Below are 284,221 nucleotides of genomic sequence, written 5' to 3'. Positions count from 1 at the left end.
GCACATTAAACCGCCAGAGACAGATTACGAGAAGAAAAGGCATATGAATTTTTATTGATGTTATTATTATGATTTTTTATGTTTGGGGTGCTTTGCAGAAATGATGTGAAAACCCCAAAAAGGTAGTTAGGCTTGAGAGTTTATAAGCCATTTTAACGAACAGTGAAAAGCTGTGGAAAAGTGACTAAATAAAGGGAAAGAGGTTTGAGCTTCTAAGGGTGGTAAATTGTGGGAAGGTAAATATATGGGAAAATAATGGAAGATAAGGGTTATTTTTGTAAGGTTTGTCTGTTCAGACTTATTTCAAACCCAACTATCTTTCTTCTTCATGGCCATAGAGCTCCCCCAGAGTGGGGATTTATGGCATTCCTTGTTTCTTAGAAGTTTCTGCTTTTAATCATATAGGAAGCTCTGAGAAAACTTATTTGTGCATCTTCTGATTTTTGGTTGCCTTCAGCTCAAAATAATCTACATGCCAAAGTGGTACATTTTGGGGTGGATATTCTGATCCCCTTCTCTGGTCGCATTGAACTTCTATTCACTTAATACACTTTGCCCTTCTTACACCTGTATAATTTTGTACAAGTTATTCTGTGCCTGGAATCTCCTTTCCTCTATTCTCCATCTGGAAAATTCCTATTGCCCAATCTTTAAGCCTCAGTTTGGGGGAAAGCCTTCTCTGACTGCCATGGGTACTCATTCTCTATCTTGCAAAGCTTCCTTTAGCACCCTGTCCCAGATAACATTCCTGCTCCAGACAAGTCCACAGATATCCTCTGCTCTCTCTCCTGCTTGGTTTACATTCTATCCCATCCTCAAGGCTTGGCTCAGCTCACTGTTCCACAGAGAAGGTGTTCCCTGACTGTACTGCTAAAATTTTCTGAAATTCAGGTTCCTGGGCCATGCCTCTGATGAGTCTTATGCTAACCTTCCTGGGATTCAGTTTAGGAATCTATTTTTCTTAAAACCACTTCAGATGGTTTTATAATTAGTTCTCCATAATTTAACATTTATTAATGTATTTTTATGTTGCATATTCAATATGTTTGGATCTTTTTTTATCCCATTGCTATAAAACCATGCATTTTCCACACGTTGCTTAGTACACTGATGCATATACAATAGCTGTAGGAAAATGTTGATTACTTGATTGACAAGAAAATCTTCCCTTTCTCCTGACCAGACTCCGCTTTCTTCTGAAAGAATAAAGCTGTGCTTTGCAGGGAATGAATAAGTACACAATCACAAGTTATGCTTTGAGCTCTTGGATCATCCTGGAACTCAGTCAATGCCTATTTAAAACTGGGCTATTTTGGTAGGATGATAGTTCTCTGCTGACTTAGATTGTTTTTAGCAACTTTGTCTTTTATCCTAGTGCAGTGATCCTTTATGGTGGGGAGTTAGAATCCTCAGGGAGACTTTTCAAGCTCTCTGCCCTCCAAGGGTCCCCACGAGAATCACAGCATTGTGTGGTAAGAGATGCTATGGATTGGGAGTGTGCTGTGAGCAAAACGGGGCTTGAGCAGAGTAAAGGCTGTAAATCGCTCGTCTAGGGAGAGCTTGTCTATATGACCGTTATGATCAGACTGATTTTGAATATCTTCAGCAAATCTTAGTGTTCAATTCTTGGTAACAGTTATATACTTCATTTCTTTCTTATCACACTAGGATCATTGTTTACAAACACAATAGAAAAAATATATTTCAAGCAGAAATAATTGTATTTAAATCCTTCTGTTGGATTACTTTCTTTTGGAGAACTTGGGTAGTCCCATAAATTTGACTCTGAAGAGAACTTGGGACAGCATTCTGCACCAGCGCCTCTCCACCCCTCTAAGAGAGAATTAAGCCTAGTGCCTGAAGGCATCCATTGTATGTAATAGTTACCTTCTCTCCTATGCTTCTAAAATGGCAGCTACCCATATATCATACCTGGGAGAGATGAGAAAAGAGTCACTGAAATCATTTTCACAGTGTTCAGATCTCTCCTGGGATTGAGAAAGGCTAAATTATACAGAGCTCAGTGGTTTTCAAACTGTTGTGTTTCAGAATTACCTGGAGACTTTCTAAAACGCACATATCCAAGCCCCACCTCTAGAGGGTCCCATTCACTCAGGACTGGGCTCAAGTGTGTATTTCTAATGAGTTCCCAGGTAATAGCGGAGGCTGCCTTACAGTGTGCTTTGTACTGTCTTTTTTGTTTATTTGTTTTTAAACTCTAGACAATTTACTTAAAAAATGCTGGTTGGCAGCCACTACACTGATCTGGGTCACTAAGGCTGTGAGCAGCAGTCTGAAAAACAGTGAATGAGAAAGTTTTAGTATTGTTATTTTCCAGCTTGAGCATTTTGCCCTACGGCTTAACCACTCTCGTTTTACAGGTAAGTACAGGAAACTCCCCACACGAGCCTAGCTGATGGCCACCACTAAGGACTCACACATATCTGGGGAGGCTAATAGGGAAGGTGTTTGGGACCCAATGAGCAAATACCCGAAGCTGAAGGCTTGTCTTTAGCAGTGAAAAACCAACTTCTAGGCACTCAAATAGACTGAATAAAGAATTCACCATAAGCAGAGAGCATAACTGTCACAGGTGGGCAGAGGTAACCAGGTTCTTGGTGATTGCGGACAAAGAATTAAACGGAACACACAGAGTTTAAAGCACAAGGAGAGAGAGCAGATTGACTAAGTGATAGTACACTGCACAGAACAGAGGAGAGGGCCAACTCCAAGCAGAGATTGACCTCAGGGGCTGGAGGGATTCTATCCTTATAGGGCGGATATTCCTAGCTAGTTTTAGCAGGCTTTTATTATTCATCTACAATTAATTATATTATTTTAAAGCTACTGTGCATGTGGTCTCTCATGATTTTCCTTGATTGGCCACTGGGAAGGGGGTCGCACAATGTTAATTTATTATAATGCTATTATAATGAAGCAGGGGTCGTGTAGCATCTTCTGCGCAGGTATATTCATGATTCACCATGACTTAGCACTTTTCCAGAAAGCAGGAACAACTGGTTTTAGAACAGGGTCTGTGTCCTGTATCAATGTCCTTTATCTTAGCCCTGGGGCACCTCCGGAGTTTCCTCCTTCCTGACTGTCTCCTGCCTCAACTCTGTATAGACTTTCAGACATACTGACTAGCGCTTGACCAGGTGAAATGGTTCTGAGCCTATTCTAGGGCAATGACACATTAGTGAACTTCTGACTTGGCTCAAAGGGAAATTGAACCTAATTCCTAGAGTGGGAAAAAGGAGATAAGATGAACCCTAAGGAATCTTTTTTTAACCATTGTAGGGGTATGACAGATATTTACACCTGAAGAGGCGTTGTTTAATGGCTTAAAGGCATGAGGGGTTGGGGGAGAGGAGAGGCTTTCCTTATTTTCTTTCCCACTTTATAATGGTGACCTGGGAAATGGGAAAGCTCAATGAAAATGTTAGTAGTTTGGGAATAGCATCTACACTAAAGATCTCAGGAGCAATGCTGAGATAGAACAGATGGGGACTGTCTGAAGACTGAGGATGTTTTAGGGAGGTTCGCAGTCTGTGATTGTTCACCAGGCTGATGTGTCCTGGACAGTATGTTTACTTAGGAAAGAGAGTTCCTGGCTGGTGTGAACTGTCCTGCCCCAGGCCGTGAATACTGGTGATGTAATGCCTGAACCCATACCCTATGATTATCACCTTAGGGCATAGAGATTGCTGTTGTGTGTATGTATGTGTGTATTTGTCATTGGAGCAGGATGGACCCTGGCAACCCGGTGTGTCCCCTAGCAGTCCTAACTGTGACTGTGACAGTGCCCTCCAGGCCCGAACCCGGGACATAGCCCAGCAGCCCTGAGGCCCAGCACCATGCTTACATACAGTTCGCCTCAAGGGCACCAGCCTCAGGACCTCTAGGCCTGTGTGAAAGGGGCCGCTCCAGCCCAGCACTGGAGCTACCAGCCGCCTGCACTGCCCTCCTGAGGTGGAGGTGGAAAGGTCACTGGAGTCAGACCCCTGTGGCCCTGTGTGGGGAAGATACATGGGTCCTCTGTGGGAGTCAGGTCTCCCAGGTGTCTCTCCTCAGAGGACTTCCTGGCGGTGCCCGGCTGGCAAGGTTAAGGAGTTCCCGTGAGATTTGGCTTTAGGGATCAGGTAATTCTGTTTTGGAATGGGTGGACCTTGGCATGGTGGGTGCACCCCACCCACCCTGCCGTGCCCAGAAATCCCAGCTGGTGTCCAGGTCTAGCCCTATAAGTCCTGGGCTGGGGACACATCCCAGGATGTCTGGATGCTGAGCCACGTGGCCCATAATAAGCATTCACTCTTGCACACCTGCCCACAGGCACAAGGTCTCAAGGCCTGCTGGAAAGGGCCCACCCTCCCCACCAGGCGGTTCTTCTGGGGCTGACCATCCCCTCAGGACACCACAATGAGGAAGTCTGAACCATGGAGGTTACCATCACACCCCACATGGCCCTGCTGCTCTTATGGGACTGGGGGCCTGACTGGTAATCATTGTCGTTTTTAATCCAAAGCGTTTACCACATGGGAAAATTCTTCTTCGATCATGAGGTACAATTTATTTTAAGGTAGTCTATCAGTATAATAACAGGCTTTTGGGAAAGTAAAACTCTACATGACATACGCATGAACTTCTCTTTCACATTAAAAATACACACTAGAAGATCGCCAAGCCTGAGTTTAATCTTTTTTACATTTCGAATCCAAATATTCTTCTGGGTCACTTGTGCCACCGGCAGATTTGCACAGCATCATGGCACCCCTGCTACTGCTTGGATAGAATGAGAATATCGGGGGCTGACTCACACCGGGCAGGGGGCGGGGGTCTTGGTGTGATGGATCGGAGGGTGGTGCCTTCCACCGGCTACTGGGAGCCGTGGGAAAGGCCAGATTTGTGGGATAAGATCATGAAGAGTTTTTTGGACATGTGGAGACATTTTGAAATAACTTTTTGTAGGTCCCTGCTGTTTGCTGGGTAGGATGCTGCTCGATTCATGCCTGCCCCCCCAGGGCGAGCTGTCCTTGTGTAGGTGCCTTGAGACTGGGCTCCAGGTTCCTGGAAATCACCTTGCTAAGGAACCAAGGTATCTGCTTTCTCCTCAGCAGGAACGTTCTTTGGTCAACTCGTTCACACTAAGAAAAACCCAAACAAGGGCTCAGCTCCTACCTTCATTCACCATGTGCCTGTTAACCTCTCCTCACCGTGGCCCGTCCTTTCCTAGTTAAAGCCACCTCTTCTGTTTGCATTTTAACCTCTTTTTTCCTTAACACTTTAGATGAGGATCTATCTTAATTAGTTAAAACTGCCTAATTGCTTTACTCTGTAAGTAAAAGAAGACCAAAGCATTGATTCATTAATGTGTTTGACAAATATTTACTGAGTACCTACTATGTGTTGTCCTATTTAATGAAGGTCCAAGGCCTGAGCGACTCCAGTGCTCCTCTCCCTAGTTGTTTATTGGAGAAGAGCAATTATTATTTACAAATTAGGGGACAGTGTTTGATGCTTGAGATATATGAGGTCTGTCTGGGAAAAGTCCAGCCATTGTTAATATAATGAGAAGGGTTTGTGTGACATAGATGTAATCTGGCAGCTAAGGAGAGTGGACTGGTATGTGCATGTATAAACAATGACAACTTCACTGTACTAGTCAGTGGGGGCTGTAGACGCCATTGAGTGAGCATGTGTACCATGTGGCTGTCACTTTCAAAATGACTGAGCAAGTAGAGCAACGAATCTGCATTAAATTTTGTATTAACTCTGAACATTCATATTCAGAAACTATTCAGGTGATTGAGAAGCTGGTGACAGGCAGCTTCATCATGACAACGCACCTGCTCACGCATCACATCTCATGCAGAGTGTTTTGGTGAAACATCAAATCACCCAGGTGACTCAGCCCCACTACAGCCCAAATTTGGTGCCCTGTGACTTGTAGCTTTTCTCAAAACTAAAATCACCTTTGAAAGGGAAGAGATTTCAGACTGTTGATGAGATTCAGGAAAATATGAGGGGGAAGCTGATAGTGACTGGGAGAACTGGGTGAGGTCCCAAGGTGCCTACTTTGAAGGGGACTGAGGCATCATTGTCCCATGTACAATGTTTCTTGTATCTTCTTCAATAAATGTCTCTATTTTTTCTATTACCTGCCTGAATACCTTCTGGACAGAACTCATATTTTTAAAAAATCTCATGTTTTTAAAAAATCTATCCCAATAAATATCTTGGTGGTTTATTTGTTTCATGATCATATTATCTTTGATAACTCAAGCTATAGTATACTGAAGTGACTAAAATTCTCAAAAATTTTTTAATTTCCTTGACTTTTCTTTTTGCATTTGATTTTACGGAGCTTCATTTCTTTAATTTCACTGTTACAGAAAAAGAGATACCTCCGAGTTTGTTTAGTATTGAAAATGACAAAGAAACCTTAGAAACACTTTTCTAAATGCCCAAGAGCTAAGATAGATGTGTTAACAGAAGTTTTAAAACATTTTGTCAGCCCTCAGCTATTGGTCATGGCCTGCCCTCTGCAACTGCCCTTCTATGGAAAGTTTCTCTGCTGTTGCCAAGCCAACAACAACGAAATGACCTGTGTCCTCCCATATACTCTCATTCGTATAGTGCAGTTGGCTATAGAATATGAGAATATATGGCTTAAGAACAATATCCTCCCCACACCTATGGCCTCACAAGGAAAGATGAGCTGGATCAAGCGTTTTCCTCCTTTGTGAATTTGGAATTGGGAGACTGGAGAACTGGGACTGAGCCAGTGGGCCGGAGGGGCGGTGGTGAAAAGAATGCGTGGAAGGAAGCTCTGATGTAGCGTGACCAGGGTGTCTCAAGTTTGGAGAGAGAAGTGAGGAAGCCGCTCAGAAAACTTGAAGTATAGGCATTTCTGATCGTTATGGATGAAGCAGCAGCTCAGAGAGCTTGAGTTAAGTTCTCCAAACACGCAGAGCTAATAAAGCTAAATTGCATTCACAACGTGCTCTTCTTTTAGTATCTCCTTTCATATAAAAGCAAACAAACACACAAACAAACAAAACTTGGGTAGTATCAATGAAATAAAATTCTAGAAGGCTCCCTCTCATTTTGCTTATGATCTCTCTTTCTCTCAGAATGTTTCAAGGTGATGCACACATATTATGGGTTTTCTGACTTGTTTGTCACCCAAAATAATCTTAATATTTCCAAAGAAAGTAAAAAAAAATTAATGCCATATTTACTTACTGCACTATTAATAAGACTATTTCTATCAATAAATTGATATTTATAGCCTGCTCTTTGCTTATAATTCTAGTGAGTGCAAGTCTTTCTCTTTTACAAAGAGGACCAAAAGGAAGAGAAAGAGAAGTTCTCTCTGTTGTGGAGCTTCTGGGGAAGAGAAAGCATCCTGTGCCATCAAAGCAATCAAATAATCTAATTTGATAAAGCATTGGAAACATTCATTAGACGCTGAATTGTGATTTTCTGTGCAATGAAGAGATTTCTGTGAGTATTTATAATTGTTACTAACTTGTTTCCTATAATATAAATCTGTCTTTGGAAGCAAAATTGAGACAAAGGGAAATTGTAAGATTCCAAAGAACTCAGAATAGTGCCATGTCCTGTGAATATAACCTTTAAAGAGAAACATGTGCTGTGCCTATCTTGAAAAGCCTGATTAACACTTATCCATTCCTTCACTGATGCACTTCCTGGCGTAGATCCTTGCAAAGGCTTCTGTTGGTGTCCTGGCCTGGGCTCCAAGCTTACACTGACATGCCCAGCTGCTTTCCCCACAACTGTGCCTCAGTGGATCTAGAGGGGCTCCAGACTCAGCCCCATACTTTGCCTCTTAGTTGAGCCTAGACTAACAGCCCAGCCTCCCTGTCCCTCTATGGTGATTCCACTAAAGGGCTTTTGACATCTTTTCCTGCTAGTGGACTCTTGTCTAAGTCACTCTGATCTACCCAGGTCACGTGGGACTTCAAGTATCTTTCCAACCAGGGGTCGGGGGTCCTTAAGCAAAGTGCTCAACTTCCCATCATGAGGAGTGCATACACAGGAGTCTTAGGTGGGAGACCTTTATCAAGCCCACAGGATTCCGTTACATTTTCCTCAAGGACATGGCTGCATGCTGGCCTTTTACCTGCAACTTTAAAAGAGCTTCTACCATTCAAGTGATAGCTCACCTATCAAGACAATCTGCCCCTAGATTAGTTATGCCTCAAGCAGCTGCCATAATTTAAAAATTTTCCCCATCTGAAACTCCAGACATCTATTCTAGGCCATGTGCTGCCCATAACGAGGCAACGGAAGGCTTGAGGGCATGCAAAAGGAGATAGGAGTTTTAAAGTCTGTATGTGTTCATGTTGTTGCGTAGAAATCGCTGTGTTGCCCCCCACCCCGAATGAATTGGACTTCTGTCTGAAAAATATAGGGGAGGAAAAAAATTTTCTTCTCTCCTCTCGTGGTCAGTGATTCAGGACCTGCAATTTAAACTGCAAAAGACACAATAGCAAGAGAAAAACGGTTTACTCACTAGTGCAACATGAATATACACGGTAGTTCTCGGTGATGAAAAACCCCAAGGGGTGGTTAGAATCTGGGGCTTATGTACCATCTTAATAGGTGAAGGGGAAAGGGAGAAAGGCAGTGGGAAAACATATGACTTCTTAAGGGGGGGTAGGAGAAAGGACACTTATGGAAGACAAGAGACTTTTTTGGAAAGATAAATGGGCTCTTGGAAGAATAGATGGGAGACATGATAGGCTTGAATGTCTGTTTGCATGTGGTGCCTACTTCTTGAGTCCTAGTCCTCAAGAAGATTAAAGATGTTCCCATGGAAGGATCTGTGATGACTGAATTCTTTTGGGAGTGTCTGCAATTAATTTACGTGGGAAGATGAGGGATTTCAGGAACTCCACCTTCAGCTCAAAACAATTTTTATGTCACAGTGGCATATTTTGGAGTGGCATATCTTGATCCCCTTCAAAAAGGACCACATTATTTGAATATTATAAAAATATAACAAACTTTTAAAATATACAGAGGATAGTTTCCTGTTCCTTTTGAAGTGTAATTGACTTTAAGAAAGTTTCATTAACCCAAATATCTCTTAATCTCCCTAGAAGGTTAACCATAATTGATTTTAACCCTACTTATATGTTCATTGCAATGAATCTTGAACAAAGGAGCTTTGTGATCTTGGAATTCCCTTCAGTGGGAAACTTCAGTCAAGCAGCAGGAATAAATTATTACCTCAGTGGACCTTGACCAGTGTTTCTCATTGGTCAGTTCCATGGTGCCTCGCGGCATAGGAAGGTAGAGGAAGCTGGTGGCCTAGGTGGCATTTTGGTGTAGGAAATGAAAATACAATGAACTTACATTATAAAAGCCAAGTTTCTTGCTTTAAATTGTTTTATTCTTTGGGTTTTTTTTTTTTTATTATTCTTTGGTAATTTTTAGTCTGTGGTCACTAACAACTAACAACATTCTTTTCTGCTTGATAAGTTTTCAACTACTGGATGGCTCACCAGATTGGTTTGTTTTGGTCTCTACTGAGGACTAGAGATACAATATTTATTTTAATGTGAAAGATAAAATTTAGAGAAAGTATAATTTTCCAGTTAATTGTGTGCCTGTGGACCTAGAAAAGACAAAAGATGAGTTGACTAAACTCTAATGGAGTGGGAAGTATTTGTATTTTGTTTTAATAACTAGGAGCCCTAGAGCCTGTGGGGACGGTTGGTTTTTATTTTTTTTTGCTGGGGTTGGTGCTCAACAATGGCTTTGGAATAGTCTCTTTGTTCTGTGGCCAATGAAGTTTTCCTGATGGTGGCAGATGGCGATTTATTTTTAAATTGGCCTGAGCAGTTATACTTAAAAAAAAAAAAATCTTGGGCATGGTGATGATTTCTGGAAGACAAGCCTCCACAGAATGTTAATTGGGGCAGGTTAGAGTTTTCATGCGACCCTAATTGGGAGCGTCGGGATCATGACTGTAAGTTGACCAGTCAAGGTGTCCCACAGGGAGAAGATCTACTTGGCGTGGTTGCTGACAATGTCAAGGTCCCCAGCTTCTTCTACAGCTGATGTCTGCTATAAATTCAGACTTTTCTCTTGTGCCTTATCTTGGTAGATAGGCTTTGAAGACCCCTCCCTCTTTGCTACCACGAGGCCTGTAAACATTCTTGCATAACGGCGATTTTATATGTATGTTTCCTTGATGACTCTCCAGAGCCGGTAGCAGCATCTGCTCCCACCGTTTGCAGGGCATTAAAGCAGGAGCTCCTCTCGACACTCGGTGATCTATGACGGATGCTTCTTGTTGACTGCCTTTTAATCAGGTTCCTTCTTCTTTGCCTCCCAGTGGAAGTGGCGTCTGCATTGTGGCATTGACAGGTAGAGGCTCTCAGGCGCTCTGTCCGTGAATTCATAAGAAAGTAGCTTGCAGTTATGAAAGAACACGCTATATCTTCCTTACTCAGATTCGTTTCTATCAGAAGAGGATGATTTGTGTTTGCCTCGGGGGGGGACTGAATGGGTTCTCTTCTTTGTTAGAACACGAAGTGAGACTTCGGTGGAGACTTCGCGTGTGTTTCTTCATTTTCAGATAAGACATTTCTCAGTTATGTGGCTTATGCTACATGAAAAAGTTTTAGATAATACACTTCCGTAGATCCCAAGCTGTGCTGAAACTATCATTAGTTTTATGAGAATTTAATTTCAGAAACGACATTTATAACTTCATATGAAATGACTTCTTTGGAGTTATTATACAGCACTGAAGGAAGAAATCAGAGAAGTGATCGGAGTATGTACATTTCCCTAAGTCTGTCACCGATCCAAGGGCCATTGTATGATTTCTCTGGAGCCTTATGTGATGAATGAACCTTAGAAATTGTCATGGAGTAGGTTTATAGACTTACTGTTTGTGTGTCCCAGACTTATATGTTGAAATCGCAGTTCCCAATGTGACGGTATTGGGAGGTGGAGTCTTTGGGAGGTCATTAGGTCATGAGGGTGGAGCTCCCCTGAATGGGATTTGTCTGTCAAAAAAGGGACCTCAGAGAGGTCTCTCTCCCCCTTTCTTCCACAGGAGGACTTACCTACAGGACAGCAGTTTGCAACTCAGCTGAACCATCTCCCCGAACCTAACCACACTGGCACCTTGATTTCGGACTTCTAGCTCCAAATCCGTGAGAAGTACATTTCTGTTGTTTACAAGGCACCCCGTCTGTGGTGCTTTGTTATAGCTGCCTGAACTAAGACGTGTGGTGTTTCCCTGAGTTTTCCACAGAAATAGTTCAGAGAACTGTCCATAGGTTCAAAGATCACAGTCGAAACATGTGGTTCAAGAGATTTATGGAGCAGGCTCAGAAAATAGAATGTTTTCTTTATTGTAAGATTTCATATCCCTTTTAAAATCTTAATGTGGATTAGACAAATAAATTATATTGTGCTACCCAAGGATATTTGACCACAAATTAATTTTTTTCCAGCATATCATTTTGTGAGGCTCACGTTAAGCTACACACCGGGGCAAGGGCTGGTCTAGTGTAGTTTGTTTCTGCTTCAGTGGAAGACAATTAACCCAGAAGAGGGAACTGACATTCTTGAGCTCACCCAGACAGTGAAGCGCTGACGCAAGGCTGAAACCACGCTCCCCGAATCTGTGCTCTTTCCACAGGTCCACACTGGCTCTACTCGGTTACGCTTTCTACGTGAAGAACACTGTTAGAGTAGCTCCTCTATACCTTTTTGTTTGTGGCATGCTTTTTTCAATATGAAATTTTTAAAATACATTTTATTTTTTAAAGCAGTTTTAGCTTCACAGCGAAACGGAGCACATGGTACAAAGATTTTCCATATATGCCTGCATCCACCCATGTATAGCCCCTCTCTCCCAGTATCAATATTCTCCCACCAGAGAGGGACGTTTGTTAGAATAGATGGACCTACATTCACACATCGTTATCACCCGAAGTTCATTGTTTACACTGGGATCTGCTCTTGGTTCTATACATTCTGTGTGTTTTGATAAATGTTTAATGTCATGCACATACTATTATAGTATTATACAGAGTAGCTTCATTGCCCTAAAAATCTTCCGTGCTCCTCCCGTTCATCCTTCCCTCCCCACTAAGCCTGGCAACCACTGGTCCTTTTACTGTCCCCATAGTTTTGCCTTTTTACAGAATGTCATATTGTTGGGATCATATAGTATGTAGCAGTAGGGGAGGAAAAACTTAACTTTTTTTCCTTTTATTATCCTATGCTCTTGGGGGTGAGGCTGTAAATTAGACTGACAAAAGACACATTGTAGGAAGACAGAGAAGTTTATTAACATCATCACTGTGCCTTCGTATGGGAACACTCAGAGATGAGAACTCAAAGGGGAGGGTAGAACCTGGGCTTATATAGCATCTTACTAAAAGACTAATACATTTTTATGTAATTTACTTTTTATCCTCACCTGAGGACATTCTTACTGATTTTAGGGGCAGGGGGAGGGGAGAAACATTGATGTGAGAGAGGAACATTAGTCAGTTGCCTCTCATATCTGCCCCAGCTCGGACTGAACTGGCCACCCAGGCATGTGCCCTGACCAGGAATCAAACCCACGACCCTTTGGTTTATAGGATGAGACCCCAATGCACTGAGTGGCACACAGCCAGGGCCAACGTTACACTTTTAGAGAAGTGACAAGACAGAGGAAAAGGACTTGGAATTTTGGTTCCGGGAAGGCAAATCTATGAGAAATTAATGGGAGATAGAGGCTAGTTTTAGTGAGGTTTGTTATGTAGATTCCTCTAGTGCAATCTACAGTCTGCGGTGATTAACTTCTGTCCTTCCTGGTAGAAATTTACTTCCTCCTTTTACAAATGTGTGCCCCATTTTTAGGCAAGTAAGGGAAGGGCAGAGAGCTTTTCTTGCGTCTACTTCTTTTTAACTACCTTTGGCTCAAAATACTTCTTAGGCCAAAGTGGCTTAATAACATTCCATTCTATGTATATATCACATTTTGTTTACCCATCTGTCTGTCAGTGGACACTTGGTTTGCTTCCGTCTATTAGCTATTGTGAATAATGCTACTGTGAACCTGTATGTACAAATATCTCCAGTTTCTGCTTCTGTTTCTTTTGTGGTACATACCCAAAGTGGAATAACTGAATCATATGGCTTTCACTTATTTTTAATTTTGAAATCCTGTTAGTTGGATGTTGGAATTCTTAGATTGAATCTCTAATTTTCTTGTCTTTTTTGTCTCCTCCTGTTTGACTTTCCTTTTTATGATGCTTTGGGGAAGTTTTCCTTTACCGTGGTTTTCAACTCTTTTCTCCTTATTTTCTTTTTGCCTCTTTCTCTCCTTTCTTCCTTCCTTCCTTCTTTCCTTTTTTTTCTTCCTCTCCTCACTCCCTCTCTTTCTTCTTTCTTTCTTGGACTTCAGCTCTATCTCTTATATTGAGCTAGCACTGCTTTGGATTTAAATGATGAAGCCATTTTATTTTTGTCTACTGGTTTCCTTTTATTATTCTGTGGGGCTAGTTTTCTCCTTTGCCCTTGAATGAAAATTAAGGCCATTCCCTTAACTTTTCTCATCATTTTAAAATAATCAAAGATGCTTTCCAGTCCCATGTCATAGTTAAATGTTTAATCTTGATTTAAAGATAAGTCTTTCTTTCTGCAGTGTAGGCCATTGTGGATGGGAAATCTGAAGTCAGGAAAGGGAGGGTGTAGTGTGCTTCTTTTCTCCTTTATACTTGGTATTCCTCCCCCCATCATTCTAATCGCATTTTCTGATCTCCATCCCTGACAGAGTGGGACGCCTGTGAAGGGATAGATAGAAGGGAGAGGAATCAGAGGCCCAGCTATGATGACAATATGGTATGGTTTCTTGTCGGTAATACTTTCCTATATGATTTTATAAGAAAACTTAGTTTTTAAAATTAAGTAGTTTATATTTTTTACAACCTCATTAACAGATTTAAAATGTTAGTATTTTATACAATTTGTAATACATCATTTCAATTATGCCGAAGCATCTCCACAGCCCCACCTGTCTCCAAGGGGGTTGACCTCGTTCACATCTTCCACCACAGCTTGTACTTCTTTTTCACTCATAACCAACTATATCATTTGCTGGTCTGTTCCCTCCCAGACAATAGGCTCCTCGAGGGACCTAATTGTCTCTCCAGTGTCTGGATTATAGTGTTGTAAATACATTTCCATTGTATTACAGACAGAATTCAAAGGGTAAAAGATCAAAGATTCAACAAAAGAATCCCCCAAAGTGAGTGCTGATTCCAGGAGAAAGGCTGTTTGTTTATTTGGGAAGAAACATCTCTCACTCCTGATTCTGACCTCTGGTCCCCTCTTTTCCTCCTGCCTCATTGAGTAGGGGAGGGGCCGACAATTTTTTCTACCGTGAGCTCAGGGCCGTTCCACTTAGCTGGTGTTAGACTACAGTGCCAAGAACATTCTCCTCCTAATAAGGAAATTCTGATTACAGTGATCATGCTCAGATACCTAAAGGTTTGATGGAATTTGACCTTCACGTACCTAGGAAATTACCATATTTTGGAAAAAATTACTCTGAAAAGAAAAAGATAATAAGATAGGCTTTTTGTAAATATTTGGTTCCTCTTTCTGGGAGATATATCTTTAAGCTGTAAAAGTATAGAGTATGTTTTATGGGCTTTATCTTTTTTCATAGCTCTGTAAAATCAGAGCTTTATTGGTGTGAGCCCTCTGTGTGAAATAAATGGTAGATAAACAGATGACCATTTTATTTTGTGGTTGAGACAAAATGTGCCGGGCTTTATTGCACCTAGTCCCCCATTGAAAGAAGAGTTTTAACGTGCATTGTAGTTAATTCTCTTTGGCAGGATATGAGCTGTAAACATGTTTTTAATTGCTTTTGCTCTTTATTAAATTAGAAATTTTCAGTGATTATGAGATTTTACTTCTCTTGTGGGGAATCTGGAAATCATTTTTTATATCTGTCCTTCCTATTTTTTTAGATGCAATTGCAAGGTTGCCTTGGTGACCTGGGATACAATTTTAATTAATTTTAGCATATTACTACCATAGTATAAATGACAATTTTGGTGTAGAATACAAAGCTTATTCATCCTCACTATTGTCAAAACATTGATTCCTAATCACTCTGACCAGAATAGAGCTCTTCAACTTGGTATGATATTATCATACTTGGTCTGCATTTAATAAATGAAGTTCTTTTTTTTTTTACCAGGGAGGCCTATATTACATATATTTTCAACTTTATTTTTACTGTTGACACATTTATAGATGTCCCTATCTCCCCCCCACCCCGATCTTTGCCCACCTGCATCCAGTCCTCATCCCTGCTTCCATCTGGCCATCACCTACCTTACGGTCATCTGTACCTATCGGTTATGCATATATGTTCTTTGGCTAATCTCTCCACCTTTTTTCATCCAGTCCTCCCCTCTTACAGCTGTCAATCTGTTCCAGGTATCCATGCCTCTGGTTCTATTTTGTTTGTCGGTTTATTATGTTCAGTAGATAACACATGTAAGTGACATCATACGGTATTTATCTTTCTCTGAGTGGCTCGGGAGACCTATATTATAATGTGGCTGATTCCCACCCTCTTTATCTATCTATCCCTGTGGATGGGACTGCCTAAATTTGACTAGTAGAGGACAGAAAATTAATTTTCTCTTTTATGCCAAGTCCGACAAGGTGTTTGGCTTTGTGGAGCACTGAGTGTAGAGTATGATGAGGCCCAATCTAGACTGAACAGGAAACAGTGCTACAGTTGTTTAGAGATGCCTCCCCACATTCAGAAGTGGGGTCCCAGTCCCAACTCACATTATTAAGGTACATACGTGTGGAGGGAAGGGAGCTGGGGACTATGCCTTAATTCATGAATTTTAAGGCAGGTAATCCTGATTGTTAGGAGCACCATGAGTCCAAAGGACACCCGTTAGGAATGGGTTTCCGTTTCATGACATATCCCTTCATCTCCCATCTGTGTTTCTCTAAGCCAGCTCCATTTCACAGTGAAAAGTGTGTAATCAGAGTGAAAGAACATACAACCATGCATCCTTGCATTTTGATGTAAGGAAATCTTACACCAAAAATGCTTTAGAGGAAAAGAGGCCCTCATACAACGATGTATCTTATGGTGAGAGCCTCCACTCCATCCCATATCACTCCATGATGTTGGTAGTTTAGTAAACACTGCCTACCAGAAGTACCAAAAGGTCTGGCTCTTTACTGCCTAAAAGAGAGGGGGGAGTGGGGAAGAGAGAGAGAGAGAAGAGATGCTTTGGAAGAACAGGAACATTACTGTAAAGCTATTATATAAACTTGTAAGTTGTGTTCTATTTTCTGCTTTAATTTGGATTTCTTAGGGAAGCATCAGTCATTTATTTGAAACTCTCTGAAGGAGAAATTCAAAGCAGGTCTCACCTCTTCTAGTTTTACACACTTTTGCTTTAGACGGACAAACCTCTTTACTTGCTAGCTCATGACCCCGTCTTTCATCATTTTATACTTCAGTGAAGAGCTCTTAGTTTTCCATTTTCTTCCTGGTCCCTATGCTCATGCTCACTCTGTCTCCTTTTCTTAGAATGCTCCCTCTTCCTGCCTGCTTTTCAAGCCATCCGTTCCTGGGTCTGTGCAACCTGTCAAATCTTTGCTAGCACATTAAAATTTAGCGCAGGGGTTGCCTTAGCCAGGATTGCTTTCTTGTTTCACATTGTGGCAGATGTTGGTTGCTTCCACATATCCTCTATCTTTTCCACTGAACGCACTGAACCACAGTCTGATTTTTTTTTTTTTTTTTTTTTTTTTTTTTTTTTTTTTTTTTAGCATTATGGATGGCTGGGTCTCTTTTTGGACTCAGTTTTGAATCTTGATTGATTTAGGCCAATGTAATAATTTTGTTCCCCTTACCGGTGACTTTTTTAGGAATAATCAAGTAATGCAATCTGATCACCAACACATGAAGGAAATGTGTCTTGGGAGCCACTGGGAAAGTGTATCTTACTCTTTGTTTTAAAAGTATATTTTATTGATTATGCTATTACAGTTGTCCCAATTTTTTTCTCCCCTTTATTATCCCCTTCCATCCAGTATGCCCATTCCCTCCAGCATTCTCCACTTCATTCATGTCCATGGATCATACATATAAGTTCTTTGGCTTCTCCATTTCCTATACTATTCTTAATCTCTCCCTGTCTATTGTGTACCTACCAATTGTGCTTCTTATTCTCTGTACTGTTTCCCCCATTCACCTCCCTTACCCTCCCCGCTGATAACCCTCTATGTGATGACCATTTCTATGGTTCTGTTCCTGTTCTAGTTGTTTGATTCATTTGTTTTTGTTTTTTTAGGTTCAGTTGTTGATAGTCGTGAGTTTGTTGTCATTTTACTGTTCATATTTTTGATCTTCTTTTTCTTAGATAAGTCCCTTTAACATTTCATATAATAAGGGCTTGGTGATGATGAACTCCTTTAACTTGACCTTATCTGGGAAGCACTTTATCTTCCCTTCCATTCTAAATGATAGCTTTGCTGCATAGAGTAATCTTGGATGTAGGTCCTTGCTTTTCATCACTTTGAATACTTCTTGCCAGTCCCTTTGGGCCTACAAAGTTTCTTCTGAGAAATCAGCTGACAGTCTTGTGGGCACTCCTTTGTAGGTAACTGTGTCTTTTTCTCTTGCTGCTTTTATTTTTCTCTCCTTATCTTTGATCTTGGGTAATGTAATTATGATGTGCCTTGGTGTGTTTCTTCTTGGATCCAACTTCTTTAGGACTCTTGGAATGTCCTGGACTTGCATGTCTAGTTCCTTCACCAGATTGGGGATGTTTTCTTTCATTATTTGTTCAAATAAGTTTTCAATTTCTTGCTCTTCCTCTTCTCCTTCTGGCACCCCTATGATTCGGAAGTTGGAATGTTTAAAGTTGTCCCAGAGGTTCCTCAGCCACTCCTGCTGAATTCTTGATTCTTCACTCTGTTCCGATTGGATGTTTATTTCTTCCTTCTGTTCCAAATTGTTGATTTGATTCTTGGTTTCCTTCCCTTCACTGTTGGTTCCCTGTATATTTTTCTTTATTTCACTTTGCATAGCCTTCACTTCTTCCTCTGTTTTGCATCTGTACTCAATCATTTCTGTGAGCATCCCGATTACCAGTGTTTTGAACTTCGCATCTGATAGGTTGGCTATCTCCTTGTCACTTAGTTCTTTTTTTAAAAATATTTTCAAAAATTATTTTATTGTTGTTCAAGTACAGTTGTCTGCATTTATGTTGTTTAGTTCTTCTTCTGGAGTTTTGATCCTTTCTTTCATTTGGGCCACATTTCTTTGTCTCCATGCACCTGTTCTGTTGTAAGTGGTAGAGCCTTAGATTTCCACCAGGGTGGGGCAACCCACTTGGCCGTGTTCTGGCACTGTCTATTGGAGAAGGGTCCGAGAAGGAACAAAGCCGCTTGCTTAGCTCTCGCCCCACTTTCAGTCTCTTCTCCTGCTACCCAGAAGTGAAGCATGTCCTTTCTGGCACTGCCCTGGTGCTGATTCCCAGGTGGGTGGGATTGTATACATTGTAGGACCCCGTGGGCCCCTCCAACGGACTCTCCTATGAGACTGGCAGTTTATTTTGCCACTGCAACCCCCACAGATTTTTATAGCCAGAGGTTCTGAGGTTTTCTTTTCCTGGGCTGGAACCCTGGGTTGTGCATTCTGTCTCGCTTCCCCAATTGTTTCTCCCAGTGTAACTGCATGCATATGTGGGACAACCTGGTCCACCAGCCACCACATTGCCACACTTCCTCTCTGCCCTGGCTGCCCATCTCCGCCTCTCCTACTGGTCTGGATGAATATTTCTTCTTTAACTGCTTGGTTGTCGGACTTCCATACAGTTAGACTTTCTGGCAGTTCTGGTTGTTTTTTGTTTTTAAATTGGTTGTTATCCTTCTTTTGGTTGTGCAAGGAAGTGAAGAATTTCTACCTATGCCTCCATCTTGGCCAGAACTCTATTCTTATTTCTTTTGGATATGTAACTAGGAGTAGTAGAATTTCTGATCTATTAATTTTATGTTTAAGATTTTTGGGAATGGCCAATCTGTTTTCCAAAGTGGCTGTGCCATCTTACAATCCCTTCAGTAGTGTAAGGAGGAATCCAGTTTCTCCACATCCTCACTAACACTTGTTATTATCTGTGTTTTTTAAATTTTAGTGATGTTAGCGGTGTGAAGTGGTAGCTCGTATGGATTTGATTTGCATTTCCCTGATGGCTAATGATGTTAAGTATCCTTTGTATCATGCTGTTTTAATAACCTATTCCCATGCCAGTCTTCAGTGCCTCCTGTGTCCAAGGTACATAAGCACAGGTACATTAATGGAACTGAACCAAGCTTATTTGTAAACTAGGGATAGAATATTTATCTCATAGAGATTTTCTAAGGACAAGACAGTGGTTCATAGCTCAGACATTAGAATAAATCAACTAAGACTCTAATTCAAGGTCTGTCTCTTACTATACGTAACTTCATATAGTATTATTTAATGTTTCTTAGCTTTAGTTTCTTCATTATCAAAAGGAGAAAAAGGTTATCTCTCCCTCTGTTCTGTTGTGAGATTAAATGAGCAAATGCAAGAAAATTTTTGAGCCCCATGCCTGCCACATAATTATAACCATGCAGTATGGGGTTCAGCCACTTGTTGCCCTGTATCCACATGACCCAAAGATTTGTGTTGAAAGAAACAGGTTTTTATTAACAAGTTTCCAATGTTGGGGTTGGGGGGAGCAGGGAGGCTGAGAGCACTCCTGCTCTGAGCCCTTCTCTCCCAAAAGACCCAGAACTTCTCTTGCTCCCCAAAAGATTACAAGCCAAGACACACCCAGAAGTGCCCCAATTCCTTTTCTGTCCTATTTTGGAGTTTAAGCCGGCCACACAAACAGATCTCTATCCTCTCTGGAATGTGCACTTGCGGGTTTTGCAGTTGCCATCTTCTTGCAGCAGCGCTCTCTTTCAGGGTCTGGGTGCACTGCTCCCAGTTTCCATGTAGTGGTCCAGGACCCGTGTGCCGTGCTCCACTGCATCATCGTGTCCCAGAGGCTGGAGCCCAGCAAGGCTCACGTCCCTGTGTGGGACCTGGCCTCTAGGTGTGGGCTTCCAACCATGCCGGGCCTAACCCCCTGGCCAGCTGGTCCCACAAGCGCTCCTGTTCAGGTGGGATCAAGGGCCAGAGACCCAGGGCATCCAGGCACACTTGCAACCAAAAGTCCCAAGTTCAGGCACCACGAGCCAAGAACTAAAAGAGAGAGCGCGCCAAGCACCACAGAGCCTGCACCAAGCGCCAAAGTGAGAGCCCGGAGAGAGCCCAGAGAGTGAGCTTCTCCCTGTAAGTTCTACTCCCTTTAAAACACCCCCAAACCCTCTGCCAGGCCAGGCCAGGCCAGTTTCAGAATGTGCTACTTAAAAGGACCATCCTTCAAGAATTACTGAAGTCCGCAGCTCAGCATTCCAGGTCACAGTTTGGCTCCAAGCTCTCTCACGGCTGTGTGCACCTGACTGAGTCCTGGCAGCGTCGGTTTCTCTCCTCCGGAGCTTCTTTTTCTCGGGCCATCAGCCCATCAGTGTGCGCACGTGGTCAGGCAGGGCCCCTGCAGTGCCACCAGCTCTGCTACCGTCCTCTGTATGGCAGAGACGCTGAGGATGTTTCTAAACCGCGCAGTCTCCGGGGACCCACGAAGTCTCAGGGCCTGGGCTCCCCGCGGTGGACCAGGCTAGCCAGGGGGAGAGCAAAGAGCCTTGAGACCCCCGTTCCCCGCACGCTGCCTCTCGAAGGCCTAGTGCAGAAATTCCCGCACAACTGGCCATGTGGCTCCTCCCGCGGGGCGTTGCTGTCTGCAATTTTGGTTGCTCCCCAGCGTCTTTGACCCCGTTTGGGCTACGAGGTTTGAAAGGCAAAGGTTTCCTGTGCACAGGGTGCAGCATCTGTGTGTCCAGGGCGGGGCATCTGACCTCTGCAGGCGCACAGGCTCTGTGTGGGCGCCTCCTCACACCCCCCACCCTGTGTCACGCGTGGCCGTGGCCGTACTCGCGCCAGTACTGCAGGCACGTTCTCACAGTTACAGGCACGTTGCCCTTGTTTACAGTTTGCTTCAGGCAGCACCCTCCGCGCAGCCCCGCCCGGATGGGAAGGCAGGGGCTGCCTGGCTGCTGTTGTACTCTGTTGCCCCGAGCACTTTCTACCAGCACTTTTCCCCTCCCTCCCTTCCGAGGGGGAGGGGTGCCGGCTCTCGCTGGATCTGGGGTCCCCTGCCCGAATTGGGGTACCTTGCTTTTCAGCGACTGCTGGTCCGACCTACCTGTTACATAATCACGGGAAGAGAGGCAGCTCTTCCTTCAGAGATGTCAGTTGCTGTGGTACACATGTGGAGCCCTACCAGGACACCCTGGACTTTGCCCCCGCCCCATGAGGGCTGACTGTTCAGGGCTCACTGCTGTTTCCTTTCTCCAGAGCAACGCCCTGGCAGAGTATTGCCTTGGGACTTGGCCCTACATTCCCCCACTGGGCTGGCAGCACAAAGCCAACGACTGGCTCATTTGTTACACAAAAGGCTGGGCCCTGGCCTCAAAGCAGACCATTCTAGGGTGCAGTTTCGGCCCTAGAGCTCTCTCCTGTGAATCAGGGCAAAGCCAGTCTTTGTCCAAGACCACATCCTTGTTTGCTTTTTCTCTTTACTTTCCTGCCTGAATCTTCCCTACGTGCTTTTTCTGAGCATATGCCTTCAACAAATGACATGCACCCAAGCCCAGTCTCAGACTCTGCCTCTTGGGACCCTGCCCAAGACGCTGCCCTACCCAGCACCCAGCATGTCCTCCTTCAGCATCGTTTTTTCCCTTCACCATCACCCCTCTTCCCTTCCCTTACTGCCCTCCTTCACACCCTCTCCCACCTTCTGTAAAAAGAAGGGGAGAGGCATGTTATGAAAGTGTGAAGGAGATAGAAGTAAGAAAAGAAAAAGCAGCAGGAACTGTGTGTGGGGAAGAAAACAAGGACAGAGGAGTTGAGGAAGGCGAGAGGGAGGAGGAATGTAGCTACACAGAGGGGGTGTGAGCGAAATAAACCCAGCAGCAACAACAGAATTTATGGCTGTGCCGTGACAGGAAAATATTCTTATTTACAGCCCTCTCCAAATCTCCTTTCTAAGAAGGATGTGTCCTAGAATGGATCTTTGTTTTAAGAAGTTAGCTGATGCACCCACGTGAGGACGAGAAACAGACCAGCGATAAATTACTCTGCATCAGATAGGAAGGCTGGGGTGGCAGGAGGCTGGAGGAAGCATCTGAGGTGGGGAGGGGAGGAGGAGGGAAAAGGACCATGACCCATGGATTAAATTAGAGATCTTTCAAAGTGATTTTATTTTAACAACTTATTTAATGTAAATAAGTCATTTAATGTAAACACAGTTTTCAGCTTTCTTCAAGAAATCATTAATAAATGTCCATAGCTCACTAATGTGCTGGGGTGAGGGGTGGGTTGATCTATTTTTGGAACAGTGAGTGCTGATTTGGAAGCAGAAGTGGGGGGACGAGTAGGGACTGTCCTCTGGGAGCCAGTCTCTGGGGGCCACAGTGGTATACCTACCTTGCTTCTAAAGGAAAATTCTGAGAAAAAGATAAACTGGGAGCTTGTGCATATATATATATATATATATATATATATATATTCCATATATAATTCATATATATATATAATTTTTTAACAGAATTTTTTCACTAAAATAAAGCTGAGAAGAGAGGAGGATGGAGACAGAGAGGCAAAAGGTAATGCAGTAAAAATCCCCCAAGCAAATCCTTGCGTGTTTCGGGAGTGAGGGCTCTAGTGTTGTCCCATGACTTGACAATTTCTGGGATTTTTCGTGATTTCAGTGGCTTCCAAGTAATTACAATTCCTTTGTTTTCACCATGATTTCTAAAATCCTGTTATACACCAGCATGTGGCCTGTGTCCTCAGGGACCCGGGATGAGCCCTGGAGCTCCAGGGAGAAAGGAGGAGGCTGGCATGAGGACTGAGTCTGTTTCTTTGGAAAGCTCTCCTGCAGCCCCATTTAGTCCATTTGCTTCTTCTATCTTGTAGGGGATACCTGGGACCCTCAGGGGGCTATGGGAAGGCAAGCATTCCTAGCTGTCCAGCATCCTTCGTAGAAGACACAGGTAAGTAGCAACATATGACTGGCTGTTGTGTGACCAAACTATTTCTTCTGCCAGAAAATGGTACTAAAAACCAGGAAAGTGCATAAATGTGTGATAACTGACAACCTAGCGAAGAGCCTGCAGCCTAAGCAGCCTGAGAGAGGGCAAGGATAAGGGGAATTCTCACACTCACAAGTTTGAAGCCTCAGAATTTAGAGAGACCAGGCATTATAACGGTGGGGGTGTGGGAAAAAGCTGAAGATGGGGCATTGGGGGAAATACACATACAGAGCAAACTGCTAGGTTTCCTCTCAATGGCCCTGCACACGGAGAAAACAGTTTAGTCTCTGGAGACATTTTATGAGACAGCGTGCGGAGACCACGTGAAACCAGCATTGTGAATGGTTGTCCCCCTTGTACCCCTGTGATCCCAGAATACTAGAGTCAGGTGGATACACCTCAGAAGGCAGTGGAAAGATTCTTCCCTAGGAAAATTAAGAAAAGACTTAATAGACACTGCCTTTTGGCTTTTAATGCCTCTGGTCTCTCTACAGATGAGCAAAATCTGAGTCACTGCTCCACAGCTGAAGGAAGGAGAGTTGCCTCATTCTGTCAGTGTGAACCCCGGCTTTATGAGCTGTGTTTGGGGAGGCGCAGTACATGGTAGCATGGTCTTCTTGGTTCACCTCTCCTGACACAGGACTGCGACCCTGTGAGTGGGTGAGAGGGATGAATTCTCATCCTGCTGTGTTTGGGGTAGAGCCTTCACCCTATGAATGGTGGGGAGGGGGTAGGGCTGGATGAAGGAAGGGAGCCCTCATACCCTCAGCTACACTCACCTAGAATCAGGCCTCTGAGTCTATCCACCCCCGCCCCCCCCCCCCCCCGAGACACCATAGATACTATAGCCTCTGACTAGGTACAGGAGGATGGGGAGCCCTATATTCTTGGCTACACTCCCCCCCAGAGTATAACTTGCTTCATGCTGAGCTGGGGGTTGAAGGAGGGTCGTGGCTGCAGTGCTGAAGACTCTCACTGTTCTTGCCAAGAATCAGTAGATTTTTAAAAATAAATGTTTCTTCATCAGCTGTATGCCCTTAGAGCAATTTCAAGAGACTTTAAATGGTTGTATTTTAAATAATTTTCCCCAGTTCAATGTTTCTTTTGCTGGGGCTAGCTCTGTCAGGCTCCTCATGCCACCGTTCTGGTGCTTGCCCTCCGTTTTGATTGTTGGTGGAAACGGAGGGACTTCCTTGCAGTACCCACAGCTCCCACACGTGTGGAAGAGATGTGATAGAAGTGGTTTACCTTTGTGGAGGAGACTAGCACTGTGAACCTGAGTGCTTTTCCCTCCTCCCAGACTTGGAAGTCACTGGGCAGATGGTGTGGATGTTATAATTCAGCTACTTACTATAAATGAATGTGGTGGGCACAGGATTTATTAATAGGGAATGCGTGTTCTCAGTCTTCTTCAGTATTTTACTAGCAAAAGTTCACTTTGTCTTTGCTCACCCAGATCCCCCCCCTCCTTTTAGTCTGTAAGGAAAATTCTGTCTTTGTCAGCCTGATTCTAGGCTTCTAGAATTACCTTCAATTGGGAAAACTGGCAGAGAAAGATAAAACCAGAAAGGTTAGAGGAAAAGAGGGAAGAGGTGGAGAGGCTAGGGGCTAGCTGGGAGTAGAATGAAGCTGTGCAGGGGGCATAGTTAGCTAGTTGCGTGGAGAGAAAGTTTGGGGGGAAGACAGGACAGAATTGGGAAGAAGGAGAAATGAAAAGGGATTTATGAAGTTCTGCTTTGAGTTGTGGATGGCTTTCGCATCATGGTCTGAAACAGCGGGAAGGAGAGTGTGTAATACTGTCTTCAGTATTACTGTGTAATAGTAGTACTGAAGGAAGGAGAGTGTGTAATTTCGTTCAGCCGGTAGCCCTTACTCCTCTATATACAGAGACTGGTATATGTAGAACCTGTGTTCTTACTGTATTTTAATAAATACATACTTAATATGCATTTCCCTTGCTTTGTTATTAGTTTCCTGCCAGTAGTACTGATCATAAAGGACACTGATCTTTGTATCAGACTCAGGAGAAATGGGAGAGAATCAAATCTTGTCTTAAGAAAAGCATCTGACTGGCCTGTGATTCTCTCTCTCAGTAAAAAGATCTAAAACTGGTAAAACATGTGTATTTTTATTTGATTTATGTATTCAATTCCATAGTTAGGTAATAGGTGTTTCATTAACAGCTGTTGAAACTGAGACTCTGAAATACCACTTCAGCTAACAGAATGCTAAGCAAGGTATATGAAATGGCATTCTGCCCATATTCCTCAAAAGAATAAATACCATTTAAGGAGTAAATGGAGAGTTTTTCTAGCACTGTTTCGTCAATGTGGGGCTGGTGGGAAAGGGGTAACAGCTGTGAAGGACTCCTCCCACTTTACACCTTAGACAACAAAGGACTGTACTGTTTCAACGAGGTATGGATGTGGGAGAGGAGCAGTGTAGGTAGGTAGAAGAGGTGTTTGGGGATGTTGGGCTACCTATGCCTGTGGGGCATCTAGGTGGATATTTAGTAGACAAGTGAGTAAATAGATTTGGCCTTTGGAGATACCTGAGTAACCGATATCGATTTTGAAGTCAGTAACAATAATAGCGGTGTCAATCTAAGAAACGCTCAAACCTGTGTGAATTTTTATGAGTTTATTTGAGCCAAGCTGATGACAATTACTGGGAAGCAAAATCTCAATGGACTGAGAAAATGGTCCAGAGAATGGCAGTTTTGCACCTTATGTTATACATTACAGTCAAAGGAGGAGGCATGAGGAGGATTGCATGAAATTCATTGGTGATAGATTAAGGAGGTGGGAGAAAGCAAAGTGGGGAAATCTCTGGGATTGGATAAAGAGCAAAATAAAGAGAGAAACACTTCTTTTACAGTGGTGGGTACAAGATAGGTAGCATTTACTGCACTAGAGATGGGAGGCGGGGAGAACAAGGTAACAATGAGTAGATCCTTGGTCTGGTACTCTGGTGGAGACTGTGCCCTGAGGGGCCTCGAGAAGGCGGGTACTCAGACTTTACAAAGGTATGTTATCTTCGATGCAAAAGGACAATAGACACTCATTTGCTGATGGGCACTTAGGTTGCTTCCAGCACTTGGCTATTATAAAATGTGCTGCTATGAACATTGGGGCGCATACGTTCTTTTGGATGGGTGTTTCAGGGTTCTTACGGTATAATCCCAGCAGCAGAATTGCTGGGTCAAAGGGCAGTTCCATTTTTAGTTTTCTGAGGAAATTCCATACTGTTTTCCACAGTGGCTGCACCAGTCTGCATTCCCACCAACAGTGCACTAGGGTCCCCTTTTCTCCACAATCTCTCCAACACTTGTTTGTGGATTTGTTTATGTTGGCCACTCTGACTGGTGTGAGGTGGTATCTCATGGTATATTTATGCAATGGAATTCTATGCAGCAGAGAGAAAGAGCGAGCTTATGTATGGAACTGGAGAGCATTATGCTAAGTGAAATAAGCCAGGCGGTGAGGGACAAATACCATATTATCTCACCTTTAACTGGAACATAATCAACAAAAGGAGAAAAGCAAACAAAATATAACCAGAGTCATTGAAATTAAGAACAATCTAACAGTAGCCAGAGGGGAGGGGGGAGGGGACAGTGGGGAGAGGGGATTTCTGGACCCACAATAAAGGACACGTGGACAAAACTGAGGGGGAGGGTGGAAGCGAGGGAGGGAGGTGTGTTTGGATGGGGTGGGGGGGAGGGGTGGGGAGAAAATGCAGATAACTGTAATTGAACAACAATAAAATAATTAAGAGCCAAAAAGACAATAGATAGGCTCAGGGACGGTAAACACTGGCCTTTGTCAGGGAAGATACCGGTCTAGGACATGACTACCCACCATGACTCACTTTTACTTAAGAAGTTTTAATTTCAGACCATCCTATGTGGTTATTTGTGATCTCTGAATTTAGAAGGTCACCTTACAGGCCTCCCCTGAGCATGTAAGGCTTAGCGTGTGGCCCCTTTTTCATCCACCATGGTAACATACAAAGGAATAAATATGATGCTCAAAGGAGGAAGTGAATTTGTGGTACCTCTTCTGGGCAGAAGGTGGGAGGGGGGAAAGGCTAGAGTGTGGAGACAGAAAGAGGACCAAGTATTATGGACTGAAAAGCTGAAAAGCATTATACAGAGTAAAATATTTCAGGAACTCTGAGAGATGAGAATTCCTGCAGGGAAAGAAAATGAACAATATTATCTAATTCCAAAGCAAGTATCACGGCCATTCTAACTTTTATTTAGTATTGTGTGAGTGGATTTGGTGGCCAGGAGGTGATTTTCTGTCTTTAGGAGTTAGGGTGCAGTGGAGGGGATGGGAGGTTGCTACGGGCTGCGGAGTGAGTTGGAGGCAAGGGAGCCAACAGATGGAATGTATCTGCTACTTCAAAAACTTAAAGGAAAGAAAAGCTAGAGCTCATCAACAGGAATGCAAGCTCCAAGCTGTTATCCTAAAAAATAAAACAGACAGTTATTATACCAGTAAAATGAGCTTATTCAGGAATAGCAGAGAATTGAATTTGGGGACAAGCATACTATAGCAAAAACTGTAGGCAAGTCCAATGATCAAAGGAGAGGAAATTTATTGAGAAAAAGGAGGAAGTTCGGAGGACTTGTTTTGAACGAAAAGTCCAAAAGCTCAGGCTGGTGATGGCTTCTCATTGGCTGAGTTGCTGGGCAAGGAAGGAGATCTTCCTTCTGCAGAGTAAAGTAGTACCAACTTACAGGTGTGTCTCTGCCTCTTGAGGTGATAGCCCCATTAAGGTGGCCCCATTAAGTCCATTCTTCCAGATGGGGTCCAATAGACTTTGCGTGGTTGTGTGTGAGGGCTCCCCATTCTGGCCCGCCTACTCCATTTTAAATGTGGCTTTCCCTTTACTTTCACATAAAAATGAGTTCTCCAAGCTCAGTATATCTGACCTAGTAAGTAAGGACTTAAAGGGAAAAAAAAAGCCAAGGGGTCAGGAAATTGAGGGTACAAGCAAGAGAGTAGTTTGAAGTCTGTTCTGTTCCCTCTTTCCTCATTTCCCCAACTCAAACCCTTGCTTAGTTCTACTACACTTAACAGACACCAATTGGCTAGCAGTCCTTCTGGTTGTGGCCAGTCTGTTGTTTATGCCTGTCAGTTTAGAAATATCTCCAAGGTGTATGTTGAGCGTGCCGTGGATTTACCTTCCAAATGTGCCAGTGGATCATTCTGTAGCCTGAGGGATGCTCAATGGAATGGTTGCTTCCTGGTATTTTCCCCTTTGCCTGACCCTCGCCAGAGAATAATCTCTCTGTAGCCCCATTAAATCTCGGTCACTTCAACCATTAGTTCCACTGATTCTCCACACTTGAGCAAATGGTTTCCTCTCTAAATCATGTTCAGTTGGTCTCACTTTAAATGAGAGGCTCTCAACTCTGACTGTATCTTAAAGTCACACTGGGGAGATTTAGGAAATACTGATACCCAGGATATATCTAAGACCATTTAAATCAGAATCTCTCAGTGTAGTGCCTGGGTACTGGTATTATTTAAATTTCCCTCAATGATTCTAAGGTGCAGTTAAGAACTAGTTTCCTAAACATTTGTGTGGATGTACTTCCTCAATATATCTGTGACTATCCCTGACCAGGTAAAACTGGTTGTTGACCTTCATTTTGACCTTCAGGAATAGAAATATAGTATCATATTCTGAATTTGAGGAAGTACTCTTCTCATATACCATGGAATTGCCCCTTCTGTGTCCCCAATACCAGCCAAATAGATTGAGCTGGTGTTATTGGCCTAAAAGGGGCCCAATTGCCTGTGCTCATTAAAGCCCAATCAAACACAAACAAGAGTTTGCCACCAAAAAAGTAAGGGTTTATTTGTTGAGGAAATGGTGCCAAACCTGGAGTCATAGGTAAGCTAGTGCTCAGACACCTGGCTACCAGATGGCTTCCAGGGGATGAGTTATATGGGAGAAAAGCCATTAATCACAGTGGCTACAAGAGTGGGGGTCATGGGCTCTACTGATTGGTTGGGGCCGGGATAGGGAGTAGTTGGTCACTGCACTGGGCCCTGCTGTCAGCCAGGGCACTTCTCTGTCTGGCCCTGTGAATGCTGGTCTGTAGGGTCATTATGCTTTCATGGGCCTGGGGCTTAAACACAACTGAAGCAAAGGTGTTATTTTAGCTTGATGGAAACTCTTTCTGTGGTCAACAGACCTGAGGCTTTGCTTTGTTTGATGCTGACCAGAATCTGCTATCTAAGGACTTAATTATTACGGGAGTGGATGAACAGAAAGGAGAGAGGGTCAGGTGAAAGAAAATGAGTTTTTGCAAGGTCACACTGGTTACACCCAGTTGTGTCAGGCAGGAACTCACCTTAGCGGGGAGGAGGAGACTGCCTGTGTTATTAGGAATAGAAGTTAGGGATGTAATGTACACCAAGATAACCAAGTTAAACTTGTGGTGTGGCAGAGGTTGTGAAAGTTGTTAAAGAGTAGATCCTGAGTTCTTACCATAAGGAAAAAAAAAAAACTTTTTCTCTTGTATTTAAATAAAATGATGGATGTTAAGTAAACTTATTGTTGTAATAATTTCATGGTATGAAAGTCAAATAATTATACTATATGACAAAGTCTGGCAAAATCCAGCCATTGTTAATATAATGAGAATGGTTTGTGTGACATCAATGGTTTGTGTGGCAGCTAAGGAGAGTGGACTGGAATTCGTGAAGAGTGATGACTTCACTGGGGAGATTGCCTTCACTGGAGTCTACTGCCTTAACTAGTCAGTGATGGCAGTAGACTCCATAGAGTGGGCATATATACTGTGTGGCCATCACAATCAGAATGACTGAGCAAGTAGAGCAACGAATCTGCATCAAATTTTGCGTTGAACTTGAACATTAGTCCACGGAAACTATTTGGATGATTCAGAAGGCCGCAGCTATGGGCAACTGGTGATTGACAGCTTCATCATGACAATGCGCCTGCTCACGCATCAGGTCTTGTTCAGAGTGTTTTGGTGAAACATCAAATCACCCAGGTGACTCAGCCCCTCTACAGCCCAGATTTGGCACCCTGCGACTTCTGGCTTTTTCCAAAACTAAAATCACCTTTGAAAGAGAAGAGATTTTAGACTGTTGATGAGATTCAGGAAAATACAAAGGGGCAGCTGATGGTGACTGGGAGAACTGGGTGAGGTCCCAAGGTGCCTACTTTGAAGGAGGCTGAGGCATCATTATCCTATGTACAATGTTTTTTTTTTTTTTTACTTAATTTTTATTGTATTTTTTCCTTTTACCATTTAGTCCCCTTATACCCTCCTTCCCCCTACAATGTTTCTTATATCTGGTATCTTCTTCAATATATGTCTCTACTTTTCATATTACGTGGTTGGATACCTTCTGGACAGACCTTGTACACCTAAACTTACGCACTGTTGTATGTCAATTATATCTCAAGAAAACTGGAGAAGAGAGAACAGTGGAAATATCCTCTGAGTGCAATTGTTACGTTCATCTCAAGTTCATACATTGCTTAGAAGAAACTGAGCCTCTGGGACAAGGTGTTCTTGCCAGAGTAGATATTTGGACCCCTGAATTCCTGCTGTCTTCTGGACATCCTTATACTATCCCACCTCTGTTCTAGGTCAATGCTATTCAAACTTTGAAATCACTTTTCCCCCAGAGCCATCTTTTCGAGTGAAATCCCATGCAGAGTTGGATAAAAGTGAAGTTGCTCTAGTTTAGGCAGGGATGTGAGAGGTTTTCAGTCTTGACTGTTGGCTGCTCCTGAACTGCCCTGAAGCACTTCTGTAAATTCTAGGGTTTCTAGGAACCCAAGTTAGAAATCACCACTTTAGGATGATAGCAGTGATAGCAAGGACCAAAGAGCAAAAGGTAACACTAGGCAGTGTCGCCAGCTGTTTGGCACAACAGAACGATTAGGCCACTTTCACTGAGTCGTTGAGAAAGGATTTCCATTGAAAATGGAACCGGAAGCTATGAAATGGGGAATCTCACACATGCCCCTTCAGAAGAATGCCTGGTTTGCCGTAAAGGCCTGATTTACAGGAGACCAAATTTATCTCGTGACCCATGAACATCTGCCAAGAACCTCTTCCCATCCTCAAACCAAGGTACTTACTGGTGAGACTCTGGACTTCCCCCACAAGTGCAGGCTACCCCAAATCCTGAACAGACTTTGCTGTAACTTGCTACAGCATGTGTTTGCAGAATTGCAATTCCTCTGTTGTTCCTGAATACACTCAATTTCTGGTAGTTCAAGCTTGCCTCAGTTTACCTCTTTATTTCAGTTGGCATCATCAAGGCTATAGGAGCCAACACCTCCAGTGAGCGTGCTTAACGTAGGAGACACATTAAAGAAAGGAGACACAGACAAGAAGAGTAGAGGAGAGTAACCAGGATAGTGAGAAGATGGGAAATTCACCGTGTGGGAGAAATAGTTGAAAGAACTGGCAATGATCAGCCTGGAAAGAAAAAGGGTGACGTGTTAAAATATTTCTAGGACTGTCATGGATAAGCAGGAGTGCGGCTTAGTTCTGTGTGGCTGCATAAGGTGGGACATGCACCATTGGGTGGTAGGGAGCACCAGGGAAAAAGCTTCTGCAGTATTATAATGAGCTGCCTCAGGAGTTAGCAAGTTTCCAGGCCCTGGAGATGTTGAGTCATTGCTTAGATGACTGTGGCTTGTTTATTTCCTCCATTCTTTCTTCCTCACACATTCGATTTGAAGATTCATTTGAATTTAAGTAAAACTCTAACTTCTATCAAGTGAAATTAAAATTTGAGTATCTACTATATGCCACATGAGTGGTTCTTAACCCCGGTGTCGATGCAGAGATGTATCACAATTAGCTGTGATGTCGCAAGAAATTAATTTCTATTTATAAATTATTAAAGTTTGCAGATGCTTTGCTTTAGAATGAATGCCCAATTAGAATGGATTCAGTGTTGTACCTATACTACAGTCAGTTGCATTCTTCTGTATTCTGTGATCCACATTTAAGTGGGAGAAGGAGATGTGGGTTATTAGTTAAAATGTCTAAAATTAATTAGAACATATGTCATATCAAATTTAAATTAACCTAGAGTAAGTGGCCGATACTGACCTACCATGAAAAAGTGTGGCACCATGTAAGTTACACTGTTGATGTAAGAACACCCAAACCTAAAGAGGATTTTTATGAGTTTGTTTGTGCCAAATTGACAACAACTGCCAGGAAGCAAAATCTCAATGGATTGAGATAATGCTCCTGAATGAGGCAGTTTACAACTTGTTTCATGCATCAGAATCAAAGGGGAAGAGGTTTGGGGGTTACATGAAATCCACCGGGGATAGATCAGCAAGGTGGGAGGAAGCAAGGCAGGTGGGGAGAACCTCTGGGACTGGATACAAAGTAAAATGAAAGACACATACTCCTTTTACACAGGTGGGTACAGGATAGTTACCAGTCAACAATTAAGATGATAACAATAACAATGAGGGGATTTGTGGTCTCCACTCTGATGAGGTGGCTGTGTTTTGAGGGGATGGGGGGAGGGGTAGGAAATTACTTTGTTATGGCAAAAGTCTGTTATCAGGTATGTTATCCTAGGTGTAAAAAAACCAACAGGCTCAGTCAATGTGAAGACTGACCTTTGTTAGGAAAAAAAACTGCCCTAGGACATGACTATCTCCATGAACTCCTTTTAGTTAGAAAGTTTTAATTTCAGATCATCTTATGTGGTCACCTTATTTTGCTGTGTATAATGTGCACTTTTTTGCCCAAATTTTTAAGGGAAAAAATGGATGCGCATTATATATGGGTATAATCATTACATACCATGGGCATAATAATGGGCATAATCTTGTGTATAATACACACAAAAACATGGGTGTGCATTATACACAGCAAAATACGGTACTTTTGGTCTCTGAGTTTGTAAGGTTACCACACAGGCCTCCCCTGAGCTGGTCAGGTCTAGTGTGTGGCCTTTTTTGTTCACAGTCTCTTCACCTTTTACACTCAGTCCTCCAACCTCCTTCCCCTCTGTCAACCACCAGTCCATTCTCCGTATCTCTGAGTCTGTTTCTATTTAGATTGTTTATATTTTTCTTAAGGTTCCACATTCAGGTTAAATCATATGGTATTTGTCTTTTGCTGACTGACTTAGTTCACTTAGGCCCATCCATGCTGTTGCAAATGGTAAGACTTCATTCTTTTCGACGGCAGAGTAATATTCCCTTGCATATATGTACCACAGCTTTTTTATCCACTCATCTACTGGTGGACACTTGGGCTGCTTCCATAGCTTGTCTATAGTAAATAATGCTGCAATGAACATAAGGGTGCATATATTCTTTTGAATTAGTGTTTTGGGTTTCTTTGCGTATATATCCAGAAGCAGAATTGCTGGGTCATAAGGCAGTTCCATTTTTATTTATTTTTTTATCCTCACCCAAGGACACTGCTTTATTTTTTTTTTTCACTGCTTTTAGGAAGAGAAGGAGGGAGAGAGGAAGGGAGACAGAGAGAGAAAGATAAACATTGATGTGAGAGAAAAACATCAATTGATCGCTTTTTGTTATGTGCCCAGACCAGGGATCAAACATAGAACCCGAGTATGTGCCCTGACTGGGACTTGAATCTGTGACCTTTCAATCTACGCGACACCATTCCCACCAGGGCCCATTTTTAATTTTTCGAGGTAACTCTCTAATGTTTTCCACACTGGCTGCACCAATCTGCATTCCTGCCAGAAGACCACACTGCCATTTTGTTAACTCTGCCCTCTTGGGCCAGTCACTTAACTCTTTGAGCATCAGCTTCCTTATGCATGAAAAGGGAAGATTTACTTCTTTACAGGGTTGTCCAGAGGGTGAGAGGTGACAAAGGCTCATTTGTAAGCACCTTTGTAAAAGAAGAAATAGTGTGTGCTGAGTGAATGGTAGCTATTACTATTAGGAACAGCATCAGAGTGGAGCTAGAGATACATCCTATTCAGCTGCATTCAGTTTTCCTCCAGCAAGATCAGAACACACCCTTAGTTCTGTGGAAAAAATAATCGCATAGAAGATGGCTATTTTTGAACTAGTTCATGAAGAAATGCTGTTTTTTGAAATACATAGGGTTTTATTTGGTTTGACCATTGTTTATTTTCTTGTGAGGTTTTACTATTTCCAAACAAGACCTACATTTGTATATTAGATTTAACCATCAAGAAATCATCAGCGAAACATAGGACTGCAGAAAACATCCTTTTACTTTTTCTAAGATACCATTTTTCATTCTCGGCTGTTTGCTAAATAGTAACTGGTTTTACTGGGTGTTTTTGGTGAGCCCCTTAAAATAATTCAAGGGCTTTGAAAAGATTGGACTCTTTTTACATGTGCTAATTTTATGCATTTCTATGAAGTGTACCTCTGGCACCAGTGGGCCTCACTAGACCGTGATTACAGGGTGGGAAGTGTGTCAGCGTCCGCTTACCCAGAGTTCTGAACTACACCCGACCCTTTTCCCCAGCAAGGGAGCCAGGGTGAGGGCGAGGCAAGAGTGCCCTCTTCCCAATTAAAAATTACAACAGTGGTAAATGGTAACCATATGGTTAGCTGGCACTTATGGGGAATAAATGAATATGTTAAAAGCGGAAGAAGTGTTTTTGGAATTCTGAGAATTACTTGAGAGCCACAGGCTGATATGAAGATTACAAAGCTATTGTACTGCTGAACAATTTCAGAGTCTATTTCGAGGAAGCCCTGCTGGTGTCTGGTAATCACCTTCTTGTCTGTCTGTCTGTCTATCTATCTATCTATCTGTCTCTCATCTACCCTTATTTATCTGTATTCATGTCACCTCCTTGCCTGTCCGTGTTAACTCATTAATCGAACCTATATGTCAGGGTATTATTTGGACTCTGAAGTGTTGTTTGGAAAGAGATTTATTCAGAACCTCAGCCTATCTTGTCAGTGTAATATTAGAAATAAAATCTAAATATTCTTGCCTATGGAATCATGTTAAAACTCATTCATTAAAGGGAATTCAGAGGATGTTTTGTTCAAGTGTCATCTCTGCAAAACCATACTCTGGGGATAAAATAATAAACAGCTTTAGGAGAAAGTGCCCCTGGGGAACATCCCCACGCGCATTGCTGGCATGGTTAGGGGAACGTCCTTGCACCCCATTAGTAAGGTAAATGTGGTGGGTATTAGAAAGAAAGTGAGGGCCTGTGACAAAGAACTGCGTACGGCCCATTGTGTGAGCAGCTCGTTAATAATAGATGATGTTTATGACACTGCTGTCGAGCCAAAGGCCCCGGTAACTACAATAGTGAAGATCGCCTGGGGACACGGTCATCACTCAGGATGCGATTGCTTTGTTCTGTGATTTAATAATTCATTTTGTAGGAAATCAGCCATGTTATACTACTCCAGAGATTCTGCCATATCTATCTATATATAAACTGACTTTATAAGACAGATACAGATGATGAAAAATCAGTGGCAATTAGAAATTTTTTCAATAAAGTGACATCCAGCAATTAGGATTTCTACACTGCTATATTCCTCCAACCTGCATGTACAGGTACAAATATAACATTTCATAATTAATTTGAAGCAAAGGTTAAATTATGTCAATTTTATGTCATATAATAAGCCTCTGAACTTGGGTCAAAATTCAAACTGCTGTTATAGTTCACTGTTGGGAACCGCCCTGCCTGGTTTCAGAAACTGTAACCCCCCATGGTTAAGGCTGAGTCAGAGACCTTGGGACCATAAGCCACTAAGGAGACAAAGCTTATCTCCCCGGCAGGGGCGCCACCTCTGCCCACTTTACTTTACCCTGCTTGGCCCTGAGCTTGACCAGTTAGCCAATGATGGGTAAGATTCCTCAAGGGAGGGACGACCTAAGACAGGCATGGTCATGAAAAAGGCCCACAGGGAAGGACTCGGGGGGCTACAGAAAAAGGGGGTGATGGACCCTTGCACCTTGGCTTTGACATAGCCTGAGTCCTCACTCTCTCTGCAAGAAGTCTCCTAATCTCTTGGCTGCCATACTTCCCCTGCCTGACTTAAGCCTGAAACAATGACAGAGGATGGTGCAGTCCTGTGCTGGAAAGGGCAGATTCCCCAGGGTGATCAGGCCTAAGAAAGAATGCATAAAATCCTGTGAAACCTGCTTTGCTAATACCCTCAATTTAAATGATAAGGGTTCAAACCTGAAATGAGTTTGTTTCCCAAAATCTTATAGCCCTTTAGCTAACTGACCCTAACTCAGAATAAGCCCTCAGAATTCTTTGTATGTTTTCTATTGTTTGATCCTTACTGCCTGACAATGATTGATGAGCTTTACCTGTATTCCTGTGCAAATTGAACCCAATAAAAGCTCATTGAGGAAAAGGCTCCTGGTCCTTCTCCTTTGAGAGATGGGCCACCTTTCCTTCCCAAGCAGATCTGTCTTGGTAGACTTATTCTCATCCCTGGAGGCCGGGGGGCGGGGGTGGTGGTGTGTGTGTGGCCTGTGGGCGGAGCCTCCCCCCCCCAGTTTACTTAGAAAAAACTTAGAGAACTAACATCAGAAGTTAAGGAGTATGTCAAAAGTTGCACATAGAAGAAAAGGCATAGTATCAAATGCTTGGAAAAATCAAAACGAATGAATGAAATATTCAGGGAGCTATGGAAAAAACATCTTGTGAAAAGTAAGATAATATACAAGGTCTGTTCAGAAGGTATACAGCCATGTAATATGAAAAATGGAGACATTTGTTAAAGAAGATACCAGATACAAGAAACATTGTACATGAACACTTCAGTCCCCTTCAAAGTAGGCACCTTGGGACTTTACACAGTTCTCCCAACTGCCATCAGCCACCCCGTTGTATTTTCCTGAATCTCACTGACAGTCTGACACCTCTTCCTTTTTGAAGGTGATTTTAGTTTAGGGAAAAGCCAGAAGTCACAGGGCTCCAAATCTTGGGTTGCAGGGGGGCCGAGTCACCAGGGTGATTTGGTGTTTCACCAAAAGGAGTTGTGATGCATGAGCAGGCACATTGTCATGATGAAGCTGCCAGTCCCCATTTGCCTGTAAGTGTGGCTTTCTGAATCATCTGCATAGTTTCTGTGGAGAAATGTTCAAGCTTAATGCAAAATTTGATGCAGATTCCTTGCTCTACTTGCTCAGTCATTTTCAATGTGATGGCCACACAGTACACATGCACACTCAACAGTGTCTATACCCCCACTGACTAGTACAGTGAAGTTGTCATTGTTCACACATGCATGTTCCAGTCCACCCTCTTTGGCTGCCAGGTTACATTGATGTCGTGCAAACCATTCTCATTATATTAAGAGTGACTGGACTTTTTCTGGCCAGACCTCATATTAAGAAAGAAATTAATAACTGTATTGCTTGAAATGGTTCAGACTTTATTCATCTACAAATACTTATCCTTTGCCTAATCTCATTATTCATAGTCGTATCTTATTTTGTTTCCTAGATACTCAGTTCCCTCCTAAATGCTTTTTCTGATATCTTTTAAAATGATGCTTTATAAGTAGCCTGTGCAAATTTATAAGCACACTGTGATGCTATTTTAACCCTTGTTTTCTCTCCTTAACAATGTCTTTTGGAAGAATATATAAAAATCGTCTTGCATTCTTTTTATGGCTTCACAGTATCCCAGCACGGCAAGGCAAGTTTATTCTCTTCACTCTTCTTTTTCATACCATTTCATTTTCACTGTGAATTAAAATCTGCTTGTTTAATTAAAAAATCTTTTGTTATTTAAAATGGATAGTGTGTCAAATTTTGATTAATTTATAAAGATTTGACACCTTTTTGATAGTATTCCTAGCCAAGCACATGATATATCTTCCACTTGTTCAAGTCTTTTAAACCTCAGTGAGCATTTTGTAGTTGTTCGGTGTAGATTTATACATTTCGTAAATTGTTCTTGTCAATATGTGTTCTGTTATTATTTAAGTGAATAATTCCTTTTTTATGACATTTAATTGGTTATTTGACCAAGTGAAGGCTATTGATACCGAACTATACATTAGTTTTGTATTTAACCATCTTACAGAGTGACTTTATTATTTGTATGGTTTTTCTGTTCTTTTTATTCGTCTAGATACACACTTAAATCATTTATAATTAATGATTATTTTACTTCCTTCCAATTTTTATGTCCTGTATTTCCCTCTTTTGTTTACTTGAACTGGCTTGTACCTACTAGCCAATGATCACTGTGGAAATTCTTTTCTTATTACTGACTTTAATAGGATTGCCTTTATTCCTGTTAAGTTGGCTTTGGGATTGAAATAGAACTATACACATATTGTTTTACATATATATGTAATATAAAATGTTTATTTTACATATTTATACTTATATAAAATATATCAATACATATGTAATATGTATTATATTCAGGAAGTATCCATCTATTTCTATTTTAGTATCTAGGGTGGTTACATGTAACTTTCCTGATTGATATTGTCTACTGTAACATACTAAGCGTTTCTGGAATAAACCCCAGTTAATTTTCATTGTGTCTATATATAAAATATGTAAATTTATTCTCCACAGAATAATTTTAGCAACTGTACATAATCTCCCCACCTTTTTGTCTACCTATCACCCACTCCTCAATTCCCTCTCCAATTAAATCACAATTTGTGGGATGTTTTATACACTGCCATACATTACTATTTATTTCACTAAGCCAATGATTATAAATCATCTTTCCTGACCAGTGATTGGATTAGGAGTGGACATGGAGCGTTAGGCTGCCAAAGATACGCACTGCCCGAGAAGGCATTCTTCCCCGGCCTGTCTCAGATTTAACACAGACAAGGAATGCAATCTCAGGGGTAAGGCCAGAGGCCCCGGAAGATACAGGACGGGAGAGAGCCTGTCAGTGAGCAGACCCACCAAACACCTCTCTCTGTTGCTAAGGAAAAGACTCTTCACATTTCTGTCCATCAAGACATGTAAAACAGGCACTATCAATTACTGATGACTGCATTCTCTTTCCACTCTTCCTCCTCCTTGAATTAACAGAAAAATGCCCTTTTTCCATTTTCTTCTTCATTACCAGATACTGGGCCAAAAAGGCAGAAAGGGACTGCATTGCCTGTAGAGAATTTACAGACAGTAGTAAAACTGACCAGAAGTCCAAAGGTCAGCCTGCTTGTCCGCAGCAGCATGTGCCAGGCATCCTGAGCAACATCAGCGGTGAGAACAGCCCTCTCCACCAGGCGGACAGCTTCCGCTGCCTTTCTCCTTCACGCTTTGCTTTTGATGCTATCACTGAATGACTGAATTAACTTGCCCTGGAGCCACTGTGCCTTGGGACTTTTCATTTTGTGAAGCGTTATTGTTAATTTTGAGCCAAGTTCCCTGCTACTCGTCTAGGAGGCCTTCTTTGATCCTCTGCTGGAGAGGTGGTCTGTGCCATCACCCACTGCTATTGCTCTACTTTTTATACACTTCTTTGGTTGCACTTGTTTCTAGTTTTGTTTATTTGGCTTTCCAATGATATTTTGAGCTCCTTAGAGTCAGGGAATTGAACTTATTCACATTCGTCTCCCTAGGACAAATGCGTTTCACACTGGTTGCTCAATAACCGAGTATTCCATGAATATATATCTGCAGCTTTATTTGACCATCATTCTAGTGTCCTGAGATTATCCAGTTAGGATGTTGCTCTTTTGGAATACCCTATGCAGTAGTTCGGATTAAAGGAACTTCATAAGACTGCAGATGACATCCTTGTTTTATATCCCACAGACTAGCTGTCCCAGGTCTTATAAAAATAAAATTTCACAGTGAGGTGATCGGTGTGCTCTTTAGTTCTTTCAAGTGTTTTTCTGGGAGATACCGGCTCAGATACTTTTGTTGAGGATGTACGATGTCTCCTAAGTATACACACAACAAAACCTCTTATTTTAAAAAGAAGCGTTTACTTTACCTGAATCAGAACATAAAATTTACTAGTTTCCTGTATTGCAGATGAGCATCCACTAGATGGTACTATTACATAAGCTATCAGGCTTGGAACAGCACACTGAAATTTTCTTCTCCATTAAACAATTGCTCACTGAAATATTTTGGTTTTCCACCCAAGCTAAACCAGCTTGATTAATAATGTAGCTTGGTCTAGAGTGAGGAAGTAAATTGTCATTATTAAGATTTATGGTAAGTTCCTTGCAAAATAAATGAGTAAGGCAATCAATTAGCAGTCTTCTAGTAGTTTGTAATGCACAGAAAGTTGTGAGCCACAAAACACTGTATCTGAAAATAGAGCTTCTTTCAGAAAAACATTTAGGTGCTCATGAGAAGGGAATTACATTTGGCATGTGTTTAAAATCTCCTGCTTTGTAGATGGTAATTTATTGACTATTTGGTGTTTACAAAGTTTTGCCAGGAAATCAACCACTAATCTGGGGAAGTCTAAACATTACACATGATTCAATTAGAAGCAGATTTGATTTAGCGGAGCAGCTTCATGGAAGCCTCCTTTTAATATTTTCCATGGAGTTCATACTCTGGATTTACCTTGGAGTTAAGGCTATTTGAAAGCAAGTCCTTTTGATACCTAAGTATCCTTGGAATTAATCCAAGATGAACCTACTTCCTACAGAGTTCACTTCATAGTATCATTATAATGGAGTCTCCAATTCACCAAAGTAATGAATTACATATGGAGAACTCAAAGGCTTGAATTAAAGGATATTTCTGTACTTATATTAAAAGCAGCAATTATGTATGTCAGCACTAAAGTTACTACAATTATTTAACACTGGGAAATGTTTTCCAAATGACATTTAACAAAGTGAGGAAGCTAATATTGCATTTTTTAAAGGGAATTAAATCCATTTAATTCAGGAGATTTTCACCCTGATCTATGGGCTCCTTGTGTGTTCAAGGATAGAAAACAGGGCCCAGGAATTTTGAGTGGAAAGGTCACATCTATCTGAAATTCAGGGTTTTAATTACAAATGCAGACAACAAACCAAGAATGATCTACCGCAGGGGTGTCAAACTCATTTTCACCAGGGGCCACATCAGCCTCGAGGTTGCCTTCAAAGGGCCGAATGTAATTTTAGGACTGTGTAAATGTAACTACTCCTTAACAGTTAAAGGAGAGCTCTGTGTTGCTGCCAGGTAGAAACAAGGTGCTGGGCCGGATAAAACAAGGTGGAGGGCTGGAATTGGCCCTTGGGCCTTGTGTTTTCCACCTGTGATCTACAGGGTGGATGACCTTAAATAAAATCGATGATTATTTTTCCATTTAGCTATAAGAGCTTAGAAGATGAATATTTAAGGTAAAAGAATATTTAGGATTTCCAAATTTATCAGATAATAAAGCTTTTAAAAGGTAGAGCAGTAGACTCTACTTTCCATAGCAAATGGGATGGAGACTTGAACGAAATAAACAGGAACCTTGTTTCTTAGTATTCACCTCCCCCAAAGCAATTCAGAGGCTGGAGAACTAGCCTGATGTTCATTTCTTGATGGACGCACAGGTCCAGGAAACTTCAGGAAATTAAGAAACATTAAGTAAATTTCTACCAGGAATAGAATCAAAAGGTAAAATATAATACAATAGCCTACAAATATAAAAAGAAACAGAATAAGGCCAAACTATAATCAAACTACTTGAGTTTGGTGGACTCACCCGTAAATATTGTATCTGCAGACACACCTCTTTATATATATTATACATAGTACAATACATGGTAACTATTAGCTACGACAAATACCTTAGAGGTGTTTTGGCACACTTTGCCCACATCTCATGTTCACTTAACTATGAATCTTGGCAAAGGTTTATGTCACTAATAAGTCCAGTGTATTCTTCTGGTTCTCCCTATTTCTTGCTAAAAATGCCAGTTTAGATTAAACAATGTATTTAAAGTGAAATTTAAGACCTCGGGGTAATTGAGAGAGGAAAGAATGTAGATTAATGATTTGTCTACTTGGTAGAAAACACTAAGTACCTTTTTCTTGATCTCGTAAAGGCTTTTACATCTCATTTATTCATTAAGGTGAGTGATCATCTCTGCCTTTAAAGCGAGGCTGAGGGTGCTAAGTGCTCTGCATCCTGCGCAGTTCGCAGTCCGTCAGTGGGAAAGTTAGAGCTTCTGGGGGCGGGGTCAGGGCCCTTCCTCCAGGAGGGTTTGTCCCTGGAGGAATCAGGCAGGAATGCATCAGTGAGAGCTGGCGGCTGTCCTTTTAATGTGGGTTTATCTAGGATTCACCAGACCCTGCTGCTAGGGCCCCTGTTCAGCTAATGGCTCACTCGCTGGGCAGGTCTCTTTCTGCTCCCTGAAGCTCTTCCTTCACTTCTTTGAGAAGCTCGTCTCCTCAGTGTCTCCGGGGAACCGCTGTTGCTCTGGTAGTCCACCTCCCAGTTAGTGTTCACATAATATTTACACCTCTCTGTCTACTCAGTCCTTAGCTCTTGACCAGCTAGGTCTTTTGGTTGTTGTTTTGTTTTGTTTTCCCCTCTTAGCCCATATTGCCACGTTCTCCTGTCCCTGGTCAGTTCTGACCTTGCAGGACATATAAGATGTGGCTACAGACCAGTGAAATGGATTTGCCTTCATGGCTTCGAAAATGCAGTCTTACCGCATCAGCTTAGAGTCCCACCATGCATCGTTCTCACTTCATTAATTGCTTTTCCCCTTCGCTCAGCGCTAGCCATCTTGATTGTTACTGCCTTTGCCATTTTAATCCCTTAAAGCCTTCAGTGGCTCCCCACTTCCCCTCGTTATCAATGCTTCAGTTGCAGTCAGCCTTGTGTCAGTATTATTTTCCTCACATCCTAAGATATACTTTCCTGTGCCTTCTGCATCCCCAGGAAATCTTTTATCTATAAGCCACTGTTCAAACTTTCTCTAATATCTCCCTTCCATAATGCTCTAGAAACATGAACTCAGATTCCAGATTTCAATCCATACCTTTTATAAAATGTTTCTCAATTATTTAGAAGAAAATACAGGCTAATTAGCCTCAAGCAGTCGGTGTATTTCCCTTCAGTTCTAATACTTCTGTTACAACAAATGGGGGTTGATAATCACAAACATTTGAAGAAGGAATTAAGCCATCTGTATGTGTCTGAGTAGTGGCTTCTTTATGTACGACCTGATGAAATATCTTATCGAAAACTACGAAGGTGGTTTCTGCAGCTAGAGTTACCACCTACACCCCCTGGGCTGGCCAACAATGAAGTATTCTTTTCATATACTCACAATCGTTAGCAGCTTCTGTACATCCAGTTAGAGAAATCATTCAACAAGAAGACAATATGGAGTTTTGGAAATCTTTTCTGAAAACATTTTGGTTAAAGCATATATTTAAGGCAGGTGTCAGCTCAAACCGCTAGAACAAAATATAGACGAGGTGACTTAAAAAAACAGACATTTCTTCCTCACAGTTCCAGAGGCTGGAAAGTCCAAGATCAAGGAGCTAGCAGATTTGGCTCCTGGTAAGAGCCCACTTCCTGTCTTGTAGACAATCGTTTCCTCACTCTGTGCTCACAGGCCCTTCTCCCCATCTTCTTGTTAGGACCAGAGTGCCACTGCGAGGGTGGGACCTAATTTAAGGCCAGTCACCTCCCAAAGGCCTCCTCTGCATCACAGTGGAGGTTAGGGCTGCAACATCTGTATTGTAGGAGGACACACACATTCGTTATGATTACACAACCTGAAGGACCCAGGGCAAGATGACAGTGTGGAGCCCTTGTTTAAAAGCAAGACCAAAGTGCCCCTGACGGTACTAAATTACAAGGTGGGCAAAAGTAGGCTTACCGTTGTTTGTCTGGAATATAGTACAGTAAGTAATAAATAATAACGCAAGAATAAACTCCGTGTTTTGTGTACTCAGCACTCTAAACCTAGGTCTGCCGACCCCTGTGCTTCTGCAGTTCCTCTTGACCTGTCATAGCGCTTTTTTCTTGCTGCTTAATGCCACAGTCCCTTGGGCGCTGGGATAGGTGTTGGATGAGTGTAGATGCTCACAGGTGCTTGGGACTTGGGCACGGCTCCACTGGCTCCCAGGCTCCCTGTCCTGTTGGCACGAGTCCTCTGTGGGAAATCGTTCCCCACTCCCCATGGAAATGCTGTCTTAACCAACAGTGGACAGGTGATCCCCAGGTGACTGCCACTGCCACACTAGGCTGTGCTTGGTACCTGGGTCAGGGGCAGGTGAAAAGCTTGCTGTGGCCAAATCCTCTGCTAAATAAGCATGCTCTGTTGCTACCAGCCTAAAAGGGGGGTGGGTGGGGGTGGGAGGTTGAGTGGGGCCTGCAGCAGCATGGAGTCAGGACCGGGCAGCCGAGAACCCATCCCAGGGGGGCAGTGGTAGACAGGACTGCACCCCAGCCAAGGCTCCAGCCCCTGGCACATGCTCCATCATCTCACTGGACAAACTCAAAGATAAAATTATTAAACATTTTAAGACAAAGACTGAAGTGCGTTGAACTCCAAGCACCCCTGTGTGGCTGTACCGGTCGCACAGCTGTAGTGCTGGCTTTCCTGCCATACCTGGGGCTTGGCTGGTACGTCGTTTGGCATTTCCGACCAAGCTAGTGAGTCCTGGAAGAATAGGAGAGAGAGCACAACCCCATGTCACTCCGCACGAATGGCGGGTCACGTATTCACTGTCTCCGAACCGCACAGTATGGACGGCACTAGCATATGTGGAAAGGTGATTCACCGAACATTTATACAGTAACTCCAACAACTGGATTTATTTCAAAATTAAGTCCTACATCAATGAGTATTTACTTGGCAGCATAATTAATACTTTAAACAGACATTTCAATTTTACACACATTTGTTCTCAAATCCGAGGATCTCTTTACAAAGGTGCCTCCTAGATTATTTTTCCTACAGTCAAGGAAGGAACAGCATTCACAGATGAAATCCGCAGGGAGGAGCTCTGGACTTGTTTAAACATCAGGATTTGAAGTTTCTAACTCAAGAGTGTATCCATGGAGAGTAGGATTGTCTCCAAGTATAATTAGTTCCAAGGCAGAATTTTATCAGCTGAGTCTTCAGGGAGTTGTAACATGTAAACACATTAAAATGCTGTGGTGGGAGGGGGCACAATTCCGCATAAGTCAAATTAGACAAATGCAAATAAAACCAAAAGCTTCCTGCCCTCTGGGATTACTTGTTCCTTCGTTGAAGATATATGTCTCTCATATGGCGTGTTTTCGTCCATGTTGAGAGATAGCAAGGACATTTTTGCAGTTTACAAATAGCTCTGACAAACAGAGACACAAACAGTACAGTGTGCAGAACCTAGTTGTTTTCCCAGGGCATAATGTTGAGGGGGAAAAAGAGCTATTGTGTTGTGTTTCCGTATATTAAGTTTTCATATCAGGAAAGCCTGAATTAAAGTGTATTGTGGGCTATCCTGTACAAATATAAATAAATTGATAAATAAACAACATATTGTAAACAGATGAGACAAAGCAATCGAAATGAAGACTTATTACAATGTACTGAATGGTTTTATTGCCTCTATTTTTGATCTGTGTGAAACCACTGAGGTTCTTGAGCCAGCTGGAGAAATTAAGAGTGACTGTCATATTGAGTCCCAAGTATGTTGAAACCATGGCAGGTGAAACTCGAAGGGCGTCATCATTCTTTTGATCTGTCTGCTTGGTTTCCAGCTTGACCTTGGGATAAGGGCCACATACTTTGTTAAAATTGGCAAGCTCTTTCTGGTGTGGCTAAATATTTAAGAGTCGGTTGGCTCTACACAGCTGGAGAGTTTGGGAGATTTTTTTCTTTCCCCCTTGTTGTAAGGTTAGTAAAAGTGAATTGGGAAGGAGTTGTATTGATCGACTTTGGTACTTTCCAAAGAAAGGGGTTAGATTAGACACACAGGGTAACAAAACCAGAGGTCCTTTCTGGCAAAATAGCACCACCCACCCTCCTATCCAGCTTTGCTTTGGTTTTATTTTTTACCCTCTGCCTTGTGGTGTGTATTTTTTTGCTTATAATCTGTCCCCCACCCCGCTAAAATATAATCATCATCCTGGGGAGCAGGGACTTTGCTCTGTTTTTAAGTTTGTCCTCAGAGTGTAGAACTGTGCATGACACAGAGTAAGTAGGTGCTTAATATTTACTTTTGATCCTCACCCAAGGATATGTTTGTTGATTTTAGAGAGAGAGGGGGGGAGGAGAGAGAGATTAATCTTGATCGGTTGCCTCCTGTATATCCCCCAAGTGGGAATTGAACCTGCGACCCAGGTATGTGCCCTGGCTGGCAATCAAACCCTCAAACTTTTGTTGCAGGGGGTGATACTCCAACCAACTAAGTTGCCCAGCCAGGGCAGTGCTTAGTAATTATTTGTGAGATGAATAGATCAATGAGTGTGTAATGTCACATCATTTATTTGTCATCTATTTTTTAAATATTTGAGATCAAACATGATGTTGTAGTGTAATGCTTATTCTTACCTTGATACTAGAAAATACGAAAATTCTCAGCATTCACACGGCTGATAATTAAGGTTTCCCCCATAGAAGGAATCTCCAGTACCTGTTAGAAGTATGGGTTTGCAGATCAGCAGCATGGGTGTCACCTTGGGGCCCCAACCCAGAGCTGTTGAATCAGAATTTGCATTTTCATGAGATGCCTTGGTAATTTGTATGTATATTAAAATCTGGATGGGTAACTCCAAATAATTGGAACTTTTAGCCAGGGATGTGATTAGATTAGACAGTCTGGCTTCCATTCCCCCCTTTGAGCAAAGCAGGAGAATGAAAGGAGACTGCAAATGGGCTAACATGGAGTGCTTTGGAGTGCCGTTCACGCTGTCTGCCTGTCCGCCCGCCCAAATTCCTTCACCGAAACTCCTCTCAGCTGTAAACATTTCTTGTTGGCACCTTTCATACCTGTATTGTTGATAGTTTCACCAAGTACATCAATAAGCAAATAGAATGTTTTATATTTCACCTGTGAATGAATTTTATTTAAATAATGGCTAGTCTTAAAGACTTTACCTCTCTATTTGTAAATATTTTCTTCCTCATTTTCTTAGATCAGGACAAAAAGTCCACATATAAGTGAGATTCCACTCTTCTAACCAACCTTTTTACAAAGGACCCTGCTTTGTCTTTGGACCACAGCTTACCGCTAAGCCTTCCTTGGGCCTGGGGTCTCTTGTCCTTTAGTAGTTTTTCAAGTATTTATTGAGAGTATCTGGTGAGAGTTCTGTTAAGAAACTAGGTGCTGTGTATTTTAGTAAACATTACCTGAAATATAGCCTCAGGGATGGTTATCTGCTAATGAGTGTAATTGAGAGTCAGACAGAAGGTCTCTTTAAGAGAGTAAGAAGAGAAAAATACTGTTTTTTTTTTTTTTTTTTTTTTTTTTTTTTTACCAAAAATGTCCTGGATCAACATACTAAGATTTTGGGGTATTAAGTGTTAATAAACAGAATAAATACTCTCCTTCCTCCCCTACAACCTTATTCACTTCATTTTAGTTTCTTTGATGAGAAAAGATCTACATTATATTTTGCTCTGTGGAGTATCTAGCCAGTATTGCACCTTTCATAGTGTTCAATGTATATTTATGATGTGAAATTTGAAATAAGAAAGGATCAGTTGCAAATGGAAAGAATTGTGAGTAAGCAAACGACCTAATAAGACAAATAAGCCATTTAGTCAACAGAGTGTGAACTGAAAGGGTAGTTTATGGCGTTTTGTGTGGACATTTTAAAGCTGCATGAATCATTGTAATAAACAATCATTATAAATATTTTACCTTGTTTAGCTAATATATTTTTATTTGTAATATGGATATGTAGTTAGGTTTAACTATAGGACTGGGATCTGTTTACTCTTGGAAGCAATGTTCATGTATTCATATAAATAAAAATTCATAATGCCAGGATAGCATTATTTTGTTTCATTCATATTCCCTAGTGATGATCGATACCATCTTTCCTCAGCTGAATAACAAAAACTGGATTCTTTGTTCTGTCCTGAAGGAGGATACAGGATGAACGAACTCAGCCTGCCTTTGTTTGTTTGTGTCCCGCGTCGTATTAGTCTCAGTGAATAATGTACAGTCAGGACAGGCTCTCCTTTCCAGCTCCTGGTGGTGCTGACACACTTAGAATCACAGTGTTTCACACTTTACACGTTTAGGAGAATTCTATGTGTAATGCAGCCTCACAAAAATAAGGCAATACAAATATGCAGTGAATTAAACAGTGTTGATGTGGATGCGATAAGATACGGATAGGCAATACCAAACTGTTAGGCTTGCTGCTATAGTTTATTTTCTAACTGATGTAAAAAGTGAAGTACCCAGTTTTCATGTCACTGGATTCTATCCTACTATAATTTCCCTCCTCAGTTTCATCAGGTCCTTAGGTATGTTCTAATTTAACCCTACACATGCTTACTACTCATATTATGTATATTATGCATAATTATAGATACAAAGTTTGATCCAATTATACCTTTGGACTGATGACAGAACATCAGTGATGTAAATAAAACTGTCTTGTGGGTAAATTTTTCATAAAAAACAACTCTTAAAGCTACAGCAGAGGAAAGCTTTGAATTTAGCTTTTCCCTTTTCTGTATTTACCTGTTCACTGCTGATAGATAAGAAAGATAAAAAAAACAAGTGTGTTTAAATTGCTTTTCTTCTGTCTACTCTAGTAAAATAAAAAAACCAAAGTATCAGGGATCATAAAGGAATGACAGGACTTAGTACCTCCTAAGCCAAAGGGAATAGGAGAGGGCCTGGTAACGTAACTCAAGGTCATGAAGGAGACAGATGCTTTTTAAATATAATGTGATACAGGAGAGCACTTCTGCAATAGTGGATGGAGTGAGAACCCTTGAAAATCCACTCTTATAGAAGCAATGAGAACATTGACCAAAATTGTCAAAATCAACATTTCCAGAGATCTAGAAATTTACTTAAAAGCCTATTTAATTAAGTTTAATTAAAGGACTATTTCTTCAAGAAAAATATTTAAACCTTGGTAAGAACAGTGAGCTTTGTAGTACTTAAATTTGGCTAATTCTAACCTCCTTTCACTAGCTTTGAAATAATGGTACCCCAGAAAATCAGTAGCCTTGTAGCCAGGAAGGGGCAGAATGGGTTTGAAGATTCCTAAAAAGCCCCAGTTCTTGGACAGTTATCATTATTTGGTTTGTCTGGCAGTTCCATGGAAACCTCATTGTCAGGGCTTGTCTTTATTTGACTTGACTGGCTCATTGTTAACAGATTTTTCTCCTGAGGCATTTGTTGAAAATAATCAGTGGCAATTATTTCTCATTGCAGCGGCCTGAGGTGATAATATTTGGGCCACACAAGAAGCTGGCCAAAAGGAGAGACTGGGAAATGAGATGTTCATGGAGGCTTTGGAAAGCTCTGATATATTCCTATATAGCCATGCACATTTGCAAAGCTGTGTCCATATCTAGGAATAACCTGAGAAGGTTCATATCTCTCATTTCTGGCTGAGATACAGTTCCGTTCAGGCAGAAAGTGAAGACTGAGGTAATGTAATGAATTATTTGCCAGGTAGTGAGAGAATAACCCACCCAAAGCCCCTTAGCAAATCCTGGGTGATTGCTTGGTTCTAGATATTAAAGAAAATCTCTATCCAATTATAGCTGATTCAAAGCTAATTGAGCAGAGACATCAGTGACCACATGTAACAAATAATATAGATTTTATATAACTCATTCAGAAAAGCCATTAAATAAATAAATGGCAACAATAACAAAACTTAGGTGGAAGATCTGATTTCCACAGTTGCCATATTATTTAAAATATTTACAATAGCCAAGTACTGGAAGCAACCTAAGTGCCCATCAGCAAATGAGTGGATCAAAAAACTATGGTATATTTACACAATGGAATTCTACACAGCAGAGAGAAAGAAGGAGCTTATACCCTTTGCAATGGCATGGATGGAACTGGAGAGCATTATGCTAAGTGAAATAAGCCAGGCGGTGAGGGACAAATACCATATGATCTCACCTTTAACTGGAACCTAATCAACAAAAGAAAAAAGCAAACAAAATATAACCAGAGACATTGAAGTTAAGAACAACCTAACAACAGCCAGGGGTAAGTGGGGAGGGGACAGTGAGGAGAGGGGATTATAGGAACTGCTATAAAGGACACATGGACAAAATCAAGGGGAAGGGTGGAGGGGAGGAAGGGAGGTGGGTTCAGCTGGGGTGGGGTGGAGGGATGGGGAGAAAAGGCATACAACTGTAATTGAATAACAATAAAAGTTTGAAAAAAAAACTGTTGACCCATGAAAAAAAAATTTAGTTTTTGACTAAAAGTTCAAAGTATGTAAAGAAAAGGACAGTATGACTCATGCACAGGAAATAAAAAAGAAGTCAATAAAAACTGACCCTGGAGAAGCCTAGATATTACTAGAATATCATAAATTATTAGGCAGATTTTAAATCAGCTGTTATAAGTATGTTCAAACCACTAAAGGAAACCATGTTTACAGAAATGAAGTAAAGTATGAGAGCAATGTCACATCGAATAGAGAATATAAATAAAGGCATAAAAATGATTAGAATCAAATAAAATATCTGAGTTGAAAAATACAAATGAAAATAAAAATACTCACTTGAGGATCTCAATAGCAGCAGATTTGAACTGGAAGAAGAAAGAATCAGAGAATTTGAAGATGGGACAATAAATATTTTCTAGCCTGAGAAACAGAAAATAAAAAAGAATGGACAGAATCTCAGATATACCATGGGAGTATCAGAAGGTAGGGAAAGAGAAAAAGGGTCTGAAAGAATATTTGAGGAAATCATGTTCAAAAACTTCCCAAACTGAATGGAAATTATTCATCTACATATTCAAGGAGCTCTACAAGATTCAAGTAGAGCCAACTAAAAGAAATCCACAGTTGATTAACATGTCTTATTCAAACTGTTGAAAGCAAAACGCAAAGACAGACTCTTGAAATCAGTCAGAGAAACTTAGTAACTTCAACTAATGAAAGTTATTCTCTTATCATTCTGGCAGCCAAAAGTCTGAAATTAAGCAAAAGTCAAATGTTTTAGGGGTTAGTTTCTTTGGAAGGCTACCAGGATGGATGCGTTTTCTTGCCTTTTCAAGCTTCTGGAGGCTGTACCGGCATTTCTTGACTTGGCCCCATCCTCAAATCACGCCAATCTCATTTCCACCATTGCATCTCCTCTTCTGCATCAAGTCTCTCTCTGCCTTGCTCCTGTACGGACACTTGTGATTACATTTAGGGCCCACCTGGAAAGTCCAGGATACGCTATCCCTACAGTCTTAACTTAGTCACAATTATGCTAAGTTCCTTCTGCTCTACAAGGAAACGTTCCCAGCCTCTAGGGATTAGGACCTGGATGCCTTGGGCATCATTATTCAGCCTTTTACAATATTTAAAAAGTATGCTTTTCTTTTCAAATACACTTATCCCTATTCTTGTTTTGTGCCAGTGTTTTTGAGGGGGACCAGGATACCTTATCACAGAATGTGCCACTTTGACATGTGGATCGTTTTGAGCTGAAGGCGATCAAGACCCAGCAGATTCAAGAAAACATCTACTTCCCCCTTAACTACTTTAAAGAATTTCGATGCAGTTGGGGAGGGGGGCCTGGCTCAGAAGAGAAGTGTTAATCAGAAATTTTAGATTTCTATTTTTCAATTTTTTTAAAAGAGATTTTATTTATTTATTTTTAGAGAGAGGGGAAATAAGGGAGAAAAAGAGGGAGAGAAACATCGATGTGAGAGAGACACTTCTATCTGTCACCTGCCGCACTCCCCCAGTTGGAGACCTGGCCCGCTATCTGTCACCTGCCGCACTCCCCCAGTTGGAGACCTGGCCCGCAGCCCAGGCATGTGACCTGACCGGGAATTGAACCAGCCATCTTTTGGTTCTCAGGATATGCCAACCCACTGAGCCATACCAGTCAGGACAAAAATGACTTTTATTTGAATGATCGGCTTGTACGGCAGGAAAAACATCTAATTACCAAACACCTGTTCTTCTTATATTCCTGTGAATTATCCTCCACCCCATTGATGCCCCAGGCACATTCCATTCCTTAGCTCATGATAGCATACAGAGCAGGGCAAAAGTAGGCTTACAGTTGAAAGTATGTGAAGCATAGTTAATTCTTGTATTATTATTTATTAATTATGATATTATTTTTCATACAAAGAACAATAAACCTACTTGTACCCCCATCCAGTATAAGCTTGCCCAATTGCCCAACCTGCCCTTGGCTCTCATATTCTTATGGGGCCTTATATGTACATAATTAATTTTGTTTTTTTCACTGTTAATCTGTTTTGTGTTAATTTAATTATAAGACCAGGTAAAAACGTATTCTAAAAGAGTGGAAGGACAATTTTTCCTCCCCAACACTTTCCTGTCCAAAGTGTAAGCCACCAGGCTTATCCCATCACTATAACTTTGGATTTGAAATTTACAGAAATTTCATCTATGACCCTTTCTGGGATGACCTTTGTTTATATGGTGCTCATGAGTCAGCTTCCCAGACACAAAGTGCTCTGGAGCTATGGATACATTAAAGAGAATCCTTAATTCATTCATGCAAATGTCATATACTAATTTTTCTCCAAAAGTATTATCTCTTTCCTGTGAAATGCTTTGCTTGTTCCGCTTCTGGTTGATTCTTGGCTCACAAATTCCATTTAGACAGTGGCACGACTGTCTCTGTGTTTGCTCAGGCACAGTCCACAGCTGTGCTGCGGTCAGAGCCTAGGAAGAGGACCCGGACCAGGGCTGAGCTTTCTACTCCTCATGTCTGAAAATGTGCTGCTCCCTTCGCTCCACCTGCTTGGATCCTGCTTAATTTCCTTGTTCCCTATTTTTCCCCCCAAAAGGGATTCCCAGTACATTTTCCTCCTGTCAGTTTCTCATTCTTGTGGTTCTTTTATTGGGGCCGAGGATTCCTGTCTTAGGTCTCAGTTATAAAGACAAGAGACTAGGTGGATCTTCATGAATCTGTTTGTCAACTGACCCCTGATTTTATTCAGATTAAATGAGAAGTCTCTTTACTACAGCAGGATTTTTGTGTCAGAAGAAGAAAGACGGTATACATAAAGTAAAAATATGCAGCATTTGGGGGTGAATAGCGGCAAATGGCCAGATAGCCCTAAATCTTAGGGAGTGTGTGTTCTATTTCATTTGAGCATGGAGAGAGTAGATATACTGGAAATCCAAGTTAAATTATGCAGAGTCTTTATATAGACCAAGAAAGACCCTGAAAAACTAACTGGAATTCACAACCAATTCCCTGCCCATAAATCTTGCTCTCTTAGTATTTTACTGTTGGGAATACATTCATGTAACCTACTAATCTCAGGTAGAATTGCTAATTTTCTAGAGTAGTGAAGTCATTAAATAGTTGTTTTTATCAAAGGGATTTATTTTTGCTCCTCTCTGGAACAGAGTAAACAAAGATCTAATTTATGTCAACCAAACACTTTCCAAAGCTGAGTAAATGGCGATGGCCATAAACACTTGAAATGAAGATTTGCTTCCAATTCATTGTAAATAAGTGAGGTGCCAAAAATGTTGTATCAATAATTCCTTCCTGCGCTAGAGCCTTGGCTAAAGTAAGAAACATACTAGCACGCTCTTCTGGCCTCCATGTTCTTGCATCCTGATCCCTCCCCATTTTCCCCTTGCATGGGCCAAGTGCCATGCAGGCAGCACCCAGATGGGTGGCAGTTAGAAAAGGACAGGACTTCACTGTTTGGTTACACGGTTGGGCACTCACCAGCACCTAACATCAGACTACTTTAGGAAAAGCACCATTCCATCAAGCAGATTATCCCAAGCCAGAGGCACAGAGAGGTCACTGAGGTGGGGACCTTCTCGGGTAAAGCAATTTTTTAAGGCCCAAGAAGGAAAGGCTTTAATGTGGACTTACACAGAGGATTTCCTTTGTTCTATGAAATAGGTATGTAGGAATGATGCTTTATTTACACAGGAAGTTTCTAACAATGGATTCTGATTCTGCTACTTGGACTCCTCTTTCTTATTTATTCTAAGAGAATTTGAAATTCAAAGAGAAAAGAGAACTGTGAAAAAGCAGGATATCTCGAATATGCCACTGATGTGAAGATTCACCTTTAGAACAGGGCATCTGCTGTGGGACAACTCCATGCCCAAAAGTCTGTTTACACAAGAAGGCATTAATCAAGACATATGAGTCCATTTACGATGTCTTTGCACTGTTGCTAACGCCAGAGTGAGCCAGTGAGTGAGAAGGCTGAAGCCTGACAGCTAATTGAAACCCAAGGTCCTCACCGTCCAGAGATTTATCAGAGAGTCAAGAAGCCAGCATCTTTTATGACTTGTGCCTTCTCATTTTTCAGAGGCAGTAAATGAAAAAGACTGAAAAAGAAGGTGCCATTGACTGCAGCTGTGTGAAATCACATAAACACTTGTGCCCTGGGCTTTCATGATAACACCCCCTTCTTAGCTAATTACTGTCAGCATTAAATTACAGAGTCAGGGCCCCCACTCAATTCCAACTCATTCATTTCAGGTCACAGTTTGGCAGAAAACCTGTAGTGAAAGACCAAACCTTGATCCACTAAGCCTTTTATTTGCTACTAAACAAAAGTCTTGACAAATAGTATAATTTGTATCAAGCAGAGGACTAACACCAAAGGCTTATTAATAGCTTTAAAAAAAATTGCTCTAGCCTCTAGTCGACTTGACAGGACTTATCGTTTTGCAAATCAAAAGATACAAAGGTGGTAGATTATTTTCTTCCCAGTTCAAGCATTGTACTTTTAGTGCTATTGACCTTACAACTGAGTAACATGGTTTTTAAAAAATAATCTCAACATTTTAGACCTATCAGATCTGAGTGGTTGTCTTTTAATACTGTGCTGGAAAGGTGAACTTTTTTGGTGGCATTGGTTTCTAGAGTATGCTGGTTGAAGAAATATACTATCTTAACCCTTTTAAATTTCATTATTTTACAGTCCAGCGTGCAGGTGGTCAAATCAAAATGTGTTTTTAAGAAATGCAGAAAGGATTTAATCTGCGTAGGTATTCCCAGGATATAAAAGTAAATAAAGCTACTAACTTTCTGGAGGGTTTAATTTTCTTTTTTTTACGACCTTGCTATCATTCTTCAAACAGCTTATTTAGGAAAAATAAATCAAATGTACTAAAGCCTAGTATATAGGGTTGACAGTTTGATATAGTTTCTTAAATGAACTAATTTTCTGATCATATAGAAATGAGATTGAAATGAGAACTTCGAAATCAGCATATCCTAAAGTCATGTAGGGTAGAGTGATGATATTAATCCATAGAATCAATTTCTTCTGATCTGTGGTTCTTGGGTTTTAGGACATAAAATGTTTTTGCTGAAAACATTTGTTGTTGCTTTGAATGAAGAGTTCTTGTGGCCTCGATGATGTCAGAGAACTAGGCTCGATGACAGTCTAGGCACTTTCTCCCATAGGACCTATTTATTTAATCCTCGTGATTAGGAGTTGGGAATAATCACCACGTTACAAATCAGGAAAGTCAGGCTGGAAAAGCAGACTATCTCCTGTCTCCTGCTCAAGATCACAGGCTGCTAAGGGGCAGAGCTGGGACTGAAGCACCAGTGTTCCATCTTGAAAGACACTGACTTGTGTGCTACACTGTTGCCTCTTTTGTGGAATTGTCACCTGGGGAAGGTTATATTTCTGTTGAGCTCATCATCACCATTATCAGTGGTCAGCGTTTCAATGCAGTGGGCCGTCATCCCAGCAAAGTTTCTGAAAGGATAGGCTGGTCTTTGTTAATTGTCAAACCAAGAAAACTCTCGTTTTCTTTTCTTTCTTCAATTCATGGACTTCTTTTGGGGCAGTGTTCACACTTGTGAACCAACAAAACAAAGAGGCATTTAGAATGTTGCTCTAATATGCTCAGTATCTTTCCTCAGCTGACTGGGAGAATGAACAATCACTCCCGATAACGTCTTCGCAGAGTGGGAACTGTTCAGTTAGAGAGTTTAAGTGACGTGGGTGAGTATTTCTATAGGAGATGGTAGTGCAGTTGGGCAGCCGAAATGGGTGGGCGCTTACAGTGATAGCTATCACAGTGAAAAAGTGCAGAATATGGAACAGAGGTACAGGCAGGTATTAGGAACTCTGGGTATGGAGGCTGAGGAAGGTGTTCAAAGAAGGTGCCTTTGAAGAATAAAACATGGTTTGCTAAGCAGATGAAATTGCAGGTTCAAAAATACACACATGGATGTGAAACAGCACAGCCCAAATGCCATAGTCCAGGATGAGAGAAGGTCAGGTGGGTGGAAAGGCTATAATCGGAAGGTAGATTTCAGGTCATGAAGAGACTTGGGGACCATGAAGCTCAGACACTGCGGCGAAGGCCACTGAGAGCCGTTGGAGGGTTTTAGCAGGGGTCACCATGGTCAGATCTGTGGCTGGGAAGCATGGGACAGATTTTAGGGAGGCAAAGCCAGAAGCTTGGAGACCAGTTCAGACCTTTGTTATCTTTAAGCCCAAACAGATAGATTATAAAAGCCGAGGCCTTCTTAAATGACTCCTAAATTTGTGGCCATGCTGTTAATTACATTTTAATATATATAATAAGTTCCTAATATGATCAACTTAGAGCTCAACTGGATTCCCCAGGGACAGATCAGCTAAGGGAGGTCTGCGTACAGAATGTACATTGGAAGTGCCCTCAGCGTCAGTATTTGCAGGGGAGTGAAGGAAGAAGGACGGGGTAGAGGCAGGAGTTGAGCTCGGGGGCTTGGGAGCTGAACTGCCTTTAGAAGCAAAGGGACTAGGTCTTTAGACTTCTGCGGCCCGTCATTGGATGTAGACTGTCCCCAGCGAGGAGGAGAGACTCTTGGGCTGTGGGCAGTTCCTGGAGTGGGATTCAGCGAAGAGCCATCAGCTGCAACAGTGCAGTAGCTGGGGGTCCAGTATTTCAATCTCTGAGCCCTCAGATGAAGCAAGGCCTCCACTATCCCTAAAAATGCTAAACTTCTCCTGAGAACGTTCTTGTAATTATGCTCATGGAACAGTTCTCTCTTAGCCCTTTGTGTTTACTTTTTCTTTGGCCTGGAATATCCTTTCCCCCTTTTTGCGTCTGGCTTTTTCTTGTTACTTGGTTTTCATGTCTAACATACCCAACGACAAGGCTCTTCGGAGCCCTGAGCCCCAACCGTCACTGCCTAGGGCGTCATCCTGTGTTATTTTCTTTACAGCAGCAGAAGATAAATGCACGTGGCATAATCTGTCTCCCCACCCCCAGAATGTGAGCTCCAAGGGCATTTTCTGTCTTCTTCACTATTGCATCCCCTGCACTCAGAACAGTGCTGGTCACATAGTTGCCGCTCCATCACTATTTGACAGATAAACTGATAAAAATTAAACGTAAGAGAATGGATATCAGGAGAGTTAGCATTTTTTAAATGAGAGATGCTGAGGAATTCTTATCTTTTGCTTTTGGCACCGGTAAAACTCAGGTCCAGGAGAGGGTTTGGGGCTCCTTGCTCTCCTGCAGTTTCAGTCACCCACAGAGAACTACTGGAGAATATCTCTTGATCATGTAAGATGGGTAGGCCTCTGGTAAGAGCTTAGCAATTCGATCTCACATTGAGTATCTTTTTTTTTTGCTTCTGGAAAGCTTGAGGGCTTTTATTATTCTAAAAGGAAACTATCTTAGAGGAACATAAATGATCTATTAAAGGGACTTTTGGAATTTTAGCATAAAAATCATGAGTAGAATTTGTGCAGAATAGACAAGCCGCTCTTCTATAATCACCTAAACCATTTCCTTTCGAATAGAAACAAACTGAAAAATGTAGTAATTTTCAAGTGTAAAGGCAGAAAGGCACTTAGCACAGCTTGAAGATTCAAATTATTCTGGAAAGGAGGTTGCTGTACTTGGCTTTAATTTGAATCTCAGCTCTTAGTGATGGATTTAGAATCTGGCGTCATGACCACTGCTGACTTCACAAGGGCCTGTGAACGGCAAGAGCGTGGGAGGCAGAGCCTTTCTTTTCCCTTCTTTTCCCTTCCTCTGCCTGCTTCATCCCTGTCACTATGCTTTGTATGGTGATCCAGTCCAGGAAGCACTCACCGTGTCTGTTCCAGGAGAGTGGACGGAATCCTTGGAAGGCATTTGTTCAAATCCTTGTCACTAGTTGGAAATAAATGGACATCATTCCATATAAATTCACTTTTATGCATATTTAAATATTTAGATTCTTTTTTAAGGTTTTATTTATTTACTTTTAGAGAGAGGGGGAGGGAGGGAGAAAGAGAGGGAGAGAAAAATCGATGTGTGAGAGATACATCAATTGGCTGCCTCCCATATGCCCCTGACTGGGGATCCACCCCCACATCCCCCTGCATGTGCCCTGACTGGGAATTGAACGGGTGACCTTTTGGTTCGCAGGCTGGTGCTCAATGCACTGAGCCATACCAGCCAGGGCTACATTCTTTACTAGAATGTTGGGTTCTCTGATTCATTTAGGAGAGTACAGAGAATAGACAGCAAGGCATTTGGACAGTTATTAAAGGCCCTGAGAATACTTAGGGTAGATCTGCAGTATCTTCAAGCAACTATAGAGAAAGTAAGAATCTGCAGGGTAGAAGTGGGGACAATGTATACGACCATTTGACTTTACTAAAGGAAATCCCATGATTTGAAAAGCTCAAGGAAGAAATGGAATGCCTCAGGATATGGTAAATGTTTAGTCACCTAGGTGTTTTTGGAGAGCAGGACCAATAAAATGGCATTGGCCTGGTCAAGATAGCATAAAGTATGTAAAACAAAATGGAGTTACTTATGTCACCCGAGATGGCTGCCAGTCAGCCATGGCACTTTGGTTCAAGAGGGAAACTACCAAAGTCACATTAGACATATCTGACAAGGAGACACACTTAAGATATCTGCACATGTGGTCAGAACAGTTGTGTCTGCAGAGCGGGACCACCCATAGACAGGCTCCTGGGGAAATTGCACACTTGCTAGCAAGGGTGCCAAGCAGAACAGCCACATACCACTCATAGGCTCCTGGGCAGATTCCCCACTTGGCATTCAGGGTGTCAAGGCATTTATCAAAAAGACCCAGAAGGGTGGAGTACACCACTTTTAAGGTATAACTGAGGCAGTTTCCAGACCACTGCTGAGACAGCTGAGCTCCACTCCCCAGAGTGCTGCTCCGTGCCATGCTGATCTCCCTCGGCACTGGCCGCCAGAGGCTCTGCCCTGCTGGCCTGAGGACTTCTTCTGCTCTGCCGCCTACCTGGCTCCAGAGATCCTTCCTTCCAAGACACTGACAACTCCCTTGCCCACCATGCTGTCTCCTAGACTTGTACACCGAGACTCTGGGGCTTGGGTTTATTATCCCCCATTGATTGCTGTGTGTGTTATATTACTCTTAGATTGTTAGAGTGTGAGTAGGATATTAATGTATGTTGATGTTCTACATTGAGTGAACCAGCATTCAATAAAAGCTGAGTGAATAGCATGGTTACTGTGGGTGACTCTTGCCTATTCCTTGATGCTGAGCTGCTCAGCAGGCAGCTAGCCAAGCAGTTGCCCGGCTGACTTATAGGAAAGACTATATCACACCTGTGACAGTGTTCCAATAGAGTATAGATGGGTAACTCTGGCAAAAGAGATTCAATAAAGAATTCAAGAAACAGAAGCAAGATGATCTTTACTGGTCCTTGCAGCTTTCAAGTTCTATAAGCTCAAAGGTGGCTCTCTATGATATTGGGTCACTAGGTAGTTGTTGCCATAAATGCTATGTTTTTTAAAATTATGTTTGTTATTCACTTTAAACGCAGTCTTTACTTTGGATGTCCCCATCCTCCCAGTCGCTTAAATCTGAAAATCTGAGTCATTGATTTATCAGCCTCTCTCTTTCTTTCTCACACTCATCTCTTCCTCGTCCTCAGCCTGTTCATTTTTTTAAAATTAAAATATTCTTTTATTTAGTCCTTATTTTTATTAGAGTTATACATGCACACAGTTTAAGTCAAATGGCTCTGTAAGACTTGTGAAATCAGATGTGTCCCATACCCTTGATTTCCTCTTCTCTATAGGCGATGATTTCAGCTCTGCTGGCTATTTCGTTTGGTATATGTCACCATGTTTTAAAATAGAAGGTTCATATTTCTAGTGTTAATTTTTCAGATTTAGGAATGATGTAATTTGTGTTCCCACTAGGAAGACAAAATTTGGCTCTTTTTCACCACTTTCCTCACCTTCTTCTTCCTCCCCCATTATAACTTGGGTTAAATAATTATTCAGTCTTATGCTAATTTGACTACTTAAGGTGAGATACACACTATGCACTTTTGTTCCCAACTTTTTATTTTCCTGCATTAATAGTTATGGTTTTTGTTTGCATGTGTGTTTTCTATGAATATACTCATCATTAATTCAACTCAAAATTCTTCTACATTTTTCCAAGTCTTCTCAGTTCTTTGTTTAGATGCATCAGGTGGTTGATGAGTTTCCTCTTCTTGAAGAAGTGCGCTCCGGGATTGTTCTGGTTTGTGCTGACCCACTGCATTCTGGACGGATGGCCTCTATAGCTGCTGCACAGCTGACATCCCGAGACTTGCCTTACCCTGGTGATCCTTTTCCCTCCTGAATACCCAGTTAATGCATTATTTTCTGGTTTTCAAGGTTCTTGTTAAGAAATTAAAAGCCATTCTGATTCCTGAAACTTTGCATATGGACTGCGTTTTTCTCCTTCCCACCCCTTTGGAAACTTACAAGATTTTCTTTTCTTTTTTCTCAATGTTTTGAAATTTTACAATGATATCTATTATTATCTGTTGTCCTGGCCCTTTGGATTTGGCCTTTGAAGTCTAGAAAACCATGTTCGTTAGTCCTGGGTTATTTTCTTGAATTTATTATTTAACAATTTCTTCTGCTTCATTTTCTCTTTTCTCTTTCTAGAAACTCTACTATTTGGGTGGTAGGTCTCCTGAGCTAACTCTCTATTGTTCCTGTCTTTCTACTCACATTTGTTTTTGTTTTTGTTTTTTTTAAAATTTATTTGTCTTTTTTGCTCTCCTCTCTGGAAGATTTTCCCACTTTTATTTTTCAAACTGTCTACTGAGTTTTTCATCTCTCCTGTCCAATATTTCATGAGTTTTATTTTGGGCTCTTCTTTTAGGTTTTAGTTTACTAGCATTCTGATTTTGTTTCAAGGATATGATACTACCATTTATTTCTCTGAGTTTATTAACATTAGTTTTCTTCCTCTTGCTCCCTGAGGAGTCCATTTTCTCCAAGGTGCTCTAAAAATTAATTAGCTAATTAAGTAATCAAATTTTGGTTTCTATCACTCATGATAGATGCTTTTCTCCTGTGTCTAATGATCCTTATATGTAAGGGGAAGAACTTCGACTTGTCCACAAAATCTGAGTGTCTGGCTGGTGATTGTCATCAGTAGCTCGTGTTATAGGGTGACCCCGATATCCTGATTTAGGGAACTGGAATGTGACTATGTTGACCTTTTTTTTTTCCCCCCAATCATGGTGGCTCAGGAAAGACTTTTATTTCAATCTTTACATCTAACATTTTTTTCCAAGTTGTATGAAGACCAAATGAGATTGCAAATGTAAAAATATTTGTAAGAGAAAAAGGTCTCTCCAAAGGAATTTATTTTATCATCATCATTATTATTATTCTATGCTTTCTTTGGCCTTCATGTTAAGTTCCACAAATTTCTTTATTTGTAGAAAAAGAGAACTAGGTCAGATGTATTAGCCAAGGACCTAACCAGGGCCACTATCATGTGGTGGACTAGTTTTTGCTACACATACCGTGCCATGGGGTGTCTGCTGGACCACTTCCAGATAGCACACATATGTTTGTGGAAACTTTTTCTTTATTTATTGTATTGCTCAGTATTTGTCCTCATTGAACCTTAATACATCATTACATATAAGAAATTATTTAATAAATGTCAAGGTTAATTAGTTTTTGAAGGCATACATGATTCATTAAGGTCTCTGTGAAGTTCCATAAAACAAATATGATAGGACATTTTGGAGGTTAATAAAAGATCTTTCTGCTTTACAGATTGTAAATACTCTAAGGCCCCTAAAACAGTGAAATCTATCACTTCGCCAGTGTGAATGATTCTGAAATATCTGCTAGTGCTTTCCTAGATCATTAAAAAGTTTTTTATTTATTCATCTTTTGCAATAAATTAACTGTTTAGAAAATATCAGTAATGAGGAACGGTCATTCCCATGTTGATCTCATTTACTGCCTCATGTTACAACTCTCCCAGCAAGTAGAAAAATATTATATCCAATCCATTTAAGTGATATCTACCCCAAAGTTCAATTTCACCTCTGAAGTGAATACATATTATGTCTAATGAAACTCTCAGAGCAGCTGTACAGAGTGAAAAGACCGGATAATTTGGAATCAAACTTTTCAAGTAACATTTTATAAAAATGATGTATTTTACTTTTTCATTCTTCATCATACTCACAATTCAAAACTGAGCTCAAATGTCACATCCCATGTCCCAATTCCTTTCTTCTCTTCTGCCGGGCAGAATTAGACTCTCTTCTGGGCTCAAGCAGCCCCTTCCCATTTCCTCTAAGATAGAACTTACAATGTGATATTGTAAATTTTTGGTTTCCTAGAGGGAAATACTTTTCTATTACTCATCTTTGAACCCCACGTGCCCATCAGAGCTCTTGGCCCACTGCAGGAGCTCAGTATGTTTGTTGAATGAATAATGCAAATTCCTCCAAAGCAAATGAATTCATTTCATGCTGAAAAACTTCATGTTCAAATGTGTATTACCTAGTTTCTGTAGCAAACTCCAAAATTTCAGAGGCTTACCCAAATAGAACTTTATTTTTTATTCATGTAACAGCAATGTGCTTGTTCCTGGTAAGCGGGTGGGTGGCTTTCAAGGACTCGTGCTCTTTTCTCATAGCTCTGCCTTTCTCTTGGGCTGCAGAGTCCTGAATTTGTGTTGTCGTACATCTTTGTGATAGAAATTCCTGGACATACTCCTATAATACAATGTATGCTGCCTTGGGCAGATCACTTGTCTCTCGTTAACTTATCCAACTTGTACTTATTTGAGAGTTACTATATGCAAGACAATGTTCCAGGGCACTTAGTATGGAATAGTGAACAAAACAAAGATCCTTGCTCATGTGGAACTTATTGTACACATTTTTGCAGATGGACAATAAATAGTAAGTTAAATAAATGAAATCATACAGGGTGTTCGCAAGTGATAAGTGCTAGGGAGAAGTAAAAGGTAGAGCAAGGTAAAGGAGATCAGGAGTCTCTAGAAGGCGCACTGCGTGCCGACCTTAAAAGAATCTGAAGAAGGGCTGTTTTGAAGTCAGATGACATGGACTGTTGTGAAATCTCTGTCAGCCATAACCAGCATCCAAATATGTACTTACCACATATACCCATTTAAGGAGCTCGCCATCTAGCCTTCATCCCTGGGCATTTTCTAGTTTCCCATTTACTGGACCAGGCTCCAGACCTCAAAGCCGGCTTCCTTCCCAGTCATTGTTTCTTCTACTCTTCTATCTGTTCCCCCTGGCTTAGGACATGAAAACAATTTTTAATTCTTTGCTTGACTTTCACAAATTATTAAGCTTCTGTTGTGCCAAGTATGGAGCCTGGGGCTTGGGTCCCCTCATCCATCCAGACCCTACGTCCTCCCAGCAGAGTGACTTTTTGGTCTCCCATGTTTTTTCTTATGGGCAGTCACCCCTCCCTCTTATGGGACCTCTCTGCCTTGTGGTCATCTCCCTGGGTGTGCTCTGAGATGCCATCAACTTTCTCTCAACTTACAACTTTCCACTCTCTCTCTCTGTACTCACTGCTCCAGGCAAGCCCATTGGCCTATCTCCACCCAAACCTATTCGCCTATCTCTCTGCCTTATCCATTTCTTTCATTGGAAATGTTTTCATTAGAAATTTTGAAAAATGCTCATTTTTTCTTTTAAGTCTTAGTTCAAAAGTCACTTGTTTTGAGACTCTGTGACCACCTCCAGCCCACTCTTATCACTCCGTCATTTATTTGCCTCTCTCCAGTCCTCCATGTAGAGAGCTGCATTGCCTTGCACAGGTCTGTGTGTTGCTTTGTAGCTATTGTTGCTACTACTCGAATCCTCCTTTAAACACCACTTTAATCGAGATCATCTCCGCCCTGTATCCTGCTGCTCTCAGTCTGAAACACACTGTTCCCCGGAGGCTTTCACCACTTCTGTCCCTCAAGCAGCCTGGACTCGCAGTGGTCCTAAATTTGTTCCCTCCCTTGTGTCAATTTGGTGTGCTCTACTAACCCGAATCTGCAGGGTCCACCTATCTTTTAAGGACCATCTATGTCTGTCACTCACCTTGAAAACGTCTTTGCTTTACAAACTTGTTATTTGAACTCAGGAGCCAAATAGCAACTTGTTTTCCCTTCTTCACTGTTTTTGTCTTTGAATTCTTGCTTAAAAAGACAAAAAAGAAAAGAAATAAAGCACTTCATTATATGCTCCTATACATTGTTTACTAGTGCTTTAGCTGTTGTTGTTACTTCCCGATTAGCGTATAAGCTTCTTAAATTGTAGTATTTATGCATTCACCACAAAAGCCCCCTGATCCCAGCAGTCTGTCCCTCTGTTTGTGTATGAGGGACAATATTGGAATCGTTTTGAAAAGAGTCATTAGGGAAGTTGAAACCAGAAAAGTCAGTGTTCATGCTGCCTGTCACTATCAGAACCAATGAGTAGAGTCAAGGATTGAATCCTTTTTTTTTAAATAATATATTTTATTGATTATGCTATTAGTTGTCCCATTTTCCCCCCTCTATTCCCTTCCACCTTGCACATCCCCTCCCACCCACATTCCCCCGCTTTAGTTCATGTCCATGGGTCATACAGATAAGTTCTTTGGCTTCTACATTTCCTATACTATTCTTACCCTCCCCCTGTCTATTTTCTACCTACCATTTATGCTACTTATTCTCTGTACCTTTCCCCCCTCTCTCCCCTTCCCACTCCCCTATTGATAACCCTCCATGTGATCCCCATTTCTGTGATTCTTTCCTGTTCTAGTTGTTTGCTTAGTTTGCTTTTGTTTTTGTTTTAGGTATGGTTGTTAATAACTGTGAGTTTGCTGTCCTTTTTACTGTTCATATTTTTTATCTTCTTTTTTCTTAGATAAATCCCTTCAACATTTCATATAATAAAGGCTTGGTGACGATGAACTCCTTGAACTTGACCTTATCTGGGAAGCACTTTATCTGCCCTTCCATTCTAAATGAAAGCTTTGCTGGATAGAGCAATCTTGGATGTAGGTCCTTGCCTTTCATGACTTGGAATACTTCTTTCCAGCCCCTTCTTGCCTGCAAGGTTTCTTTTAAGAAAGCAGCTGACAGTCCTATGGGAACTCCTTTGTAGGTAACTGTCTCCTTTTCTCTTGTGGCTTTTAAGATTCTCTCCTTATCTTTAATCTTGGCTAATGTAATGATGATGTGCCTTGGTGTGTTCCTCCTTGGGTCTGACTTTGGGACTCTCTGAGCTTCCTGGACTTCTTGGAAGTCTATTTCCTTTGCCAGATTGGGAAAGTTCTCCTTCATTATTTGTTCAAATAAGCTTTCAATTTGTTGCTCTTCCTCTTCTCCTTCTGGCACCCCTATGATTAGGATGTTGGAACGTTTCAAGATGTCCTGGAGGTTCCTAAGCCTCTCCTCATTTTTCTGAATTCTTGTTTCTTCATTCTTTTCTGGTTGAATGTTTCTTTCTTCCTTCTGGTGCACACCGTTGATCTGAGTCCCAGTTTCCTTATCATCACTGTTGGTCCCCTGTACATTTCCTTTATTTCACTTAGCATAGCCTTCGTTTTTTCATCTAATTTGTGACCAAATTCAACCAATTCTGTGAGCATCCTGATTACCAGTGTTTTGAACTGTGCATCTGATAGGTTGGCTATCTCTTCATTGCTTAGTTGTATTTTTTCTGGAGCTTTGAAGTGTTCTTTCATTTGGACCATTTTTTTTTGTTTTGTTTTGTTTTGTGGTGCCTGAGCCATGAAAGGTTAAGTGCCTAAGGTAGGTTCTGCTGAAAGGACAGATGCACCTGACTGTCTCGGAAGGTACGGGTAAAAATGCTGGAAGAACTTGTCCCGTGTAAAAAGTCTACCTGCATCCACACAACTGCGGCTCCTTGGAAAAAAGTACCTTCTGGGTGAAAGGGATCACTACTCTTTTCTTTCCAAGTTTTCCCAAGGATTGAATCTTTATGGGTGCTTGATTTAGATGCCAGTGATCTGAGAAGATAGCAGTTCACATACCCTAAAAATCCATCTTAACATCTTATCTCAAGCTGATGATTTTATGGGGCGAAGGGAAGGATAGCTAATGGGTTTGGAAAAAAGGTTAATTGGATAAGAGTTGCAGTCTGGCAATGATTCTCCTTGTGTTTCTTTATCTGCTGATCAACAAATCTTTATCTGTGACCCCAACGTTCCCTCCCCAGAACATGATGCAGATACCACCTCCAGGCCTGCAGACCCCCTGGGGCGCAGAGGTTGAATTGCTTGTTGACCTCCTGGAGTCACTAGGTCATGCATTCCAGTTCCTGGCATAACATCTTTCCACTTGCATTAATCACTTAAGCCTATCAACTGAAAATAAAATGTTTAACTCCTGAGTTCCTCTATGAAAGTGATTTATGTTGTGAAATTGAGATCTATTGTCTTCCTCTTGGGTTGAGGGCATTAGGGTGGGTCCTAGGAGTATCAGTCAGAAACTTAATCCATTTATTCATTCATTCAGCAAATATGTGTGAAAGACCAGGCTCAGATCAAGATAAAGTGATGATAAGACTAGTCCTTGCTCAAGGAGCTTCCATTCAAGTGCTGGGGGAGATAGGAAACATGCTCATAAATACACTGATAAATAAAGTACATTAAGGGACGATGGATGAAATGGGAAAGCTATAATGGATCATGGGCTAGAGAGTGACCGAGGGGCAAGAGGTGCTCCTTTAGCTGGGGTTGGAGCAGACCCTTATGGGGAAATGATTATTTCATTTGAAATATTTAAGAAGGAGAAGGCAGCCATATGAAGATTGGGGAAAAAGTGTTACAAAGAAACAAGTAAAAAGTTTCCAATATCAGAAAGCTTGGCAAGTTTGAGGGAGAGAAGGAAAAGGCTCTAGAGAGCAGAGACTGAGGGGAAAAATGAGGAGAAATGAGAGAAGGCAGGGGACAGATTGTGCAGGGCCCGGCTATTTATTTTGTGATGGGAAGACAACAGGGAAATTTTAAGCCGAGTCATATATGGCCTGATTTTTGCTTCAGAAAGCTCACCCTGATGCTGTGGGGAGGTGCTGTGGAGAGGTGGCACTGGGACCGCAGCAAGGGCTGGACCAGGGAAATCAACTTAAATTCTCTTGCAGGGGTCCTGGCAAGTGATAATGGTGGCTTGTTTAATAGGGTTGTGATAGCAGAGAGGCCGAGAAGTGGATGGATTCAGAATACTTTCTAGCTGCATGACCTCAGCTAAATTACTTAACCCCTTTGATGCTCACTGGGGGCTAAAAGTAGTACCTACCACGCTGGGCCGCCATGAAGATTTGGATGAGTATTTGTAAAGTGCTTAGAATGTACCTGTCTTGGATTAAGCGCTGTATGAGTATTTATTAAATAAAGAATACAATAAATATCTTGGAGGTGTGGCTACTAGAAGGTTCTGATGGATTGGATGTGCCGTGTGAGGGAAGGAGAAGAAATTAAGGTGACACATAGATTTATTTTTTTAACTTGGGCAACTGCACAAATAATGATGTTATTAATGGTGTGCGAAAGGCTTGTTGGTTGAAAAGGGGGTGCTTACAGGATGGTGGAGATCAAGAGTTCTACTTTGGCCACACACATTGCTGAGCAGCTGCCAAGTAAGCAGTGCCCTGGCGGAATCAGCAACTTAAGGGAGAGGACTCAGCCTGAGACAGAAATCCGAGAGTCACCAGTGTGCGGTTGGTATTTGCAACCGTGAAAATGCATGAGATCTCCTTGGGAGTAAGGTGATATTGAAAGGAGGAGAGGCCTGAGGACTGATGCCAAGGGATATGCTAACATTCAGTGGTTGCTAGAGGAGGCAGAACCTGCACAAGATTTAGCAGGAGTGTCTGGTATTGCAGAAGGAAAGCCAGGGGAAGGTGTGAGTACAGGCACCTGGTGCAGAAAGTTTCCTGGAGAGTGTGGACAGCCACATCAAACGAGGCTGAGAGAGTAAGACAAAGACTGGGAATTGTCAAAGGGCTTTGGAGAAAAGGAGGTAATTTCTCACTTTGGCAAGAGCCATTTCTGTGGGATGGTGGGGAGGAAGGCCTGACTGGAGTGGGCGGAGTGGGATAGCAAGTATACAGCACTTTTCCAAGAAGTTTTGCTGTGAAAGGGAGCAGAGGAGTGGGGTGGTAGCTGGTGGTATATACATGGACAAGGGAGGTGGTTTAGTTTTCCCTTTTCTTTCTTTTTTCTTCTCTTTTTAATTTGAAAAGGTGGGTGGGATATTAGGACATGTGTGCTGCCAAATGGAATGACCTAGTAGAGAAGGTGTATTGTTGAGGCAGGAGAGACCGGCTAATTCCAGAAGTGAAGCCTTTAGATAGCAGAAAATATGGACGCATAGCTCAAGCAGAGGGTCTCTCGTGAGAGAAGTGAAGAGGAGAGCAATGCAGGTGATAGAGAGCTGAGGCTCTGGATGAAGTACACCCTCCCCCCTCCGATTTACCTCACTGCACAATTCTCTAGATTCATGTGCGCTGTCGATGTAGGGGCTTATCTGGATAAACACAACGAGAAGTTATAACACACAGTGGCCACCTGGCTGACTCATCCTATCTTTTTTCCTCTCAGTTTTCCACTTCTTTCAGGTCCCCGTGTCTGACTAGATTGTGCTTTGCTATTTGCTGCTACAGAGCATGCACTTGGCCCCTAGCAGCATCTACAAAATTTTATTTTTATTTTTGGATACGTTTTCTTGGTCTTTCACTGAACTGAAAACCCTACGAGGGCAGCAAACAAGTTTATATGTCTCTCCATTGCATCCCCAGCACCTGGCACAGCCTGGCATCTACTAAGAGCTTCGTGGAGCTAGGACTGGCATGCAGCAGGAAGTTAACACATATTCTGTCCAAAGAATGAATTAATGAGATTGTGTCCAGAGGAAGTCTTCAAATTTAAATTACGTTCCTTGTAGATGTCTCTAGCAAGATCCCAGGAAATCCTTTTCTAATTCAGTGAGAGGTAGAGACTTATGTGGCCAGGAGTCTTTAATGATGTCCACCCAGACACCCATCTTTCTGCTCACATTGTCACAGAACAATCTGTATTAGATTACGGCTGAAAAATAATTGTGTTATGTACAAGCGAGCTTAGTGCCAAAAAGTATTTGTTAATAAAATTTCTTACACATGTGCAGTAGATACTAATTTTCTTCGTAATATTCAGGAAATAATTTTATCATTTTAGAGAGTGACTTTATCAGAACTGGTATTAGCCCCTCCACATCCAAGTTGGTGAGAAGTCCAGTGTTAATTATTTCTACGGTCTCCAAACTTGTTTTGTACTATCAGGCTGTGCGCTTCTGTTATGCTAAAAAGAGGTCCTACAACCTCCAGCTTCTTGGGTGGGGCAAATCTCTGTTCCTGGGCCAGAGTTGCCCTATGGTTCTTATTCCTCATGATCTCATGATACTGTGGCTCCCGGTCTGGCCCCACTTGTGGACCCAGCATTGCCATTTTATGTCTTCAGATTCCCCAGGTTGCCCATGTCCTGCCCTGTACCCTTTATGGGCCTGACACCTCCAGGGTCCTGCCCCTGAGCAGCTGCAGAATCTGCAAGTCTTGTTCTTGTTCCCGGTTCTGTGTTACCCAGTGGGTCAATGCCTCCTTCAACCTTTCGATCTCTCCCATACAGAAAAGGTTCATCCTGCCCTTTCAACGATAGGGTCTGAGGAAGCACAGGATGGCCCAGAGTGCCCGGCCCCAGACCCACTGCAGATGAACCTGTTTTCCCTTCCTGGAAGTGAGAACAGCTACTTTAGGAATGCAGAGGCTTGCTTCCTTCCTTTCAGATGAATCTATAGCAACAGGAAACAAAGCACAAATTAATTTCCCAGCTGGTCAGCCTGTGCTATCTCATGTCCTCAATAAATCACGTAGTAAACACTTGATCTATGTTTGCCGAGTGCGCTGGATTCTAACATTGTGGAAAAAATCAGTAAGGTTTCCACTGATAAAAATGACATTTTTGATGAGCACTTTGTATAAATGGTTGGGCTTAAAGAGCTTCAAAGTTTGTGACCCCAATAAATTCAACTTTAAAACAGTAGCATTAAATATTATCTTTAACTCTGCTGTCTTTAGCATTCTTGATTTGTTTGAAACATTGTTTCCTTAAAACCAACCTATTCCTATATGTCTGACAAAAGATACTAAGCTAATGTAGGATCCAGCTGTTGGCACTCTTATCTTCTCTACTTTGCTAGAAATATTTATTTTAATGGCCTGAAGCATATACTTACAGTCTCATATTTTGGGGGTTTGTAAGCATTGTGCTTGCAGGGGAAGAATGATCAAGTTCTCTCATTTCTTTTTGTCCTCCCTGGCATTTACTGGCAAAAGCCCATGCTTCTCTGGGTACAGTATTGCCTGGTTGGTCTGACCTGTGTGGCAGGCTGTGATTTTCCTCGATTTCTGGGATTAGAATGAGTGCCTGGAAACACATTCTGTCTCCCAAGATACAAGACCATTGAGGTTGCTGGGAAATGAGCACAATTAGCATCAGCTCATTAACTGCAGTGGCTCAAAATGCATCCCACGGAGAATGTGTCCCGATGCAGTCAGAGGCGTGCCCGTTAGCCTGCATCTGCGCGGTCACCTCTCCTCTCGGTGTCTCTGAAGAACACACTCTTGATAATGGAAGCAAGGAAACTAGAACACCTTTAATGAGCAATTAGAATTGACACACTGTCTCAGTGTATACTGTGTTAACTTTTAGTGTATGTATTCATAGTCCTGTTTAATTTTGATTTTTTTTTTCAGCTAGCACTTATTTGAAGAGAATTTCATGAATATTTTTGAGAAGAAGCCACAGTCCTGGCTTAAGAGATTCAAGGGAAACAGGAGAGCTATTTCGCAGCCCTCCCTCCACCAGCTAAATGGCCCCAGGTGAGCTACTTTATAGGTGATGAGGGGCTGGGTGAAATCAGTGCATTGTCATGGCTGAAGAAGCCTCTAGGGAACTTTAAAAAATAGCAATTCTCAGGCACTGCCTTGGATCAATTAAATCAGATATTGTGGTGTGGGATCTGGCGTTATTATTACTAATATTATTTAACAGCTTCTCCAGGTGCTTTACTGTAAAATCCAAATTGAGAACCGATGGACTAGGCCATCTATAAATTTTACCCCAACTTTTACAGTCTGCGAATTCGTTTGGGTTCCCAGGGCAGGGGCTTCCTATTAGACTCCAGTCTCCTTTTGCGAACGGTTGGTGGCATTTCCCTTGTCCAGTTTGATATTTAAATATTAGTTAGGTAATATGAAGCAGTAGACGTCATGATTTCACACTTTCGAGGTCTCTAACAGTAGATGGCTGCAGAGGGGGGCAGTTTTGGTATAAGCTGGGCTGCTGGTTGAGAGACAGTTCCGCACACCGGTCAGCGATTTAACTAGTGCATCTGTGCCGCAGGCCCGGCCGACTCCTCAAGGGTCCATGCCTCAGCACCGAGGTCAGGACCAAGAGTCCTGAAACAACCGAATAGCATCCTTTAACAGGACGTGTAGGCACCGCCAAGTAGAGATCCAAATATGAAGCTGTTAGGTGGCACTAATGTGCCCTGGGATAGGAAACGTGGATCTAATCCAACTCATTAGAAAGCCAGAGTTTTGAGCTGTGCATGAAGCTAATAGTAATACCTTTTCGTTGGAGTGTAGCGACACTTGGTTGAAATCATTCATGCGAAGAGCTTAGCTTAGTGCTTGGCACATGACAATCATGTTTCAAAATGTTATTTATTGTTACTACTCCTGTTATTACTGTTGTTGTTATTTTTATTATTGCTCTCCGGCCAAGGATGGCTCCAGGTAAATTCTCAGTCCTGAACTTATCTTCTTGTCATTCAGTGGGATCCATACTTGCTGATCTAGAGGCTGCAGGCTGTGGAGAAGTTGGGGACTGAGAAGCCTGTCTCTCAGGCCTTCTGCCCCTTGGATGAATCACAGTTGTCCCAACCCTCTCAGAAACCCCTTCTCAAAGGTCTTCATATATTCACTCATTCATACATTCATTCATGTATCTATTCCCTCATTCCAAGTAATACTTAGGAGTTAAATATTCTGAACCTTTTTTCTGAGGCAGAAATCTTTGTATTTAAGCCTGAAAACACAGCTGCTTCATTCTCTGCTGCGTTGAGTGTGAGAGCATGTTTTCAAAAGAACCAGGAAAAGACCTCCCACAGAGAAAACTGCTTGTTGCTTCCAAGGCCCCAGAAGCCACTCCCTCATGCCCCAGTTCCATGTGCAGGGGACTCTTCCCTCCTGGGAGGCTAGGGGAGGCTGTCAGGGTCTAAACTGCAGACCCCAGCCCTCAGTCCGGCACTGAAGGTAACGGGGCTTCTCTCCCCCTTATATTTGTATCAAACTACCACCTGTGTCTGTTACGTTAGTGGACAGGTGGCACGTGCTTGGAAGTGTGACCAGGGGGTTGACATCCCGAGGGGGAAAAATGTTATTTCCACAGAAGCAAAGGGATGAAGAAAGTTTTCAACCTCTTGTTCGTGCCTTTGTATTGGTGAGTCTCTCCCTCGTTAAGGTCTATGAATCTCGGTCAGACTTTTAATACTTTCATTCACGGGCCAAGTGCTGCAGAAAGTGACAAGCTGTTGGAAGTGTCACCCACACAATGCAAGGTGTTGAAGAGACTCGCTGTGTCCTTTACACATGAGGTCCAGTGATGGAAGAGGACACGTGAGGGCCCTGTTGTTTCACGATGTCCTTGGTTATCATCCTTCTTCTTTCTGAAGACTTGTGTACGGGTCTCCGTAACTGACAATAATTACGTGTTCAATTTGGTCAATCTGTTCACTTTTTGTGGCCTGCTACTTCCCTGTTTTGCTGATTTTAAGAACTGATTCCACGTATGTAGCCTTAGTTAACTTGAATACTGTTCTTCTGTGGATCTCCAAGGGACACAGGCTGTTTTCGCGTTTGGTTTTCGCACACCGGGACCTCAGTGTGCATCTCTGCCCTGGGGCACCTGAAGGGAGCTGCAGTTTTGGAAGGGTTTCCGTGTATTGGCACACTCGTTGCATTGAAGGGTTGAGTTGTGGAAAATCTTGATTTGCCTTAAAATACCTTTCCTAGTTTTTATAACAGGATACATGTTTGTTGCAAAAGTTTTTGAAACAAAGAAATGACAATAAGAAAACTAAAGTTATTTTGAATCTGACTATGTGTGTGTCAGTATACATATCATTGTCCTTAACCCCTCTTCCCTGGATCTACTTATCAAAATTATATTCTGTTCAGCATTGCACCTGCAATTTTTATCATGTCGTTACATTTTTTAGCATTTTTTTCAGTTTTATTGAGATATAATTGACATACAGCACTATATAAGCTCAAGGGATATAGCGTAAGGACTTGACTTATATATATGGTAAAATGATTACCAAATTGCATTTAGTTCTCATCTATTACCTCATATACTTACCAAAAAAGAAAAAGACAAAGGGAGTTTTTTCCTTGTGGTGAGAACTTTTAGGATTTACTCTCTTAGCAACTTTTAAATATACCACACGTCAGTGTTAACTCTAATCACCATAGCATACCTTTTGAAATAATTATATTTAGTGGCTGCATAATATTCTGTTCTTTGGATATTTAACTTAACTATTCCCTTATGGTTGGTCATTTGGTTTGTTCCAGATTTTTCACAATTACCAATAATGGCATGAATAGAAAATATGTCCAGATATGGTTTATAAGCGATACTGATAACATGCCCAGTTGTTAGTTCTAAGCTCAACCAGGGCTAAGTCTGGCAGTTGTGTTAGTAGAAGGTGGGAAGTTTATGTCTCGCTATTAACTTTTATCTGATCATTAACATGTAGCTTGGTTTGGAGCTTGTTCACAAGTATGCAACAATCAAATTTTAGAGCACTTGCTCATCCCTCACAGGAGACCCTGTACCCGCTAGCAGTCACTCTCCTTTCTCCCCAGTCACCAGCTGCTGGCAATCACGAATCTGCTTTCTGTCGCTATGGAGTCACCTATTCCAGACATTTCCTATAAGTGGGATCGTCCAATATGTGGCACATTGGCGATGTGCCTGTCTGGCTCCTTCCCCTTAATGTTGTCAAGGTTCATCCACTTTGTAGCGTGTATCGGTGCTCCATTTCCTTTTATGGCTAAAGAATATTGCATTGTGTGCCTGCAGCACATTTACTCATCTATTCATAATTGATGAACATTTGGGTTATTTCCATTTTTGGCTGTTATGGATAACGCTGATATGAAGAAAGACAGAGGTTTGATACGGTCAGCAATTTGTTCATTATCATTCAGTAGATGAAAGATCTTAAATGCAAAGACTTAAGTTGATAAAAATCAAAGATGATTCAGAGTCCAAATTTATAACAACTATTTTATGTTCCTTCCTGACGTTATTACAAACTCTGACTTCATGAAGTCTCATCTTGTCATGTGACTTCTTGGGGCCAGGTGAACTTGCTGGGTTCTTATTGGTGAGACCCAGAGTGGTTATAACCATGGAAGTGGCCCTCTCTGCAGAATTCTGCCCTAACCACACACATTGCTGGCTGGCTGGGCAACACGTTACAGATTTCCATATTTTAGCTTAAAGCAAGAAGATAAGGGGAGATCTGTTTAGCTTTCCCTGCTTACTGGCTCAATCATAAACCCTCTATTTTGCAGTGCGTAGATTTTAAAAAAAGCAAGTTATCTAAAATAATATTTGGGGGCTTCTTCTGAAGCTTTACAGAGTTTAATACCTCCTATCAGCCTTTCTCTCTTGTGTTGCCGAGGAACAGAAAATAAAATCAAGAAAATAAGCACCAAAAAAAAAATCCCACAAAAATCATAAAGCAAGAGGGGGATGGTTTGAGGGCTGCTATTGTTTTACGACTCATGTCAATTTCTCTCCTTTTACACTATCCAACTGTGCAAAGGCCCGCAGCTCCTGCAAGTAAGAGACGTTTTGGAGAACAGCAAAGAACCGAGGAGAGCATCTAATTTCACTCCTTGGAAGGTACTCCCTGCAGTTCCACCCAATGTAAACAAGAGTCTCAAAATGCAGAGGGGAAACACTATCCTTTCTTTTCTTCTTGCAGCTCCAGTTAACCAATATTTAACCATTCAGCTGGGAAACATACACGCTTCATCCCAGTAACAGCTTCTTTTACACAATGCTTTGTTAGGGAGAGCATAAAAAGGGGAGCGTGTTTGAAACATTTAAAACAAAGCAAACTGTACCAGCTGGCTGGAAGGAAGGCAGACTTCCTGTGGGCACGATTTCAAGCAGGGGCTATAAGCAAAGGTAAAATTTTGAGCTCATGTTTCCATTAAAAACAGGGATTATGATTTTGAACCTGCTGTTCAATGTTCTCTCTCTCTCTCTTTTTGCAATTGAAAAATTCCCAGTGTGTTAGAAATAAAATTTACAACGAACTTTTCTGACTTCCTGCAGTAGAGCCGCAGAGCTCAACCATACACTAAAGCTCCTGTACAATGACTCTGCTGCCAAGGCCCAGGGAGGCTCTGGGGTTACTGCCTCGCAGCAATGGGTTGCAGGAACTCTTTGTTCTAACTCCCCAGGGGGTTATGTGATTGGGGCAAACCACTTAACTTGCCAGTGTCTGAATTCTAACTTGGGAAATGAGCAAAAGAGACTTATCCACGGGGGTTTAAGGAAACTAATTAAGGTTTATAAAGACCCTCTTGGATGAAAGACAGTATAATTGTTACCATAGATAATACGACTACAAATTTCCAGGGCATCTGTCCCCCTACAGAACCCAACATACTTCCTGTATATGAATCTATTTCAACTTCACTGCTCCCCCATGAGGCAGAAAGAGGAGGGTCTCAACACTCTACATTCTACAGGGGGAAACTGAGGACCTTGTTGCCTGACTCCCAGGGGGATGCGTTTTTCACAAATTCATATTGTATTTTAGGTAAAATCATGGAGAATACTTGATTTTATGAGTCAGATTTGTCTCCCAAGAGAGCTGGGTGCATATTTTCACTGCTCAGTCATTTGTGGAAGAATGAACTGCTCCGTGATATCTTAACATAGTAGATAATAAAGAAAAAACAAACACTGAGAAAAAAAAAAATAAAGAAGGAAAAGAATAACTCCACAAAACAGTTTGGTAATAACTAGTACCTTCCTGTCCCACCCGGACACCAACACACACACACATACACACGGCCTTTGGGGAGCGACAAAGGCTGTATATTTACACGAATACAAAGTACTCTCCAAATGGCAGTTTAACTTATCTTGATGGAGCATTACCAGTATATTAAAATATTTCTATAAATTACTCAGCTGGCTTTTATAATACTGTCCTGCCCTATTTTAAATGACTAGAAAGTAATATTCTGCTTCTAATTGGACTCGATACAACATGTTAGAATACATTGCTCACTTTGAGGAAATATAATGACTCTTCTGGGCAATTTGGGTGCCACTTAGTCCATTGGATGAGGTGATTTTCTAAACGGTGTCCTAGAATTAATGCGCATTGGAAAGAGAGTCATTTACTCCTTTCAGGCTTTACAATGGAATTCAATGGTGAGATCTAATTAAAACACCAGTTGTGTGATTTTTTATGCTTGATCAGTCCCAGTAGTGGAAGATAAGCTGAGTCAGACTTCCTCCCCGGGGCTGCAAGATCCTGACGGATCTGGTCTGTGCCATTTACAATGTTTGAATTAAAGATTCCATTAATTCTACTTCTTTTCTGAATAAGCCAGGGAATTCTAGAGTGAATGGAGTTCTGTACTTTGGGGGGAGATTTATTTGAGTCCCCATTACCTCTTCTTCCCTACTCTGTGGGATCTGGTGATTAGAATGTCCTCACCTGAAATCTGTAACGTGTGGCGAGACTAGTTGAGAAGGTGGGCTGCTGTTCTGAGAGCCAGGGGCCCTTGGGGGTGATGTTGACACAAGGAAGCGGTGGGGTTAAGGACTAGACTATGGTCTGGCTTATTATGCGTCCCGTGGGTCTTTCAAAAGAGTATGTATCCTGTTGTTAGGTGGAGTGTTCTATTAATATCGATTAGATTCTGTTGATTGATGTTGTATTTGAGTTCTCGTGTTTTTCTTAAAATTAAGTTTGACGTCTTTCTGGTTCTTCGTATGATATATGATTTTCAACTGAAATCTACTAGATGTTTTGGGTAATATAAAATTCTGGATCTTGTGTAAACCTCCTAGCTTAGCTGGCTTCTCTGATATTGTTCTGGCAGTGGAAGAGGGACATGCCGTCTTATTACTGCCAGGTAGGGGTAGACGCCCAGCTTCTTCCCTCACCATCTACTGACACCTGAGATGGGGGACTCCTCATAACTGTTCGGTGGGGGTGATGGTTCCAGAATCAAACTATGCCTCCATTGTTATTTCCTTGACTGGGAGGAGGAGGAGGGAATTGTTCGTTACTGCTCTCCAAATGGCCTCCATTGACACCATGGGACTTGGTTGACGTGGCCTTCTCACCACCGAGCAGTGGTAAAAATCCTGACTCTGTACTGGGTCCAGTCTGCCACTACCTAACTGGGGAAAAGAGCGATACCTTATTCCTGCCAGCTGGGGGTGGAGGTCCAGGCTTCACTGACACCGTGAGTGAGGAGCTCATTTCCACCTGACGGGGATGAAGTTCCGCTTCCCTGTCTGGTCTTGGATCCACCCTGACAAAACCATTGGTATTCCCAACTATCGGTATTGTTTGCTCTGCGTACAAAGTACCACATGTTTTAAGTGCACCGTTCCAAACACATTTTCCCCATAAACTCTCTAATATTTGGTGCAAAGTTTTACAGAAAATTAAGTTTATCAGGAACATATAATCACTTTATAACAGTTATATCTACTATCTCGGAATATGGGAAAAGACAGCTGAGTGGATTTATCTTTCGCGTCCCCTGACTGAAGGTATAAAAATGAAAAGAGCAGAGGAAATGGAAGAAATGGAAGGAAGAATAAGATAGTTAAACAAATATAGAGCAATAGACATGGAGGATAGACAAAGACAATCCAGTGCAAAGATGACGGATAGCCTTCAGTACATAGTCTGACAAACGGGACTGAAAGTTGAGATTGATATGACAGAAGAAAAGTTCCATGGAATAAAGACCTGAGTGGGTAAGCTGGAAAGGCTGCTATATCCTAGGAAAATAATAAGCACCAATCACCAGGTGGACATAGTTTGATTATGTTGAACTTCAAGGATAAAGAGTGAGTTCTTATGGCAAGATAGACAAAGAACATCACAGATAAAGAGAAAAATAGCATGCTGCCTTCAAGGATTTTTGGTATGTGGCAATAAAAGAAGGTGGTCTGATATTATAGCATTGAGATGGTTGTTTTGCAAGTAGAAAACATTCATCATCAATACTGTATCAAATATTTCAGGCAATGAAGCACTCACAAGCCTTTTCTAGGGAACAACAACTGGATGAGATTAGAAATATAGAAAAAAAAAAAAACACAACCACCTATGGTAGTCAGAATAACCACCCCACCCCACCCCTGCCATGCCCAGATGTCCACATCTGAATCCTCGGAACCTGTGAATATATTACCTTACATGCCAAAAGGGACTTTGTAGATGCAATTAAGTTAAGGATCTTGAGAGGGGGAGACTATTTCGTATTGACCTGGTGGTCTCAAAGTAATCACAATGGTCCTTATAAGCAAAAGAGGGAGGGGGAGGATCAGAATCAGAGATACTCGAAGACGCTATTCTATTGGCTTTGTGGATGGAGGAAGGGACCGTGAGCCAAAGAATACATACAGCCTTTAGAAGCTGGACAAGGCAAGGAAACATATTCTCTGCCAGAGCTTTTAGGAAGTACTCAGTCCCGCCAACGCCTTGACATTGGACCAGTGAAATTCGTTTTGCACGTACAGTGTACAGAACTGTAGGATAGTAACCTGGTGTGGTATTAAGCGCTAAGTGTGTGAATACACCACCCAGACAATCTTCTGAATAAAATCAAAGAGAGATAGAAATCTCCCAGAACTCATGGTAAAAGGGACGGACAGTGATGGAACTAAGACAAACTAACTCCAGGAGTTATGGTTTCAGGATAGACAATAAATGTATAGTCTAATGATAGATTAGTTAGGTGAATTCTACTGATAGACTGCAGAGAAGATGCTATAAAAGTAAACCTAAAAACGAATGGACTTCAATGAAATGGAAACCTGTTTCCTTCTCACACAGCAGTGTGGGCAGACAAGTCTGGGACTGGTTTGGTGGCTGAGGGAATCGGAGACCCAGGCTTCTATTACTGTGTTGTTCTGCCATCATTCATCTGTGGCTTTCATCTCATATTCCCACGCGAGGCCTCAGCTGCCACCGTCATGTTTGTGCTGCAGCCCGTGGAGAAGGGACATAGGCAGGGACGTGCTCCTTCTCTGTAAATACAGAGCCCCAAAATTGTATCCATCACTTCTTCAACATTTTCTTGCCCAGACTTTGGTCACATGGCCACACCTACCTGCAAAGGAGGCAGGGCGATGTAGTCTTTAGCAAGGGGGTCTTTTTTTTTTTTAAGTAGGGTATCTTATGCTCAGCTAAAACTTTTACTATAATTGAAAAAAAAGAGAAACCAGAGATTATGGGTGAAGAAGCAGTGTTTGCAACTCTTGATAATTTAAAAATAATGATCAATTTGAGTTATGGAGTAAGGAGGGATAAAGTGAACTGCTTCTGCCCTTACATTTTATAGCAGGAAGTCAACCCACTGGAGGCATCTAAAATTGAAACATGTACGTAGTTGAAATTCAACATAAACCTTTTCATAATCATCTTCTGACCTAAGAGTGACTTTTTAGGAAACAGTTCTTATAGTGGGGGAATGTTTCATATTCAGCAATTACTTCAATTTTACTTCACTTTCACTTTGTGGCTAAATAAAATTAAACATAATTTTTTAAAGGTAAAATAAATGCATATTATGATTCAATTTTCATGCAAGTCAATCTGTCTTTCTGGAGGTGTGAACAGACAGAGTTAGAATAATAAATAATGTTAATAAGGGACATAGGATTTTAGGCTTTTTTTCTTTCTTTGTTAGACTTGTCTGCATCAGTCGAATTTTTATAATGAGCACACATTTGTAACAAAATGATAAAATCGTTGTTCTGAAGTGCAGTTGTTGCTAATGTGAGAAAGAAGGGATTTTTAAAGTTTTATGAGAAGTATCACAGAGTGTCTTTAATTAGTATAATATACAAACTTGAATTTCTAAAAACCTCAACGCTTCGTAACACATTAATTATGTTTGCTATTTTATGTATCACCTTTCTGCTTTCCTGTCATGGTTAGCAGTAAACCCCGCCAACCCGAAAGTGAAGTGCAGATGTTTTTCTTTTAGAAATTCCTGCGTAGGCAAGGATCTCCAAGAAGCAGAGGAGGTGGTGACAGCTGGGAAGAGAATAGGAGGCAGACTGAATTCTACAGATTGTGCAAAGAGACAAACCCATAGATTCAGCCTGGGATGGGGGAAAAGAGGGAGAAAGATAGGGAAAGAAACATCTGCGTGTGAAAGAAACATCCATCGGTTGCCTTTTGCACGCCTCCGACCAGGGACCCAGCCAGCAGCCCAGCCAGCAGGTGCCCTGACTGGGAGTCAAACTGGCGAACTTTAGGTTTGCAGGTCAATGCCCAACCCACTGAGCCACACCAGTCAACGCCAGCCTGAGACTGATAAGAGAGTGTACCAGACGTGTCAAACCTGTCACCCTTCTAAGAGCCACACACTTACCCCAGAGCTGCTGTTTCCCTGAACGTGGTGTTTCCTACCACCTAACTTTATCGTTCTGGCTACAGCATCATTGCTTATTGGCCCAGGATGGGAACTTAATCGAGGGCAAGCAGCATTTCGGTTGACTGCTGATGACCTATGTCAATTTGGCTTGAAGATATGGTGTGTGCAGCCTCTGAGTTGCGGTCATGTCACCGGTTGGCTTCCCACGAAGCAGACTCTGAGAGGGAGAGTGGAATGTAGAAGGTATCCAGGAGTGCTCCTGAGATTCTCATCTGGGGCAGGGGAGCGGAGGGAGGGGAAGGAAGCAGAAAGGGTAGAGAGAGCCCGTGAAAGGTGCTGTGGTCTCAACACAGGACTCACCAGACACTCTCTGGGTGTCCACCCTTCTGGCGTCTCTGGGCCACACTGGGAGAAGAGCAGTTGTCTTGGGCCACACATTAAATACACTGCGACACATAATCACAAAACATCTTGTAATGTTTTAAGTAAACGTACGATTTTGTGTTTGGCCGCATTCACAGCCACCCTGGGCTGCATGAGGCCTGTGGGCTGCGGGTTTGGACACCCCTGATAAGGTGTATTGGAGCTGGAGCCACCCTCCAGAGATGTCCCAAATTGGGACACGAGGCCTAGGCCTTAATGCTCTCTCTCCGTCACCCCCAGCTTTCCCGGAGGGGGACAGTGCCTTGGGTGAGGCCCTTCTCTTCAGTGAGGCAGTCTCTGTCGTGGGCGGTCTGGTGGGGGCCGTCTGCCAGCAGCACGCCCAGTGGCGACAGAGGAAATCCCTGTCTTCTGCAGGGACCTGGGTAGCACATCACAGTATTTGTCCACTACAGTGCTTGTCACTTTTTTTCCTGGCAGCCAGAGATCTATTTCGGACTTTCAAGTAGGTAATGGAATGTGCACGGTCATTGCCCACAGAAAGAGAGTGTAAGTCGCTGTGCGGAGGGGGCGCCTGAGGAGTGTGGCTTTAGAGCCCTGGCACGGAGGCTGTGCGTGCACCGGGAGGCCGCCCGGAGCCGGCCCGCACCCTCCCGGTGCGAGCTGCGGAGCAGATGCCTGAGCTCCTGTGGCTGAGCCCTCAGGGACACCTCCAGGTCCAGTGTGGCTCTTGATTTATATACATAAAAATTCCCTTTTAGTTCTACCTGTATTCTTCTTTTAGGTAGCAGCCCAAAGATCTGAAATTCTTTGGTCCCCTACCCGTATGCAATTCCTTGTAGCTTGATCCACGCCAATGCAAGGAACCCAGAAGGGACAAGATACGCGTTATCCTGTTTTGGAAGCCATTTATCTACAAGGTGGGGCAAAAGTAGGTTTACAGTTGTGAGTACACGAAACATAGAGCTTCTTCTTGTGTTGGTATTTATTAATTATTGTATGATTTTCCATATGAACAACCGTAAACCTACTTTTGCCCCACCCTGTACATCTGCATTGCTGTGATAACGTGGCCCCAGGGGATGCCATGCTAAGAAGAAAGGCGTATGTCTGCATTTAATGACCTTTTATGACATTGATTTAGTGCCATGTCTGTGTTCTTGCCCCGTGTCAGTCATTCTGGCATTTCACTGTTTGCTGGGACAAAATATTCCTACACTGGATATTCAGCTAGTAAGTACCCCGAGAGTATTTAGTTCAATGAGTGAGATGGAGCATTATTTACTATTGACCTTCATAGTAATATTAATAATATAAACATTTATTGTGGACCTATTACATGTCAGTGACCATGCAATGTCATATGATAGGTAAGTGTTTTTATCCCCGTTTTACAGATAAGGAAACTGACGTTTAGGGGAATAAGTATGTTGCCAAAGGTCACAGGCTGGTAGAGCCAGGCCTTACCCCAGGCACGTTGCCTCTAGACTGTGCACTGGACTGTGCACCGATCTGTTCTGCAGACCTGCAGGGTGACGGCGCCGATACCTCTGCGCCGGGCTTCTGCCGCGTTTGCGGGTGGAGGTCGGGCAGGCGCTGTGCTCCACACCCAGGGGCGGCTCGGTTTGAAGTTCCACCCTGTGAATTTCCTCTTCAGACGCCCCTCTCCGCGGTCCTCTTTGAAGGGGCAGAAATATTATAGGACACCAAACTCTAGAACTAATTCTCCCGAGACGTTGCTGGATTGTTGAAAGCGTTTAATCCTAGCAGAGCAGATATTGGATGTCTGGGAGCCGCCGTGCTGGAATCAGTGCTGGTAAGCCAACCATTTTACCTGGCCATTCATTCCGTGCCTCTGACTGTCTGTTTAACGAACCGGAAACTTTAGATGTTATGATTTGTGTGACCTAGAGAGGTTGTGATGATTCATGAGATAAAACAGGTGGCTTCACCTTTGTCTGGCAGGAGGAGACACAGTTGAAGCCCCCAAAGGAAATTCCCCTGGAGGGTGTCTTCCCTTGCAGCGACCCTGTTTAAGGGATGCCCCGGGGGCAGGATATTCTTTTTGGTGACCAGAGGGCGGCCCTCACAGTCGTGCGGCAAAAGCTAGCTGAATTTTACAAGCTGGATACAATCCAAATAAGGTTTATTTTACTCATTTTGTAAATCAACATGTTACAGTTGGGAAAACGTGCTGAAATACAGTTTGGGGCGAAAAGCCGGGGCTCCAGCTTCATTTCATCTCCTCGCTGGCCGTTTCCTTTCAGGGCGTTAGGCAAACCTGCAGGTGGTGGCAGTGTAGTCACCTCTTTGTTACCTTAAATGCCAAAGCCTCTGCTAAAGGGTTGCCTAGCAACCCTGGTCTCTTTTGTATTCTTTTGTAAAACGGTGTTTTTGTATTGTACAATGCGAAATTTTTTGTTTGTATTTGTTGGTGATTTAAAGTGAGATTTCTATCTGTGTGTTTGAATCCGACAAATTCCATGTGGTCCGTCAGACCTCTGACTAGTAATTATCAGAGAGCGAAGCCTTGTTTGGTGAAACTGCAAGCAGTAACGGCCCCTCAGTTGTAAAGGCGTTTCAAAGTCCTGCTGGAGAGCGTAAAGGACTCAAAGGCTGCTACATCTAGTCCAGTTGTGGGTTTCTTGTCAAATGTTACTTTTTTAATACATATATTATTAGTGCTCTCATGGGCTAAATCTACTTTGAATGAAGATATTTTAAAGTTGCTTAGTACTCAAAGCTATAAGTAATAAGAAAGATGCAAAATGATATAAAATATGTGTAGAATATTTTTCATTATTTTCTCCCAGAACTTATGAACATGATGATTTATGATTTGCCATTTTTTAACTTTAAATGAGGAAGTCATTAGGTTTTCATGTGATTTACATTTTAATCATCATCTTTGAACTTGGCTTTCCTTAGTGTCTCTCAAGGTTTTTTTAAAGATTTTATTTATTTATTTTTAGAGAGAGGGGAAGGGAGGGAGAAAGAGAGAAACATCAATGTGTGGTTGCCTCTTGCATGCCCCCTACTGGGGACTTGGCCTGTAACCCAGGCATGTGCTCTGACTGGGAATCAAACCAGCAACCCTTTGGTTTGCCGGCCGGCACTCAATTCCCTGACCCACACCAGCCAGTGCTCTCTCAAGGGTTGTGAAGGGTGATATCCAGAAGGCTTAAACCTCTGTACGTGTTCATGGCAAAAGTCATGATCTTCTTAAAGTCTGGGGATTTTAGCTTCTGATCTGGAGAGATAATCTTTTTTTTTTCTCTCTCTCTCTTTTTTAAAAAAAGTTTTATTGTTATTCAATTACAGTTGTATGCCTTTTCTCCCCATCCCTCCACCCCACCCCAAGAAGAGATAATCTTAAGGCAAATATTTGGCTGTCCCAAACATAGAAACCAAGTATGTGTAAACAATGAAACCCAAATATAGAGCTGAGGTGGAATTTAAGGCCTTCATCCATGCAGAAGATTCCTAATTAGTAATGTCAGGATCAAATAGAAGAAAATTTTTAGAAATCCTTTCAGTAATCTGGAGCTTGTATTAAACAGTGCTCAGAAGCTTTTAAATGCTCTTGCATTTGCCAAGACTTTACTGCATAGGACTGTTTACATAAGTAACTGAGTTAAGCAGTTTCCCTGGATGGTATACCCAAATGTTCTGTGGCAGAGACAAGACACAGTGGATCATTTACTTGCCAGTGGTGACTTTGGAATAACCTCTCATCTGCAATATGACAATTGTATTTACTGTACCTTCTAAAAATTAAAAACCAAGGGTCCTTATGACTTTGATTAACTTTAGCCTTAAATTCTAGCTCTCTAAGTCATCTCCATTTCTCTCCTCATCTATATGGTCTGTTCAGAAGGTGTCCAGCCATGTAATATGAAAAATACACACATTTATTGAAGAAGATACAAGAAACATTGTACATAGGAAAACGATGCCTCAGTCCCCTTCAAAGTAGACACCTTGGGACCTCACACAGTTCTCCCAATTGCCATCAGCTGCCCCACTGTAGTTTCCTAAGTCTCATTGATGGTCTGAAATCTCTTCCCTTTCAAAGGTGATTTTAGTTTTTGGGAAAAGCCAGAAGTTGCAGGGCACCAAATCTGGGCTATAGGGGGGCTGAGTCACCTGAGTGATTTGATGTTTTGCCAAAAACCTCTCCATAAGACATGATGCATGAGTGGGTATGTTGTGATGAAGCTGCCAGTTACCAGCTGTCCATAGCTGTGGCCTTCTGAATCATCCAGATAGTTTCTGTGGAGGAATGATCAAGCTTAATGCAAAATTTGATGCAGATTCTTTGCTCTAGTCGCTCATTTTGAATGCGGCAGCCACACAGTGCACATGCTTACTCCATGGCGTCTACTGCCCCCACTGACTAGTACAGTGAAGTCATCACTATTCACACATGTGCATTCCAGTCCACCCTCCTTGGGCTGCCAGGTTACATGATGTCGTGCAAACTGTTCTTGTTATATTAACGAGACTTCTCCTGGACAGACCTCGTATATATATCTCAGAGACCTGGCCTTTCCCCTGATAATCAGCAACCCCCAAGGCAGCAGGAGACAACAGCCCAGACCTGACTAATGATCACAAGGCTTGGACCTCTGGCAGGCTAAAGATAACATCTTGACCTAAATTATGTTTCAGGTCTTAAGCCCTAAGATGAAACGAACCTCTGGCTACTTTCTCAGGAAACCAGACAGAGGGACACCAGAGCAGACCTCAGAACTGTCCTCAATACCCGCCAAAATGATTTATTGCCCTTCTATATCACCTCTGACCAATCAGCTCCCAGCTCAACCCTGGACCCTCTAAGCTACGTGTCTTGTGATTTTTGCCCTGTATAATTTGTAACCTTCACATCATCAGGGAATTTGGGCTTTAGAGCATTAGCTTCCCGTTCTCCTGGGTGAGGCCATTCATAATGAAATAGTCGATCTCTTCCCACTGCAATTCTTGTTTAGTATTTGGCTCTGCTAGCACCGGGTGTACAAACACTTTCTGTTGGAAAACAAAAATAAGATGGACTTGAGGAAAGCTGGGGAGGGAAACCCTCTTCCTAAAGTAGTGTCCCAAGGTTTACAACGAGCCAGGGCTTGCCATCCGGGGCCTGTCATACTAGGACCCACCATAGGGCTGAGACCGAGAAGGTCTCAGTGGCAGGAAGGAGAAGCATAAATTAACGGATGCTTAAGACAGACCTGAAGTTGGTGTTTATTCCATCATCTTGTCTGGTGATCAGCATTTGGGCAAACTTTGGGGGAGGTGTGACATGCGTAGCCAAACTGTTCCTCTTACCCTCCAGTGTGTCCAAACTTGTACTGCTTTTTCTCCAATGGTGTGCTGGGACTCTTTTTCTGGAAACCTGGACTTCCGCCACAGTTCTCTGGTCTGTGAGTGATTGTCTAAGACAGCATCCTCCTGGTGCATCCAGACCATAACCTAGAGGTCTGGAGTCAGTTCCTAGACCACACGCATGGTGGGCGAGACTCCTCCTAGGTTCTTTGGAGTATAGTGGTGGATGCCAGAGCCCCCACAAAGCATTTCTCTCTGTGGATGTATATGGAATTGCTGTTCTAGAGGGGGAAACAGTGAGGGACATCTTATTCAGCCATGCTGCTGACTTTACTCCCCTGCATTCTCTTCTTTACGTTCCCTGGAAGTTGATCCAATCCTGTTTCTTTATGGCTACAGGAAAATGCCTTCTATGAAGGAAGTTATGATAAGCAGATGTAACAGTGATACAGACCCTGTGGAATTTATTTTAACTGACTTTATTATTCTAAAATGCCTTGAATATTGAAAGAACAGTCCAGACCTCACTTTCTGTTATCCTCCCTGTCCCATTAAAATAAAGTCCTGTTTAGAATGAAAGGAGTACATTAGACTTTCCTTAATTCAATCTCGCCTGTATTTAGAACAAAGGTGTGAGTCCATTAGGGTAAGAGGTAGGGTGTGGCCCAACGCCCAGGTTTTCTTTTAGTATTTGTCAGTGCTTGTAAGTCAACCCTTTTGCTTGGCCATTCAGTGCCTCTGTCTGTTTATGGAATTGGAAACTTTAAATGTCATGATTAGTGTAATCTATAGAGGTTGTGATGATTCGTGAGATAAAATAAGTTCACCAGATGTCTTCACTCATGAAGAAAGCCCAGCCTTCTGCACACTTGGCTAGAATTCCTGATGGTTTTATTTTAGTGATGACCAGGATATCTGTATCCTGCTGGTGGTCAGTTCAAAGGGAGTTACAGCTTTTTTCCAGAAAAATTGAAGGATGACAAAATGATGTAGATGCACATTTAAAGGTTAAGTTATGATATTCTTTTCAAGGTAACATATTTTAGCCAGACTAGGTTCATTTAACCAAGTAACCTAAAGGAATCTTTATATACATATATTTTTTTTGTTTTAAAAATCTGTGTTTCATATTTTTTTTCAGCTTAAGTTTTCATATCAGTGAGGAAAGTCTTATTCTGGACTTTCAACTGAAGTCTGAATTCATAATAATCAGAAATTTTTATGTGTATGTTTGTTTTTAAACTATGTTTTTCATTTTCACTTAAAGAATTACAATCTTGTACTAGATACCCCTCTTCCTGGAATGCTTGACAATCCATCTAAAATAGCTACTGATCACTTCCTTTCACTTTTCCTATTTCAAATCTCTGCATAGCACTAAGGCTATTGGCTATTTCCCTTCTGTGTTTTCTTTTCCCTTTCCTTCTTTTCTCTTCTCTTCCTTTCCTTTCTTCCCTCCTTTCCACCTTCTCTCTAGTTTTAGATGTCAGATCCCCGCTGCTCACAAGACTTTGTAAACTCCAAAGGAGCCGGAACCTTGTCTGTCAGAGTCACCTCTATCTCCAGCCTCTAGAACAGGACCCAGAAATAAGTGCGCCATGCAACATTACATAAGTTAATGAAAGAATGAATTAGAAATTCCCCTCCATTCCAATGAACATAATATTGAAGGAATTATAATTAGTGGACATTCCATAAAGCATCATGTCATGTTCAAATGAGGTCCAAAGGAATGAGCTGCTACATCCTTAGTGAAGATGTACTTCTTTGTTTGACCCCTTGTGTTTTGAAATAAATTTCTTCTCATTGAGATTGTTCTCTTTTTCCAAACTCATGGCCCTTCTGTTGATCCCATTCTTGAGTCCACCCTGAGCTCAATCCCTGTCCTCTTTTTTCTTACTTTAACTGGGCACATCTAAAACATGACTATTTGTTTAAAAAAAAATAGTTGTGATTGTTCAAACATAACAGGAGGGAGTAGCTTAAAACAATGACTAATTAATAAATTATTTTTGGAGCTTTGGATTGCATGACATTATTTTAGCAACTTACACATTAGGAGATAAATTCAAGCTTAGCATGTGCTGGGCACTGGGAATATAAGGGCGAGAGGCGCAAAGTTCTTACCCTTGAGGAAGTCATATTGGTAGGGAGGATAGACATACAGACAAATAATTTGATGGATTCAAAAGGTGTCATAAGACATATATATATATATATATATATATATATATATATATATATATATATATATATAATTTCTTGAAAACTGCATGGGGGTTTTCCAGGAAGGTAAAGACAAGAAGAACATCCTCAAGCATGTTCCCAGTGGCCTTGTAGGCACCAGGTTCTACCCAAGTCCAAGTCCTTCTCCACATGGATGCCTGCCTTGTGCAAGTATTCCTAAGCATGGGATGCTGCTTAGCAGTGTCTGGCATATGATACACACTCAAAAAATAGTAGCAAATAAATGCATAACTTTGCCCTTTGGGTAAGAATAATACACCTAACGTTTCCTAGTGGGATACACACAAGTAATGTTTCTCTAAAAAAGGTCACACTGACATCAGGGTGGAAAGAGCTAAAATTGGAGAGATCCTGGAGCCTGGGAGGCCTGCTGGGGTAATCTAGGAGTCGATGACTCTAGCTCTCCTTGGAACATCTGAGCGAGAGCATCAGCAGAGCATACGCAAAGGAAGGGTGGGGTGTTGGATTCAGGAAAAGAAAATGTGGGGCGTTTAGAAGAAGGGCAAAGACTGTTCTATTTATGGACCATTAGGCAGTGCAGATAATCTTCCTAAACTATTCAGAAGGAAATACACTTTGAATTTGAGTCATTGGACTGTTATTCTTACTTGGAGTTACACCTTCCAAAAGGAAATCTTTTGCTCTTTTCCCCTAAGACCTGGTATTTGTCAACCTCAGCTCCCGCTTTAAGGCAATTTGGCTTTTTCATTTTTTTTTTTCCTAAGAAAGAAAGGCACTGCCAGACCTCTTTCAATAAGAACTTGTCTGTAATGGAAAAGTCTCTCCCTTTGAATTTCTCCCACATTGACAGAGATTGAACTCAAGGCAGAATTTAGTTGCCAGGGCAAGTTTGGAGAGAAAACCCCTGCTCTTGGGGCTGCCCCTAAAGCGCCTCTCAGTATCTCAGATTCTGTGGCAGTGCCTGGTCTATGATGTAGCTTCCTGAATCTCAGGCAGGTAAAACTGCTCACATTTATGTACCACCTGTTATGATTATTGATATTTTTCATTAAATAAACTTTGAATTAACAAAGTATTAAAAAATTAGGCTGATCCTAAGCCATCACATGCATGGAATCACAAATTTTCTGTGTGACTTTTTTTTCCCCTAATGCACATTAAGATAAACTCATAGCCCATAAATTATTTTTATTCTTGCATCAAATAAGATGACCTTGTGTTTTCCTAATGGCACAGAAATTCCGCATTGGAAAACTCTGGGATAGTGTTTCTAGGGTTGCTGGGACACAAACCTTTGTCAGCAGCCTCTCTGGCTAACATCTGGAGGCGGGTGGAGAATAGAGGAGGGACCCAGTACCTGTCATCACTGACTACTATCTCAGTCACTGTTCTATTGAGAGGAAGTGTCAGAGTCTTGGCAAATGAAGAGCCAAGAGTGCACATTTTTCTTCCCAGCTTTGGTGTGGACTAAAAAGAAATGATGCCAGAGGCTGGGAGGTCTGCTGTGCCTCTCTTGCACAAACAATGGCACAGGAGGTGGGGCCATAGCCCTGCAGGTGGTGCAACAACCTGAGAGGGACTCCTGGTGGAGGGGGGGCTTGTGTTTTCTCTGGAACCTTGGCCCCCAGTTGGGTCGTGGCTGCTGGGAGACCAGGTCCCCAGATAACTGGGGCTTACATGCTCATGTTGGCCAAATGACAGGGACGTGCAGCTTTACAGCTCCTGTTCCCAGAGAATCCAGATTCTCATTGATGAAGACATCACTCTGTTAAAGGTGTTTGGCAGTTGAGGAGCTACGTGAAGAAAGGCTACTGCTTTGAGCAGCAACAGCAGGGAGAGTTCAGAATGTCACAAGTGTAGTTACAGTGGCACTTCGATTAATAAAACCCATGGGAAACATGCCCTTCTACAAGGAAATCATCATGTTTGAGAAAATACAAAACAAAATGACTATAAATCACATAGTAGCTACACATGCTTTTACTCGACTAAAAACAAAACAAAACAATGCACAGCAACAAATAAAAAAATCCAAGCAATCAACCCCGAAACCTCTGTGTTCACAGCTCATGTTGTTTTCTCAGAGTCTGAAGTGAATGAAGAATTCTTTGAGTGAAATGACTTTGGAGCCTCCAGTCTCAGGTTTCTGCACATTCCCCAGCACACAGTCCATTTGTTCCATCACTCACCCCTCCTGAATTCAGTGGCCACACCCTCTCCTCCCCTCATTGTTCAAGACCTTCTTTCGTTTTTCTTTCCCATCAAAAGAACCCAGAAACCCCAGCCACTTATTCTGTTTTTTATTTTTATTTTTTTATTGTTGTTCAAGTACAGTTGTCTCTATCACCCCAGCCCCCCACTCTCCCCCACCCCAGCTATCCCCACCTCCCACCCTTGATCCTACCCCTCTTTGGTTTTGTCCATGTGTCCTTTATAATTGTTCCTGAAACCCCTTCCCCCTCTTTTCCCCCATTATCCTCTCCCACCTCCTCTCTGGTTACTGTCCGTTTGTTCTTAATTTCAATGTCTCTGGTTATATTTCGCTTGCTTGTTTGTTTTGTTGATTAGGTTCCACTTAAAGGTGAGATCATATGATATTTGTCTTTCACTGCCTGGTTTACTTCACTTAGCATAATGCTCTCCAGTTCCATCCACACTGTCACAAAGGGTATAAGCTCCTTCTTTCTGTTGCATAGATTTCCACTGTGTGAATGTACCATAGTTTTTTGATCCACTCATTTGCTGATGGGCACTTAGGTTGCTTCCAGTACTTGGCTATTTTAAATTGTGCTGCTATGAACATTGGGGTGCATAGGTTCTTTTGAGTTGGTGTCTCAGTGTTCTTAGGGTATAATCCCAGCAGCAGAATTGCTGGGTCAAAAGGCAGTTCTATTTTTAGTTTTGTGAGGAAATTCCATATTGTTTTCCACAGTGGCTGCACCAGTCTGCATTCCTACCAACAGTGCACTAGGGTTCCCTTTTCTCCACACCCTCGCCAGCACTTGTTTGTTGATTTGTTTATGTTGGTCACTCTGTCTGGTGTGAGGTGGTATATCACTGTGGTTTTAATTTGCATCTCTCTGATGGCTAGTGATGCTGAGCATCTTTTCATGTGTCTCTGGGCCCTCTGTATGACCTCCTTGGAGAAGTGTCTGTTCAAGTCCTTTGCCCATTTTTCAATTGGGTTGTTTGTCTTCCTGGAGTGGAGTCATGTGAGTTCTTTATATATTTTGGAGATCAAACCCTTGTCTATGGTATCATTGGCAAATATGTTTTCCCATACAGTTGGTTTTCTATTAATTTTAATGCTGTTTTCTTTAGCTGTGCAGAAGCTTTTTATTTTGATGAAGTCCCATTTGTTTATTCTTTCCTTTATGTCCTTTGCTCTAGGGGACATATTGGTGAAAATATTCCTACATGGAATATCTGAGATTTTCTTGCCTATGTTCTCCTCTAGGACTTTTATGGTGTCGTGACTTATATTTAAGTCTTTTATCCACCTTGAATTAATTTTTGTGTATGGTGTAAGTTAGTGATCGAGTTTCATTTTTTTGCATGTAGCAAAACACCATTTGTTGAAGAGGCTAGTTTTACTCCATTTTATGTTTCTGTCCCCTTTGTCAAATATTAATTGACCATAGAGACTTGGGTTTATTTCCAAGCCACTTAGTCTTACTGATTATTAATTGATTATATTTTAACTTATCTGTGAATCTGCTCCATTGGGCAGTTTCTCAGATGCCAGTGAGTACTATGTGACCAAAACGAAAACGTTACATGTCATGACATTTCGAAAATTTGAGGTTGAATAACTTGAATAGGCGGGCCTTCTCAGAAATTTTAATGTCTACTTGAAATACTAAATCACTAGAAAGGCACATAGCATTTGGTGTTTCCTAAACTTATTTGACCCTGGTAAAAATTTATTTTGAACAACTCCGGGAACGTGTATCTGTCTAACACACTATAGAGAATGCTGTTCTAGCTGAAACTCATCTAAGTGTGCCTAAGCACGGTATATATAAGCAATCTGTTCACATTTTACGTCTGTAGCAGGTTTAATTGTGGATCCATGATACTTGTAAATGTGGTGTTATTTGGAAATAGGGTCTTTGCAGATGTAATTAAGGACCTTAACTTAGTAACAGTGCTGTTACAAGAGACAGAAAAGGCGATGACATGGAGATGCACAGGGAGAAGGAGGCCATGTGAACAAGGAAGCAGAGACTGGAATTATGCTGCCAAAGCCAGATGGCCAGGAGCCAACAGAACCTGCAAGAGACAAGGGAGGAATCACCCCCAGAGCCTTTGGGGTGGGGATGGGGCCCTGCCCGCACTTTGATTCCTGATTTCTCGCCTCCAAATGTGAGAGAATATGTTCCTCTGGTTATAAGTCACCTGGTTTCTGGTAATTTATGGTGGCAGCCTAGGACACTAGTACAGTGCCCTTTACTTCTAACTGTGCAGTGTGGTGACTTAGGCTCTGACTCTTTTTTTTTTTTTTTAAAGAGTAGGTATCCCTGAGCAGTGAGCAGATATGTTTGAGGGTGGAAGCCTAACTCTGCTTTTTGATCACTGACAAAAGAAGTTAATTTAATTTGTTTAGTTGACTGGTGGGTTTGGGGGTGTATATTAGAAGAAATAGCCATGATTTCTATCCAAAAGGTAATTCCTTTCTTTTGGGGTTTCTTTCCAGTGTTTTCCTGTCTCAATGAAGGGCTCCTACATCCATCCTGTCTTATTCACTTTCCATGCCCGATCAAATCCCTATAGTGTTAACTTTCTAAGTCTTGTTCCGGTCTGTCCTATGTTCATCTATTTACTGCAGCACCTGAGTCCAGGCTTCACCACCTGTTGCCTGGGCTACTGGAACCTCCTAACAGTCCTCCATGTATTTACTCTCGCTCCTCTCCAGAACACTTTGCACCCAGAGTATCTTACCCATCCCTTTCTCTCCTATCACTTGATATGCTACCTTGGCCTCCCATCTCTCCCAGGTAAAGATCAATATCCTTACTATGTGCTTCAAAGCCTGCCATCATCTGGTATCTACTACCTCCCCAAACTCATGTCATACCCTGTTTCGTTCCGCTCTCCTCCGCCTATCCTGGAGGGTAGAGGAAGTCCATATTGTTGAACGCATGTGTAACTAACATTCCTGCCTCCATGGCCACCTCATTCATGAACCCAATGAACAAGCATGGGTTGGCAAAGGAAAGACTCTACCAAGTAACTGTTTATAGAAAGCCTCTTTCCCAGGGAAGACCATCTGTTCCTCACTCCAGATCTCCTTTTCCTGAACCCTCCCACCCCCCAAGGAACTTGACCCTTCCAAATTTCTGACGATGTGGCTGAACCATTGACAACTGTCCACGAATCTATATAAATTCATACCTTATGTTTTTTCTGCTTCTAGGCCAAGTGGCCCACAGGCAGAACTGCTCAAAGGTCCACTCACTCCAGCAGTCCACTCTGGTGTCAGTAGATTGGAAAGAATTATCTATAAGTCAGGCTAAAATGTCCTCTCAGTGAAATGGTCTCAGAGAACTTCTCTCTGAACTCTGAAAGTAGATTGAGAGGGAGGTGGTTATATAACCTTCAGGAATAAGACTTTAGGAACGGCTACCCCAGGAGGGTGAGCCATCTGCTTATGCCTTTAAAACAGGCTTAAGCTTTATTTCATACATACCAACTCACTTGATAATGAGGTGCCTCTGAGCATACTTATTTTTATGGCTTGTTAAACTGAAACAGCACCTAGTTTCCATGTCTCCTGGCTTTTCATTTTGACTGTCTCCCTCTACCAGGGCTCAACAAGTCAGGAAGAGTTTCTCAAAATAAGAATAGTTATTTAACAAAGGGTGCCTGATTTTACCTCAAAATCTTTGAGGCCACTTTCGCCATTGGGGATAGCTATAGTTTCCTTACAGTTTCCTAGTAGCTGCAAACAATTTAAGCATCGTTGGGTCCTTTGTGTCACAACTCCAGGGGGTTCACCCTGGGCCCCGCTCCCTACAATCTTTGGGAGCTCCCAGTTAACCTCCCAGTGAATGGCCGAGAGCGAAACCTGGTATGGCTCTTTTATTCCCTCCTTCATTTCCTGCTTCCTTCTGCCCCCTTTGCCTTTCTACTTTCTTTCACATTTATATTGAGTTCTTTCTACCCAGCTCTGCCCTGCCTGACCATAGCAAAACCCTGGCTCCTTCTCACTTCCCAAACTTAATGTAGTCACTGCCCTTTTCTCCCTATACCCCAAGACTCCCAGATATAACTTTTATAGTTCTGTCACTTTTGACATAGTCATAGTGCTGAATTCACTTTTTAGTACTGCAATGATTCCTTATTCTGGAGTTCTGGAACACATCACTAAGTCTCCTACACTGTTTGACCTTTGTCAGAGACTTTCTAAGTAGAAGAAATGTGTAGAAGCCACATGTCCTGCTTCCTAATAGAAGTGTCATATATTAAGTTGAATTTGCTTGGGATTTGGGTCACTGCTGAAGCTGGGCCTTGGGACACGCAATAACTGCAGGGAGGCAGGATTTCTGCTTCATTCTTTTTTTGAGAGATGTTACCTCTGAGAGCAGGACATATGTTTCTTCCTATCATAAATAAACCTTTCCTCAGGAAGGGCCCGATAGGTCATTTGCTCCATTGCCCCACCAAGGCCATAGAGCAGGAGGAAGGCCGCTCTCTCTATCATCTGATCCTAGCTGATTTAACGATCTGGAGACACGGGCTTGCCTGTACTCCCTGGATAGCATTAGATTCATGGCTTCTCTCTTCACGGGTTTACCAGGTTATCACACTTCATTTCTCTTTCCCCAAATCCCTCCTCTTTCTTAATTTCGATTCAGACAAAATGCCATCCCCCATTACACATCATTTTCACTATTTATGGACTAATTTCATGTGCTTCCATTTTTTATGAACCACACAGTGGCCCTTGTTTCTCTTTCTGGGAATGATCATATCTTTTCTTACAGCACTTTGATTTCTTGTCAGTTATTCTCTTCACCATAGGCATAACTCTGTGACCTTCTGAGTCCCCAAACTCGGTGCGTCATCTTTGGGGCAATCTCAGTAGATTTGTGCTATGTTTTTGTTTTGTTTTGCTCAGTGGAATAATAGAATTTTGTACATGTAGCCAAACAGTGGTATTCATTCTTCTCCCTAGCGATGTTCATAATACAAACTTTTTTCTAATCTGCTATTCTTGTTTGCCCGTTGGTGTCTTTTATCATTATTAGATCCCTGTTTCCTCTGGTCCCTTGGGCATGGCACGCTTCTCAGTTGAATGAGTTAGGATTTTTTACATTGAGTCTCATACAGCTATAGCTTGCCTGTGCTTCCAAGCCTATTTTATGTTTTTGTATTATTTTATCTTTGCTCTCTGATATTTGTAACATCTCTCAGATTAGTCACATCAGGAAAATCTCATTAACTTGCTGATCACTCTTTCTCCCAGTTCTTTATTAAGATATAAAGATTTAACACTAATTTCTCAGCACTTTACGACTCATTTCGGTTTCACGTAAGTCTTTAGGGCAAAATTAGAAAGGACCCTGTAGGCGTGTCTGTCAGTTCTATTAATACTTTACCTTGCATGCCATCTGGATCTGTTAATTTATACATGCTCCTTGGGTTTCCCACTCTACCTTCACATCTGCTTTTTCTGTAAGAAGTTCTTTTTATAAGATTATCCTCATTTATCAGTCATCCATACTTACTTGGAGTGTTTTAAAGTTAAGGATGGACCTCCTTATCTCCATAAATTATCAGGGGTGGTTAACCAACATTTGAGTTCTTATTACGTTTTAACGTGTTTAATATTATTTCCTTCAGTAGGCAGCACCCACATGTAAGGAGGTTTTATAATTTCCTTTTTGTAGATTTTGGAGGTGAGGTGCTGAGTGGTTAGGCAAGCTTATTCTTGGGGCCCGATGCAGCAGTGGCTGGGCTGGGATTTCAGTGTGAGGCCCTCCGGTGGCATCCAGGGCACCAGCTGCCTGCAGAAGGTCTGCCAGTGCCACTGCTCTGCAGCCCGTCGGCTCTTCGCCAAGGATTTTGGTCTATCTGGTGAAACCAGGGACAAAGCATCCATGGGGCAGGGAGTCAGGGCACCACTACGGATGGAGCAACTGCAGCGTGCTCTGGGAAGGGCTGCAGGAATCTCATGGGGAAGGAGTTGGCCATAGCTGGTCTAAAAAGCACCCCTGTGGCTACCTCCTCCCTTTGTGTCCTCTTGCCAGTCTCCCGCAACGTATCACAGACCTTCTGACCATGCCTGGCTCCCTGCGCCTGCTGCAGGAAACTCGGCTTGCACAGCACAGGGCCACCTTGGGAATATGGTATTATTCTTTTAAGGATCATGAGTCTGTTTTTCCCATCACCGTCTCTGGTGGAGCATGAATCAGGAAAGATGCTGCTATTTCACTTTCTCAGGAGAAAACTAACAGGACAGTGTAAAGAAAGACACAGAGAAAAGTCATGGTAAGTATATAAAAGGTTGACTTTAGTGAACCTGAGGGGAGGATTTTGTTCAAATGTGCTCAGTGCCTTGGGCATGCCCTCCCTCTTGTTGGTTTGGCTTCAACTGTTCTGTGAGATTCTCCTAGCAGCACACTCTCCTGCCGCGGACCTTTCTCTTCTGATCCTTACTTGACCCATTGGTGCTATGATGTGGATCTTGCCTTGCCCGGGGACTGGAGTTTGCTCCTCTCGGTCTCTGCATCAGAACCAACACTTCCAGCTTCCATGCTCCGCTCCAGCTGCTTGAGACAAATGTAGCCTAGGTCAGAGTCCCGGTTATTTACTATCCCAGAGGAGGGGTCAGGTAGATCAAGAACTGGCCACTTGGAACAGGGAGGGACCAAAGGCCAAGTGCTAGAGATGTTGTGTTTTGTAATAGTCGTTCTCAAGTTTGTCTGGATTAAATTACAGTAGCTCAACTAATCAGCATAGGCTGTTGAGCACTTGCTGTCCTGGAGTCTTAGGCAGGGCATTTAAAGCGATCTAGGTGCCACAAATAAGGTTGGCTTATTTAGTAAATAAAGATGCAGGACAGTTAGTTAATTAAAATTTCAGACAAAGTTTTTTGAGGGTATCTTCCTAATATTGCATGAGAATGTTTTCTAGTTTGCCTGGAAACCCTGTGAATGGTAAGTGGCACAATTGCAGCTGGAATCCTCTACGCTGGATAAACGGAAATATTGCGCGGCGCATGTGTACACTAAAAAAGTGCTGTTTTTCTGAAATTCAAATTAGCTGCGTATCCTGTATTTTCTTTGGCAATCCAAGTCCCAAAGGAAGATGCCCTAGCTCAAGTAGTAAACACCTCGCTGGGAAGAGAGCAGCCTGCAAAGACCTGCAGCAAGAATCAGGCAGCTCATAACAAGGAGCCGATGAACGCCATGGACAATGAGCTCAGAAATAGAGGACTTCCGCTAGATTCAAAGAATCTACAGGAGTTCAATAAGCAGAGAACAAGTTGCATGGAGAGGGGAGTGGATTTTAGGTTGGTGAAGGGACCTAAGCAAAAGTATGAAGACAGGGAAGATCAAGACATTGCTAGGGGCCAATGAGCAAGGCTGGATGGGAGAGTAACTGGGGATGGATTAAGGAGGAAACCGGTTTTGAACTCTGTTCTGCTGTTAGCATAGAGCTCTTAAATTTTTTAACCATGGGGAAGAAACACTATGAGTCGTATTTTAGGAAGATTATTATTTCCCAGAAGAAGAACCTGAAGCAAAGAGAGGTTAAGTAATTTGCCCAACATCAGGTTTTAGTGGAGAAAGGAGAAAGGCTATGTGGATACAGTCAACTTTAACAACTAAGAAAACCCTGCTTTAGGGCTTATGTTTTTCTTTGTGCTTTTTTTCCTAGATGCATAGAAACTGTAAGTGGCAGAGTTGTGAGCTGACAGCCTCTACCCTGGATGAACTCAGCCTCTTTTTTTGGCTGCTTTTGGTATCTAGAACCTAGAAAACATAAAATTTAGTGGAGACTGAGAGTATTTCTCTCTATGTGCTGGAACAGTCACAAGAAAGTACGTGTTCACCTGCTTTATGTTGCCCCGACCTTTGGGGTTATCCAGGAGGGGCCATGGCCACCTTCGCTACTGCAGAAGGGTCCTGTTTAATCCACTAAATTGTCATGGACAGAGTAGACTCTGTCCCTGCACATCTGTCTCTCTTTTTTAGGAGACATATAGTGCAATAGGAGTGTGGCCTATTATCTCAGTGCTGCCAACCTTAGAACTGTTTGCAATTTGTAAATTTTATAGGAATTGGGCTGTTTCTGCATAAGTATGAGGGCGAAAATTTCCAGGAAGCCCCATTTGGGTGTGGGGAATCTACTGCTTGGATGCTGTCCTTTTGTTTAGGCCAAGGGAAAATTTATGTGTCAAATTAACATCGGGAAAGCACGAGCAAATCTCCAGTCTTGTAATTTTCTGGGTGACTGAGATTGCTTCCACATAAAGGCATATAATTTTGTTTCTCATTCACAGGCTTATATTTTCTCCTTTCTGCATTAACTAATAACTTTATGTTTTCTGTCTGTGTGAGGCTAGAATATATCACTTGTCAGAGAGGTGGTGGTAGAGATTCAAGCCTTAGAGGGTATGTTGGACTAAATGACTTTTAAGAACACTTTCATTTATAAAGTTCTGTTAATCTATTTCCTTGGTGACTCCAAATTACATACTTATTTTTCTCAGGGTACTCAAAAATTGTAGTTGGCACAAAAAAGTTTTACAAATGTTGACCATATATCCTGTCTTTAGGTATCATCAAATGATATGTTACTGAGATTTGTCTCTTGATAAAAATGATTTAATTGCTTAGCAACTGTTTATATAACGTTGGCCAGTGACAAATTCAGATAATTCCCCATGCTTTAGGCTGTCAGAACAATGAATTGGCTTGAAACAATAGCATCAGGTCCAACAAAGGATGAAATGTACAGTATAGGAATCTTCAGAGTAAAATAAGATGAAAAAGGCATTCTCAAACAATGCACGATGTTCCTCATGGCTCAGAATCATGTAGGAAGCTTTAGAAAAATATAGGCTGCCAGACCTCACCTTGGAAATTTTGATTTAGCATGTCTGGGGTATGACATGGGAATCCTCTCCTTCTCCAGGGAAAGCTGGGCTCTGGCCTTCTACATGCTTAACAAAAACTGAGCACTCCTCACACCTGTCAATGTCTGTGAGCATGCCTATGGGCTGAGGTTATCCTGGGAAGCAACCATTTCTCAGAGTCTTAAAGTAGGACTTGGGACAACTCTTTCACCCCACTGTCCTCCACTTTCCTTAGGTTTATCTAGCACCCCTCCCTCACTGTGTTAAACCCCGTGCATTTTACACCTTGCTTGTGATGTTCTCTCCCTTCTCATGCATCAGTAAAATAAAAAAATCTAGCCATTAAAAAAAAAATTCCTCCTTGCCATACTTTCTTTTCCAAACCTACTCTCATAAGTAAGCTTTAACATGGCAGATGGGATCCTGAAGAAAAAAGGTTAACTTAATGTTTTAGTCTGTTCAGACTGCTATAACAGTATCACAGACTGGGTGGCTTATAACCAGCAGGAATGTGTTTGTTCATAGTTCTGGAGACTGGAAGTCCAAGGTCAAGGTGCGAGTAAGGTTGGGTAAGGGCTCTCTTCTGAGTGGCAGACTTCTGTTGTATCTTCATATGGTGGAAGAGGCTAAGGAGCTCGAGATCTCTTTTATAAACACTAATCCCATTGACGAGGGCTCTAGCTTCATGACCTAAACACCTCCCAAAGGCCAGGTAACCTCAGTTGGTTCGAATGTTGTCCCTGTACTTCAACGTTGTGGGTTTGATCTCCAGTTAGGGCACGCAGGAAGCAACCAGTGAATGCAAAAATAAATGGAACAAGGAATTGATGTTTCTCCCTATCTTTCTCTGTCTCCTTTCCTCTCTCTAAAATCACTTTTTAAAAAAGGCCCCACCTACAGGCTCTGGCCAGGTGAGCTCAGTTCTTAGAATGTCTCTCTAAACACCAGAGTTGCAGGTGTGATCTCTGCTCAGGACACACACAAGAAGCAACCACCTCTTTCTCTCTCTCCCTGCCTCTCTATTTCTAAAATCAAAAAAAAAAAGCTCCACCCACAAATGCTATCACCTTCAGGGGATAAGATTTCATAATACAAATTTTGCGGGAACACAAACATTCAGACCACAGCTCTTACCAAAAGATGATGCCAAATTGGGACTGTTTCCATGGTATAGTTATTTCAATCGCTATGTGGATTTACAGAATAGTGTGTCCTTTCATTTCATTGTCTGACCGATAGGTTGTTAACATTGTTGCAGACTGAAATTAGTGAGTAGAGATTTTTTGCTTTTAGTGTGAACCTTCCCCACAATACAAAATACACTGCTGCCATCACACATTCTGTTTCCTGAAGGAAGAGACAATTACTGAATACTTGCCCAGTCTACGTTACTTTAACTTGGAGGGTGTATGAGGGCTTATGCTGACTTGTTTTGCTTTTGGTTCAGGTTTCACTTCTTCCTTAGTAATTGCTTTTGGAAAAGACAGTTAACAGAAAACAAACTGTTGTAGCGAAAGATTGATGATAGCTTTTCTTCTCTTTCTCTGTTCTTATCAATTTTATGTGACATATGTGAAAGTCAATATAATGTTCATTTTTCATGACTACAGGGACAAAATTCTCAGCTTTGAAAAACTTTAGCAAAAAATCAGAGACTTTCCCTTTGCACCCTTAATATAAGCATGCATTTTTTTAAATTTTTAATTTAATTTAATTTAATTTTAAAATTTTTTTTATTGCTATTTAATTACAGTTGTATGCCTTTTCTCCCCATCCCTCAAGCATGCATATTTTGAAAGCATTTTTCTCTTACTTTGAATAGTATGTGTAATTATTTTAGAAAATGTAGAAAAAATTAAAAACTTTTAATCTTGCCATCTAGAGAAAAATATTATTAGTATTTTTGCAATCGTCGATACATTATATGCTGGTATGTACACAGAATTTATATGCTCTTTTTTGACACAAAGGAGAGCATATTCTCACAATTCTACATTTGTTTTAATTTACAAGTATCTCCCCCCGTTACTCTATATTAGTACATGTAGAGCTACTACATTCTTTATAGAGGTTGCCCATTATTTCATTGTACTGAAGCCCTTTAATTGATTTAGCCTCCCATTGACACCTATTTAAAATTGTTCCAAATGCTTAGTTATTAAAAATGTATCAGTGAATATCCCTGAACCTACATAATTTTATCCAAATGTGCGTGTATCTGCAGGATAGAGTTCTAGCAGGGTCAGAAGTTTGGTGAATGGAGCCTAATTGCTCTCCAAAGAGGCTGCAGCAGTGAATACGTCAGCAAGTTCCGTCAGCATGTTTGAGAGTGTCCACAACTTTGAATCGTGACCCTTCTGTGGAAGAGTTTCCGGTAAACTTTCAGGAGCAGAAGGAAAGTCATATCTCATTCTGCTTTGTGGTTCAATGCAAGCATTTGTTTCTTATCAAAAAGATTGGACTATTAACTGTGCCTACCATTGGTGGTTATTAATGAATCTCAGAAGAAAAATAATGAAAAATGTGACATTTATTCTCCCATTTGCCACTGGATTTGTAATGGGATGTTGACATTGAATTGTTTTAACATGTATTACAGATAATCTAGCAATTTTCAGGCTAATCATTAGCATGTAACTTTTTTGATTCAAAACTGGTTGAAACAAATTAAAATGCCATGCTTAAGAATTTATAGAACTAAAGCCTTATCTATCAAAAGGATCCAAGAAGACCAACTCTTAGATATTAAAAATCCAAGCTTTGCTTACAAGGCCAAGAATTAAATAGCAATAAGTAACATCACCTGCAACTGTAGGATGCTTATTATTTTCCAAAATGATAAAAATGTTATATTAGAAAGAGAATAACAGACTTGTATGAGTCAATATGTGATGCCGAGCAAATGATTTAAGCCTTCTGACTTCTTTTTCTACAAAAGGGAGATCTATGGCTTTGCTACATATTCAAAATGCCATGAACATTAATGAAGCAATATTTATATGACATAACATTTATGGGAATCTTTTTATGACTCTTGCTAAATACTCTGCTTTGGAATGCAGCCCCCTCCATTTCTGGATACTTTAATTGTAGGACAAAGCTTCCTTATTTTAAGCTAAAATCTGTCTTTTGATAATTTCTACCCATGTATTGTAGTTTTATCCATGCTAACTAATTTTAATGTCTACTACATGTTGCATATTAGCACTTTAAATGTTTGAAATAAGCTACTTAGTTCCCCTGTGAGATTTAAAAAGAATCCATACTAAGCAGTATCCAGTGTAAATGAAATTGCTTTTTTACTTAGGAAAAATTTAAAGAACCTGAAAGTACTGTCATTTTTTTATGTCAAGTCATAGTCACTAAAACTCTTCAATAAAAGCTCAGCGGCACGCAGTGCCTTACAACAAAATGATACGCACAGCCATTTGGTCATTATTCCATGGTTATTTCTAATACAGATGAGGCAAATAATGGGTTGACAGAAAACAAAAGCATTTTGACAGTGGAGCACATGCTGCATTTGTAAGCTGAATTCAGCTCACAGAGAATGCTTTGTTCTGGCAAAAAGATGATTCTGTGCAGGGCGGAGAGCAATAAGGGCACTGAAGGGGAACTGCGTTACATTTGGGGATGGTTGGGGGATTGGATGAGAATGTAGAGAAGTTTCTTTCCCACTACTATGGCCATTGTAGATGCTCAGTGTATTTGAACTTTTAGTATGATGATGTTTTGTTTTAGTCTTTTATGTGGGGTTGATGAAAGTATAGAACCTGTAGTACTATTTTATTGCTGGCCACCATTAATTTTCCTTAATGCAACTCAATTCAATTTATCAGTTCATATTTTGGAGATATGTATTATGATCAGACATTGTGCTGAGCACTAGAGATAGTAAAGTGAATCAGACAACATCCCTTTACTGAGGAAGCTTGTTTTATAGACCAGTGACAAATTTGAAAACAAGGAAGTATCATCAAGAGGTCCAGCTCTTAGTGGATCACAAGGTAGAGAGGGACCATCCTCGGCGGGAGACTGAGGCTGGGTCTGGAAGGCTGAATGAAGGACGATGAGGGCATTCTGGCATAGAGGTGAGTATTGAAGGAAGACTGTACAAGGCCTATTTAGGCAACCACTAGTGGTTGGAAATGGCTGAATTAAGGAGCTAGAGAGTAGCACTGTTGGGAGTCAAATCTGGAGAAGGAGCCAAGGGCCATATTATACCAGCCACCTGCCAAGTTCTTCTTTAAAAGGAATTGTGTTAAATTCTCTTCTTGCTTCCCACTGTCTCTGCCATAGACTGATGTCTCATCTTCTGCCACAAGACTTGTTCTACCAATACCCCAGGTTTGTTTTCCTCCAGGCACTACTTCTAAGCTCTTCTCCCTGCATGTCCTGCCCTCACGTCCCAACTCTAGGCCTTTCATTTCTGCCTTGACCCCTGGCTATAAGCTCAGTGAGCCAAGTCCATTTAACTAGGCTGCCACTTGTCAGGAGGCTTATGGGGCTCTTGATTAGTTTATATAAATCATTTAAGTTAAAAATTTAAGACCTTTATAAACATATTTTTATTTCTTTAGTACAGTCACTGGTTAATAGTATTAACCAATATGTTTTTATTGGAAGGTTCAGAAATACAACTCAAACTAGCTTTGAAAAAGATTGTATTAGTTCATATTATTGAAAAGTTCAAGGTCAGATCAACATCACTCATTGCTAGACCTAGGGCTCAACAAATGGTGGCAGGACTTTGTGATTCTCCAATGCTGACTCTCCTTCATTCTGTGCTAGCTGTGTTCTCAGGCAGGCTCTCTCCATCTGGTGGCCTGTGGTAGCTCCAGATTGATGGCATCCTGACTTAGCATCCTCAGAATAAAGAGTGTTTCTCCTTCCCAACAGTTCCATTCATCCTGGATTATCCATCTTTTCCTTTATAGTTTGAAGTTTTTGCCTTCTATAAGAAATCCTTCCCTACTCCAATAGTGAAGTAGGCATTCTTCTATTTTTTAAATAAAAACTTAGCTTTGCTTCTCCCTGCCCCCCCACATTTAAGTATTTCATATCCTGAATTGGCTTTTCATAATGTGAAGGTCTAGTTCCTCTTCCCCCATATGGACCCAATGATTTCAGAGCTATTTAATGGGAAAGTTTCTTTCCACACTCACGGGCAAAGTCATCTTTGTCATGCATCTGTATTACATATATGTGAGGGTCATTGTGGGGGGCCTTTTATTCTGTTTCATTGTTCTATTTTACTATTCTGCTGCTAGCATGGTGTATTAACTGCTATAGATTCAAATACCTGCTATGGCATTCCTTGCTTTATTCTTCAACATATGTCTTTTATTTTGGGTAATTTGAGGATATTATGATCTTTTACCCCCAAATACTTCAGTGTTTATAATTATCACAGTCATGATATTTTTTATTGACATAATACTATCACTTACCATATTCAATTTCAAGCATTGTTCCAATAATGCCTTTTATAGCAATGTTCTTCCCCTGAGTCCAGGTCCCATGTAGGTCTCACATTCCATTTTCCTTTAATCTGGGACACGTCCTCATTGAAAAAAAAAAATAATGACATTTTTGAAGAGTACAGGCCAGTTGTTTTGTGGAATGTCCCTCAGTTTGGGTCCAGCTGCATTTTTAATGGTAATGCTCTTGAGTGACAGTGTCCCTTTCCAGTGCCTGATATCAGAGTGTCAATTTTTCTCATTATTGATTCTATTAATTTTGATCATCTGGTTGGTATTAGCCAGGCTTCTCCAATGTAAAATTTTCATTTTTCCCTGTGTAATTGATAAGCACTCAGTGGCTAGAAAATTTTAGATTATATAAGTAAATATCCTGTTCTTTAGCTAACGTTTATGAAATAGTTACAACATCCACTGATGATTCTTGCCTGAATCAATTATTTTTATTAATACTATGGCTTCTAATTAATTATGTTTTAATCACATCATTCCTTCTGCATTAATTGTTACCATTTTAGACATAGATACAAGTTCTATTTTGTTCTTTTGCAAATCTTGATCTTTTAAAAGTTGTTTGCTTTTTACTTATATTTTCATCTCTTATTTCTTTATAGATAATAAGGTTAGCTAATAGTTTATATTTACATGCATTTGCTAATTCCACCCTCTGATCATTTTGGTTCTGATTTTTCTATTTGCTGTTTCCTTGTATGTTTTTTAGTTTTTGACTATCAACTCTTTATCTGAGGCAACTCTTTGCCATTTGTGGGCACTTTTGGCAACAGCGAGTACTCCTCCAATGGCCAACTCCCAGGAACTTTACATGAAATTCTCTGCTGAGGTTTTTCAGACCATTCAGGTAGTGTGAATTTGGGTTATATATCTCATGAAGGCTGACTTATAGTTAAGAACACTTAGAAAAATGTTTTTCTTTCACCACTCAACACTAAAATTCAATAGGCAGTTATTTTCTTCCTGTCTTTAAGACAAGGAGAGTGTGGGTCTATTCCAAGTTCATCTTTTCTCTGAGGCCATAGCTTTGGATGGCCATGCGTGGGGTCTTCTGTGGGATTCCCTGACTTGGAAGGGCCCTAGCTTTATCTTCTGTCCCCAGTGCTCCAGGATACCATGGCAAAGGAAGCTCAAGTTCACCAGTTTTGATATGCCTCAGGATTAAATCTGGTATTAGTAATTCTCTCATTTCTCTGAATTCTTGTTCCTACTTAATTTTTGTACTCTGATTATGTCTTATCATTTTTTGTTAACTGTTTGAAAGAAGATTTTAATAATTTACCTATCCTTTTTAGTTGTTTTTAGTAGCAGAGTTTTTTGGGTTCTTAACCACCATACTGCTGGAAATGAAATTCTTCACAGTCTCTTTATCTTTATACTAAGATACATGAAACACTTTGCCTTTAGTAAAGCCACACAGACACGAACATATTCAGACGTACCAGTGGGGTAGACTTCAATGTGTCTGTTTATTCTTCTCATGGAATATGCATTAAAAACCCATTAGGGCTTTTAATGAGATTATTTCATGCAATTGTAGTCTAAAAATACACAGTTTCATAGGTGGTTTATTTGATCACAGATGAGTTTCAACTTGTTAGCTGTGTTGATGAAACAGTAAGTAAAATGTTTTGGCAGGGAATTAAATTAGGTCTTATGGTCCAAATAAATTTCAAGAATTCCTGTATCCTGTCTTCTTCTAAGTATTTGTTTAAAATGACTCTCATAGAATAAACAGGCATTTTGTAAATTTTAATTATGTGTGAGCAGCGAATGAATGAACAAGTAAATAAGCAGTGTTACATAGCTCAATCCCAGTTTAATGTACACAGGATATCCTTCAGTTGGCCATCAATGAACAAGTCAGGTTTATACCTGGCCTCATCCATCTCTAGTACCTTCCACAAACCTGACAGTGGGGGAGGGTTGAAGAAGGAGATTTGCGGTGAAATATTGTAAATACTTGCCTCACCTCAGCCACTACATTGCAATGTCCTATCCTAGGCATCAACAGTGTAGTATTATTTGGAAAGGCACAATTTATGTAAAAATGTAAATGCCTGCTATTGATCAAGCCATATCATTCATTTTCCACCAAGAGCTAAACAGGTTGTGTAGCATTTGCTGCCATTGAGATACATTGAATTTTCACGGACTGCTTCCTAAAGTCTGGTTATTTTATTTGCGAACAGTTTTGCCTGAAATTCTGGCTGCTGCTGCTTGGAATAGGATGGACTGTGAGGGTAGTTGTTGGGAACGACCCTGCCTGGTTTCAGAAGCTGTAAACCCCTACAGCTAAGGCTGAGTCAGAGACCTTGGGACCATAAGCCACTAAGGAGACAAAGCTTATCTCCCTGGCAGGGGCGCCACCTCTGCCCAGTTTACTTTACCCTGCTTGGCCCTGAGCTTGACCAGTTAGCCAATGATGGGTAAGATTCCTCAAGGGATGGATGACCTAAGACAGGCATGGTCATGAAGAGGCCCACAGGGAAGGACTTGAGGGGCTATAGAAAAAGGGGATGATGGACTCTCCCCCCTAGGCTTTGACATAGCCCGAGTCCTCATTTTGTCTGCAAGAGGTCTCCTAATCTCTTGGCTGCCTTACTTCCCCTGCTCGATTTAAGCCTGAAACAATGACAGAGGGTGGTGCAATCCTATGCTGGAAAGGGCAGATTCCCAGGCGGGGGTGGGGTGGCGGGGCATCAGGCCTAAGAAAGAATGCATAAAATCCTGTGAAACCTGCTTTGCTAATACCCTCAATTTAAATGATAAGGGTCCAAGCCTGAAATGTGTTTGTTTCCCAAAGTCTTATAGCCCTTTAGCTACTGACCCTGACTCAGAATAAGCCCTCATAGTTCTTTGTTTGTTATCTATTGTTTGATCGTTACTGCCTGACAAGGATTGATGAGCTTTACCTGTATTCCTGTGCAAACTGAACCCAATAAAAGCCCACTGAGGAAAAGGCTCTTGGCACTTCTCCTTTGCGAGTTTGGCCACCTTTCCTCCCCAAGCAGATCATGTCTTGGTAGACTTATTCTCATCTGTGGCAGTGGGGGAGGGGGAGGAGGGGGCCCTGTGGGGGAGCCCCCCACAGGTAGTCAGGAAACATTACATACCTAAAGGACCTTAACATTTTAGAGGGGATCCTCAACTTGCTTTGGATAGTGCCCCAAAGCAAGACAGTGTTTCCTGAGCAGGTTAGAGAGGTTTAGTGTCAAAGCCAGAAAAAAGACATCTCAGTAGCTGGCCGTTAGGTACCACCGATCCCAGGAACAGAGCAGGACTGTGTTTCTGGCACACAGGTGAGACTTAAGCAGGCATGGCTGGATGGAGCACCTGCGTATTAATTGTGAAACACAGGAAGTTGTAGCTTAGCACCATCTAAGCTACTTCCTAAAGAGATTATTCCTTCTACCTCATCTCCTACTCCTCTTTGAACAGGGTAGAACAATTTAATGAATTGATTGATTAATTAATCAATTACAGTTACGATAGCACACGTTTTAATTCTTTATGCTCTGAATCTTTGTACATCTTTAATGATAACAAAAGCCTTACTAAGCACTCATTCAAATGTGTTCGCATGGTGGAGGCCTTTTCTTAGGAATCTTCCCTGGTGACAAGCTAGAGAGGTAGCCAGAGCCCTGCAAGAACAGGCAGCCTACATTCTAGAAACCAAGTTTTGTAGGTTATATAAGTGCAGACTGATAGATATTCATTTCTTCGTTTCAGTTAGAAATAAAAATGTTATTACTACTGTCCTTTCAGGTGTTAGTTAGAGCCAATGCCGAGCTGGAAACATGTCTATCTGCCTAAGGTTGCCTGGTTTATATCCCCTCTAAGTAAAGTGGCTCATCTAGGCAATTCCTATCAAGTTTGGTCAAATAATCGATGAAGGCTTTATTATTGCAAAGCTATTGTATTTAATTTATTCTTCATCTTTGCCAATGACTGAGCATTGGAAAAGTAAATATGTAAATTTAAAATAGCTATTTATGTTTAAACATTTTTTGGTTCATTAACCAAGTCTGTGAACTGTTCACTACAGAAAACTCTAACAGATGTTGCTTTTTTAAAAATTTATTTTTTAATTACAGTTGACATACAATATTAGGTTAGCTTCAGGTACAGATGTTGCTCTTTTTTAATGTCTGGTGGCTGAGCATGATGGTGGTGTGTTCTGACAGCTACAACAGAAACAATGGTGTAAAGTTCCTCATATTTGGTAGTGATCTGCATCTCTGTTACCATCCATTGGCCTGGGAAATAGGCAATTGTAGGTGATGTCAAATTTAGATAAAAGATCTGAACAAAAGACTATTTTAATTGCTTAAAAAAGCACCTCTATAGATAAAGTCTTGGTACAATTTTAATTCAAGAAATGATTTATCATGATTTTGGATTTCTTAGGAGGTTGTTGAATTATTCTCATAGATTGAAAGCATGTAGCTGCAGAATTAGTGGCCACGTTGCATCCGTTTCACTTAGTCTGTTTTATTGCCTTGATGGGGAGAGATATTTGATATGGAGCAGTACTATCTTCAGCATTTGCAGTGTTTAATTTGGTTTGGTTGTTTAACTGTAATCTGTAACCCCCAGATTTTATGTGTTTCCTGGGAAGGTACAGGTATAACTCCAAAATCTGAAGATATGTGGTACATATATTTGGCTGAACTGCTAATCTAGCAAGATTTAAATTGAGTCCAGAGACAGAGAAGAAATCCTGAAATGAGATCATACGCACAGATAACAGCACATATGATGTAAAGGCAGGCAGCAGAGTTGAGGACTAACCGAACAATTCTCAGATGGATGGAGCAAAGTTAGAAACTGGGTGCACGTTCTAGGTGGACTGCAGCAAGAAGATAAGTTAAAGCAACTACTGGCAGGATTTAATGGGATTAATGTTTGTAATAGAACGATGGAAAAATACAAGACATGCTTTTATAAGCTGGCCTCTATGAGCTGTCAAATCTTATCTCCTAGGGCTTTCTCCCCCACCACTTCTCCTTCACCTCCATCGCTGTTCCTAATACAATTTCTGGCCCACTTGCTGTCAGACATGTTCTTTCTTTTGTTTGCAGAGAGATCATGTGCTTTTTCAACCCCTCCTTTTTTCTAAGTCAGTTGAAATGTGACTTCAGTTGCATTCCTGAGTCTTTGCATTAGGGAAGGCTTTGGGGCCCAAACCAAAGTTTATACCATCCTTCATTAAAGTGATCATGTAAAATAAGAAGCATAATTGGTAGGTACAAATAGACTGGTGGGGGGGAAGTTAAGAATAGTATAGGAGATGGAGAAGCCAAAGAACTTATATTCATGACCCATGGACAGGAACTAAGTGGGGGTAGGGAGTGGGGGTTGGGGGGCCGTGGGGGCGGGGTATTTAATGCTGATGGGGGGGTTTCGGGGAGGATTGGGATAAAGGTAAGAAAAAAATGGGACAACTGTGATAGCATAATCAATAAAATATACTTAAAAATAAATTAAAAAACAATGTAAAAAAATAATCATGTAAAAATATTGTGATTGCTTGTTTCTTTGACTTCCCACTAGATTGTATATTTGAAGGCAAGACTTGCTTTTTTTCCTCTTTGTGCCTTACCCATGAATACTCCCTAATAAAAACTGTAGATAAGTTCAGTAACTGAATCAATGAATAAATCAATAACAGTTGGGGGAGAACAGTAACGTGGTATAGTAAGAAAGTAAGAAAAGAAGGTATTCAGGTGAATATTCAAATATGTAAAAGTGGAGCTCACTAGAAAGAGATGGGTGAGGGCGAAGGCAAGAGAAGCAGAGGGGTGTTCTTATGGGAACAGTCAACAGGCTCCATAGCCAGGCTGGAGTTATGAATTGTACATTTATTGCTGAGATCATAAAGCAAGCAAAACCACAGATGCACCGGCAATAAAACAACTCAACTCTCTGAAGCTGCTCAGAATTTTATCATGCTAAAAACAGAACATCTGATTACCATTTTACAATTTCAGCTCTAAAGGCAGAGCGAATAATGTGGGGAAGGCAGTTCGGGACCAGGTATTAACATGGGGCTAACAGGCCTGATGTGGAAGAGACAGGAGTTCTGGGGAAAGAACATCCTACTCTTTTTGTCAGAAATGATTAATCCGGACCATTAAAATTATAAACACATCTGTAGAAGATTGAAATATAAAGGAATATAGAAAGAGAAAAGAGAAATAACCCCAAATCTCCTTTAATCCCTGTTATGACTCACATTTGTGGTATTTCTTCAGGTCTTTAAAAATATGAATATATATATAATATCTGCAGGTTTTACATATTTGGGATATATGGTTTGGTAATATACTTTTAAAAAATTAATGCTATTTTGAAAATAATTATTCTGTGGTATTTCAGGTTTCTTTATTATTTCAGTACTTTGTTAGACAAGTGATTATGGATATATCATATGTCAGGATACTTACTCTCTTATTGTTGGATGTCAGAGTTGTTTTCAATTCATATCATTTTCTGTACATTTTATGGATGGATTTCTAGAAGTGAAATTATAGGCTGAGTCTGACTGTTAAGGCTAAAATTCCTTTCCAGAATTATACTCCCAGGAGTGAAGTATAAAAGTGATGTTTTCACACTTTATCTTGGCTTATATACCAGTACATATGCACACGATGTATGTATGTATGTATACACACTTATTAATAAATACATAAAATATATGTTTGATTTGTATTTGCTTGATTACTAAGCAGTATCTTTAATTATTAAAGTGATTAAAAATTACCAAGAGTTCAGTACACATCAGTCAATGAATTGTCTCTTCAAGGCTTTCAGCCATTTTTTTCTTCCTTGACTTATTTATTTTTCTTATAAATTAATTTATACTATATGAATTCCTTAGATTTATTTCTTTGACCATTATATCACTGCTGCATATAAAAAGAATGAACCGGAGATGACCCGGCAAGTAAGAATCTCACTTCTTATAGGAACAGGGATGGAGTAGTGGCTATTATAAATCTTTATTTCCATTATGGTCAATTTTTATGACATTTGTGTGGTTGGTGGAGAAAGAGAAACGAGCAAAGAGGAGAGAGAGATAGAGGGCTAGAGGCCGTCGGTAGGAAACCAGGAGAAAACAATGAAGGGTGGGAGAATATACCACCTTAATATGCGCCACTTCAGCAAAGGGATATTTTTGAGCTGAAGTCCTTTGAAAAGTAGAAGCTGCAAGGAAGACTCTCTGACTTCTCCTTTTCTTTCTGAAAGCAGGAGATACAAGTCCCATGTGCAAGATGCTTTCCCTAGGCCAGGAGGAAAAAAACATCCTTACCACCAGAGACAGCAGTCAAGGCCGAGGGAGTTTTACACAAGTAGACTTTGTTGAAATAACTGTTATCTTCCTGTAGTCTCCTCATATACTTTAATTACTCTTCCACATTTGCCTCTCTTTGTTCAACCTAATATATAAGCATTTGGGTTTTGCCACTTCTTTGGGTCTTCATTTCCTTACGAGGGCCCCCAGGTAAACTTATAGTAAATAAATGTGTATGCTTTTCTCTTGCTAGCCTGTCTTTAGTTACAGTGCCCTAGCAGAGAACCTACAATGGGTAGAGGAAAACTGTTTCCTCCCCTACAGCAATATAGTGGAAAACAAGGCAAGGGAGAGTTTCAAGAAGGAAGATGTGGCCAGTAGAGCTGATGCCTTAGAGTAGTCACCTAATGCAAGGACAACAAACGAATGAGCACTATGTTATAAATAAGAATATCTATTAAGCACTTATAAAGTTTCATTCATTGTTTAGTGCTTTATATATTCTCCCTACTTAATTCTCACAGCAATTCTATGAAATGGCATTATTATCTCCATTTACAGTTTGGTAAACTGAGCCTTACAGAGGCTAAGAATGGCGCTTAAGAGCACATCACTAGTATGAGATTCACATGTAGGTTGTTCCTGGCTCCAAATTCTAAATATTTCACCATCACCGTTCACTGCAATGTGAAGAATGAAAGGTTTCGGAAGCTAGGTGACATAAAAGGCTACTTTTGAAGTTCTCATTTATTGTAGCAGACATTAAATAACCATTTACTAGGGATGTTGTAGAAGGGTTACTTATATCAATTGGGAGAGAACATATATAAGGTCCTCCTGAAAAATTGTAATCATCCGGTTTGGTTGTCTTCCAAAAGAAACAGTGAACATTCCTGTTATAAGAAGGTACTGTGTTGTCATTTTGGACACGGGTTTGTATTATTTTCAGTGATATAATGCATGTCTCGGGCCATTGTACCTGGAGCATTTTGTACTTTTCTATAAATTATATCTACACGTGGATTTTAAAATAAGAGGTATAGTTCATTAATGCTCAGTTACTGGTTTATAAGACTATGACATTAACGGGCTATTGACTCCAGGACGATACAGTTCTTGAAGGGGGAAAATTAACCCGAACTTAATTCCTGGATACAGTTATTAGCTTGACCTCTGTTTTACTGAATTTGCAGCAGGTCAAGTGTTTCAGCCATCCTTGTACATTGCCGTGTCCATAACCTTCATCATTTAGGTAATAGTGAGTGATCGGTGGCTACACACTTACCCATAGTTGTAGCTGCGAAAACCTCTGCTTTCCTGTAAGTGGCAATTACAGTTCTTTAATCAATTTGAAGTACATTCCAGACTCACGGCTGCTCTACTGAAGGTTGGGTTCTATTCACTACAGGCCAGGAAGGTAATTATAGCACAAATGTAAAAGATACAATTATGGGACCATTCAATCCCATCCAATCAAGCAAATAGCTAATTTCCATTTGTAAATTCAAGTGATACTGTTTATATGGTCTATCAAATGCATTTAAAACCTATAAACTGCACGAGAATAGTCTTTTGTAAGGTATGGGTAGCAACTTCTTGAGAGAACGCGCTGTAGTTTACTCGTCTCTCTGTCTGCAGCAATCCCCACAGTCCTGGCATAACTAAGTACTCGATAAACATTATAGCCACACAGAGCTGTGATTTGGGGTAATAACTAATCTCACCTGTGACTTTAAATATTGTGTTTTGATTTGTGATGTAAAGTGAACCTACTAAGAAGATTTTTTCCATTTAATTTGATTTGGTCACGTGTTTCAGTGATACTTAGGGAGATTTGGTTAAACAAGGATCAATTTGTGATTTTAATGGGTATATTAAATTTGAATTTTTGATAATGTTACCAATTTACAATGTAAAAACATAAGATGTTTTACAAAACACTTTTTTAGGGTTAAACAAAGTTTTAAGCCTGAAAACCATTGAAAAGTATGAAGACTGCCCCCATTTCCTGGTGGGGAAAGGGGGACAGTCAGGTGGATTGGGCTGCAAGATGTAAATGTTTTTAGCGGCATCCTGGGGCTTCCTCATGGGGGGATGAAAGGAGGGGCAGGGTGCCAGGAGGAACTGAATGTCATCCTGTTATCCTCCTGCACCCTGCCCAGTGAGCTCTGCTCCTGAGCTCCGGGTCCTGGCTGCGGCGTTCAGTGACCTGGAGATGGGGAGCTGAGTTCTTTTTTGCCCAGGTCTGCAGAGGGAGGCCCTTTATTGTTGTGCAGAGGGTACCAAATGAAGAGAAGGCACTGGGCACAGGGGCAGGTGAGGGCTTGGATGCTCAGGGCCCCTGGGACTGGGATGATGACATTTACTTTCATGCAGCCCCAAGCCCAACAGTGAAATAGGTGCCTCAGCTGGGCTGTGCTTTCTCCTGAGGGAACTCAGTGTTACAATTCCAGACCTGAGCCCTCCACTGTAAAGTCCCTGTAACTTTCAGTTTTTCACTTTCACGGAAGAACCACCTCTTCCCCAGTTCTGATCTCTCTTTCTCCTTTTATTTTAGAGAGAGAGGGAGAGAGGGGGTAGGAGAGAGAGAGAGAGAGAGGCATCGATTTGTTGTTCCACTTATTTATTATGCGTTCATTGGTTGATTCTTATATGTGCCTCTACCAGGGATTGAACCCACAAACTTAGTGTAACAGGGACCAATATTCTAACCATCTGAGGTACTCGGCCAGGGCTTCCCTGAGTTCTGTATGCCCAGGATCATGCTGTTTTATAGGATGGCAGAGTTAATGATATATAAATATTTTATTATAAAGTACTTCTGACATTCAGAATGTTGTAGGGAAACACATTACTAAAATATCCCACTTACCCATCAGGTCAAGTCTATTTATTTTGCCATATTTACTTTAAGATTTTTTTTTTTAGAATTAAAACATACAGCTAAACCGCATAAGTGTCTCACTGATTCTTTCTCCTTCCTGGCCCAGAAGTAACCTTTACCTTGACTTATTTGTGATCATTCCATGCATGCTCTCAATCAGTTATCATTACTATACATAAATAATACAGAGTGCTGTTTTTTATGTTTCAAAAATTTATACAAATGGTATCATATATATCATTTTACAATGTGCTATTTTAGATCAACATTTTGAGATTCACCTGTGTTAATACTTGTAGTTCTAGTTTCTTCCTTTTAACAGCTATTACATAATATCTCATTGTGTGAATCAGGAGAAAGGCTGTAATATTTACTTAAAGGAGAATCACTTTCTCCTGTTTTGTGCATTTTTAACCCTAAAATGCTCCTAGGTTACTTAGCATAGCCAGAGGCCATTTAATTATCGGCAGATGTATGAGTGCCTTTGTTCAAGGAATATTTACAAAGTGCCTTCCAGCTGGGCAAGCCCCATGTCCACTGCTGGACACAGAAGCAGGTATGACATGGCTGGGGCATAAAGACAATATTGGGAGAAAGACGATAAACAATCAAGGATTCTGCAGACTGAGTTGTGCGACCTTGGTGTGTGCTCTGTGCAATGGGATCTCAGAGGAGGAAGGGGTGGGGATCGACAGTGGAAGGAGAGCAGTTAGGGAAGCCTTCTCAGAGGAAGTGACATCTGAGCGGCTTTTGGAAGAATGAAAGTCCCAGGAACCTAGTGGGGGAAGAACTGCCCTTTAAAAGGGATTAACACTTGTGAAGAAAGGCAGGGGAATTTTGAAAAGGTATCATATAATCAGTATCTGTTAAGTAGATTAGTCAGCCTAGTAACTGAGGGGAAAATGGCCTGCCTATCATAGTGAGCCTTCCCTCAGAACCGAGGGGCTAAAGAATGCCCACTGCGCACAGCGCTCCAGCAGGTTTGATAATCCCTGAGAGATACGGCCGTGTGTGTCCACCCTCCTCCTTGGGACGGTTTTCTAAAACTCTCTCCTTTCTTCCCTTTGGCAGGAGTTAAAGGCATGGTTTTGGAGTCCAGCAGAGAGACCTGTTTAAAACCCCACTTTGCCACATGTTAGGTGTGTGACCTTAAGTCTTCTCAGCCTCAGTTTCCTCATGTGTGAATTGGCATAATATAGGCTCCCTGTGGGTGCGGGAGCTGAGGGAGATATGCTGGAGATATGAGGGAGGTCACTGGCTCTCCAGGACCCCCGCTCGCCCGGAGGGCAGGCTCTGCCGACCGACACCTGCAGAGTCCCTGGCGCCCCTGAACCTGCTTCAGTCAGGAAACTGAAGCTGCTTGTTACAGCAGGGCCCACAAACTTGAGTGCAGAATGTGCACAGGGTCCCGTGGAAACTGCCTTTCTTGCTCAAAACAGCCTTGGAAAATTCAGGCTAAGCAAAGTGAAACGACTTTCTTGGGTGCAGGATTTCTCAAATACTTTCATATGTTAACGAATATGTTGGAATCTCACAGAGACAGAGGTCATGGTCTACAGCATTTTCCAAACTTATTTGACTCTGGAGGAATCCCCTTTCAGGGCACCTCTATTACTGTCTTCCTGAGCTATAGCGCGTCACAGAACAGGCCTGGGAACTGACTGGAGTGCGCAGCCAAGACTGCATTGTGTCAGGACGTGAACCAAATTCTCAGTTCCATCCTTGGGTCTTACGATTCAGGTTTTCCCCGGGGAAGTGCCACAGGGAATGCACTGTAGAAATCATGTCTGTCCTGTAAGATGTTAATTTCCGAGTGTTCGTGATGCCTCAGAAACATACCTCTGGTTTTCCTTATCAGTCTATTATGACTCTATTATACTCTCCTGAAATGTTTATAACTCTTCCTTGAATCTATTGATTTTTTAAAATTAATAAACCACATCTTAGAGGTAATATAACTTAAAGGAGATTGTTTTGTAAATATAGCACTCCTTATTTGTCCTCAACTTTCCCGTCTCAGCCTTTAAACTACGCCTCATTGGGGCATCTAGTGTTCCCCATGGCTGCAGGTACCAGGTGTGGATCCCTCATTATATCAGTAAGTCAAGAAATTAAAAAAAAACCAAGTAGTCTAAATTTCTTGGGTCTTGCATATCCATAGTAGCAAAGTCCTAATGGATTCCTAAATTCAGAATGGAGTAGTCATTACGTATCAATGATGAACGATAAAGTATGATCTTTTTCTATTTATAATTTATGATATGTTCCCTATTTGCTTCCATAAATGATTTGAGAAATGTACAAATGAAAAGACATGTTTGCTATAACATTTTGAAGAAGGAAATAAACAATTAACAGCAGGAACAGCAATAAACTATACAGGTGGAGAGAAATATATGTGCTAAAAATGTAGGTTAGTGTTATTTTCAGCACCTGAAAATTAAATTAGGCTCTGGTCTCTCTGGCCGCCAATGGGAACAAAGGGGGGGAGGGTGTAGAACAAGACGTTATGAGGTTATAACATTAAAGCTTTTAATCAGCAAAGTTATTTCTTTGAAGGTCTAGCTAATGAGATCAGAATGCATTGTTCCCTGATGGACTGACTAGGTCCAGGGGTAGAACTAAGAATTCCCAGAGGACTGAAAGGCTTACATATCCCTTGGGCTTTGATTATTTTCAGTGGGCAGGAAAAAACACCCAGTTGACGATGCTTTTCTTTAGAAGTTTCCTGTTAGTTTGCTTCATATCTTTACAATAAGTGACCTCACTGAGGCTGTGGACCCAACAACCAGGTAATACTGTTGCTGGTGGAAGTGGGGCTCTTTCACGGGATTGCGAGGAAAGCACTCCACAGATCCATGCATGGGAGACTGTGGTGTGGCAAGATTTGTTCAGGTGGAAATAGGATGCTGCCCCTGTGCCCCATCTCTGTCTGTCCCGCCATGGAAGAAGTTCAACCATGTCTTCATCAAGGCCAAAACAAAGGCTAGTGTATAGAGTTTCTACTTCTTATTAAAGCCTAGTCCTTTAGAGCCCACAGGAAGCTGCTAAGCAGACTCAGTCCCTATCCAGGGAGTTTAGTGCTGCTCCTGGCTGTACTGTTGTACCTGGGCTCCCGCCTGGAGTCTGCGTTTGGAGTCTACATGGTTGCTGGCTGCACAGCTGCTAGATCCACATGGTTACTATGGAGAGAACGTGTGACTGAATGGGACAAGTGTGTGTTTCAGAGCTATAGAGAGCTTCTTTGTTAAGCTGGGTTATATTATCTTGGGCTTGGGATGGACCAGGTTCTTTTTCAAAATAACAAATTTACTACCCAAACTTTTGGCAGCTTCTGATGGGACCACCTGCTAGCCAATTGATCCCTTTTCCAGGTTAGACGGACAGGCCTTTATGATCAAGCACCTGCCCCTGCACCTTTTGACATCCATTGCACGTGTTCTTACCTCCCCTGCTCCCACAGTCGGGTACTGGAGTGAGGAAGAGAGGGGTGTTAATCCTCGGTGGGGCAGTGCTGTGATCCCCTTGAGTATGTGAAGCTGTAGCTTCCTGGTGAAAAAAGAGGCTTCAGCTCCCCAGTTGATTATGCTTAATAGTGTCTGATTCACTTGGCTGCCTTCCTTACTAATAGCTTGCTAACTACCTATGGTAACAATACCGTGCATAGGCCTAAGTGAAAATTGCTCAGCCTCTGTTCGTTATTGGAAAGATACCTTCAGCCTTTTCAGATGCATGGGTCAGAAGGCAGCCCCACTAGGGGCATCTCTCTGTTTACTGTAGATCACACCATGGAAAATAAAGGCTCTGAGTCTGTCAGGCTGTGGCCGCATCACTTCTGGCCCTTGGATAGCCTAGTTCCTGGACGTGTGCTCCTGAAGCGGGGACGCATTCTTAACATTTCTCCAGACCTTGGAGGATACTGTTCCCTGCACCACACTTCTACAACTTGCTAATACTTTGAGACTTAGCGTTATCTACCCATCGTTATTCCCCTGAGCAGGACATACGCGTCCCATAGCTCAGTCAATAATTTGATGTCCCTCAGAAATTATATTTTCCAGAAATCAGTCATTGTTTATTTGGAGGGAAGGCAGAGAATGTATGAGGGAAGGAGGAGACAGAGATTCTCTGGTAGCGGCACTCAGCCTCTCCACTGTGGTCATCTGTGACCCCAAACATTCACATCACACTCAGAAAAACAAGACAGATTGCCAACTGGACACATCTGAGTTCAGTGGTAATACTGAATCCTTAGGTCTCTGGGGTGTGCCACCTGGAGATCTCAAGTCCCATCCCAAGTGGTTTATCAGAACTTTTCCCCAACTACTTATAGTCTCCTGGAGAGGACTTCTGGCAAATGCAAGTGTCTTCATTTAATTACATTTCCAGTGATGTTTTTATACCTCTTACTGATCGGTGCCCCGGTCAGCTGCCTGGTGGCCTACCCCTTACTCTAGCTTTGGTAGACCTCAATGGAAATTTCTTTGGGGCCCTTTACACACATGTCTATGACCCTTTAGCTGCGCTGAAAGCCATAGAAATCAATCAAACAAATTCCAACAAAGGCCAATAGTGAAGCAATATTTCAGCAAAGGAAACATTAAAAACCTTGCCTGAGGAAAATGTGGAAAAACTTGGCTTTTTTTTGCCCCTTGATTGATTCTTTTTTGGATGCACTTTGACTAGAAAAAAGAAAACAGAAATTAGCACAGATCAAAAACCAACTAATGTATATGTAGGAACAGAACACACAGGATAATCTGCTCCAGACTATGTCTCTCACATTGGGGTGATTGCCACCTACAGCGTGTTTGTCCTCTTTAAACCATTTATATTTGATAAATGTTGCCGATTGTATGGTGGGAAATAATCATACTTGGAAAAATCAAAGTTGGTGAACATTAGAAAGAAAAAAAGAAAATAGAATGGATTAAATTAGAGGCGACTCAGTGTTTTGGTGGAAAATGCCTTATTATCATGTGGTGTCATCCGTCACTGCCACCGAGCCCTCTTTACCATTGGAAAGTTCAAAATGTATGGTCTAAATGTCAGAAATAAAAGGTAGACATACCCTTTGGTAAATCCAGAAAAGTGAAAAAACTGGGCTGTGTCACTTTACCTCCTTAAAAGAAACTCGTGTACCCAATGCTTCTGAATGTCCTTTTCTAAATGTACAACTAGACTATTAGGAGACAGAAAAAGGCCTTTTGAATAGAATAATCTAATTGGTAATTGAGTCTCCCACCCATGAAATCTGATGAAATTCACGCATCTGCTCATTTACCCGCTTACCCATCCATTCCTTCCTTTAATCCTCATCCCCCCGCTGGTTCACTCTGGGACAGATACTGACTTTATGACAACATAGACCATGCTCTTAAAGAGCCCTCAGCCGAGTGTGTCCCACAGACTATTAATAACAGAGCATATGCTTTAAGGAGCATGAGTGAACCATGCTAGGAGACAGCTAGAAAAGAGCAACTTTTTTCCTGAAAGAGAAAAAAAAGAGAGAACAATACAGGAGTGTGTATAAAGAGGGAGGGGGGAGGAAATATGTACCTTGACAGATAAACTATTGTAGTTAGTCAAACTGAATTTGTCTCTCTGGATAATGTTTTTGGTGGGTATATAGGATTATAAAGATAATATCCAATGAAGAAACTATGAGACGTAAGAGCAAATATTTATAGAAACACCGAATGAAAGCATGCTTCCCCAAATTGGATGTCCACATTCTCCTTGGTAACATGAAACAGTTACCATGTTCAGTGGCTGATTAGAGAGGTAGAGGTGCGACCTGCTTGTCATCGCTGGTCGTCTGACCGCTTCATTCAATTAAAGTAGAAAGCGAGGCCCTGGGTTGGGGGTTGGGACATGTATGATGACACACCATGAGTAAACAACTCAGCTGGGACCAAATCCTTATCTCCTCACTCCAGCTCTGAAGTTCTTTCTCCTCTGCAACACAAGTTGCTTCAAATTAACCTTCGACCTGAAGATACCACTGCATAGAGCGTGTTCAGGAGATGTGGAACCTGGGCGCTGTAGTTTCCGTGACTGATGAACTGACACCAGAAAGTAAAGGTGTGTGCCTGACTCGAAGGTGACTTCACAACGTGGTTAATCTTCTGTGTGCAATGAGTTTTTCCGAAGACTCATTTTATGCGAAGCCAAGGCAGCGCAGAGCCTTGAGTCTATTTGAATGCGATAGTGCCTTTTAGGGAATCAGGTCCAGCAATTTCTGATTCCTGGAGGCTAGGTCCTATTAGGTACTAAAACTCAGATTTCAGGCACCTTGCACTGATGAACACAAGGAACATCTGTAGCAAGTTTCTTGCATTATAACCACTGAATGCCGATTACTGTCGGAAGAGACAGGCCTACGTTGCTGACTAGCTAAAATGAAGAAGCATTTGTTTCTAAAAATGCGTAATAACCTTTTCTCCCCTATCTTTCGACTGGAATGAGAGAATGGTGGATGATGTTGATAAATGTATCCCTAAGTTTTTAGTTTGATACTTTTTATTCGAGACCATTTAGAGGGCTTACCAATAGGCATGCTAATAATAAGTTCTATTAATTGGGCATCCACTATGGCCTAGACATTTTATGTACATTATTCCAACCCTTATATTAACCCTGAAAGTCAACAGTATTATCTTCACTGTAAAGAATAGAAATGAGGATAAACTATTGCCCCAGGTAATAATTTTGAAGGGATGTTGGGTGGTAACCAAACGAGGCTTAGTGGACTCTATGGCCTTGATACAATTCCAGGGTTTGTCTGATTTGTCTTTGTATCCTCAGCTCTAAGCCAGTCCCTCAGATAGGACATATACAATCACTTTTTTAAATTGCCACTAGTTAAGCAGTGAGGATTTTGGTGTTCAAAAATTTGCATATCCAAAGAGGTCAGCTAAGGAATAGGCCAAGAATGAAGTATGCCCAGCAGGCCTTGACCAGGAGGCTGCCTGTTTTCTGCCCTGTATTTATGTTACAGTACTTGCAGGCTGGAGGCAACCCAAGGCCCACAAGTGTTCATATAGTTAGAAATGTCATAGGCCTGCAGGGGAAGCTCTTCTCTGACTGAGAGAGGAGAGCAACCACCGGTGATGTCTCTTATTTGGCCTCCAAAGCCATTCTGCGAGTGCTCTCTCACTCTGTTTGCCCTTCCTGGTGCTTACCTACTCATTCCTTATCCTTTCCTTTTCTCTTTGCCTTGCCGTGGTGTTCCAGATTAGGGGTTCAGCCTCACTAGCTGGACTGAAGGTACCCACACGTTCTGACCTGCTTTGTGAACTGACATATATTCACTCAGAGATGATTGCTCTCTGTTAGCTTCCTCCAACTGGTTAGACTTGTGGCTTTGGCTATTTCTAATTTGCTCTGCCCAGTGGTTCCCCATGGTCTGACATCAAGGGGATCAGAAGGAGAGATTGATGCACAGAATAGTAGGGCAGGGATCTGTCCTTGAGTGGTAATGTAACCATGCAAACTGGGGTTCGGCCACTTGGCACCTTGAATCTACATGACTCAGCAATTAGCGTTGAAGGAAACACATTTTTATTAACTGTGTTTCAACCTTGAGGGTGCTGAGAACACTCCTGCTCAGAGCCCTCCCCTCCCACAAGGCCCAAAAGTCTACAAGCCAAAACCATGACCAGAACATCTGCCCATGACCATCAGCCGGTCATTCACACAGATCTCCATCCTCTTGGAAAGTGTACTTGTGGGTTTCAGAGTCATCATCCTCAGTAGCTCTCTCCTTCAGGATCTGGGTGTGCTGTTCTTGGCCTCCATGTGGCAGTTTAGGAAACCGTGTGCCGTGTTACACTGCTCTAGAGGGTGGAGCCCAGGGAGGCACATGTCGCAGCATGGGACCCTGCCTCCAGGTGTGGGCTCCCATCCTCGGCAGGGTCTGAGGCCCTGGTGGGACCTGCATCTACTGGTCCCACGAGCACTCCTGTCTGTGCAGGGAGCAGGACCAGAAGCCCAGAACGTCCAAATGCCAAAAACCTAGAGGGTGAGAGCTTGCACAAAGCTCTAAAGGACCGTACCAAGAGCCACCATATCTGACTTCTCTGTATGTCCTGCAGAGAAGCAGAAATCTGCAACTCAGCATTCCTGGTCCCAGTAAAGCTCTAAGCATCTCTCACGTCTCTTGCAGTACTGCCAGTTCTGCTGCTGTTGTCTCCAGGCAGACCTCCCAGGCAGACCTCTCTGCAGACCTCGTGGCTGACTCACTGCCCAACTCTCTGCCCTTCAGACTGCCCACTCCAATTTTAAATGCTAGGCTCAGAACTTCCTGCATGATCTAATATCCAGCTCTTTCTATGGTGCATTAGTGTCCACCACTTTTGTCAGCTCCCCAGTGTCTTCGACCCTCTTTTGGCTGCCATCTTTAGTCAGGGCAAGAGTTCTCAGTGATGCACAGGTATCCAGAGAGGGCATCCTCCCCCAGCTATCATGAGTGACTGCACTGTCTCACAGTTCCATGCACAATTTTCCCCAGGCAGCAGCCTTTTTTCCTTCAGGAAGTCATGGCTGCTAACTTGCCTTTGTTATGTAATGTGTCTTAAATGCTGTACTTTCCTCTCTGTGAGTATCCCTCCTGTTCCTGTCCTGCTCCCCCGATCCTGCCTGAAGGCAGGATTACAGGGGTGTTCCCCTATTATCAGGCACCCATGCTCTGCATCCTGGTGCAGCAGGAGGCCAGGAATTGATCTGTTGTAACAGAAGACTTTAGGAGGAGATGTGAGGGTTGACTTAGGGGACAGACATATATTTTTATTAGAGATTGAAGAATGGGATGAAAAATGGGTATGAGGACTTTTTTTTGGTTGCAGATTACATAATCAAATGTTGGCCAAGCTAAAAGAGGGCAATTCTTTGGATGCCTCACAATATCCAAAGGCAGCAGTGTAGCTGCCTCTCAGGAATAACCTGGAACTAGGGACCTGAATGCTACTGCCATTCTCCACATCTCTCTTCAGTGCTTCTTTCTGCCTCTCTGCCTTATTGTCCTCCCTCTCCAGTACCTGGTCCACAGGACAGTGCAAGTATGGGCACCAACATGTTCTTAGTCTTACATGTTGCAGGTACAGTAACTGAGAAAGAGACCTTTGTTCTTTATTCTTGCACTTTCTCACTCTCTGTCCCACTTTCTCCACCCCCCTCCATCTCTCCTTCCAGTTCCTAAATTTCCAGGAATAAATAATCAAACCAGCCTGGGTCAGGTGTTAACAATTGGACCAATTAACTGTGGCGAAGGACACGTTATGGAAACATGGCAGGTTTTGCTGCTGTAGTGCGGATGGATTGGGGAGTGGTGACTTACTAGAAAAGTGGTGCAAGGGAGACAATTTATAATTATCATCCTCAAAATCCAGAATCTAAAAGGAGTAGGCCAGTAGTCCAGTAAGAGTATCCATTAATATTGCAATTATGTATAATAACGAAGCAGTCAACTTTTAATGGGTCTAACAGGTACTGTGCCAAGGGTTTTATGTATATAATCTCACTTAATCATCACAATGCTAAGAAGCAGTATTACTCTCATGGTGTGGGTCAGGAATGAAGATTAGTATAGCCCGTGTTGTTAACTATTGTATTACAGTGGCTTATCTGATGACTGGCCAATCATTATGGAAATACAGCATGAGATATTTGATAAGTTTATGAAATGCTAGTGCAAGTAAACTTTTAACAATGTTCTTTCATCATCGTACCAATTGTTGCTAGTTTTTAAGAAAGCCACACTGCTAGAGAGGGGGGTAAATGGTGACAGAAGGAAATCCCTTGCAGTGGTGAACACACACACAATATACAGATGACGTGTTATAGAACTGTATCCCTGAAACCTATGTCACTTTATTCACCAGCATCACCCCGATAAATTCAATAAAGGAAAAGAAAGCAACGACGCAACACACTATGCACGATACATTAATAATGCTTTGTGATCACCCAGTGTCTTTTGTTTGAGTGTTTTAAATTGTCAACTCTCTGTATTTTTGTCCCAGTTGGAGAAAATGAGACATAAGCACACAAAGTGACCTAAGAAAGTCCAACATAAATCCAGTGCCAAAGTGGAGAATACAATTTAGGTTTCTGATTGACTAGATTTTCTGATGCCCCAACTGCTTTTCAGTTGAGTAGCTGTATCGAGATTTTATGTCTGGAGAAAAAAAAAATTGATTCTATGGTTTGGAATAAGAACTGATGCCTTCTACATTGATTTTATGATGCTGGAGAGAAATTGCTAATATATAAAGTTTCAGAAAACCAGCAAGAAAGACTTTTCATAACCTTAGACATAGCTGCAGCCCCTCAATATGTTTTTTTTTTGTTTCAATTTGATCTAACACAATATGATTTAACACAAGGGCAAGACAAAGATAAACTTGAGGTGGTTGTGCCCTTGACTCTGATCAGACTATAGTCCTGACCAAATATTACCGTATGGAAGCAAGTGAGGTGATTTGGACCCCAAGAAGCTTCTTCTGCCCCTGTCTTTCTTCTGTTTACCACTCATATCATACTTAGTAAGCCTTAGTTTCTTTACTAATAAAATGAAAATATTAACAATTACTTTCACGATCCCATAGGTTTATCCTACATGTCATATGAAATAATTTATATGAAAGCACCCTATAGACACAAAACATTACACATTTTTAACCTTTTATAATTAATACTTATTTCAGAAATCTGACAAGTATAGAGAATTGTAAAATGAACACATCTGTATCTACCACACAGTTTAAGAAAGAAAAGATTACTGATAATTTGAAGTCTCCTCCTATCTTACCCTGGTGTACTTGTCCCTGATCCAATTATTCTCCTTTTGTCTCCAGAATTACTTATTTTTAATCTATTTAGCATCCCAAAGCATTTTAAAATAATTTTGAAACACATGCATGTATCTCTAAACAATATGTATTCAACCCACTATATCACGCTGTGTGCATTCTCCTGAGACCAGCTTTGTTCCACTTTAATTATTCTTGCAAACTGCGCCCCCACATTTGTTTACTTTAATTCAAAAATTATTCATTCTCTCATTGTTTGAAAATTAACTTGTTCCTTGTCTTCCTTTTAAATTTGTTGTTTTATCATTCTGCCTGTGTTCTTTTAAAATTGCCTTGTGCCTGGGAACTTCCCCCTTCGCATGGGAGGTTGTCTTCTTCTCCCTCAGCCCTCCTATCACTGGCCCCAGAGGTGGGCTATGTTTGCCTCTCTGTTTTTTGTTGTTGCACTGAGACCCTGCTCTCTTCCTCCTATTTAGACTCCCTAAGCGCCGACGATCGTATTAGACCAGAACACCCATTGTTCCCACCGTCGCCCCCATTGCCACTGTCTGCTGTCTCCCACTTTACCGTCCCATCCCTCAACTCGCTCACTCTTATTTCTCAGTGATTTTTGGTCCTGATCACTGCCAGTTTTTTCCATATTATTCCTGCCTTGATTCTTGATGATTTTAATATCCACCTACATGATTCTTCTGCGCCCATGATGTTGGATTACTTTAATTCCTCTCCTTTACGTTACTTTAACCACTCACTTGCATTGTTATCACACAGACTTTTCATCACCTTTCTATAGTCTTGGGTTCAGACATCTTCCCTGTTCTCCTTGTCCTGTCCGTTCAGCTTGCTAATCCCAGTACCACCCCTCGAAGAGTCCTTCAATCCCCAGTCATACGATAATACTGGTGCTGACGATCAAATGTACTAGAAGGTGGAAGTAAATCCTTCTCAGGATGTAATACCAATAGACGTGGCTGTCCAGGAGAACTGGATTTATCTAACCATGAGCTAAATTCTGTGCTAAGTAGTTTAGTACATGTTTGTCATAAGGTATAACCAGTGATAGAACAAGTGGGGGAGAACTAGTCATCAAGTTAATACATATACAAAATTTACGGGATTTATGTAATGGCATTAGAGGGTATATTGGTTGTTTTTTAAACTGGTTCCTCCAAATGTTCGGCATATTCACACCAACACTGTTGCCGTGACAGTTACATTATATAAACGCTAAACTAAACGCGGATGCTCAAACAGGAGCATTTTAGGGTGGTGGTCTGTGTCGTAAAGGCACTGGGGTGTTCACACTCTGCGCAGTCCAAAGAAAGGAGCGGCCCTTGCTTGGGTTGGGAGGGATTAGCTCTCAGCTCCGGAGCAGGCTTCCTCCTGAGCGTTTCTGCACGGCTGGTGCTCTGGGCCACGATGATTAAACGCCTCCCTAAGGGCTCTCGCAATTAATTGCATTGGGCTCCCTTGGATAATCCAGAATGAGCTCTCCAATTGAAGATTCTTAATCACATCTACAAATTCTCTTTTGCCACATACGGTAACACATTCACAGGTTCTGGGAATCGGAACATGCGCATTCATGGGAGCCATTATTCAACCAACCACACTGAGCACACTAGGCCGGTGCAAGAAAAACTACCAAGCAAACCTTCTGAAGAATGACGCCCACCCGAGCCTCCATATAAGGAGTTAAGAGGGGTGTTGTTGGGCTGTGTGGAAGGGGAGAACCCATGTCTTCTCTGAAAAGGGCCACCCCCGCTCGGCTCTGGTGACTGTTGTTGTTTGGGAAGGTTGGCCCTCAACTGCCAGAGAGGGCAGGAACCTAGATGTGTGTGTAAAATTGCCCAATGTTAAAATGATGACAAGTTATTCAAGTTTTAAAGTAAAAATACACTGTGACAGTCAAACAAAGCGAACCAACCTGGTGTGCTCTCCTGGACACACCTTCACAATGATAATGAATCCTATTGAACGAAGGAAGCATAGAGATACCTTTGCTGTTGTTCTGCCACAGGCTAGAACTCCCTCCCCCACCCCCATGACAAAAAAAAATACATTATAAAAATGGAAGTGTCATTTAGAAAACTCCCCTGCATTTAATCCTGATGATGCTTGGTGAGGTTGGTTGTATTATCCCATTTTCCAGGGAGGGGCTTGAAGAATTTAGAAGGTAAAGGGCATGTCCAAGGCCACCTAGTGAGAGCTGTGGGGGCAAAGCCAGGACTTTAACCCTGGTCTTCTTCCAAGTTCCATTCCTTTTCCCTTCCCTTTATAATTAAGTCTTGTTAAATTCGTTAAACAGGCCTTCAGCCGGAGTGGCTCTGATGTAAGCCAGTAAATGCCTCAAAGTTACAAAAGGGGAACCTAAGGACAACTAATCACAAACAGCCAGCTTGCTTTAAGCAACAACCAATCAATCATTTCCTTGCTTTGCTTTCACCTTTTTTCTATAAAAGGATCTTCCTGTGCTCCCAACTCACTCCTGTTTGGCACTGCCTGATTTGAATCAATTTTTGCTCAAATAAACGGTTAAAACTTTTTTACATGCCTCAGTTTCTCTTTTAACAGTCCCAACACTTGTCATGCCGGCCAGTCTCTCTTAGGGTTTCTCATGAAGGAAGTGCTGCTCACTGACTGTTCCTCTCCAATCAGAGACGCGGGAGCACAGGGCATCCTCCAAGCTTTGTCCGCAGAGCTGCAGCAGCAGGGCGAAGCCAGAGCACACAGAAATGGAGAGAGGAAGAGAGAGGAAGGGAAGAGCTAGGATCCAGCCTGTATCCAAACCCAAATCACTGTCCAAGCTCAACCATTCTTGAGTTATGACTAAGTACGGGGACTTATGGGCTCCTTTAAATAAGTCCTTCCTTGTCCAAGAGAAGTTTAGCAAGAATCCATAGCTCTGTGTTTCAGGAAGGACTCAGATGAGGAGAATGTGAGAGGTCACTGCAGAGAACGGACTGGAATGGACACTCTCATTGCCATCTCATTTTCCAGCCTCACTTCCCATTCCTTGTCCTCTTTCATGAGCATTTCGGCCTTCCTTGTTCCCCTCCTGCAGCTGTGAATTGTGTACACCAAATATTATTGATTCTCTTTTGTTTTTTTTTTTTCCTTTGAAAGCTTCATTCAGTACCCTGGCATTAAAAAAAGCTCCGCATGAATAAAGCCAATAGAATTCTCCCCCTCTCTGTCTCTGTGAGAAACCAAGAGCAGAACAAGTGGCTAAAGCGGCTTTCGGAGTGTGTGGCCACGCTGAGGGGCTGCCGCGGGATGGGCAGGAGGTTGGACGAGGGCCATCAGGCAGTGAGCAAACCTCCCTGGGCAGAGACGCTGGGAGGATCTTGAGGACTGAATCTTTGTCTTTGTTTTTTCCTGTTTGCTGCCAACTGCAAGTTACAAATTGGATAAAAATTTCTTAACCTTTGGCTAGCAGCCCTCAATTTCACACTGTCTAATTTATACGTAAACAAACTTGCAAATTCGACTTAATTATTTCCCTCACGTTTTTCCACCTTATTTTTAGGAGGATTGTTTTGTTTGTGATTTATTTCACTCTGATTAACTCTAGACTGTCTGGAACATTCTGCAGCATTGCCCAGGATATTACAACCTGTGAAAGCAACCACCCGGTCAGCCTGAGCTCACAATCTGAGCTCACCAAATTACAGCCTCACAATCACAGACTGCTGCTGAGAGCTGAAAACAAAGCTTTGAAGACAAATCAAAAATTTTGTCTACATTAGAAAAATAATAACTAGTAGCACAACCTGATTTTCTTGAAATAAGGTAAGAGAAGTAAGAGAGAATTAAGTGAAGACAAATACTGCTCTGAATGCAAACGGTATCGAGAAACCCTCCCTAATGGAATGGGATCCTCCTATTTCTACCATTTCAAAGAGAAGAGAGCGGTTTCCATTGGATGTGGACCCAGCCTAAAGTTTATTTGTGTTTTTACAAACTCCGTTTTCAAGGGAAATTCCTCCTGGGACCTTCTCTGGAATCCTCTGTGTGGGTCGCTACAGCAGTTTCCTAGGTAGGCCTACCACAACAGATTACCACACCCTGGGTGGCTTAGAACAACAGAAATGTATTCTCTCGCAGTTCTGAAGACCAGAAGTCTGAAATCGGGTGTTGGCGAGGTTGTGCTCCCTCCAAAGGCTCTAGGCAAGAATATTTCCTTGCCTCTGTCCTAGCTTCTGGTGGTTACTGGCAATCTTTGGCACTTCTTGGCTTGTGGACTCCAATATCTGCCTCAGTTTTCACATGGTGTTCTCTGAGTTTCTCTCTGCGCTTTTCCCTCTTATAAAGGCTCTAGTCATTGGAGTTAGGGCCCACCTTCATCCGTTATGCCTTCACCTTATGCAATTATATCTGCAAAGACCCTATTTCCAAATGAGGCCACATTCTGGAGTTCTGGGTAGTCGTGAACTTGGGGGAGGGGAGACACTGTATTCAACCCACAATTTAAAGTAAATATGTGTGATACCAGAGGGGAGAATTTCAGTCACCTATATGGAAGTTTTGTTTCTTCAGTCATCTAGTTTTGACATTTTGAGGGTAGAGACCCTTGAATTTTAGCATTGTGGTCAAAGCTTTGTAGATAGATCCCAGATCTTCCTTTGCTTTGCATGCAGATGGCCTTGAGGCCTTTCCCACACACACAACACACACAGACAATGCACTGGAGCAGTCAGGGCAGAAGGGACTGAATCCAGGAGGCAGGAGGAGCATTTTGAATCTTCCCTGCGAAGCCAGTGCAAAAGTGCACTCCGCTAAATCCCACAGGGGATTCAGGCTAAGATCATGTTATTATTTCCTGAAAGCCCTTGTTACATAAGCTTTGGCTTTAATTGAGGTTTTAAAATTGAAATTTAGTGTATGACTTACACTTCAAGATCCATGGAAAGCCTGTCTAGTTGAAGTGGGATAATAATAACTCTTTGCCTTTTGTACTAGAAAGGCAGGCCTGTCAGAGCTATTGAAAGTTATCCATTTTAAAATCCAACGTTGAATAACCTGTTAGTGCTAATGCCTAGTCCTTTGAATTTGACCCAGTTCAGCAACAACTCATATATTCTGGGAAAGAAGGAGAAAAGAACGAAGGATGATCATAGTTGTTAGGCTACTTTCCTGATTTCTCAACTTAATTTCTGTTTTTTAATGAGTCTCTAGCCCTGTCTTCTAAACATCTGGACCTCTGGTTAATAGTGTAAACTGGTTATAATAAGGGGAAGTTTGTGCAAGTAGTGAAGGTGCTGCTTAGGTGTGTGGGTTGGGGGAGGTCCAGGATCGCAGGGAATCTGGAAGATTGGCCTTGATAAGAATACATGGGAGTCAGAGAAGTGCCTTCCCAGGAAACAGCAAATGGGTCTAGGCACAATGGACATCGGGATGCTTGCAGCTCAGAGACCTGATAAATCCCCAAACGGGAACACTGAGATAATTAAAGTTAATCCAAATCTTGAAGGCGTTCCTTGAGTATTCAAATCAGCAGTATGCCCTAATAACAACTATTTCTTCACATCTGCTAAAGGTATGCAGCTATTCATGGGTTACCCACAGGGAAGTGGGATGAGTGATAAAGATAAATAATTATAACAACAGTTTGCTTTATTATAGTATAACAAGGAGGCATCATTAGTAAGAATTTGTTGACTTTTATATTATCAATTGCTCAAGCTGACTATAATTATTCTATGGTTTTGAAATGTGTTGTGAATTCTTTTCTATCTGATACAGATTTTAAAAAGAGATAGTATTTATATTTTTCCACCCACACCAATCACTTTCAAGTTTACCATGGTTTCTGAATTGTATTTATTAATCATTCTGTAAGTATATTAATTAGTTTACTAAATTTAGGGGATGACTAAGAAACTAAGACATAAGTGAATCAGTGCCATTTCGAGATGTCTGCAGTTTCAATCATAATATTTTTACAATGTGAAAAAGATATCCGATGCCTGCTAGCATTATCTGCTTTGGAGAGATTTATTAAATTTGCAAGTATTTTGCTTACAATGTCAATGTTAATTTATTTCAAAGTTTTAGAAATAGACACATTTGTGAAGACGTCATTTTTACTTCTAGGCATTTATGGCAGATACCCACTCCACAAAAGGAAAAGCACTTCAAGCATATAATTAGTTTAAGCTGCAATACGATATTTCAACTTAGTATTCATATATTCATTTACTCAGTTAATAGTTATTTTTGTGAGAGTCCACTATATGTCCCAGACTGTTCTAGAAACCAGTGATATAGGGGACAAAATAAGCCCCTCCCTAATACTGGAGCTTATATTCTAATAGGGCTGTAGTCGGGAAAACAAGCAATAAACAACTGCATAACATCTCAGGTGCTGTCAAAATGTGTAGAGTTGTGAGAAAGTGGGATGCAGGGTAGGAGGGTGGTGGCTTTTGTGCAGATACTTGAAGGAGTGGAAGAGTGAGCCAAGAGGAGAGGTGGACTTACCGTGAAGCAAGGGAAGCCTAAGCTTTGGGGCTTTCTTGTGCATAGGTCTCTGAGTGATGGGAGCTGCTGGGCCCTGTCAGGTGTTCTTACGGGGAGGGGAAAGATGCTTTGCCATCAGGGAGCGTTTCTGTGTGAGCCTTTCTGTTAAAATGCCAAAGGTATCTCCGAAACAAGTGAACAATCACTCCAACGGGATCCCCAGAGCTCCAATAATTTGCTGGAATTTCTGATCTCATGCTAAGTGAATATGAACCTAATTTTGTATTCGTGGTTTTATATGTTTTTCTACCAGAACATTTCACTGCCATAACTATATGGCAGGTCTGAACCAACCTTTGTCTACTTTATCTACAACTTTAGCCATGAGAATCACAGGGCAGGACAAGCGGCAGACAGAGGGACTGCAAGGAGGGGACAGGGTGTGTGTGAGGTGGGGAAGGGAACAGCAAGTCTCTTGGAGAACTTTGGGTTTTATTCTAATTAAGTTATGAAGCCAATTAAAATTTAGATCAGAGAAATTACTGGATCTGATTTACATTTTAATCAGACCCTTTTCAAAAAATCACTCCTGCTGCTCTGTGGAGTTGAAGTGAAAAGGGGCAGGAGCAGAAGCAAGGGTATCTGGTAGGGGCACCAGGAATCCAGCCAAGAAGTGCATGTGGTTGGGCTGTGTGGGTAGCAGGAGAGGTGGCGAAAAATGCCAGGAGTTGGATGTATATTTAAAGCAGAGCTGAGGACACGTGCAAATGGATTGGGTGCAGTTCATAAAGAAGAGAGGAGTAAGGGGCATGTCAAGGTTTCACTTTGAGTAACGGATGGCTGGGTGTGCTCTTTACTGAGTTGGGGACTTGAATGAAGAGTTCAGCTTCGGGCAAATTCAGTTCAAGACAGACATCTAAGCAGAGACGTAAAGCAGATGGTTGAGGATGTACGTTGGTCACAGTCCTCGTGTCACTTAACCCTGCTACATCAGTATCATTATTTCTGTCTAAAGATTTAAAAAGTGGTTTATACGTTTTCAGTAATAATTAACAATACGTGGGTATTCTAAGACTTGGACTCAAATCTTCTTGATATCTGACCTCTTGTTTTCCCCCATTGTATTATCTTTCTTCACCTTTTTATTCTTCCTTTTTTCTTTCCCTCCCTCCCTCCCTCTGCCCTCCCTCCCTTCCTTATTAGCACTCGGATTTTTTTTTTTTGGTAGGATTCTTGGACTTTTTACATAGATTTTCATGTAATCTCTGAATAGTCTCTTCTCTTTCTTCCTTCCTTTCTTATTTTGTATGTCTCTTATTTATTTTGTTTTCTTACATTGCATAGGAGTGAAGAGAGTGGACATCTTTGTCATGTTTATGATCTCAGGGCATAGATTTCAGTCCTTTGTTACGAAGTATGATGTTATCTATAACTATTTTGTTGGTTTTTGTAGATGCTCTTGTACTAGATTGAGTAAATTTTCTGCTATTTTGAATTGCTTACCATGGATAGATGTTGAATTCTGTCATAGGCTTTCTTTCAATTGGTATGGTCATGTGGTTTTCTTCTTTAGACTGTTTATCTGGTGGATCATACTGATTTTCAAATTTTATTTATTTTTACTTTATGTGTTTTTACCGACTTTCGCATTTTAAACCAATCTTGCGTCCCTACGACCCCCTATTTGACTGTGGGATTGTTAGTGTGTTGTTGTTTCATGTTTCTCGGTTCTGTTTGTTCATGTTTTGTTAAGGATTTTTTTGTCACTTTGGCATTGGTGGCTCTGGGTTTTCCTTTGCCTTGCTGGTTGGATTTGACTGGTTCTTCACGTGCAGAGTAACTTTCAGATTGTATCCTATACATTTGACCATTATGTTATGTAACTCTGGTCTTGTTTAAATCCTATTGAGAACATGGACATTTTGTGTTAGTGTGCAATCAGCCCAGCTGGGTTCAGGCTGTGAGCTCCAAATAGCCTTCATCAAGTTGTGGATTCCATATTCTTTCTATTGGTCACTTCGTAGTGCGCACCGTGAGACTCGGGAATTGGATCTGCATTGTAGTTAGGTTCCTAGCCTTTGGCGTGCTAGTCAGCCCAGCAGTCAGGAACAGCTTCACGGGGTTGCTCTCTGGAGCTCGTACCTCTCTGCGATCTCTCCAGTACTTATTAGCTTCCTGAGGCTTCCCTTTCAGTTTTTGGCCAGAAAGCTAGAGCTTTAGTTATCCTGCTCTTCTGTGTACTTCCTGGGACTGTACCTGCTTTTAGGCTAAGCAGGAGGAGAGAAAGCAGAGTCTTCATACTCTCAACCTTAAGCCAGAGGATTCTTTTTTGGGGAGACCGTGTCTCTTCTGATTGGAGAAGAAGGTTTGTCGCCTTTGGAGTTTTAGAAGCTTGTGAGGCCCTGCTGCCTTGCCTGGGGCTGTGATGGTTGCCTTGGGGTTGGCAGAGCAGAACCAGGGATGACATAGCTGGGTGTGTGCATCCTTGTATTGCTGAGTGTCACGTGCTTCCTGCTGGTGCAATATGTGGCAACATATAGGGGTGCAGAGGTGTGTACACCAAAGCGTGGCAATGCCATGATCCTCTGCCGTGAGTGATTCTCCTGTGGTTTTGGTTTGCATTTCCCTAATGACTAATGGCATCAAGCATCTTTACCAAATTTTTTTTTTATTGATTGCTTTTAGAAAGAGAGAGAAACATCAATTTGTTGTTCTACTTACTTATGCATTCATCTGTTGGTTCTTGTATATGTCCTGACCAGGGGTTGAACCTGCAACCTTGGTATATTGGGCCAGTGCTTAACCCACTGAGCTACCAGCCAGGGCAGTGTTGAGCACCTTTTTATGTGCTTATTGGGTGTTTGTATCCTTTGGAGAAATCTCTACTCTCAAATCCTTTCCCCAGTTTTTATTTGAGTTGTTTCTGTTATTGAGTTATATGGGTTCTTTATGTACATGACCATTATTAGATAATTGATTTGAAAATATTTTCTCTTATTTGTAAATTTCTTTAACTTTCTTGATGATATATTTTGAATCAATTTTAAACATCTCTTTTGTTGTTGTTGTTGCTTGGGTTCTGGATGTCATATCTTAGAAACCACTGCCTAAGTCAAGTTCATAAAGATTTACCCTTATGTTTTTATATGAGTTGTATATTTTAGGTCTTACATTTTAGTTGAAGATCTGTATGGTGTGAAGTAATGGTACAGCCTCGTTTTTTTTTTTCTTGTGCATATGAATATTCAGTTATCTTTGCATCATTTGTTGAGAAGACTCTTCTTTCTGCCATGGAATTATTTTGGTACCTTTGTAAAAATTCAATTGACTACAAATGTGAGGATTTTTTTTCCTGAGCTTTCAAATCTATTCCATTAATCAACAAGCCTATTATTAAGCCAGTACTACACTGTCGTGAATACCATCCCATTGTAGTAAGTTTTGAAATTGAGGAATGTGAGTCTTTCAGCTTGTTCTTCTTTTTCAAAATTGTTTTGGCGGCCCTGGCTGGTGTGTCTCAATGGACTGAGTGCCAGCCTGTGAACAAAAGGGTCGTTGGCTGAATTCCCGGTCAGGGCACATGCCTGGATTGTGGGCCAGGTCCCCAGTGGGGGACACTTGAAAGGCAACCACACATTGTTGTTTCTCTCCTTCTCCTTCTCCCTCCCTTCCCCTCTCTCTAAAAATAAGTAAATACAATCTTTAAAACATTGTTTTGGTGGGAATGTTTTTACTCTAGAATAATACATATTCAAGACTTGAAGGTTAAAGTAATAGCAGGCTTAGATATTTGTGATTCTTATTCAGGCTGTACATTTTTTTTTTCTACCCTGTGCTTTCCAACCAAGTAAATCTATCCAAATGCTATTCATACTGTTGAAAAATGTGCTTTGCCAGCCCCGCGTATCACAGCAATTTTACGCCCACCTACTTTACTCTTATTGGCTAACCTCCATTTTTGAATCTGCCTAATACTTTACCTTTGGATTTATTTCCTATTCTGGTCAGCCCCAGATTAACTTTTGAGCTTGGTGTTCTGTGCACCTATTTTCAAACTGAGCTTGCCAGCACACGCTCAGACACTACATCCTTCTGTGTGCTCTCTGCATACTCCTGCTGCGATAGGACCGTGCCCCGCCTTGCAGCCACGGTCTGGTATCACAGTGACCCTCTGGACCGAGTTCTAAGCTACATGTTGGTATTCTTTCCTGTGGCTTGGTGCCTAAGCCCACCCCTAGTACTAACTGGATATTTAACTCTTTGTAACAAGTGGGGAACAACTTTATTGTCAAGGCAGCACAACCCTGTATACCTGTCTAGTGTTTCTTTTTGGAATAAATGGATAAGTTAAGTTAATGGAATAGACAGGTTTGTAGTAAACCATTAAGCCCTGTATGTGAACCAGCTAACAGCCTTCTTTATTCTCTGGATTTTTGTTTTGACTTTGATTTTGAGATTGTCAATGCTCAATCGGATTTGAACTCATTTTCAATGAAATGGTCAAAATTGATGGAAAAAGCTATGTCAAGTCACTTGGAAGCATAAACGTAGAATCAGACTCTGTAACCTGAAAACAAAAAGGCAATCAGTCTTACTTCCCTAGTGTAAAATATTCACAGAGGCGCTCGAACCACTGGAGAGAATGCACATGTTTATCAGACTACAGAAACTGGAGCTTACGGTCTTGCAGATCAGAACCTGTGGTGCTTGGAGAGATTTAATCAACATTTAGACTATAAACATACTCTGTGCCAATTCCAGGTTCTATTTAAGTTTTAGGTTGATTTCCCAAGAAACCAGAGGTTCACACACGTACCAGGATGTTTCGGTGGTTCTTTCTCAACCTGGAATCCCAGTTGCTTATTGTTTACAGAGGTCAATGGCACTGTTTTTTGAAATGGGAGTGGAAAAAAACAATGGATTCTCCAGAGTCCCTGAGGGGCCAGGCCAGACTCTCCTGCAAGTAGTTCGAGAGCCTGAGTTTTGAGTCAGTCACATGAGTAGCAGTATTTGTTGTGTCAGGGTCTGGATAATTTTCATCTAGCCCAGTGCCTCTTCAGCGGGCTAGCCTGGCGAAATATAAGTAATTTCTAGAAATGGACTTACCTGCTTGTCCTTGAATTCTGAAGACTAGACCAAAAAGTGGCCCCGGCTGTGACTTAGTCACCCTGTGTTCAACATATATGGAGAGAGAAGTGTCACACGCCTTAGCAAGGCTGCCTTTAGAGATGAACATGTCTGCTTCATCTTTTCTTTTCTTTGATCAAGGCCTGTTGCTCTTTGAATGCTTTCCGGAGGGAGCCTCTGTCCAGGCTGCAGGAGCCATTCCTTGATTCCTCCTCTCTTTGTCATTCTTGTACTTAAAAAAAAAAGAAGTTTTATTTTTTGAATGAAATAATCCACAGTGTCTTTGGAACTCTAGCTCTTTAATTTTTGCTTTAATTTTGGTTTGACAAATAACAATCTGGTTTTTACTTCATTGTATCTCCCCTGTCAGTGTCAGAAATATTGAAGTGATTGCAGACACAGAGGGAGCCTCCTTAGGAAAACTGACTCAGCAGTCCTCTGCTGGGGGAAAAGGCTTTTTCTTCCCTCTTTTTCATTGTGACCAAGGCCACTCCAATTATTTGTCCACAGGAAATACCGTGGCTTGCTGGGAGCTCTAATGAGCATGGCAATCAATATTGCTTACACTAATACATCACTCTCTCAGTGAGGGATTTCAACAGTAGATTTTCTTTCTTGGGGTATTTGGTTAACAACATTTATACAACACTCACAGCATGTAAAGCACTAGACATGAGGAAAGAAGGCAGGGAATCACAAGGAAGAGTTCTTGCTCTTTAGGAGCTTCTCGGTTGAGGAAGAGATAAGTGTATTTAGTCAGGGTTCTCTAGAGAAACAACCAGAACCAATAGAAGAATATGTATATATATATTTAATTATGAGAGAGAGAGAGAGAGAGAGACAGAGACAGAGACAGAGAGGCAGAGAAGGAATTGACTCACATGATTTTGGAGTCTGAGGAGTTCCATGTTGGGGCCTCAGGAGAACCAGAGATGTAAGTTTCAGTCCAAGGAGAAGACTGATCTCCCAGATCAGGCAGTCAGCATGGAGGAACTCTCTCTTACTCAGCTTTTTGTTCTATTCAGGTTTTTAACTGATTGGGTGAGGGCTACTCACATTAGGGAGTATAGTCTGCTTTACTCAGTCTACCCATTCAAATATTAATCTCATTCTCACAAGCCTGCTTCATAAGCTTAGAGAATTGTAAGTAAAGACGGGATAGATAAGGAGCCCCTGGTATCCAAGGCAATAGAAAGGCGAGGATGGAGAAGACAGGTAGGTCACGATCAGTGGTATATTCAATGATGTGGTCAGGAGTGCAGAAGACACATCTCAAAAGGTAGTAGAAAGAACTAGAGGATATCCATTGCAGAAGCAGGACTGGGAAATCAGTAGAAAATGAACAAGCATGCATAGAGTACAGTAAAAGCAAATGATTTCCTTTGCCGTTTGGAAATAACTCAGTGTATTTAAATGACACTATATTATATTATATTATATGTTATGTTATGTTATGTTATATTATGTTATTATATGCCATTATGTCACATTGTATTGTATGCATTATAGTATTATTATTAATGATAAAGGCTCTAAAGTTATTTGAGCTTGGATTTAAACAGATATTCATGGTAGTGAGACTTTTGTCATTCTGCAAAGAGTGCTGATGTTCATTCATACTCTTGGAATGACTGACTGGGAAGGAGCCTTAGAAGTTTCTAGGTCAGTCAGTTTACCACTCATGTAGAAATTTAGGAAGCTTACAATTTTCACTTTGAGACCATTTTGTTGTTCTATGAAGACTTCATTTTAAGAAGTGAGAAGCTTAGTTTTACAATGGGATATTTACTTATTTGAGTCACCTGCACTGAAGTAGGAAGAAGGATTCTAGGCACCCCTCTTTGGAAAAATACCCACCAGAGAAACCTTTATGGGGGAAACAAAACTGGAGAGGTGCCTGTCCATCCAAGGATGATGGCTCCTCCAAACTAGTGATCTCTGCTTCTTCTCATAGGCTTTAATCAAGCACAAATCTTGATTAACCCACTTCTTGGGGTGCTCACTGCTTCTTTTTTATCCTCAGCTTTTTAAACTCTACCTCTCAATGGCCACCATTAGTCTCATTCTTAAAGATGGGTTATGGTTCCAAGAATCATGCCGCTTGCATTTGATCTGATGGTTTTAATTTTAAATGCTCGATTTGAAATGCTGCATTCTTTCTTTCTTCATATGACCCATGTGTAACATTTGCCCTGTCTTAAAGAATACAAACTCAATTTATATGCCTGTTTGGAATGTAATCCTGCTTTGACAAATGAATATTGTGTTAGCTAGTGCCGTGTTTGGAAGCTACCACACTTAAAAGTTTGGAATTACTCAGAGAAAACTGCTCTAAAAATCCAAATGGACCATTTTATTTTGTAGATGTTTCCAGAGTTGCTGAGTAGTTTTGCTTTAATTAATGTCAGTAATGAATTTAAAATTGGGTAAAAAAAATCAAGTGAAAAATGATAAGGAATAAGAATATGATTTTGAAGTATCATTTATTATCACTCTTATATAGTGATATTTTGCTAAATTTTATGTGGAATAAAAACGTGACTCTTATATAACACATGTCAGAACACCAGTGAAATTTTTGGATTTCGGTAGAGAATGATGACTTGAAAATATATTCTGGCAGGTATCAATGTACCTTATGACAAACTGATTAGTACCAGGTAGTAATGATTATATTGTATATTCTAGAGCCTCTGAAATGATAATTTCCTAAAGGCAGGGATTATGTCATATTTAACTTTGTTTCTCCCATGGAACTCAGAATAATGTGAATTTAGAAATTACTCCAAAAGCATTTGTTGAGTTGTGTATTTTTCTTAAAAGTCAAATTTCCCCTCAAAGAACATCATGAGGTAAAAGATATGGAAAACATAGTACCTTCCCCCAAGGAAAGACATAGCCTAGTGGGGTCTGGTCAACCAAAGCATCGTTAAGGACCTTCCTAGTTGAACCTGGAGAAATCTTAACGGTGCATTCTTTCCTAAGGGGCAATAAAACAGTGTTGTTGAACCTCCAAGCCTAAAGGAGGAGAGAGATAGATGGGATATGAAGGGAAGCTTATAGCAGCCTGTGTGTGTGTGTGTGTGTGTGTGTGTTTTCTTATCTGGAGAGCAGGAGCTTCCTAAATACTAGTGCTATCTTGTGTCTTAGTGTTCTGGGTATTAGAAAACATTTTTTTTTGCCCTAATGTGCTTTAGCTGATAGGTAATACATTAATGACCTGCTTAACACTCTCCAACACATTGCCATTGCACTTGGGAAAAATCCAAATGCTTTCTCATGCTCCTCAAAGGTCCCAATGATCAATTTCTGGCTAGCTCACCAGTCTCATCCCATGCTCTCCTCCCCTTCTCTCATTCTGCCTCTATCCCTCTGCCTCAAATGCTGTTATCCTGAATTTTTCGTTGGTGAGGCACTCTTCATCATCCCCGCCTCAATTCAAATGTGATTTTCACAGAGAAGCATATTCTGAAAATTGTAATAAATTACCACTTCCCTCCTCACCTGTTCCTTACTTGTTCCAACTCCTTCCTGGTATAATTCAGAAAGGGAGATGCTTCAGACTCCAGATCCAAAAAATCATTACCTAAAAAATAATGATTTTGAATTTCAATCCAGGGAGTAATGATTTTGAATTCAATCCAGGGAGTTCCAAGAATTCCAAAGTATTTTTGCTAACATCATCAATTCACCTTATCTGGCCAGGATGAAAAGGAGTGTGGATGATGTCGGTAACATCATCACCCTGGATAAAACCTGAAAAGTCATTCTACTTAATTTGAGAGAGCCAAGATTCCTCTGGATAGCCACATGAGCAGGAAGCTCAATTGCCACTCCGCCCTCCACCCCACTCTCTTTCTGTCAATCAGAGCCCTTAGAAAGATGTCTGTGCAGGTCCCCACCTTTCACATGTGTGTGCTCTCGCCATTGCTGGCAGACGGAGCTTTGCTCTCCCTACTGTTGGGGACTGGCATATCTCTGCTTCTGTGAGGAAGAGGCTCAGGGCCTCTCCTTTAGCTTCTACATGACTGAAACGTAGACTCCAGCCCTGGCTCGATGCCCTCCTCCAACGGGGAGCACAGCCTCTACCACTACCCTATAGGCACCCAGCACCAATGCAAAGGCCCCAACATGGAGTCGGGTCGAAGGACAAAATCTACACTTCATTGCTGTGTGGAGTGACAGATCACCCAGTACAGGCATTGCTCACATAGGTCCAGTTTTCATAGTGCAAATGGCTCCAACAGGACTGAATAATCAAGGGGCATAATTGGCATTCTGAGGACTAGCGCAGCAGTCCTCCCTTATCTGCAATTTTACCATCCACAGTTTCAGTAACCCACAGGCAACAGCAGTTTGGAAATATTAAATGGAAAATTCCAGAAATAAACAATTCATCTTTTAAATTGCATGCTATCTGAGTAGCATGATGAAATCCCAAGTCTTTGCAATTCCTCCCTGCCAGAGACGTGAATCATTTCTTTGCCCCGCATATTTGTGTTGTATATACCACCCATCCATGAGTCACTTAGTAGTCGTCCAGGTTATCCGATAGATGGTTGTGATATCACAGGGCTCATGTTCAAGAGCACTGATGCTGGCACGTTTGGATATGCCAAGGGAAGCCGTAAGTGCTTTCATTAAGTGAAAACAACACAGCGCACCTAGGGTTTGGTACTATTTACATCCTATGGGCATCTTGGAACATATCTGCTGCAGATAAGGAGGGACCTACTGTTTAGGTTATAACTTGAGCCTGCTTAGAAATGAACATTATTCCTGGAGGAGGGTGTATGGTGGAACTGTTGAATGCTTCCTTTGAGTGATGAGAAAGTGGAAGAAGCTTGTGCTGATGGGTGGCTTGGAGACGGAAAAGGAGGGATGCTGATATGGGACACAGCTAAATGTATTCAAAGGCAGCAGCATTCTCTCAGAGGTGTTCTATTCTGTAGTTATAAAAACACTCCCGCTAGAAAAGTGAAGCTCTTATCAACAGTTTGGAACCCACCATCCCCTAGCCGCTTTCTGATGCTCATTTAAAACCAGAATGCATTACATCCCCACTATGTGCCCAGCCCCAAGGACATACTAGTGAGCCAGAACTATCTTAACACTCCTATAAGGTTGAACTACTGCTTGTCTTTTTCTTTACAGTTGTAGCTTCCTATATTTTTATGACATTTAGTATTCTATTTTTCTAAAAGGTGGTAGGTGGTTAAGAGGCAGTATTGTAGAGAGGTTAAGAACACAAAGTCTATCGCCAGCCATGTGACCTTCAAACATCAGCTTCTTCAGTTACAGAATGAGAGCAAAAGCAGTTACGATGTCACAGGGTTTTATGAGGGTTAAATTGGAAAATGCTCTTGATACCGTTATTGGCACAGAGTGGGGTTTTGAGTAACTTGGGACCATGACATGGAGCACCCATTTCCTAGAGACAGAGATTACCTTCTTGTAATGGTGTTCTGTTTCATTTCTCAGCCCTTTTGTGGAGAAGGAATAAACTATGAAAATGTTTCTGTATAACTTTTTGGTTTAAGAAGCTTTTTTATTTTTACAGTTGCCTGGCTGTCTTCCAAGACTTGATGGTGGGTGTCCATGGCTGTTCGCATTACTTCCGCCACAGAAGTCTTACCTGGCACTCAGCCTGCTTTAAATGCATGAGGTGGGTCTGGGCCCTGTGGCTTATTTGGGTCTGCCATAAAATCAACAGTCCCTCTGTGACAGGCAATCTGCCTCCGAGGAGGCCAAGCCAACAGAAACACGCGCTGCCTGCCAGCATGGGCTTGACCTGGCATCTGCACGAGGGAAGTTTCTCGGAGCCAGGGTTTAGTGCCAGCACATCGAGTCGTGGTATGTAGACTTGAGGTTTGGGACTTGAGCTGAAGTCTGCGCCACACCTGTCAGTCTCCCAAGGTGGCTGGAGGAGCTTATCAGGGCAGAGGGACCTGGCTAGACTCATTCTTTATATGTGAGTTGGCATTCTACAGGAGAGAGTCTTCTAAAGTGCCACTTCTAGAAGCAAGCAGCCAGAAGTCCAGAAGGTAAAGGATGGATCCTTGATATATTGAAAACTATTGATCTCTGAAAACTTTGTTGCTGCTTCATATTGGTCTGGGCAAGTTTGCAGAATGCCCTAAAACTTCCAGTTCATCTTTCACCTGTCAATTAGCTGTTGCCTGACTGCATTTATTATTAGTGGTGCCGCCACCATGCTCTGTTTTATGAGGACATGGAGTGACAGGGTCGTTAGCTTTAAGTGCTCCCAGCAGTGAGGCTCCAGCCTGGGCTAATGCGATGAGGTGGGGCACTGGTGAGATGGTGGCACCTGTTTAGGCCCCATTTATTTTTTAGCATAAGCTCTATGATATTTTTCCCACTTATTTCCTTGGAAATAAGCCAAATCAATTAAAATCGGCCAAATCAATTGACCGCGTTATTACAAAAAAGGCACTGTGGTGGTGCTTATGGCAGACAAGCAGAAAAAGAGAAGAGCAGAGTCCTAGCTTCTTTTTCTCCATTAGGGAAATATAGGCTTTAATACCAACTTCAAAGGTTTTCATAAGATAACTTGATAAGGAAGCGTTTGAGGAAACACATTTTGTTCATGCTTTCTTGCAGAGGCAGGAAAAGCCTCTTCCATTTCCGAAATGGAATTTACGTGGGAGAGGAGAGTGCGGCTGGGACGATAGATTTGGAATTATCCAGCTAGAAAGTAAACTTGCAGCTGTGGGAGTGAAGGAAGTTTGGGAAGACAGAGGCGTGCATGTGCACATGTGCACGTGTGTGTGGAGAGAGAGAGAAATCGAGAGGGAGAGAGATGGAAGGAAGGGAAGGGAGGGGAAGCGAAAGGAGGAAGTAGTCAAATGAGAGGAGACATATGCAATTTAGAAAAGGTGAATGAAAAGAAGACACTTTTTACCTTGTGGGACCCAGCTGCTGGTTACCCTGATCCTCCAAACCTCAGTTCCCATCACCATCTCTACCCCTGTCTCCAGAGGCAAGCTTCTCCTCTCTACAGTGGCTACTTTTGGAACTTTCTAACTGCCCATCCCCATGAATGTGATTAAAAAAATATTTCAGAGTAATTATAGAAACTGCAGTACCAAAAGAAAGTCCAGAAATGTAAGAATACTGAACCAAGACTAATACCATGTTTATTTTCTTATGATAATTTTTCTACATGTTCAGGGCTGATAGCAATAGATACACGCGTTAAGGGTACGAGGCTGGTTTTCAGCTGGCATTCCTTCTTCTTGGTTGGTGCCGTGGTAGGAGTTCAAATGTCATAAACTTCATGTCTGTCTATGTCTAGCCCAGTGACCTCTCATTTCTCTCCCTACCCCCTCAATAAAAACAAACCATCTACTCTTCATTTTCCCAGGCCTCTTTTTAATAATAACAGGGCCCATCACCTAGGGTGACAGGGATAGATATCAAAAACATCTTATGTTCTAAAATAAATTCTTAAAAGTTCAAGCTTATTGTTTTACTGAAAGAAGGCAAACCCTGCCAACTTCCATGGGAAAATAAACTGTGTTTTCCCCTTTTCAAAGATAAACCTTCAAGTTGGAAGATAATCAAAGCCCTTCCTATGAGTTAATGTTGCAAATTTGTAAGACTGCATCTATTTTGCAATTAGTGTCTACAGAACTGGATGCAATTAAAAAGGACTATGACAGCTGACTTCTTCATTTTTGTAAAACAAAGGGGGCAAGCATGTACCAACATTTCTTATGTGTGCGCATTGCCTAACTGGAAGGCTTTGGGTAAATTTTGTCTCAGAATTCTTTAGCATCCTTAGTAACTAATGTGAAGTTTTGTATCAAGCTTCATAATAATTTTCAGCCCTGTGCATGAATGCCAGGTCCGTGAAACTATATTGTGGCCATTTTGTTTTCCCTCCTTTGATTAAATCTTAAAGGGTACCTTGTTAGGCTAAATAATAACCTCCAAAGATACCCAGGTACTGATTTCTGGAACCTGTGAATGTTTCCTTGTATGGCAAAAGGGACTTTGCAGATATGATTAAGTTAAGGATCTTAAAATGGGGAAATTATATTATCTTGGATTATTCAGATAGGCCCTAAATGTAATTATACTTATGAAAGACAAAAAGAGGAAGGGGGGTGGGGGGGAGAGAGACAGAGAGAGAGGGAGATTTGACTACAGAAGAGAAGTAGGCAATGTGATGATGGAAGCAAGAGGTTGGAGTGGTTTGGAGAAAGGGATATGAACCAAGGAATGCAAAAGGCCTCCCAAAGCTAGGAAAGACAAGAAAGCCGATTCTCTCCATGAGTCTACAGAAGGAGCTGCTACCCTGCCTAGTTTTAGACTTCTGACCTTCAGAGCTATAATTAGTTTGTATTATTTTATGCCACCAAGTTTGTGGCATAAAATGATTTGTTAAAGTAGTCACGAGAAACTAATACAGACACCTTTTCCTCCCCTTAAAACCAGCTTCATTACCAGGGACCAAGGGATTCGCCTGGGGGAATTAAAGACATACAAGTAGGGCCATCCTCCTGGAGCACGGAGCTTCTCCAGGGAGAGGTCTGGTGTCTGTCATTAATTTTGGAGAGTTCTTGTTCATTCTTCAGTTATTTCTTCTGTTCTATCTGTTCTTCTGCTCCTGGTGTTCTAATTACATGCATATTATTCTTTTTAATATTGTGCCCAAGTTCTTAGATGTTCTATTCTGTTTGTTTCTCTCCCTTCCTCCCTCCCCCCTCCCTTTTGTATGTCCGTTTGGGAAGCTTCTATTGACCTGTCTTCAGGTTCACTGATTGTTTCTTTAGCTGTGTCAAGTCCAGTGAGGAGCCGGTCAAAGGCATTCTTCATGTATGTCACTGTGTTTTTGATTTTTAGCGTTTCCTTTTGGTACTTTCTTAGGGTTCCCACGTGTCTGCTGACATTGCTAGTTTGGACTGTTGACCACCTTTTCCATTAGAGCCTTTACCATGTTAATCACAGTTATTTTGAAGCCCTTGTTTATAATTCCATGTCATACTCGAACCTGGTTCTGAGGATTGCTTTGTCTCTTCAGAGTGTGCCTTTTTTCATCTTGTGACATCCTTCGTAACTTTTAGTTGAAGTTGGGTATGTTGCCTGGGTAATACTTACTGAGGTAACTATTGAGATTAACACAAGCTTCAGTGTGAGAGTTTGTGTTAATCTGGCCAGGCATTGGGCTGTGTTTAATGTTTGTGGTAATTATAGGCAGCAATTTAAATTCATGTAGTGTCCTTGTTTGTTATGTCCTCTGTATTGCTTCTGAGGAAGCGTCCGTGTATGGCAGCCTTTTCAGCTTTATCCACTGTGATTATACTGAGGCTTGCCGGTGGGCTGGTCCCATGTGGAAGAGACAACGACCCTTCTATAAATTTCTGATTAAGTCTCAGCCTTTTAGTGGGCCTGTGTCTTGAGGGTGTAACTTTTACAGTATGTGTGGCCCTTCTCCACGGTGGTAGCATCTCCCTCTTCCTCCCTGCCCCCTATTCCTTTTCCTGTCTGCAGCATTTCAAACCTATAGCTTGGAAGCCCTGTCACCCCTTGACTATAGATATTCCCTACCTTTTAGATGAACTAGAAAAGCTGAAGTAGAGAAGAACTTTCTTCTCCCAGGAGTGTTAAGATTTCAGTATTGCCCCTGCTGAAGACTTTTCCCCTAGAGAGTGGGGGTGGGGTCAGAGAACATTATCTATTTATTCTTTTAAGGACTGGAGTGATGGCATCCAAGTTATTACGTGTTGGAGCTGACCTAAAGGTATCTCAGGAGCCTACATAAAAAGGCAAAGGTAATGCTCCTCCTTCAGGAGTAGTTAACCCTTCAGTAGCCCTGAATTTCTGCATAGACTTATCATTTCAGATTACCTAGCATGGGATGGGGCCGTGTACAAGGATATGCAATGAGCTGGCAAGGGGGTGGCTGGGCAGAAGGGAAGAAGGAGCCTGGGGCTGGGTGGAGATTGAGGAGGACCGGTGACATGATTGCCTGAGAAGGAGAACTGGATACTGTAGCAGCATCCTCTTTGCCCTACAGCAGTACAGGGGAAAGAGGTCAGCAAGGGCTGCTGGCTTTCTTCAGTTCAAGGAATGGGAACAGGGAAATGGGAGTTGAAGAGGAAGTGGGCATTTGGAAAAGGGGGAGTCCCAAAGTTGAAAAACATCACTTACCAGCTTCAAAGCCTTTCAGTTTGCAACTCTGCTGCCCCCTGGGGGAGGTGCTTGGGAATCGCATGGTACAATTTATTTTAAAAAACTATTTTTTTCAATCTATTGAATAAATATCTATGTGGGCAAAAATTCTTTTCTCTCTGCCCTTATACTAGCAAGTAGTATATTTTTTGGTCTCCTCATACCCTCCCAGGGAATGTGTATTTTATTTATCATTTGTTTTCAAGGTTACAAATCTAGGAAAAATGTATAATCATTAAATTGTTGGCTCTGCAGTCCTGCACTCACTGTTTCATCTTGGACAAGTTATTAAAATTCACTAAGCTGTCATTCTTTACCTGTAAAATCTGGATAACATATATCCTGCAGAGTTACTGTGAGGTTTCAATGAGATAATATATGTGATTAGTGTTGTTAGTGCTAGGCACTGGCAAATAAATAATAAATAACAAGTAGCTATTATATATATTAGATAGAACAATAGTTTCTATTGCAATATCTGATTTCTTTTCTTTGAGGAAATCCAGCCATGATTTAAAAAATGGCAGGACCTTATTTCTGAGTTCTATAAATTAGTTTATATGATTGTCCTCTAGCATATTTTTGAACATTAATTAATATAGATATATGTAGTATGTACATATACATACACCCATGTGTGTATATAAATATACATGCATTCTTATACATGTATATTTGTATATATTTATATACATATAAACATAGCTGTGTTTGCTTAACAAAATTCTGAGAAGATACACAAAAAACTTTTTACAATTGTTATTACTGGAGAGTTGAAATAGAAATGGGGAGGTGAATGAATCAAGTTTTACTTTCTATTTTATGCTTTTCTATTGTCTAAAGCTTTGTACCATGAACAATGTTACTTTTTATAATGAAACTCACTTTGATATATATATCTACAGTTAGAGTTTTTATGCCAATGAATCTTTTTTTCTTGCTTTACAGTCATTCAAGGGAAAGAGTCTAGGAAGTGGTATCATTTTGTGAAAGAAATAAAACCTGCATGTTCTTAATAAACATTTGACCTATGTACACACAGGACAAATAAATACACAAGGATTACAGTATTTAAGTTAAATGTTATTTCAATAATTGTGATACAACATGAATTTTATTTGGGTTAAGATGAGGGACAAAATATTCTTTACATTGAATTGATTTAAGAAAAATGAACATAATAAACATGAGAAGCCATTTTGGACATGCTGTTGGAAGCTTCAAAAATAGGAACATGTTAGGGACCAAATGTGCTTTTTCATATTGTCACACTTTTGACTTGAGATCACATCAAGAGAAGACTGGAAACTTCCGCAGGGCATAGGACCTGCTTCTGTGTTTTATCAGAAAGGACACAAATCCTTCTGGCTGTCTGACCAAATGCTTCATGAGCAAGTTCAAGCCTTCAGAAAAAACCCCCAAAAACCAAGTTAACACCATCTTATTTTCAGAAGAGGAAAGCAGATCCTTCGGGGTATTTTAGTGAACACGCACAGCAAATCCGGCCCTTCTCTTTTGTCACGCACTCAGGATTGAGATGTAAGCACCCATAAACCCTCCGTAAGCCTTTCCCAGGCACTGGGACTCTGTGCATGCACCATTGGGATCTGACACAATCTAAATCTTCTGTGTGTTCAGCGCTGAGTTCACATAGGGGTGGGCTCAATTATATCAAAACAGGTTTTCCGGTGCAATGATGGTGATCTGAGCCGTGAAAGTTAAGTTATCGCCCTGACAGTACCCTCCCCACCACAAAGGAAACCGAAGCCCAAGAGCTATATGCTGATATCACCCTGCAGTCCGCAGTTCTAGAACTGGCTGTCTTGCTGAGAGACTACAGTCCTGGGGATGTTGGAAGCCATAAACTTTTCCTGATTTCCTTGCTTCAGACTGTACTGCTGACTCTGGGTAGCTAAATGTGTGCAGCTGATCAGAAGGTGGGGTCAGGGGGGGTCAGGTAGGAGAGAGGATGGGTTAGTCTATGCAGATCTTTGTCTTCTTCTGGAAACATCCCCAAAGCAGATATACACAAACAGTGTGCCAGTAGCCTTGTATTTCAAGGTGGAGTAGGCCATAGAAACCTCAACTCAGAAGGGTCTTTTAAATAATGTAGGCCAATTTCCCCTTTTTACTTATGAGGAAACAGAGGCCCAGGCAGGTGATGCAAGTGACCTATGGGAATAACATGCAATTGGGTTTTTGTAGACAAATACCTTCAGTGATCAGTGTGGACTTGCATGCCGCCGTGGGCTCCATAATGACCTCTGCGTACCTATTTTGAAACCACATAAAACTATCCCTAGGCCTCCCAACAACCCAAGTTTGTTGGGCAAAATAAGGTTTATTTTCTTGGTTTTATAGCTTTTTAAGATTAGAAAGTTTAATAACTTGTGCAAAGCCACAGTGCTTAGAGGTTGAATTAGTCATCTTTGGCTGCTGTAACAAATCGCCCCAGATGCAGGGGCCTAAACAACAGAAATTTCTTTTTTGGAGGTTTTGGAGGATCAAAGTCCAAGACCAAGGTGCCAGCAGCACTGGTTTCTGGCGAGACCCCTCTTCTTGGCTGTCTGATGGTCACTTCTGTGTGTTCATGGAGAGAGATATCTGCTGTCTCTTTCTGTTCCGAAAAGGACGCCAGTACCAGGGGATTACGGCCTTACCCTTATGTCCCCATTTAAGCTTCATTTCCTCCTCAATTGTCTTCTCTCCAAATATGGTCATGGGGTAGGGGTGTGGGATGGGGCTTCAACATTTGGGTCTAGGTGGAGGGCATAATTCAGTCCATGAAACAGATGGAAGAATTGTGGTGTGAACCTGAGTCTGCCTGCCTTCGAAAGTTATGTGTATTCTATATCTTCTGATTCTGAGTGTATGTCAGTGTATAAATGGCATTTTTCTCTATCAAATTAATGTATTTATATTATAGTTTAGAATGTAATTCTACTGTGTCTTCTTGCTCCCACCTTCCCATGGTAGGAGGGGATGGCTGATGATCTAACTAAATGGTACAGAATAAAATGTCTTGAGTGTTCCTAGTATACTTTAGTTCCAGAAAGGAGTTTCCTTCTGGGGCTGTGAACCCATGTGCTGACCTTTCATGTCAGATTCATGGTTTAACTATAAGAATTTGGTCAACAGGCAACACCACTGACTCATTGTAAGTAAGTACAGTTAACATTACTTACTCAAGTTACTTAACATTAACTTGAACCACTCACATATATACTAAGTGCTTACTCTGTGCTGGGTGCTCTTCTGATAGCTGGGGATATGGCAGTAGGAAAGATCAATAAGGCCCTTGTTCTCATGGAGAAGACAGGGAAGGTAAGCCAAGAAATAGAATTTCATACAAGATTGGTGCTCTGAAGCTTGTGAAGTAAGGTAATGTGATACATAGGGGGCCTGGGGATGGAGTAGCCTTAGTTTAGTGAGGAGGGAAGGCCTCCTCATGATAGTGATAGCTAAAACCTGAATGATGAGAAAAGGGGTTTTAGGGTTTCCAGAGAAACAGATCCAATAAGATGGATGGATAGATAGATAGATAGATAGAAAGATAGATATTTATTATGAAGGATTGTCTAACACAATTATAGAGGCTGAGAGGTCCCACAATCAGCCATTTGCAAGCTGGATACCCAGGAAAGCTACTGGTGTAATGTCAGTGCAAACCTGAAGGCTTGATAGCCAGTGGAGTTTTTGGTATGAGTTCTGTCTGAGTCTCAAGGCCTGCAAACCAGGGGCCCCCATGTGCAGGGGCAGAAGATGGATGTGCTAAGTCAAGCAAGAGAGCAAATATGCTTGTCATCATTTTGTCCTATTCCGGCCCTCACTGGATGGATGATGTCCACTTGTGAAGGCAATCTTCTTTACTTAAACTACTGACTCAAAGATGAATCTCTTCCAGAGCCATCCTTAATCATGTTCTATCAGCTATCTGGTCACCCCTCAGACCAGTCCAGTTGACACATTAAAGAATAGTCCAAGAAATGGAACAGTAAAAGAAGTGGCTCTGGGTGGGAAAATGCGATCTGTTTGAGGAACAAAAAGAAGGCCATTGTGGCTTGATGCAGTGAAGAAGAGGGCTTGTGGTCCAAAGTGAGATTGGAGGAGTCAACAGGGGCCAGATCACAGAAGGTCTGATGCATTGTGGGTAGGATGTTTGCAATTATTTTAACTGCACAGAGACAATAGGTGGGTGTCCCGACATCCTAGGCAGAAAGCAGGTCACCCATTGTGGCAGGGCCTCTGCACTTCCCATGTAACAACATTAAACATCTCCCCAAAATGACTATTTATTATGTCATGTCTAATATTATGTGGGTTACGATGGCGGCCTGATATTTACAAATGAAAACTGGCCCAGATCCAGAATCTTCCCAATAGATAAAAAAGAAAGTTAATTTTATTTCTCCTTAAATACCTTGATGTGCAAATAAATGTTCTTCTGGTCCGGAAAGCTGTGACCAGAGCTAGCCTGGTGCCACTACAAGGTACGTGTGGGAGTTGTATCAGCCCACAGCGATCCTGCAGGGGCTCTCTTCTAAGGGCAGAATCACAGATCAATGGGGAAGCAGGTCAGTTCCAGGAGACTGTATGGTTTTTGAGTTTTAATGAACGTGATCCTGGAAATATCTAGTTCTCTATTGATTAACCCAACATAACCTCAGAATATTTAAAGCTTCCAGACTTCATCAAAAGAATCCTATTTCTCCAGGGATGTTTTAAACTCTACAGAAAGAACTTAGAAGTATAGTACATCTTATCAATTTGGGGATGGGTAAGCTGGCCCCTTAATCTCTCTACCTCAGGGACCTCCTTAGAGCAGAGATCCTTAGTTCTTAACCTGAGATCAGTGAATAGAAAATAAGGGGTCTGTAACTTTGAATGGTTAAAAAAATTAAATATTGTTACTAGCATCTTTAGCATTAGCATGTTTTATTTAATTATGAATAAGCAAAAACCACGATGAAGTCAATGATACCTGTTACTTTGTCACCAACAAAAATCTTGGATATTTTCATATCATATTACAATTGATAGAGATATTTCATACTATTCTCTTGTTTTTCATTTCTGCTTTATTTTTTCTTCTGTGATTTATTTCCAATTGTGCTTTATTTCCTTCCTTTCTCCCTTCCTTCCTTCACTTCTTTGAATATAAGCTCTCTGAGGGCAGAGGTTTTTGTGTTTTGTTCATTTCCATAGCAACAGTTCCTAGAACAATGCCTGGCACATAGCGGGCCCTCAATACAATATTAAATACATGAATATTCTATGTGGGATGATTGTTCAGCTCTACAGGAGGGGGAAGGATTGTGGAGGTCTGGCTTCTCCTCATACAGAATTTCAGCCCCCTCCCCTGCAGGTTTATAACCACAATCTGTACTTCACTTTCAGAATTATTACAATTTCTGAGACCTTTGAGGATCCTGAGCTGAGAAAGGTCTTCCTTTCTTTTGGCTCTTAATATTCTAACATCCAATAGACTTAGATACCAAACTTCCTCAGATCTGCAAAGTCAGTCACCACTTAACATATTTTCTATCTTACAGATTTCGTGGTCTTCTCTTGTTCTCCTGTTTTCTTGCCCTACCCACCAGTTTACAGCTCTGACTGATGAGAAATTTTGCTATATGCTTCAATGCAAAGAAAATGATGAGTGAAAATATTTTAGACCTTCTTTATATGGATCTGAAATGGTGAACTCAGGGGGAAATGAGATTACCAGAGTGTTCCAATCAATTGTATGGCTGTGTGGGAGAGATGTTGTAGAGGAGACAGAAGCCTGTGTATGTGTTTGCACTAGATTATCTTTGTGGTCACTTGCAACCATAAAAGTCATGATTCAGTAATTCTGTAAAAGGCTTTGAAATGCTAAGATAAAAGTTGCCATGGACACAAAGAACACGATGATTAGCTCTGTTTTTTGCAGTGATGTTATAATCTTTGTTCACTTCCAGTTTTATTATTCATTTGAGCTTCGTGAATTTTCTCACCAGCTCCCCTTTTGTATCATCACAATATCTAACAGCTTTAATCAGCCAATTTGTCCAGACAAAAATTACACACATGGCTGTCCCTATTCACAGCTCCGTTTTGTGTTTTAGATCTCCATTCAACCAGAGCCTCCCTCTCATAGAATACCCAGTGTGTATACTCAGTGTCGGTGCTTCTGTTTCACCAAAGGTCTCTTATCTGTTTTCCACAAGCATAACCTGCTTTAATACTTATTGTCTGACAGCATTGTTCTTAATCATTCTATATTCATGTGGAACTCATATGTAGCTCCATTATCAAGATTCAAAACGAATGAGCATTACTTAATGGAATCTTTAAATAGATTGTTAGAAGCAATTTTATTCCCTTGTGTTATTTGGTCCCATGCCCCTATTTCATCAAGAAATATATTCCCTTTTACCTAGCTTTTTCAGACTTGATTATCGGACAGGGCATGCATTACTAAGATAAAGTTCTTAGTCAAGATTAGAATTTTATATGAAACTCAGTGTTTTGTTTGTCTGGGAATTGTCTGGAATAGAGCCACATATTCCATTTTAAATTGATCACATTGCTTTTGTATTGGTCAGACATTCATATTGCTCCAAGGCGCAAGTTCTCTGGGCTTCTGATGATCTGTCTTAATGGAATTTCTATTGTGCATTTCTCTTCTTGAACTGGTGTTTTAAAGTTTGTTTTCGGAGATGATGATGCTTGCATGCTTCTAGACACCGTGGCCATGATCTCCTACGGGCCATTCGGTAGTCGGGCCTTGTAGACATAAGTCTCTTGTTGTATATTTTGCCTCCCAAAGCAGAAATGCAAGTTGGCCGATGAGTTCATCTTTAGCTCTTACAAAAATCAGTTCCAGGTCAACCGAAGGCATGCTGAAGGTACAGATACTTCGTGAGGTTCCATTTGAAAATGAAATCTGTTTGCTTGAGTAGCACCAGTGTGTAGTGCCCTGTCCCTCAAATCTTTTTATTTCATTCTGCTTTTATCAGTTAAAATCAGAGGACTTACCTTTGGTCTCCCCCTGTTATAGTTTCTCAAGAATTCCCCCCACACCATTGCATGTGTTGGGGTCCTATTCCTGGTTCTACTTCTCATAGAAATTCTGCTTAATATTACTGAATTCAATTTATGTGCATAAGACATTAGATTTTAAACACCTATCTTTGTATTGCTAAAGCAAATAAAATGTAGACAAAAGGTAAGATGAAATAGTATTGGAACTATCTACTGTCTAGTGCCATGGTTTCCAGGCCTCTGCCGTTAGCAAGAGTAATTCATGTCTGTTTGTGTATTAGTATCATAGACAGATATTTTATAGATAAGAAACTTGGAGACTCTAATTATACACTTTAGTCTGAGAATGACTGCTTAATTATTCAGATCTTAAATTTTCCCATTTACCCACAGAAACAGCAAGACAAATATGGGCGTAGTTAGCTCTAACAATAGCTGTGTTTCCCTAAATTTGCATTTAATCAGTTGCTGGCAAATCAAATAATATTTTTAGTACATGGAGGTGGCATGCTATTTAATGAAAAGCTTTTAATGAATTTAACCACTAACCTCCTAATGCATCTGCCTTTATACATTTGGGTTTTTTAAAATAATGAGTTGTGGTAAAAGAGTAATTCATGTTGTATGAATGAAGTAATTTTAAATATCTAGAGGAGCATTATTTTTACAATGTTACCTTATCTCGAATCCTTCTATGTACATATTTTCTGGTTCATGTCATTATTTATACTCTTGATGAAGTTTGATTTTTATAAATCAGTGTAGCTTTTCTTAAAATAGGGCACAGCTGGACTACTCGGTCCTACAGAGGCATATAGTGTAGGGTAATTAGTTAATTCCCACAGCCTCTGGGAAGACTAATGAAACATGGACCTCTGTGTACTACCGACCTCCTCTCTTACCTTTTCTCTTCCTCACATGCAGGTAGCTTTCAGTGGTTGGAAATTGGCAAGGAATGGTACCAGTAAGTTACCCTATCTCAAGGCTTGCTAGTACTTTCTTCAAGATGCATTTTTTGAAAAGATATGAAAAATAATTTAAGTAGAAGTAAAAAAAACCTGGCAATAGTAACTTAAAAAAACACAGATTTATTACAAATAGAAGGACCAGCATAGGAACAAAAATTTGCTATCATTATTAAACTTCTTTTTAAGCCTGGAGTGCATTAGTGAGAACAAACAGACACATTTCACTTTTCCACTCTTGTATGCTTCCTCTTCAAGCATAAAGAACTCTGTATCATCTCTGATCTTTTCTAGAAAACCTTTAAAATGCTGTCAGGCCCTGATGTTCAGCCATTGCTCTCCCTGAGCCCCTTTACCACCCTCCCTCCCTGATGTGTGAGTGTGTTCAGGTGCACACACACACACATCTCTGCTACACTTTTGTGCTTGGATTTGTACCACATTTCCACTGAGTTCTCTAGGTAGGTGGTGTTCATGTTCTCCATTGGGCAAGTGAGGAAACCATTGTTATCTAAGGCGTTTTCTTAGTCTTCTGATACTGAAATAAGATGCTTGAAGTTTTGGAAGTATTGCAATTGAGATGAGAATCTTTTCTTTTTTTGCTTCTCTAGTTATGTGTGGGCTTAAAGGTGGCTCTTGAAGGACAGGGATATTCCCTAGAGGGGAAAGGCAATAATTTAATAGTAAAAGCCAAAGAGTTGACCCTCTGAACTCTGGTTTTAGTCTCCTGCTTAGCCTGTGAGGCATAATTAAGGGCTGGGAATTCTGGGTTCTGAGTTCTTATTCCTTGAATGGACTGGACCATCATCTATTCATAGTGTTTTTTCTCATACTTAGAAGCTTGCAATCTTCCTCTTTTTAGGGAACTATTTAAATCTTACCCAGGTTTCAGAAGCCTTTAGTAGTTCTTTAATATTGTGTAGGAAAAGAGACTGCTGCTAGATTGATATTGCCTACTCCCTATAGATTACAATGTCCTCAGTGTGTACAGCTGATGGAAATGCTTCTGGATCAATATGACTGAGTGGGAAAGATACTCCCTCTACCCCCAACCCAACTCCCCCAAAAGTCAGATCATAAAGGGTAAGTGCAAGGCCCCCAATGCCCTGAGGCCTAAGGAATCTTTTGAAGCAAAAATCTTATGGATCCTGCTGGGCTATTGACTCAATGTGGGGCCTTGGACAAGTTGCTTCTCTCCTTCAGAATGTTCAGAATTTCAGAACGTTTTCATTGTCTCTAGAAGAAAGCATATACCCATTAGCATTAAATTCCCATTTCCCTCCTGTCTCCTCCCCCAGCCCTAAGCCACCCCTCATCTACTGTCTGTCTCTGTAAATAGTCTTATTCTGGACATTTCTCATGGATGGATTCTTACAGCACGTGGCCTTTTGAGGCCGACTTCTTTCACTTAGCAAACTCTTTCAAGAGTCAAACATGTGTAGCATGTGTGAGTGCTTTTTTATGGCTGCATAATATTCCTCCATATGGATATACCAGTTTACTTATCAGTTGATGGATACTTATTTGTTTCAGTTGATGTTGTCAGTTGATGGATATTTGGGTTGTCTCTGCTCTTTGTATTGAGATACAAATCCTTTATCACATATGTGATTTGCAAGTATTTTTTTTCCCATTCGGAGTGTTGTCTTTTTACTTTCTTGATGGTATCATTAGCAGCATAAAATTTTTTGATTTTGATGTAGTCATTTTATATATATTTTTCTTTTGTTACCTACCTTTTGGTATTGTATCTACAAAACTGGTGCCTAACCCGTGGTCATGAAGACTTACTCCTTATGTTTTCTTATGAGAGTTTTATGGTATGTTTATGATCCATTTGTTCGTTTTTACTTCAGAGTTGCTGTGAACACTAAGTACCCTTGAAAAAAATGGTCAGAAATGATCCAGCTCCTAGTAGGTCCAAGTAACAAGAAATCTGACAATTGAAGTAAGTGCTGAATATTTAGTTTCAAGGGGTTGTCGCGTGATGCCATGCTTCTACCCGTGTTTCCATCATTTACACCTCTGCTATGACACATCTGAAGTTTAATTTTGTTTACTCCCATTGCTGCCCCTTTAAGAAACAGTTTCATGTGAACACCTGAATCCGATAGCTAATGGGTGTTGAGATAAAGCAAGCCCTGTTGCTTTTGAATTATTATATTCTTCTGATTTTTTTTTGCTCTTTAGTCTATTTACTACCCAAATCCTAGTCTATTATCATCCTCTAAAAATTGTTTTCAGTTTCTCTTTTTTCACATGGTTATAAAATGTGCCTTTTCCCGATATCTTTAGTTTCTCATTTTTATTATTATGTTCTGGAAGATTTTTTAAAAAGCCTTCATTCTTTTGACAGGGCTTTTAAAAAAGATTATAATATTGTTCCATATAATTATTCTGCAGTATTTACAGCCCTTAATATATTGTGAACATTTAATACACATTAAACAGCCAAAGATTTATGCTTGACCTTTCAGATCAGTATCAACTGGATTAGATTTCTTAATTAGCCACTGATCTGACCTCACTGGTGCTTACAAATTTAGGTAGTGACTCCCCCTCTCCTCCCAATAACGTGTAAAGCTCTAGTGTTAATCTGAACAAGGGAATAATAAGTTTAACTATCAAAGACCTTTAGTAATAGTCAGCGCCCCCCCCCCCCCGATATTAGTGATATCTTGCAAAACATTGGTCTTTATACTTCTTTCTAGGGTTGGTCATACATGTTATCAAGGCAGTCCTTGGCTTGTCCCCCTCACCTTTAGGGAAGCAATTATCTCTATTGTACTTAAAAAAAAAAAAAACTGTATCCCATATAGTGGTAGTCTTCCTGTCCCCTAGGAAATAATCTGCTGGAATTCAAAATACAATTACCACGCTTGACCACTTTGCTGTATCCTGGAGCTGACCATTATTAACGGCATCCAATTATTCATAGCAATCAAGCAGCTGACCTTGCTTAACTGATCCCAGCAGTGGGTATTTGACAGTCAGGCTGCTGGCTGGGTTCATAATAGAAGGAGACAATGTCATATCCTGGTCGTCTTTAGTGAAATCAGCATGTCACTGCAGACTTACCAGAATTCTATAGTAACTTGATTGTGAGATTTAGCATGTCATTATTTTAAAAGCATTTGTTTAGTTATTCAGGCAGGAGCAGGAAAAAAGTAGATTTCGGTTAGCTCGGCGTTTGAGAATCTCTTTGACTTACCTTACAGTGCTGCTAATTAACCAGTGTGCGCTTTGGTAAGTCATTAGGTTTTCTAAGCCTCAATTTCCTCAACTCTAAAATGAGAGCATTTTGCCTGCTTTCAAGGGTGGCTGTGCAGATTAAATGACATGAAAACTATGACACAGTCAGGTAGCAGAAGTCGCCCATCATTGTCAGCGTGCTGTCCACGGAGTCATTCTGAGCTCCAGCTGCAGCAGAGGTAAACGCAGAGCACAAAAGCCTTTTCATTCTTCACTAAAGTGCACGATAGGTTTTGACTCTCACATAAATGCCGCTTTTCTTTTCTTTTTTTTCATCTCACGAACATTTTGTTAATCAGAAGCCCTCAGCTCTCTATGCCCAGAGACATAATTGTTGCCAAGAGCCTTCTGGAAGCTGGGGGCCTGCTCCCTGCGCCCCCTTCAGGAATCCGGGTGTATAGGGCATCCGTTGAGTGCCTCATGCTCCAAGTACATGTGACAGGCGGACGCGATCGCAGCCACAAACAGTGTGAACTCGTTGATGTCCACCGTGGCGTCACCACTGGCGTCCAGGTCCTTGAGCAGTTTGTCGGCAGCCTCCTTGTCCCTTCCACTTGGCAGGAAGCCTGGGAGCTCCTTCTCCAACGGTTCCTTCAGCTCCCCCTCACTCAGGCCCTGCTTGTTGCCATTCGTACCAGCGAACTGGGCAAAGGCCTCGATGACCATGGCCATGACTGTCTCCAGTTGTGACATGCTGCAGGATGAGTGCCCATGTCCCTCTGGGCGGCTGGCGTGGCTGAGGAAACAGCCGGATTTTTCATTCTGCCTTTTCTACAGGACTACACGTCAAAGGTTTTCTTTGATTGTGAAGCAGTATTAAAGTGTGACGTTTGTTTGCAGTGAAGGGGCCTAAGCATAAAAACTGACCTAAATTTGCGCGTGGTTGGCCTTTGACCTTCCAGGGCCTTGACTGCATTTTCCCTGTAAGTTGTCGCCATAGATAACAGTCCCCATGCAGCTGCAGCAAGGAGCACGTTGTTTGCTTTTGCAAATGCATTAATTCTGTCATGGTAGGAGGGGGGCGATTTTCACAAGGAACTGACTTTGAGTTTTGAGTCAAGCAGTTTGAAGGAGCATGAAGAAATTCACAGTTTACACTCACTTGAGGTTCACGGGCATGTCTAATTCAAAGTGACCATATGAGAATTTCCTCATCATTCAACTGCTTTGTCACCATGTGAGATGCCCAGTGTGATTTATCCCAGTTCAAAAAAGGAATCCATACATGTATAAGATTACTAGAGTGAAGTAAAGATAAAATAGGCACTGTAGAATTTCTTATATACAGTGCTCACCAGTGGTGGGTACGCAGTGAATTTGATTTGCCATGAACATTATGAAGCATTAAGCAAAATTTACAGAGAGGAACAGGAACTAAATTTTAGAGGGGACTGATAGTATTAGATTAGCCCCCAGCAAAATTGGGAGTTTCCTGGTAAAAACACGGCTAGTGAAATAGCCTCCCTTTCTGTGCGTAGACCATATGGAGGGAAATAGGTGAAGAGAAAGAGAAGGGATTTTCTGGTGGCTTGGGACCATGGAATGTTCAGCCTATAGGTGGAGAAGCTCAGAATGTTGCTCTGTCTTTGTAGACAGTAAAATTCTATAAGAGTTAAGGGCACAGTCTTAAAACCTAACAGACTGTGTTTCAATTGCTCAGCTTTACACTTTATTATTGGAATTTTCTTATCTGAGAAATATCACAAACCATCAAGACTCTCAGAGGCCTTCAATAAAATCATCAAAGCAACAGCATCCTGATAGGAAGTGTAGTGGGTGCACCAGTAGCCCCCAAAAGATATGTATATGGCTCAATCCCTGAAATCTGTGACTGTGACCTCATTTGTAAAGCGGATCTGCAGATATGATAAAGTTAATGCAGATATGATCTTGAGATGAGACCGTCCTGGATTAACCTGCTGGGTCCTCAATCCAATGACAAGTGTTTTTATAAGAGACAGAAGAGGAAAAGACACAGACACACTGGAGAGGAGGGTAGGTGAAGGTAGAAGTAGGGACTGAAGTGATAGAGCCTCAAGCAAAGCAATGCTGGCAGCCTCCAGAACCCAGAAGCGACAAGGAAAGAAACCTCCCCAGAGGTTTCCAGAAAGGAGTGTGGCCCTATTAATATACCTTGACTTCCAACTCCTGGCCTCCAGAACTGTGGGAGGAGACATTTCTGTTCTTTTAAGCCACTCATTTTGTGGTAATTTGTTACAGCAGCCACAGGAGGTAGAGAACTGAGCACAGTGACTGGTAGCTGGTCAATATTCCATAAATTATAGTCTTAGTTTTCAAATAAAGTAGATTTTTTTTTGGTGGGGGGTAGTGTGCTTTCAGAAAATCCTTACTTAGACCTTTCCTCCCCAGTTCATATAGCCTTAACTTGCTTGCTCATTCATTCATTTGTTCACTTGGTATTAATTTAGCAACTCCCATATGTGAAGACACATAGCGCTAAGTGTACTAAATCCTTTAAAAAGAGCATTCTACACTAGTGGACAAAGTATGTATTAACCCCAGCCTCACTGAATTCACTCTCTGGTGGGAGAGACAGGCCAATAGGAAATAGGTCCTCACTGCAGTCAGCGCTGTGAAGAAATCTGGGTGGGTTTGTGGATAGAGAAGAAGAGAGAGGATTGAATAGAGTAATCAGGGTGGCAGGCTCCTTGCAGAGAAGGAAAGAAGGAGAAAAGTGGAGAAACTATTTTTTAGCAAGTGGCTGTGTCTGAAGAACTGCGGCAGAGGTTTTAGAAAGAAAATAGAGGTATTTTTGTAGAGGGCTTCTGTATTAATGCAAAGCCTTGACTTTGATATTTGACTTTGAATTAGGCACGAGAAGCAGAAGGCATTTGCTGGGTGAGATGTTGCTCTGCCTATGAGGCAACAAGGCAATTTCTTAGATGTTTCAGAGGTCAGCAAACTTTTTCTATAAAGGGCTAGGTAGTAACTATAGCTTGTGGGCTCTATGGTTATTGTGGCAACATTTTTTTGACTTTGCTATAACATGAAAGCAGCCATAGACAATGTGTAAACGGATGAGTCTGGTTGTGTTCCACACTTCATCTACTGGACACTGAAATTTAAATTTCACCAAATTTTCACACCTGGAAATATTTTTCTTCTTTTTCTTTCTGGCAACCATTTAAAAATGGAATAACCAGAAGAGGCAGTGGAATGTAGGTGGCCCACAGGCCATAGTTTACTGACCGCCTGTTTTAGAGTCTGATCTCTGTTGTTACAAGGAAGGGCACAGTCTTCTATATCTAGAAATTCTGCTATAAGCAGCAGCCAGCAGGTAGGAGAGGAGAGTGTTTTAGGGAAGAGAAGACCCCTCAGGGAACCAGTGTGATATCATTGCGGAATGTTCAGTTGTCGCTGGCCTGATAAACATGGGCTTGAGTTTGAATTAAAAATGATTTTTTTTTGCATTAGGAATCAACATTTAATGATGATGTTTTTCCTTGATGTTTCAGCTATAAAACTACAAATTATGCATGAAATTGATGTACATTATTCCATAATGAACTAGTCTGATAGAAAAACACATTAGGTATTTATATTGAAAACAAGTCATTTATATTAAGACATTTCAAAAAGGAGCACTATGTTCCTGAAAACATGAATGACTGGAAATCGAGGCCATTCAGTTACAACCAGGGAGATGTAGCTGTGTGTGCCTCCTGTCTGACTGGCATTGCCCAGTTGCCTTAATAAATAGTGCATTCATGTAATACTGCATTTACAACTCCCACCACTCTTTTGGGGCAGCTTTAAGACCAACTTCCTGCATTTCCAAGGCTGTCAACTTGTGGATGAATGTGAAGATTTACATGCATAAAAACTGTACACATGAGTCTGTCCAGGAAAAGCCCAACCACTTTTAATATAACAAGAATGATTTGTGTGACATCAATGTAACCTGGCAACCAAGGAGAGTGGGCTGGAATGCGCATGTGTGAACAATGACGACTTCACTGTACTAGTCAGTGGGGGTGGTAGATGCCCTTGAGTGAGCATGTGTACTGTGTGGCCGTCACATTCAAAATGACTGAGCCAGTAAGGCAACAAATCTGCATCAAATTTTGTTTTAAGCTTGAACGTTCCTCCATGGAAACTATTTGGATGATTCAGAAGGCCACAGCTATGGGCAACCGGTGATCGGAAGCTTCATCATGACAAGATGTCTGCTCATGCATCACGTCTCATGCGCAGTTTTTTGGCAAAACATCAAATTGCCCAGGTGACTCAGCCCTACTGTAGCCCAGATTTGGTGCCCTGTGACTTCTGGCTTTTCCCAAAACTAAAATCACCTTTCAAAAGGAAGAGTTTCAGACCATCAGTGAGATTCAGGAAAATCTGATGGGCAGCTCATGGTGACTGGGAGAACCATGTGAGGTCCCAAGGTTCCTACTCTGAAGGGGACTGACGTGTCATTGTCCTATGGACAATGTTTCTTGTATCTTGTATCTTCAACAAATGCCTCCATTTTTCATACTACATGGCAGGATGCTTCCAGACAGATCTTGTACTTAAAAGCTCAATGAGTATATTTACATCCCAGGGTTGAAACTTAATAATTCTATTCTTTATGGTCCTGGCTTATCTATTTTGTCTGTTTTTTGCTTGCTGAGATGTGGTTGCTTTGGGTGGGTTGTTGGGACTCACTTTTGTGTAACCCTAGATCCAGTTTCTGGCCTGTCATCCTAGGTTCCTTCCTGAAGAAACTACTTTCTAGTCTGCTCTCTAGTTCTATGCAAATTATGGTGCTTAATGTGCACAGTTTACTCTCGTGACCTGTTTTTTACTGTGTGCTCGGTAGTGATTGCTAAACTTCTCTCTTGTCTGTTCTATTAGGACTTCGGGGCACTGATTCAGCCCTTCTTAAATTATTGCTTCCAAATCATTCCCTATCCTCTCCACACCAATGTCTTGATTCCATCACCACTCCAGCTTGTTTTCTGGTTTTCTGGACTCCCTAACAACCACCTATCCATGCCTGGATCGTCGACACCTCTGACTTTGATCCCGGACATCCAAGACTTGGTTAAATATTTCCTATCTCAAGCCAAAACTAGATGTCAACATGAGAGGCCTTTCACATTAAAGCAGACATGAAACCAAACCAAACCAAGCCATATATACTTACAGCACCATTACATGACTGGCTTAGTGAAAAAAACATCAGGCTGTGTGCCTCCATAGTCTCTTACGTATTCATGTCAGAGCTGACTAGCTTTATTTTGATAGATCTCTCTCAGTCAGAAATGCTTTTTGTAAAGCTGTATGTATGACATGAAAAAGAACCATGAGTTATATCCATAAATCCTATTTGAATTAGGAAGGAATTTGGCTTACCAGTATCCCTTTTCCTTTGAGATGACTGATATAATCCCTTTAAAATATTCCAATTATTTGAAAGAATAATTTTCAGGAATTTAAAATTAATTAATTTATTTATAACATAAACAGAATGCCTGCAATTGGTTTTCAGAACACTTGAGTTTTGATCATTTATCTTTTGATTTATTATTTAAAAACATTTTTCTTACTATGAGGCTTTCTTTTGTATGTTGTGAGGTATCACTTGGCTTATAAAATAACCTGGAAGAGAAAATAGAATGCTAATTTTTAAAATCCAATTAATAACATCAATTTTAGATGGATTTTGTCATGAAGTAGCATGGGCTTATTAAACCTATTAAAGAGGGTTCTATCAAAAATATTGTATTTTGGGGGGAGGGAGGGGTCCAGATGCAAGTAGAATTTAAACAGTTCTTTGATCTCTAAACTTCTTATAATTAAAAAATATTTTATTTTTAAAAGCAAGAAATCATAAATTTTATTTATTCAATCCTTTAAAATTACTGCAACATGGAACAGCATATGGTCTGTCTTGGTGATTATATATAAAATGGGTACTTGAAAATAATGTGTATCCTTCTGTTTTGGGGATATTTTATGAATGTCCATTTATAGTTATTCAATCTTCTATGTTCTGATTTTCTGTACATTTGTCTTGTCAAATATTGAGAGAGGAGTTTTGAAATATTCAACTATAATTATAGAGTTATCTCTTTCTTCTTAATTATATCTGCTTTTTGCTTTATTTTTAAGTCCTGTTTTTAGGTACATACATGTGTATACATGTAAGGTTGATATGCCTTCTTGAGTTGATATGTTCATCAATGTGACTCCTTTATCTTTATTCTTGGCGATATTTCTAGTTTTAAAATATAATTTCCCTACTATTAATACAGCCATTCCTGTTGCTATAGACTGAATGTTTAGTGTCTCTCCTTTTCCAGATTCATATGTTGAAACAAAATTCCTAATGTGATAGCATTTGGACACAGGGCCTTAGAGAGGCAATTAAGTCATGGGGGTGGAGCCCTTACGGTGGGATAAGAAGCCGTAAGGGATAAGATGGGATAAGATGATATTAGAAGAGACAGGTGAGGCCATAGCAAGATGTTGTCTGCAAACCAGGAAGCGGGTCCACACCAGGAATCAAATTGCCAGCACATTGATCTTGGACTTCCCAGCCGCCAGAACCGTGCAAAATAAGTAGTTGTTATTTAAGCCATCCCGTCTGTGGCATTTTGTTATAGCCGTCTGAGCTGACGAAGGCATATCCTTTTGTGTATAATGTAAGGGCTCACACTACTATGCTTTTGTTACTCCCCTATCATTTCTCCTCTTGTTGACATTTTTTTTTTACTTCTACATGTTTAAATTTTACAATCTAATTCCATTACTTTTGCTTTAATCTTTTTAATAAAGTAAAAAATGAGGAAAGGTGTTTTTTATATTTTCCTACATATTTATCATTTTCATTGCTCTTCATTCCTTCTTATACATCAGGCATCTGTACACTTTTTCTGTAATGGGCCAGAGAGTAAATATTTAAAGCTTTGTGGGCAATATGGTCTCTGTCACAGCTACTCAACTTTACCATCATAGAGTGAAATCAGCTGTAAGCAATTTGTAAACCAATGATTATGGCTGCATTCTAATAAATTTTTATTAATAAGTTTTTTAAAAAAATTTATTCAGTTATAATTGTCTGCATTTTCTCCCCATCCCTCCAACCCAGCCCAGCCAGTCCCACCTCCCTCCTGCACCTGTACCCTCCCCCTTGATTTTGTCCTTGTGTCCTTTATAGTAGCTCCTATAGATCCCTCTCCCCACTGTGCCCTCCCCACTCCCCTCTGGCTATTGTTACATTGTTCTTAATTTCAATGTCTCTGGTTACGTTTTGTTTGCTTTTTTCTTTTGTTAATAAGTTTTAACATTTCACATAGGTTTCAAAATATTATTTCATATAAGTTTCAAAATATTATTGTTCTATTTATCTTTTCAAGCCATTTAAATAAGTGAAAGTCATCTTAGCTCATGGACCACCGAAAAACAGCTAGATAGCTTGATTTGACTCACAGTCTGTATTTGTCCACTCCTGCTTATAGATCTGTGTTGATACCTAGTGTCAGTAAGCCTCAACCTGAAAGTCATCTTGTAACATTTTCTTTTTCTTTCTCCTGTTTTGGGGGGTAACATTTCTTGTAGTACAAGTCTACTGGTGAGAAATTTGTTTTACATGTTTTTGTTTGCCTGAAAATCTACTTATTTCCCCTTTTTAAACAAGATTTTTGTAGGTTAGAGAATTCTATATCTGACAGCTTTTGTTTGATAATACCTTAAAGATGTCATCCCATTGTTTTCTAGGTAGTTGGCATCTCTACACCCTGTTTCTTCTGCCTGCAAGTGAAATGTATGTTTGGTCTCCAGAGAGTTGCAGCTTGGAAAGGTAGAATACTGAAGCAAATGCTAAACTCATCTTAGCCTTTCTTTTCTCTCAAGGAGCACAGCCTATGATGTCTGTTATCTAGTGCCTAAAAACAGTTGCTTTATATAGTTGGTTCAGTTACATATATGTTTTTATAGTGAGAATGAGTCATATACCTGTTATTCTGTAATGGCTGATCCAGGAGTCTTTCATACATGCTCCAGACACTAGGAATGATTAGATTACATGGTGCCTATAAAACGTCATGTTTGGGTTCTGAGAAATGTTTAGTATTTAAGAGTAAATATTATGCTCTACAGCTAATCTCTCACTCTGTCTTTCCTAAACCTTTTCTTCTTTTTAAAACATGGGAATTCTAGACAGCTGGACTGTGAGGCCATAGCAAAACCTTATTTTAGGACCGGAAGCTTGACAGACATAACCCCAACCCATCAATATATATTCAGTACCATCCATGTACCAGATGCTGGTAGGTCTCAGAACTGTTACTCTTGCAAACTCCAATACCATACAATCAGTCATAACCTAATATCACTTTTTGAAGAAAAGTTGAAGAATAACATTATAGAACAATCAAGATTCCACAATTCTAAGCATGGGGACTTAATGTACATGAAAAATGTGTACTCTGAAAACCAAAACAAATGCTGAGAACTGAATTTTAATTCTGACTCTGTTGGACGGTGTCGTGCAGTCCCTTCAGGTCCTGCTTTTCTTCGCTATAGAATGAAAGTGTTGTGCTCACTGTTCTTACGTTTCCTTAAACATCTAAAATTTGTGACCTTCTGCACGCGCTTGTGTACCTTTTGTGTCTTTCTTCCATTTCATGCAATTAGGACACAAATAGAGGAGCATAATGTTTTTGAGATTCTGAGTTCTGAATGTGATTTGGATTGCTTAAAATATGAAATGTTAGAGTGCACTTCAGTTACCAAAAAATGATTGTCTAACTGTAATAGCTCCTTACCTTACACGTATGCTTTTATGTGTCCTCTGAGTCATATCTGCTCTCAGGAGCTGCTGACAACACAGGATTTTACTGCTGAAAGAGCAGCAGATCTAATATTGCTACAAAAGAGCAGGCTGAGTTTTATTTTGCCTTGGGCCATCAATAAAATTCCAGTCACACTCTGATCTTACACTCTTTATTGTTCCCCATGATACATCACAGGTAAAAGGAAACTTTACTTTCCCAGGCATTGCAAAACTTAAATGAATTATTGGAAAATATCTAAAAGGTCATATATAACTCTTAGTGAGCTTGGAAAGAATTCTCCCTGATGTAGTGACACAGGTAAAAAGGTGTATTTGTTAGGATAATGCTAACTGCTATAACAAATAGACGCAATCACTGCTCGGACTTTTGGCTAAGACCAAGTACAACAAATAGACGCTCGTATAAGTTGACTTGCAACACTAAGAGCCTGCCTGTTGCACATGCAGTAGCCTCTGGCAGGTGAACACATGAGCAGTGTGGCTCTCCTTCTGGTGGTCATTTAGGAACCCATGTACAGGGTGGTGGCTCTGCCAGCATTCAGGGGGCTCAGGCAGCTGGAGACTCTGCTAACACAATGCACAGTGTCCATAGTTGCTGAAGTCACATCCGATCCAGGCAGTCAGAGATGGGGGAAGAGCAGGAGAAGTTCATGAGGGGTTTTTAAGGGCCAGTCTTCAATTCTATCGGCTCTATTGATCTGGAAGAGAGGTGGAAAAGTCTCAGAATCAGGAAATAAAACCCTGACTGTCTGGCTCCTGGTTCTTAACCGCTCTTGTACATGATCTTTTCTGATCTTGAAGCTATTTGTCTGTCTTGGTCCACTCAGGCTGCTATAACAAAATATCATAGACTGGTGGCTTATAAACAACAGAAATCTATTACTCACAGTTTTGGAGGCTGGGAGTTCAAGGTCAAGGTACCCGCAGAGTACATGTAGGGTGACGGCCTGCTGCCTGGTCCACAGACTGCTGCCTTTTTGCTTTGTTCTCCCAGGCAGAAGGGGTGAAGGAGGGTTTTGGAGTCTGCTTTACAAGGTCACTACTCTCATTTGTGAGAGTTCTGTCTTCATGACCCCAGCATGTCCCAAAGGCCCCACCTCCAAACACCATCACGTTGGAAATTAAGTTTCCACACATAAGTTTTGGGGGAAACAGTCATTCTGTCTACAGCAATGTTCAAGTCTGGAATTCTACCAAATAAACTATTTTTAGGATGCAATCTTATATGAACCTATGCTAACAGAGAGCAATGAAATTTTTATTTGAACATTTCCTGTGAATTTCCGGATTTTCCCTAAAGGGCTCTGTCTGTCTGTCTCTGTCTCCATCTCTGTCTCTCTCCTTATCCAGCTCTAAACTGGATGTGAGAGCAGCGCTTCGTCCTTTTGGTGGCTTGGAGATCTGCATTTGTCTTGGGGAGTGGGGGGAATACATGGTCACACAATCCAAAGTCAGCGGTTGTTTCTGTCTTGGGGCTGCAAAGTTCGTGTCTTTTGAGCAAGGTGGTTTTTAACACTCTCAAACTTAACCTGTAGCCATGTTATAGGGAAGGAGCCTCTCGCCCCTTTCTTCTGGCTCAAGGAGGCTGAAAAGATCTTTTCTTTAAAAAAAAAAATGTTTATTGATTTTAGAGAGAGAGAAAGGGAGAAAGAGAAACATCAGTGTGAGAGAGAAACATTGATTAATCGTCTCGTCTAAGTACCCAAGTCAAGGGATCAAACCCCCAACATTTTGGTGCATGAGACAAGGCTCTAACCAACGGAACCATGATCAATCCAAGCTGAAAAGTTTTCCTCATTATCATATTTGCTAGCAAATAACCTCAAATATATATATATATATATATATATATATATATATATATATATATGCTCTGGAGTAAAAATATACATTTTAAATAATGGTTAATGTTCCATTTCCAAATCCCCACAGGTATGTCTGTCTGCTTCAGTGTATGCAACTCAGTTTTCAAATGTGCCCCTTGAGGTTTTTCTGACTCTGGCTATTTTTTCCCTGGAAATCCATTTCATAATCTTGATGAACAGAGCACACAACTTCATCTATCCAGAGAATATGTTATATGTACATAGTATTACCCGAGCGCTGTCCTGGGATGTCAGGGTAGACATTCTAGTGGACTGGCTCTTTCGCGGAAGACGGGGCTGCTCTATGCTATTTGCACCCATCGAAGACAAAGTTAATTGCAGGCAGGAAGGTTGTGGACTCACATGGAAAAGGAAATGATCCACATTGGATGATAACGTCTGTGCACTATGAGATATTGCCAGAGTTACTAATATGCCAATGATATACCAAATAGATTAGTACCTGATTTAAAAATAATTAAAAGATTTTATTTATTTATTAGTTTTAGAGAGAGGGGAAGGGATGGAGAGAGGGAGAGAAACATTAATGTGTGGTTGCCTCTCCCACGCTCTCCACTGGGGACCCTGCCTGCAACCCAGGCATGTGCCCTGACTGGGAATCAAACTGGAGACCCTTTGGTTCACAGGCCAGCACTGAATCCACTGAGCCACACCAGTCAGAGCAGTACGTGATTATTTTACATGCTTTATTTTGTTGCAAAAATAGGTTGGGAGGAGTAGAAATGATGTCCTCAGTAGAAGTGATCCTGCCCTGTTTTTTTTATTGTGGTAAAATACACATAACAAAATGTACCATCTTAATTATCTTTCAGTGTACAGTTCAGTGGTATTATATATATTCATAGTGCTGTGCAACCATCACCACCATCTACCTCCGCAGCCCTTCTTGCAAAACTGAAATTCTATATGCATTTGACAGTAACTCTCCATTCCCTCCTTCCCCCAATCCCTGACAACCACCATTTCACTCCTGTCTCTCTAATTTTGGCAACTCTGAGTACTCTATCTAAGTAGAATCACACAGTGTTTGTTTTTCTGTGACTGGCTTCTTTCACTTAGCATAATTTCCCCAGGTTTTATCCATGTCATAGCCTATGTCAGAAATTCATTTCTTTCTTATGGCTGAATGGTATTCCGCTGTACGGGTATGCCACGTTTCCCTACTCCATTCATTTGTTGGTGGACACTTGGGTTGCCTCCATGTTTTAGTTATAGTGACTAATGCTGCTACGAACAGGGGTGTACAAATATCTCTTCAAGACCCTGATTTCAATTCTTTTGGGTATATATCCAAAAGTGAAATTGCTGGATCACATGAGAATTCTATTTTTAATTTTTTGAAGAGCTGCCATACTTTTTTTCCGAGCAGCAGTACCGTCCTGCATTCCTATCAACAGCACACAAGGATTTTGTCACATTTTTTAAAGAGGGGCAGCTATGGTGTGATAGGAAATGCATCAGTTTTAGAGACAAAAAGGCCGATTATGAGTTCGGGTTTGTGTATAGCAGTCATGTGACTCATGACCGAATGATTTACAATCTCTCTGAATCTCAGTTTTCTCACATGTAAAAAATGCCTACCTCACAGGATTCTGTGCGATTGATGAAATAATGTGTACAAACCATTGGAAGTGTCATGTGCTATAAAAATGTCAAGTATTTATTAGGATATAATTGGCTACTGAGAAATAAAAATCTGCATTCTCTTTCCTGATCCTATGCGCATATTCCTATGTACACACACACACACACACACACACACACACACACTTTTAGGTAGTGCCTGTGGGTATTTCTCTTCAGGGTTTACTATCTACCATGTGCATTAAATTTCAGTAAAATTTAAATTTGTGCCAGTGATAATAATCTCATGGAGAAGAGCTCCATTCGATGCCATTCGCACAGGAATGTTGATAGGAAAGTCCCTGCTGTGTGTAGCTGCAGTTGTTAGCTAGCGGTGTGCTGCTCCGTGACTCCTTCCTCCGGAAGGACAGTTTTTAAGACTCAGGGCATTGTGTGTGGTCATTATAATAAAGGCCTTTGCCATTTAGTGTCTCAGTGATGTAGGACAAGTTTCTATGTCTCTGAGCTTCAATTTCTAAGTTTTAAAACTGAGAGAATTGGAATGAATCATCTTTAGAGGCTTTTCCAGACTCTGAAATCTCTGATTCCAAGGTCCCTGTCTGATTGCTAACTCCTGTCAGTCCTCTTAGGTTCAGATCACACAGTAGGTCCAGAAATAGCCTACTGGAGAGTGAAGTAATCATAGAAGTAGGAATAATTTCTTGTGAGTGCAATTTCTCAACCGCAGTAACAGGACGACTTGTGGTAGGGTAAGATCAGATAAAGTTTGCAGTCTTTGGAAGGAAATGATATAAAAATAAATGACCATGCTTATTAGTGTACAATTAATAAAAATAAGATCATGTTCTCAAGCAGTTCCAGTCACTAGAATATTACGTAATGATGGAAATATTTTTTTATCTGCACCATCAATATGGCCGCCACCGGTCACACAATGCATGTATTGAGAAGTTGAAATATGACTAGTGAGACTAAGACACTGAGAATTTTTAATACTATTTAAGTTTATTTAATTAAGCTTAAGTAGCCATATGTAGAGAGCATAGTTACAGAAAATGTGATCTGTTCCCTGAATTAAAAGCTTCTCTAGGGCAGGAGATCTGGTTATTCATGTTGCTATGCATTTGTTAAAACCCACACAAGGGGCATAGTAAGAGGATGGTAAATAAATGTGGCAATAGAGGGTGTTCTTTGAAAAACATGATCTTCTGTCAAGTAAATTTTGAAAACACTACATCTTCTATCACTTTTTTGAGATTCTTAATGTGTATTAATATGTTACATGCTTTGAGAAATTTCCTAATACAGAGATCTCTTTTGTTTTAAATCTGCATCTCTCAAATTTATTTCACTACAGACTCCATTTATGTGAGTGTGTGAGAGAGAGAGAGAGATTGAGAGAAAATGGGAGAGATAGATAGATGGATACATAGATAGGTAGAGAATCCCATAGAATTTAATTTGGGAAATAACTCATTTATTGAGAGATCTGGGGCTTGGTTCATAGAATACATGATCACCTTATCAGATAGAGGAGCTCACCTTGGTCAGGTGCTTGGGTTCTGCTCTCCAACATAATGCCGATAGAAGATACTCATGGCATGGAGGACTTCGAGCAGAAACCAGAGACTGAGCATCTAGGAAACTGGGATGGAAAACATTTAAAGAACCAGAGCCCACTGTAGAGTTGGGAAAGGAGGCTCACAGTCTGGAATGCCAAGGGAGACTGGTCTCTACAAGGTGAGCATCTTCTCTCTTGAGAAACAGTCACTGTTTCTGAATATTGAAAGACGTATTTGTTCATGATGTTTTTTAAGGGCTGAGGATCAGTTATGTAGACATCCTTTCTATTTCTTTTTGGAGGAATGTCAACTTTAAACCTGAATTTGGTATTTAAGTACTAAGATATCCCCCCATAAAGATTTTTTGAACTTTATATTAAAACAAAACAAAACAGAAATTTAAACCCTTATCTTGGGTTTCTGTCATTGAAATTTTGGTTGCAGTTGAATCATGTTAAACTAAACCTTAGATATGGTTAATATCTAATATAAGAGGCAAGAGGAAGAAGATTAAGGCTTCTTGTCAATATAGCTTTGTATCCTCCTGAGAGTTGATGCATAAAATTGAGAGTAAGAAGTGGAACTGCCTGAAACTACCTGGTATAACACAATTTTTTTCCAGAGAATAAAAATACTCAGTTGCTTCTTGGTTTACGGGGCAGTGAAATATTCCAGAACATAAATTTTGAGGTTGAGACCCATAGCGTGTGGGTAGGGGTGCAAAGCACATTTGCAAGACATAAAGACCAAAGTTAAATGAAGTTATATCTTTTCCTATAAAATGCAATCTGTCCTTCAGTGGATTTTACCATCCTGTTGCTTTTATTTCTTCCATCTTTATAATTGGAGACATCCTGCCAGCCTGTTGAAAACACCACTGGTATTTCTTCCTGAAAGTTAGCCAACCTGCTAATTAGCCTTAAAATTCTGATTAGGCCTTTGCAGTTAAAATGAACACATCAGGGAAATGCCAGGAGTTTGAACTGGAAGCTGAGAACAGGAAAATGGTTAAGTAAAGGCATTTAAAAAAAAAAACCAGTCTGTGGGAACAATATTCTTAAATGAAGTAGATTTTTTTACATAGAAAAATTGTATTGCTTTTAACTTGCCTTGGAGCAGGAAAAATCTGAATTCCGTATATTGAACACAGTTGCTCTAACATTTACTTAATTTTTATCTACATGGGTGGGGCACCATGGTAACAGGGCAGAAGTTAGCCTGTATAGATGAAGATGCTGGTAGGTGAGCAGATGTGAAAATTCTCTTGTAGAAAGTTTCATGAAACAATTTCAGGACACATTGCATTGGATTCCAAAGACTGGTGGGAACAAATGCATTTTCTGATCAGGCTTTGCTTTTTGGCACCATATAAGAACATCTTACGGGAGCCACGAAGCTTTAGAAATCTTATTTCAATGTATGTATCTCCATTCCCCCAACCAGGCCATAATATTCTTGAGAATAGGAGTAATAATTCTGAATGTATTCATTTAACAAACATTAATCTCAGGCCTAATACGTTCCAGGCTTTGGGTCCAGAAATGAACTTTCTAGTTATAGGCCTTGCTTTCAAGGAGCTTATATTCTAGTGTTGGGGGAAAAAACAGACAATACGCAATGAAGGGCTGAAGCTACTCCAGATACTGACAAGTGCTGTAAAATGAATGAAGACGGTTATGTGGTAAGGAATGAGTGTGGTCTGGGGAGACAGCACCCTCAGATCCTTTTAGGTGGGTAAAAAGCATCATTTGTAAACTAACACATGCTTAAGAAACAAATCATCTGCAATAATAATAAACATTTTTTCATTCCTAGAGTCAGAATTCCACTCTTTCATTCTTTGGGCCTTGCAGTTTTATCACTGTAATTCCCATGATTCTTTCCCCAATTATTTGTACTCCTCCCAAACTGCTTCAGAATTTTCTATTTTCCCTCACAAGTAGTGTGGACTTTTCTTTCTAATGGTGCGTGTCAGAGACTCTCTTGAAGAATTGCTCCCTGGCCTCTAGAGATGCGTTCACCCTTTACACACACTGGGCGTACCTGGGAGTTCGCATCCCTCTGACATGGCCCTTAGCCAATGGCTGACTAAAGCCTAGCTCCTTTGCCTCCGGTTAGAACAAACTGCAATGTGTAATTTATACTCTAGAGCTTTTGCCTTTAGTGGTCCAAGTTTGAGGCTGATGGTGAAAGTGAGGCTGGGACTTTATATGATGTCACCCTTTGACATGGCTCTTTAAGCTTCTTTATCCTGCTTTCCTCGTTCCCTTGCTGTTTACTCTTGGGAAAACTTCCTTAATAAATTACCTGCACGTGAATTATCCTCTCAATGTTTGCTTTTAGTGAACCTGACCTAAGATATTATTTATTGAGTTTGTATCTTTTACAAACACACACACACAATATTAGAACACTGTAGAGAAAAGGGCTGAATAGTAATTGTTTAAATTAATTAAAGCATAGAGACATATAGACTAGACCTATGTAATTACCCCAGTTTTAGGGTAATTGGTAATAACAAGTCCTGATTGGACGAAGCAAACTTCTTTGGGGGATTATTGCTAAAGACTCATTACCTACGATGGGAGGAGTGAGGCAGAGTGGTGGCTTTGGAGTCACACAGACCTTAGTGGGAATCCCAGCCATAGCACCCATTAAATAAGTAACATAGTATGCCTGCCAGCCTTGTTTCTCTTATCTCCAAAGTGGGAAACATAATGCTTACCTTGCAGGGTTCTTGGGATGGTTAAAAATTGTAACATGCAGATCTGCCTCAGTAAAATAGTTATTCTCCAATTAAACCTATAAACATTATAGATAGAGAAATACTTTATTTAAAGAGAAGTACGATTCTTAAATATAAAGGAGGGAAATCTCAGGGCAGACTGGATTGAAATAAGAAACCAAACAGAAGGTCTTCAGCAAGATTCAAAAGGAGTCACAGCAAGGAAGGGTAAGGAAGAGAACCATTCAACTACAGACTTCTTTTCATTGTTAATTAAAGGGAGGCAAGAGATTAAAATCAGAAGAGCAACTGGATTTTAATATCTGTCTGCTCACTGTTGAATTCCCAGTATTTAGTGCAATACTTAGCACAGAAAAGGCTCTTCCTATAAAACAGAACCCCATTGAAGAGTGTTTCTAATTTCATTCCATGCGTGGATTCACATTTTCAAAACAACAATAAAACTTTCAGTGCTTTGCTAGAGTGTCTAGTTAATGAATATCTTAGAATATTACTGTGGTTAGATATCTGGGCTGGGAGGGCCTTACCAGGGCATGGAATCAGTATCCTGGGGTCTGGAATGGGGGCACCAGGGGACCAACGACTCATATAGAACCCTGTCTCAGCCAGGCCTACTTATGTCTGTGCATGCCACTAGTTACAAAATAACACTATTACGGAGGGCTTAGTTCAACTTAGCCAATTCAAACAATAGCATGTTTATTTCTTTAAATCGGTTTAAAGAAGGAGAGTGCCAAACCTAAAAGAAATGTTGCCAAGCGAATCAATGAAAGAGTCAAGCTCGCTAATTTACAGTTGGAGCGCGTGTTGAAAAGGATAATGGGAATGACAGTTATAAAATTAAAACGTCTGATGAGAAAAACTGTGAGATTATGATTGCAGGAAAAAAGAAAGGTTTGTTAGAAACACTCACTTCAGAGTTTAGCTGTGGAGGTGGAGCAAAATAATGGTAAATTGGATTTTGGACACCGCAGGAAAGATATCGATACTCTGCCACGTTCTCCTCCCAGTGAAACAGATGGCTCTATAGGGAAGAGCTGGTCTTGGGAAGTACCACGGGTAAATACCATTCAGAGTCTCCGTTCTCTGGATTGGAGAAAGGGACTGTGATCAAATTTCTCCTCATCCTTTCATTTAGTACACGGGTACATAGCAACCTTTTTTTACTGTGTGGTTGCTAATGAAATTTTAGAAAAGGCATATGGCAAATTTTAGAGAAGGTGATGTGTCCCATCCAAAGAACCATGATTCATTGTTAGAGATAAAGACTAGCAAAGAGGTGGCCCTTGCAGGTGTACGTGGATGAAATACAGAAGCAGTGGAAATAGATGCAGGATGGCTAAGCTGACCAGTAATTGCACTCTTGCATGATGCAGTCATCCTATTGGGAAAAGTTTTCTTAAATCTTTTCTAATTGCACTAAACATGAAGAGAATTATTACTCTTAGTACCCTTCAGTTCCCTTAGAACACTTAGTTACCTTTAGAATGCCTTTGTCCAAAATTAACTTTAAAAGAAGAAAGAGGAAGATCAATGATTTAGAAAGCCAAGCCAAGAATTTGGAGGAATAGCAATGGTAATGGGTGATGGTTTAATACAAACCGTTTCTGAATGAGGTGGCACCAAAGTACTCGTGTGTTTTAGAAACCATGCATTAGAATATCAGTTTGGACACTGCGGGGTGGGGTGGGGCAGGGATAGGTTAAAGGTTTCTTAGTTGAGGACAGATTCAGTTAAAGAAAGTGAAAAGTCTCCGAGTCTCATTAATTCAATAAGAAGAAAGAGCATGTGCTTCTAATAATGCAATATAAGATTAGCCATCATGCATGTAATTGTGGGTATCATGAAATTCACTTTCTTTAATTATGTGTATTCCCTTCTCTTCAAGAATTCTAAGCTTCTCCACACAAATGTATTTATACTTTCTTGTCAATTAATGCAAAACCAACCCCCTACTTGGGTGTCCAATTAATGAGAAAACCTAAAGCTGGGCTGGAATGAATGTCAAGAAACTATTTTTAAATTAAACATGTGAAAACTTTTAGATTTTTGTTTCTGAAAATGCTTATACTGTGGAATGAGATAATTTATGTAGCTAGACAGAAAGCATACCCCCCTCCACTATATTCTGTTTTGAAGAGCCTCAGTTTATATTGAATGGACTTTTCAGAGTAAGACTATTAGTCTCGTGCTACCATGAATTCACACGTGTGCTGAGACGGCCTTTCTGTAAGAGCTAGTTGTTTTGTAGTTGTACCATGACCACGAATTACAAAGGACCAGCAATAAAAAAGTGAATAAACATGCTTTGATTGAGATCAAAGGGGGCATCCATTTTTAATATGACACTAGACTTGTGAGCACCAAGTAAAAGAAGCTGGGCCATATTTGGCATTTCTTCAAAAAACAATATCTTTTGATGAAAGCAATTCATCATCTAGTTATTGACCTGTTCATACTTTCTGTTCATATGTTGTTCTCTAGGGGAAGACACTGCTTCGCTTTAAACTGACCACTTCAAAAAGTTCAGGTGATGGTTTCTCTGTGGACAGGGGCAGGCCTGTGATTAAATTGTCTTCTGTTAGAGAAATTACAAGAAATTCTATCAGTGTTGTGCACTTCTCATAAAGGTAAATACATTCTACTAAAAACTGCCTTTTTATTCCAAGATTTTGTTCCATTTACTTATTTGGTTTTAAATTTCCCTTTTATGAAATGTTAGTGACTTGGGTAGTACTTAAGTTTTTATCTTTTTAACATCCTTATTTAGCAAAAGAGAAACAATGGATACCATGGGTTGGTCCTCATTAAAAAAAATGCACACTAATCAGTAAATGCCAGGACTGGTATACTTTAAGCATTATATATTTGTACTGGTTGGAAAATATTGAAATAAGCTCATAACTACTAATGAAATAACTGCTGCCCCAAGTACCTGCCTTCCCACACACTCTGGCCACTCAGTCCCCAGACCCTTCCAAAAAATGGGAAACCACTGAGTTGGAGAGTTCAGAGTAGTAACAGATTTTAAGTGGGCAAATACCTTAACTTTACTGTATTAATGAATTAAATAAATTATCAACTCTGCACAATAATTAAGTTAAAGTTGCAGGAAATAAACCCTGCAGATAACATCTTCTCCCCCAGGGGGTCATCATGCAGGGCGATTTAGCTGTGCACACCTTGCTTTACACAGTGGAAGGTCAGAACCAGCTTCTAAGTAAGAGACATGCCGATTACCCTGGTGCTCCAGTGAGATCACCCTGGGTGTGGCAAGGAGTAAGTTGGGTTAGAGCAGCAGTTCTCGACCTGGGCTGCCCTGTAGGATTGCACTGATAACTTTAATAGGTTTTAATGTCCCAAATATTTAATTTAATTGCTCCAGATTGGGTCCTGCACATCAGCATTTTTCTGCTATGACTGCCACAGGTGACCCTATATTCAAGCCAGTGTTCAGAACTATGGAGCTAAAGCAATGCAAGTGGAGAGAAAGGTTCAAATTCAAGATATGGTTGTGAGACAGAATTGCTTGATCTGATGATAGCAGAGGATGGGATAGTGAAAAATAGAAGATAAATTTGAGAATTCTAGCTTAGATGACTGAACATATATATGTTAAACCAACATTATGTTACAATATTTTAGGCTAAGAGCTATCTGTGTGTTCTTCTTTACAGCCGTGGCTGTGGCTGGTTACCTGTCCACCAAACTCACATTCTTTTCTCCTGTGTATAGAGATAGATTACATTTCCCAGACATTATTATTATTATTATTATTATTATTATTTTGCTACTTAGGTCATATGATTCTAAGGAATGTAGGAAGAAATGATATATACCATTGCAAGTATGACCCATAAAAACAAAAACTAAGAAATTATCTTTTTTCTTCCATTTTTGTCTGCCAGTTGAAGTTGATGCTCAGGATGTGTTAAAAATAGCGTCTTCTCCTTCTTTCCTGAGTCCCCTGAATGAATGCATATCTGAGCAGGGCATCACAACTTCTATTTCCCCTGCCATTGAAATTGAGGCGGGAGATGACGTTTTGTTGCTTTAGGTCACTGAGATTTCTGGGTTTATCTGTTAAAGAAGCTATTGTTACCTTAATGACTCTACAAGATTAGTACTAATAGTAGCCTATTTTTAAGATAAATATAGCAAAAAAAAGTAGGTTATTATGGAAAGATTGTGAGATGCTTCTATTACATTAAAGTAGAGGCACTTACAGATATAGGTCTGAAACAGCATAGTGGTCAATGCGGTATGTCCAGTACATGCGTGAGTCATCAGCATGCAGGTGATTGGTGAAGCCATGGAAGTGAAAGTGATCCTTTGGGGAGACAAAGCAGAGAATAAAAGAAATAGACTAATGATAGGAGTATAGTACTAACAATATTTAAAAAGAAGAGTCAGAGGGTAGAAAAAATGGGATGGAATATTGTCAAGGAAATCAAGAGAGGAACTCCATTTAGAACGAAAGGCTTATCAGTAGTCACAAAGGATGCAGAGTTCGGTGATCTTAAAGCAAAGAAAAGGCCCCTTACCCTATTAGATGGTGAATGGCGACTTTTATACAAGCGGTCTGCAGAGGTTGGTAGGGTTGGAAGTCAGATTGAAATGGTGTGACATGTGACTGAGAAATGAAAACTTGTGGGCAATACCGGTAGATTACATTTTCAAGATTGTTCGCAATAAGGAAGAAGGCGTCATAAAGAAGAAGCATTCTGATCCCTGGATCAGCTGAACACTCGAAAAAGTGAGATTTCTACTTTTATGGGAAAACAGAGGAATCATCATTTACTACTTACCTCATTAGTAGTTACAAGAAAATGTTACATGTAAATGGGACTATGTTTGAAACAGCCAACACCTTGGAGGCAGGAGGGTGACCTGAAGTCATGTTGTGAAGTTGGAGGCGTAGACTAAAATAAAGTGACACTCTAAGAATCAAGTTTAGAAATTAAAAAAAATATGGAGAGCATGATGCCAATGGAAAATTAGAAGTAAGTAAATATGCGTTGAGATTGCTTTGAAAGTGCCTATCTATTGTAGAAATTCACCTTTTCTACTGGTTGTAAGATGCTAGAAAAATTGCTCATCCAGTTTTGGTCTGCTTTCCTGTCCATGAAACTGGGTTCCTAACTGCTTTTATCCACAGTGTTTTCTGAGTCATCACACATTTGAGCTATGAAATATCATACACTTTAAAAAAAATCATCATGGCCGATAAGTACTACAGTATTTATTGAGGGGGGTACGGAGGGCTTAACTCATGCCAGGTTTTTACTCATATCATATTGTGTACATATTGCTGGCTAAAATTCAACCTCAAACATTAAAACTTACACTTTAAGTTGAAAAAATGTAAATCAAATGTGTAAGTCATGCCTCTAAGAAAGGCCGTAGGACATTAGAACATGTCAGTGAACATAGAATTTGGAATAAGACCTCCTGGGTTTACCATTAATGGTAAACGTGGGCAGGCATTTTATGTGTTGAGGCTCAGGTTCCTTATCTGTCAGAGAGGGTCATTAATAATAGGAAATAGTAGTGCTTTCTTTCTACGGTAGTGGTGAGAATGAAAGGAGGTGGTGTTCCCGATGTAGACAGCACTGGTTCAGATTAGCCGTTACTATGAGGGCTTTTGCATCTTACAATCTAAAGGGCAGCTTCTCAAACTGACACAGCTGGGCGTAGGTGCAGGTGTGCCAGAGGGTACTAGATGTAGGTATCTTCCCGAATTGTACATTTTTTGATATTTACTACATTTTTATATATTTACATGGAGTGTGAAAACACTCTATTGAATTTTTTTGGATGAAGAGAAGTCTTCAAAGCAATATGCTGTCCTTGGAGGCTGGGGGGAGGGTCCAGACTACATACAGCTCTGGGCCTGGGAATGCATGTTCATTCATTTCTGTAGCTCAGGGTTCCTCCATAGCAATGGTTAAGAATTATTGATCAGAACACTTAGCCATTATTTGGAAGATGCAGAGGTAAAGGCAATTCTTGTTCCATCACCGACTTGGGTAGATTAAAAGTCAAGAGGATTATGTGGATTTGTCTGTGCAAATCCTAAAGTGATTTTCTGGATTTGGGAAGAATCTTGACATGTTTTAATTTAGCACTTTATCTGAGAAATGTTCCCAGCATCTTGCTGTTTTAAGTAATTGAAAACACACTCAACTTGGATTGCTTCTGAAAAAGGCAAACTAAGATATTTTCAGAGACACTAAAATATATGCCTTGCATTTATTTTGGTAACTATCTTATTTCCTTATTTATTACGAGTGAAAGAATTTGGCAAATTTTCCATTCTAAATACGTAATTCTTAGAGCGTATATTGTATGTTTTCTCTCAATTTGGTAGCTTTGCCAAAATCTAAATATATACTTCCTTATGAATATTTGGGTGTTACTTTAAAAGAAAAATGGAATTTGATTAAAAATAGACATAAAGACAAAATAGATCTATACAAACACAGAGCAGATTTTTATGTCATCTTTTCACATGTGTAGCTTCTATATGGGGAGCTTCTAGTTTATCCTTTTATTCTTTTGAGAGGAAATTGGGGGCCGTAAATAGGAGGAGGACTTACTATTCTTGACTTTGTGGTTTTGCACATTCCCTTCTCCTGTTTGGGAGGATGCCTTCCTTTATCTTTCGGGCTAATTCAAAGCCCACCTCTTATATTGCTTCTGCTGTGGAACCTCTCAGACCATGCGCCCACCAGAATTGACTATATCTTCATCTCTGCAACATTCTGTACTCACTAAAGTACAGAGAGGTGATCACCTTACATATCTGTATTTCCCATGATTTGAGCTCCTTTGTTCAGCTTCCACATCTTCATCTTACAGCTTCAGGGACAGGTAGGGAGGAAGAACTCAATACCTGTCTATTAACTGAAACTGACTCAAGGAGGGGTTGCTAACCACCATTGGCGTGTGGCATTCAGAGTAGAGAAGATATCCATGCAGGTATTCTGGAGGAATCCAAAGAGCCAGTCATTAATAGGTTGCCTCACAGAAGTAACCCTGAAGCAGAAATGAGATGCCTCATGGGAGCGGAGTCCTGATTAGACCAGGAAGTACCTGGTCTCTCTGTAAAACTGTGCAGGAAAAGGAATGATGTCCAGCTGGGGTACCTTGGGGATGAATTCAGTCAACTTTCATCAAACTTCAAAATATAAAGCTTTAATATGACCAGTAATTACATGTGTATTATTTGAGTAATTTGTTAATTGCATAATCTATAAACCCTACAAGCTATGAATGTGGAACATGACAATTAATTACATAGTCATTAGTGATTTTTACCCAGGTCCGTAGTAGTTGCTCTGAGTGGATTGGGGTGCAGAAGAATTAATTATAAGGCCTGTTCTCTGGCATGAAAGAGCTTACAATCAGAGGGGCAGTCACAACTAATGTATATGGAATGATAGGAGGCAATATGAGCCAATACAAGGATGAAAAATGGACTGTATCTTTTCATTGGAAATTGATCAGAACTCAAAGCTAAGGCTATCAGGTAAAGAGTATGCCCACGTTTTAGAAGAGAAAAAAACAGCCTACATTAATCAGTTCCCACACCTCACTTGGAGCTTTAAGAGAAGTCTAGAGATTCCTCTGAGGGGAGATTTTGTTTTTTGCAGAAATTCCGTAGGATTGTAGAGGTCTGGGACCTCTCACCTGTGGGGCAGAATCAAACTGGGGGAGAAAACCACCAATAAATGTCAGTGGGGAGCAAGAGAACCCCTTTGAGAGATGAGGTGGTGTTTTTCAGAGGCAGGATGTGGCATACAAACATTTCCAGATGTTTGCTGAACTGCAGTAAGGATATTTTGTACACTGCAACTGGCTAGGTTTACACCCCACTGAAGTGGACAGTTTGGGGCAGGGACAAATAGGAGAGATGGAAAAGGTCATGGCGGCTGGAAAAGGTCGTGAAATCCAGGGCAGTGCCTGGGGAGGGCAACCTGATACAATTCCTAAGAGAACATGTCCCTGTCTCCTTTAGTTTGTGGGGAGGACAACTGGTGCTGGACTCGTATCTGAAGACATCTGATGTCAGAAACTGGCTGGAGATTCCCCTTTCTCAAGGCAAGAAGGGGTATGCTTCCTGAGTCAACACCTGATACTCACACAATCCGCTGGACAAGAGTGGGTGAGCATCCATGGAGGAGTGGATGCTCTGAATAGCAATGGTGTTAGATGTCACCTAAAGGGCTGCCCACAGAGAGGAGACCTGAGCCAAAAGAGGATACATAGCGCCTACTGCTGAAGGCTGCAGGTGAATGGTTGCCAACAGACCTTAGGCAGAGGGTACAATATGACGTGTTCCTAGCAGAAGCAGTTCTAAAGAAGCCACAAAAAGTGTTCCAAGGAGAGAACTAGCATTGTGTATAGAAGACCCTAAATTAAAACAGCATTTATTCAGGAGGATGCTGACTAAATTGTCTTCTTCCCACCCCTGCCTCTAGATAGGTAAGAAACTACAGAATGGCCAAGGAAGTTGTGGGACAGGGAGAGAAAAAGAAGCAACCTTCTCATGTTGGAAGGTGACCTGGAAGGCTGTAGAATTTGCCCACAATACTGACTAAGATCAGAGAAGAGGAACCCAGAAGAGTGTGTGAAATCAGGGATGGTGGCCTGGAACACTTTCTTGATTTTATCCTATTGAGTTGAGCCCATTAAAAAACCTGCTTGTATACAATGAGTTACATTCTAAGTAGTACTGGAACTGCGTAACTGTCACAGATGAAATTCCACGTGGATGAATGACCAGGAAGGCCTCGGGGTGGGGTTGTGGCTTTACCCAAATCCAGAAGTCATGACTGAGAGGGACAAGGAGACCATTTCATTGTTAATACTTTCATATATAAATACTATTTCCCCATTGTTTACACAAATGGTAACATACTGTATACACAGTTCTATGTCTTGCCTTTTTTCACTTAACGTACACCGAAGGTCGTTTCACATCCGTATTCCAAGAGGCGTTATCCTTCTTTTTTGTGCCTACCTCTTCCATTGTAGGGCTGCACTGAATTTTTTTTTTTAACCAATCAACTTTGATCAATGCTGAGGTTGCTTCTAATCTTCATCTGTCATTAACACCACAGAGAACAACCTGTTCCCCATTCCCTCACAAACAGGAGAGTTAGGCTCATTTGGATTCCCACAGCTGGCTAATCTTTCCCTCCAGTTCTGCCGTGGTTGTCTGTGTTGGTAGCCCAGCCATTGGCTGGTCTTAAATCGGTGGGATTGAAAAGCACACCTCACCAATAGTGATTTCCCAGTGCTCAGGCACTGAAATCCAAGGCTCACCGGCAGGGCCAAAGTATCCCTCAGACAGCCAAATATTCTTTTGGTGCCGTGAAGAGCGACCGGAACTGCTCAAACTTCTCCAGATTTGTTGGGGAAGGGGAAGGGGGTCTGAGGGTGGCGCTGTAGCTCTGGGAATCCCTCAGAGTTAGGCGCCTTGGGAATTTGTAGCCCAGCTCCGAATACACGCAGAAACGTAGAGTGTAACTGAAAACTCCATTACAAGTCTTTTTATTTCTATTCCATTACAAAAACAACTTTTATTAAATACTTAGAAAATGAAGAAAAATGGAACAAAGGAAAAAAGTCACTCAGAATCTTACCAAACCAAAAGAGAACACTTAATTCTTGCACGTTGGTATTTTTTTCTTTCTAGGCTGTCTTTAACTTTTCAATATACTTATTCTTTCATTTACTTGGCATAACGTTGCACATTTACAATTCTGTATGTCTTTTTTGTTCATGGATTTTCTCTATTATTATGAACTCAATGTAAATGTTTCAAAGGCTTCATAATAGTCCATGAGATGGATATTGCATAGCTCATTAACCATCATTTTGGACACTAATGTGTTTAATTTTTGGACATTTGAACATTATAATAAATATCTTTTCAATAAAACTTTTTGTATGTGTAGATTTTTTTTTTGTCGGTTATATCCTCAGACTCTGACTTTCTGCTCCAATTTTGAATATTTCCATTCCGGCAGCAGCAGTTCATCTACCACCTCGGCCCTGCTTCCCTTCTGGTTTGCACGCTCTTGTCCCAGGTTTGTGAAGCGAAGGGGCCCACAGCACATCTGGGAGCACTGGAGTGAACTGCAAATCTGAATGGATCCGAAATCCAAGTGGATCCCTTTCTTTTCACCTCACTGCATCCCAAGGATTCAAACTAGAGGAGAATGTGCCTGGATTTGGCTCTGCCAGCTGGCAAGGCATCCCTGAATAATGGGAGATGATTAGAATCCTGCCTTTTCCCAACAAGCTTTGATTCACATTCATTTTTGTGTTGTGCCAATTAGGGCAGGCACAGTGGCTGGCGCTCTTTGTATGCATCCTGGCAGCTCTGTCCACATTGATTTGGGAGGAAAATCTCGCAGAATGTGCATGTCACTTTGGCTTTCTGTAATGAGGTGTGACAGCAGGATCTCGGGTTCCTCATCCTAAATTCATAAGTAGCTCTGTGCCTGAAGAGATTATCTACAGACTGTCTAATGCCCTGGTGTCTTTATGCATGAAGTGCCTCCTAGAGAGGACTCTTGTAATCACAGCAAGTATACAGCAGACATCCTTCATTCGTGAATATTTTTGCCCAATAGTGACATTATATCGGTCTATACCAGAGCTACAGTGGGGCATAGCAAAAAAAAAATCAGAATTTAATACGAGGTGCAGTTGGTTGGACCCCCTTCGACTGTACTGAGTTATTAAAATACTAGTATCTTACTATAAGCTTCCCTCTCTATGATCACTGCCCAGCTCAGCACCCCCAATCCCTCCACTATGTCAATTTTGTAATGAATCTCCAATGTCTGAAGAACCAGGTACTAGTGTGTTCATCCAGGGCCCCTGGAAGGGTCTCTCTTCAAACCCAGGTTTCTCTGCCTCTTCACCTGCTGAGGTTCCAGGACAGGATTTGTCTTCTTTTCGTCTATTAGGCATCTTAAGCATCTGCTTCCCTCGATGGGTTTGATAAAAGCAAATGTTACAACCCAGCTATCTCTCATTTCCACAAAAAGAGTTTTGTTAATTTTAGCCAAGAGATACTTACGATGGCATTGTAGCTGTGAGTCTCAGCTGCAGGCCAGGGCTCAGCTGCCAGGTGGCTGCGTGGAATCCTCAGGTACTCCCTTTCTTTCCTGTCTGCACAGCTGAGGTCCGCAATTAATGTGAAAACAGAGAGAATCAGAGACAGGGCTTCTCTGTGAGATGAACTCATGGATCCAGTCCTTGCTTTGGATACATTTGTGTGACTCTTCTTAATTCCTTTGTGTTGAACTTGGGGGCTGCCCCTCTGTTAGCGACCTGCATACTTCTAGTACTAGCCATTGAAGAGGGATTAATGGAGCCTGGACCAGGGTTAACTGCTTTCCCTGTGGTTATTATCATTAGGGGGTGGGGGACATGCTCAGTGCTCAGTGCTCAGACGGTGTGTGGGAGCTAGAATTCCATTTAAGAAGCAACTATCTTCATCTCAGATAGCACTTCTCCGTCTAAGATCCTGGGGCCTGGGATACAGGGTTATTTCTCTGCTGCTGCTAAGAAGAGAAATGCCAGTAAGTTTCTATGGGGTGTGTGCATATGTAATGAATGGAATATAGCACATGTTGGTGATCAGTAAATGCTAGCTTCCTTCTCTGTCAGAGGGGAGCTAGAGTACTAGACATTTAGAGCCAGAACAGACCATAGATATCCTTTAATCCAACCTCCACAATTTGTAGATCAGGAAAGAAATGCAGAACGGTTTCAGGGATTTCCCCAAAGTAATAGCGGTGTGGACACGTCCATAACCTGGAGTGCTGACCCCAGTCAGGCGGTCTTTTCATTACACGGTGCCTGTTCTGGAGAAGCAAGAGGAAATTTATTTCTGTATTCATTTGCTTATTTATAGAACAAAAATACTTTGCTGAGATAAGGTAAAGAGTAGCACCAAAGTGGTCGGTATCATTGTTATTATTACTGTTCCTATTATTTTTTTTAGCAAGCACTATTTTGAGGTGTGATTAGCATTCAGAAAGCTCTAGATAATGAGTTTGGAGGTAAGAACACACCATGTGAAACCGGCACGGCAACCTGTGCCATAAATGTATTCATTACCTCCAAAAGTTTCCTTCCAACCTCTGTTTATGTCCTTTCTTTCTTTTTTTCTTTTTGTGATAAGAATGTTTAACATAAGATCTACCCTTTTGGAGAACTTTTAAGTATGCAATACCATATCCTTATCTATAGGCACTGTGTTGTACAGTAGATCTCTAAGACTTACTCTTCTTGCATAACTGAAGCTCTGCACCCTTTGACCAATACCTGTTAGCTTGCCTCTGCCCTTAGCCCTTGGCAACCACCATCCGACTTCTGCTTCTATGAGTTTTGTTATTTTAGATTCCTCGTATAAGTGGAATCATGTAGTCTTTGACCTTCTACGTCTGGGTTATTCTACTTAGCATAATGTCCTCTAGGTTCATCCATGTTGCCCCAAATGGAAGGATTTCCTTCTTTCTAAGGCTAATATCCTATTGTATGTATAGCACCTTTTCTTTACCTATTCATCTACCCACGGGCATTCAGGTTTGTCTCTAAGGCTCTCTCATATTCCACAAAGCCATTTCTTTTCACTAAGAGCTTCTTCCTTTCAGCTGAGAGATTAGCTCCTTGCTGGGCTATAGCTCCTTGAGGGCAGGACTTTTCATTGCCAGGGAAACCAACGCAGGCCTCCAGTAGATATGTCTTTAGTTTATAAGCACAAATTAACACACAATGCTGAGGAGTATGAACCCTGAGGACAAGATAAGTCACTTGTTCTTCAAACTGAATCTCAAAGGAAAAAGAGAAAGGTATTTTAGAAAGGCAAATTGCAGCATGAACTACCCAGAGATTCAGGAGAGGGTATGGTTGCTGGGGAATTTGGCCCAGTTCTGCTGGGGTAATTATACAGGCACGTTATACTTACAGGATGGGCACAGTGAGTTTATAGCTGTGAGTACATAAAACAGAGTTTATTCTTATATTGTTACTTATTAATTATTCTATTATTTTTCATACGAACAACTGTAAGGCTGCTTTGCCCCACCCTGTATATTATATATGTATAGAAGGTTATATATGTATATAAGGTTATTTGTGTGCATGAGCCATATTTTTTACTCTTTGCTTTTTGCCTCCCTATGCACAGTTCCAGAATTTGGTTCTCATAAGATTATGGGACTTCATTCATTCATTCATTCATTTAATGGGCATTTGCTGGGCTCCTATTATGAGTGAGGCACTGTCTTAGAGCCGGGCTATACAACAACAGTAAAACTGAGTCTTTTCTATGGAATTCACAGTAGGGAAGAAAGACAAAATGTTGAGCAGAAAAACATAATTATGATAATCTGCTACTGAGATTGAGGTAAGCTCAAGTTGTTCTTAGAACACTAATGGGGAGACCTGATCAAGACTGGGAGGAAAGCTGAATCTCAAAGGAGTTAACCAGGCAAAGAATAGGAAGGAAAGGTGTTTGTTAAATATTGCATCTCAAAGACATGGAGATTTGAATCATCAGAGACCATTCTGGAAAATACAGGTAACGCACCGGGGGAGAGGGCCAGGGGAATAAATGAAACCAGTGGAGTAATCATGCGTAGATCTTGAAAAATTTATAAACCACTGGAAGGATTTTAGGCTATAGTCTAGCAGCATTTAGAAGACATTGAAGGTTTTTAAGCAAGGGAGAAACAATTACACTTAGAAAGATGACCCTAATCATCTGTGCAGAAGAAGAGCCATGGACTAGTGTTTATGACAACAAGAAACTTTAGGAGGCTGTTAGAGCCAACCAAGTGAGAAATCTTAGTGAGGTCTTGGTAGCCAAAAATACAGAGTAAAAAAAGAAGGAAAGGGAGAAGCTACAGAAGACTCTCCGTTGGGTGACTGGGAAATGGAGGTATAATTGACTAAGGAATAAGGAGGAGCATATTTCGGTGAGAGGCAGGGAGAGCTTGGATGTGGGTATAAAGTAAGAAAGGGAAGGAGAAGAAATGGGTAGGAGATTGGAAGGATGCAATGGTATTACTGAAGCTAGAACTGGAGAAAATGATGAGGTTAGGGAATAATTTATAGCAGCAAGTGTGTGTGTGTGTATGTGTGTGTGTGAGACAGAGAGAGAGAAAGAGAGAAGTTAGAATGACTGAAAAGTGTGAATTGGATTTAACAGCGCCTCAATCACAGGTGACCATAGTAAGGACAGTTTCAGAGGAGAGCTGGAAGCCAAGAAAAGATGGTTACATCTTGATACTTTGGGGGGGGAAAGAACCTAATGTGATGTGGAAGTCATATTCAGTTTTTCCTCCCTCTGGGCACGGGGTAGGATTTTACTTTCTCACACTCTTTGAAGTTAGAGCTATGTGACTTGGTATGGCTAACGAAATGTAAGCAGATGTGACATTGTCACTTTGGGATGGAAACTAGAGCTGGTGTGCAGTTTTCTGTCTTTCCTTTTCCTGTGTCAGTGACCTGGAAGCACGTGTCAAGATCAATCTCCTGTTAGCCAGTGTACTTGAAAGACCGCAAAGAACAGAAACTCCCAGATGACCAGAGTTGAGTATGGAACATGAGCCAAAGGTCAGAAACTCAATGTTGATTTCTCCATCTCTAGAATTTTCTGCTCTCTGTCCAGCAATTTCCTTGTTTCTTCCCAGAGTTATTTACTCTTGTCATGTACAAAGTGGTGCGTGTGACCTCCACGTTCAAGCATCCAGAAGAGACTGGCTAGAGGCTCTGTGTTCCAGTTTGAAGTTCTCATAAGCCTCAGTCAGCTAACCACGTCTAGTCTAATTAGCCTTGCCACGCTATGGAATGATACCTAGCTTGTGAGGTGAGCTAGCTGCCCAAGAGGAGGTATGGTGGAATACGTTGTACTTTTTGATATCTCTAGTACAGTTGGGAGACTTCAGTGACTGTATCTTGTGTGAAATTAAAGCCACTGACAGATTCCAAATAGGGTGGATGCTGTCTATGACCTTGTCTAACTAAGGGTCAGACAGGAAGCTCCTAGACTTTCAGTACCAATTTTCAATGCCCAGGATTTTGGCTAGGGTGAAGGTGGGAGTGGGAGGAAGCTATAAACCTGTCTCCATGGTAAGTAACACCATCAGAACAGAGGACCAATGGCTCCAACAAGACACAAAGGTATATAACTCATTAGTCGGAGGATCCAGACACACAGGAAGCAGGAAGCTAACGATGGCCATTCTTGCGGATGAGAGGAAATATACCACATGAGGTTGGTGTCATGGACTTACTGAGAAAGAGATGTTCAGCAGAGGGCAGATCCCAAAATGAAAGGCCTTTAACCCGAGCAGCTGTGGATGATGCTGGGGGTTGCTTACTGTAAATCACTATTAACTTTAAATCCACATGACGTCTCGGTATCATAATATCAAATTTCTTGCTTGGTTAGAGAAACTAAGTGACAAAAAAAACTAAGTGAAAGAAGTTCTTTCATAAAGCCTCCTTTCGGTATGTTGTGGCTGACAAGCTCGGAAGTAGGTACTTTGTGAAAGCTGATTGGGTTTCCAGTGGAGATACTTTCTAGGATTCCAAATGGGACCTTGGACCAACAGAAATATGATGAACTCAGAAAGTAATTGGAATTCTTAGTTCTCTAAATATTTCTGACCCTAGGGTTTTGCTGCCATTTGTGCAACTGGACAACTTCTTATTTGCCTAGGAGGTACCATGAAGGGAAAGGAAAGTGAAACTCATCAGTGAGCTGATGCCATGAAATCCTAGTTAGTTTTTCCAAGTCATTCAGGAGCAGAATGCATGTGCAGGCCTCTGATATTCCTGTAGCCATCATCAGCACTCAGGCTTAGCCTAAAGGCCAAGCAAGCAACCAACAGTTTCCCTCCTCAGAGCTCCACCTTCCCATTGGGGGACCCAAGCTCCATCTCTGACCCCTCCGCCTTTGAGTCTGCCTGAAATCTGAACACATGGCTTCTGCTTATTCCCAGTCTTAGCCGAATACACCCTCAATGTTTTGTTGATCGACTGTAGGGGGAAATAAATGTCTTTCTATGTCAGATAATGATGGCCCTCTACTGGCCTGGTCCCACTTCTAGACTTGAAGTATTTGCCCAATGGTATCTTGCTATTATCCAGGCGTGATGCTTGTATCTATCATCTGGTTTAGATTTTTCATAGGATCCAATCAATACAGTGTATTTGGAGGTTGGTAGTGGCTGCAGAACATACTGGAAGGGTTTTAAGCTTCTGGTAACAGAAAATGCAAGATATACCGAGGCTTCTACTTGACTTGCTAAGATAGGAAGTTAGCATCTGCCGGGTGTTCCTTGGAAAGCAACCTAGAACATATCACCTGGGCCTGAGCCGCCATATTCAGAGAAGTCCTGGGCTCTCTCCCATGAATGCCTCTAACACTGATTATCTGTTGCCATTTCGTTATGTTTTTCTAAACAATATATATCTTATTGTCTAACTGTATAAAAGTGAGCCTTTTCTTCCCATCAAAGATGCAGCCTCATAGAGCGAAAAGATCCACGATGCCTAGTCCAGCGTCTGGAAGGATACAGATAACAGGACGCGTGGAGAGATTTTCTTTCTAAGGCAGACTTTTACCTGGTTTTAAAGTGCTTTTGTTTCCATCTGTATGTTGTCTGACTCCTTAGTTGGTTCCAACTCATTGTCTTATGCTTTGGTCTCTAAACAGTGCAGTATTTATGGCTTTGGCCAGTTGTGTGGCCTTCATAGACTCATTATGTCTACATGATGGGGGTAATTTCATTTTAAAACTGCATTTCACACAGAGGAAATTGAGACTTAGAGTGGAGCGACATTAAAACCCAGGTCTCCTTACTTTCACGTCTGTCGTCGATGCCCTTGAGCCCATGGCCTCACCTTGTTTACTTCATTTCTTCATAATCTCTGCTCACTTGTCCAGCTTCACTTTGTGACTCAGTCTTACCGGAGGGACTCCCTGTCCCTCCCTTGACTTACTCTTTTCCTCCAAGCCTGGCCTTTACCTTCATTCACCTTTTCCAGATTTTTAGCTGTCTTCTTCCTCTGCTCTATCTTGAGTTTAGTCTGACGCAGGGGAGCTGAGTGTATCCATAAACTGTTCTTTTCTAAACGTACACACCCCAAGGCATTGAAACAAGGAAGATCAGAAGGGCTGCAGAGCTAGGTTACAAGTGCCGTGAACCTGCCTGGGGTTGAACAAGCAGAATGGCGACCAGTGAGGCTTCAAGTCACCAGAGTGCCCCAGGCCCAAGGGCCTGCCCAGGGGAGGTATAACTTTAAAAAGCATTAGAAGCCCTCAGGCCAGATGCCTGTTGTTAACGTTCCCCAGGGACTCCTTTAGTATTTTAGAAGAAGAAGTTTCTAGGAGGCAATAAGTTTGCCACTCACAGAGGGAAGCAATTTCCGAAACCAAACCTTGGAAAAAATTCTGGTGATTTATTAGCCTAATAACAGCTTTTTTTTCTATCAGTGAAATACCAAAAAGCTAGATGACTTTGACTACTAGTTTAGGGAATGTGCAAACGCCTAGTTTTGGTGAAATGAAAAAAAATGGAGCTATATATCATCATTAGTAAGATTATCGTTATTTACTGAAAAGTATTTAAAGAATAGTTATTTACCATCAGAGTCGTGTACAGCCAGCTTTTCTTTGATAAGGGACCTCAGTGACTTGAAGACCCAAACCCAGTCTCGTTCTTATCCCTGGTCTGCCTTCAGCATTCATTGTCCAAAAAGCAAAGCCTGCAACCTCCCTAAAAGCATTCATCTCTGCCAGATTGGTTTATCCGATTAGCTAGGGAGAGCTAGTTCGGCCTACTTCCTGCCGCTCCAGGCTGCCTGGAGGCAAAACTAAGATTGGTAGAAAGTGAGATGGACTCGATTAAAGAGAGTTTATTGAAGTATCTTTGCTTGTGATGGAGGGATGGAGGTCTGCCCCCAAAGAGAAAAGCGGGGGGTGGTCTGGGGCCCTGGACTAGCTTGACCAGTTCGGTCAATTTGATGAAAAGAAATGCTCAAATTGGTCAAACAGGTTGTAAATAACCAGGAAGTACAGGCAAAATAGTTTAAATTGTGTGCTTGTTGGATTTGCAATGCCTGATTTTGAAGCCTGATTCTATCCAAACAACAAAATGTAGCTCATAGAAGTATAAGTGGGGCTCAATGAAATGTGTTCATTTGTCCCTCTGCCAGGGTTCATTTCTGGTTGACCATTGAATTGTGGGGAGGGGCAGAAGCAACAACTTTCAATTGCAAAAAGCATAGTGGAATTTCCAAAAGCCGTGACTGTGAAATGCCCTCCATCTCTCTCAGCAATACCTTATCATCTTAATTTCAAGGGTTGGATATTAGGATGAGCTTCAATTGTAGGTTCTGCTGAGACAGAAATGGCTACATGAATTATGTTGTTTACTGCTTAATATTTATTGAATCCATCCAGTTCTAATTGCAATACTGTGCTTCCTCTCCTGCAAGATGCTTTTGTGCGCCGAGTGAGATGGCCTATGATGTATGCTGCGTTATCATCAGGGTTTCCTTGCAGTTACATTGTTGATTTAAAATCGTACAAACTACAGCAGACAGAAATCTGAAATAAAACAAGCACCTAGTGACAATGCACCTTTTTACTCAATTAAAAAAAGGCTTCTGTGAAATCCAGTGTAATTATTTTCTGCCTATACCTTCATTTGCTGCTAAATGGACTGATACACACAAAAATACTGTGTGTGTGTGTACATGTATAATTTTTAGTGGTAGGAGTGTGAAATCTTATAGTATGCATTATTTTGGGGGGTATGTATATATGCATAATATATTGAAACCTACTACTCCACATATTATTTTAAGGAATTTTTACTGGTAAGTTGGGAAGGAAAAGTGGGAGGGATAGTGCAAGTATATGTAACAAGCACTCAGTGTAGGTTTGCTGAGTTGAAACAAATGTTCCGTGTGCCTGAGGCAGAGTGGCAGGGTGGGGTCTGGGTTCCGAGCGCTGAGCTTTTCTGAGAAGGTGCAGAGGGGTCGATCAGTTCCTTCTCAGTTTCACATCCCCTGTCTTTAAAGCTGGGGGTATTTCTGGCCTTCCTAATTCTCTGATAAGTCTTTAATGCTGTTCTTTTTCTGCTGACGACTGAAGAAAGCCACCTGCAAAGGAAGGTTGAACCACTCATGGGGACAGAGCTGAACTTTTCCATAGAAAAGGTGAGGAAAGAGGAGAGGAAAAGTGATGAAAGTTTTTTTGAATAAGGCAAATAAAATTCTGAGCTTTCTAAACCTATGAAGATAGATCTTTATATGTCTATAATTGATATATATATAAAATTCTTATTGTCCTCCTTTGCAAATGAGGGGAAGCAGAGTTTACTAACTCGAAATATGCCTTTTGGAATATTGATTATTTTTAGTTGGTTATTTTTAAGAAACAAAAGTCTCAGAAAGAAACTTGACCCTTTACCTTACCTGCCTAAAGGAATTCAAATCAGAAAACCTGTGTAGAGGAAGGGAGCCCTCATTTCCTGTAATAGAAACCAAGTGTGGCAGACAGACAAACTGAAGAGTCCTTTGGACTCCCTGCGTCCCCTTGTTTCTGGGTGGCCCAGAAGAATTTGTTTACCAGTATTTGCTCTTTATCATCTACCTGTGAACGGCCTGCTTTCCCTTTGCAGTCCCAGCCCCCTGCCCCTGTCTCTTTAGTCCAGAATGCCATAGAAGCCTCAACTGCCCTCCCCATATGCTTGTGGAATCCCCATAGGTGTACATACATAATAAATTTGGTTATTTTCTCCTGTTAATCTTGCTCATGTTCATTTGATTATTAGACCAGCCAGAAGAATTTAGAAGGATTAAAGGAAAATTATGCCAGTTTCTCAGGGTCTCAGTGTCTCCATCTGTAAAATGTTTTATTCTACATAAGTCAGTGGGTGTGGGAACTGGGCAAAGTCAGCCCCTCCTGAGCTCCATCCACATGCCTTCATACATCTAGGGGAAACACCCTATACAGATACGGGATTTTGAGTTCTTAAATGGATAAGCAAGCGTGGAAGGCCCCGTTGTCTGATATGCAGAAAATAGCCATTTTAAGGTTGCCCCCTTTGGAGGTGATTTAATTATTTGACGAGTATATAATAATTAATTGTGGTCTCACACTCCATAGCAGATTGAGTATTTCTAACTAGGAAAATAGAACATTTGTATGTTTGCACTTACCGGTAGTGCAAACTTAGGTAAACAGTTAAATGGAGCACTGCATTTTCTGAATAAGTCATCTTTGAACAGAGGTGGTGCTGGCTAGCTGATCTGACGATATCAAACTACCTGTAGATGATCATAGTTTGATAGTTATGTATGTACCTAGATGGTTGTTTATTAGTATTGGGTCACCTGGGACGATAATGTAGGAGTCCTGAGAACACCACTGTGTTATATAAATATTTATGTTATTTTTGAGGAATAAATACTAAACTACCAAGTTTCTGTGTTGTACCACTTACTGAGCTTGGAATTAGAATTTTTGTGGGGAATACCACGAGGTTGTCTGGGTTATGTGGGCCATTTTAACAGGACAGTGGCCCTTCAAATAATGCCATGTAATTGCCAGTGCAATGAATACATCTACCTGTATGAGGGGAGGACATACATCCCTATGTTTGTATAAATGCTTTCTTTTCATTTCTCTTCCTTCTCTTCTTATCTAAGATGACATTTTTACCTTGATTCCTTCAGGCCCAAAGGTATGAGGTCTTCAAAAACCCCCTGTGCTGGGCTGTGCCGGGCTGTGCCCTGCTTTAGAGTTTGGTAGGATGCTGTTTCTTTAAACTCTTTGTTGTCTCATTTGAAATTATTATACTGCAATACCTGTTAATATAGCTGGACCTCTGTGGTTTTAATTTGAATCCCTAAAGTATGTCAAAATAAGAGAGAGTAGCTTTCATCACTTTGGTCGTGTGCTAAGATGAAACACTTAACTTTCTCGAGCCTTAGCAGGCAGTCCAAGTGAGGACACTGCAGAGATGATGAACAGACCTGAGAAGCTGCAAACATCTATGACACCCCAGGAGGTGAAATTCAGCAAGTTCCTGCTGTTACAGTTTCTAAAAGTGAGCACAAGATTTGGCATTGCTGAGACCTACCTCTATCCAAGGAACTCAAAGATTTGAGGAAGAAGGACAAGGCAAAGAGTTGAAACAGATGCCAAGGCAGCTGGAGACAGACCCTGAAGGACACAATTGTTCTTAATTTAGTCACTAAATCTGAAGGTGCTTATGTGCACCATGTTTTCAAAAGCAGTAATAGACTTTTTATTGTTATGAAGCCTAAAGTAAACTAGTGATTTGGTCATTTTTTGTCTACCTTAACTGGTAAGGAATCAGTTAGCAAGCATGGAATTCAGCCAATCGCCTAGTTACGAATTGGTTTATAAATCTACCACTGCAATAAAAGGAGTCTCGTCTGCACAGGGCCTTGGAAAGTCAATGTTCCAGAGGGAAGGGTTTTTAAGCACATATTTGTTTGTAGCTGCATTTGCTTATGCCCCCAGCTGTCTTGGATCTTGTATATCTTGGTTAGTATTGGAAAAATGGATGGACTAGCTAAGGCTAGTTTTTATACAAAGGGTGAGTGGGAAGGGAGAGTTATAGATGTCTAGCTATAAGGAAATGCGATGTTCCTACAGTTCTCGAGCTTGCAATAGTATAAGTGGGTTCGAAGCTCTTATTTACCTGAGTTCCTTTCAAAAAACAATTCACCAAACATTTTTCTTTACTTCTATACATTCGAAGAATGGTCCACGTCACGGCCCGTATCTTCTACCTCATGCAGTGCCACAGGCTGTCCTGAGACCACTACCATATATGTAGTGTTAGATTAGAAATTTGGTTGAAACATTCCTTTGCAGCTCCAGAAGGAGACAGGAGGCCTAGAGCACAGGTTTAGCAGCTTACATATCCGATCTGCAACCTCTAAGGCTATTGTTACTGAGTAGCTTGCAAAAAAAGAAGCTATCTTCTCCCTTTGTTAAATTTAGCAAATGCTAAAACATTTAGTAGAAAAACAAAAAGATAGGCACTTTTGGTTGTACCAGCAAACACATTTCAACAGTGGAATATGAAAAGCTTCTAATTAAATTCAAATAAACTTTAAAGAATGCCTGCAGTGTTAGCATAGGCCAGACTGTGCTGTGGGAACAAATAAATTCTGGTATCTCAGTGGCTCACCAAGTAAACATTTGTTCCCTGCAGAAGCAAATCTGCTGCGGGCTCAGCAGTTCTCCCACAGAGCTCCCTTCCACGTGGTGACTCAGGACTCCCGACTGCTTGCATCTTGTAGCAGCAGCGTGATTCAGCATAAGTTTGCGGCAGTCAGGGGAGAGACTTTAGAGGGTAGTTCATGGACTTCTCATTGCTTTGGCTCTAAAATGAGAGGTGTCATGTCCCAGTGTAATTTACTGGATAGAACTAGTCACTTGGCCCCGCCTACCCTCAAGGTCCTTGCAAACCCAGATGTGTTTTCCGTCTTACCTACAGAGTGAAGCACAGTATACGTGAGCACTGTCAATGTCAACTCCACCTGTGCTGTGCTGCCCATTTTGCTAGGTGGTGAGGATAACAAAGGTGAATGCGATGGAGATTTTTCCATTGAAGAAACGTACAGTCCATTGGCTTGTAAGCATATTTTTCATAAGGATATTTTTAATCCATTGGCTTAAAAATACCTTATGAAATTTAAGTATGAGAGTATCTAATGAACAAAGCGAGGCATAAAATTGGCTATATGGTACGGTTTCAATTGTGTAATATATCATTGGGGTCAATCACTCAAAAGCATGGATGTCACAATTTAAATAAACAATGGCCTTTAAAATATAAAACTTAATGCTGAATTAGACAGTTATTGAGACTTTTGCTTAATCATGCATTGGCCATGTATAAAACTTTGGCTTCATGCAGTTTGGTGGAAGTGGAAGAGTGAAATAAAGACAAAAATAAACAAAAAGACCTCCGTTAGTACTGAACTGCCCCTGATTCTGAGGAAACAACTCTATATAGTGAACTGTGCAGGCTTTGAGAAAACACAACTGAGACCTTTCTGTGTGAAGACTGTGCAGATGGGGGTCCCCCAGAAATGAGGGCTCCTTAGAATTAGAGGTCTTTCACCGACTGGGAAGAGGCCAGTCTTACCTCATTTTGCCTGTTGAGTAGGTTAAAAAAAGGAAGGATCTTTGCCAGTTATTTTCCCCCTTTGATTCGTGTGTTTTCTAGATTCCCAAGTCTCTCAGAAAACTATGTTTTCTTTCCTTATCCTTTTCAGTGGTTTTTTTCCCTCTCAAAGTAAGAGTAAAATCTGCTCATTGAAGGAAATTTAGAAAGTATGGGAAATGGTTTAAAAAAGGAAATAATCACTCTTAATACCCTTGTTCAGGAAAAACCTCTGTTAACATTTCAGTATACTTCATTTTAGACTTTTTATATATTTTTATTTTATATAATTGAAAGCATATTTGAAGATAATTTTATGTCTTGCTTTGTTATAAAGATACCGATTCATACTTAAATTCCATGGGCATATTTTAAAAATGTGAGATGACTCTTAATTTTATGAAAATTGTAAATGTTACTTAACCATTGTCCTAATTTTAGTCACATAGATTTCTTCTAAATTCAAACTATTATAAATAGTCCTGCAATCAACACCAGCAATTAGTAAGACCTGGAAGGACAGGAATAGTCCTCCTTGGATTAGACTTACAGTTCTTTTGTCGATGGAAGTATTTCATGGAGCGTCTTTCAAACAAAAACCTAATATGATATTTGTTTGAAGGGACAGTAAGGAAATGAGATAATAAAATTACCTCCCACATGTTAAAGGGCTTTCTAAAGAAGTAGACTTTGAGCTAATTTGGAAAAACGTCAAGGATGGGAGCACATTCCAGGTGAAGAAAGGTGTGGAAAGGGAGTGTATTAGTTGGCTTTGGCCACAATCTAGCTACATAGCAAACAAACCAACATTTACCACAGAAAAGTAAGTATTTATTTTGCTCATCCATTTGCACGTCGGCTGGGCTCATCTGATCTTGGCAGGGCTTTGCCAAAAGGTCTGCTTCGGGTCCCAGGAGCAGAGAGGCTCCCACCACGGTCAGTGGGTGGCCAAAGCAGCCACTCTTGGACCTGCAAGAACATCAAGATGTGATCTTCTCATGTTTATGGCAGAACAAACCCTATCACTCAAGCACTTGCCAAGCCCTTACCATGTCTTATGTCTTGCCTGCTAACATCCCAGTGGCCAAAGTAAATCACATGGCTAAGCCTGAAGGCAAGAGGAAGGAAAAGAGCATCCAGGCTGTACGGGTATTGGAGAGGAGTGAATATCACAGAACAAGACTTGACTCTACCACAGCAAGAGTAGAGAATCCCCCAATGCCCCATCTTTTATTAAGGAATCCCGGTCTACTAGAAAGAGGCAAAATGACCTCTTTAGGTCTCCTTGTTTCTTTCTTGTCTGTAGCCTTGACTATGAACAGGAGGCCTTTGCGCACAGCTGAGACACACTGTGAGCAAATATATTGAGATATGGAGCTCAGACGTGAACATGAAATCCCCTAAACTAACATTTATAGGCCCAACATCCTTATTCATCCTCCATTCTTTAAGGAACTGTCCTTCAAGAAGAATTTACTTCATTTGATAACCAGCATCAGGCAACACTAACCTTATTTACCCTGCAGCGCAGTGATTCTCAATCCTGGCTGTACAGTAGAGTCAATTAAGGAGCTTCTAAAGACTACATAGTGTCCGAGCCCATCAAATCAATCCACTCACAATCTGTGGGCGCGGAGACACCCGCACAGATAGGTCTGAGGTTCCCAGTGACAGCGCTGTGCATTCTGCACTGAGCATCACAGCTCTGGCACAATGTTTTCCCCCTCTTTTAATTCATTTTTGGTTTTCTTAGTCCCAGCATTTTATCCACAGCCATGTCTAATTCAACTCTCACCTGTCATAGAAAACTAAAAAACCTACACAACCAACTGATGTTTTATCAACACTTCTCTGGGAGGCCAGCGTAGAAAACCTATAAATTCATCCACATTAAGAACTTTTTTTTAGCTGCCTTTTATCTCAGTCAGCGTAGACTCCATCCTGGCTGCACATTAAAATTACTTGGAGAGCTTTGGAAACTATCACAACTAAAATAGAACCTCTCTGCCCAGCACCAAGTCCTGGAGATTCTGGCTCAGTTCTTATGGGGTGGGGGCCCTGCCAGGGGTATTGTTTAAGTTCTCAGGCAAATATAATAATAGGTAGCCAGTTTTAAACCCCACTGAAGTTTGACAGGGTGAGAAAATCAACAGCCATGCAAATGTATAATGTTAAGTCACAAAAAATGAGTAGCTGTAGCTTCCCTGGTCCTGGGGATTCTTTGAACAACGAGAAGTATTTTGTTAGATAGAGCAGAATAGAAAATTGGACACAAGAAATGAGAGTGGTAGCAAATAGTTTTCCTGGCTGTGCCAAAGGATGTGCATGTGGGAGTGCTGGGAAATGAGATTCGTGAGGAAGAGAAGTGGACACCAGAGGTCTGTAGTAGAGTCTCAAGTATCAGATCAAAGGATAGAAACAGGATTTACTAGATGGCTGGGAGTGCTTATCAGCCCATGAGCAGTACATTTCTCAGACATCAAATGCTTCTTAAATTGTTTTCTTCTTTTAAATCACCTTATTTAATCATACTTTGTTCTGTCTGTGCGAGTGTGCCATTCCATTGTTGTTTACGTGTGGTTGAATGTCTGGTATATGAAACAAGCATGTCTCCCAGGGTGTAATCATTAGGCAACTCCACGTTTATTCCCCTGACCCTTCAAAATATTTGTTGGGTCTCATTCTTTCTTTGCTTCTGGATGATAATCTTAGTGGTCCATGACTACTCCAGGAAGTTCTACAAAATTAGTACTGTCGAAAGCTGGCTTTTGTCCTCTGACCTGTGTGTATAAAACTGATTCTACTTTTCAAGGGCTACTCAAGTATTCTTTGAAGGTAACACTCCCCACTGCCCTCAGATTACAGGGAATCTCTTACCTGTAGCTCCCTTGATAATAGCAAGTATTTTTTTGTTCTGGCTGGTCACTTAGTCCTTCCACAGCTACCAAAGATCAGGTATTGCCTACAATTTCTCTCTGTCCAAGTCCCTTCTCCACTGGGACAGGACTCAGTGGCATTCTGGCTCTCTCTCTTGTATTTGGCACATGTCTGGTTTGTGGGAAATGCTTATGCACCTTTTTAACCAGAAAACTCTGCAAGTTCAGGCTGAACCCAACTCAGCCCGCGTTTCTTTGACTGGTCGTTAGTGGCTAGTCAGCTTGCCTCTGGACATTTGCAGGAGGGAGTCAGACACCAGGCCCCGAACATTGTAACTGTGGGGGAGAAGGGCTCCAACATCCTGTTGAAGCCACACTCACCAATGTGAGGTGGAGGACTGACATTTCCTTCCTCTGACTAGGAGTTGGGGGTGGGATTCACCCACATTAAGTCTCTGCAAAAATGCCTCCCCAGAGCTGCTGAAGAAAAATGTGTTAATCACCATTAACCAAATAGTATCACTGAGGCCATTGGTGTTTAACTCGAGCTGTTCTACTTAGAGTTCCCCGGGTGAGAAATGGCTAGACTGCAAACCACACCTGCCTTCGTGACGATCAGTTTGGGACTCATATTTACAACCACCGATTGTTTTCTCTGTCCTTGGCATATTAATGCATCTTCATACTTATGGCCCATTACTCCCGTTGGCAGTCTTATGGGCCTCTTATTTCACTTCTGTTTTAGCTGCTCTGGCAAATGATCGCCTGCCTGACCCCCAGAGGACCCCAAAGCAAATTTCAGGCATGCCACATAGCCTCTATTTAAAATCATACACTCCGGATTTCACAAAAATCTGTCAAGCTGATTTTACTTGATGTGGAAACAGAAATATGTGAAAACATATACAAACATATTTTTATTTATATAGCTATACATAAAATGCAGTTAAAGATAAATAAATATTAGGCTGTAAATTCAACTAGCCAAGGAAAAGAGTATTTTTGATTGCATTGTTGGAATAGATGGGAATTCGAATGGTGTTGCTTCTCCACCCTGCTGGAGGCTGGCAGATAGTAAATATCCTCAAACACCATTTAAGTCTCTGAGCTCCTTGCTATTTGTCTTGCCAGGGATATCATAGGTCTTGATGGATTTGTTATGCTCAGTCATGCTTGGCTGATGGTTCCACCCATTTGATCGTCCCACTAGGAATTCCATCACAGGACTGTCCTTTGGAAATCTGCTGTTAGCTTGAACCTGCTACATTGCCCTGTGCCCCACATCTTATTCTGGTAAACAGTTCTCCTTGTTTGTTGTTCTGCCAGGCGCTTGCTATACAGATGTGAGTTGGAATAAAAGCTTTTATTCTGACTCTTGCAAATTGCTAAATATAACTGCATCTTTTTAATACATCTGTACTATCCCTGAGGCACTGCAGGACATAGCTGATCTTTTCAAAAGGGAAATGAGTTCTTTGGCTTCTTTAGAAGATGTCAATTCATCTTCATTTTTGCTCTATTTGCCATCGTTTATCTGAAAATTTTCCATCAACAAAAGGCTTGAGGTTTGTGTACTTAATGCAGAGAACTGTTGCATAACTCTCATCATGCTTGTCAAATTTCTAAAATTAAGTGGTCTCTCCTTTCTCCCAGCATACTTCCAGTGTAGCTCAGGCTGTCTGTTTGCTTCAAGTCTCTTGGAACAATTTTACCTTCTCTTCTACTTACTTCCTCTAGAAATACCCTGTTCATTCCTTACAGGTATGTATCATTCTTTCAGGCATGATATTTAAATCACAGTACTTATATTCCTAGGTGTTTTCTGCATGAATTAACTACTGACGCTTATAAATAGAGCTATGCATGTGCATGTGTATGCAAATGGTGGATTGTAGTCAGAATATTATTGCCACCGGGAACACTGATAACTAAGGATTCCACAGATGGTGTGTCAGTTTTCTTCTCTCTTTGCTAGTATCCCTCCTTGGCTACTCTTCAATCCCTCTTTTTTTTTTTTTATACTTATCATTCTAGTTTCTGGGATCTCTTAGAAGCAGGCAAAATGATGTCAATAGAACTTCCAAGGCATGCCAAAAGGAATGTCTTTCCTTTTTGCTATACTGTTTTCTTGTTTTTCCCTTATTGCTGTTCTGTTTCCTTCTTTTTTTCCCTTATTGATTCTATATAAGGAATATGTGAACAACAATAACATAATTAAAAAAAAGAATATGCATACCCTTTAATTCTACTGGTCCAGAAAGTATCCAGCCATGTAATATGAAAAATAGAGACATTTACTGAAGAAGATACAAGATACAAGAAACTTTGTACCTAGGGCAATGAAACCTTAGTCCCCTTCAAATTAGGCACCTTGGCACCTCACACAGTTCTCCTAGTGTCTCTTCCACTGTCCAAAACACTCTGTGAAATCCTGTGTTGGAATTGCCATCAGCTGCCCCATCGTATGTTCCTGAATCTCATCAATGGTCTGAAATCTCTTCCCTTTCAAAGGCGATTTTAGTTTTGGGAAAAGCCAAAAGTCACAGGGCACCAAATCTGGGTTGTAGAGGGGCTGAGTCACCTGGGTGATTTGATGTTTTGCCAAAAGTCTCTGCACAAGATGTGATTTTCGAGTGGGCACTTTGTCGTGATGAAGCTGCCAATCACCAGTTGCCCATAGCTGCAGCCTTCTGAGTCATCTGAATAGTTTCTGCAGAAGAATGTTCAAGCTTAATGTGAACTTTAATGCAGATTTGTTGCTCTACTGTCTCAGTCATTCGGAATGTGAGGCCACACAGTACACATGCTCACTCAACGGCATCAACTGTCCCCACTGACTAGTCCAGTAAAGTTGTCATTGTTCACACTTGCACATTCCAGTTTATGGTCCTTGGCTGTCAGGTTACATCAATGTCGCACAAACTGTTCCCATTATATTAACAATGGCTGGACTTTTTCTGGACAGACCTTGCATTCCTTCATGTTAATAATCAACAGTAACTCATTAATACTCATGAAGCAGGTATGCAGGAGAAAATTTAATTGGTATCATTTTACACTTGGAACCTGAGAACAGGTATGGGTTACATCACTCTAGATGGGGAACCAGGATCTAGTCTTATTGCCATCGACTCATGGCTATTCCTTTCCCTCTCCCTTGCAATAGCTCTTCAAAGTAGACCGTAGCACAGATTTCCAGACTCAAGTAGAATTAAGTTAGAGCTGCGACTTGCTTCTATTAGTGAACCAATAATGAAATACTGACCAGAAATTCACCTAATTACTGAACATATATGAAATTTCCACCCTGCTGCTTGGATTTTGTTGGGGGCTAGGATAAGCCTGAAACAGGCTGATACAATCAGACCTGAAGGTTGCGCCCAAATAGCAGGATGCTGCGGTCAGGAGCCATAGAACTCCCCCCTGGACATGCAGGTGGCACACCAATCAGTGCCTTGATCACGCGCCCGCCATGCACTCCCCGGCCAATCGCAGGCTAGAGCACGCTTTGAAGCCACCTATCCACTGCACTTCCTCTACTGCCCTCCTCTATATAGCTCCCTCCATTTTGAAATAAATTTGCAGCTTGATCAGAATCCTTTGTCTTGCTGCCGTTCTTTCGCACTCCTGTCCCATCCCTTTTCATCCGTTGCAGGTATATCGGCGGACCCCGTTGACTGCCTCGCAGGCCGAGGCAGGATTTAAAGGAAGAAATTAATGTAGATTTAAATGACATCCATTCAGTTGGAATTAGGCTCTAGCTGTAGATTATACTAAAACAACAGTTACATACATAACTGTATTTCTCGGAATGCTGGTTAATTCTTGTAACTTCCAGTTCAGAAGTTTCTTGTCTTAGATTTTGTAGAACTTGGTTGGAGTTAATGTAAGAGTTGAACTTCCCTTTGCTAATGTGTAGCTTCCTTGCAGTCATCCGTTCAAGCAGCACGTGCTGAGGGCCCAATACTCGTCAGGCACTGCTCTAGGTGCTATAAGGCTTTCTCTTGAGGGAAAGTGTTTGTAGTTTAGCAATTCAGCTATCATTGCAAGATAGATCTAGAAGTGAAGATTAAGTAAGGGTAGAATGAAGACAAAGGAACAATATCTGTCCACTGCATATTACAATCATCTTTTCCCATGAGTTTAAATGAATCATAGAATGTTTAGGGCGCATAGAACATATTCTAATCCCTACCATGTAGAGTAGATAAAACTAAGACTGGGCAGTTAAAGTGATATACTCAGGATCACAGAGCAAATTATTAGTAGCTGGGTCTAGTCCCAAATTGCTGAGTGTTAGGCTGGCATTTGTTCCAAAATATTACTAAGGAAACGTGCCCTGTAGCAAGACTGAGGAAACCCTCAGGTCTTATGAAGTCATTGATGACTCTGAATCCAAAGGTATGCCTTCTGCTTTCTTGGGAAAAGAAAAAAAAAACTCTTACATTGTTGTTAAGATTTTATCTGGTTAGTAGATTTATTGGTGTGGATTAACCTGTTAAATATAACCAAATAAATAAATAATTACTTTTTAATATAAAAATGAAGAAAAAGATGACATTTTGGAGGATTGCTTCATCTAAGATGAAACTAATTGCTCCCTGCATGGCCCTTAGGTTGGTCTCCTCACTACCAAATAGAGGTGCATGGACATCATTGAAACCTAGAGCAGGATGGAACATGAGGGACCATAACTGAACCTTTTAATTTTACACTTGGGGTAATGGAGGCTAAATAAAGAGAGTGATTTGCCCAATGGCGTACAAATAGCTAGAGAGAAAGCAGGGCATTTTGAGTGTTAGTTCCGTATTCCCCTGCCTCCTTGTGCCATGTTCTGACATAATTTGGTAGTCTACCACCAAAATGTTTCTTGTTTCACAGGTGATCAGAAAGATTTTACCTGTCTTTTGGAAACAAATGCTGTTATTGTTAGAAGATGATTCTGGGTCTGTTTGTGGTCACTTCTGGGTTTCTGGAAGCTTTTCTCTCAACATGTTAAGGTGTCATTGTCTATTGTTTCTCAGAGAGTGACCAAAAAAAGTTCAGCAAAGGTTGTTCTGGATGGACCTTGGCTTTGTTCCTTTAAGTCTTTAGAAAGGTGATAGTTAAGGTGGGAATTTTGAGTGATAGGAAAAGAAGGTATTTGAAGAGAAATTCCTATTCCACTGGTAGTTGCTTTTCTTTCCAGGTTCGGTGCATCCTCTTATGTAGTGATATGAGAGGTCTCTGCATGCAGGGGTGGTCTGAAGTAGATCTACAGCTGTGAGCATGTGGAACACAGAGTTCATTCCTGTATTATTACTTATTTAGTAATTACTTTATTACTTATCATTATTGGCCTATTATTATTAACCCACTCCTGTATATATCTGGAAAGTTATGCAGATATTTAAACATAAGAGTCACAAAGACTCTCTCTTAACTACAAACCCTTCAAATAATCACATCTTAAAAAAATACACCGTGGCTGAGTAATAGCCGTAGCTTCAACTGTGTACAGCGGACATCCAGGAGGAATCGAAGGGCACAAGGTTGATGGACATTTGCCAGTAATTAACAGGACTCCATTAGCGGTCATTTGAAAGGCTTCACGAGTTCATTTGAAAGGTCAGTGCAGGGAGAAAGAAGGTCTTTGTGAAACCGTCTCTAATAGAGCTGATGAAGGATTCAGAGATAGCCCGCTGCAGGCATGCTAGGGATGACCACAGAAGAATTGTTTGTGTCATCCACACCTTTCCAAGGCCAAAAAGGCCCCTGTCTCCTTATGGATTAGCTAATGTAAAAATTCATATAAAATACTTTATGCTTATTCGTCTGCATGAGGTAACAAATTGCTGCTCCCAATCAGGGAAAAGAAGTTCAACCTCCTTAAATTTTCTTATTTTTCAAACTGCTTTTACCTATTCACAAACATACTCAACATTCATCTAGTTTTATGTCACCACCCACGGTGTCATATTACATGTACTTGTGTACTGATTTTCATTTCTTTTTCCTAACACTCTCATGTGTCTGTCGTACAGAGAGCTAACTCCTACCCTTTGACGGTCCCATTGGTCTCACCCGGAGAGAATTTATCTACCTCCCCACCCTCATGACATCTTGATTCTCAGCATGAGCAAAACCTCATGCTCAACCAGGTAGATTCAACCAGGATCCACTTAAAAAAATCTCTTTTCTTTACATGTTTGCTGATAACAACAGAATTACTCAGAGGAGCTGGACCATTTCTGTTGTTCTACTGCTACCTGTGCCTTGGAGTTGTGTAGATTTTTAGCTTTCCATACTCTCTTGGATCCTTCTAAAACTCTGAGTTAACTGAAAAACATTCTCAACCATGTTTTTCAGGTGAGGAAATTGAGTCTCAAATGATTTTGGGTCTCGAAAGTGAAAGCACCAGTCACATGGTGATGAAAACAAGCCTGGAGAACAGATCTAGTTTTTGGTTCAGAACTTTTTCCTAAAGCCCCCAGGTCTCCGTATTTTCTTATCTTTAGATTTAAAGTTTATTTCTATATAAGCAGCCACAGAATCCTGAGCCTATGTGCCAAGTCATTATAAGATCCATACCCATGTATCTGGCATGTGACTGTTCCTGCCAGTGCCATTGATAATGATGGCCACCGACAAGGTGAATGACCAGGTGAAGTCCAGGGAGCCTCTAGGCCATGTAGGCATTTTCTATTTATGGCCCGAGGTTGTGGAGGGAAAGCAAGGTAAGACAATGTACATTTACTGAGTGTCTGTTAGGTACACCTGAGGTGCAAGTGCTTCGCTTGTGAGCAGAGCAGTCTCGTGAGGGAGTTGGGCTTTTTCTGCATTTTCAAAATGAGGAATGTGAGGTTCTGAGAAAGAATCAAGGTGATTCAGCTATAATGCAGCACATTGGGCTAAAAGCACTCTAGCGAACCACACTCTTCTTCCTTGAATAACCTTTGACTTTTCCATCAGAGCAAATATATATATTCTCTCACTAAAAAGAGCTGGATATTCTTCTATACTATAGCAATTGAGGTAATTAAGCTAATGAAGAGACAGACCATGACTGCAATTTCAATTCGATAAATTATACTAATATTATTATTAACATCAAACTCAATAAACTCCAATGTTTTTGGTTTTCTTTAAACTTTTCCTAAGAAAAATAGTCCATTTCCTTTCATTCAAACTTGTGTTCTCTTTCAGTCATGAAATCTGTAAGCGTGTATTCCTGTGGTGTCCTGTTCACCCATTTGCATATTCTGGTACCCAAGGGAGTCCTGAGAATTTCAAGTTTAATATAAAATGAATTTTGGAGTAGAAACTACCTAATAATTATGCCTTTATATATTCTCTGGAGACTTACATGTGGGAAAAAAAACCTTTTCCATATCTTCCAAACACACCTAAGAAGTGAAAACCTGTTGACGAATACTTTGGCTGAATACTATCATCTAAAACTTCTGCTAAAAGTTTTACGGAAGTTTTATTGCAAAGAGAAAGCAATCCCATTACAACAACAACTAAATAATTTTGGGGCTGTGCCTAGGAGAACTGGTTCTGATCCCCTGATTTTTTTTTTAATGGAAATGTGTGCAGAAAGAAATTTCCTCACATCCAATCCAACCTCTTCTCTTGGCAGTGAAATGTCTCCGTGGATACACTTGTCAACACTACAACTGGCTGAGTTTTTCTTTTATCCAAAGGGGTAACATTTGCAATTGCTGATGAGATCTGGAAGGCTCTAGATGAGTGGTTAGCCAAACAAGGTCCTAAGGGTAGAGGCTTTTCTAGGTGTCCTGCTGAAGCACTCTCAGCAACCATTGGCTCATGGAGTCCTCTGTTTTTACATTTATTGAGTTCCAAAGCAGTTTTGCGATTTCACATCCCTATCTGGTTGAAGAGCTGATACTAATCACTTTCCTGAGCCTGCAATTAAGAGAGGATCCTGTTTGGGGTTAGATTAAGGGATAGTTGAGAATAGTTGGTGTCATCAATCTGCCATTCATAATTCTTTCTGGCAGCTAATTGAATTCACAGACTCCAAACTTTAAATGAGTGCTTCAAGTATTTTGATGAGTGTAATGGCAGCTATTTTGCTTTGAAATATATGCCTATGTCAAGAGGTTTGAAATGTTTTTTTAAAAATTTTTATTTATTTATTTCTAGAGAGAAGGGAGAAAGAAGGGGAGAGAAACAGCAATGTGTGGTTGCCTCTCACATGCCCCAGAATGGGGACCTGGCTCACAGCCCAGGCATGTGCCCCGATTGGGAATCAAACCAGTGACCCTTTGGTTCGCAGGCCGGCACTCAATCCACTGAACCATACCAGCCAGGGCTGAATTTAGTGCCCCCTATTTTCTTTGTTTAAAGGAAACACCCATGCCAATCAGTGAGGCTCCGACATACTCTCCTTGTCCCCGTGTGACCTGAGAACCTATTGGTACAAAGCAGGTGTACTTTAAGCTATCTATCAATCACTATTCTAATCAATTTCCCAAACAGAATCAGGACCTTGAGCACTAAAATTTGGAGAATTTCTTAGATAGTGAGTTGGGAGATTTTCTTTTATGTACACTGTGTGGCTATCTCCTCTGACACTATTCCTTGACTGAACTGTATCTGATATTTCTAACAGCCCTCAAAAGGCTTGAGCCTGTGAGAGCATCTCATTACAAGACCCCAGAAATCGAAGGAGGAGATTTAGGGATAAATTTGGTAACACAGAGGTGAAGTGCCTTCCAAAGAGTAGACACAGGAAACCTGTGCTGATGAGCCTGTGGGCTCGGTCACGAAGAGTTACACTCATGGTCTGCTTGTAGATTAAAACATTCATTTTGCAGAAGCCACAGGGGGGCTTCCTCAAGAAACAATGCTAGTTGGGTGGATCAGTCACCTCGAGTGGAGCCTTCTCCATTGTCTCCATGGTGGTGGGGCCCAGAAAGTGCACCTGCTCAACACGCCTGTCACAAGATGCCACCGCGTGCTCTGGTGTCCCTAAGTGCGTTTAGTGATGGTAAAGAGTAAAAACTGGAAGGAGATTGTGCTTGTACGTGATGAAGACACTTTTCACAATTTTCTGCTCCAAACTTCTGATGCTTCCCCAGAATATTCTGGAGTTGCATTTGTACACTTCCCTATCATCTCCAGTTCATTAGCACTCCAACAGCTGTCAGTTAATACAAATGGGCCTCCCATGCAGGGCTTCTCAGACTTTATATGCATAAAATATGTATACAAATGCGTTGGGGATCTCGAGGAAATGTAGCTTCTGATTTGACAAGGGAAGGCAGGTCCTGAAGTCCTGCATTTTGAATAAGCTCCTGGGTGGTGGTGGTGGTGCTGCTGCTCCCTGGACCTCACGTTGAGTTACATAGCTCTAGATGTACTTCCAATGACAGAAAAATGGAATTAACATTTGTGAGTCAAAACTCAAGTCAAAAAGGTCCAGGCAATTTACAGATATTGTTTCACCCAGTTTTCTCAAGAACCTACAAAATGTATATTCAGGGAAAATTTTAACCTACCTCATCTGACCTAGGTGCTAATGGCAAAGCTAGGACTGGATCCCAGTCCTTTTGACCCCAGAGGTCCTCATCCTTCTGACAGACCAGGGCACCTCCCAGTGCTGATATGTCTTAGAGGATGCTGACCTGCCAGGGTGTTCTGGCTTGTCAGAGTATCTCAGGGCACAATTAAACTAGCAGGTTGAACCCCCTTTCCACCCAGATGTCAATACTATGATAATAAAGTGATTTTTTAAAAAGCCATAAATGGAGAGGAACAAAGAGAATAGAATAGGAACCCTTTGGAAGACAACAAAGCAGGCAGGCGAGTGGTAACCGCACTAGTCAACCAGACACAACTGGGCCTTTCAGCAGAAGAATGAAGTGCCAGAAGTTTTAGAGCAGCTCAGGGCCTCAACAAGTAGGGAAGAGAGAGAGCTGTAAAATTTGAATTTCGAATATACTAGAATTCTCCTTTTATGTTTTCAGCTGTGGGTTAAAGGAAGAAGCAGGGTCCTAAAGTTCTTCTGGCATCGATGCCAACAACAGATGATCGTAGGCACGTCATTACCTCCTTGGGTTTTGACATCCTGAAAGATAACAGCAAAAAGGTACACTACATTTTCTCTATGATCCCGTTCGCTCAAACATGCTGTGATCCTGAAGACGTAATCTCTCTTTCATAGGTCTGCATTTCTGTCAGAGGAAATGCCATTGTGAGGTTTTCATCATCGTAGTAACTGTTGAAGTAGCAGTCTCAGCAACACATTTGTACATCACAGTGCAATGGGTCATCCCTCATTTGTAAGAATCTTATTGAAGAAATGATGGGCAAAATTCCTTCTATATTCAAGTCTAACAAATTCTATAAATTCATATCCAACTGGTTGGCAGCCTGTGTCTGAGCTTTTAATAGAGTTATATTTCTTTTCTGTGTTCTGAAGGCCTTCCCAAATGAATATGAAATGGGGCACTTGATTTGGCTTCCCTTTCTAAGCTGTGGGCTAAATTTATTAATGCAGCTCGTGACTTATACCCTTTATTTATTTCATTAAACATGGTTTTTATTTTCTCAGAAGCCAATATATATTTTGTCACCATGGAAATAAATATCAAGTAGATAGGATTGGGGTTACAGATTTATCCCACATGAAACAAAATATATATTTCAAACCCCATTTGAAAAAGAGATGCATCAGTGTAAAATTATTCACCTTGCCCAAATAATTATTTTTAATGACATATTTATTCCTCAAGGATTATATTAAAGAATATTTAGTTTTAAAACATTCATTCATTCAATTAAACAAGTTCGATTTATGCACAATTTTTAGGCTTCCTTTTTTTGTTCAATTAAGTCAACTGTGTGGTTTAAGCAACTTGTGATTTTTAAATTTCAAATAAAATTTCTATTTGATAGTAATAATTTCATCAGATTTGGAGGTAATGCAAAATAAGGGGGGAAGTAAAGCTAAAAGAAAGCTAGAAAGGTTAGTATAGAGCAAATCAAAGAATAAATATGTTTCCATCTAAACCTTCAACTGAACTGAACAGACTAAGAAACAGTACCAAATGAGCTAAGAAAAGTAAGTACAAACTCCAAATAATTGTCTGATTTTGGAATTTAAGGATTAAAAAAGCAATCCTTTCCCCCATGTACCTTACTCTCTCTCTCCCTCTCATTTTCTCTTATTTTTCTCCCTCTCTTGTTTCTCTGTCTCTCTCTCCACACACACACACACACACATGCACAGTTGGAAGCAATAGATTTATACTAGATTCATTCATATTTTGTTTCTCCTGTTGGAGGAACAGATTGGGAAATTCAGTCCTTTAAAAATTTTGCTGGACTAGGGATTCAAATAGGGTTGTTCGGTTGATACTGTCCTTCAGTGTGACAAACTTTATGACGACTTCCACCCCCATGAAAATAAATTGAAAATTCATTTCGGACATTCCTTGTGTTAGGGGCCGGGAGGCTCGAAAGTTGTGAAGAAAAGAACTTACTGTATTTATTTGGCACCTGCTATGAGCTCAACACTCTGTTACTCAATTTGTGTTCAAGGCTGTTAATATTATCTGTATTTCAATGAATCAGAAGTTAAGGCCTGAAGAGAACGTCTAGCAAGCACAGCAGCTGGGCCTCATACACAACCATCAGATTTAATACATCACCCCCCATATACTTCACTAACTCCCCAAATATAGTCCTAGTTTATAAATTACTTGTCAGCTGGTGCTTTCTCAAGATAGCAGATAAAGGAATATAGTACTGTGGAGCATGGTAATTGACAGCAGGGAAATATGACATGTTGTTGGAATGAGTATATTTAATTAATACACAGTAAAGTCTTCATGGGAAAGACAGTACTGGAGATTGGTTCCCAAGAAATGAGAGAATTTTGACAGGTGGAGACAGAGGTGGAAACATTTCAGAAGAAAGGAAGTAAGTACTCAGCTAAAGTTACTTATGCAATAAAGTACAGAGGTACTCCTGGAAAAGTAAATGAGTTAGTTTTATGGGGGTCTTTCAGTGAAGAGCCAAGGAGGTCTCACACGTCAAGGGAAACTGGAAGTGCTGGAGCCATGATAACAGATGGAACACACCTGGGTCCCAGCACCCAGTTGGAGGTGGGACCTGCTCTACTGCTTCTACTACTACTACTACTGCTACTGCTACTACTACTACTACTACTACTACTACTACTACTACTACTACTAATGTTATTCTTTCCAATAGGATAAAGAAACCAGAACTGGCAAAAATCTTCCTGCATAAGCACATTTAAGTTGCTTTTCTTCTTGAATCCTTTTTGCCTCTAGGATGCATATCACAAGCAGAAAATTAATGAACAAGTAAATTGTTCTAGCCCTCTATGCCATGTCTGGACACAGCAAGTAAGATTGATCTTGGGACGAGAAACCTAGGTTCCCAGTCTGTGGCACACAGTGTTAGGATGTAGAGGATACCAGCGGTACATTATCCCATCACTAAGTCAGTGAAAAGATTATTTTTTTCCAACAGGGCTACCTTCATTAATTTGCATCTTTGCTAGTGCTTTTTCCTCTGACTTAATTTTGACCACGTTTCAAAATAAAATATTTGATGAAATCCTACCCATTTTTTCAGGTCCACTTTAAAGGCACTACTTTCATTGTCTTCACTAAATTTTCCATCTGAAGCTGTTATTTCTATTCTGGGGCTTATGGTATTATGTGCCAGGTTCTGCTTTAGGTGCTGGGAATACAGCTGGATGAGACAATACCCTTCGTTCAGAGATTCTTTGGATGAAACAATGATGAAGAGACAGGAAAAAGTAAAAAGAAAACGAGGAGTGTAAGGCCTCAGAAGACAGTGAAGAAGTGTGTCTGAATAGAAGGAATAACCATCAATGCCAAATGCTACTGAGAAATGCAATGAGATAAAAACTAAAAACAGGCAATTGAAGCTGTCAGAATGGAAGAAATATCCTTTATGAGAGTTGTTTTGGCAGAACGCTGAAAACAAAAGCCTCATTGGAGTGGATCAAAGAGAGAATGATAGATGAGGAAGGGACTTAGAGACAAGTTTTTGTTTTGCTGTAAAAGGAAGCAGACAAATGGGATGATATCTTGATCAAAGGTGCACAATTGCTATACCTTAAGGTGAATTACTTTATGGCATGATTTTACATGTATGGCAGTGAAAATTTTGGAGAGACACAAACAAGCAGGCCATAACAGACATCTACTCTAAATCCAGAGGTGAGTATGCGTTCAGGGCTTAGGGGAGTTCCTTGGCACATCAGTGATATAAGGTATGTACATAGATTCTAGTAGTTAGTGTATTAACTAAATGATGCTTTTGAAGGCCAGATTAGCAAACCAGTTATTATTCAGGCCAATTACAAATGCTAGGCTTCGTCAGTAGAGGGTGCCAGAGGGACATCTGTTCCAGTTTCTGCGCAGTGTCTTCCTTGGTCGTTTCACCAGGGTCCCAGTGTGAGGTACCCACATGAATTCTTAGTGAGTCCTGTTTGTACCCCAGTGGGCGGCTTCCATGCAAATCTTACAGGGGTGGCTGGTTTTTCCCCTGCCGGTTTCAGCCTACAGGAGCTCAGCAAACTTGGCCAACTGCTGGGCCATAGCCTTACCCTGCACTAAAGTCTGACTTTCAGCCTTGGATCATTCCTCTGAGGAGTCTGTTTTTAACTTGAGTACTCTTTTCAGCCCTTTTGGTAGTGGCTGCTTTTCCTGTATTCTTTACTGTTCTTTTTACCTTTTTAAAAAATATATATTTTATTGATTATGCTATTACAGTTGTCCCATTTTCTCCCCTTTACTCCCTTTCACCCTGCACACCCCCTCCCACCCACACTCCCCCCCTTTAGTTCATGTCCATGGGTCATACATATAAATTCTTTGGCTTTGCCCACCCTGCTCCGCAATCGGCCACCTCGCTGGGTCTGCCAGCCCCTGCCTTGCCGTGTGTCCTCTCTGCCCGGCTGCCTGTGTCTGCCCTTCCTACCAGTCTGGATGAAAGTTTCTTCTTTATCTCCTTGGTTTTTAGACTTCCATACAGTTTGATTTTCTGTCGGTTCTGGTTGTTTTTTGTTTTTAAATTGTTGTTGTCCTTATTTTGGTTGTGCGAGGAGGCACAGTGTGTCTCCTACGCCTTCATCTTGGCTGGAAGTCTGTTCTTTTTACCTTTTGCTGGTAAAATGTTCGTTGCTTTTGTGCTAGTTAATAATTCTTGATATTAACATTTTCCTGCAAAAAAAAAAAAGGCTGGTGTGGTTTGTGTGTCTGATTGGATTCTTACGGTGAAATTATTGTTTCACGTATAATGGCTATTGCCTGGTTGTAGCAACGGGTAACTTGAGAACATGCCTTCTAAATGCTGGTGTATTTTCCTTTTCAGCTACCAGAGACTGATCATCATGCAGCACAGCCTACATCCCAACTTTGTTAAAGATCCCATTTTACCCAAGTATATCTTGAAATAAAAACAAAACAAAATATCACAAAACATCTCTGGTCAAATGAATGTGAGAAGTGTATAAAAATTTTCTCTTTGCAACAAACATACTTATAAATGTTTGATGAGAACAAAACAGAATAAAATGAACCTGAGATTTAATCGTTACCTGTTAAAATTGTGTTATTCAAGATAAATCTCATCCAATGGAAAAAAAACCAAAAACAAACAAACAAAATGTTTTGTCAACCTCTGTGTCTACACTAGTGGAGAGAAATAAAAACACTGAGCCAATATTGGTTAGTTTTGGGGAAATTATTATTGCATTATCTAGAAATAAAACCCAGAAACATTTTAAAGTGTAGACCCAAGAATGACAAATTACGGTGGCAAGTTGACCCCCTGCTGTCATAAATAACACTGTATTGGAATATAGCCACGGCCGTTCATTTCTCTACTGTCTAAGATTGCTCATGGTCTACAGCGTAGAACAGAGAAGTTGTGACCAAGACCGAAGGGCCCCACAAAGCCTCAAATATTTACTCTTCATCTCTCTAGGAAAGTTTGCCAACTCCGCAGGACATTGGATCTCTCTTGCCATGGAGACTTGAAAGCAGCTAAACAAATAGGTGTGGCTGTGTTCCGATAAAACTTTACTTATCCATATCAGGCAACAGTCACATTCGGCCTATGGGCTTTAGCTGGCTGACTCCTGCTTCAGGGCACAGTAGACGTGCAAAAATGTTAGCTGAATACCTTTAAAAAATGGGTTCTTAACAAATTCTAAAATTGCCAGCACATTCTGTTCTCTTTTTCAGTGTGTGTGGCATTTGGATGATACCCATGTGACCAGGAGAGACTGTGCATGATGGATGAGTTAGGTGACCTCTGGAGGTAAGTTGTGACCCTAAACCACCATGCCCAAGTGGAAAGCATTGCCGTCCTGGGGCAAAAGGTAAACTCCATGCTTGATTAAAACACAACCAAAGGTAAGGTTTCTCTCTGGTGGGCTGCAGTCTCCAGCCTTCTTCCGTGTTTCCTTCCCACTGGCAGCTCAGAGCTGTCCTTCATCCATCACATGCCCCTCGAGTGTCTGCGTTGGGTTCACTGTCATGCTGAAAAACTACTTCATGCACTTAGTGGAGGAACTCAGGATGGAGTCTGAGATGTTTGCATAGCTTTTGGGAAAAACACCATCCAAGTGTGGCGGAAACAAGTCAAGAGGCATTTTAAGTATTTGTTTCAAAATAGAAATATTGAGAATGGTAATTATTTTTTTTTCCAGAGGTGTTTGTTAGTTCTACAAATCCGATGGGCAAATTTCACTAGCCAATTTCAGATAACCTAATTTGATGATGCTATTTCTCTTACGTCACTCAAAGCTGCCCCAGCACCTCTGCCCTCGTGCCCCTAGCATAATTCAGCCCCCCATCCTTTCTTCTGAATTGCTGCCTCCAACACTTCATGTCTCTAACTTGTTTTTACCTTTCCCAGCCAGATTAATCTTCCTGAAACGCAAATCTGATCATGTCGCTATTTTTCTCAGAAACCCCAAATGACTCCCCTTTGCCTCAAGAATAAAATTTAATCTTAGTTGACAGCCTTCAGCTCCGGTTATCTGCACCATTCCATGCCCATCCCACTCATGCCTGACTACCTCCTTTCAAGGGGGGGTCGCCAGATAATAGACAGGATGCACAAGTTACTTTGACTTTCAGATAAATGAGCAATTTTTTAGTATGAAGGTATCGTGGGCAATACCCATTATAAAAATGAGTCATTGTTTATCTGAAATTTAATTTTAACTTGGTGTTCTGTGTTTTTATTTGCTAAATCTGGCAACCCTGCTCTCAGGCCCACTACATTTATTAGATTCAAGTGGTGTCTGTTCCCTGTAGATACCTCATTATTTTCAGCTTTTCTGATTTTGCCAGAATGACCTCCTATTGTACCTAGATGCCGGAAATGAAAGTAAGGCACTTCGCAGCTTAACGCTCCCTCTGCTGAGTCAGCATGATATAGAAGAAAGGGCGTACATGACATAGTCTGAGACATACTTGGATTATCATTATGGCTCCAACGTGACCATCTTTGTGACCTTTGGATAAATTGATTAACTTTTATAAGCTTTAGTTTCCTTACCCACACAATGAGGGTCATAATACCAACTTCAGGTGATTATTTTAAGGTTAAGTGAAATTTTATAAAATTTAAAAAAGATGGCATTCATAGGAGGGGTTCAATAAATGAGAACACTTTATCAACTTTCTCCTTATATCAGTGCTTCTTAAACTTGAGAAACCTCGAAGTCCCCAAAATATACCCATGAATTCTAACGTAAGAAACATGTTATCAAACAGTTCAGAGTAGAAGTGGTTACTTTAGGTGGTCACTGCATACCCCATGCAGAAACCCTAATCAGACTTAAGCATTGGAAGTCTATGGTAGAACATGGTCACTAAGTGTTTGTCTAGATAATCCAGAATGTGACTATATTTTAGAATCTGAGAAAAAATACAAATACAATATTTAAAAATCACCATAACCACTTTGTGTGGTTGCACGAACACACCAATAGATTCTCGCGAGAGAAACACTGTGCTCTCTCTCGACTGTGTACATGCTCTACTGTCTACCAGACAGATTGCTTTGCACGGGTTACGGGTTTGGGTCTTTGTTCCTTCTCCACAGAGCCTTCTCGAAAGTGGAAACTTGTATTTGTTGACTGGATTGCTAACTGATTGTCTGAGTAGGTAAATGTTGACCTCTCAGATTCAGAAATATAGGCTTTAAATGATGACTTATGTGTATGTTTAGCCAATTTGCCAGTTGTATCCACGGCCCCTTCCTGATAGTGTATCTGTATCACCTCTGCTAGGTAGGGAATTGGTTACATGACTTTGGCCTTGGTTTATGGGACATCAGACCTGGCTGGCATATGCTGGCTGGGTCAGCCAGATTTCCTCTCACGGGATGTGGGGACTGTTATCAGTCTCTGTTGGGTGCTTGGAGTTCAAGCTGCTGTCTGGCTAACCATGCGGAACTTTAATCCTGCTGAGAAAGCAGAGAAAACTTTTCTGCAGAGGGTAATTGTAAAGAGACAGCCACTGAGTCAGGGCTTGGAAAAACTGCAAAGAAACCTTGTGACCTGGTTTTCCACTTTCTGATTCAGTCATGACTCTGATTTTTGCTTCAGGAAGCTTGAGGCTCTTTCTTTGTTACTCGTACCAAATAATCCTTCTGTGAGGCACCTGGGTGAAAAAGGACTCCCCCTGCCAGGAGAGTTGCATGGAGTCGTGAGGGTCACCTTTGGGCAGTGTGAGTTTGTGAGTGGCCACGTGGATAGGGCTGCATCGAAGGAGAGGAAGCTAAAGGAAAGCACGAGGGAATGGTAGACAGGTGAGGGAAGGGACCACTATTTGGCTAAGGGGCCTCAAAAACCTTGGGGAATGGTCTCGCGTGATTTTTAGTGAGTCATAGGAGAGATCTGCACCCTCTCCTTTGTTTTCCTATGAAATGTTCAGAAAACTTATAATAGTTTCTAAACCTTGGGTACATATATATTTTTTAAATAATGAATGTGCAAGATATGTTAGATGGCAAGACTGATACCTGGCATGACTCAATGTAGCAACGGACCCAGACTTGTATCTCAAATATGCTGCATTATTGCTTCAGCTTTCATTCGAAGAAAGGGTTTCACTGATAAAAAATGTTCATTAAGTAGAAGAAAGAGCCTTGGACAGAGAATAGGAAGATATAGGATAGGATCCATGACCCCTCACCTCTTTGTTATGTCTTGGGTCATATTGGTGATAGAGTAACTATGGAAAATATTAGAAGATTTTTATGAAGTTCAAATGCCATTAAGACTATTAAAGCAGTTTATAAACAGTAAAGAGTTACAAAGATTAAAGGTGGCGTTTAGGTTTACAATTTCAATTTTGCGTTACTTTTGTTTCTTTCTGTTTCTCCAATGTCTCTCACAGCAACAGTAACATAGGAGGTGCTCATCATTTGATTGTTGAAGAAATGAATCCAGGCTTCAATGTCACATATGTGTTTTATATACATGTAACTAAATCAATCTCAAAGCATTCATTGACAAAGGGGATGTAAACTGTCCTTATCTACTGTGGAATCAAGGACAGGAAATGGCAACACAATTGATTTAGGTTAGAGTCACATCTCAGAATTCAAATGGTACTCTACAGCGAGGAGGTAGTGGAGGACATTGAATATTCCTTCCCTAGAGAGTCTGAAGGAATTGGATTCTGTTCTCCTTGGAGCAGTTTAAGTCTAATCTTGATGGACTTGAAGATCTCTTAGCATCTCTTCTACCCTTTTAATTTTGGGATTAAAATGAATCTGAACTCTTCTTTCCTGCTGGGGCGGCGATCGATGCCTTTCGTACGGGCTTAGATAGCACTCACTCGGTAGGGAGTGTCCCGAATGCTCTGCAGGGTGCACGTCCTGTGGTTCCTTAGCTGGCTACTCTGAGCCTATTGACCGTAAGCATCTCTGATGTATCATTCTAAAAGGCTTAAAACAATTTGTGGGTCTGTTTTTACCTCCAGTGAATCATCCTGAGGGCATAATAGCATGTTCCTCTGGACTTTTGGCATAAGTAATAGAGGGAGAGAGTGTGACTTGGTGCTCCTGTGACTAATTTCATGTCTGTTGCTTTTACTTGTGGAACAGCATGAATGAATCACTCCATGTGTTTCAATGACACTTTACATAAACAGGAAGACAATGCATTCCAGTTTCTGACTGTGTCAACTTTTAATTGATGATAATGTATAGACCAGAAGACACAGCATCTTTAATATTTAAGTTCTCTTCATAGTCTTTCCGGGCAGATGACTCTTGCTCTTAGAACTGTCTTTAGGTTGGTGCAAGACTGACCCCTGTCCTAGACCCTGCATTTTAGAGGGCACTGTGTATCACACACACACACACACACACACACCCTACATTCATTTAAGAACATAGGGTTATTTCTGTCACTTGGGATCCAGGACTCAGTGCGGCCTGAGACCATAGACACCCAGCCTCATGACAACACCATTCTGGCCTCGGAGAAGCACTTCTCCATGTCTTGCCCTGTATTTTCACAACTAAAGGTAACCAGACCCAACTGCCATAAAAGTCTGTGAGTCCTGCTGCTGCCAGTGTCACAGATGGGCTGTGCTTTGGAAACCAGAGAGAATTCGAGTGGCAAAAGCACATAGATCCAGGAAACGGCAAATAATTTGTATCAATCTAGGTTCAGTCAGAAAAACAGAGCCGCTCTAGGAATTATGGGAAAAATGTTGATTAAAGGAATTAGGGTTTACAGGATTGTGGAAAGAGCTGAGAAAGCGAATGTTGGGAAGTCTGAAGCAGCAAGGTCAGGGAAACTGTCATTTAATGACCTCAGCCTAAAGCACTAAAGCATGTGACTCTTAAAAGGCTGCCAGAAAAACTGCTGCAGTCTCAGTATCTCTGGAAAAGTTCCTACCAACTGTCGGACTACACAAAAACGTGGATGCATCTGGAATGCGGGAGAAGTCACTGAATATCCTCCATCTACCTACCGATCTGGTGACTGTGATCTCCCGAGAACAATGGTCTCTTCTTCCTTCTGCCTGCCAAATATCTCAAGAGTTTCTCTCACTGGTGAACTCTAACCTGGAGCCGTACAAAGCAGGTGACCCTGAAAAACGTAGTGTCTGGCTGCTGTTCTGCACTGTGAAGGAGGGAATAGATGTGATGCTGAGTCGACAACAGGCCATTCCGCCAAATTCATCCCTTTATCCACTCTGCATTTCTCCCTATGTTTAATTTTTGAATAAATACAAATATGTGTCTTACTTCCAACTAATATGATGTGACTAGCCTTGATGCAAGCTCAGACACATTCCTCTAAAAGGGAAGGCGCAGAGGTTCACACGCCACTTTATCCACTTCTGATATTCCATGACTTGCATATTGAAATACAGAATCGGCTGATATAAGCATATTTCATATTTCATAGTGGAGGTTGGAGGGGAAGGTTACTTTATGCAAATATCAATATATACATATCAAAGAATAAATAACATGTAGACAATTACTAGCCTTTTTTCTCCAACAGCTTGTCACATGGCCATAGTTGCTATTCCCAATGCCCACTTCTACTCCCATAATCCCTTTGCCCTAAGATACATAGTTTTCTGCCTACTGGGGACCCAGACTTAGTGTTTATGTTGCTGACAAATTGCTGCCTTGGAAATGGGCATAACAACATTGGCTGTGGTGCGTGTAAATTTTTGAGCCTATACATGATTTCCACAACTCTTGCTCGGTTGCTATTCACAGGATGGAATATTTTGTCCATCTAATTGTTGAAGCCTCCTCTTTCGTTACCCTGCTATAGTTACACGAGACACAAACATCCCACACTCTGTGCCCATTCTGAAAGATCCATCCACATACCGCTTCTCCGGAGCAGCTTTTCCAATTTTTAATCTTATTTTGTTAAAATCCCTGGTCATTTACCTAAATTGTTATCAACAGCACACAAGTAAGTATCGATGTATACTTTCATCTTTCAGACAATTTTATCTTTTAGGCAAACTGAATAACTGCCCCAAATTCTACCCACGGGGAGGATATTCTTTAACTCCGCTTTGGGACAACTACTGCTACTCATTTTCTGGGTGGTTTTAGAGGAACTTCTGGAATCATTTGTAAACTGTGCCCAACTATATTCTCAGTACACTGGTCATAGGGGGTCTCCATGAGGCCGTATGTGAAGTGAGGGAGAAGAGGCAATGCACAGGTGTAGGCACCTGAGAGTCTAAGCCACTTACTCAGACAGCTCATGGTGCTTTCCGGAACTCCCAGAGCCCAGGCCTCGTATGCCACTGGCACTTGAGGAGGGACTGCCACCACCGCATCCATCTTTATGGCTTGGTGGTTCAGATGGCACTTGGCTTAGGATAAGCAGTTCAGGTTGCATAGTAACTTTGTGGCTCATGGCCAATCATTCAGGGCCCAGGGGGGTTTTCTGCAGAAGAGACATGATTGAGTCTAGAATTCAAGGGTCTGCATGATGATTCATCACCAGGTTGTTGCTATGGGCTCTGCACCCCTTGGAGACACCTCATGGACCCCTGGAGCTGCTGCATCATGTGGCAGAAGTGGCAGGGAGGCTTGTATAGTCATGTGGGCCCTTGCCAGGGCCTGCTCTTTAGACTCAACTAAAAGCAAGAAATCCTACAGGTTGGTTGGTAAATGTGTCCAGGCAACTTTCAAGCCCCGATCTGGCACATGTTGCCTTTAAAACTCAACGAGGCCCAATAAGCATTGTGCTGCTCTCTTGGTGTAGTAGGTGCCAGATATACCAGCTGTCCTTTATCTCAGAACTGATATATTGGCCTGCACTGGAACTGTAGGAACTTTGCTGAAGTTACAGGACCCTGAGTTATTGAGGGTATAATCTTTTATGCTTTGTTCCATATGTGTCTCACCAGGTTGTCTAGGTAGGGGTTGGAAACCTTTTTTGTTTTTTTGGTACTGGGCCAGATAGTAAAATATTTTAGGCTTTGTAGAATATATAACTTGATTACGTCTTCTTTTTTATATTTTTACAATGATTTAAAAATGGGAAAAACCATTCTTGACTTATGTGCCATGTAAAAACAGGCTTCTGGCAGTCGGTTGATCCCTGCTCTGGGGCAGTAGCTCTCACACTGCCTGTGCCGTGTGTTCTTTTCCTTTTAAATTTCCAATCCACTTCAGGCGGTTACTTTTGTAGATACAGTAAAAATGGATAGGTAAAAATATAAAATTATAAAGGCATAGAAGATACAAGTTTAAATATTTGAATTTTAGCTTCAACAGACATAGTTATGCTACAAATTACTATAAAATGTCTAAATTCCTAGGCTAGCTCATCGCAAACTGGCAACGAACAGCTTTCAGTCCTCACTGGTGTGCATACAGCTCTTTGAATCACACTGGGCCGGGGTCTTCCTCACTTCCTGCTCGCCAGGTCGGTTATTCATGGGGGTGAACTGTTGTTGGGATCTGCGGAATGGGCAGATTCAAGTTCCTCAGAGCGTCAATTGAAACAGTAGGCTGGAAAGTTTGTATATTCCTGAAAGGAGGCAGAGGACATGTATTCCTAGCCCTTCATTTGTTAAAGGAGTAGAAGGAGAGAAAAGTCACTGGATTAGTAGCTGCACACCAGGGACTCGGGCTTGTGTGGGTTTGCTTGGACAACAGCTGCCATTGGAGTCACCACTTGATTGATTTATGAAAATCTGGTGTAATTCTCCAAGATTCATCTGGATTCTGCATAGCGCAAAGAGATGAGTTGATTTGGTATGTGTTAGGAATAACTTCCCCCACATTTTTTCGGTCCTCGACAGTGGCATTAATTAATCTCCGTGGTTCTTCAGGAATTTGGTATTTCCTTTCGTTTTGCTAGTCTGTGTCATGCACTCCCAGTGTCTTATTTCCTAGTGCCGCTGGGGTCCTAGTAACATAGTTACCTTACGTTTGGACTGGGGCAGGTCTCCAATCACCTCTGGAAATTCTGGAAGTCTGGTACTGACACTCAGGCAGCATGTGGATGAGATAGCCTCGCTAGTGGCTTTTAATGTGCTGTTGAGAGCTCAAAATGTCGTTGGTGAAGGCCAGGGTCAGCTTTGTAACAATTCTTAGGAATATGCAGATTGACGACTTACACCTGGTGTGTCCAGTCATATAGCCTGACTGTGGCTGTGTGGTGACTAGGGGACAGAAACCCCTTTGGAAACTTTTGCCCGAGCTTTCCTGAATTTAAGAATCCTCAGACAAGTCTAGACCATCGTGATGGTTCATAATACAGAAACGAGGCTCGCCCAGTGCAGCTGGGAAGGAACCTGGCAAACTGACCCTGGAAGTCTCTCGGGTCCCTGATGCTCTCTGTTTGCTTTCTTCTGCTGCGCCATATGCTTTGCCTTTATAAATACTTTAGGTGAGTGTACCCTGAGGAATCTTGTGAGTTCTTTCAGTGTTCCAAACTTATGTAATTATTGTAGCATTATTACTGTCTTTACATTCAATCAAGGAGAGAACTAATTCCAGGTTTTTATTAAGATTCTATTATCCTAGAACATTTTCCATGCCAACATCATATTAATCTGGGTTCATTCAGGAAAACAGAGCCCCACTAAGTAATATGGAAATGAAGGGGTTTGATGGAAGAGTTAGGGCTTCATAAATGTAGACATATAGATGGGAATGGCAGTGGGGAGGGGCAGCCAGAAGGTTATAGTTACTGAGCACCACCCTTGTGGGTGTTATTAAAAATTACTGCCATTTTCAACAATTGTTGAGAAAATTCCCACCTCCAGGGAAAACATAGCTATTTGTATACTTTTAACTTAAAATGTTGATTACAAATTCTTAAATATTCAGACGTGTTATGTGGACCTTTATTATAGTCTTCCCAGGGCCCCACAAACATTAGGGGTGGCCTGCTCTTTCTCATGCTGCTGTCTCGTGGTCTTCCCTTGCCAAAGCCTTTGCTGTGCCCAGCTTCGGGCTTACCTGCTGTGTGTTGCTTATCCACCACATCTGACCGGTTCAATTTTCTCTTCACTGTAGTGGCAATTTGCTTTCATGCTTGTAGGGCATCTCCAGGGCTTTATATTGGCCCTGGAGCCTTAAAACCCATGATATTATGTTTGTGTTAACTCAATAGACTCATGTAGTACCTTTATTATAGTATACTTGCATTTAATAAAACAATTCCTTGATAAAACTGGAGAGTGTTGTAGGGTTTGCTTAATCCCATAGTTGAAATAAGACTAATAACATGTAATGATACAGATTGTGAGGGTTTCCTGGGTGAACGAGTTGAGCTCTATCAAGACACAGCCTGGGGATGATTCTGGGCTCTTCCCTTTCCCCCTCAGCGTTCACTCGGAGATGTTTTGCTTTTATCTTATTTGTTTTTGTTGTATGGTGATATTTTGTTTTAAAATAGCTTTCTTAAATTAAAAAAATGTTTAAAATCTAGTGATCTAAGCCAACTCCTTATTTTATTTTGAGGAAATGAGGGTCCATACACATACATGAACTTACAAATCACATCACGTCATGAAACAATCACAGACCTGGGAGTAAAACCTAGGTCTCCAGCCCCTGACTACTCTCTTTCCAGCTTTTTAAACAAGTGTTCAGATTGCAGAGATCATGGAACTCGTTCTTTCCAGAGAGACAGAAATGCTGTTAGCTTGATTTCCTTAAATGCAAATAGCATTTCATGTTAATTAAATGATCTATACTATATTCTAGTATATATATAAATAGAAGCGCACACTAGATATTTATTTCTCTGTATCTCCCTCTTTCCCCTCCACCACCTTACACTCACATGCATCCGCATGCATGCATAAGAAAAAATACCTTGGAATTAAAAACATTTTATTTTCCCCACATGACTGTTTCCCTCAAGTGGGGAAGGTGTGAGTTTAGTGGCAGGGCCCCTGAGTGCACCCAGAGAAGCAGCACCGCTCATGGGCACAGATGTGGAATTTGAGAGCCTGGAGTCCCTCATTTCTATCTTCTGCCTATATTTCCTAAGGTTCTGATTTTAAGTCATTACTAATGTTTTACATATTTAAAACTGGCATATAATTTATACAATTAAAAATAATTATTTTGTTTCCTCTCAGAAAGCTTGAGAGGAGTTTTGACATTTGGTTGGAGATTTAAAAGGCATTCTAAAGATGTGTTCTTTGTAGTAGCTCCTGTAAACCCCTCTCCCCACTATCCCCTCCCCACTCCCCTCTGGCTATTGTTAGATTGTTCTTAACTTCAATGTCTCTGGTTATATTTTGTTTGCATTTTTCTTTTGTTGATTATATTCCAGTTAAAGGTGAGATCAGATGGAAAATCAAGGGGGAAGGTGGAGGTAGGGGAGGGAGGTGGGTTTGGCTGGGGTGGGGTGGAGGGATGGGGAGAAAATGCAGACAACTGTAATTGAATAACAATAAAAATTAAAAAAAAAAGTGTTCTTTGAATGCATGTCTCCCAGTTAGACCTTCTGTTGGAAAGTAATGCTGAGGACAGCATTCAAGTGACCTGAAAACTTATGATTTTCAAAAAAAAAGTTTGATGTAATAAAAGTCTACTTTTTTCCTGATGAATCAGCACTTCTGCTGATCTAAAAAGAAGATTAATGCATCGTGAATAGTTCAATGATACGTTATGGGCTTGACTGCCATACACATTAATAAACAGTTCCCGGAAGCTATCAAGATAAAAGTGAACCCTTAGGTAGCTTGAATCAGGTCCTTTTAGACCAAATTAAAGTCTTCTCAGAATTGAACCGCGTAAGGGCTACTTTACCAACTATTTCATTTGTAATTAGGGTGTTGCATGACAGTGATCCCAGTGGGGAGATAACCCATGATGGGGTTTGAGAGTTTCAGGATATCTACAGTTTCTGAAACTTATTAAATGTTTCTGCTTTGAGGTTAAATCTAAATTTAATATATGACAAGGCTGCTCCTGAATGGTGCTTTGGCATCATGGGATATAATGACTGGTTTATTAGTCAGCAAATATTGAAAAAACTGCTTCGGTGTGCTGGACATCCAGGGGTGGTCCTAGGGGTGGAGATGCGAGGGGAATGCTTTTAGAAACCCTTGGGCTCTCAGAATGTGTGACACAGTGATTGAGAATAGGAGCACAGGAGGGAATACTCATGATTATAGAGATGCCAGCATGTAGCCAGGGGACTTGTTCGCTGACCAAAATCAAGTAGGTGGCTAAGAAAGATGTCTAAGAGGCCATTTGTTAAGAAAGTAACTTTTCTAGGCAGAAAAAAAATGCATTTAGAAGCAACAGAAAATGATTCTTAGAAGAATCCTGGGAAGCTTTTATATCAGGACTTGACATACTATGGAAGGAAGTTAGATAGAACTGCTTGGGTTCTTGGACTTGGGTTGAGACCAAAGTAATTTTATTTTCTTAGGCACCAAGGAAACTAATTCTGGCTCAGCATTGAAGGGAATTAAATGTGGAGAATGAGAATGAAGAGCGGTGCTAGATGTTGACCTTTTGGAAGATAAAATGAAAAGAACTCAAGATTTTAATTAATTCCTCAAAACCAACGAAGATGAACATTTGGCGTGGAAACTCAGTGTCTCTCATTTAACTTAAAAAATTCCACCACGAGTAAGTCGCTGTGCCTACCCTCACCATGCCTGTTGTACAGCTTCGCCCTTTCGTGTCTTCATCGCTTTCCAAGTCTTTACTCGGGGTAGACTTCCCTACAGCTGGCTTCGCTGAGTACGAAGAGATTATAAAAAGTGACTTTCCTCAGAGAGTCATCAGATTAAGCAAGTCAAATTATAGGAATCCAGTTAAATTTGAATTTTAGATAAAATGTCAGTAAGTTTTTTTTTTAAAAAAAATATGGCTATTTTCCATGCAACATTTGGAAGCTACTTATTCTAAAAAAGTATTCTCTGTTTTTTTAAAATGCAAATTTAACTAGGTGTCTTACGTTTTGTCAACTAAGTCCTTCAGCTTCTGTCTCCAACCAATATTGTCTCTATGTCTTCCTGCATCAGCTACTTCCATTTCTCGGAAGATGTATGCCTTCTTTCTAGGACTGATCCATTCATCTGCATTCTTGATTTCATTCACTCCTACTTTTTCAGGAAGCTTACTCCACCAGTCATTTTCTCCATTTTGTACTTTAATTTCTTTCTCCTCTCTGATGATGTCCCCTTCTCTCCCTCCTACCCACTCCATTTGCTCCTTTCCCTTTGTGAATAAAGTATCTCTATCCTAACACAATTTTCCTCTCAAGTTTTTCTCCTTCAAACTACTTCCTTTAACTGCTAAGATGCTCAAAAGAAGGATCCATACCTACTTCTTCTTTTCTTCATAGTGCCATATTTGGTATGATGATTTTCTATTAATGTGTCTGGTTCTCTACAGAGTAATAACCCCAGCTGTGGAGCAAGAATTGTGCAGGAGGCCAGTGTATTATGTAGAATTTTCTTTCTCAAATTGGCAATTTAAGGAAAGGCCAAATGATAACCAAGGAAGAAGTTGGAAAACAAACACTGAAACAAATGAAGACAAGTTTTAATAAAAATTGTTACCATTTACTGTGAACTTCTTGGTCCAGATATGCTAGGTAATTTAGATTTATAGTTATTTAACCCTCCCAAAAATTACATTTGTAATTTTATTTATCAGTGGTTCTCAGGTGAAATAGCTAAAGTGTTTTTTTCTTTTCTTACTGGGGTTAAGAAACAATACTCGCTCCAGATGACATAGCCACTATGTGGTAGAGCAGGCAACTGAATCTAAGGATTTTGACTCCGAAGCCCTCAAGGTGGGATCGGGAATAACCATCACTTAAGTAAATCAAGCAAACAAATGCTACCCAATCACTTGTGCTGGTTTCAGTTAGCTCTTGATGTGTATATTCTGTCATTAGTGTGATTAATATTTGTTCTGGTTATTAATTGAGTACAACATGAGTGCTTAATTTTTAATGACATGATTGCTTGGTTGCTTGGGGGAAAGGTGGCTTGGATCAATGAAGACAAAAATTTCCATGTTATTCATTTTCCAGCCAACATTTTAAATTGCCTGACTCTTAAATACCAACTTGGCTTACTGCAAATACTTCTGAGTCTTCTTTAATTAACAAAGCTTCTGACGTGCCAAGTCATTTAATGTATCATATCTATATTCAGGTATATACTCAGGCATTGAGTAATGGAACCGTAGAATGGAAAATATGGATCTGAGCTGTGTGTGTGGTGGCCATGTAGTGGATTTTCTACATTTTTAGTATTTTCACCTTCAAATTTAGTTTAATTGATTTCAGTCTCTTTCACCTCCAATTCAACAAGTACCTATTAACTATGTGCACAGCCTATTTGGGTCTACATTTAATAAAATAATTAAGAAAGTCCTGGCTTTATAGAAATACTTGGGGAAATGAAATATATATATATATTTCATACGTGTATATATGTATACACACATTCATATATCTATACACACATGAATGAACTATGTATATTTATAGTATATAATATATTATATGTATGTGTATATATATATAATGTTTCGGTGCTGAGAGCTTGAACCAGGATGGTAAGAGTGAGGCCGAACTAGAAGGCTCCTGTGCGGGAGGCATCATTAGAAATTGGTAACTGGTTGAATATGGTTGTCCAGACAGAGCTACATTGTATTAACACATAAGAGACAGAAAGACAAAAGAGGAGGAAAACAGTGAAACAACATCAGCAACATCAAGAAAAAGAGTTTAGGCAGGCAGTTCCCGACAAAGTTCAAACCTGTCTTTCCCTCGATGTATTCAATTTTAAAGGCTCTTTTCAAAAATAAAATTTCAAATTGAATTTATTCTCTGTAACCCTCTTCCATATCTAGTTTCATCTTCTTCTCTTGTTCCGGTTATTCCCAATCATTTTCACATCAGTTTGACTGTAAAAAAAGAAAAATGTTCAAAAATGATGCAATTATTGAGTTAGGTAGCATATCTTTATTACATTTTAAAATGCAACCAGAAATTGATATTTAAAATGCAACAAGAAGTTGATATTTTGCCTGTACTTAAAACAAAGTCACACATAATTTGGGGGGAAAAAATCAGTGAGTTGTACTTACATGGGAGGGGCCAGGCTTTGAAAAGGAAGAGTTCCACGAAAAGAGCCAGCACATGGCATTTAGAGCTCAGATTATTACATGGCAGTTCCAATTCCAGTTGCATAATGTTCAGGCCAGATTTAACAGACACCAGTAAGTTTTGATAAACCAAAAAATACTGCCTTGTTTTTAATTGGTTTCACAATCTCTTTCCTTTCCAGTTCAGCAAATGCTTATTAAATATTTTCTCTCTGCATAGCCTAATTGGTTTTATGGCAGATAAAATAAGCAAATAATCCCCAGTGTTTTTGAGATTCCCCTGTCATCCAATTACAGAGGCATCTGTTCTTTTGGATGCCTTTGTAATTCATAGTTGGTGTTAGGCAAGTCTTCACTCATCTTGAAGCAATCTCCTTAATTGAGATCGGTAGAACTTTTCCAGGCCAAGGAAATGTATGGAAATTTTAATTTTTTCCCTTGAAGTTCCTTCTTTTACTCAATAATTCCTTAACAGGTGCAGATTTGACTAAGTTCACTTTGTGGTTTTCCCATTCAGCATTATTAATTTGATTTCATGAAGGGATAGAGACATTGTGGCTCACTCAGTTATAGCTCCAGTGCATAAGATATTGGACACATGCAAATTTTGCCATTAGCCTCATTATTCTCTAACTGGCCTATCTTTCCACTAGCACACTAACTTGTAAACCAAAGGCAGGGATCCCAGGTAATGACTGATCGTCTCCTTGTCATCAAACAGTGGTTTGTTCTCTACAAGGGTATTGCAAGGGCAGTGGGCAGATCAGCAAGGACATTAATACATTTCTGTCCATGTACAATACAAAAGGGGCTCCTCCTTTAAGGGCCAGAAGTATCTCACACACTGTACCATTTTTTGGGGGGGGTAATAGCTTTATTGAGATATAGTTCATACACCATACAATTCACCCTTTTAAAGTGTGCAATTCAATAGTTTTTAGTATATTCAAACAGTTGTACAGCTATCACCACAATCAATTTTGGAACATTTTCATCACCCCTAAAAACATCCTGTCCTCCTTAGCCATCATCTTCTAACTCTTCCATTCACTCTAGACTTGGGAGACTACTAATAAACTTTCTGTCTCAATAGATTGTCCTATTATGGTTATTTTTATAGAAGTGGGATCCTATACTATGTAGTCTTTTGTAACTAGCTTTTTTATGTAGCATGTTCTCAAGGTTCATCCATGTTGTAGTATGGATCAGTATTTTATTACTTTTTATGGCCAAATAATATCCTACTGTAAGAATATGACACATTTTATTTACCCATTTAATTTAGGAGAGTAGGAAAAAAAAGGTATTTTCTGACCTCTACTTAAGCAAGCTGGGGTTTTAAGGTAAGATGGGGTAACATCTTATAATTAATTAGTCTCACAAACACACAAAAAGACAGATATAGTCTAGCAGACATGTGTCCAGAAAAGCCATTCTAGAACGTACTGTATTTTGCTACATATAAAGCGCACATTTTTGCCCAAGTTTTTGAGGGAAAAATAAGGATGAGCATTATACATGGGCGATACCTGAAATACCTCGTATCTGTTCTTGTGTTTCATAGTTATTTGTTACATAAAATTTCTTGTACCATAATATGTTCAAAAGTAAATGCTAAAATTCCTTTACAGTACAAAAAACAAATATCTAAATATAAATGAATAAAAAATTGAATTAAAAGATTTTTTCCTGAAAGTGTGGGCCAAAAACGTGAGTGCACATTATACAGGGGAGTGCCTTGTACACGGCAAAGTACAGGGTGCTGCTGAGCAGGTACTTACTGCAAGGGGCTAGAACACAGTCTGGGGTGTTGTGTTATGTACGTGCTGTTGTCTCCTCCTCGACGTGCCACTAGATCTCTATTAATCCACACCTCTTTCAGACAGATACAATTTTGATGCCTTTTAGTGCTTCTGCCATTTTTTGTTGCACCTCTTCCACATCAGCAAAATGTTTCCCTTTGAGGACTTTCTTCATCCAGAAAAACAAAAAACAGTTGCTCAGGGCAAGATTGGGTGAATAGGGAGGGTGGGGCACAGGGGTCATGCTGTTTTTGGTTAAAAACTGCTGAACACTCAGCACGGTGTGGGCAGGTGTGCTTGTAAATCACCCATTGTTAAATTGGCAAACACATAAAAAATCTTAAAAAAAAAAATCACTGAAACCAAACACAACCTCTCACAATGACACCAGCTGGTACAGTGGTACAGATGGGTTCCTAGAACACTGACGTAGCAGGGGAAGCTTATACTACAAGGGTCTGCCCTCCAGAAGACCATTCTGTTTTTTGGGGTGATCCCCCGTTGTGTGTCTGAACTTTGAATATATTACTCATGCTTCAAATCTACTTCTTGTTTTCACCAGGTCTCAGATAAAACCAAAACCCCCATAGCCTTAACAACAGGTGAATTATTTTCAGTTCTAAATATATCTATGTAAAAAAAGTTCACCAAACAATTAAGTTAGGTGTTATTAGCCAACTATACTGTTGATTTTAGATTGACAGGCACTACGAAAAGAGTTGGGCAGTCTAACAACCTACGGAGCAGAGACTTGTTTTAAACCAAGTGAGTTAACTTCAAAGGAATATGCCTTTGGGAAAAAAAAAAGAAAAATGAATTCACATAATGTTAAACCTCCCTAATAGTGAACATGTTCATTAGACTTCACTGTTTGGAGTTAGACTTGTTTCGTCCCTGGTTGAATTGTTTAGACCCTGCACTCACGCGGTTGCATGAGATCCGGAATGAAGAGTACAGCACCCACTCATGTCTGCTTCAGGGCAAATGGTAATTAATTACTACAGTACCAGCTGCAGCACCTGACATGTCTCTTGTTTCCCAGGAAGTAGACTTCCCATAACTTGGGGGGAAGATTCCTTTTTGGTCTAAAATTCTCAGACACATACTTGTCTTTGAAAGTTACTTGGCTGTTTCCTCTACCTGATCTCTACGGTGTAATCCCTCTTCCTTACCGTGTAGCCTCATGGGATCTCAGCCACCTGATTCTTGTTGATGAGTTGTCTACAATTCTGATACCTTTTCCACAAAGCTTCTGTCCTCCTGCCACTACTCTCCTTTCCTCCATTGATTTTGGTATTTGTGTTTGAAGGGTCTTCTCACTGAAAATATAAAATTAGTTCATTTTTAGAAATAATGAAATAAATAGATTGGATTCCTTGTCAGTGTTGACAAGAAGCTAATAAAGCATTCAAAAGCCTGCCAAAAAATATGGATGAGCCCCTGTCTCACAGACCTCGGAAGAGAGAAGTAACTTCCATTGGCAGTTGGAGCAGATGGCATCCTAAGCATGACAGATTTCCCACCACTCTAAGTAGAATCAATATCCAGTAGCAAGAAGTAAATTAGCTGGCAGTGGGTGAGAAGTCAGCCTATTAGTGTGATTTAGGTATTGGTTGATTTGCATAGTTTTGCCATGATACTTTGTTTCAGTCCATTACTTTTGACCAGATCCAATTGCAACCATCTCAAGGATTCTGCGATGACTGGCTTACTGAAATGAACTTAAAACTGGAACGATTTTAAAAAGAATGAGTGAAAGAATTGAAGGGGCCAAACCACATCTCCATGTTGGCTTTCTCCCTCTGTGGATATGCAGACAAGGCCCTTCCATGGCAGCGTTCTCCTGCGAAGAAGTTGGGAAGTAGATGGGGGAGGATGAGGAAGTGTACGGAGAAGATACCAATATTTATTGAGTTGACTTTATGCCTGTTGTGTTTCAACTGGAGTGCTTTTATCTCTTATGACAGATCACATGGGTGGTGAGTGATAAAGCCTGGCCTCAAATCCATGTTTGGCTGGGTCTATGGTCATGCTTTTTAACCCTTTCAGCTGCTACGTCATGTTGATGTTTGGTCTTTCTTTGGCATTTAGCTCTTTTCTTAAACTCAATATATCTTGCATAAGTCCATTCTTAAAAGCTTTTCTCCCCAGGAGTGTCTTTATGGACTCAACCTAGGTTGCACCAATTAAATGTAGGGTTAATTGCATTTTAATTAGGAAACCCAACAACTTAATCCAAAGAAATAAATGCCTTATCATGAATTATCAGGCATTTATTCATTTTCACACTAATGCAAGTACTAACTCATGCACCAAACATATACCATGTATCAAATACATTCTGCTAGGTCCTGGAGAACTAATAGTGAGCAACAAATGATGCAGTCCTTATTTTAATGGGACATAGGACTCGATGTGGGAGACTGACATTAATCAGATAATCACATAAGCACATGTAAAACTCTGAATGTTAAGAGTGATATGAAAGAGAATTAAAAGATACCTGTCATGTTGCCGTCTTCAGTCACAGGTTGGGTTCACGGCATGTGGGAGGGAAGGAACTGGAGCAGGAGAGGTCAGAGGGAGGAGTTGGGCTGTGGTGCAAGGTCATTGCAGGCTTCAGCTGACGTGCTGAGAGCGCTGAAGCTAGGATGACCCTTCAGAGTTGCCTCAAGTTGGGAGGAAGGGCCAGGTCTTCATATCCCGTATCAATGTCATTGGGTTTGTGCTGCGTTGGGAGAGAAGTGTTTTGAGGACAGAGTAGAATGTGTGACAATGGATACAACTTTTTCCTGAATACTGGCATTTGGCTTAGGTGGGAAAGAGGGAGATAAACTGGTTGCCAGAGGGCCGTGAAGACTGCAGTGAACTGTTATTTTCAATAGAAGGAGTCTAGGCGTAGTCCTGGTGAGAAGGAGAGACTTTATGGGATATTGTTGGGGAAGGTGCCTCCAGGCAGGGTGTTTATCAGAGGCATAGATGTCCCAACCACAAAAACAATAGATGTATAAGCACTGCCTTGTTCCTTGATTTGGGTAGAAATAAGTATGGTACAGAGACTTAAAACTTTAAACCCTTTACTTACAGATTTCACTTCCAACCTTTTAGAAAATATTTACTAGGAGACCTATCTTAGCCAAGTGAAATGATGACGGTCACACGCTGGGCATGAGATAAAAGAGGACAGTGAGTTTGGCACAGAATATTGGGAATGATTATTTTAGGATCTAGAATGGTTTCTCACAATAACGTCAAAGCATGTGGCTGTTGACTGATCTGGAACTAGAATGTATGCCTCTGCTGTAAGTGCTGCGAATTTACCTGGTATAAATAATTACAACTAGCAGGTACAGCGGGCTGTTCCCAAGAGGGAACGATCCAAGACGTGACAGCAACTGGTGACGGCACTAGGAGACAACATCAGAAGTGACACTTCACGGCTCAGCTTATAAATGGTCTGCTTATACGTGGAATTGGGAGGGGGAAGATATACATTTTAAACTTCTTATGACACTTAACATTCTAGATGTTGTTGTACCATTTCATCAGAAGGAATTTTTCTATTTCCACTTTCAATCTGGGTGGCTAATTCTATCATTCTGACCAAAACACTTTGATAAGAAAGACCTATATGTTCATCCGTTCAAATAATATTTTTAAAATATCCATTGTAAGATTGGCACTATGCTAGTAGCAGAGCGCAAGTGGTAGAGAAAAAGAATTCACAGCAGTCTTGCAGGGGAAGAGAGACAATGTTACATAAAAGCAATAATTAAGACTTACATATTGTTATAAGTATTTTTACTGGAAAGAGATGCCATAGCAAAGAATAATAGAAAAGTAGTAAGATGGTTGGTGAGGGAACCCACGTTGGACAGAAGAGATCTGTCCAAGCAGTTGAGAGTTGAGACCCAGGCCAAGACCTAAGGGTAAAGTGTGAGCCAGCTAGAAGGAGGTGGAAGGAGCATCCCAAGCAGAGGGAACAGCATGAATGAAGATCCTGAGGCGAGGAAGGACCTAGTGGACACAAGGGACTGAAAGATGTCCAGGAAGACTGTAAAGGTCACAGAGGGAAGCAGTGGTATCTTAGGGATCCACTGTCAGCCATGTGGAAAGAAACGTGAATTTTATTTTCAGTGCGATGGGAAACCACCAGGGAGTTTAAGAGGAAGAACCTTGCGATCTGATCCACACTGTAAAGTTGTCTTCTGGCTGACTTATGAAGAAGAATTATGGTAAGGTGAAGAGTAGAAGCATTGGTTTCTATGAGAAATAATTACAATATAGTGAGAAAAGAAATTAATGGATTAAGTTATATTTTAGGAAAAAATGAGGAAATATTCATGAATTGAATCTAGCATGTTGTAGGAAGAAATAAATCCTGGATGACTCCCAGATTTCTGCATTGAGGACCTGAAAGGGCTATATACGGTACCACGTACCAAGAAGGGGAAGACGTAGAAAGAGAGATTCAGGGAGGGGCGGGCTTCTAGGGATTCAATTGTGGGCATGTCACGTGAAGATGCCTGTGAGCCATCAAAATGGGTATTTCAGGTGAGTGAAGGGATCTGTGTATGTTTAAAGATGGGAGCAACGGTCTGTGTAGCAGGGATAAATTCTGGAGTTGCTGACACATAAATGATACAGGATGAGATCATTTGGCAAGAAAATAACCATCTAGGGAAAAGGAAAGCAAGCCCTTTACAGAGTCCGGAGGAACTCCAAAATTTAGATTCCAGGTGGATGAAAAAAAGACCTTGGGGCTGAAGCGAGAATTCACCTGACAGGGTGACATAATATCCAGTTACATTTCACAGTGCCATTTAGGAATACAAAGTAGGAACCGTTTTCATTACAAAGCACTTACTATGACAGCCATCCTCACAAAGGCACTGCCGACATCACACGTTTAATTCTCATAGCAATCCAGCGTGGCAGGCACTGCTGTCGTCGCCCTGTCCTGTAGGAGGAACCTGAGGCTCAGACAGGGTAACAGACCTGCCCCGAGGTCACGCATGCAGGCAAGCCTCAAAGCCGAGCAACCAGACTCTAGAGCCCGCGCGTTACTATGATGCCATTTTACCTCCTAAAGTGCTCTTTACATATAGTAGAGGCTACTGTCCTAAATGGAAAATGTTAGGGATTCAGGCTAAGTTCAAAGGTGCTCACGACTTACCCCTAAGTCTACCTTGGCACTGCTTGTATTGATGAATGAGATATAATTCACCCCATGGGGAAAAAGCCAGAATGCACAAGTACGGTGGAAAGATGAAGTCTCACAGCATTATCTGTTCTTCTTCTGATAATTTTATGACCAGTGCCCAGGATTCCATTCCTGGTGACAGTGACAGGGAGACTCACGCAGAGATGGGCCCGTTCTGCTAGGCTCTCTCTGAGACAATGGGAGCACAAGGAACACAGCTTTGAGAGCACATGCCACCAAGTGTCACACAGGGGACGGTGCCTCCTCGTTCCTGGGGAGTTTCCAGTGTGGTTTCCTGGTCTGGAAATCTCAGCCCCATCCTGGAGGGCTCAGGGCATGGAGGCTGGGGCAGAGGTGAAGGCGTTCAGGTCTGGGATGCTTTCTAGGTTTAGAGGTGGCAGGTCCCTGAGACCGTTGCTTTCGTGACAGCAGTCTATGTTTTGTAGCAGCTTCCTGGGCTCTCTGCCAGCTTCATATCGTTTTGGGGGGAAACTTCATCATGGATTTTCAGGATTGGCAGGTATTTGGGAAATGGAACTAGGGAGAGGGAAAATTACATATAAACCATGAGTGTCAACTATTAAGTTTTTTTTCTTGGTTCCAAATTCACCCTTCTCTGCATCTGATGCTAGACAGCGAGGGACTCTGAAACCACATGTCAGCTTCTGGCTGGCACCTTGCTAGGTTCTGCTAATGAGAGACGCTAGAGGGAGACGCAAAGCTTTCGGAGAGTAGAAACTTGCTCCTTTGTGTGTGTTTCCCGAAAACTCCCAGTCTGCTTGCCATTCTTGGAGGCATTTCCCCAGCCTCACTTTTCATCCCAGCAACAGCCGGGCCTTTCTGTAGCAGCAGCTGAATTCAGTTCGAAATTTCCAAGCATTTGGAGAATAAGCTTCTTTGCCCCATTGAGCCAGAGCCCCTTCCTGAAAACCCGGGCCCCAGTTTCATGGAGTCTTTCTCCAAGTTCACATACCCACTCCCTACCTCCTCCTCCCTGCACCAACAGTGTTTCCTCAGATCTGAGTTTCAGCTTCATAGTATTCCTTTGTAAGTGTTAATACTGTCAACGTTTCTCTTTGCTCCCTCGCTGTTGGAATGACAGCTACCTATTATTATCCTGTAGAAATCTCTTCTTGTCCTCCCAGATACCTAGCTAATAGCTGTTTACCTAGTTAACACATCATTACATGAAATGCTCACTATTTAGATAACCTGACCCTGATGTGTGTTTACAAGAGCATGTAAAACACCTGGGCAGGAGGACGCTGCCAGAAATGCTTGTATATGGAATGCCATTATTGTAACCCCAGAACTGACTTCCTGTTTGACATGTCCAACACACCTGTCTTAATTTGTACACAATTGAACCGAGCATCCTGTTCTGGGCAAACCTATTGGAGGAATTATTTTCCACTGGAAAATATGGACAATTAAAACCATCTAACAGGGGTGTTTAAAGTACCCATGGGGTTCTCTTTGTGCTACTTTGTACTTCTTAGTGACATTTGCTTATAAAACAGAAGACTGAAAGGCAGGTGACATTTGTCTAGTCTTGGTTCTGTTGTTAGCTGGACATGTGACCCTTAGCAGGTTACATTAATTTTTTTACATCTCAGATTCCTTTTCCTGATGTAAAAGTGTGAGGAGAAAATTTTGATGGTTTTGTACAGGTCTAACACTGTATGATTTCTTTCTCATAATTGCAGAAAATATTGAAGAAGTATGTTTGAGGAGACAGTTGATGAATGACTGCATTAGTTTTCTATTGCTGTATAACAACCCCCCATAAAAACAATACCCATTTATGACTTCACGGGTTCTTGGGTCAGGAGTCCCGGTATGGTTGGTTGTGTGTCCTTTGGTTTGGTCAGGAACTTGCCAGGCCACAGTCAAGGTGACAGCCGCTACTGGGGTCTCTTCCGACACTCCAAGTCCTCTTCCAAGCTCACTGGCTGTTGGTAGCATCGAGCTCCTCACAGCTCTGGGACTCAGTCTCAAATGCTAGAGGCTGTCCTCCATTCCCTGCTACTTGGCATTTTCCACGACATGAGTTTGCTTCTCTCATGGTGGGATGATCTCTTTTACTTCCAATCTCTTCCTTCAGGAAGGATCCAGTCCCTTCTACGAGCTCACCTAGTTAGGTCAGGCCTACCCAGGAAACTCCCTCTTTATTAACTCAATGTCTACTTATTTGTGACCTTAAGTACATCTGCAAAATCCCTTTCCCTTTGTTATATGATATAACCTAGTCACGAGAGTGAAACTGATCATGTCCACAGCCAATATCTGAAGGAAGGAGATTATACAGGGAGTGGACAAGGGGTGAGAAGCTGGGGGACTACCTTCGAAGTCTGCCTGCCATGGGACTGGAGTTACCTACCAAGCTGGGGTGGCTTCAGCCTCCTGAGTGTGCAGGATCGCCATGGTTAACTTGAATGCCTCTCCTTTGATGTGTAGACTGGAAGCTAAGTCAATCCAAGTGACCTTCTTTTCACCCTCCTCCAAAGTAGACCACAGCTGCTCTGGACCTGACCTACAAGACCACACGCTGAGCAGTTGCTTTGGCAACCGCCACATATTCTGTCCCATCTGAGTACTAGTTAAAGTGGTTTCTGCAACAGCATTGCTAAGCAGAGTTGAAACTAAAATGCTGCAGCGTGTCCAAGTCCCAGACGTGCAGATGCTCAAAGCCAGCGATCATCTGAAGAGCCCGCCCAAGCCTTTGTATTGTACCAAGTATATGTTCACAGTATAGACTCGCTATGATTGGTTGTTCGAAGGCATGCATGCCTTCCATCACCATTACTGGTTTACCAACCTGATTTTATATAGATATCTGTCTGATTATATATATACACACATATATAATATATTATATATATATCAAGTATTCAGCAGGTATTATTTATAAAATCAAGTATTCAGCAGATATTCATTAAATTAAAGTTGCCCTTTCAAATGGCTATTATGTATGTGAAACTGTGTATACAGAGTTTGAATTTTGATGACCCGGAGTTCCTCCAAACCTGTTTTTAAACACTCTATTAAAGGTATAAAAACATCACATTCTTTTATTGTGCAGCTAATTATATTCTGACTAACGTGACCCCTGCACCTTTGGAAATCATGCATGTTTTTTAAGCAGCAGGTTCTATAATGAATTATTCACTGTAGTATTCACAAGAGTGAACAACTTACTTTTAGTCACGCAGATGAAAAAAAAAATCGTCCAGCAGCTCTGAAGTGAATTGCTGAGGGTGCTTCAGTCTCTTGGTGCGGATGAGTCGTCCCTGGCATGGAAAGATACAAGAAAGTCTTTGTTATCCTTTGAGGCTCCAGGGACTGCTCGCTGCTCTCGTCAGCCTAGTTCCCACGGCCCGTATTTGCTACACTGTGCTCCACTGAGTATTAGTTCCTTCTGGTTAATGGCTGTTCCGGACAAAAAGGTTTCTACTGCCCCAAACTGGTAGTTAGCACATTTTACCCTCCCTTAGAAGAATCACAGTTTACATTAGCAGTTGAAAACCTCTAAGCATTCACAAAGACGGGCACTTAACCCGGCATTTCCTGAGCTGATTTGACCACAGACACTAATTCCCCCGCTCAGTGACTCCATGGATCACCTGCTAGTATTCAAGAGAATAATGTTCCTGGGACACACGTGGAGGGGCGCCGTGGAGAGGAACAAGGCGCTTGACAGCCAGGGTTGTGTTCATGTCCTCTAGGCACAGTCCTAATGGCAGTGGGTCAGGTGGGGAATGAACATTGAGTGAGTTATAACAAATAAACTTGTTACTTGTAAGGCACTGCATGATATCTCTTTTTAACCTTTAATTACCCCCATAAAGCAGGTAATCTGCTATTTTACGGATGCAGATACTGGAGTTCAAGGAAGTCATATTCGCAGGCACCCTGCGAGCCTGTCAAACCCTGGGCTCCGGGAAAGAATTCACCTGTACTCTCCTGAAAAACAGAACTGCTGACAACACACTTTGTGTTTTTTACTTAAACTGTACAACTTTCATGAAAGCGTTCTGGAGAGGTCCTTGGTAGAAAATTAAGAGTCTGTTTGTGTCTCCACATGAGCCTTTGAATATCTTATGGGGCAGAGACACAGGAGTGTTGCTGTTGGTGGCGGATGCTGAGGTTAAGAAGAGGATGCGCTGCTATGAACATGGAGATTGAATAGCATGCTACTAAGAATGAGATCAATGAAGAAATCAAAAAATTTCTGGAAACAAACAAAAATGAACTCACCACAATCCAAAACTTATGGGACATAGTGAAGGCAGTCCTGAGAGGGATGTTCATAAAGATACAGGCCTACCTAAAAAAGATAGAAACATTTCCAATAAACAACTTAACCCTACACCTATAAGAACTGGAGGAACAACAACAAAGACTGCCTCCTTAAGTCTTTTTAAGACTCTTTCTTCTATGGTTCACTTCTACCTCTGTGACTTTCTAAATAAACTTTCTCTTATAGTTCAGAAAAAAAAAAGAGAGAGAGAGAGAAGAGGATGTGGAGCACCAGCTGGACCAGGCGTCAGACCTGAGTACAGTCCACCTCCTGGGATGAGATGGCCACTCCCAGTTCCTGAAAGATGTGAGTCCCAGGAGTTGCCAGGGCTCCGACTCTGTCACTCAACTCGTGGCTGAACATGTGCCTTCTTGTGAGATTTTGATTGAATTCGCACCCACTTGAATTTTCTCTATGCAGAAAAAGTAAGTAATTGACCTTTGCCACGTGCATCAGCAGCAGCTGATAAATACTGTGAGGATTTGCACTATATGTAGAACACTATACAAAAATGAGGTTGTAGGGGGAAAAAACCCTTATAGCTAGCTGACTGAGGACTCCAGTGTATACTGGTGTTCTCAGTCAGCCTATATTCCCTATATTTTGAGGACTGTCTTCTTAGACCTTTTGTAGAAATATCACTCTTGTGTTATAACCTGCTGGAATGATTTTGAACAATGGTATTAAAAGGTGGCTTGTTGAAAGTCAGGGTTTTATTCATTTTGGTGATTAGGGAGAGCAATATGAATATGTCTACACATTGAGCAATAAGAAAATGAGGGTGCATTTATTTTTTTCATGAATGTGATATATTGAGTTGCTCCACATCTCAAGTGTGGCTGAATTTCAACTATCACTCAAGGCATTTAATCAAGATGAACTTTAAAATAGCACGCTGTGGCATACCAAATACTATTTATTACAATGGAAAGTGATAAAGAGTACTTTAGCTGAATTATTTGCAACCAGAAATGACCCAGATACAAGCTCATTGACCACTTCCTGTACACAAATGCCTCCGTTACCTTGTCTCTGAGTGACTTTGCTTCTGAACTTCATACCAATCCATCCTCCTCCAGCCAGCTCTGTAAACAGCCACCCAGAGAAGGAAAATCCCACAGAAAACATTCCATTGCTCTCCAGACATTCTTCCCATCAGGCAGAAATGTATACTATATTAGGGTATTTCTATTTGTGTTCATATGGTAATCATATACATGAAAGCTATATTGGTTTCTGTTAAGACTTGTGGCCTCTGAAATCAATTTGTTTTGGTCACCTAGGCAACAGACTCTGGTTTTCCCCCATGTTATGATGAGGTATGAGTACATCTATGGATGTGGTTCAGTGAGGTGGTTCTCATTCGCTGCTCCTCATTAAAATCCCCTGGGAATGTAAAAAAAGAGAAAAAGAAACCTGGTATTAAAAGAGCAATTACATCAGAATGTCTGGGGTGGAGGTGGGGTGAGGGTGTAGTTATTTACTTCACTATTTATTTATTTTTAAACTTTTTAATATGGAAAACTTTTGACATTTAAGTCGTGGAAAAGTAATGCAATGGCCCAAAAGACATCAGAGCCATCCTCCAGCTTCCACCGACTCTGATGAACTTGTTTCAGCTTCACTCCAACCAGCCCCACACTCACGGCCTCCTTCTGCTGGATTATTTGGACATAAGTTCGATTATCATATAACTTTATTTTATTTTTTATCATATAATTTTAATTGTACATGTTCTAGTATGTATATATGTGACTAAAAGAAGACATTAAAAGATCAATCATAATACCATCAGAATACTAAAAGCTTAACTGAATTCCTTTAAATAACCAAATAGCCTATAAATGGTCACACTTCCCCAATTGTCTCATACTTTTCATATACAGTTTGTTGGCCCAACACCGGATTCAAATAAGGGAAACTCATTGAGATTCATCCATGAGTCTTTTCCATCTCTTCCCATCTGAAGATTACCTCCATCTTTTTTCTTTCTTGCAACTGAAAACAAAGACTGGGGTATTTGTATTGCAGTTTTCGAAAAGGTTATGAGTGCTTGAATTTCTGTGATGTCATTTAATTCGTTCTTCTGTTCTCTGTATCTCCTTTAAATTTGTAGATAAAGCTGTAAGACTGATGGAATTTAGATTGGGTCACTTTGGAAGGACTAAGTTGTAGATGTTGTTGGGTGCATCTATCATTAGGCAAAACAGCTCTGTTTTTTTTTCTTTTTGTGATATTAACTGCCTATGATGATTAATGCTTAGATTCATTTGTGTAAAATTAAGGTTTGCAAAACGGTGATATTTGAATTTGATTTTTCTTCCTCATCTACTAGCTGGAATATTTCTATAATGAGAAGCTTTCCCTGATCAGCTATTTGATTACACTGAAATACTGTTTGTACTGTGAAGAAAAATGTTTGATATTTCCCTTTATTTACCAGTTTTCAAATAGTGAGGTGGCTCCCTAATTCATTCTACTAAGGTGCATTTATGGTATTCTATGAATGTGTGAATTTAAAAATATTTGATGTATTTTAATTCCTCACAATTATTTTCTTTGTGCTTAAATTTTCTTAATAATGGCCACAGCAGCCTCTTCGTTGTGCATGCGGAGACCCTTGGACACAATCATATCAGTCTCTGATAACATTCTTACTTTCTGGTATAACAGCGCATCTGGAACATTCTTGGTAACAGCCATTTCTTCAAAGAGTCCTTATTTCTTTACAGAGAAACATATTAAGAGACACAGACCTGATTGCTAGGCATGCTCATTGTTACTCAATTGTTCATTTCCTGGGCCTTTCCAATAGCTAGAGCCAGGGAATATATATAGTTTAAAATTCAGGAGTACAGTGTTTTTCTTTAATTTCATCACTTTTACAGCTGAATTTCCTTTTTTCATGCCAATAATCTCAGTTCTAATTACATTAATATGAAAACTCATTTATTTACCCCTATGGCACATTGCATTTCTTGAAAATGGCCACAAAAATCTTTCCAGTCCCCTGTGTGCTTCCAGAACCTTGTCGCTTCTCATCAGGACAAGTCTATGTTCCTTCTGTCAAAACTGGGTAGGACTTTGTGTCCACCTCAACAACTAGAATGAGAGAGAAGTGACATTGCACGACTCTGGAAGGCAGGTCCTAAAAGATCCTAAAGACTTCTGTTGAGCTTCCTATCAGGATGCTCACCCTTGCAACCAGCACCGTATTGTAAAGAATCACAAGTTCCAGACAGAAGTCACCTGTTGGTGTTCTGGCCATAGTATCAGATGTGGTCTCAGCCAAAACAGACAGCAGCACCCACAAGACCTGTGAGGGAGCCCACAGACGGTTCCGTTCCCCCAAGTGGCGTGGACTGGAGCAGAAATCAGTCACTGCTCATCAAAACCTGCCTCGATGTTCGATTCAGGAGCAAAATATTTACATGTCATTTTGTTTTTATGAAAGTACCCATGCCTTATTACTTTTAAGTACAATTCTTTATCTTTTTAAATATAGTTTGATGGTGGTATAATTGGCATATAAAATGTGTACGTATAATTTAAAGTGTTCACTTCAGTACACTTTGACATAGGCAGACACTGAACCCATCAGCACAGTCCACAGAATGGGCCTATTTACCACCTTAAGACTTCTCTCCTGTCCTTCTGTGATCTCTGTAATCCCTCCCTGAGGTCCCTCCCTGCCCACCCCTCTGTTTCCAGACAACTACTAATTGGCTTCCTGTTATTAGACATTAGTTGAATTTTTGTTAATTGAATCATACATTCTGTATTCTTTTTTTCCTGATGTCTTTCCCTCAGTATTATTATTTTGAGATTCATCCATGTTGTAGTGTCTACCAATACTTCATTCCTTCTTATTCCTTTCTCTTGGGCTACTTTCTATTTGCTCCCTACTACCAGAAGTCTTGAAATTTACTAGTAATTTCTTCCCTCTCTCCTCCCTCTTCTCCAGCATCTGTTTGAGATGATATCTTTTTTACTCCTAGATAGTACCAAAATGCAAGCAGTCCATGAGGAGCTCATTCTCCTTTCCATTGGACCTGTTTTTATCCCCCTATTGTATTAGTCAGAGACTCTAACCATCACACCTAACACCTTTTCTACTATAATCATCACTTTTTCTTAGTTCTACAGATGAAAATATACTTAATATTCATCGTCAAATCTTATATCAAAGTTTCTCTTGTCATTTTGGTTGTCCAAGCTTTTTTTAGTAGAGAAACAGTATTCTTTGTTTTTTTGAGGGTTGGTGTAGCTGCTGTTTGCTTGTTTGTTTGGCAGATTAATAACAGTTGCATCCTTTCTAGGTGGAGTTATGTTTGGCTGAATAATACCTAGTGGCCCACATTTTCTTTTTTAAGTGTCTTACACAGGTTGTCTCATTTTCTTCTGATGTAAAGTCATAATGTCTAGTGACAACCTGATTTTCTTTATCTTACAAGTGACTTTGGGGAAAGGGTACTATTTGATATCTACTGGAATCTCTTTATTGTCCAGTTATTTTACTAGAATATGACATGACTGTCCTGTGATGATTTTCCCATATGTGTGACATACCCTTTCAATATGGAGTGTCAAGTCTTTTTATTTTATTTATTTTTAAGTTTCAGGGAGGTTTTCTTGATTGATGATCCTCGGTATTTGTTGTCTTCATTAGCTTTGGTTTACTCCAGGGACTTCTATAACAGTATGTTCAATCGTCTTTGTTTATCTTCCACAGCTTCTTCTTTCTCAAGAATATTTGTAATCTTTTCCTACATTTCTTTGTGATTTTAAAGATTTCCTTCTTTCCGTTGCATATTTCCCTTAAGACATTATTCATTGTGTCCATTTGCTCTTGATTGATTTCAGGTTTAGACTTCATTTCTAAGTGATTTCGTCTTCTACTCACGTTCGTTCCTGAGTTCTGTCCCCTGTCATTTCACGGCTTTAATTTCCCAATAACCCCGTGTCTGTGTGTGTCTAATTCTGTTTCATGATTTTCTTTCATTGCTTCTATCACTTTCTTATATGTATTTTCACTTCCCCCCCCCTGAAATTATCAGACTAGAGTTTTGTGGATTATATTTCTAGAGAGCCTCTATTATATTCTGCTTCTTATTTATATTTTTAATAAAAACCTTATATGGAATTTAACCATACTCCTCTTTGCATATGTTTAAGAAAAGGAATTTTCCCTATATTTTAGATAGGAAGTGTGAGCCAGCGTAGCTCTTCTAGATCCAGGGCTTTAGAACTACCCTTCCTGTTGTTTTTTATGACATGATTTTTTTTTTTAAAGCACAGTGGTTTCTGAGGTCTGGCTCATCTATATCCTCCCCCCTGGATTTTCTCTTGCTCTATTGTACTGTCCTGCTCTATTGCTGTTCTCCTCAGCGTGGGCTATTGCCTTGTGTGGGGGTTTTCCTTTCATTCATTTTGAAAATTCACGGGCTCAGGTGGCTCCAGACGTGTACAATCGTATAATGGCTCCACCCCCCTACGTTTGCAGGACGCCGGTGAATCCCTCCTAGCGAAGTCCTTTCTGGAGCGGTTTCCAGATTGGCACTGGCGTCACACTTCGCTGCGGTGAGTGTTTTCACCTTTTGGGGCTCCCTGGTCTTCAGAGCCATTGGAAGCTGCTTTGCCGTCTTGCTCTGTCTCCCCCACAGATGTGGGTACATGTGTCTATTTGCTGCGGCTGGTTTTCCTCACTTTTCTGCTCATACTTTGGGGTTCATTATGCTGCTGGGTTTGTTGTCGCTGTTGCTTGTGGATGTTCGGATTTGTTCCATCAGATTTGGTTGGAGGGGAGGGAGCTTCTGGGATATTTAAAAATCAAGTATCCCACTCCCACCTCCCCAGATTCTCCATATTTCTTTTTAACAAGTTTCCCAGGTCATTTTAAAGTGTAGCCAGGGTTGAGAAGTTAGGAGCTCTGAATCCTTGCTCTATCTCCATCACTTTCTGGCATTGTCACTTTTAAAAGTCACTTAAATGACTTGAACTTCAATTTCCTTATCAATAAAATGATCACATTAATATCTTTACTGCCTTCCTCATAGAGTTGATGTATTTATACAAGATTCATGTATGCGCAAATTCCTTGAACATGTAAAGTTCTATGCAGTTTGTGCGTTAGTAGTTCATTCTTAAACGAACACCGCCAGCAGCAGTAACTGTGCCTTTGATCCCGTACAACGTGTGGTAGGAACACTGCAGAGGGGAGGGCGGTATTTACGTTTCTTACTAAGGAAATCTGAGCTCTTGCATTACTTTGAGACACTGTTTTCTCTTGGTCAGGATGGTGGTTCAAAAGGTCTGCCCTGTGTTTTGTGGGCTGGGTGTGGGGGGTGGGGAAGGGGTGGGATGCTGGAGGTCAAGACTGCTGGGTCCTGATTTAACCAGCACTGCTTTTGTTTATATATTTTCCTTTGTTCTTCTGCTGATGATTGTATATGCAAAGGAGTTCCTCAACAACAACAACCAACTGGTTTAGAAATACCCTGTATTTGGCAATCCCTAATTTCCACACACACTATGAAGCAAAATTTTATTTCCCCTTCAGTGTGTTTTCTACCAACACATGTCAGCTCATCTCTGTGCTAACGTTCTAGATATACTGAACCCACATGGGTCCACATTATGTGCTCGTAATACTAGCCTGAGATTGTATGTTTTCTGTCCTGGTGGCAATGAGTGATATGCTGCCAGAGAGGTGGGAATTTTTTCATTTTATTTTACCAATTCCTGGTAATTTCAGGCAAATTCTGGAAATAGTTAAGTTTTAATTTTCTGTCAGTCAACCTCTCTTTTCTGCATTCCTCTCCAACACCCTCATGCCCCTCTCCTTCTGGCCTCTACTGACTTCAGGTTATACCTTTTACCATTTCAACTGAGGTGCAGAGCAAAAGTTTGGTCTTCTAAATAATTTGCTGACCTCCCCTGGCCTCAAACTATAGTTTCCTTTCCATGAAGCAGCTGATCTTTGTCAGCCATTAGAAAATTAATATAATTAAACTAATTTACACTAGTGAATGACTGATGGCCCATAACCATTCTACAGCTATTAATATTTTTAAAGGGGAATACTTAAATTGCTAATTAGAGAATTTTAAACACTGTTGCTAAAAAAATGGGGAAAAGTAGCAAAATATCTGGCCCTATCAGGGATGTGTTTTGCACAGAGGAGCTAATAAGTGGGTCCCTGGGTTAGGACCACTGCAAGGCATGCAAGCTGTGCTCTTTATATTACAGAAAGTGCCACCGTGTGCAAGGTGTCCCCTGGGGCTGAGTCATTCAGTAGCCCTGACTAGGGTGACTCTGTTACACATTTTCTTGCTTTTTCCCACATTGTAGCCCATAGATTTATCCACAGCATTAAATTTCACAATGTCTCCTCAGACCATAGAGCAGGCCACTTGTAAAGACAGGTTCTTATACAAATCAGATGATTTGAGTTGGGGGCTGTGTCTAGACATGCTTGGACTCTCAGGCAGAGAATGCCAGCTCCCTGTCCCAACATCCATTCTCTCCTGACGTCCTAATTAACGGAAGTCTGATATGTTGGGGTGGCAATGTGTGTGAACGGATGCTTCCATTTCTCAGCACTTCTGGTAGTTAGACTGTAGGTGTATGTATAAGGCATGGCCACTGAATATTTTTAAATCCTCACCTAAGGATATGTGTTAGATTTTAGAGAGAGAAAGTGGAGGAGGGAGGAGAGAGGGAGAGAGAAATAAAGAGAGAGAGAGAGAGATTGATGTGAGAGAGAGACTTTGATCTGTTGCACCCCAGCTGGGAATTGAACCTGCAGCCTTCTGATGCACGGAACAATGCTCCAACTAACTGAGTCACCTGGCCATGGCTGACCACGGAGATTTAAGCAAAAGTATTGGGTGAGTTTTCCAGAAACACACTTTAAAAAGCAGGGTTTGCCTTCTTTGTCTTTGTTTCCTGTCTTCTGCCTGCTGGCTGGAACTTAAACCTGATTGCTGGGGGTACTGGAACCATCCACATGATGCAAAAGGGTAAAAGTCTGGGTCCTTGATAGGTGTTTGAAGCCAAAATACCAACTCTGGTCTATGCAGATGTGAACAGCATCTACTTGAGGGAGAACCTTCTGTCTTGTTTAATTCTCTGTTTTTCGAGTCTCCGATGACTCACAGCCAAGCCCGTTACTGTTATAAACCCCTAACTCACAATTTAACTACAGTTTAAGAAATTGATTCTACCAAGACAAAGAAGGCGTACATGAACAGTATGTGGTAACAGCAAAGCAGTTGGGGAAACTGACTAGAGCAACTAAGTGACCCCAAAGAATAAGAATTTTGTGAAGAGTGTCTTGGGTGTGAGCATAGTCAATGTAGTTGATAAACAAGCTTAATTATACCTATTTGGGATTTTGTTTGTTCTTTTGCATTTATTTTTAAAGTTATGTATCAGGGTGACTATATTGTCTTCAAACACTTACATCTCAAAAATTTAAGTATAAAATAGAGAAGGCTCACAATGTGTTAAATTAATAACAAGTTTAAATATATAATTCATCATCAAATGATTATGGGGCTACTCATTCCTTCAATTATCTATTTCTGATGATTCTCTAACTTTTAGTGGTTCTCACATGTTGGAGTGTATAAATGTATTATGTAGAGAACTTGTTTAACTGGCTCTAATTGGGTGTGTTGGGGATGAGAAGAGCCTGGAATCTTAATTTTAATAAGTACCTTAGGTGATTTTGTGGGGGTTAATCCATAAAGCACATAGGAGCCAGCACCAGGCTCTCTACCTACATCCCATGCCCTGAAGGCAGCCTTCTGAATTTGAGTAGTAAAGCCTACTCCTGATTTGCCCCATGGAGTGGAGTGTCCCCAGGAGCAGCATAGTCATCACCAGCAAGCTTGTTAGAAATGTAGGCTACGCAGCCCCAGCTCTAACCCACCGAGTCAGAATCTGCATTTTTAGTGAGGTCCTGATGCTGAGGGGTGGCACTGGGATGATTCCCAAGGGCATTAGAGTTTGAGAAGCTCTGTCCTCCTGGGAGTTAATCAGCCTTCATAACAGTCATTCTTAATCAATGGTATGCCTCCAGGTTCTCTAAAGAGCTTTAAAAATTAGTCCAGTTCAACGTCAGACCCACTAGCCCTTTAGTAATATAGGTGCAGGAAATCACTTTTAAAAAAGGTACAAAGGTGATTTGGATGCACACCACTGGTTAAAATCAATTGCTCTACAGGGCTTGCCTGGCAACTCAGAACCTTTGGAGTGACAAAAATCACACCAGAGATCTTTCATATCTCAGTTTTGCTTTGTGGTGTGAAGGCCTAAAATTCAGAGCAGACATTTTTTTACTATGTCACATGGCCTTTGTTCTTTTTAGCTTCCTTGTTACACAGGGAGAACTCAAAGAAGTCAGCGAGTTTTCATCTCTGTCCTATGTCCTCAGGGGACAGCTGATTTATTCCCAAGTTCTCCTGCCTTTTTAATTTTCTTTTTTTTTTTTTTTAGTTGAAGGCTGTACCAGTGTAGGTCAGCAGATTCATAATTCACTCTGAGACTGGGGAAAGGACTCTGAGCTCCTCATTTTCCTCAGGAGTTGAGCAGTAGTTTGTTAAAACTCCAGAGCTGTCAACCCTCACTGTGACTATGATCCCCATAAATATGAAAAAATAATGAAACTTTATTAAAGGACAATCCAGGCATGAATCTTTATTTCATTTAATGTGTCTTGAGTTTAAGTAATGTTCAAGACATGCTGATGTAATTTTTTAGCTCAGTCATTTTGTGGGGTAGACAGTAAACTGAGTTTACTGAAGGTGTTTTAGTTTATACCTGAAAGGGGCTATAAATCAGGGCCCTAGTTCAGATTATCCCTAAGGACGTATCAATAGAACCTTTGTAGGTGGGATCTGAACCAACTGAGAACAATCATCTTTGCTTCATGGTCAGTGGCTAAATTGTCACTTGCTGCTTTTCCTGAATCTAGGAGGAGGTAAAGGAAGCTGGGGCTCATTACTCAAGGAAGTTCTTCTGGTGGCAAAGTTCTCTAGGGCTTTCTCTAGTTTGCTTTCTATTCAGGCCAACACTGGTTCATCAACAAGTTTTGAGTTGCCCTTTTGATGGTATGTCAATCAACCTAAGAATATAATACCAGTCACAAGAATTATGTGGACTTTAACAAACAAAAACAAACTGACAAATGAAAGGGAAATAGAGGCATGGATACATGGAACAGACCACCAGATGTCAGGAGGAGAGAAGGGAAGACTGGATGAAAGAAGGTGAAGGGATTAGTCAAAGAACATATATGAATAACCCATGGATACAGACAACAGTACTGTTATGGCCTGAGGAAAGGGGGAGTGGGGGCTGGAAGGAAGGGGTAAAGGGGTGGGATGGGGATATCTGTAATAGTTTCAACAATAAAAATAAAGAAAAATAAAATAAAATGTAGAAGAAAGAATGTTAAAGTAAAGTAAAATAAAATAAAACGAAATAAAAACTACAGGACTAAGTTTTTCCTACACTACCTGAATTCAGCACCTTGGAGAAGGCTCGCCTACTGAGAGCACAAGCCCTCCATCTGTTCTGTGTTTTCCTTTTGTTTTGTGTTGCATCCTCACCAGAGGACATGCTTATTGATTATACAGAGAGGGGAAGGGAGGGAGAGAGAGAGGGAGAGAAACATCAATTGGCTGCTTCCTGTATGTGCCCCAACAAGGAATTGAACCTGCAACCTAGCTATCTGCCCTGACCAGTAATCAAACTGGCGACCCTTCAGTTTACAAGATAATGATCCAACCAACTGAGTCACACTGGCCAGGGCTGTTCTGTGTTTTGAAATGGGATTGTGCTTAAGTGAAATTGCTGCTTTCCATGGTAGACCATTTTGAGGCCAAGGGAGCTATTCCTATATCTTTTCAGTAATTCCTACTTTTCCCTACCCTATTTTCTTCTGTCACTTTCTCTCTCCAAAGTCCCACCATAGCTCATAGTTGAGAGGACATTTACTTCAAACTAGGGGGTGTTAGAGGATAATACTTCTGATAGATGGTTCCTCCCTAAAAGAGAAGTCCTAATCTGATACATAAGAGAATAATGTCCGTTATGCCATCTTGCCATGGAGGGAAGCCTATTTGCCTTGGAAATAATAAATACCATCTCAGCAGCCCGTGCTTTTTTTTAAAAAAAAGATTTTGTAACAAAGATAAAAATCGTGGTAGGCCAATTAGTAAAGTAAACATTGCATATACTTTTAATACTATATAGTAAGTGAAAGAACATGCAAAGTAGTAAGGAGCAGATTCCTGCACGTGGCATTAAGTTGATTGTGTGTTAGCATTCAGCACAGAAAGGAATCCCCATGTGTGGCTGGTTAGGAGCGGAAGTGAGTTAAAGGCAGAAACAGGCATCAGGATGAGGATCCTGTCTTCACAACCGAGGCGAGCAGTGGACTCGTCCTCTGCGAAACTGCCCAAGGCGCTTTTCACAGCAGTGAGCCTCGTATACTTTTTAGTTAAATTGGAAGATAACTAGTGATTTTGTCTGCAGGAAGAAATGCCTTGATTTCCTGAAGCAGTGATTCAGCAAATTATACTCGACAATCTCTCCATTTCAGTCACTTGGACCGTGATTGTCATATTATAGTAATTTTTATCAAGGGGTGGACTGACCTGGTACAACACTTGGTGGCAACTCATTGCCGACTTATTTCTTACATGGCGACTTTCTTGAACAAAGGAAAAAATAGGAACATAAGGGGATTGTCCCATTTTCTCATTAGGCATTCGATTGTCGTTTGGGCTCATGGATTTGCAGCAAACGTAGAGAACAGGTCCCACCTCTCTGTTCATGGTTTGGCAGCGTCAGTTCTGCCACTCAGCCTGGGGGAGGCGTGCCTTCTGTTTCCCTCACATTATTCTCTGCAGCCATCTTGGGGAACTCCTCATCCATTGCCCCTGCACCATGGCAACCCAACGAGGAGCCCATTATAAGAAATCTACTTTCTCACAACAAGTTACCTAAAGCATAAACAAGAACTACTCTGAAAATATTTTCTTCTGTCTCTGATTCTTAAAACCTGTTAGGGATATAAACTGTGGCTGTGTAAACCAGAATGAGTAGAAATGTCCAGGAGGAAAGGCAAAATAGTAGAAAGGGAGGGATTTCAGAGTTAAATACTTGAGTTTGATTAGTTCTCCCCCTTCCCCACTTCCTGGCTGGGAAAAACTCAGAGGGGACGTGTCTTCCGGTTCACCACAGTATCCCTACTGCAGAGTGAGTGCCTGCCATCTGACCCTCTGAAAAGATGTGTTGATAAATTGATGAACTGGAAGATCACCTGAGATAGTGTAAGTACAAACACACAGGGGAGGAGCTCCATGAATGCCGGCTGCCTTCCCCTGCTCTGCAGGTGCGTGGGCGGGAGAAATCACCCCTTTCTGTAAATGCGCATCAGCCACGCTGTGCCTGTGATGTGTCTGTGCTCACAAATGTCAAGGATCAATTCATGTGCCATCTGGGGGCTCAAGGAGACAAACTCCAGCAGGAGCTGTTGAAGATGCAGCAAGGCTAGGTTTTCTTTCCCTTTTATGTTCTCTTCCCATGACACCTTTTCAATTCCTTATCTAACTTTGATTTATAATGACATTTTCTGGGAGGAGAGAACTCTCACACATTTTACAGGGACAAAAATATATGAAAAAGGAAGGCAGATATAGCTGATTAATTTGACTCCTTCTGCTTACTACCTTTTTTTAAAAAATCATTTTTCTTTTTTTTTGTGTGCTGATAGGGTTTCAATCTTTGCAAATTGAGACGGTAAAATGCTTGGCATTCTGATTGGTAAACCTTCGGCAGCGGTTAACAGTTGTTCTGCTGTGACTGAGCAATTATTGAAAACTTACTTAGTGCACAGAGCAGTGCTAATTAATGCATAGAATATGCAACTGAAATTGACATTGTAGAAGTGCTGAGCAGCAAAGGGGGCTACTGGCCTGGATTTCTCCACTCTGGGGACAAGAATCTTATCTGCATTAGTCTCCCTATCAAAATACCAGCATTTCTTTAATCAGAATTTTAGGGAGGCAGAAAAACATTTAGTTGAGAGTGACAGCATTAGTTGTGAGTAAATGAAAATGGTACATAATGAACTTTAGCTGTCATTAGTATGCAGTACCGCCGGTATACTGGGCCTTGGTATACACTTCCAGTTTCTCCCGTCTAGGAGCTTGGTGAGCACTGTCAGTCCTTTGTCCTCTCCCAGGTATTGCAGAGAGGGTGAACTTGAGATCTGACTCTGGGAACATACGCGGATACCGCCCCAGGGCTATGACCCAGCCATTCTGGGTTGAACTCTTATTTCAAAGTCCTTGCTTTTATTTTCTGCTTATGCATGGGCTCAAAGTTTACTTGATTAATTTTATGGCTAGGTAACTTTCATTAACCTCTTCAAAATGCTTATTGTTAATATTTCATTCAGCTGAAATGGGCTATTCGTGGTCTTTTTGCATAAAACTGTCCTGGCCATTACCATGGTTTTAGTTATTTTCAAATCCTGCAAATATCTCTCCAGAATGTCACACCTACATATTCAAATGCCAGTGGGGATATCCCACCGGTCACTTAAACTCAGCATGACTAAAACTGACTATTTTCTACCCCTCCCACCCCCACTTTCAAATTGTTCAAATCCAGACTTGGCCTCCTGCTGGGGTGGGACTTGGGCAGGTCACTCAGCCTTTCTGTAGCTCAGTTTCCTCCTGTATAAAAGTAGATAAAAATAAGAACTATCTCGTAGAGTTGATGAGGCTGAATGAATTAGTTTGCGTGCCTTCATATAGTACCTACTATGCTAACGTTATTTTTATTATTTTCAAAAGTGTTGTGTCCTTGATGTTGTCTAACTTTGTGAACGGCACCATGTTCACCCTGCGGCTCCAGCTAGTAACCTCAGCATCACCTTCAATTCCTCCCTCACCACCCCCACCTGCCATCAAAGTCTGGGTCCTATGAATACTACTTCTTACACATCTCTTGAGTTTTACCTCTTTTCTCTAACCCCACTGCGTAATCCTGTATTACTACAATAGCCCTGTAGCTAGAGCTTCACGGCCTACAATACTTTCTACATTCCTACGCTCTGCAGTAAATATTGTACAACACTATACTTAAAAATGCAAATTGGAGGGGATATCATCACCTTAAAACATCTCCTTTCTCATCATCTCTTTCTCCCTCTCTTCTGTCTTTAACAAGGTGCACAGAGGTCTGGATCATCTGGCCTCTGCTTCCTTCTTTTACCTTGTCTCTTACCGCATGCTCCCTTTCCTCTCACTTCTGGGTCTCTGCTGAGACTACTTCTCTTGCCCAGTCTGAGGGCCTCTTCTCCTTGACTAACTGCTCCTGTCCCCAACTCCAGTTTGGCTACCTCCTCCTCACACTTTAGGTTTCAGTTCAGATATCACTTCTTCTAGGCAGGCTTCCTAGTCTTTCTTAGTTTCCCATGGACTATATGTTGCTCTGAGTACTTAGCATCCATACTCCCTGGTGGGACAGTCAAATGCAGTGCCCTACAATGGGTCCATTCCCACTGCAGGGGCGGCTTTGTGACTCCTCAAGTATCTAAGACCATAGATGTTTGTTCTTCTGGGTTAGATATTGTTCTCTGGACCAGAGACCTACGTAGCACCAAGACCCACATATTACATGGAGATTCAGGTTCTCCCAAGTAGGTCCACAAGGTAGGGAGAAAGGCCTCGTGCTCGGCAGGGGTCTGATTTCAGATTGTTATTTTAATAAGCAATTCTAACATAAGTGAATTACCAGGATTGGCTGTTAGGAAAAAACCCCACAGAATAATATCATTTATGTCTCCTTCATTAGACTTTATTCTCTTTGAATGTCAGGACTTTGTTTATCATGTATTGTTATCATTTATATGATAAACTACAGTGTTTATCATTTATATCTTTTGTACCTCAGCATGTAACATTCATTCAAAGATATTTGTCAAATTGAGTCATACAAGAAGATGAAGAAACACTAAGAAGTGATTTTGTCCAGACCCCTGATAAAAGTGTGATACCCTACTTAACTTTGACAAATGAGTCACCCGGGGTCCAGAAATGTAGCAACTCACATAGAATAAACTAGAAACAAAGTTTTGTATTCCCCAATTTGTTCTCTTTCTACCACCCCTTGTTACCACCCCATTGCATTTGTATGTTTTTAATAGGCTGATTTGCCTGCATAGAGACTGAAAAACCTTGCTGTCATATCCTAATTACAGAGCACTCTTTTTTTTACCTATTTACTTATTTTATTATTTTAATTTTTATTGAATTTATTGGGGTGACACTGGTTAACAAAATTATAGGGGTTTCAGATGCACAATTTCACACACATTATCTGTGCACTGTTTTGTGTGTTCACCACCCCAAGTCAATTCTCCGCCCATCCCCGTTTATCCCCCCATCCCCTCCTCCACTGCCTTCCATCCCCCCAGCAATCACTGCACTGTCGTCCATTTCCATGAGTTTTTTTTTTTCTATTTTACTCAGTTCCTCCACACCCAACCCTGCCGCCAACTGTCCACAGCCACGAGCCTGTTCTCTAACTGTGAGGCTGTCTCCATTTTACTTGTTAGCTCATTTGGTTCGTTAGATTCCACAAATGAGAGCAACCACATGGTACATGTCTTTCTCTGACTGGCTTATTTCACTTACTAAAAAAAGTGAAACTAGACCTCCTCCTTACACCATACACAAAAACAAACTCAAAATGGATTAAAGACTGAAATGTTAGACTCAAAACTATAAAAATCCTAGAAGAAAACAGAGGCAGTAAAATCTCAGACATTTCTTAGAGCAATATTTCTTCTGCTATATCTCCTTGGGCAAGGAAAGCAAACAAACAAACTAACAAATAAAAAACAAATGGGACTACATCAAACTAAAAAGTTTTCGCACTTCAAAGGAAACCATCAACAATACGGAAAGACAACCCACTGAAGGAGAGCTTATTTGCAGGTACATCTGATAAGGGGTTAATATCTAAAATTTATAAAGAACTTAAAAAACTCAACAACAAAAATATAAGCAAATCCAATTAAAAAATGAACAAAGGACCCGAATAGATAGTCCCCCAAAGAGGACAAACAGAGCACATTTTAGTCAATCTCAGGGCAGAAAATAAAGGTTGAAGTTAGATTAGACTCGGCCAAAAATGCTGGTTTAGGGAGTATGGGCTGTATTCTCTAGGACAATAATTTTCAACCTTTTTCATCTCATGGCACATACAAACTAATTACTAATACAAAAATATATTTTTGCTGATCTGACAAAAATATGTGTGATTTTGATTCATTCACACCAGATGGCTATTGTGTTGGCTGTTGTTATTTTTTTTATTTGACAATCTAAGGGAAAAACGGTCAGTGCCCCTGACTAAATAGTCAGGTGCTGCATGGTTTAAATTGCTTGCAGCGCATCAGTGGAAAATCTCTGCTCTGGGATGAACTTCAAACTCTATTCACTGGAGCTCCCGTCAGGGACCCCAACTAGTAAGAGTTTTGTCTGGACTTCTCACTCATATTTCAATAAGAGGCGCTCCTGTTCATTTATTTTCCTTGGTTTTATGGAAAACTTCCTTTTGAAAACAGAAATGTATGAATAAAATGCATTTGAAAACTACTGCACCAGGGAGCACTGTTAACAACTTTATTCATTACTCAAGTATCTTTTATTGGGCTCTTAAGGCAATTGCTGCTTCCTTTTTACCCTTGACCAACTTCTCTTCTTTGTAGAGTGAGGGTTAATCTAATATATGCTTCAACAGCTAAATGTTACCAGCTATAAGGAAAATAATACATTAGGAGCTAAAAGAAGTTAGTCACATGAAGAAAAATAAAGTATGGCTTAGGTATTCTCTTTCATTTCCTTTCTGAGAAAATTCCCAGTTGCGGGGAATTTGGAAAATGCCTGTCGCATGCACGTCCTTATATTCTCTGGGCTGGTTCAGGGATATTTGCAGCTGTTGAGCTACATGACAATGGCTACAAAACTGCTGGAGCCTGACCAGTAATTGTGGATTCAAGTTAATGGGAATTTGCCGGGAGGGTGGGTGTTGATAATAGTCCTAATGATTTTTGGAAAGCACTGAACAGGTTTTTGAAGAATCGTTCACATCTCTCAATCTTTATTCTGTTACTTGTAAAATAAGGAGTTTTACATACATGGGGAGGATCCCATTTTATAGATTAGTATGGCACTTGACCGTTTACTAAGTGCTTTTACATTTTTCCTCTTCCGAAATTAATGCAAGGCTTCCTGCAGCTTCAGAGTTCTACTACTTTATGTTTTATTGCTTTGTTTAAATATTCTCTGAGACTTTTTAAATTTAAAAACTAACTTAGGAACAATCTTAGTTTAGTAGTACTATGACCTCCCAACCCCTTGCTTTCCTAAAGGTTATTTGGATTATGATCATGGACTGTGTTAATGAATAATCTTCTGATGAATAAATACATGTAGATATCCATAAAGTGCATTTCAAGAAAACATTTAGTTCTAATAACTGAAGTTTTAAATAGCTGAAGATTATATAACTGCAGCACAAATTTCCCCGTATCGTTTTCATTTTTATTAAAAAGGGTTCCCCAAGGCTGGGACAACGACCCAGTGCACATGGGAACCGGCTTTCAGATTGTCACTGTCACGGGCAATCCAAAGGCAGCTGAATTATTAAATCTCAGGTACTGAAAAAAAAAGAACAAAATAATGGCTATTGTCCAAAGACCATCTAAATGCTTCTAATAATTCAAATATTTTCTCATTTTTGTAATGGTAGTTTGAGATTATTACCACCTAAAATGAGCCCTGGAAGGAGCTGAAACAGTTTTATATAGATTATTTTTAAATTAAACAGAATAACTTGGGGGAATTTTGGTTTGTTTTATTTTGTTTTGGGGGGGATTGGAGGTAGGTATGGAGGAGGAAAAATAATTTTTCCTTCTATCCTTAGGAAGTTCTTCTGGCTGGACTAATAATCAAAATAACAAAAAGCAGATTAATGGGAGAAAACCAGGTTTTAATACACGCACGCAAGGATTTCACATAAGCACAAAAATTCCAAAGATAGTGAAGCAAAATAAGGTATAAATGTCATTCTGGACTAAGGAAAGGGGGGTAGGGGTTTAGGACTTCAAGGGCAAAGGAAAGTAAGGCAATTTACAAAGAGATGAAAGAGTTAGTGTTTAGTGAACACATTTGTCTTTGTCCGGCCATCTTGAAACAATGAGAATTTTGGTTGAATGGGTCTTGCTACATTTCTCCCTGTCCACCACACGTAGTTCATTTTAAGCTGTAGTTATTTAGGATGATAACTCCTTTCCCGGAGCATGGCCTCTTTTAATTTTTTTTAGGCAGTAAGGGGAAGGTAAAAGGTGTTTTTTTTTTCTTTTTTGAGTCTTGCTTTTCTTAAAAATAATCAGCCTAAAATAATCAATATCCCAAAGAGGCATTTCCCTCATAGGGGAGAGAAGGAGGATGTCTCGGGATGATTCCCATCACTTATTGTGCAGACTTTTATCTAGGAAAGCAGACTGACTAAGAAATAATGGTGCTCAATACTAACACAGCTCCCTCCTCTAGACATTAGACATGCTCCTGTTCAGATTTTCATGCCACTTCATGACAGCACCTAGAGGAAGAACATCTACGGTGTAACGGATGGTCTGTACAGAGAGCAAAAGAAACCAGACAGAGACTCTAGAACTAGGTAAAGTCACATTCTTTTCTATGTGGAGATTAGATGATAATAAACAGATTTAAGTGTGGCTATTGTGTTTTTATTTTTAACCACAAAATCACATGAGGAGAGCATCTGGGACTTCTGTCCTGAGACTCAAATTTGTCAAAACTTGTCTTCTGGACTGGACTGGCTCTTAGCACATCATCCTGAAGAAAAATTGCCCCTGAGAGGAATTTGTCATGTGAGGAGCAGGCTTCTCAGTCAGGGCTGACTCCTGCACACGGGACCGGAGACTGAGGGACACTGGGTGGCTCCTGGTGCGTGAAGCAGCAGACACTGGAACCTAATGCAACCAAGCAAATCTGGCAGCTGAGTTGTGACCGACCTAGGAATGTGTTGGTGTGAAGACATGGGACCTGTTTAATATAAATATTTAACTCTCAAGTTCAACATGTCCCTGGCAGAAACTAGAAAGTCAAAATTACAGTTTATTTTTTATGGACCTTTCTAGATTCACTATCACTGAATTTCAAAGAGCATGTAGTTCAGAGTGAGATGAAAGACTTTGTCTTTTGTTTTCCTTTTTGGATTTGATTCACACACGCCCCCCATAGTGTGAGCATCTCGCCACAGGGAGAGAGAACTGGTATTCAAAGGTTTGTACATTGACTATGCATCATTTTCAACTTGGACTCTGATATCTAACTTTCATATATTATGGGACTCTGGCATAGTAATTGGAGTCCAGGTTAAGTGTGAAATAGACTCCCTCTGACTAAGCAGAACAATGACAAGATGTGACATCTCAGTCAACTTGAGATTCTACTGTGAACTGGTCAAATTGGTAGGGGCCTGTAATGGAAGCTCGGCCACCAAGCAAGACAACAGAAGGCACCTGGATGAGGTGAACTGGCTGCTCTGTTAAGTGTGAGGTACTCTGATTTCAACATGAAGTAATACTGAGGCTCTGGCCTCAGTAATAGCATGAGCAAGGCACCAGCGTGGACGTGGCCTTGGGGCTATATTTCTGCTTCATCGCCACAGTAAGTTGTCATGTTTGCCCCACTGAGCTCTGGTGGTGAAATTGAGAACTCTTATGACACCAGCATAATATCACGGGTTCTGGGAGCCTGTGATATTGCCCTGTGATCCTTCCTTTCATTCCATCTTTTAATTAAAATCCAAGGAGCTGGCTCTTTATCTTGGTAACTTTAATGTGCAAGTAAAAACTAGATTAAAAAAATCATTCTTGTTTATAAAAGAGTACTCTGAATAGCGCAGTTAAGTAATGATTTTCTATTAATATATGCAGGTTAAAGCCAAAGAGAAAACTTGTTTTCCTATCTCAGAATTCTGGCAAAAGATACATAACATACCTAGTCAACATAAATTATTTGCATCCCATTAATTATTTTTTTACAAAAAAACCCCAAGAAAATTTAGGACTTCTTTACCCCCTATCACCAGGGACTTTTTTGTTAATTATTTTAAATTATACTATTGTGAAACTCCTTATACATATATCTTTACATTCTTGAGAACGTATATTTTATGGGATGAATTTCTGACAGTTGAGATGTTGAAGAAAAGAGAATTCAAAATGTAATTGTTGTAAATATAGATAAAAAGATTGCATTCTGTATAACATAGAATGTAGATCTATAATGTAATACAGATGATATAACATAAGAAAAGAGAATTTATAGAAGTGCAAATTTAAATGCCCAGTAAATATATAAAAATCAAGACAAATTAAAGTAACATGATTTTCCACTTATCAGACTTATTGAAATGAATGAGTTTGATATATCGTGTTTTGGTAAGGGCATGGGGGGTCAAGTACTCTTGTGTACAGTTGGAGGGAATATGAATTGGTACTGTGTGTTATTTTTTAAATAGAGGAAATGAGTAGGGCTGATCTTTCTGAATACCGTCTCAGTTTCTGTAAAACCACAGTGGCTTTAGTTTTAAACCTATGAAGGAGTCCCTCCCCTTATCTCCAGAGTAGGTAAGGCTCTTGGGAGTTACTTTTGTTTTCTCAGCCATCCTCGTTTCTCAAGGCTCTATTAATCCACTGACTGCACGGAAGATGAAGATTCTACTTGTTCTCTAAAGAACACTGGATTATGGCCTAAGCTTTTAAATGTCAGTTTACCTTTATATCTCAGAGGCTTTCATCACTAACCTCCAGGATCTGTGGGTCAGCTGGAGAGGCTCTATTTCAGGCTGCACTTCAGGCTGCCGCCTGCTGCTGCGTGGTTTTTCATTCTTATTAGACCTGGATACCCAGGACACATTCTTATGGTTAAAGGTGGGAAGGCCGAGTCCAGGAGGCAAGCCAGATGATGCACGCACTTCTAAATCTCTGCTCCCATCATGTCCACTCACATTCCACTGGCCAAAGCAGAAAACATAGCCAAGCTCAAAGTCACTGGGGTGGAAATACACTCTGGCCACTCTAGTAGGAGGTGCCACAAAGTCACTCAGCAAGGGCACACCACACATGTCTGTTTTAATGGCTTGAGCGGTAGGAAAGCATTTACCATGCTGTAGAAAATTGATTTGCTTTAAGAGGAATTCCCTGGTGGGTCTCCAAATACACATTTTAGGGCTGTACTGGTTATATGATAGAGGGGGATAAAATCAGTTTTCATGTGTAATTTTTGTTTGTTAATGGCCAAAATACTGAACATAGCAAAGCATGCATGGTTTTGTGTAGCTTCCCAGTCTCTTGCTCATCCATTCTTTCCTGTTTGAGGCTCCTGAGCACTCTGGGCATTAATACGTTGGGTACACTGAACAGTTAAATGGCTTGGGTGGAATTCAGCAGTTGAGATCTTTAGCAATGCATAGAAATCACTTCAGCATGTGACTTTATAAATTGTCTTTCCCAAGGTCACAGACTTAGTAAGTGGCAAAAGCCATCTTGGAACACCCCTGCCACCTTCTAACTCTGCCAACACACATCTTTTGTAATCAGTGGCCAACAAATGGTCTGATTTCCCCAGAAGCCTCTTCTGTAACTGTATTAAAAAGAAATTAGCCTAAAGGTGTAATCAGGTTAAGTGCCGGCCTTATGACTGGAGAGACTTGTTCAGATGGCCGGGCCCACATGGCTCAGGGAGTTCAGGCACCAGGCACATTTTCTGAGAGAATGGCAGTGAATAAATATTTAGCCCAGGTTTGGCCTGGGTCATTACCTGATGACTCCATTGCCTCTGTCATTATCTTGCAGTATTTCCTTGTCTATGTATTTGATTTAGGAGAAATAAAAATTCAGAAGCCTTAGTTGTAATCTCATGCTGGGGCAAAAATGGTTGTGCCGTATAGATTTATGACTTCTGACCTTTTCCAGCTAAGACTATAGGTGAAGCAAGGTTTATTTATCCATCAGTGGAACAAATGACCAGAGTTGGGGAGTGACATGGATCATGAAAGGTAGTGAGGAGGATGTTTCTATTTAAATTACCTTAGAAAGGCATTACTTTGAATAAGGCTAATCCAAGCCTTAGAGTTGGAAAGAAAATTTCTATCTGCTAGCCACTTTGGGATTTCCTTTTAAAGAATTAAATTTAGACTATGATATGGAAGGAGAAAAATGATCTCCTTTATGTCATCCCCTCCCATGCTGCATGCGAGCCGGCATTTGTTGTTTTAATTCGCTCTGCGAGTAACTTGACTTTTCCTACCTCCTTTAACAAAGATCATTAAAATATAATGACAGAGGCTATTCTTTGTTTCACTTAATAGCTACTACATCTTTGAAACAAAAGGAAACTAAATATAAAAGCTATTCTAAATTCCATCTTTTATCGTTGAACAAAAGTAAGGGATAAAAGATGATTCTGATGTTATTAATAAGAGAACATTGTTAGAGAAAAGCGACTCTAAAAGTGAAGATGAAGGAGCTTTGGTGGTTTCCTAAAATTCATCCAAATAAAAGAAAAACAAGTTTTGTTCAGCATAGTAAAATTATAATTTCCCACATATATTACTATTTCAGGTTTTCAGGAACTAGAAAAAGTGGACTCATTGTTACATGGATGCCCTCATAGTCCCCAAAGGATGTCCAAAATGACAGACACCCAAAATATGCCTTGCCCTAAATAATTTCTAATTTAAACAAGGGCAACATGAACCTATGGAAGTCACCAATTTCCATTTTTGACCTTGAACAACTAAAAAATGGAGCTTAAAAACACTTATCCCTAATGGCAAAGGAAATGCCTAAGAGGTCCCCCCTACCCTATAACTGGAGATCCTCAGAAATGCATTTAGCTGTTAAATACTCAGTTTTCCTTCACAAATGATTTTGAAAGCCCTGTACAAGGTATATGAAGTCATCCTCAGAAGTGATCGCATGCTCGGGAAAATTAGAAGCATGCTGCAGGCACAATAGATGAGGGAAGCTTCGTGAAGGGAACAAAAGCAGCTCCGCGGAAGTAGCCACTTGAAAATAGAATTTTAGAGTTTACAGGCTTAGGTTAAGGCTTTTAAGCGACCCTTCCGCACTAGGTGCACCAGTAACCCCTCATTAGACCATGGAAATGCATTGCACTGAAGAAATAATTTCCCCACTTAAGCAAATATAATGTTCCCCTCGCCAAGTCAGTTAAAGAGGCAGTTTTTTTCCTGTGTAAATATTTGGAAGCAACTAACCTGTCTTTTTATTAAGCACTTTTGATAGCCCTGTTTTTTTATATCTAGGACCAATGGCAATGATACCAACTCAGCACAACAGTAATGAGGAGAATTAGGGGGAAGGTCTTGGACAACAACACCACAGAGGTAAGAAATGAGAAAGAAAGAAAAATAGGAGGGGAGGGTACTAGAGCTGAGGAATGGCTTGGAGGAACATTCTTCAAGAGGACGGGCAGTCAGGAGAGCAGAGAGAAGGAAGGCTGGGTGGTGTCCTGAGCTGGATAAGATGGCCAAAGAGCAGCCATTCGGTAGACAGTGCACTTCACTGTGTTGCAGGGCAACTCTGGAAACCTGAGAGTGATTTGGTCACTCACTGGCCACACCCGATACCCTTAGTAGCTTTTGAAGGTAATCTAGAAATCTGGGAAAGGATGGGGATGAGTTCAGATGATTTCTTTGCAAGCCACAATGTTTAGCTTTGACTTGGTCCTCCCTAAACACTGTCTTCCAAGTATTCTATCTCTGACTATGCCTCAGGGACCCCCACCACCCAATCCAACATCATCGTGCTCATGAAGCCCTCTGTAATTTCTCTGAAATTATAGGCAATGCTGTGAGTGTGGTAGATACTTGAGATGGGAGTACCTAGCAAATGATTGGCATTTTTCTTCTTGTCCTTCTCACTAATTTCTTCCTGACCCTGTTTTCCTCAATTGTTGACAATATTTTCTCTTTCTACTTAGCGCAGCCTCTTAATGATCTCTCCTCTATTTTTCCTTGTCAAAACCCAATCCATTTATTGAAATCCAGGTCAAATTCGACCATTTTCTTGTCTTTTCAGTCAGAATTAATAGTTTCCTTCTCTATGTTCTTATAAGAATTAGTGTTTTTACTTTGTGCCCTGAATTAGACTTCTTTGCACAGATTTTGTCTGTCTCACTGGACCACACAGGCTTCTTGAGAGCAATGTTCGTGCTCGGCCCATTGCATAGACTTCACAGTATGTAGTACAGAGCTGTATAGAGTTTATGTTCCACGTAAGTGCATAGCTTGATGGAGAGCTTAAAATATGATTTCTTTTCAAGAAGTATTTGCATTTTAATTGGAGATTTTTAAAAAGATTCAGTGCCTTTATGATCTAAAGGAATAAGTTGCAAGAAAACTCCTAGAAGGTGGGAGAAACACTCTGAGAGGAACCTTGTTGGGTGATCTCTGAGTCCTACCACACAGGCTTTGGTTTGCAATAATCTTGGCTCTAGTGACTCAGCACATATTTTGAACATCAATATTATTTTGCGAAGAATTCTTTTGGTTGATTCAAGGTGACTAATCAGAACCACATGGCTTTGTCCTGATCAGGCTTCCTGAATGACTGATCAGCCACATAGTTCCAAGTCAGACCACAGAATAAATTCCTCTGGGGGCTTTCTTACTGTGCTAATAGTATATGGTTCAATTTGCTTGTATTAAAAACAAATGAATTGTTACAAAAATAGTTTCTCAGTGGTAGTAATGGTAATCAGGATAATCAGTGCATAAACCTGGCTCTATCCCAACTGGCTGTGACATTTGGGAATTGATATCCATTTATTCATTTATTTAATTAACATGTATTGAGCTCCCACTAAATGCCAGGCACTGGGTTAGTGCTTTGAGATTTCATAGAAAATGGGAGGGCTTGGCTCCTTTTCCCTAGAACAATTCTTGTGGAATAGTGAACTTAGATAGAGAAATACAAGAAAATTATACAAATTACATAAATGTTTTATTTTATGTTTTATTTGTATTTATTTATTATTTTTCAGGGTACAAAATGTTTAACATATATACAACAAGTATAATATGTCAAAGCAACAAAGAACACATGAAAATAGCATAGAATTCAGCATTCCATTTTGGGGAAGATGTATGAACAATACCACTACCGCCTGACACTAAAGGTTGAGACATGAGCTGTTTTCTCGTGCACACAGTAACTACCTCTATAACTACTATCAAATGTACTGGGTAGAAACCTGAATTCACATTAGCAGATGAACTTCAGTGCAAGAGCTCCCAGAAAGGAAGAAAAGTCAAGATCCTCAGATGTCATGTTTATTTATTTTTTATATTTTTAAATTGAATGTATTAGGGTGACATTGTTAAGGAAACCATACATACTGCATTGTATGCTCACCAACCAAAGTCAAGTCTATTTCTGTTCCCATCTATCCTCTCATTGACCACTTCCACCTCTCCGCACTCCTCCTTTCCTCTGGCAATACCATACCCATGTCCTATAGGTCATATATATACACAGACATGTATATAAATGTATACATATTATATATACATTATATGTATATATGCTTAATCCCTTCACCTGTTATATAAATATTTCAATCTCCAGGAAATGATCTTAATCGCCTGAAGACGAATTTTAATATTAGTGCTATTCCTCGCTGTGTATCCTTCATATATTTCTCAAGCATTCAGTAAACCTATGTGCTTTATGTTCTTCTAGGGAAAATCCGACATTTATGGAACATTTTTATTATTTTAGTATCATGGTAGGTTGAATGGTGGCCCCCCAAAAGATATGCCCATGTCGAACTTGTGAATGCGACCTTATTTTGAAATAAGGTCATTGCAAATGTCGTCAAGTTAAAGGTCTCATGAGACCATCCTGGATTATTCAGGTGGGCCCTAAATCTAACCACAAATGTCCTCAAAAGGGACACGAGGAGAAGATACATAGAGTAGAAGAGCATGTAAAGATGGAGGCAGAAACTGGAACAAAGCAGCTATGAGCCAAGAAACACCTGAAGCCACCCAAAGCTGGAAGGCCTAGAGCCTCCAGAGGGGGTGCCGCCAGCTGGCACCTTGATTTTGGACTTCTGGCTTCCAGAACAGGGACAGAACACATTTCTCTTGCTTAGGCTACCCAGGAACGGCTGCCTTCGCTATCTGACGTAGGCCTCTTTGTAGATATCTTGAATACATTATTATATTTAATCCTGCCTTGACACTTTCGTATGTTCTAAAACTAAAAAAAAGGACAAAATCCCTGAGAAGTTCAGGGATTCCCCCATGTTCTCATGCATAGCAAATGCTGGAGACTTGATTTAAACTCATTTTCCTTTAACTCCAAAGCCCATATTCTCTGTGCTATCCTAGGCACATTCACATCAGGGCAGGGATGAACAATAAGCTAAAGTTAACGATCTTGTTCATAAAGCAGAGCATTCTTCACAGAGACTAGCAGTGTATCCGGGAACCAAACATTCAGGTAGAGGAAGGGCTAACACAGAGTTTGTTGTCTGTGCTATGTTTTCCTGTTTTATCTGTTCAATTTTATCTCAGAGTTTCTTTTTTTAATAAAAATTATATTCTTTGATTTTTAAAAATCATTTTTCAGGCACAATTTCCATTCCCTCTTCCACTTCCTGTCAAGTGTGCTGTAATACAAATGTCCTAGCACACACACACACACACACACACACACACACATTAGTCTTTAATAATATACACTTTGGTCCTGCTACTAATGTGTGACAATTATATATTTTCCTTGAATGTCAAAATGCCAATTTTTTTTTCTGATGACTAATATATAATCTTATTTCAAAGATTTTTTTTTGTTTTTTAGTTGAGTTGGTTGCTTTGACTTTTTAAATACTGAAAACATAGTAAACCAGGTAATATTTCCTCTCAGGAATATAAATTTCTTTGAGGTTTTAAAAATTATAGATAAAAGGTTTTATACTTTACGTAAACACAGGGAAAATTAGTGCCTACTAGAATCTAATTCACCCCATTGCTGTGAAGGCATTATAGGACCATTTAATGAGGGAATGCATTGTATTTAAAGTAGCTGGTGTTCATAGATCTCGGATTTGTCTGTAAGAGATTTCATCCAGTAGGGAATTATTTGTAGGATCTGAAATTATGTGGTCTTACCTTAATTTATCCAAGGTTTAAAGCAATTCTATTAGCCTGACACTTATTGACAATGTTCTTTGCTGACTCTTCTTTTCAACTGTTCCCTGATTCATAAAGCTGCTCACCATAGCACTGGGGATCTTTACTAAAGAGGTAACTTTTGACTAAGTTAAATGGAAGGAAAGGGAATCTCTAACCTACTTATATGGCTTACAGAGCATAATTAATTTGTGGGTTAAGAGATTTCAACGACTTCTTTACAAAAATCAATGATCAAGAAGAGTAACTAAGCTTAGAGAAGACACAGTGTGAAAGACATTTTAAAGATAGAAGGAAAAACAATGTTCAAACTATGGCATAACTTGTGATTTGATTCAGGAATAGGGGTGAATTTACTAATGAGTTCTGTATTTTTTCAGGTCCTACTTATAGCCAGCAGTTTAAATGAGTTAAACGGTCATAGCCTTTGAGAGACAAGGAGGGATTTTGAGATTCTTTAGATCAAGTACCACTAAATTTCACAGATATTTGCCTGGCATTACAGACAGTGAAGAGAGGATCCATACCTCACCGGCACGGTAGTTAGTCTCATATGGGTAGACAGAGAGGGGTTTTGTTTTAAATTACAAGCATTTGTGCTTTTCCTTCCTCTTTGGAGAGCTTTTAAGTGGCCCCCATTTCCCTGAATAATTTATGCTTTTATTTATCTGCTATGTCTGCATTGCACTTGAGGGGAGTTCCTGGGTTAGACCTGTAATGGCAGGTAACAGACAGGTCTCAGGTAAAGGTCTCAGAACTTTACCTTTACACCGCGCCTATGCACACTTATGCACGCCTATCTAAGGTGACTTTAGACTACTTTTGGATTAGCAGTTGTACAATTTTCTTGTAATATTTTTTTTCATTCAGTGCTAAGCATAGGACAAAACATTTTGGAGACTCAAAACTGTTTTATCTTCTTTGCTCTTAAACTGGGTCATGGACACCTACCCCAGCCACACTGGCTACTCTCTTCTCTGGCTCCCCTCACCTGTAAAGTTCTGGTGTTGGTGGTTGTGATTGTGGTGGGGGGCGTCATTATATTTTGGTAGTTGTTTTAGACTCCTTGGAAACTCCTTCGTGCAATGGGATGAAGGGAGAAGACAGTGCAATTGTAAGAAAAAAGTGACTCTTCTAGTAATTGTTCTTTTGGTTCCTAATAACTTAGCAATCCTTAAAGCCCACCTAGGGCCTTGGATTCTGACTCCCAAGAATTCAGATTGACATAAATTCCCTTGAAAGCTGAATGCCATTTTTGTGGCCTGTAATGAAAGTATAGAAGTAGGAGCAGTGTGCTCTGTGGGACTGGGTATTTCACCACTGACGTCGTTTGGAATTGTGGGTACATGGTGATCACAAAAAGCAAATCGGTTTTTGCTGATTTTTTTTTGGTATTTTTATTCCCTAACGACAATGCACACTTTGGTTCTGCTGAGCAGTTACATAACTATAGAGAAGAGAGACATCATATCAGATCTTTTAAAATGACACATTTCCTTATAGCTGGAGACGAGCACATTATATCTATAATATGGCTCACTGTGCAGTGACTACAATTGTGTGTTTGTTGTAGGGGTTGCTTAAATAAACGTTGAGACTCATAAGACCACCAGAGATCATATTTGGCACCAATTTCATAATGAGGATATAGGGAAAGAGCCACGTCTTGCCAATAGAGCAAAGTTAGACATTTCTCTTCTGTAACGGTCCTTGCAGCGTTTCGCGGAGCCAGCTGGAAGTTCTCTTCTCTGGTGACAACTCAGGTACAAGATGAGATTCACACTGGGTAAGTGCCAGAGCCTTCTTTACTTAGAATCTCATGTTCACAAGAGCCAGAATATATTGCATTATCTCCATAGGCTTTAATTCCAGGGACAATTAAAGAGACAGGACTGAACACAATAGTCACCGTACTCAGGGAAGCCTAAATCATATGCCCCTACAGAGGGTCCCCATCAGAAATCATCATTTCTTTATAGTTCCTCCCCGTTCAAATGAAACCTACTAGTCAGTGATCATTTCTGCTGTAATCAGTATTGCCTGGTAACAGAGCCGACATTTTACCTTTATCTGGTCCCTAGGGAAACACATTCTCATGTAGTAGAGAGAGGCATTTTGTTAAATCGCTGCCGACACTGGGTCATAAAGAGTCAAACTTGGCCACTTATGAGTCAAAAAAATCAGGCCTTATTAAAATAATGATGTATTTTATCAACTGGACCATTACCTTTCATTAGACCCAGCTTAGAGATGATAGGCAAAAGGATGTGCTGTATTCATTCATTTATCATCTTTACTTTTTTATCCTCCAACCTTATTTCGGACATAAATGATTGGTTTTATTCGCAATGTTTTCCAAATAACATTTTATTTATTTTATATAGATTTTATATATTATTTATATTTTAGAATTGTGGGTACATGGTGGTCACAAAAAGCAAATTGGTTTTTGTGGATAAACTATATGCTTCTGAGAATATATCAGAATGATAACTGGGGACTGATTTTTTCTCTCCTGTAACTATTGTGAGTTGAAGTATGATTATCAAAATATGAGATTAGTCCTTAACGTGCCCTAAAATCAATGTGCACATGTCTAATGCTGTGGGCGTATTGGCCTGGCTTAGGCGTGTTTATGTTTGCACATGCATTTTCTAAAGTGGCAGTGCTTCGTATAAATATTGTTGAGGCAAACATTTTATTTCAGGCTGTTAAAGGAGCAAAGAGATTGTGAAATATTTTCATTGATTTTTTTTCCTTTCTGCTAGAAGAAGTAGAAATTCTTGCATTCTTTTCACTTATAGGGAGTATAACCTTAGGATTCATAGACTCGGGAGTAGCCTATAAGCACAGTGCAGTGACCCTCCCAGGATGCCCTGTAGTTATCGAACACCTGTTACTGGAGCTCTGGGCCCAGTTTGACACCATAATTCTAAAGGTTTAAGAAATTTAGACAGGAGGTGTATCAAGAAGATTGACCTATTATGGTGGAAAAAAGGCACAGGTTAAGGATTATTTAGACTGAGAGAGAAAGTGAAAAATAACCAACATAACATATACAAATCCAAACATTTCTAACTTGTATAACTCATTAAAATTTATAGTGAAGTGTGCTGTGTTCTCTATCTAGAGAACAATTATCCCATGTGTTCCTTATTGTATCAAAATCGGACGTAGGGTGCGTTTCTGGGAGGAGAGGTAAGTAGTTAGGAAAGCCGTCCCCTGTGCTTACTGAAGGCTGTGCTCGTTCGGGGTGAGCTGTGTGCATGTTACACTTGTAGTGACAAGTGACCAATGACATGTGGTGGACACGGATACATTCGAATCAGAATGGAAGTATTTTTTCCTAACTGGTTTATCTCTACAACTAATGATTAGAGGGTGATACCACATATAATTTATTGTGAAGGTGTGATAAAACCAAGATAAAATATTACATGGCATCAAGAAGCATTTTAGGAAGCTCTGTTCTTCAAATTGACTTCTTCCATGTCTGGGAATGAGTAATAAAGGGATTAGTGAGAGGTCTCTCTGGTCTGTACAGGATCATTTCCCTTCCACAGGTAAAATTTAATAGGCAGATATATAAAGATTTATGCTTATTATAGTATAGAACTATGATGTAAATGAAAGCATTCACTGAGATCTGTACTGAGAAAATACTCCATTTGTACAGGCTCCGACAGTTTGCTAAAAAGCCTTTCATTTACCTGATTTTATCTAATTAATTCCTTCCTCAATGGCCATTTGAGTTTTGAATATTTTCCTGTATTTATATAATTATCTTATTTAATAATTTATTTATTGCCTATTTATTATGTGTAAAATATAATTTTTGACATTTGGTAGTTTAGGATATGGAAGGAGAATAAATATGCATATTTTCCTTTCCTCGCTCTCAAGAATTTTTTAATCTACTTTCATTCATTGTATACACATACATTTGTGTGCATTTTGTCATTTGGAATAAGAGGAGAGAGAAAAAATAAATAAGGGAAGTTGAATGAGGTAAAATTCAGGCCAGTGTAAATGGCTTCAGTTAAAAAACGGAAAATCTATTTCAAGAAGTGGAAAATATTATTGAACAAATTCTCTAGTGACATAATTGTGTCCAGATGAAGAAACATTAGCTGCATTATACAAACATTAAATGGATTGATTATTCCATGACTTAATTACCGAATGAGAGAGGGACATAGAGCCTTCTTACCAGAAGGAAGGAATTTATTAAACTAGCACATGGCTTTGTCTTTAACTGTGAGATTTTTAACATTTCTAAGAAGTAACTAGAAGAAAAAAGATTTCAAGTTACTTGCAGGCGGCGTAGTGATGGGAGAAAAACGGTGACAAACACAGCATTTAGGTTTCACCTTGTTCAGCAGCACCCTCGTCGTTCAGGTTTCCGCTCAAATACTGCTTCTTCAGGTGAGAAATCACCACTCGCCATCCAGATGACGCCTTCTCTGTCACTCTCTATTGTACCATCATTTCCTTTGGTTTTGTTTTCTTTGTAGATACATTATTTTACATCATTACTTGTTTACTAGTGTATAATTTAACAACCCCAAATTAGGATATAGCTTTTATAATTTATATCCTAATTTTGTCAGTGATGTTCACCACTGCGTTCTCATGTGCCTAAGAGGTTTTCGGTAATATTTGCAGGAAGAATAAATATGAATGAATAAATGTATCTATAACAAAAACAATGAAAGTATAAATAGAGAATTGAAGGTCAAATAAGTTGCACATATATAAAGTAGAGAAAGCTTATGTTGATATTCTTTCAACTAAGTTTTACCTTAGGACCTGCTTTATGAAGAACAAAGACCAAAGAACAATATTATGATTTTAATTGATCTGAAGCTAAAAAGGAAGAAACGCCTACTAAAATTTGATTGCAATCTTGAGCAGTATAAATTAAAATATTCTATATAGATAAAAGAGATAATACCTCATTATGTTCTGTACTAATCAGAAATTTTCTTAATAATTGTGTTTGAAAGAAGTCATTTAAACTATGCTGTGTTTAAAATATCACTGTTAGCATGATGAGGAACTTAGAAATCAATTAGTTTTGCAGATGTTTAAGGAGATTAACCTGAAGAATTAGAAGATAGTTCAAGGCCATTACTGCGGCTGGAAAGTGAGAGTGGAATCCTGGAAAGGAGAGATCCAGAAAGGAAAAGCTCCAAGTTTTGTTTATGAACTCTGTTCGAGTCTCCGGCTGACCGCTGAAACATGCGTGAAGAGGGCAGAGTTCACAAATAGCTCAGCTGCGGACAGAAGATGGGAACGAGATTTGAAATACTAACCAAGAGAGGTAATTTGCAATTTGAGTTTAGCCAAATAAACTGCGTAAAAAATAAATAAACAAACACAAAAGCAACACTTTCCAGAGGAATATAGCGGAATCTGAATTTCCAGAACATACTAACCTGAAACCAACTCTGAAATGTCCCCAAAATAAACAAACATTTTATTTATTTATTTTTTAAATTACTTTATTGTTGTTCGATTACAGTTGTCTGCATTTCCCCCCCACCACTCCCCCCCACCCCAGCCAATTCCACCTCCCTCCCCTGCTTCCATCCTCCCCCTTGGTTTTGTCCAAGTGTCCTTTATAGTAGTTCCTGAAAACCCTTCCCCCCACTGCCCTTTTGTCCCTCCCCTCTGGCTATTGTTAGATTGTTCTTAATTTCAATGTCTCTGGTTATATTTTGTTTGCTTTTTTCTTTTGTTGATTATGTTCCAGTTAAAGGTGAGATCATATGGTATTTGTCCCTCACCATCTGGCTTATTTCACTTAGCATAATGCTCTCCAGTTCCATCCATGCTGTTGCAAAGGGTAGGAGCTCCTTTTTTCTTTCTGCTGCGTAGTATTCCATCGTGTAAATGTAACACAGTTTTTTGATACACTCATTTGCTGATGGGCATCTAGGTTGCTTCCAGCACTTGGCTATTGTAAATTGTGCTGCTGTGAACATTGGGGTGCATAGGTTCTTTTGAATTGGTGTTTCAGGGCTCTTAGGGTATAATCCCAGCAGTGGAATTGCTGGGTCAAAAGGCAGTTCCATCTTTAGTTTTCTGAGGAAATTCCATACTGTTTCCACAGTGGCTGCACCAGTCTGCATTCCCACCAACAGTGCACTAGGGTTCCCTTTTCTCTGCATCCTCTCCAACACTTGACAAACAAGTATTTTAAATCTGCTACGATAAGCATACTCAAAGACATAAAGAAAAACCTGCTCACAATGATTTAAAAATGGAGAAATCTAAGTAGAGAAATAGAAATTATTAAAAAAACAGATATTCTAAAACTGAAAAATACCATATCCTCAATAATGAAATAGTATACTTTCAGAATCTCTAGTTGCTTATTACTCCACTGTTAGGACTTCTGTTGGAATTTTTATTTGGCTCAGTATTTGAAGAATGCCCAAATCTTGTCTTAGGATAGTCAAAGTTTCTAAATTGACACAATATACTGCAAAAGTGATATTGCAAAACAGCAAAATTAGTGCCTGGGCCATCACTCTTAATCACAATTTCTTATATATCTAATTAATTTGGGCTCAAAGACAAGTAGAGTCCATCTTTTCCTCCATAAATGTCAATTTTAAAATGGCTATTCTCTAATAAAAGTCTGAAGTGGTGATAATTTATTCTATGTAGTTTCTGTTTATGAGGAGAAAAGGAAAATAGATTACCAAATCCCAAGCGGATACCCTGACTCAGTTGAACAACCTTAATTTATGGAGTGGAAGAGATTGATGTTTTAAAGTAAAACGAGTCTGCCGACCAGCACAGGTGGTAGATCAGGGTCCTGGATGTGAACAAGGAGAGCAGTAACTTTTCCTCCCTTGTTAAATGGAAGAGGGAGTGGATATAGAGGCAAAAGAGTTTTCTTTTACTCAGTACTATCACCCACTACTTGCAGAGTGCACTCTGCTTCCATTTATCTACTATAAGTATTTTCTGTAAGATTACCAGGACCACTTAATCTCCAAATCCATCATCTTGCCTTAAGTCCTTTCCTGGCTTTCATGGCACATTGGTGTTCACGATCTCCTTCTTCCTCAGATGTTCTTAATGCGTCCTTCAGTAGTATCGTCTTCCCTGTCTCCAAATGTAGGCTGTTCCCTTAGATTGGTCTTTAATGTTCTGCAATTCTGGCTCTATGGTTGTTACCTAGGAAGGCTTTCTCTTATACACTGTCAACATTCCAAATGAACTTGCTGAATGGATGCTTCTAAAAAAAATAGGAATGTCTTATGTTTCTTCAATTTCTTGAGATGTAATTTTGAATAGGTAACTGTCTCTTTGATACCTCTATTTGATTTATTCATTTTCAAAAAAAGAATTTGTGATCTGGATACATGGAGTCCTATCAGAGCAAGAGCCATGCTTTCTCTGCCCCTCCTTTAATTTTTCAGAATTGATCTGTGCTCAGCTCCTTGGGCATATTCCATGATTTCGTCTATGGTGCTTCTGTTTCCTTCTGGCTTACCGGCCACCAGCATAACTAAACTCACAAATTATATGCAAGATGCTCCGCTGGATCACACTCAGACTTTGGGCATTCTACATATTGTCCCTGGGTTATGCCTGCAGTGTCCTCCCGTTTTCCTCCTCCCAAAGTCTCACCTTTCCAGTTTCTCCTTCGTAATCAGAGTGACATCATTAAAGTGCAAATCTGATCACGTCATTTTTAATGTAAAATGAATTTGATTGTCTACTAGATAAAGCCCAAACTCCTCACCGTGGCGTTGAGACTGGTCATGACCTGCTGTGATTGTTGCAGGTACTGCCTCTCTTCACTCCAGAACTTAAGTCTCAGCCCTATGGGAAGACTTTTCTCAGCTAAATGTGTCCTACTCCTTCATACTTCCATGCTTTTGTGTATTTATCCCGTTTGCTGGAAATCTAGCGCATCTTCTCCACTTTGTATTTTGGCAGACTCCTATATAATGCATTAAGATTCTGCTCAAGAGTAGCCTTCTCCGAGAAGTCTTTCACGCAGATATGTGAAAGCATATTCCTCATTATGCGAAGTACTGTTTGCCAGAATCGATTTCTCTTCTTCATTGAACCTCTCCCCTTTTGGCTCACCTGATTTTCTTTCAAGTTTTCTATCTCTTCTTGATCTCCTTTGATGTCCATCTTTGACTGGGTCTCTCACTTTATTGCCTTTAGAGCATCTTGTTTATGTTAATAAAACTTTACTCAATTTTAACTGCACAATATTTCTATGCATTTCTGCTCGGCCACCCCTCCCCCAACTAGACTGTAAGCACCATCACGGTAGAGTCAGTGATTGCTATATTTACTCTACCTCTAGGATGATGACAAATTAGGCACTCACTTATTAATTATTAAGAAAATAAATAAATTAATGTGCAAAGTGTTTTATTGGAATATCTCTTCTATCGTATTATGAGTTTCTTGAGGAATATCTGGTGTTTTATTTTTCTTTATATATCTAGTGTTTATTTTTCTTAATATATCTAGTTTCTATCATCATCCTGATACTTTATAACACATGTTAAACTTAGTGTTGAATAAAATAAAAATTATGAGATAATAGTATGACTGTGAAGAGGCAAACAATGAGTAACCTGACTGGGAAATGGTGGAGGGGATTAGACAAGGGCTACACAACTCATTAAAATGCAGTTTTATGTTATTCTTTATCTCTAAGATGAAGGAGATTAGGCAAGGACTACACAGCTAATTAAAAGGCAGTTTTATGTTGTTCTTTATTTCTAAGATGAGAGGGAGATTGGAACTCAGGCATACTGATTTAGGTAAATTCATATTTTAACATAAATATGGAAAGTCTTTTATAACATAAAAAGTTTTACATGTTTTTCTCATAAAAAGATAGAGTTAATTACACTCACGATCACATAGTAATGTGTAGCTCATACTTACAATGAACAGATGTAGATGGAAAAGTAGCTTGTGAATTAAGGGGAAGCTGAGGGCGGTGGGATTTAAGTAATATTTGGTAATACCATTTCATTTTTGGAATGTTGCCAAATGAGCCCTGTGATTTTTCTTTTGCAGATTAGCTTTTTAAACACCTTATTAAAATGTATTAAAACTATCAACAATTCAATAAAATTTACATGTAAAATAGCAAATTTAAAATCAGGAATCATGTTATCAGTAAACAAAGGGTATAGAAGTAGAAATAAATCATTCATAAGCTGAGAATTCTTCTTTTTTCCCATTGTCATAATCAATTTTCTGGGTCTTCATAACATGGATGAATGGAAATCAATCAAAGTAACATTTCTTCCGACTCACTAGGAACCCTACAACTATTATAGAGAGCTGGATAGAAATGTTCAGCCTCGCAGCTCAGGGGGTCATGTTGTTCATGCAGCCTGACTGATCATTTGCGTTAGGTGCCTCCGTGATCAGTCCCTGTCCCGGGACAACAGGGTCTCTGCCTGGGGTCAGCTGGCTAATAATAACCTAATTTTCTGTGGCCCTCTGTTCTTAATGTGCATCTGTGATTAGAGGATTTGTCGTTATCTGATGTAACAACCAGATCTATCGCCTGACGTCACACACTAAATGTTTGTATCCCTTGAAAATGTGTATGTTGAAATCCCAATGCAATGAAAGAAGGTGAGGCTCTTGGGAGGTAATTAGCACATGAGGGTGGAATCCTCATTAATGAGATTAGTGCCCTGAAAAGAAGAGCTGGCTTGCTCCCTCTTAGGCCTGCCTACTGGCTGTGACTTAGTGACTGACTTGACTGTAAGTGACCCTGGCTTAGTGATCAGTGACTGCAAACTGGTGACTGTGGCTTGGTGACTGGTGACTATAGTCTGGATACTCAAAGGCTCACCTCAGAAACATCCAGAACACTAGCTTAAGGAAGCTATTATTAATTCCTCACCCATCCCTACTGTAAAAATACTGCCCTACTGGATGAGTCTTAAGGTCAAAACTGGAAAGGGCTCAGCTAGTGTGTCTACAGTTTCATAGTTATGGAAAATGCAGGTTTTGGCTTTTAATCACTAAAATAGAGAAATGTTATTAAAGAAAATGGAATTTGATGCTTTATAAAGTGGTTTCTTAAAATGAATGATTGAGCATTATTGCCATAGTTTTTCCAAAGTCTGAACTCATCTATTACCTGTTATATACGGGAATAAGTTGAGTGCTGTGTTCTTTCTAACTCTCCCTAATTTATGAGGTCTGAAATGTAACTAACAAGTAACTCTTGATTCCATCTTTTCTTTGTTGTGTTCCCTCTGGGAAAAAACTGAGACATATTACCACCGATACTGAAGCTGAATAATACCAGCAGGAGTTGGTCCTAAAAGCACCAAGGTGAAATTTGCTATTATCTTCTCACCATTTATGAGAGCTATTAGCATAATAAGTGTAAGGCCGGATATTTGCCTAAAAAGAAGGCCGTGGATTAAAGGCTGTAGCACATCTACAGCTTGTGTAATATCAGATGATTCTCGTCTTGCTTGTACATCATTTTGAGGAGACAAGTATACTTGAACAACAATAACAAAAAAAGAAAAAAAAACAAAAAAATGGAGTTTTCCTATTTCATCCTTTCCTCCTTTTGAGAACAAGTAAATAATGATCTAATATGGCCGGAATGGCTGTGATACGTGTACGCGCGTGAGTGAGGTGTGGCTTGAGATGGATTCTGTCAGTGTTTGGGAACCAACGATATCCGAAACATCTCTATGTCATGTGGTCTTTATGGTAACTCTCCTAGATAGGTTTTATAGCTTCAAATATACAGATGACGCCATGAGGCCACTAAGTCTATATGTGGTAGATCTGGAATTGGAACCTGCCTTTGCGTCATCTGTCTCCAAAACTTGGGATGCTGTTGTGCTGCTGTTACTGTGTGATAAATTAGGGCCCTAACTCAGCCCATTGGAGAACTGTTTGGTCAAAAAATGTTTCTTTAGTGTAGCAGAGACTTTAGTAAGCAATGAATCTCCAAGTAATACATCAAATGTTTGCTACTCCTCAAACTGATTTCGCTGTAGTAACTTATTTTCTGGAAGTACCTTTTATAATCATTGTATCTGAAAATAAACTTGGGGAAGTTACACAACAAGGTATAAAATATTGATGATTGTTAAATATATTATTCATATCTGGTCACAGTTACATTTTCATCTTAAGGTAGACATCTTTGTGAAGGGACACACATACTGGAACAGTATTTCCATGGATAGACAACTGGGCTTGCATCCAGAAGTTCAAGTTTTTCATCTCAGGACTGTTCCTAACTAGCTTGTGACCTTAGATAAGATATTCACCTTAGTGGGCCTTAAGTTTCTCAGCTGTAAAATTAAAAATATGGACCAGAGGGACTCCATGGTTCTAATATTGACATAGTCTGATGGTATTGAAGAAATCCACTAGTGATGGATATGTTTAAGGAATTTGAAATGGTTTCTTTTTTAGAAGTTAAGAAACACAAGAATACAAAAGAATATATAATTAGGACTATGGAATATTTGTATGAGAAAATGTAATACGAATATACATATTTTTATGTGTATTTACCTATACACAAACACATATAAAATATAAAGAATGATAAAATAAACAACTTAGTGCCCACTATCTAGCTGAAAAATAAACCACTTAATAATTTATTAATGAGGTATTTATATAGTTATTCAGTTCTGAAAGTACTAAAATATCGAATATTGCTTCTTGTTTGAACTATGAATTTTTGTAAATGTAACATTTTGAAGTGTATGTTTTCTTTATCTTTTTGTTATTGATTTTTAACTATTTGTAGTCAATAAACATAATTTGTGTGATATTAATGTTTTCTCAATTATTCAGGATTGTTTTTTATAGTCTAATACATACAGAATAAATCCAAAAAAATAAGAGAAATTAAAAAAAATAAAAGGATAAAAATATCAAAAATTAGTCTTTTGTAAAGGCTAGTGAAACGAACACGTCTCTGGTAAGAACAATTATGACAAAAGAGAGAACAGATAAATAACAAGTTGGTGTTGTAACTACAGACAGAGAGGAGATTTAAAAGATATTATAAAATGCCATGAACAGCTTTATGCTAAAGACTTAGAAATTGGCATGTTCTTAGGAAAAAATTTAATGTAGGAAAACTGGCCCAGAGAGAAATGGAATACCTGAATAGGTCTATAATTAGTAAAGAAATTAAAGAATAGATGAAAATATTTTCACAAAGGAAACTTCAGGCCTAGATTTTTTTGGTTTTTGTTTTTTGTTTTGTACAGGAAAGTTCTGTAACATTTTAGAGGAGTAGACGGTCGTCATATCAGACAAACTCATTCAGAGAACAGAGGCACTATATAGGCCCAATGGTGGCCAGTCTGGAGGTTGGTTAATGACTTCAGTTTGGTGGAAAATGAGGACTTGGGCCCACCACAGCCCTGGTAAGACAGAAGCAATCACATAAAAGGGCACTTGGCAATGGCCGTCCTGTCATCTCTCTTGGCACAGTCCTCAGACCCCAGGAATACACGTATCTGGTCATGAACCTTAATTTCCCGGGTGGCTGGCCTTTTGTGTTCTAACCTGAGGGGCCACTCCGCCCACACCTTCACCTTCATTACAACGTTACGCGGACAGAACCCTGAATTGTTCGTTCCTGTGGCTTGTACCTAATGTCCAAGTTTCAAGTACAATTCTCTATGGCTTATTTACAGGTAACCTACACCCTGTGGCTCAGGGAATTTCAGAAACCCACTTTCCTTACTCAGCCCTGCCTGTTGGAGATGTTTGTTAGTTCCTTGCAAGCTTAGCAATCATTTAGATTTGTATCTGCTGCAATTTATTTAGCATCTAGATAGCTAACAGAAGGATGTTCCAAATGGGTCTGCCAAGAAGCAGAAGCGCTGCTTCACATTGAATTTTGAATATGAAACTCATTAATCATTTTGGAGAGGGAGGCACTGAAACTCCATGGAGGCATCCTTGGAACACAGGATGTCTTTGGGGACTTCACTCGTCGTATTTCCCCAGGCCACTTTCTTCTCGAGTTTTTGATAACACAAAAGATTCCAGAAAGTATCACTTTATTGCATAACTTTTGATATTCCATATGTGATTTGTCTTATCTTTTGACTCCACTAAAGGCAAAAACCTTAGTTTTAATCTTTTATGTGCACTTTAGTATTTACAAAGTGTTGATCCAGCATAAGGTCTCAGTGATTAAATGTTAATTGATTAATTTACTCATTAATTGACACACTGTTCATTTGACACAAAATAACCAGTAGGCTCTGTCAATGTAATACTTAAACTATTCAAATTGGTTATTTGGGTTAGTGACTTTTTTTCAGGGACCAGTTTTCCTCATTAGTTAATTAAAAAAATAAAACAAAATTACTTCCAGGGCTCATACAGATATAACCTGAAAGAGTCCAGCAAATGCTTTGAAATGATCACACTGAAGTGTTTTCATTGCTCACTGCTTTTTAGGGGCTCGCCCAAGAGCATTTGAGGAGGGTCCTGTTCCTTTTTATAAAACTGGAAAAGTACAAGCCTGGGGGAAGAAAGAGGCCTCCTGCACACGTCTGCCAGACAAACTTGGAGTCTCTGAAATACAGACTAGCTGCAGTGATTGATTTTTTTCCACCTCAGCAGCACACAAGGTGATACAATATGAGGCAAGGGCATAAACCACATTCCGAAAGCCAATGCACCTTCTGGTAGCCTGTCAGTCAAAAATACATCAGACTTCGGATTGCAATGAAAGTCTCCCATGCAGGATTGATGTCCAATTTTCCTTATGGATGTGAGACGGGACGCATTACTGGTGCGTAACTCCCAGAAACACCAC

The 284,221-nt window shown here is 40.8% G+C and overlaps 1 long non-coding RNA gene across 1 annotated transcript; it reads left to right on the top strand.

Moving 5' to 3' along the window:
* Positions 1 to 71,404: 71,404 nt before the first annotated feature.
* Positions 71,405 to 230,307, top strand: LOC123478927 (uncharacterized). The gene is made up of 5 exons (XR_011651297.1): positions 71,405 to 71,518; positions 143,998 to 144,102; positions 217,850 to 217,925; positions 229,030 to 229,232; positions 230,004 to 230,307. It is a non-coding gene; the product is annotated as an uncharacterized lncRNA (long non-coding RNA).
* Positions 230,308 to 284,221: the final 53,914 nt, after the last annotated feature.

The sequence above is a fragment of the Desmodus rotundus genome, chromosome 5 (assembly GCF_022682495.2).
Source record: "Desmodus rotundus isolate HL8 chromosome 5, HLdesRot8A.1, whole genome shotgun sequence".
Classification (NCBI taxonomy): domain Eukaryota; kingdom Metazoa; phylum Chordata; class Mammalia; order Chiroptera; family Phyllostomidae; genus Desmodus; species Desmodus rotundus.
This window is presented reverse-complemented; position numbering and strand designations above follow the sequence as displayed.